Genomic DNA, 288,358 nt, shown 5'->3' on the forward strand with positions numbered 1-288,358 from the left:
ATCCTATATCTGGATGTCCCTCAGAGCAGCAGCCAGGTCCGAGGCTGAGCAGGAGACATCGGCACACACAGCAGCACTGCACATCTGTTTCATGAAATATTCGTTTGCCTGTTTTGACAGAAACACACAGAGAGGACATGGTAAATAAAGCTATCTGCACAGCTCCTGGAAAAGAAAGGCTGCGAAGCAATGTCAAGAGAAAAAGCTCTGCCCTGTTTGCCCCCTGCCATGCCCCTGCCCAGGGAAGCACCTCCCAGCTGGGCCTCCAGGGAGATGGAGCCGCAGCGGTACCCACATCCTCCAACAAACATGGGAAAACACACGTGGCCATCAATCCCCCCTGCGCCATGTATGAGGGCCCCATGGCTCCACACCAGCGTGCATCCCCAGCACACCCGCATCGGGAGAAGCCTTTGTCCCTATGCTCAAGGGGTGCTGCAGGGCTGGGAAGGACCCCCTAAGTACAGTGAGCCCCCAGGTGCCATGCTGCAGGGAGGATCTCCACCATGGCAGGACATCCCTTTGTAGGGCCCCAGGAGGGTGGCTGAGCAGGGCAATATGTGTCCCAGGGGGTCTCCGTCTGTCTCTGGGTCTGTGGGGCAGTGAGGGTTTGTTCTTCCATAGCTCTGGTACTGGTGTGGTCTGCGGCTGTGCTGTGAAATGGGGTCATGCAGTATGAGGCCTGTCCTGCCAGGAAAAGGACAGTCTGGGAGCAGGGCTGGCAAGACCCTGCAGTGCCAAGTGCTCCCATTCCAGCAGAGTTAGACAGCCCCTGCAGTGCCAGGTGCAGGGCAAGCAGAGCTGCCCCCTGTGCCCAGAGTGCAGCAGAACAACGGCATTTATCATGGCTATCCTAAGTCTCCTGCCCAATCCCTACTAATTATTCCCTGCCACACTGCAGCATGCAGAAGACCAAATCGCCAACATGAGGTAAAAAAATTCAGGTACCAAAGCAGAGCAAGAAAAAGGCAAGGGGACAGGTAGGGAAGAATGGTGAAACAGAGATGCCTGCTTAATGCGATAAACAGCAGCATGAGGTCTGCTGCTTTTTGGTTGCTCTAGTATGTTCAGTGAGGCAATGAGAGGCTTCTGTTGTACAGCAGCTTCTCTCTCTGCTGGCTCCTGGGTGCTGTGCTAAGCTGGGTGTGATGCAGTTGTGGGTGGCTGTGATCCAAAGGCATATGCTGGCAATCTGGTTCCTCTCTTTGTAGCTGTGACATCGAAATAGTGGAATAAGGACTTTCTCCTTTGAGTTTTCACATGCTCAGCAAGTTCTGCAAGGTCTGGATGGCTTTTTGGAGAAAGGTATCAGGTCAGAGGGCCTCCACAGAAATCCCACAGAATTCAACCTGTGGTCTCCATCATGTCTCCTTGCACTGAAAAGGGAGAAGTAAAGGAAACCACAGCCAGGGTATGCAAATTCTTTCTTCCCTGTCTTGCCCCTCACCCTCACATTCCTACTAATACACACACAGTCTCAAACCTAGACCCTCTCTGACATGTCAGGAAAGGTTTCTCACTCCACCAGCAAAGCCATTTAGAAACACCACTGTCTCCATCTTACCCCGTGCATCTTTCCTCTCCATTTCATAGTTCCTCATGCATGTCCAGCACGGATCACTGCAGAGTCCTGTGGGACTGGATCTGCAATGCCTTTCAAGGGTACTTGGTCAGTCTAAGGACAACCATTGGGTGCTTCTCACTGCTCCCGCCACCCAGAAATTCTTGGTTTACTGCTTTCAGTCCCCAGCCCCTGCCAGTTTCAAGGCAAAGTCCAAACAAAGCACCACTTGTATGCTGCAGGAACAGGGAGGGACATTCACAGATCATCTCTGTCATGACAAAATCAAGATAGCATTCAGGTTCGTCTACACAAACACGTATATGTATATTCATATGTATACACACCTGTGTACCTCTAGGCTCATCTTCGCCTAACACAAAATCAAATATATTCATATATGAATATCCCAAAGGATACCCAGAACTACATTAATTATATTCTCAATTATTTGCTCATTGAATATGTAGAAAGTTCCTATGTTAAGTTCTGCTGAATGGAGACGTTTCTTTGTTTATTGGTGACAGTGGTGCTGGCTGCCTTGCAGGATATTTACTTCTGGCTCCGCAGCCAGCCTCTTAGTTTAAGCTGATGAAGCTGAGGGAGATGTTTGAAGTGGTGGATAGAGATGGAGTTTGCCCACTGTGAGGAGAACCCCTAGGGAACAAGCAGGCTGTTCTTTGCACGGTACGCTGCATGCAGGCAAACAAGGCATACTTAAGTTTCAGAACAAATAGGTTTTGTCAGACCATGCAGAAAATAGTCCTCATGTACTTGCAGGTCTTGCCAACCATTAGTACCAAGCACAACCTTCCCAGTAGGATAAACCAGGAGTTACTTCACCTTGCTGAGGATCTGTCCTGTGGGAGTGCTTCTTGCTGCCACCATGATTGCTGACAGAAACTCTGCTGACTTTTGTGGGTGCAGGGATGGGTTTGAACCCCATCCTGGGTTCATGGTGGAATGGGGAGGCTGTGAGGGCTGCAGCTTTCCCATAGTTGCTGCCAGCTGCTGTCTGTCTGTCTTGTGTGCATGCAGCCTTCCCCTTCCTGCCCACATTCAGCATTGACAACTGGGCTTGCAGGAGGGATGAGTACGCACACTCATCTGGGTATAAGACCACACATGTATGTCTCTACATTGGGTAGGGAAGGAAATAACCCCCCGATCTAGGTATTGCCACAGTAGGGTCCCGATTAGAGGTAACCGGTTCAGATTTTGCAGTAGAAAGTATGGAAATGGGCAATGAACCCCGAACCGACTTACTGAATCCACTAATTTTATATACAGTGCACGTGGAGGACAGGGGAGAGAAAGAGGTGAATGTAACTTCTGGCACCAGTGAACATGGGTAGAGCATGCCTCCAAGACCCCAAGAGCTTCCCCTGTTTTAACATTCTTGATTAATTAGCAAATTAGGAAACCGTTCTGAAAAGCTGAGGAAACAAAGTGCAAAATGTAATGGTTTAGATAGCAGCTTTAATGCAAACACGTTTGGGTGACATATTAAATCTCACGAAACAAAGAGGACCCTTCTACTGCATCCGTGCTAGCACACCACACACCAGCTCCACGTGCCCGGGCTCTGAGGGCACCCACAGCCCTGGCTGTCCCTGCCCTCTCCCTGGGGCTCCCCCCATGCTGCCCACAGCCCAGGACCTCATCTCGGCCCCCTGGGGCCATCAGGCACTGCTACATACTGCCAAATGGCATTAACGAGCCCCCTCCCCAAACGTGGAGTGGGGTTTTAGCCAGTGAGTGATAGGAGTGTGGATACTTGGCCTCTAACTGCATCAGTCCCAGCAGCCTTGCTCAGGGTCCCTTGTTGGTGGCCATGCACTCCCAGCCCTGCCAAATGCCAGGCAGGCTTACCTTGCTTGGGAGGTGATGGCTAGTATTCAGCTAGACTCATTCAGACTTTTAAAATACATCCTTTTTTACTGATCTCGCTGCAAAACTCAGGAGTACTTCCCCTAGCAACAGTGTTGCTTGAAGAAACCAAGGCACCATCCCTCCCTCCCTCCCTCCATGCTCACCCTGACGGGACTGCTGCATCCCTGTGGCTATGCAGGTATGGGCACCACAGCTCCTGCCCTGATCCACCCTTCCCAGCAGTACATGGGTTAATACATCTCAGATCCCACTCGGAATCACAGAATCATCTAGGTTGGAAAGGACCTTGAAGATCATCTAGTCCAACCGTTAACCCAGCACTGACAGATCCCAACTACACCATATCCCTAAGTGCTATGTCAATGCACCTCTTGAACACCTCCAGGGATGGGGACTCTACCACCTCCCTGGGCAGCCCATTCCAACACCTAACAACCAGTTCTGTAAAGAAATACTTCCTAATATCTAGTCTAAACCTTCCCTGGCGCAACTTGAGGCCATTCCCTCTTGTCCTATCACTTATTACTTGGTTAAAGAGACTCATCCCCAGCTCTCTGCAACCTCCTTTCAGGTAGTTGTAGAAGGCGATGAGGTCTCCCCTCAGCCTCCTCTTCTCCAGACTAAACAACCCCAGTTCCCTCAGCCGCTCCTCATACGACATGTGCTCCAGACCCTTCACCAGCTTTGTTGCCCTTCTCTGGACACGCTTGAGTAATTCAATGTCCTTTTTGTAGTGAGGGGCCCAAAACTGAACACAGTAATTGAGGTGCAAAGTTGAGAGCTGTGAGTGTTTTGTGTGCCACCATGGGAAAGAGCATGAAAAGAAAGTTTCATAAGACTTAGGCCTAGGTTCTTCCAGTTAAACTTAAAAAAATATTGCCTCCAGAGTCTCTGTCCAATGAGAAAAATTCCAGCATGGAGCACGCTGAGCCCTGAAACCTTGAGAGTTTAGGTGAGGTGGAGACAGTGCAAGATAAGTGGTCTTACAATTGGGACCTTATTGGGAGCAGACTACTACTAAATTTGGACAGCAGTGGTTTTACACTGAAAGAGGGCAGGTTTAGATTGGACTTAAGGAAGAAATTTTTTACAGTGAGGGTGGTGAGGCACTGGGACAGGTTGCCCAGAGAAGCTGTAGATGCCACATCATTGGAAGTGTTCACAATCAGGTTGGACGGGGCTTTGAGCGACCTGGTCCAGTGGAAGGTGCCCCTGCCCACGGCAGGGGGGTTGAATGGATGGTCTCTGAAGGTCCAAGCCCAAACCTCTCCGTGTCTCTAAGAAGAGAGCACCACGCAGGGAAGCCTGGAAAAGCCGGCGGGATCTCACAGGGCTCCTGCCATCCGCGGCAGTCAGCGCTTGCTGTGCGTACGCGGGGCCGCGGCCCCTCAGCCCCACCGTGGCGGGCTGCGCTCCGGGAGCCCGGCAGGCCGCGGCAGCAGTGCCAGGCCACCGGGCGGCTGATGGTTGCCGCCAGCCGGGCCTGCCGGAGCCCTGCGGGGCCTGCCGGGCCCGCCGCGGGCAGCCGGGCCCGCCGGGGCCTGCCGAGGCCCTGTGGGCCCTGCGGGGGGCAGCCGGGGGCGGGCGGAACCCGGGCGCAGGGGAACGGTTCCCAGTGCCGCGTGTTGCCGGCCGGCGGCGGCGGCGGCGGGCGCGGGGCGGTGGCGGCGGCCGCCTCCTTCCTGCTGCCGGCGCGGGGGCGGCGGCGCTGGCGCGGCGGGGCCGGGACATCGCGGGCCCGGGCGCCTCCTCCCCTCTCCTCTCCTCCCCATGGCCGGGAACTTCTGGCAGAGCTCGCACTAGTGGGTGCCGCGGCCGCGGGGCGGGGGGCGAAGGGGCTGCGGGCCGCTGCCGCGCTTTGTCCATTCATTGCCGGGGCCGGGGCGGCGGGGCCGGGCCGGGCCGGGCCGGGGGCGCGGGGCATGGCGCTGTCGGGAGGCCCGGCGAGGGCGAGAGGAGCGCCAGGGGCGCTGGGCCGCGTCTCCCGGCGGCGGCGGGCGGCGGGGCCTGCTGGCCGCGGAGCCCTGGCGGGAGCCGGGCTGGAGTGCGAGAGCAGCCGGAGCCGCCCCGGCTCCCGCCGCGCCAGCCGGCCTCACCTCGCCGCGACTTTCAAAGTGTTTGGGCTCTCCGGACGGGGAGCCGCGTCCCAGTGACCGAGCCCGCGCTGCCGTGGTCTCAAGGGGCCGAGTGCGGGCAGTTGCGATCCGTGAGGTGCGGTATGTTTATCCCCAGCCGTAGGGCAGCCAGTGCTGAGCTGCGTTCAAATACCTCGTGCGTCGAGGTTTAAATGGGTGCCCGTGATGTGCTAAATATAACGCAAACCTTGCCTTGTACGAGCTACACCGCCAGTTCAGTTTGCTATAGGTAAAGGCCGATCTTAGTCCCTGCTAGTTAGTCTTTTTTTCAGAGGTCTAACTTTGAAGACTCTAGTGAACATTTGCTTGGCAAGATTGTGTGTGGTTTGATTAAAGGTCACTAGTCCTCTAGCCCTGACCTGCAACCTGTAGTCTGTACAGGAGTCACTCGACATGATGTTGACAAAGAGTTGCTGAAGTGATTTTCCATTCCTTTAGTTTACAATGGATTTTGGATAAACAAGATCTGTTGAAGGAACGCCAGAAAGACTTGAAATTTCTGACTGAAGAAGAATATTGGAAGCTACAGATATTTTTTACTAATGGTAAAACTGTTTTATTTTTATTTCTGCCATAAAATATGTACAGTATCCGCTACGTATAAATGCAAGTTTGAATTGCTTAGAGAATGTAATGTTTTCATTGTGATATTACATACACTTCCACAGCCTATTTTAACAAAGAACTGGAATATCAATCACATTGTCATTTGTTAGTTATATTAACATAATTCTAGGAGAACTTACAGGCAAATTAGCTGCATTTATAATGTTTTTACCTGTGATGGGACAAAACATAGTACGTTTTCTTATTTTCAAGAGGTTCTTAGCAAAAACAAAAGGAGGAGAAGCAAGCAGAAACTGTTGAGCTAGCATATTAAAGGCTCAGTGTCAAGCATTAATACTCAGACTGGGCATCTGGTGGGCTGTTAGGCTGTGGTAAGTATTTTAGCTGATCTGTGCAGTCCTGTTAAACTGCAAAGCTTGGAAATTTGTTATTTGTGTTCAGTTACGTTCTTTGAAACCTGCATCACAGCCTGTGTCTTGTCTTGTGACTGATTCCCCAGCACCCGGTGGCTCTCAAATTGTCCATAAGTTTCTGAGAGCTGTTGACAGACAGCCTGTTCTCCCAAAGAGTATGGGGCTTGTCTGTGAAGTTATCTAAGACTTACTTGATCCTGCAAAGCATTTAACCATATGAATGGCTGCACTGGAGCACATCAGATCATGCAGGCACTTAAACTCTTTTCTGTGCAATTGTTCAGCTTTTTAAAAAAATCTCCCTAAGCAAAGGATGTTGCTAAGTAGTAATTTGTTTGCAGACAGCTCTTCAAATATTTTTCACAGCAGTCCTTTAAAGCACAGAATGTTTATTTTTTCAGCTATCTGGCCAGACTTGAGACAGAGATGTTAAGTGACTTTTGCAAAGCCACTGGAAGATCTTATGTCAGTGCTGGAGTGATACCTGTGAAAGCTACTTATCCCAGCTTCTCTCTTAGCCTAGCTATTTTTATAATAATTGCGTATGCTGCAGATCTGATTGCTGTGGATACATCTGTGTTACCGCTTACAGGCACCAGGAAATCAAGCTAGCAATGATTTACCTATTTGATCAGTTTGTGAAATTCCTTGAGATTAAAACAAAGTGTCGTAGCTTCATAATGTAAACAGAGAAAAATGGAGTACTGATACTTCTAAAACTGGATTTCTATGCTCATTTTCACTCGTATTAATTTGAATTATGAAATATGCTTTTTTAAGTGTTTCATTTCAGTGTTTTTCTTGAGTAAATGAAAGATTTACCAAGTAAGCAAGGTGGTTTCAGTTTGTGGTTTTCAGGGTCCTTTTCATTGGCACTCCCTGCCTCCCCTGAAGGTACAGTGTGTGACCTGCGGCAGCTGGAGAACAGCTCTGCCAGCATCTCCCTCATGTGCTACGAACACAGCCTACCCTGGAGGAGGGAGTGGCGCTGGGCTTTTACCCCTTCTGTGGTAAAGAGAGGCACCTTCACGGGGAGGACAGTCAGGCACTGCTCAGGCAGAGCTTCAAGCCCATGATACGTGTTGTATCATCACCTGCCTCTGAATAGGGACCCTGCTTTGGGTTTATAGAGCATCCTCCTTTTCTCTCCCATCTCCTGCATTACCGGAGTGGGGATATGAGTCTTGGCTATGGCTTGTCACATTCAGCATGTGTCTGTTGGAAAACAACTGCAATAGATCAACTGATTGTATGGCTATGCGCAACTACGCAGACTGTTAATACTGTAGAGAAGGAAAAGTGGCATCTTCTACAACAGTTTGAAAACGGAAATGGATGTTGATTTTTCTCTTTGGATCACCAAGTCTTAATAGAGTTTTTGGTTGAAGAGTGCATTAATTGATTTCCCTCTCTGGTTTAGGGCAGAAGCTGTAACGTTTACGTTACAGGCTACTCAAGATATTCAGGTTTAAAACAACTTTTATTTAAAAAAAACTACTGGAACCACTTATTTTGTAAACATAAGGGAATAAATAATCCAATATCTTATTTTAAAATATTTTAAAAATTAATTAGAAGTATTGGACGTTTTCCCAGCATATACAAGCTTCCATTTCATTAAGTCTCTCTAGGCTCTTGTCCATTTTTTTCTCTAAACCACACTTGAATTTTCTCTGACAGCAGATGGCCTAACTGTTCCTGAAAATCCCATGGGAGTGAGAAACATATTTGGAGAATTCTGTTTACTTAATATTTGAATTTTTCTGATGCCCTAGTAGTAGGACAGCTTTGTAGCCCCATGATCAAATCAGAGGGAAAAATCTTGTCAAACCTCCCAAGATATGCTGATAAATATTTTAATATTTGTACAGTCTGGGCTTAACCTTCTTTGTGGCATTATTGCTTGTCCTACTGTCACTGGCAAGCTAGTCTCCGTTTGGCATTCTTCTCTTTAGGAAAAGAGTGATATGACATGGACAGGGACTTCATGTTGCTTTGGGTAATCATAATGGGTAACAAATTAGTTACCTTTTCCTGTGGGGGAAAAAAAATGTTGCCAAGCATCAGTGCTGTCCAGTATAGTTTTCTCCTTTTCTCCTACGTTCAGCCCTTTTCTTGCCAACAGTGTCCTTGACATTTGTGTTTTAAAATCCCGTGATGCTCATTAAAAGTGAGAGTAGGGTGTACCCTGGCTACTCCCAAGGGATACGGAATAAGACCATGGGGGGAAAAAAAGATCTGCACTTCTGTGCTTAAGTAGAGCCTAAGAATTTAGCGATGAGTGATAATAGAATTGTTTGCTTTTTCCATCAGTGGTCGCTGTCTTGACCTTACTGTACATATTTTAAATATATACTTAAGTGTGTTTTAAATTGCAGTTTTGGACATTTCTGGTGAGGGAGCAAAAAAAGAAGAGGGAGTCTTAACACAGCCGAGCCTTGCTCAGAATAATGGCCGTGAAGAAGTATGGGAAAAATAACAAGTAACAACCTTATGTTTCACTGTGCCATTCTGTATATCCAATCCCTGCTCTTAATCCCAGCTCGATGCATCTAATTTGCTTGGCACCTTTCCTTTGCCTGGGAGGCCAAACAAGAGCTACCTGCACAGATGACACCAGGGTTGTTTCTTGGCCAACTGGCAGAGGACCACCATGATGGAGCAGCTGACTGCATCCTCTGGTCTCCCACCCCTTCTCCCTAGACTAAATATGTCATTTTTTTTAACACCTGCTGCCTCTGCCAAATTTAATGACCATGTTTGTGTTGGCAGCTTTAGCTGTTTGAAAAAAAACCCCATTTTTCATGGCACTGAGAAGCCATAGACTTATATTTTAAGTGTTTGAATTTGTTTTGCTCTGAAATGGAATACCCAAGGTTTACCCTTCTGAGATTTGTGTTGTCATCTTCTTAAAGGTCATACTCACTTTGTACACAGTGAAGTCAAGTTTCCTTTCCCTTTTCGAAGGTGTCCACAAGCTTCAGGATGCAGTGCTTCTTCACGTGCAGGTCTGTAGGTTTACAGCAACATGTTGTCTCACCAGAACAACGTATCTGAACTGAGAGAGAAGACAGTGCTGCTGCTCCTTAGAATCCCCAGCACTAGTCATGTTTTGAGATCCTTTGCTATTTGGTGTCAAATTGTTGTAAAAACTCAACTCAAGCTTTTGTTCATTTTTTTTAAGTTATCCAGGCTTTAGGTGAACATCTTAAATTAAGACAACAAGTTATTGCCACTGCTACAGTCTACTTCAAGAGATTCTATGCCAGGTAGGACTGTTTACTATGATGGTACAAGAATAAAACATTTGCTAGGCACATTTTGGTAGCCCTTTTAAAATGCAGTTCTGTATTAAAAACAGTGCCACTTTTGTTTTCTGGATGGTGTAAAGCTTTTATGCTAATAAAGTTAACTTAAGCTTTGCTTTTTCAAAAGGAAGTGTGGTGCTCTTAATAGATTAATCGTTCTACGTGTATGAAACAACATATTATAATTTTGTTATAACATTTCAGATATTCCCTAAAAAGTATAGATCCAGTATTAATGGCTCCTACGTGTGTGTTTTTGGCATCCAAAGTAGAGGTATGAAGTATTACAATTTTTTAATGTAAAATTATGTGATGTATGAGAGAGAGAAAACGTTTAGGGCTTTTAAATTTTTTGTCATTCTTCATGCTTTGGGGGTTGAAACCTTCTCTTTTTTTGTATAGATTTCTATAGCACTTAAGAAAAGGAGATGGAGAACGCCTTCAAACATGTTATTTAGTATTTGATCTTTCTCAATGTTACTAACCCTGAAGGGCCTCTGAAAATTGGAAAGAGTATTTTAAATGGCTGTATCACTGTGATACAGTGTTTACATATTTACATACACTATATCTTAAATTGTGCAGCGTCTCCTTTCTGGTGTGTTTTTCCTTATTCATGTTTACTCAAACTTTAACGCATAATTTGAAATTTTTTTCCTAATTATCCTTTTCCCTTTCATATAGTGAGGGATCCTCAGAGTTTACCACACTTTCATTATTTGAATTAAAAGTATGTTGTAGCTCATACTCTGTCTTTGAGAAATTATCATAAGGAGTTGACTCATTAGGGATAGTGGTGAGAAGGCTCTATGCCTCCATTAGTAGTCTGCTTTGAATGTGGCCAAGAGTTAGCATCAGCTGGGCACTGCTCTTAGTCCTCTGTAATGCAAGAAGTTTTTCAGCTGTTTGAGAAGTGTCTGTGTAATGAAAAAAAAAACCCCCAAATTGGCCAATTTGTGATATGTCAGCACTAATGAATTTTACAGGAGGAACTCAAATACCTAGTGGATGGTAGAAACAGTCCTATTAATCCAGTGTCTACATGTGATACTGTTGTCTGTACAAATAGTGTGATACCTTTCAGTGTTTGGAAGAGATGAAAGAAAGGAGAAAGATGCAGAGTATTGGAAAGAGTATTTTTTTATCAGCCTGTTAATTGAGCCTATAAGAAAGTACAGACATAGAGTGTATATATACAGCTGTTCCTTGTATTTTAGAACAAATACTAGAAGTCTGTGCAGCCTTCCTTAACACTAAAGCTTCTGCAACTTTAGAGGGCAGCTATAGCAGTAATGAATCAACTGTGCACTTCTCTGAAAGAACACTGTATACAGAAAATGTTCAGCTTGCTGACTGTCTCAGCAGAGGAGCTAAGGCTTCATAACATAATAAACATAATAAAAAAAGGAAACATAATAAAAAAAGGTAGTGAATGACAGGTTTCTAAAGGCAGTTTTCTCTCCAAGTGGGTTAAGGAAAACCAACATACCTTCTTGAAGCCCTCTTGTTTATTTTATATGTAGAGTGTTAGCCAACTGAGCTTTCGTGGCTTTAGTACCTTTCATAAGTGTTTACTGTTCCTCACAACTCAAACAACAAAGTAACTAATTAATGAAAAAACTCTTTACCTAAGAGTTTACCCTGTTACCTTAAAGAAAAAAAGAAAAAAGGGGTGGGGGATAAGAAAGAAATACTGCATAAAGAAGCCCAGTTTAGTAAGAAGCTGTTATTTTAATTTGATAACAGTGTGAGTATATGGTATTTCAGGTAGTTCACCTCATTTACCATTCTTTTTCTTCAGGAATTTGGTGTTGTTTCAAATACAAGGTTGATTTCTGCTGCTACTTCTGTATGTAAGTATCGGTGATTTTCATTATACTGTAGTTACCTATCTCTATGGGGAGATAAAACATTTTCTTTGTGGGTTTTGTCGTTTGCTTGTTTTTAAAAGGTAGCTTTTTATCAAGTCATGGAGGGGTTTGCATGTTGACTGCCAGGAGCCAGTTAAAGCCATTTAGAATAAATAATTTCTAAATACAGAAACAGAAGGGTCCTTTCTGTAGTAGTTTTCGTTGATTCTGGTTGGAATTTATGCCAAGCATAAATAAAAGCAAATTAATAAAATTAAACTATCAAGGTTTATAAACAGTATAGAGTAGTAAATTGACTTCTGAACTGCTCAAAGATGGAATTGGAAACGTAGGGCTTTATGTGTCTGTTTTATAAACGGTATGGCTCCCCAGAAGTGCCTGTTTTCAGTATTTTTGGTAGGCTGTATACCTTCTATTTTTTTTCCCCCATCATAAAATTAGTCTTTGCACGATATTTATTTCTGAAAATACATTTTATAACCTAGTCACAAATAAATGCAATAAAATCACACTGTAGTTACTTAATTCCCTGTCTGTCCCACTTGCCTTATATTTCCCAGTTCCTGTAACTTGCATCTCATCCTCCAAGGTCTTAGTGATGGCTTCCTTAACTGAATGCTGGACCCAGAAGGTCCAGCTGCTCTCAATAGGCAATTGCTGGCTGTGCTCTTCAAAATGTAGGTCATTGCTTTCAAAATCCCTCTTGGCTGTTGAGGGAACAGGTGACTGGCTGCATTTGTAGCCTCCACATGCAGTCAGTATATCAGTCCACGGGGCTGGCCGTGTGTGACAGTTCCACCACCAAGAACTGAAATACATCTTGAGCACCAGCACGACCAAGACCAGTACTGGATTTAGCAATAAGAGTTGCTCTTTTTACAGAAGTAGCATCGCAAAGCACAGGTCTGTGTGGCAGTTTTGGTGCATCAGTAAGTTAGCTGGATTTTGGTAAATATGCAGTAGCTGATTTTACTTAGACTTCTAGTCCTGAGCTGTGCTGTTTCTGAAAATCCCAAGTCTCAGAATCCCGCAGAAGATTTCCCCCACCGTTCTCCCTTCAGATCTAGAACCCCTGCCTGCCCTGATAAGTGCTCTGTATTCCATGGAAGTGGGGACAAAAAGCAACAGGCTTTCTCCTAGTATTAATGTCTTTTATTCTACCTGGTCTTCTTTTACCAGAGTTGATTCAGTAGCACACAGCAGGTTTTTTGGAGGTCTTCATATCAAAGGAGAAAAAAGATGAATTGAGACAAGTAAAAGAAAGCTAACAAAAGGGATGACTACTGTAATGTTGGTTGAAAAGGTTTGTTTGCTTTTAGTTAGGTAGAAACATGAAGTTATTAACACATGCTTCCTTTGTAAGGAAGATAATCTCAGCCTGGTTTCTGGCAACTTCTTCAAAAGCTTTTTTCTCTGTTTCCACAGCTCACTGAAAGGATGGTTCCATATGGTTGTGTCTGCAGCTTGCTTTGTGGGAAAAAAGTTTTATTCCCCTATCTTCCCCCTCAAAATGATTTATTTTTTTACTATGGATCTCTTCAGTTTGCATGCTTCTTGAGAAACCTGCTTTATTCATTCTTTTCTTCCTTGAAATAATTAAAATTTCCAACCAGTAGCCTAGTCTTATTGTCCTACAGCAAATTTTCTAGCAAAGTCCACCGTAGGTCCAAGTGTTGAATTCTTTAGTCCAAAAGACTGACCCTATCTTTTCATCAAAGTGAATGGCATACTGAGTTTCTGGAAGCAGTATCAATTCATACTATACCATCTGTGATTAATATAAGGAATATTGTTCAGTTCTAGGATGTTAAATGTTACCTGTTTTCCTTGGAGGCCAGGGACTTAAAATAGATTTTTAAATGTTTCACTTGTACAAATCTGAAATCCACATCCTTAAGTTTTTCTTTGCTCAGCATTCTAATACAAGATCATTCTGGTTTTGGAACTTAACATAATTTTTAACAGTGCGCTATTTGTCCCTGTTCTCCTTGCATTAGGATAATTAAGTATCTAAATCAGGGATCATCATAAGCTAGAAAACAGGATATATTTGAACATTCTCATGGAGACAAGTGTCTTGAATCATATCATATGCCTAAGCAGATGTTTAGGTGTCTCTCTCTTGGAGAGAAACAGCCTTGAAATGTCTGATAATGCAGTGCCTAGGACATTGATCTGCAGTGTGGTGAATTAACTTCTTGCTTTGAATTTGAGCCCGTTTTTTGCATATCCAAAATCTTTACATCATGGAAATACAGGATCTCTTGGCTGAGCTCCCTCACCCTGCCTTTGGTCTTCTTTTTCTAAGACTTGATTATGTGCTTTAAAATCTTGCATGTTGAAGGATCGAGAAAAATCCCATGTAAAAAATCCATTTGGATTTAGTGTTGGAACTGAGATCCTGAAGAGATCACCAGATTTCGAGTGACATCAGTAGGTAGATAGCTCTGTGACTGATAACTTGTGGAAAGTTAGGTGCCATAAACTGGTTGGTGGTTAACCAGAAGATTTAATAGTGTCCAAACCAGCAGACAAGTATCTGGCTGAGTATCTCTGTAAATCTGGATTTCAGCTGTATTTCTCTTTCCCTTTCAGGATCTTAAATCTCATAACTTTTCTCTTTCAAATACAAACCTTTTGGACTACAAGCAATTGTGCTGCCAAATGGATTTGAAGGGCTATATACAGATTAATTAGTAGAAAGGTGGGAAAGAAGTAAAAGTATTAATTACATAATTTTTAACATACTGATTTCTCTTTACTGTAGTGAAAACTAGGTTTTCGTATGCCTTTCCGAAGGAGTTTCCTTATAGGATGAATCATGTAAGTATGCTGTTCGAAATACATCTTGAGCAAATAATTGTTTGCAAGAAATCCTGTCTTTTAAATTCTGAGAAATATTTTTATACTCATATGTCACGTTGCTCATAACTAGTTTTGGATAGATTATTGGGAAAGTTACTTTTAAAAGTAATAAATCTTATATAACCTCATTTCTTAAATTGTTGACAGAAATGCTATAAAGAGAAGTGACGTGAGTGGGGACTGAAATAGTAATTTTTATGTAGTATGGTAAAAGAGATTAGCTTTTTTTGAATGTTCTTGTTTACAAATATGTTGCTCCAGGGAAGGTGAATAGCCCTTGCACCTGGGATGCTTCAAAGCTTGCACACAGGAGCAGTTGGCTTACAGAAAGCAGTTTTATTTTTGCCTGTAAAATATAATGGCTTTTGAAAAATAATTTTAATTTATTATTTAAAATTTGGATTTACCAGTGGTTTTCAAGGCATTCTCAGTCACAATGCTGAGATATTTTGTAGTTTTTATTGAAACCAGTTTTGACCTGTGCTGTAGTATTTTGAAAGTTAAACATTATTTTTAGATTGACTGTGACAAATACTACTTTTTTGTTGGTTTGCTTTTCACCCAATCTAGAAAGCCAAATGATATATCAGAATATAAAGTATCTAAGACCTTGCATAGAACTGCACTGCTATTTTACAGATAAAAGCAAATGGAAACATATTTTGGGGTACTGCTTTCCTATAGCCAAAGCAGTCTGGTCTTTTCCTTGGTATCACTAATATGTCACTGTCTCTATGGAACATGAGAACTGACTTAATTGCTACAATTAGACAGAATATTTCACATGAAATTAAATCTGAAAATGCTTTAAAAGGCCATTTGGCATGTTAGTGGCCTGATGAAGAGGCCCTAATTCTACAAAAAGACTTCTTTATTCCAGTGTATTTATACACTGGAAACAATTTGCTGCTGCCAGGTGTTGAAACAAATCAGACAAGTACTGCCAATGAAGTAGTCTTTCATAGTAAACTTGATCCAAAATGTTTAAATGCATTGTTATTATGGCTGGAGTTAAGTTAAAATGGTGTTAAGGCAATGGCTAATAATTGTTTGATTTTTGTTTCGTTTTGTAGTTTCAGATTAAATGCATTTAAGACTGTTGCAAGTATGTGTTGAAAATTCCTGTGCATTCATGGATGCCAGTTAATTCTGCTGTCTGAAACATGCTGCTGTTTAACTGTGATTTTACTTCTTTGCAGATACTAGAATGTGAATTCTATCTCTTAGAATTAATGGTAGGTGGGGTTTTTTGGTGGTTTGCTTCTTATTTTTTTTTCCCTCCACTCCAATTTTTGAATGATGTCCATGCAGGTCTAACACTTACATTTTCAGCAGAATGTCATAATTACTGTGCTGTCATCTAGGCTGAGTGAGGGCATTCTCACCTCCTTGTGTGGAAGCTGGACTTCTCAACAGAAAGGGCAGATTGTGGGAGTGGTGGGGACAGGAGGAGTGTGTATGGCTCTGCATCCTAGTGGTTATAGCGCTTTTGGGATGGGTAAAGCATAAGTTCTGTTTCCAGAACTGCTTCTGTTTTTAAAAGAAAGGTAACTGTATAAAAGTCCTGATGCAGAGACTAGGATGTCAGTGTCCCGATTTCCCCAGCTGAATGGCCAGTCAAGAGCATAAAGAGTTGCATTCTTTCTATGCCCTCTTCTTCTTGCCTGGAAGAATCTGGAGCTATATATATGTTCCAGCTTCAGCAGAAGGTGTGGGTAGTATCCCACTCATGCTAGTCTGTAACCTGATAATGAGACTAATCTTCTAGGAAGTGAGATGTGAATTTGAATCCTGTGACAAAGAAACTGAATTCAGGGCCTCCCATTTTCTAAGATGGTGCTGTAACTATTAGGCTGGTGGATGAAGGGAGCACAATGTGACGTTTTCTTCCAGGCACTTTCAAAGAAAGAAGCTGTACCTGCTTTTTGTAAAAGTTGCTATCCCATTGCTGTGTTCTCTAGGGCAGCTGAAAGGATGCAGCCCAGGCTTCTTAGGGGGCTTCGGTAAAGTGGTGCCTAATTTCTGCATATTGTTTGGACTTGGATGGGTTAGGCACTGGGCTCGCTGTACTAGGGTAGTTCTGCTCAAGTGCGGAGAAGAGAGGGAAACCAGGGAGGAGCCTAGTGAGTTAGGCAGCAACTGAGAAAGGATATGTTTTGGGAACAGGACACAGAGGAGATCAGATCAAAGTTTTTGTTTGTGCCTACAGTTGTTATAACCCATTTTTAGATAACCTGTTTAGATTTAGTCCTTGATACCTCTGATTCCTGGGTTTTGTATACAGGAGTTTTATCACAAATAACTGCATTTACAAGAAGTTACATTTTGGGGATTAACTTACTTTTCCAGTACGCTATGCAGTATATAGTACGTATAATAACTGTGGCTCACTTCAGTGTTCAGAACATGTAACTTAATGCAGCTTTTCTCTGTAGTATCCATACAGTTGGCTGCTTTCAGCGAGAAGGTTATTCCTTCTTGTTTACACCAACCTGGGTCTGAAAAAAGGGGATTTGAGAGCAGTGGATTTTTTTCTTTTTCTTTCTTTCTTTCCAAACCAGTGTCAATTATTTTGGCATGCTTTCCATGTATGGTATTTAGTGACAGACTGTTTTCTGGCAGTGTTTTGTATTTCCAAGTGGGAATTACGGGTTTGTAAGCAAATGAGGTTTCAGTGTGCTGCAGATGTGGCTTTCTCTGTCTCTTAAGGGAAGGACATTGACAGACTGGCAACCATGCTATGTAATGGTATTCTAGAGAGAGCACTGCCCTCATTAGAGCAGGGTTAGGTGTCAGAATGCTACTTCAAAAAAATAGTCAGTCATTGACTTGTAAACCAAATGTTTTTAATATGAACTGACAACACATTCTGCATTGTAATCTAACTTTTATCCCGTTGACACTTTTCCTAGGACTGCTGTTTGATAGTATATCATCCTTATAGACCTTTGCTCCAATATGTGCAAGATATGGGCCAAGAAGACATGCTGCTACCTCTTGCATGGTAATGAAGACAATTATTAGCAATAGTGCCTCCTTTCAACAAGAAAGCGTTTAACAGTTATGCTTCAAAGGTGGTTAATCAAAGCAGGCTTAGCCATATTTGAATACAAAGGGTGCCCTAGTTAACCTGTGCAGGTATATGTCCTGACTTAGATAATTCTGTCTTTAACCCTCTAATGATTTTACTTCGCAATGATCTAATTTTTATTTTTAGACTAGCTCTAATAGCACAGTTTTTACCCTACTGAATGGTGACTATGAGTAGAGGTAATGTTTTTCTGTCAACGTTGGCTTTCTGCTGTATCTTGTCATAGGAGGTAGAAGTAGTATATAGAGGTTTTTAGCTGTGTTAGCAGAACTTTTGTTCTTGAACTGTTTCTCAAACACAGAAAGACAGTAAAAATGCTACTTGTATGCTTGCCCTTACTTCTTTGTGAAACAGGGATAATTATTTTATGGTGTACGTCAACACCCTCTGCAGAAAGACATTTATGGTACTGTAATAGTGCTTCCAAATAAACTTCTGCTGTGACTACAAAGGAAAAAATGAAAGGCATTAAGAGATTTTTACAAGGAAAGAGATCTCCTCCCTTGCTGTTTCGCCCTGCAGTCTCACTGCTTCTACCATCTGCAAAAACTGACAAAATATTTATAAACTGATGGCAGTTTTTGAAGTCATATAGTCTAAAGGTGAACAAAATAATGCTTACAAATTCTTTTTTGCACAGGAGGATAGTGAATGACACATATAGAACTGATCTTTGTCTGCTGTACCCTCCTTTCATGATAGCTCTAGGTAAGTAACACAAGCAATGTCTCTTGTAATGTTTAAGTGGATGTATTCTGTGCACTGTCCCATCAACAAGCATTCCTTAGAGTGCCCTCATAAGGTGCTTCAGTTTGTGTTTCATACAGTACTGACAGTGTAGCCCTGCAACTTAAAAAGTCTTGAAGAAAAATCAGATAATTAATCCCAACCTTTCTCTGTTCAACTGTATAGTGTTTATAAAAAATAGAATGTTTCTGACTGTATCAAGAGTGGATCTTTGTTCAGTACCCGTGTCACCTGATCTTTGCAGCTTGCCTACACGTGGCCTGTGTTGTCCAGCAGAAGGATGCAAGGCAATGGTTTGCTGAGCTATCTGTTGATATGGAAAAGGTACTCTGTTTTTAATTCCCGACACCTGTTACGGACTGACCGGAAATGGTAGTTATGGTTATAAAACTACTGTCTTACATGTCTGTGGTACTGATTTGAACTTCATTCAGTGATCATGTTAGGTGTTGAAATTAGGTAGATCTCTCGGGCAGGGAGACAATGTCAGGTCATTCTGGTTATCACCCTGCTCTGAAAGTCAAGACAGAACCATTGCATAATGGCAAAGTGTTACTGGTGGTGCCATTTTTCAGATGGGAGTATAAAACAAATATCCTTTGAATTTTTTTGCCAGGAAAAGACTTACCCATGTTTTTCGTCATTTAAGATTGCCAGCACGTGTTTGATTTAAATTCCAGTGCGTGTGATTTTCTGATTTGCCTTTCAGCATCATGCCTACACACTGTTCTCATTTTCTCCCTATGAATGTATGTAGTAAGCAGAGTGTAAAACATTCTTGACACTTTCAGGGTAATCAGTCAGTGTTAAACAGGGGGACTCCAAGATCGTTCACTTGAGTTCCCTGCTATTGCAAATTCTATGTCAAATAATCCCCTTCACAAATTTATCAGGTTCCAAGGCGCAGTTCTCATATTAGTAATGTTTTTCATCTTCACTAGTTCCTTTTACTGTTTAGGTTGACTTCTTTAACCTTTGTTAAGGTTGTTAAGGTTGACTCCTTTAACCTCCAGCAAGCGAGCCAAACTAGTCATCATATTCCTTATCAGACTGTTTCACTCTGCACATATTTTTCAGTCTGTCTTTCTCAAAACTGAGTGTCTGGAATTAAATAGCATATTATGGATGAGACGTACCATTGCCCTCTGTGCTGTCGGTATTGTCTTTTATGCCACTGATGATATCCTGGCCCTGTATTTGTATTCCAGGATTCGTCTTTTTTAAGCACAGTGTGGATGCTATGCTGCATCCAGAGCTCTGTGAATTATGCTGTCATGCATGTAAAATCATGGTGATAATAAATTGTCAGCAGAGGAGAACCAACCTATATTTGACAGATAAGGTTACCATAAGCTTGATACTGAACGTGTTTGAATGTTTACATGTCTTGGTTCTCATGCCAGTGATACAATCTAAGCTTGATTTTTTTACATCAGCACCATGGACCTCTTAGCCAACTGTGACATTTGTTTCAAGGATATATATTGTTTTAGCACTTAATCAAAGTCCATGTGTTAAAAAGAAAAAAGAGGTCTACTTTATTAATTTAGAGAATGATGAAACAAATAATGAACTAAACATTATGCACCTTTTATATAGAATATTGAACTAGAAATTTAATAGGAAGTTAGGGTAGTTGAGGTGCAATAGATAGAACATGTCCAAACTGATAGGGAATGCTTATGCTTCCAGAAGTGGAATATGAAATTTTAACAATTCTTATTACATGTGTATAAGAATATAATAAGAATAAGAAGTATTCAGACATTCCTTGGCTCTTTATTTCTTGACAGGAAAGAATTCAGACCAGTATTTGTGGTTTGGAGCTTTTTTTTCCTACGCTGTGCCTCTGATGTGTATAGGACATTGATAATCATCAGTTACTGTATTGGTAATCCATGGTCATCTAGCTGCAGTCATGTTGTCAGGTGTCCATATTTTCCCAATAGCATAGTTACAAGCTGTGGCAGTAGTTGCAAATAAATAAAAAGCTATTTAGCTTGCTGGGGAGGAGAGATGGTATATACAGTTGAATGGGAGAGAAAGTATTCTGTTCAGGCTTCCATTCACAATTAAATAAAAAAGCTAATTATAGAAATGGTTGATTGCCAGACCAGATTAAATGTGAGACAGCTCAGTTTATAATATGAAAATTGTGCTGCTTAAATTCCTTTCAGGGCATGTTTAATGAATTACACACTTAAACCAACTATGACAAAGATAAAATCGCTATTGTGTCTGACCTTAGGATCTCTTTTCTTTCTAATCAGATTTTAGAAATAATCAGGGTTATTCTGAAGCTGTATGAGCAGTGGAAGAACTTTGATGAGAGGAAAGAGATGGCTACTATTCTTAGTAAAATGCCTAAACCAAAACCACCTCCAAACAGGTACTGTACTTCCTTAATATGCCTTTCATATGGAAAAACTGAACTACTATCTTAAGAATGAGTAAATGTTTAATTTGAGGTATAGCCTATGTTTTTACAGTGCAGACCTCTCTGTTACAAACAGCTAGTCTGATTGTTCAAGAGCTAGTGAGAAGCAAAACATTCATTGTTTTATGGAGAGCGTTAATGTGATTAGAATGTGATCAATACAGTTTAGCAAATGTAAGGAACCACGCTGTGAGGCTCCGTGGCTGGGCCAGAGTCATTAGAACTGGGCCTGCTTGATGTCGTACTTAATTACTGTGATTGAATATCACTGTTGGGAATCTGCACGTGCAAATACCTGAGCACACACTTATGTAATGTGAACTTTGGAATGTTGACTTCAGAAGTAGATTCAGCAGGCAGCTGCATGGGGATATATTGAAATCATTATTCAAATAAACACACTGAAGTTATTTATGCATGCTAAGAATAACCTTTGCATTTTTTATGAAACTATTTGTGTATGTGTTGAAGTATTTTCTTTCAAAAGGTTTTTACTACTTTCAGAATACCATATTTTTTAATTAAAAAAAAGAAATGTAACATGATCCTTCTTTTTTGAAGACACGTTTTTGCCTTTTTTTTTCTTCCAAACAGTGAAGGAGAACAGGGTCCAAATGGTAGCCAGAACTCTAGTTATAGCCAATCTTAAGACATTCCAAAGAATTTCTCTATGGACCACTTTGACTCAAGACATCCTGGGATCTTTCCTGTGTTCATGAAATGGACAGAAGGTTTTCGTAACATCTTTGACAAAGAACTTGAAGAATAAGTAGCTTGTTTGTGTCAAGCATTTTGAAAGCTTTTCCTCTAAAACCGCATCATTTTCTCTGACGCTGGAGCAAATGTACTAAGATTTTTCAGTGTAAGGAATCAAACATTAAACCAAGCTGCAAAAGATTAACAGTATCCACTCAAAAAGTTCATTATTGGTTTTGTTTGCTTTGAGAAAATTGTAACTTGCCATTGAACTATTTTTAAAGCGACAGTAACCTGAAGCCTGAGTATGACTGTATTAATGACTTGTGTTGTCTTCATTTTGTTTGTGACTGAAGGAAGATAGTGTATGATTGTTGATTTTTTTAACATAAATATGGATTCTGTAACAAGTAACAGCAATCCTTCAGAAATAAAGCCTAGAAGAGCCTGCAAAGAATATTGTTACAGTTTTAATGAAAGCTGCAGGAAAGAAATTCAGTTCCTTTTTTGGGTTAGAAAAATGCTGTTTTACTCAGTAGATGTACTTGGATGTTTTTGCCATGAAGCATAGTAGCCCAGCTTGCCAGAGAAGTGCAATATGTATAGTGATTCTGCAGTTTTCTTAAACATTTCAAGTGTTAGGAATTTTAAAAACCCAACATACTATGATTTTTTTTTTTTTTTTTGCAAGTAAATGTACTGTGTAGTACAATTGGAATATTTCACAGTCAAGTACAAATTGGGTATGATTGCTATTTTTTATGGTGGTTGTTTTTTTTTTGTACAAAAGATATACACTGTTAGTCTGCCTTCACTGTTAGTGTGAATTTGTGTGGTTCATTAGAGAGTTTATTTAAGAGGATCAAGCTTTTGGTGAGCTTCATACTGGCTAATTTTAATTGTGATGTTAGGAGCAACTCTTTAGAATAACTGAAATGGGATTCCTTGGTTAACTATGTGCTGGAGAAAATGAGATTCCTTCAAACAGAAGGCCATATCCTGTGTTCCTTACTCAGGCAGATATCCCACTGAAGTCAGGAAGTGGCCTAAATCGAATTTTTTGATTTTTAGATAACTTTGTTTCTAAGTGAGTTCTGGACAACTTCATTTTGAATGATAATGCCAACTTGCCCAAGTAGAAAAATTGAATGATAAAATGAAGTGCAGTAACATTGTTCTTCATTTTTTTTTTCCTGAAGCAACACATTTCACTGGTCTGAAATATTGGAGGGAAATTCTTGAAAACCCTTGCTCTACGATGCATCTTGGTTCAAAAAACTAGCCCCTTACAAAACCCCTGTTTTTGCAAATACCTGTCTTTGTAATTGGCTGGTTATTTGGTGAAATATAACTGAAGTGTGTTTCTATGTAGCCCATTAGGCTACTAGCATTTATTTCCGTTCAGGTTATTTTTGTAAAACATTACATCAACAAGCCCAAACCACTTTGGTGAGATAGACAGATAGATAGATAGAAAATATATACATTTTGGTCTTTGCTACTTTTGTTGCCATTTGATCCCTACCTTTTATAGACACTTGATTGATGGAGTGGAATTTGGCCATTTGCCTTTGTTTTTTGAAGTCTAAAATGTGCTATTTGTAATGTGGACTTGGGGAGTAGAAATAAATCAATGCAACTTGACCACTGTGTGGAGTTCTTAAACAGGAACTGTTCTTTAGGTGAACATCAGTCTTCTCACATATACCATATAATGTGCTAAAAAAGCTAATGTTTTGAAATTAGGGATTTCACACGATTAATGAAGAGTTCTGGCTGGAGTGATTAAAAGTTTTCTTGCTGCTCAGGAGCCTTTGCAGACTTTACTTCACACCTAAATTACCTATGTGACCTAAACCTCACAGCTAAAATATCAGGCACTTCTTGGTGGTAAATAGAAGTATCTTAAGTAATTTCTCTACTGCGGAGATGAGGGTAGTTTTACCAGCTCTGATTCTGGTGTAAATGGTAAAAGGCAATAAAGTGCAGTTGAAGGAAATGGATTCAGTGATGACAGTTATAAAGAGAAAGATGTAAATTGGAACAGGAAATGGAACATAATGTGAATCAAACAGGTTTGCTATCAACCAGACAGAAAAAGTCACCTTTACTGTGCTTCATTTCAAAGGAGAGAAATGCATAAAAATAAGGTATTTCATTAAAAGAGAATTAGCTGAAAGTCTTCACAGATTATATGGTTACAGGTGACAGCGGAGTGTCAAAGCAAGCACAGTCCATCTATGCCAAAAAGACTTAAGGAAAAATCTAAAAGGAAGCAGACAAGTTACTTAACTCAAAAAGCATGATTTGAAAAGCAAGTTATATCCACATAATGAAGATAGAGAGGAAGACACAGAAAGGATCATCAACTTTGACAAACTACAAATAGTTTGAGAAACACCTTGCAAAAAACTACCAAGACTAATAAAAACTAATGAAAATAAAAAAGAGGTATACAGTGGCTTTCCTATTAAAAAAATCCAGAACTCTTCAGCTCAGAAAAGATAGCAGATTCTAGAAAAATCATGAGTGGTGTGAAGACTGATGAGGTGACAACTCTTCATCACTTCTGACAGAAGAAGCAGGAGCATCAATGAAAACAATACATGTCAAGTTGAGAAGCAACAAAGGGAGAGAGAACCCAGTGCAGCCTGCTGTGACTGCTGGGAGTTTGTGTTGAAAATTTACAAATACACCAAGATATGCAAAGCACTCTGAGTTGTAAATGAGAATAATCTGGGGATTGTATCACTACATACTTACCCTGTTCTGTGCTCTTCCCCAGATGTTTATTTCTGGTTGCTGCCAAACAAAATTATGGGCTAGACAGATCTTGTTGTGACCCAATATAACTGTTGGTCATTTTTTGTGGCTGTGTAGTTTTAGATGTTCCCAACAAACTCTGAATCGTGATTAAGTTTAGTTGATTGGATCTCCTTGCTTTGTTCATCTGTATACTGAAGTTTGGTGGCTTGGTCAGTACAGCTAGGCATGATTAATTACACATTTAACTAAATATTTTCAGCATGTCTCAAATTTTCTATACAATCTGACCTTAATGGTCTAGATCAAAAAGCATCATTAGTCCTGGGGAGGCCTGGCACAACACAGCCAACAGTGGGCTTCGGTTGCCCCTTTTGAGTGTGTGCCCACAGCGTTGTGAAACTGCCAGTCTAGGTCATGTTAAACAGACAAAACTAATAGATCATAGGGTTTGGCTAAAGCCAACAAAACCAGTGGCATCTGTTACTCCTCCTGATCTGGTTGGAAAAAGACCTTTCAAAAGTAAGATAGTGAGAATTGCAGAGTAATTGATCACAGGGTAACACCCATACTCATCCTGGCATTTTAATTTCATCTTCCTCCCATTAGTTCATCAGTTAAACTAAACCAGAATTTGGGAAATTAATTTAAGTTCTGGCTCTTAAGTTGTTTGGGATTTTTTTATGGTTTGGAAATAAAGTGTAGCAGTAAGACCACTAAAAAAATCAATGATCTTTGGAGGAAAATGCACTCATTACTCACTATTATGACTGCTACACTAAAGGGTCTCTGATTATTAGCAAAGACGAGAGACCAGAAACCCCTGTAAGATACGCTGTCAGGGCAGCACAGCTAACACAGCCAGCTGTACCAACTACAGGAGTTCTTTAGAAGCAAATGACTGCAGAGGGACTTACTAGAAATAAAATTCTAGTAAGATTAGTTACTTTTTCTTCTCTGTTCTCTAAACTCAAGGGGGTATATTTTTTAGGTCCTCTTCTCACCATGCAGACTGTACTGTCAGAATGAAAGAGCTGTAGGGTAAGTGCACATCACCTGCAATACTGATTAAAGCAGAAGCAGAAATTTTAACTCCTTTTTCCAGATGGCCTGCAGAGTTCTGAACTTCTGTGCTAGGACTTACCAGATTTTCTGGAGGTGAAAGCAGTTCACCTTTGCTAGTTCTGAACTGCTAACAGCATTAAAAGAACAAACAAAAAACCCCCCAAAAATTATGACTATGCAAATTTATAGGTGGGGATGGGATGGGTCAGTTTAAAGTTTAAGACACACAACTTAACCTACATAAATGAAGAGAGTTTAGAGGCTTCCTTGGCCACCACAAATTTTCCAGCATAAAATGATTACATCTCTGTATAATAGTAACATCAAATATAGGCAAGTTCTCACTTGATATTGAGGTGCTAAGGGAGCAGAAGTTGACTGAATGCTAAAGTGTTTTGTGCTCAGAAGTGGGTCTGCATATAAAAATGGATATACTTGTAAAATACGGAATCACACAACAATTTGAACACCGAGTATTCTAGCATCAGGTCAGTTTTCCTTCAATTTTCTGACCAGTGGTGAACTTTTGGCCTTACAATCAGATAGTACAAACCTAAACTTTGTACTTGTACTCTTTGGTAACACAGCAACTATTTTAAAACTTCAGCTACACGTGAAGTATAATAAATCCATGCGTAAGCCAGTTACCCCAATTCCATGAGGATATCTGCAGTTTAACCATTTTAAGCAAACTACCCAACACGGTTATTTGGGAAAGGATAATTTTATTTGTCCTATCATCATTAGTTTCAACAGTCATAAACTACCTCATACAAAAGTCTTTGCAAACATAATAAGCACTTAGGTTCTCTTCACATATTTTCACCAAAAAACATAGCCCAAAGTAAAGGTTGAACAATTTTAACGTCCTCTGTTCATGTCATAATCTTTAGATACAATATGAACCAAGCAGTCGATATGCGTGGCTATTTGAAGGTGAGTGTCGGTTTACACAAGAAAACAGGAGTGGGCTGTATTCTGGAAGTGGAATGCGCGTAGTCTGAATGCTAAAACCTACAAACCATCCCGAACCCTTGATGGGGCAAGGGCTGGGGTAGTCATCTTCATTTTTCCTCTGGAGGTTCATGTTTTACCCAATCCTCAAAGCCACCAGCATATTGCTGAACTCTGAAAATATGCAGAAGATGCAATGTTAAGAAGGGCTCTTGAAAAAGGTATCTTAAGAGCACATGGCAAAAAAACTCCAAACCAAAACAAAAAAATCTGAGAAAAAAACCCATACAGAAATTCTCTGCAATCAAATACATTTGTACTTAGCTTCAATGAACCAGATCGACATTCCTTGTACTCTAATACTGCCTGCTTCCATGCAGTGTGTTCTGTAACTCTTTTCTCCCAAATGACACAATGCTGGAGATCAAACATCAAGCAAGTAGTATCAGCTGGATCAATGAAACAGTTTGCTACTTCTTTTTTTAAAAAGAAAAAACAGACTTACTGCAGTGGGAGATTTACATGTTACTGTGTCTAATACTTCAGATGTCATCAAATAAATGCAGCACACAAATCTTTACTTCCTTGCAAACCTACATGATCTGACATAAGCCTGCACAAAACTAAACTCTGGAAAACAAAAACCCACCATGCAAAACAATACTGACTCCTTCAATTAGGCAGCATGAAAAACAGGTAATGGAGGATATTTCACACTTATTAAAACAATGTGTTTATAAAACAAGAACGTGGTTCCATATTTTTGACTAGAATTAGCAGGGATATTCCAGTTCATGAATTTCAGTTCAGTGAAAACATGAGCAACCAACCAATTTTTAAAATACTATCTGCCGTCTTCAAGCCAGCAAGGCATCTTCTGGCATGGGTGTAACAATTCTGCCAACCAAATGCTGTTTTTGCTTTCACTCTATCAATCTCATTGTCTTTTTAGCTATTGCCTTCACTGCTTTACTCCTGGCAAACGACCCAATGCTTTACTGAAGGCGTACTTTGTCAACAGTGAACTGTACAGTTAGAACTGCAATTTAACAAAGTGTGTGGTTTCATAAACTACTTAAGATCCTACTTCTACCAAAGCAAGCAGTTCTCCACCTTTCCAATCACCCTGTGCCTCAGGAGTAGTACTTATGAAGCTGTAGAAGGAAGCAACATCTTGGCGAGGGAGCCCTAGGAGGCAGAAAGACCCTTCAGTGGCAGCATGGTCTTGCAGCAGCTTGTGTCACCTGCGGCACATGTGCAGAGCTGCTGAGAGGTTGTTTCGCAGGGTGATACACCTCACTTTGCTGGAACACCCAATGGTGTATTTCAAGGTTCAGGGGAGACAAGAGGAGGTGACTAACTCAAATACCAGTCATTTTGTTCACACTCCACATTTAAATTTTTACCCATGCCCACAAGAAGCTGAGTACAAGTTCCGCTTCATGGTGGGAGGCTGCCTGAATCCCACCCTTACACACACAAGTCATACCTGCTGAAACCCAAGGACATGGCAAAAGCGAGTGCTTGTTTACTTCTTGTTCCAGCCAAACAGGAGAAAACCACAGGGTCTGACTTAGATGGCATCTTTTGATTGTACTGCTCCTTGAACTCTGCTGGGTCCATTTGTAGAGCTTCCACTAATTCACCCACTGGGAAATACGTAAGAGAAAGGTCTCATTTATTCCCCATCCACAAACAGGTTTACACTAGCACAGCTCTAGTATTTTTGCTCAGTCACCACTCGTCCACAGACTTGACCATCAAGCAAAGGGGAACACCCAACGTCTCCACGTTAACAACTTACGCGGTATGTTGACAGATGCTGGGATTTTTCCAAATTTGTCGATCTCCCACCTCTCCCGCACGTCTATGTGGAAGACGTTGGTCTTCTTCAAGTCTTTGAGCTCTCGGTAGGAAAGGCTCGACGCCCCGCCGGCGCAGAGGCCGCGGCTGCTGGCACCCGCCGCCCCGGGACCTGACAGTGAGGCGCAGCCCGTGAGCCCGGAGCCGGCCGCCGCTCTCCCGGCCTCTCGGGGAGGGCCATCGTCCCCAGTAACGTTTAATATACTCACACGGGGCTCTCCCCGGGCGCCAGCAAACCTCACCCCGCCACCCGCCTTCGGGGAGGCCCAGCCGCCCCTCCACCCCCCGCGTCCCCGCCTCACCGGGCGCTGCCGCCCGCCACCAGCCGCCGCTCGCCGCCCGCAGGGTCCGCGCCGCCCGCCACCAGCCCCAGCCCCCGGCCCCCATCAGCCCGCCTCCCAAGATGGCGGCCGCCCGGGCCCTGCCTGCCGCCAGCCGCCCGTCCCCGCCGGCGGGGGAGGAGACGGCTCCCCGGGCGGCTCCGCCTGCTCCTCGGGGGCTCGGGGAGCACGGCCGGCGTAGCCAGGCTGGGTTAAAAACACTTTTGGGGTTTTTTTTCTCATGTGAATCCCTCTGATTTCTAGCCATTTATGAGTTGACGTCGATAAAATATTCATTCGCATGCTCGCATCCGATGAATTTACAGCACTGCGTGGCGCCAGCGAGGGCATCCCCCTGGTTCAGGGAAGGCCTGGATTTCACCAGAGCTATAAAACGCCGAGCGGCCCAGCCGTAGGCGAGCTGCCCACTGCCACGCACGGCACCTGCTGCTTTGCCTGGGCAGGGTAATTTCCACAACCAAGCCAAGCTGTTGAGAAGCCTTAAGGTACCCAAGGCTGGGAGACTGAACAGGGATGAGGAATTTTGATGCCAAATCCGCTCAAAAGCAATTCCAAAAAAACCCCTCAGTGTTACACCTGAGGAGAAAAGGTGATTTTAGCACTGGCCTTGCCAGTTTCACCCTTGCCACCGTCCCTTCACAGCCACAGGAGCTGTGGTCCAAGGGTAATAACCGCATCCCTAATTTCGATACACTTTGGTTTTGAAAGCTGTCAGTCTTCCAGCCCCAAGGACTGATAGCCAAGACATGTTTTAAGTGGAGAAATGAGGGTTCCTCTCTTGAATGCATTTTAAATCAGTACACCATATTTACTGCATACCTTTGTAGATACATTACATACCAGCAGTTCCAGTCTTTACAGGCAGGCGTGCTGGATCTTTTCTCTTCATAAAAGATGCATTTTGAGGAGTTGATTTTGTTGAATCTTTGCTATGAGAGTTTTCCTTCTCAAAATGAGAACAAAATATTTCTCAGTACCATAAAGTGTGACAAATTGAACTTGGCACACATAACTGGTTCACTAGCTGCCCTTCTGCCAGCCTCTCCATATGGCCTCCTTGACAGACATTTGTAAATTGTCTCTTTGAAGCAGTATATCTATATATGAGTCAAAGTTTTATGCATTTTCCATTTTCAAAAAGGTATGGGTAGAATACACTACTTCTAGAAATTTTCTTTTGAAGTATGATTTACTGTATATTTTATCTGTAGTTAAATAATGACCACAGTTACTCTCCATTTATTGCATATATCACTATAAGGACAATAAAGCGTGCAATGTGGAGTGTCAGGATACTTGTCATATGAAATGCATATTCACATGCCATTGCATTTTTATAAATAATTTATGGTTTTAATTTGACCCTGGGTCATACATATATACACACAAAGAGAGAACACACTAGCTTGCCTGCAGAAATAGGAATGATCCACTAGCCGTCTTGTGAAAGACTGAGAGTTTGAAGTCAGAGTAGATGAAGCTAGGTAAACTCCCCCAGCTGGTAAAAGGGTGGGAAGCAGCACATTCAGTTCTCTCGCCTTCACGGCACTGTCATCCAGCACTCACTCAACCCCTCCTCAGCAGCTTTCTTCATTTCACCTCTTGGGATTCTCTCCACTTCATCTCTTCTTCCTTTCACTCTCTCCATTTCTGCACAGCCTCCAACACTCATTCCCAGTGGCACAATTTCCCAGCTGACTACCCAGCTGCATTCACCCTTGCACACTCTTTATCCTCATCTTGTTTGACTGAAGCCTTCACTGATCAAAAAAATGGTTCACAAACCTAGGCTTTCATCAAGTCTTACCGCCTTTCTGATTATTTTTGTTGCTGCATCTTCTTTTTCTATTGTTTTTCTTTTCCCAGAAACTTTTCAGCCTTTCCATAGTATTCTTTACCATGATTTACTATTTGCTTTTGGCCTTCCCTCTCTGGTTTCACTTTTCTTTCTTTCATGCCTCTGATTGCTGATGGTCTTCGTGTGTGTTTCTTCTTTGCCCTTGACCCATCATTTTCTCTCATTACTAAACCCCAGACATGATTCAATCTTGACACTGGCTTTCTTTGGCTCTGCTTTTGCCTTGTTGAGTGCTTCTGGAGGAAAGATGGGGACCTCTCTGATTTCTGTGACAAATCTGTTTTCCTAACATGCAATTCTAATTTATACCCCATTTTCCCCTACACAACAGGAACCTATGCATAAAGCCTGCTGTCCTCATTCTCTGCACAGAATTCAAACCGTTTCTTTTGGGAAACATTTTCTCACCTCATCTTTTCCACCTCCTTTGCTTGCCTTCCCCTTCTGCCTGATGTTCTCCCTGATGTTCTACCTCTTTCAGATATTTCTGTTCTCCTCTTCTGTGCTAAATGAAAGTATTCCCCTTCACATCACACTATCCCCCTTTCACACATTGTTTTCCTTCCTTTTTTTAAACTTTTTAATCTAGCTATCGCTCTTGCAGTTCAATAGGTCTCTAATCTCTCCTGTGCAGAGGAGGAAGGACCCACTTCTCGATCCAATTTGTTCCAGATTGTTGTCCCATATTCCTTCTCTCTCTTTCACGTATAGACCCCATGATCACGGTGTTCACGATCCATGTCTGGGCTCCTCTGTTACACGGTCTGCAGTCTGCCTGCAGATCTTTGTGCTCAGTTGTCATCGTTGTCACTGAAGTGCCTAAAGAATTCCTCCTACCTAAATCAAATCCCGCTTAATCTGACAACCTCTTTCAACAATACTCTTCCTGACATCTTGTCTTTGCTTGATCCAATGATTTCTACATGCTTCTCTAACCATTTTTTCAGCCTGTTTGTCAGCAGATCCACTACAGGTCCTCCACCCTTGGTTTCTGAGGGGTGCCACAGCAACTTCACCCTTTCCCCCTTTTTTCCTCTGTGCCTTATCACTGGATAACCTTATTCCAATAAAACTACTATCTCTCAGTCCTTAATTTAGATTTGCCCTCTGTCCAACTAAAGCCCCCCTTGCTGTCTAGCCACATGCCGAGTTAAATCTCAATCCGTTTCTACTAGCTCCTCCCTCGTCTGCTCGACAGCTTTCCCTCGCCTGTCCCTGGACACCTCTGATTCCGATCTCCCACCAGTCCCTCCCACGGTGGCTACTTTGAAACCCGACGCAGGGCCCAGGCCCTTCTGCATAACCTCTGGGTACGACTACCCGCACCCTTGCACACAGGCAAACCTGTTAGCCTGCTCCCCACACGCACAAATCCAGTGCAGCATCTTCAGGTCTTTCAGCAAGACCCCCTCAAATTCAGACGCGAAGGTAACCCCATCATGTCTCTCCTCCTTTGCACCCCCTTCCTTTCTTTGCCTTGAGTTTCTAAGGTGCCCCGCAGCCAGACCTGCCGCTACCCGTTGCCCCTCAGCGGGCCGAGGTGCGCTCCCGCCCAGCCGGCAGCCCCGGGCAGCGCCGCTTCCCACCGCCCTTCCTAAACCGGGAAACTCATTTTCCCCTCGAACCGGCACCACCCGCCCTCCACGCTACCCGCCCCCGGCCGCACCCCCGCTGCCGCCGCCCCGGGGCCCGCGGGGAGCCGTCCGGGCTGGGGCGGGGAGCGCTGGGCGGCGAGGCCGGGGGCGGGCCGCGCCGGGCGGAGCAGAGCGGCGCGGCCCTGGCTGCGGCCCAGCTTCCTCCGCTGCTTCCTGCCGCCGCGCTGTGCCTGCCTGCCGCCCGCCGCCGCTCCGTGAGTGCGGGGCGCCCGGGGCGGGGGGAGGCGGCCGGCCCAGTTCGGGGGGCGCCGTGGCCGCGGCGGGTTTCTCCTGAGGAGCCGGGGGGCGCGGAGCCTCGGCGACGACAAGCGGCGGCCGCAGCTGGAGGGCCGGGCCGGGCCGGGCCGGGCCGATCTGCCTCGCCATGGCGGCGGCCGGGCCCGCGGCCTGCGGAGCCGCGTCCCGGGGGGCGCCGCGGAGGTGCGGCCGGGCGGGGCGCGGGGAGGGGGCGCGACAGTTGTGCCGGGCTGCGGGCGGGCGGAGGGGGGGCACTGCCCCGCCGAGGGCCCGGGCCGGGCGGGCCGCCCTGACCGCTGCCGGGGGCGGGCGGGGGGGGCGGCACTGCCCCGCCGTGGGCCCGGGCCGGGCGCCTGCTGCTGGGGGCGGCCGGGGCAGCCCTACCCGGGCCTCCTCCCGCCGTGTCGCGAACTGGTGGTGGTGGTCGAGTGCGGCTCGGGTGGGCTCGCTTTGAGTAGCCGGCGACGAGCTGCAGGTGCCGACCGTCCGCTGTCGGCCCAAAATAGGTTAACAATACTGTGACATGAAAACAGCAGCACCGGGCTGTCTCTGTGACCTGCAGTAAGTTTCTTGGTCCGTTAAATTAGAGTCGGTAGCATCGCCTTTGGTCGGGTTGAAACATAAGCTCTGTTCACTTTGCATTAGGCAAGCTCGCAAGTGAATGCGGTTATAAAATGGTCTTACAGTTCTGTGTCATGAGGCTGGCGCGATTATTTCTGCCCTGCTGTGACAGCGTGGCATACGCCGGCCTGGTGATGCCACCGCCGGCCTGCTGCCACTGCGGCGTGGCCATGTGAAGGCGGGCTGCGGGCTCCCCACGACAAGTGTTTTGGCAGGCAGGACTGGCGCTCTGCTACCTGAAGTTTCCTTTTCAGTGAATGCAGACCGGTACTTGCCTGGGAATTAGATGACAGCCTGGTGACCGCCCTTTCGATTAACCGGAGATGTGGTATTTTAGACCCCCTAACTGCAACTCTGCATGTTGTACTTGAGTTAGTGTTTTGGTTCTCTGATTCCTGGATTGTTTTTAAGGACTTCATTTGGTCTTTTGCTGTTGATGTTCTTTACTTTAGGACTTCATCCTGCCCTTGCTACAGATATGTTACTACCTGCACGTTTAAACAGAATATGCATGACAGCATATGAAACACAGATGCAGAAGAATAAAGTAAGATGTCAAGAACATAGAAACAGATGGCAATAATTCCAGGTGTAGCGCTGTATTCTTGTTGCATGTCATCTTCAGTTACAAGTACTTCCCAATGCCATTAAATAATCCTCTCATACAAACATATAAAGCAGAGTTGCGTTCAAAGGATTCTTTCTGCTTTCATTCTCTAGCTTTTTAAAAGGAAGCATAGTAGTGGTATGAACATGTGCCAGATTGATAGCAGAACATGCCTTTGTGAAATTGCTGTGCAGTTTACTAGGGTTGTAAATATTTTGTCAGATTTCTTCATGAAATATTGAAAAACTGGTGCTCTGTAGTTTTGTTTCTGCAAGATTTACAGAAACGCAGCTAGTGTCTCATGGGTTCTGCTGTGAGCATCAACCATAGATCAAGGACAAGTTGTTCCACTTTAGACGTGTCATCAAAACAAACTAGGGCAGTTGTGTGGAGGAAGAAAATGGAATGAAATTTTTTGCTCTCAGTGGCAAGGCTTTGACTTTCAAAGTGCTCAAACTAGTTTTCCGTAGTCCTTTATAGTTATATCTGTTTTACCCCCATTAATTAGCTAACTCCCACAACACCCTTCCAGAGTAGATGGGAAGTTACATGCAGCCGTTGTTTTCCTTCATCTGCTCTGACTCAGCCCTTTAAGCAGGGGTACAGCATGAGTCTCAGCTTAACGTAATATCTTGTGTGGGCTTCAGCCTGCTATCTCACACACTGTGCTGCAACCACAGTTCCTTTTTTTTTTTTTTTTAGACTTCACAGAATTAGCATTTCTCTGAAGTTCATCCTTTGCTCATACTATCCTTCATGTTCTCTTATGACATCTTGGACCACTTGGTTCCCAGTTTTTGTCCACACAGTTATCCTGCCAAGATACTGTGAGTTCACTGGTTATTCTCCAGCTGTTTCAGTTGTTACGCCCTCAGATTTTCTGTGGTGATGGCACTGTTACATTGGTGTTCATATCACGTGAGTGCATAGTCTGTCAGCTCTGTCATCTGACTGCCTTTTCACATACAAAGTTTTCACTTGAGGGCCAACATCATTAGTTATAAGTCATGGCTCTCTTTGTGGTACTTAGGTGTTTCGCTTTTTGAAGTGTGAATTTTAGGAGAATCCATATTAGACCATGAGTGTGCCTACCCAGATGTTTTTCCCTCTTGGTGTGTTCATATTTTTTAAAAATACATTTAAGGTGGGATAGAGAACATAAGCAAAAGTTGCAGTTTGCTTTATGAGGTTGGATATTTACAGGTATCCCTGAAATTTTCCATAAAACCTTTGCTCTAAGATACTAGCAAAAATATGTCATAAAAATACTACTTCTTTTACCCACTCAATCCTTCAATTTACTTTAGTCAAAAACCCAGTTACAGAGTCTTTTCATTCTTGTTTCTGGACACATCTGGTTTCTGTGCATCCTTAGAAGTAATTTTTCTGTGGTAAGTGGGTTTCAGTAGGAAATGTGAGGGGGATTGTGCAGGGTGCAAACAGGAACATTGACAGACCGTGGTTAGCATGGGTGGCTGGATAAAAAAGATTAATAAAAGTGAGAAATGCTATGGGATTTTACCTGTCACTTGGAAAGCTGTATCTGGTGGTCCAAGGGTAGTGTCTCGCTCCTTGTGCAAGAAGTACATCAGTGTCTCACCCTTTTAGGACTGTAATATAATGTCAGGATTGGCGTTTGAGCTCCAGTGATGGTGTAGGATGTGTGATGTGCCTTTGGGCTAGGAAGTCTCAGAGATGACACTTTCAGAATTTCAGATGACATTTTCCAGGGGAAGAAGTGTTGCTGCCACTACCAGTCAGCAGTTCTGGTCCTTTTACTGCTCTAGCAGGCAGCGGGGGCTTGTTTGCCGCAAAGGTTTCGGTGGCTGTCAGAGCGCTGAGCCTCCTGGCCTGCTGATGGGTGACGCTGCCCAGTTGCTAACCGTGATGGATGCGGTTCTTGCTCTGATTGGGTGACATTTGATCTAGCGACGAGCAAGCCAAAATGCCACAGGTAACGCTTGGAACAGACGTCCAAAATATATCAATTTGCAGCTTACATCAAAACATGTAGCAATTCTGCAGAGGATCTGGCATTACTGATCCCTACAAAGGCTTTTCTTTCTGTACTCTGACAGTTACGTGGAAGCTCATAAAGACCTTTCACAGATGTGCTACGGACCATCTTGGCCATTGGACTTCATCTGCACATCTGCGCTGTTCCTCAGCTCCTTGCTTTGGTGCTAGGCTGCTGTTGACAGCTGGACAGTTCTGTTAAGTTACATGAAAGTGCTAATTTTTCACTATTCAGTGTGTGTTATGCCTTTCCAGTGTGATGCAGGGTTTTTTTGCATTTGCAACATAAAATGACATAATTCTAACTTGAAAGTTTGGCTGCAAGTGGTGAGAGCTGGAATTTAGAATACCTCAGATGACTTGAGGGATTGAGGTAAATGTATTTACCCCAGCTTCTTTGAATTCAGGTGCTCGCTGATGAAATAGTTAACAGTACTGGTTTCCCAGTTAATGGGCAGTCCTACTGGGAGAGCCTTACCCATATCCAGAATAGTACCTGGAGACTATCTGTATATTCACTTGGCTGTATTTCACAGGGTAAGTCTGCTTAGATGAGTGGTGATTACTACCTCATTTTTATCTTCTTGTTTGCATTCTAGTAATGCAACTGTAATCCTTATAGTTAATCAAGAATCAGGAAAAATGTTATGATAGGTATTACAGAGATAAAACCAAAAATGTGGCACTTGCCTGAAAGAGCTGGCACCGTAATTATAAGAGGAGGGAAAATGTGGACGATGGCAGATGGAAGTGGTGTCATGGTAGTAGTCAGCACAGCAGGTTATTTCTCTAACATACTGATGATCTGGTTTGGGTTTCTTATTAGCATCATAGTGAAGGTACAGCATGGGAAGACTCACTAAGGTGGCACATTTCAAAATTTAGCAAGTGAGCTGTAGACTTTGTAGGAGGATAGACTCAACCTCCAAGTAAGGAGTCCAAGATGATAAGACAGGAATAGGTCTTGGGGAGTTTAGACAGTGAAGACATAGTTTGCTGCTTCACCTCTTTGCATAAAGATGCTTTGAAGAGGAACGACCTGTTTGGTTTTGGTTTTTATTGGGTTTTTTTCCCCCAAAAGAAAAGTGAATTCTAGTTCACACTAGCCTTGTATCTTTTATTGGTCCTAGCTCTACTGACTTCTGGTAAAATATAAAATTTTTAAAAATAACAATTATTTATTTTAGGAACTACATCCAGCTCTTTTTAGTTTCTAAATACATACTTTATAAAGAGGGTGCATTTCTAAATACAGAAATATTAATGCTGTTAAATACAGACTATTTCAGGCCTAGACATTTAAAATAGTCTAGGCATACCTTAGATTTAACTTAAATTCAGCATGTTGATTTTTGGCACTTTGGCAAATTTGAAGCTTTTAAAATTAGGTAGGCAGATCATTTTGCTGCTTTTGAAGTGGTTTGTTCTTTCCAGAAAGGTGGAAAGGAACAGTTGTAGCAAGGAGCTTTTGATCTTAATCGGCTTTTTGTAGGCAGACTGGCATTAGGAGTCTTTTAAGAAGTAAAAAGTAAACTGAAAATATCAAGTGATGATGATTATACTTCACTCTTGTATGCTGAGCTCAAAGAATCTGAACACGTTTGGTAAGGACTGGTTCTTAGGTTTGTATGAAATGATTGTTTAAAAGGAGGAGATTTAGCTCCTTCTATTTTTAGCTTTTTCCCCATGACACTGCATAATTTCCACTTAAGATTTTTACTGTGTGTCAAATAGAGATCAGGGTGGAGCTAACATACCCTCTGAACTCGGCTTTTTCTATCACAAAAACTGGGGTGTTTTTATTTGTCAGATTCATTAGTCAAGTATCATTTGCACTGTGACTTGATTTTGTGTATACTAAATGAAAAACTTACCGTATTTGTTTTTCCATCACAAAAAGAAACTTTGAAGCAAGGACTCATGCAATCTTCTTTCTGCATAGGGAAAGAGGGAGAGGCTGTCTCCTTTAGGACACTCCACAGTTGATGGCTGTAGTCAAATTACTCATTGAACATATTCAAAAAATAAGAGAATGGGTTGGAAAGAGGCAAATCATGGGAATATTGCCATGATTTTTAATCTTCAGTGTATCAAGTTCATTTTGTGTAAATTGTTTGTTTCTCCTCTGCCCACTTGTCCTGAATGTCTTGTGTCCATGGCCAACAGAAACCTCTGGAATTTCTCTCTTGCTTTTTTCTTAGCTGTGTTTTATGTTTTCTCGAGTCTATGTTTGTTCAGGGTCTCCGTTCCAATAAAATCTCAATCTTTTATTTCCCATAAACTGAAGTATTTCTGAGAAGTAGTTTCTGAAGCACCTTAGGTTTCTTCCTTGTTTGTCTCAAATATAATAATAAAATTTCTGGTGTATTTTGAAATGTTGATCGTGTTTTTAGTTGTTAAATGAGATCTTTTACTTGTAGTGTTTTCTGTCCCCAAATATACTGGAAAAGGGCAGATAGTACTGCACGCGTACTGTGCTACATGCATCGTAGATGCAAGCTGAGTAGCTCCTTGCTCTTACCTTTTCATCCCACTTACATGCTTTTCAAAATCAGGCACAAACCCTGGCTGGCTAGGTCCTTGATATGCTGTGCTTTTCAAGAGCTCCCAGGTCAGTAAACATTGTCTGGTGGGTGCCTGTCTATATTGCCAGCTTCTCATGTCAGTGTTCATTTCTAATGCCATGTTGTCTATGTTGGGCTAGAAATGCCACATTTTCAGTGGTTGCAGGTACCAGCTGACATTGTCTTTTCCATGTGTCCTGAAGGACCCTAGAGAGTGGGTTCAGCGGTGGGCTGTGCATGCCCTGATCCAGATTGTATCACCTGGTCCATGGGCCACAGGATTTCACAGGTGGTAAAGACTTGCTTGTATTTCAGCTGGTTGGGCCCATAATTGTTCTTTCATTAAGTTATCCAAGCTCTCAAAATGTACTGGTATGAACATGACTTTCATTTGGGCGAAATCTGTGGTTTGGACAGTCTTACATAATCTGCCCAAAGAGATAAAAATTGTGATGCTGAAATGAACTCATAGATCGTTTATGTCAATGTTGAATAACCCAAACACAACTACATTCCTTTAGGGAGGACTTTTTTGCTGTCTTTGCTATTGACTCTTTACATAATTTAGTGTAAAATCATGGGTTTTCTAACAGTAGCTGTATTGGCCTTATTGTTTGATGAATGTCTCGATGAATCTTGTGCTCGGTTAAGCAGCAGTGCGACAAGTGGTGATGGGTAGTTTCACATGAAGCTTGGATATATGATGAGGTGCCAAGGCAGAAGTACAGTTGAAGTTTTTTGGGTCTGAAGCACTTTTTCCTGTTCTAGGGATGCCGTGATCCATGGTTGTTGATGTACATTAGGCATGCTAACATATGTTGAGTATAAATAGTCAAGAGCTGGAATATTCAGATCTTTCTTAGTGTATGAACATGTATTGCAAACCTACGAAATCAGCAAAGCTCAATTTAGTGGCATTGTTCACTTGTGTGTCTAAGCATTTCAAGCTTTATACCCTTAAGTACAGGAAATTTTAAAATCTGTAATTTAAGAACATCATGCATGGTATTTAATACAGTATAAACTGATTGCTATGTAGATGTAGCATTTTGCAAAAAATGAAGTGCATTTTGAAAGGTTGAGGAGACATGAAGCTGTCGATGCAAGGAAGCAGAGAGTAAAGGTTTCTTTCATACTCTACAGAAATTTGACTTGTCCACAGTAAATCTCTAATTGATACATTCATGCAGAAAACTTCCAGCACTAACAGCATGTGTGGCAGATGAAGAGATATCTGTCCAGGTCTGTAGGAACCTGGAACAGGAGCTCTGAGGTCCAGACTACCTGCTTCACTTCACTGAAGGCTGTTCAGATACCAGTGATGGTGGTGCTCTAGTATCAATATTGTTTGACTGTTCTGCTGATTGGCTTAATGGATAAGAAAGGAGAGGGAATACGGAGTTCAATATACAGGTCAATTCCCATGTCCCTCAGAGCTTCAGTAATACAAAGGTCTAAATGCATATACAGAGAAGATTAAAAAACTTAGGTAGACAAACTTTTTAAACTTTGACAATCTTATCTACTGATCTGTAGCAAGAATATATCCTTTGTTATTCTCAAATGTAGGGCATTTTAGAGGTTTCCCCTACATAAATGAGGTAGCACAGTTGAAAATGTTTGGTACTGGTGGCTCAGGTGACATTATTAACTCCTATGTGGTATGCCACAAGGTGTAATTTTTTTTCTAAACAGAATGGCTCACAGGTTTACAATGTATGAATATTAGACTATCTTACATTCATATGATTTATATATGAAAACATAAATTTGTTTTTATGAAGCACATTGTTAAAAGACAACCTGTATACTAAGCTTCAGAAACTGTTTGTGTGATGCACAGCTACACTCCTTCAGTGATTTCACATTTGGAGTTTGGTTAAATGACCGGTGTGCTGAAATCTCTGGGATTTTTTTTAAAGTTTAGTGGCAAATATTTATCCTTTAATTCTGTTCTTCATAGGTCTTCTTGATTAATGACCCAAATTTCCTATGAGAGACTTCATCTGTATGGATTCTCTGATGTTTAATAGAGGGGTCAGCTTACACTCCAGTCTGTCCTCACTCATAGGAGAGGACACTTTCATGAAGTTTGGAATACTTTTGTATTTTATTGAAGTGTTAGAAATTGCTCAGAAGCTTTTAGGGAATATACAACGGTAAATGGTGACTAAAACCTTTCCTAAGGGAGATATGTTAAGTAAGAGAAGCTTCTGTTTTGATGAAGTTTTACTGGTAAGGTATGGCTAGAGCTCTGTAGTAGTTTACTTTACAATAACAAAAATAAAGAAAATCTTGGTATCTCAAATATTTAACACTGATGCCTGGAAGTGTGTGTCCCCCATAGCTACAGCTACAATTTATAATGTCATGTAATGTAACAAACTGATCTTGTGGCATTCCTAAGAGTTCATTCCTGAAACATTCATACTCCTTGTTGCACAACAGCTGACATTAGTCAAAGCCTAAAACTGTGTTTGTGAGGTTTGAATGTGTGATTTGATCTCATGCTTTTAGAGTTCAAACTCACTACGTTTGATGAAGTGTTTGGACAATACAGCAACCCCTGTTTCTTCTTCCTAGTAAGTAACAGATGCGGGTGAAAGATCCATCAAGAGCCAACCCCGAGAAACCAAAGAGAAGCAAAAGGCCTAACAGGCCACAGGATGAGGACTCTTCAGATGATATTTCAGGTAAATACATTAGGTGATGTTTGGCTGTAAGGTTCAGGTCTAATAACTTTGGTGCTGACTGATGATAACCGCAAATCAGTGGTACCATTACCATGAAATGCTTTTCTTGTTGGAATTTGTAACAGAAATATCCCCAGTTAGGTGTTTATGACCTGATTGGTCGTTACACTACATGACTGCCCTGAAGTAGGAGAATGGCCTTTCAGGTGCCTGTGGAAGGTCTAGCACATGTGGCAGGAGGCTGCTTAACTGAACGGGGGGGCAGGGAGGGGGAGCTTCCAGCTGAGCTTGGAGGCAAAAGGAAGGGCAGAGAGGGTGGGGGCAGGTTTGGGCTGCCCTTGGAGGTGCCCTGACTGTGCAGGAATGGCATTAGGTAAGCCAGCCTCAGTTAGAGTTAAATCTGATGAGGGATGTAAAGGGTGAGATAGATTTGTATGGATACTGTGCCAGTAAAATGGCATGTGCAAACCTGCTGCTTGAGGGGGCAGGGGACCTAGGGACATGGGAAAAGGGTGAGGAACTCAATCTTTCCTTTGCCTCTGTCTTCACATGTAAGCTCTGCACTTGGTCCTCCCTGGTCCCTGAGCCTAGTGGCAGACTCTGGGATTTAAACATTGTCCGGAGTTTAACAAGATTGAGACCTGTTAAGCAAACTGGACATGCACAAGTCCATGGGATCAGATGGGATGCATCTGAAGGTGCTGAGAGAGCTGGGTGGTATCATTGTGAGGCTACACTCTGTCATCTTCCTGACGACAAATTGGGGAGAGCAGTCGGTAATGCTGAAGGGTGGATCTGCTGTTCAGAGTCACCTAGACTGGCTGGAGAAATGGGCTGGCAGAAACTTCATGGTGTTCAACTAAGGCAAGTGGAGAGTTTGGCAGCTGGGCCTAAATAACCACATGCAATTACAGGGTGGGAATCAATGACTTGAAAGCAGCTTTGCAGAAAAGGTCCTGGGGGTCCTACTGCACATGCTGAATAAAAGCAAGTGGTGTGGCTTGTGCCTACTGTGTATGCTGGACTGTATTATCTAGAGTGTAGGGCGAGGTACGTGATTATTTCCATCTTTTTAGTGCTTACGAGACTTCATCTGGAGTACTGTGTTCAGTTGTGGCTCCCTGGTACAAGGACATTGACTTGTCTGAGCAAGTTGAGCTCCATGTTATTAAGGAGACTGAGAACATGATACGTGAAGATGGGCTGAAGGCAATGGCTTTGTTTAGTCAAAGGAGTGAAAGTACAGTTTCTTTCTTTCACTGCCTGACAGGTGGTTATAGAGAAGGCAGAGCAAGGCTCTTCTGGGAGGTCCACAATGAGAGGGCTAAAGGCAACAGACAAAAGTTAGGGCAAGGAAAATTTGACTAGTATGAGGAAATTTATTTTCATCTTGAGGATGGTCAGACAGAAAACTGATTTTTTAGTGAGTTGTTGAAACCTCTGTCCTTGAAGATATTCAACACTCAGCTGAACAGAGCCATCAGTAACCAGATCTAAATTTGTATTTGGCCCTGCTTTGAATGAGGATTTGGATAAGGTGGCCTTCAGAGGTTCCTTCAAAGCCAGGTTATTCTGTGATACTGCAGTGGAATTTGTGCAAAAAATATGACAGAGAATAGTGATTGATACTCGTGTTCAGAATGGGCAGTTGTAGTAGGGATGCATGGGTATTTGAAAATCTTTCTTTATGGATTGCAAAGGAGATCAACTGCCTGTGTTGTCATGTGCAAAAATAGATTTTTGTAGTATTGTCGTGGTTTAAACTCGGCTGGCAGCCAAATACCATGCAGCCGCTCACTCACCCTCACCCACTCCTGTGGAATGGGGGAGAGAGTTGGAGGGGTAAGGGTAAGGAGACTCATATGTTGTGATAAAAACAATTTAATAATTGAAATAAAACTAAAATGTTAATAATAATAGTAATAATAGAAAATACAAATGGATAATGCACAGTGTGATTGCTCACCACCCACTGACTGATGGCCAGCCTGTTCCTGGCTAGTGATCCCAGAGAGGAGACAATCCTGAAACCATCTTCCCCAAAACCCAAGTGGAGCTTCCCAATCAACCTTTATCTATATACTGAGCGTGATGTTAGATGACATGGAATATTCCGTTGGCCAGTTGAGTCCATTGCTTTGGCTATGCTCCCCCATAGTTTCTGGTGTACCTGTGCACTAGCAGGACATGAGAAGTTGAAAAGTCCTTCATTTCTTTGCAACAACTAAAAACATCAGTACATTATCAACATTCTTCTTATATTAAATCCCATACTGAATCCAAACCACAGCACTATTCTAGCTACTATTCTTCCTAAGAAGGAAAGAAAAAACCATCAGTTAGCTCTATCCCAGCTGAAACCAGAAGTATTTTACTGTTGACAAAAAAAACCAAACCAAAAAACATGGAAATGCATTTTGTGCAAAAGTAGTTCTTGTACTTTTGTACGAAGTAGTTTATCTGTTTTTAAGTGGTGGCATTTACTGACTTGAGAAGGATTTTTGTTACAGAAGGACTGAAATAGATCCTTCATAAAATTCAGTATATGGGGAGCAGCTGGCTGATTTTTCCTATTTTAGTTCTTTGCTACTTTTTATTCTTAATGCTGAATTCGTTGAAGACTCTGCTCTTTTAGTGTACACACGCTCCCTTTCATAGCTATTATTTTTAATGGATGAAAGTGAGTATGTGTTGTTTTCTTTAGGTTTAACCTGCCAGCACGTGAGCCAAGCAGTGGATGTGCATCATGTGAAGAGAGCGGTAGCTCAGAGTGTCTGGTCGATATGTGCAGAATGTCTGAAGGAGAGGCGGATGAGTGATGGTGAGCCTGTGGCACCTTCGGACATATGGCTGTGTCTCAAATGTGGCTCTCAGGTAAGCATATGCTGGAAACTTAGGGAGGTGAATGGGTCCTGATTTTCTAAAAGATATGACTGGTGTGGATCCCTGTCTGACATCTTGTTACCTTCAGTGAAACGGTGTGACGTAATTGCTTAGTTGTGAGAGTCCATTCTTCAGCTTCTGCAGTGGTGTGGGATGTGGCCTTACATTCTTGTCTTGGTTTTGGCAGTGTTTTGGGTTAACTTTATGTGTTATGGTGCGGTTTGGCATCACAAGTAGTAAGTCAGGGTCCTACCTTTTCCTCTGTTCTTCATCTGCATGCTCTTGCCGCTTACAGAGAATTGGCTTCAGGAACTGTGTGGTTGCAAAATGCATTTGTTCAGCTGGCTCATCTGGCAGAAGATCCTACAAATACAAATACAAATGAATGAAAAAACAATGTAAATTGAAAAAATTGGTGTATATTGGTGAACCAGCTTACACTGTGGGCACTCAGTTGCTAGATTTGATTGAAACCAGGGAAAAAGAACTGTGCCAGAGTGAGAATGTTGCTTTTTGTGGCATCTAGCCATTAGATTGGATCAGTTATAATGTCAAATCATGGCCTCAGAGTTTAAAATGGCAGGTCCTGACCCCAAGGGCTTGCCCAGGTTTCTGCCCTGTGAGTGAAATAAAACTTGATACAGAAAAATTCAGTTTACAGGCAATGTCACCCTTCGTTCAGCTAATAGTTGCCTGAACAATTTTCTTAGACTTTCTGTAGGTCTTCCTATAAGGACAGAAGCCAGCTTCTACCAGCATTATCTGAACAGATTTAATTTTGCAAAGAAATGTGCTATTCGCAGGCTTTAGAAGATAATTATATAGATCTGAGGAGGACTCGGTATGTCTTGTGTCTGAAAATTTGTAATTAAGGAAGGCTTTTAAAAGGAGTTAACTCTGTGTGCTTTTTCATGTTTATGCTGTTAATAGCCTTCAAAACTCATGCCTCATTCAGAGACCAGTCCTGCATCTTCTAAGTCACACTCTGTAGATACTTGAAAAATTGCAAATGCTTTATCTCGGTGTTGCTGTACATAAATGGTGTGTTCTGAGTAGCTTTTTAGTACAAAAGAATTTATATACCTTTTGCATTTGCTGTCTGGAATGCATTTCGCATTCTTGAGCCCGGAGGGTTACCTGTGCTTTTCCTCTCCTTGATATTCTGTGGAGCAAATATGCTACACAGTCATTTCATTCACATTTTTTTTTAGAGAATTCTTACTTTTGTGAATGGCATCATTTTCTGTCTATTGATACTTACTCAATACTTACTCAAAAGCTAGAAATTATTTCTATTAAGTTAAAACAAACAATAATTTTCTATGCTTTTAACTGATTTTTCTGAGTAGAAAAGATGAGATTTTGGTTTTGTATTGTCATTGATTTTCCTTTATTAGTAAAAAGAAAATGTGTTCATTTAAAAAAACTTAAGTGATATCTTTATAATACTGGGTTATAAAGTGTTAAACCCTTTCAATCCTTGAGAATGCTAAACGAGTATTTAGGGCACTATAGCTTTCTGTCTAATTTTGAAAAGTGAAGTTTTTGTAGTTTATTTACTAATAACGTAGTCTTTTCCCACTTCCTGTTTTTCTCTTACTGTGTTGATGTTTGTTTCCTTTTTAAGGGATGTAGTAAGAACTCGGAAGGCCAGCATTCTTTGAAACACTTCCAAACAGCACGCACAGAACCTCATTGCATTGTTATCAATCTCAGCACATGGATCATATGGTAAGAATAAGTATACAGGTGCTCCTGTGTGCTTCTACATAAGGATTACTCATAACTTAAAGCACCGTCTTCTAAACAATGATTCTGACAGATAAAATTAATACTTTATATAGAGGAAAGGCAGGCTTTCTGGAGAGAAATTTAGTTTGTCCTTAGGACTCTCAGAGGGGTCACAAATAAGTAAGATAGACATTTGAGTCCACTGTATTCTGTAGAGAGCTGGCTGGTTATAGGAGTTTGTCCTTCCTGCTTGTTTCTATATGATTATGTTCAGAACTATAAATTGAGATTATTTAAATCTGTAAGTATCACAGTGAATTGGGGATGATGTATAGAAGAGCATATATGGGATGACAGAGTTAAATTTTATTCCTCTTTTTAGTATGAAAAATTGAAACCCAGAGCTTAAGTAATTTGTGTAAGTTTGTTTGAGAGGTTTGTTAGAGCTGGGAGGTGCATCCAGATATCCTGAATTCCAGTTTGTTTCTTCTTTTTTTTAGGTGTTATGAATGTGATGAAGAGCTGTCAACACATTGCAACAAAAAGGTTTTGGCTCAGATAGTTGACTTTCTTCAAAAACATGGTTCCAGGGCTGAACCAAGTAAGTTTATATAAATAGTTTTATCTGGAGATATCTGTAACGTACTGTCCATAAAAATGAGTATTTCAAATTTTGAGGCATGTTAACATAAATGAAAAATTATGTATGATGCAAGTATAATACAATTGGTAATTGCACAATTTTTTGTGCAAGTAATGCCTGTTGTAATGGTTTTCATAAAAGTAATTTAAATTTTTTCCTACAGTATGGTTGTGTTTTAAGAATATTTTGGGCACCATAGGATGGTTTTCCCAGATTTTGTCTTTAATGAAGAAATACTAGTTTATTGTAGAGAAGACGTTACCTTAAATAAGATGCCATATAAATCAATGCACAAAAACTATATAGAATCATTAATTAATTGAATTTTCCTAGTCTGGATTTGTCACATCTTAAAATTTTTCTGGTTTAAATTTTTTTTCCATAGTTAATTAAATTTGTTTAAGCAGATCTTCTAGTACTCTGTTGTTGGATGTAATGCTTTCTGTTTGTTGATGTCATGGGGTTTTCATGGATAGAATGCTCATTTCTATTAATAGAAAATAGTATTAATTTATTTTCTTAAGTTAGGAGCCTACTATTATTCTGAATGTATGTAAATACAGATAGAACTTTGTACTTGTGACTCTCAACTGTCTACTTTTGATAACGTTGATGTTATTAATCCCTACGGTAACAAAGTCGGCAGCATTTCTGGCTTGTGACTGAGGGAGTCCATTGAATTCCAGATTTTCTTCACAAAAAAACAGCTTAAGTAAACTTCTAAAACAAATGGCTGTAGGTTTTGCCAGAAACAGATAGTCACCTGGTTAGAAGTAATGATGGAGAATTGCCGTTCTGAATTGGACTGTGTATTCCTCTAGCTGCATGTGCATAAATCCTACTGGTTTTGAGAGGTGATACATATTTTTTTTGAGGGGAAAAAAAATGAAGGGCCACTCAGAAATACATATTTTATATTTTGATCTATTCACAAGTTGTTTGTTAAATTGATAAACTGCTACTTTTTGCATCTTTTTGCTTGGAGCGATGAAAATACAGTATGTGATTTCAGTTTCATTCACAGGTTCAGTTTCAAGTTTGTGTGGTAATTGGTATTGCAGCTTGCTTGCAGATTAAAATGCTGTAGTGTTTGTTTCAGTTAATTTAATGGAAACAATTTCATTCTGGTTTTGCACTGCTGGATAAGAATTTCTGAGTAATATGACTGTGTGCTTCATGGCTTAGATTCTGTGAGTGTGGTGCTTAGAAGTTTTCTGTGAAATGTCTTAAATAAAGTAACCAAAATGCAAAACTAACTTAAGCTTAAATTAGGCCCAGGATTTCTTAAAAATCAGGTGTTTATAGCAGAGCAGGGCAGAATATATTTCTACCATGTTTGTATTTGTGTTTCATTTTGATACTCTGTTTTGAAAATGCATATACTGCATTTAAATATTTGGCAGCTATAACTGGAGACTCATACAGGAAACAAAACTGTGGAACAAAACTTAACTGGAAACAAAAATGTATTGTTTCTGTTTAGGGAATAAACCCTTCCCCCCCCCCCCCCCCCCCTTTTTTTCCCCCCTGTTTTATTTAAACAAGTTTTCCCTTCAGTTTCTGAAACCAGGCATAGAAATGAAAAACTAGCTATCATCCAGCTTCAGCGTGTTGTGCATTTTGTGGTAGCAGTGCATTGAGTTGGCCCTGCTTGCTTTGGTGCCGTGGAAAAGGAGGCTCAGCGGCAGTGATGTAAAAGGTAGTCGGGTGTGAGCAGTGCTGTGGGCAGCGTGAGGGTCCTCCTGCAAGGCGGTGGCAGGTGCAGGACAGTTTTAAATAGTGGCGAATTGCAGAGTCTGCTTTCCCAGTGTCTTGTGCCGCGTGTTACCAGCCTGCAAGGTTATGCTTCATCCTTCAGATTCACTCACATGCGTGGTTTGGAGTGTGCGAACAGTCACACTGGTGTCCTTCAAAGCTAAGGAGGTCACGTACATGCCTTGCCAGGTGGCCGCCTCGGCAGCAAGAAGTCTTAGCTAGTGGAGGTTGCTCCTGCAGGGTAGTCGTGTCTCCTGCTCCACGGCGGGAGAGGGCTGAGGCTCAAGTGCAAGCTTGTATTCACGCAAAAAGCATGTGTGTGTGCTTCCAGTAACGTTTTAAAGGTGGAAGTCTGCGATGCTCTCCAGGTGGCGGAGTATGGCTGCGCTGAGCAGTTTGGATCCCGTTCTGGGCCTAAAGATGATTTGTTGTGTTTTCTTAAGTGGCAGGGAAAAGAGGAAAAAGCTGTTTGCCTGGCATGGTCTGTTGCCTTGGGCCAGGCTCCTCACCGGAAGAGGCTGGGAGACAGCTGTGTGTTGATAAGTAAGTGGTATGTGTGAGAGGGAAGTCCCAGGCGGAGTTGGCATTCTTGTTTCACTTGGATAAAGGTAACAGCAATGCCTTTTCTGTTTTATGCCAGATACTTGGGCTGACACACTTGGTACTTCCCCTAAAGAAATGTAACTTAAGTAAGATTTTTTTTATTTTCTTTAAATTAGACTGCCTTTAAGGACTTTTTTGAAAACAAAACCTGAAATCGAAATGTAATTCATGCTGTTGTTCAGGTCACAAAGGACATAAAGTATAACAGTGAAAATTAACTCTACTATTGATAACTTATCTTTTGGTTTTTTTAAGTGTAGCATTTTATTTCATGTTACAGTGATATTTTCAGTGTAACTGTCACCCTTTAAAATATTAGTTGGCTTAATTTTTTAAATTCATTTTGTGTATTCAGCCATTAAAAACATAAACTAATTTTAAATAAATGAAAAATGACTTGTGAGGAACAAGTAGTATAAAACTGACAATACTTAATCATATTTCTCACTTAAAAATCAATCTTGCGTTTTTTTCCTATTGCTTTTCTGTTTCTTCCTAAAAAAGCAGCTAAAGTGAAGACACTTAATTTTCATATCAGAATGTGGCACTGTAACAACAATTCATCTTAGGTCTGGATTTCTTTCTGTTATAACAACTGGTTGGCATGGTGCATCATTAAAATTCAAATAGCATTGTGTGGAAATTTCTTCAGAAATGCAGTATAAACATGGATATATGTAATCCATGGGCTGCTTATATCCTTAGATGAGGGCTGCTAGGTTTTTTCTTGAAAGTGCAGGAGTCATTTGAAGGTAAAATAATCAGCTTAAACATGTAAGGGAGGGTTATATAGGTTTCCTAATTAATGCATCTTGGAAAATAAACAAAAGCAAAATGCTTGTCATTTGGTACTAATGTGGTGGAATAGTGTGGCAGCAGGATCCCTGCTTTTCACTCGGCCTCTCATAAAGATTCAACTTCACTTCAGCTGTAAAAATGTGCAAATTACATTACTACTACATGACTGACTTTTGTAATTACATTAAGCGATTGAGATAAATCCCAGTGCTGGGTTCCCAAAAGAATGCTTGCAGCTGTGTGATTTTCGCATCTGATCCTATGGTTTGTTGTACCCAGCAATGCCTGCTTCCCCCCCCGCCCCCCCCTTTTTTTTTTTTTAGAGGAGTCTGTTTGGTTAAGAGGTCATGTTGAGCACAAGATGGAAGAATAAAGCAAGATTGCTTTCTAGGGTGTACCACCCAGAAATTTGTTTTGTGGAAAAGGTTAGCAGGCCATGATGATTTTCACAGAAAGGCAGGTGCAGTATTGTCCGTGTGGCACACTTGTGAGCTTCACATGGACATAATGCACATGTAGTACACAGAAACCATGCTGAGACATTGCGCTCTGTGTGTCTGCTCATTTGCTGGAGAAAATAAATGGTTTTGCAGTCTTAAAAATGAATATTATGTGTATTTTCCTTTACAAAAGCCAAATTAGACGTCGGTGGAGACATAAGATTGCATACTCAGTTTTTTTATAGAGCAGTTAAATAAATTGGTTTATGTGGCAATAGAGTGGGAAGGAAGAATATTTATTCTCAACTTTTGTAGTTAAATTTATTGTTGGGAAGGTCAGTCAGAGGAATGAGATTTTGCTAGTAAGTTCAGCTGTCCAGATTTGCCAATAGGTGAAAGTTAGAAACTTGATTTCTATTTTAATGGATATAACTGATGTAAAACAAAGATTAAAAATCTAGAGTTTTACAATACAAGTAATAGGTGTTAACTTGTATGGAAAAACAAATAGTATGATGAATACCTTTTCGGATTTGCATTTGTCTGTGGATATTATCATCCTTGATAAAGGATCATACTGAAAAAAATAACTGTATTCTTTCATAATTGATTTTTACTCCATGCAGTTTTGAAGTGATATAATCCATTCCATCTACTTAAAAAGAAAATTGACTAGCCAAATAAAACAGAGTATGTTGATTCACCAAATCTAAGGTACACTTCAGCAAAAAGACATTTATGTTGTTGGTCATAAATTTTCTTTCAAGTTTACTTACTTGATAGGGGCTGCTGTTAATTATAAACATTGCACAGAAATGAAAACTGAATCATTGGCAAAAAATTTTTTAGACATTCTGTTATTTTTATCAATGGTTTCTTCCCTTTCCTGTCCACATATTTGCTTGCGAGGTGTAGCACAAGTCATCTGAGTGTAGAGAATCAAAAATGGTGCTTGAATAGCTTGCTTTCACACTGTGCAGACAGGTTTTTTAGTTTATAACATTCTGGCAGAATCAGAGAAATAAAATTGCAGTTTGTAGTCTTTAATTTGGTAGGATTATAAGACTGCAAGGGAAACTGGGCTTTTAAAATGTAAAGCTAGTGACCATTTCAGAAGAGAACCATGCTGTTTTTCTAAGGGTTAGATTCTCATTGTTGTACAGTGTTGAAAAAAAATTTAAATTTTTTAAATAAAAAAGGAGTGCCAGACAATTTAGTAGCATTTCATAATACAGCATGATGAGAACTTGGTAAAAGAAAGGCAATCTATTAACCTTGCTTTTACTGTGAAGACCTTCAGCTGAAGTACCAGAGTTGTATTCAATAGAAAAGGCCTGACCTTGGAATAAAAGAGCATATTCTTGGAACCCTCATTTTTAATTAAAAAAAAAGTTGCATTGAAAAGATGAGCAAAAATGCTTACTCCCCTGGCTGAAAGAAAAATTGGATGTCATTTAGCTTTTTGCTTGCATACCATCTGCACCCCCAGGCACAGCTCAGTTTCAGCAAGGGCAGTACAGAAGTCCATGTGCACTGCAAATGTTTGAAATACTGGCCAAATTGATAGAGAACCTGCAATAAGTTTTCTGAATGTCTTTTGCAAGTGGATATGTCAGCACCGTGTGTGTTCGTACACCTGGTCCATCGACTTGCTCTGATTCATGGACTGAATCATTGTCTATGTTAACGTTGAGCTTAGGAATCGCAGTCACATACCCATGAGGCCAGTAGTGTGCAGCTGTGGGATAAAACAATGTTCCCTGCCTCCAGAGAGCTTACGAGACAAGACTGCAGGTGAGCAAAAGTAGGTTAAAAAAAAAAGCTGAAGAACAGAGTGGCAAGAAAAGGGTGCATTGCTGCAAGAGGTATAGCAGAGGAGCAATTTCAGACTGCTGTCCTCTTTCCTGTGGGTCTGGTGGGAAGGGGGTTTGCTAGTGTGGGGGAGAGCAGGGTGATGTTGGGAAGCTTTGCCGGGCACGAAGGCTGTGCCTTTGCACAAATGCAGCTGTCTGAGAGCTGAAGGAGTGAGCACTGGAGGTGGACGTCATGGTGGGACCAGAGGCAGAAGCTGACCTGGTGCCTAGGAAGAGGTGGTCAGTAGGGTGTGACGAGTTGGATGGAGAGCTGGGCAGTGGGTCTTGGCAGAGTGCTCTGGTAGGGTGTCTCTGCAACTGTCAAAGGAAAAGGAGGTTGTTGTGATCAAGGCACAACCTGGGTGAGAATTTTCCCTGTGTGACTGGGTTAGAAAGGCCAGCTCTACAACAAAACGGCAGGAGTCTGACAAAGGCATAGTCTGAATGTGTGAGCCCCAAAACAGTCAGTCAGATACGCTGTCCCTGATGTGGAGGGACAGGCCTGGCTGTCCTGTCCACAGTGCCTGAGAGGGGCAAAGAGGTTGAGGGTCACCATGTCAACTCTCTTAAAAGATGTAGTAGTGAATTACAGACAGAAATCAATCTATGAATTTACTTACTTTTGTGCTTTTCACCTTGCTCTCATTAACATTAACAATGTCCTTTGTAACAGGTATTACTTACTGCATGTGCAAGGATGGCTTGGACTACTTCTTTTATCCTGTTTGGCCAGGAGCCAAAGACCCTTGTGGGCAGTAGCAGATGACAGCCATTTCGATGGAGCCCTTCTGCTGGGGTCCTTGTTGTGTCTATACTGACTTAAAAGTCACTTTTCATATCCAAAAGCATGCCTGTTAAAACATTACAGTGTTGCAAGATTGAGTCGGCAAGAGTCCATGAAACAGTTCAGTGCAAATTCACTTTAAAAAATTACATATTAGCTTTTTGATTAATAACATGCTTGTAGCCTTGGGATAATCTTGCAGAAGGACCCTCCAGCTCCAATCTGTAGAAGTATTAGCTATCACAGTCATTACCAGCATCTTCTGTTAAGACTGACCAACTCTTCACATGTCAACTAAACATTCAGCTTCAGGCCTGTCTGTCATTTATCACTGAGCTGGGGACACTGAGCAGAGTTAAATTAAACACTGCCGTCCCTCCTCTGGGTCTGTGTATGTCCTTAAAAATATCTGCATGGAATAAGCAAGGCAGCAGATAATGCTTGCAATGGCAAAGCAAAGCTTTTCTTCAAGACTTCTTCACAGCTACAAAAAACCTAGTAAAATGTCACACGGATTGTCTTTGTAAAATTATTAAAAAATCAAGAGGCAGTAATTAAAGCCTTCTGAATGAAAGGCGCTTCCTAGACTTCAGTAACAACATACAGGCCTTTTCTTAATTTACACTACTTCTCCTTATCCCTATACTAATTATCCAGCTTTGTGGCAATCGGATGTCTGGTTCTCATTTATTGTGTTTTATAATTGTATATTCATCCAGCTCTTATCACAAAGCTGGATGCTTTGCCTTTTGTTTTCCCTCCCTTAAATAATTTATATGTAAGGTTCAGTAAATGGAACCTTGTTACTTGTGTGAAGCTGCCATTTAACCATGAAGTGAAATGCTTTTATCGAGTTTGCCCTGCAGATATGGTCCGCTGTGGCAGTGCTGTCCATATTTGGTGGCTGTGCAAGGAGAGCCAGGTGGTGCTGCAAAGCATAGCACAGTGAAGCGTGGACAGATCTAGGTTTGACATTTGTCATCCTGTACTGCTAAAGGGAAGAGAAAAATCTGCTTTTCCATATGCTTATGCTTTAATTTTTGCCTGCAGTTTTGTCCAGATGGCCTTGTGAACATTGTTTACTTTAAGATGCTGTCCCAGATGTTTTTGAATGCCAATGGATAAATGCAACAACTGTGGTATACTAATACACAAATTATTTACACAATTTTGGCTTTTTTTTTTTCCGTTTTTTTTTTCTTTTTAACCCTCTCTTCTCCCCAGCACTACTCTGTATGGCACACTTTTCTGAGGGGAAGAAGTCTCCACTTATATTACTAATTTTCTGAGAGTGAGCAGTGCCTTTGAGTTGCAGAAACTTGGAGCTCCCATCCTCCTCCTGTGATGCTTTTGGAGCTCTGCGTGGGTGAATGAGTCTCAGACACTGTAGCGTGCTCCTTGTAAGCATGTCAGTTAAGAGTTGTTGCTGTGTGTAGCCCATAAAACAGTGACTGTTTCAGGGTGTGAGCAGCTCCCAAGCTGCATTCATTGCATTCAAAAATACTTTTTCAAGGAGAACTTGTTCTCTTACTTTGCCCTTGTACTGTCTTGATTTTCCACACGAGTGGAGAGTATTTTAAAGCTGTGTAAGCAGTATTACCAAGAACATTTAAAAATGTTTTTGAACAGCAAAACACCTCTAACTGCATTTTGACAAATTCAGATACAATTTTGAAAAATAATTATGCCTTGATGGCACTATAGAGTGCAGACAGACTGCATCAGAAGCTTGTTGCCAGATACAATAGATATTTTAATGACCTCTTTTTTATTTAATTATATTTTTTCATCTTCTAAACAAGAAGCTACCTAGGAGTGTACATAAAAGAACCTTTTGGCATGAGCATTTCATTAATGTAAATAGGTCTGTTAGTTATTTCTCAAGAACACTTTAATGAGACTTCAATGTGAAACTCATTAGAACAAATATATGAATTCATATGTCAAGACAGAGATTGCAGCATCACAGTTCTTGGCATCTATTAAGTCCATAACTCGCTTACATTGACATGCATTGTTAATCAATATTTAAGACACTGCAGATGTCAGTAATGCTCATATTTAGTCCTGCAACCATGACAGTATGAAAGTTGCTAGTAGAATTGGAGGCTAAATATTGTTATCTCAAGTCTTTCCATTACCTCTAGGCTACAAGTTAATGACTGTCTAACTTTGCTGTCCCTCATCTATTTAAATAATAAGGAAAACAGGGAAATATGTGGACGTTATACTGGTAGCATATTCCATTGCAGTTTTATCTAATTTTTGTTTTTTGAAATTATAACACTAGCACTGTATGTATTTGGGTTGTGTTAGCAATTCCTCAGGCTGTGACAAAGGGAGGTGAGTTGAGGAGCAAATGTAGCATTTGGGGGAACTGATAACAACTCCTATTCAGCCACTGACTGAGTTATATGAGGTAATTCAAACAGAGCGCAATAACCGATAAAGACTTTCAGCATTCAGGTGGTAACTTTTGGTTACCTCTCTTCAAATGCACCAAAAAACAGTCTTTGTGTGGTGTCTCTAGTGTGCCTAATGAACATACATCTTAACTGCCTCTTGTTAATAAACTAACAGAGCCCATTTTACTTTATTTATTGCTTGGGTAATTGGAGAAGTTACGGTCTTACAGAATGGTTATTGTTGAATATATGTAGTTGTTGGGGGGATTTTGTTTCCCCAGGGGTTTAACTGCTGATGTATCTTTTTTTTTTTTAAAAAAGATTACGTAAAGCAGTTTAGAGTACCATCAAGGTATCTTTCCACATATGCTAAAAATTACAAATGTAACCCATGGAAGGACTGAAATGATTAAACTATGCAATTATATAGTAATGTTAATCTATAGTTTAATTATAGGTTCATCAAAAATCATACGACTCCGTGAAGAAAACAGTGAAACAAGTGAAATACTGAAAGGAAAAAGTTCTGGTAATGGTGCATCAGTTCCAGTTAAAGGAATAAATAATTTAGGAAATACGTGCTTTTTTAATGCTGTCATGCAGGTAAGATGGAAAGATCATACAGACTTCTCTAATAGATTTCAGAAATACTTAATCTGTATAAACTGTGGGCTGCAGAAAAGGTTCTGACCGTTACCAGTCTTTATTCTGCTTTCTGAAGATCCTTTTCAAATTCTTTTTATTCCTTGCTATCCAAGCAGTATTTCCTCTAATAACAGAAAAGAATTCCTGGATCAGTAGCATTTTTCACAGTAATGAGACAAATGAAAATGTCAAGTGTTTTACACACTGCATATGTGTGTGGGTTGTACTCTAGCATATGGTTTTATTTGTAGTTCAGCATTAAGCAGTCATGAGTAATGCACAGTATTTACCATACTGGTGGGTGTGAAAAGTGGTACTTTATGTATAATGTAAATGTCTGCCCAGTGCATTGTGATGATTTATAACTGCATCTATCGTAGAGGTTTAAAAAGTACTTTTATTGGTTATGGGTTTTTTTTCTGATCAGAATAGGAGGAATGAGCTATACTAATACACTTTTATTGATGTTGAGTGTACAACTAACCCAACATCCTCAAAAAAAGCAGCAGCTTTAGCAGGTTTTATATTGGACCATCCTCTTGCTTGTCAGTTGATCAGACATCTGTATGTCTGCAGACAGGAGTGAACAAATGAGAGAAAACTGCGACAAAGGTGTTCTGAACTGGCATTCTTTACCTTGTGTTTATGGTGGTGATTACAAAATGCAGCAAACAAATAGTAAATTTGTAAGGAGTAGAATTACTGCAAATTGTTCTCTGTCCATACTTAGGGCATTGTAGAAACCTAAGTGATCTTCAGTCAAAGTTAACCAAAAATAAAGCAACAAAGCTGAGATATCTTAAGTTGGTTTCTCTCTTAAATTCAGAGAGGTTAATGCTTTTCAGTGTGCCAAAGCCTTTGTGCTTCTTGGGACACAATGAGAGGGACTGCAGAGTTTAAAAGAAACAAATGATTTCTGATACTAATGTCTCACCATGAAAAAAAAAACCCAACAAACTAACAAATCTTGTTGTTCAACAAAAATAACAAAGTTATTACTAGAAAACTATTTTGGAATTACAGGAACAGAATTAGATAGCATTTTAGAGACAGTCTAAGATCAATGATCTTGGCACTTACAAGAGTGATACCCGTTTCTTCTAGTGGTCCAATTTAAACCTCAGTTGTACATTATGAAATATATCTGGTTTTGTCTATCCTTGAAGCTAGAATTTATGACTAAAGAAAAATGTATAGTTGAAAGATCAGTGTGTGTGTCTTGGATTTATTTTTTTTTTCTTTAAGAACTTGGCACAGACTCATGTACTAAATGAACTGATGTATGAGATGAAGGAGAAAGGAACAAAGTTAAAAATCTGTCATACTTCAGACTCCCAACTGGTAAGTATGCAGTGAGAAATACAAATTTGGGGAAATGTGGGAAGAAGCTGGAGGATGGGACATCGCATCTCTGTTAAAGACATGCTCTTACTCTCCTTTTCTTTTGCCTTTTAATTGTTTAGCCAGTTTATGATATCTGTGAACTCACTCCTTTCACAAAACTAATTATTCAGCCCTAGAGGAGGAGGAATAATCTCATTATTTCATATTTTGTGACACTGAAGAAGCAAACAATGCCTGACCTTAAGAAAGAGTGACTGACTTATTTTTGTTTCCCTTTTCATTTCTTCAGTATGAATGTATGATACAGGAAATAGTGTATTTGGCTTAGAAAGTGTTCACGAAATATTTTATTCCAGTCTGTCCCAGCCCTTCATTAATAAGGCTTGTAGAATTTATCACATGCTTCACAGGCCAGAGGATTAAACTGAGAGAAGCAAAATTTCAGGGAGCACCAATTTTCTTGTCCTCAAGCTCATTGCAGGCATATGGGAGAGAGACTCCTGTGCTTATTACCAAAAGAATATGCTGCTGTTCCTGGTCATGTCTTAGAGACTTAGGTTTTCATAATATATTGTTGGCAGTAAAGATAATACCCCTTTCTCTCTGCTAGCTAAAGAAAGCAGTTTACAGAGGATTTGGTTGGGTTTTTTTTTCTTTTTTTCTTTTTCTGCTGTTCGCTGGGAGCTTTCTGGTGGCAGTGAGGGTTGAGGGGTGGGATTCTGTTTCAGATACCTCTGAAATTACAAAGTTTTTTGTATGTTGCTGTCAGTGATGTTCATAGCTTCTCCAGGCAAGAACAGTGTGAAATTCACTGCATTGCTGTCTATATTTCCTCCAGTGGCAGTTCTGAGCAGCGATGTGTTTCACTAAGTTATCATGAGCCACAGTGGAGGTCTGGAGCTTGTTTGTGCCCAGAGGCTTAGAAAGCCAGTGGTGTGTTGGCTTATGCTTGATGCGAAACTTGCACAGCCATAAGGTTGAAAGATTTATTTTTTGTTTAATGACAGTGCTTACAATGTAAATTAGATCTTTGGAGCAAAGGCTCTGTTTTCTGGTCTTTGTATGTCAGCACAGAATTAGAGGGCTGCACTAGTCTAACTAATAGTAATGTAGAAGCTCCCAGCTTCAGGCTTGGTAAAGGGCATTTTCCCACCTTTTGATAGTGTATATAATGCAAATACTTTGTACTTGTGTGTATCATAGTGCTTACGTTTTGTGTGGATCTGCTTTCTGGACGAGGCAGTCTCTGTGTTTGTCTGGAAGTTGTAATCTGGTTTTGTGAGAGTCAGGCCAGCTAGTAGGAAGCACTGTGGTGATGTGTGAACCTGGGAGTATGTTAGGGAGAGCTGGCGGTCTGTGACATGTAAGCAGTGCAGGAGTCTCCTGCTCTTAAGGCTGGCTTGGGTGGCTGCTGGCTGGCTCCTTCCAGGCACAGGACCTGCTGGCAGGGATGGATCTCACACCAGGAGGGGCTGTCCCTGCTGCCACTGTGGACCTGTGGCATCTGCTGTTGGCTTCTGCTGTGAACCACTGCTGGTGCCTTCCCAGTGCCTGGTTCCTGGAGAAACAGGGTGTGTTTCTGTGGCTGTTGGATATGTGGAAATTTCAGTGTGCGGCTCACAGGTCAGTGAAGCTGGCCTCCCCTTTCCTGAGGTTGAGCAGACAGAGTGCCACTGAGCTCTGTCTTATGCTGGCCCATGGAGGAGGTCACCCCCGTTGTCTCGCCAACTGAATTTCAGTGCACCTGGGAGTAAGAGTAAAGCAGGTGTAATGCAAGAGGTAGTCTGTTTTTGTGAGAATCAGGCTGGGTCATTGACATGCCTGTTTCCAAAACAATTGCCTACCAACCAGTTTGCTCAACAAGAATTGTTTGGGTTTGCAACTATTACTGCTTGAATAATAAGCTTTCTCTTAAACTATTTCAGTCATGTAGGTGACATCAACATTTAAAAAAACCCCAAACCAAACCACTCTAAGACTGAAAGTGACATTGTTGTTCGTCATAAATGTTACTAACTTGAAATAAGTCTTAGGTGTCATTAACTTTGAAATCTGATGTGCAATTTACCTTTGCTTTGAAGGATCCTTTGGTGGTAAACCTCTCCAGCCCAGGACCTTTGACTTCAGCGATGTTCTTGTTCCTTCACAGCATGAGGGAGGCTGGAAAAGGTCCACTTTCCCCCAAAGTGCTGTTCAGCCAGCTTTGTCAAAAGTATGTACTGTCAGTATCTTTAATTTATTTATTTTTATTTTTCACTGATATGTTTCTAAATGTGCCACCTCTGTTGTCCTTTCTAAGGTGCTATTAGATTTTTACCAGGCAGTCCAGAAAATGTCTTTTTCATGTTTTCAAGTTGCAGGGCTCCTTGTTGCACTGTGGGGCTGTACCTGCTCTTCATGAAATGTATGGCCCAGTCCATAACCACTTTCAGTGGGCTTTGAAGGGGCAGAAGAGGGCATGATAAAACTGAAGAAAATGGAATTACCTTTCAGGTTTTGTTGTATATTAGCATAAAGCTGTGCTAATACTGCAGAGTGTATGTAGGTATTTTGAAAAAAAGGGTAAGCTTTTAAATGGGAAACCTCTGCCATGATGTCTGACCTTGGCATCAATTCAAAAGTAAAAAGGGTCTAACAAGTAAGGACTTGAAGCAGTACTGAAATGGCATATGGCTCCAGATTGCAAAGAGCTTACAAGCCCTAAAGAAACTCCCGTTTCTTGGCATGGAAAATGTTTACAGTGGTGCTTTGTAGGTGCCTTCAATTATGATGCAAACAATCATGCTTTTTAAAACACCTGTGGAAGACCTATTTAAATGCTGATACAGATATTTAAATACTGACTTTGCAAGTAAAAGAATCTGTAGAGGCAGGGTAACTGGAGGATGATATAGCTGAATCTCACATTAAATCTCACATGCATCAGTAATGCATGTTAATTCATTTGCTACAGTATTATTTTAAGGCATTTTAAGCATTCTGCAGCAAGAGAGTTAGGAGGAAAGTTGCAGCCTCCTACCATGGCATTCCAGGGCAACCTCACTGTGCAAGCATGGGTTTAAGATATGAAAACAAAAGCTTTTAGACTGGAGCGGAGACAATTTAATTCTGATAAAGAAATTCATTATTACTTTTTCTTTATCCTCAAAATTAAACTTCAGAAACTTAATGTTATTTTTTTTTCTATTGTACTTGACTTCCTTTTGATTCTTTTTGAGCTGTAAAAGGAGATGTGTATAAAGTGTCCTTACAGTGATTTTGAGTCAAAGAGCAGTGTTCTCTGTTTAGCATTATTGACCTGGAAGAAAAATATATAGGGAAGAAAAATATGTTGTTTCGTCACTCCTCCTCCTGTTTCAGGGCTGACTCAAAAATGTGATTATACGAACAAAATTTGGCCAAGAAATGGAAAGGAAATGATTAAATAAGAATAGTAGTTTTTTCTCGGTAAGTATTAAGGATAGAAGGGAAAAGATGACGTAAAACATGTTTTGAAGCCCACCTTAGCAAACTCATTGTAAAATAATCCTGATGCAGTGCACTTCAGATGGCATTGTATTTTTGTGGTGATAGCTATTTTGTATCTCCTCTGTTTGTGTGTGTTTGTGTAGTCATAAAGTGATGGCTACACAATACACCAGTATTAAATCTCAGATATTTTTGTTGTTGTTGCTTTTTGATCTTTTGAGGTGGGCACAGACTTTAACTACCAGCTAAAATTGAAACTTATTTTAATGTGGGCAGCAGACTTTTGCTGTTTAGCCATGTATCTGTCAGCTTCTGCCATCTCTTGCCTTCATCCCTACTTCTTTTTCTAACTCCTTACTTACTTAACTTGTAGAACACAACTTAGGTATAAATTCTTTACTAGCTCTCATATCAAAACCACAAGTGTCAGCCACATCCTGTTAGCAAGAAATTAGGTGTTAAAGGGCAGTAAGGGGCTGCACAGGTATGACAAAAGGTTTTGGTCTTTTCATTACTTTGTTATTGATGGTGACATAATCAAGACAGAAGAAAGGGAGAATTTCAGCAAATTAAGCAGTCTGCAGTGGTGGAAGTAGGAGAACGGAAAATCTTTATCTTTGGAAACGGAATGCATTTACTATATATTAACTTAAACAGTATGAATGCAGTGTTCTGGCACGCTGTTTCTACAAAGCCTTTTTTCATCTTTTCAAGTTGGCTTTCTACTCTTTAGCAAAGCTGAAATGAAAGAGACAACATGGCAAGATTGCAGGAGTCCCAGCTAGGAAGAAGTCTGTGTTGCTGCAGCATGCTCCATAAACTGCTTTTTGAATCCTGCCAAGAAGTCATAACAAAGTAATCTTAGAGGCATGTGCTACTTGTGGCCTTCACATGCGTTAGCACAAACTGGTTTTACTTAACGGGTAAAGCGCAAACAGCATCTTTCCTAAAGACATGATAGGATGAATGTGTAAAAGGAAGAAAACACTGAAAAAAAAATGTTCCTATTTCAGAGACGTATGTCAGAGAAAGAAGTGTCAGTTAACTACTGGGGAGAAGGACATGAGGAAGGACTTCTAATAATAAGTTTTGGTTTTATATATTTTACATAACAGTCTGCTGACTCCAGTTGCAGCCTTGTTTCCTCGTTTTGTTTTGGGTTTGTTTTTTTTTCATTTGTTCTTTCCCTATCACAGACATTGCTGTCTCAGTCCTGGTCTACAGCGTATGACCATACCTTTCTTCAGTAAAGAATTTATGAAGCAGATTGTACAGATAGCATAGGATGTACTTGTCTGTGATACCAAGAGTTGGACTCAGTGACCCAGGAATTGTCTTCCCATCCTTTACCATAACATTGTTTTGAGTAGTTGCTTGTAGCTTGCAAAACAGGGACATGCACACTGAGTGGTCGTGCAGAATATAGACTTTTTACTTAATAGTATAGTCACTTCCAGATCTTACTAGGCTTCTTAGAAACATGAATGGTTGAAATGCTGAAGCTGTCAGCAGGTGACGGTATGCTGCTGTTCTTTATATACTTAGATCTATCTACTTGTCAGGACTGTCTAGCCCAAAAATAACACAACAGTTTCCTAATAACATTTTTCTCATGTGTAGCAGAAGGCTAATCCTTTAAAAAATGGTTACTTTTCCCTGATGATGCAATTGCAATTGGATTGTATATCTAAAAATACATAAAAAATTTAATTAATTTGGTATTGATGAGTTTGGGTGTCTTGTTTTTTAATCTCCTAGCTGAATGGTGACATGTTTTAATGTTGGATCAGTTGATGCAAGATATAGTAAAGGTAGCTGTATAATTTAACACCTGACACTTGCCTTCATTTCCAGTTCAATGCTGGAATAAATAACACTTCTGATTTGATGTCCAGAGTTGCTTTTTTTGGTGTCATTGTAGGACTTCAGGACTCCACCTGCTTCAGGTGTTGCAGTATGCAAGAGTTTGAATGCTCATATTTGAACTGGGCATCCTTACTCAAAAATTGAAAAGTGCTCAGTGAAATGAGACGTAAGGAGGCAGGAAGGAAGGAAGAGCTGAAAAGGAGCGGGCAAAGGCACATAGGAATGTGGTCAGGTGAGGGCAGAGCCTGTAAAGAAAGGGAGCAGGCGCTGCCTTGTTCAGCTGCAGCTCTGTCATGGCACCGGGTGGGATCCCAAAACCTGCAAGTGAGAAACTCTGCAAGTGGATGCACGTTTGCTGCTCAACTCAGTAAGAGAACTGGGACACAGTCCTTCAACTGCAAATTGCTTCTTTGAGAGTCTAGGGAGATCACGGTGTGAAGTTCATCGTCTCGGGTGTTTGTGGTGCTTTTTTTTATTAAATAACAAAATAAAAAAATGGTAGAGTGTAAATTTTATCAAGTGGTGGGGTAGCCAGGTTGAAGAAGGGGAGAAGAAGAAAAGAAATGGATGAATCTTTCTATAGCAACTGTTTAGCGTCTGGTACTAATTCATCCACTGTTAATTTTGTTAGTGTTGCAGCTGTCAGATGTTTTGCAAGGACAGATTGTGAGCATAGCTACAGGGCCCTTCTGTTGGTTTTCCACTATGCTGAATATCAGGACTGCAGACTTCTGACTTATCTGGAGACTTAGTGACTAATGCAAGAGTGATGTATTAAGAGGACATAAATTTTATTTCCTTTATTTGTTATGATTGACTAATTTTATTGGTGGAAGAAAGCTTAGATTTGTGTAACAACTAAATGTTGCAGCACACAAGTGATGAGTCCAGAAAGTAGTTACATTATTTAGCTGCTTCAAACCTCCACCAAAAAATTATTTATAGGGGTATTACATTGCTATGTTAACACGCAGGAAAAAAGACTTGCCTAACAAAGATATTAGTGGTGGTCACAAAACATACATAAGTCTTCCCTCCCCAAGGAGTATTCATCCTTTCTTCTGAGGTGCAGAAAGCAGAACGCAAGACAGGGGTGGGACTGAGAGAATGGAGGTCATGTGCAGTTAGGACTATTGATTAGTTTTGGAGGGAAACCTAAGCAATGCTTGGAGCATTCTGCATTTATCACTTCTGAGAAGAAATGCTAAGCAAAACTGAGGTAATGTTGTACTAGATTTAAGGGGTGAAAGAAACAGCGTTTTTCTCATTAATTAGGAGTCTTTTTGAGCCTTTTCTTTTAAAATAATATTGCTGTAGAGAAAAATCTCTTAGAAAAGATTTCCAACTTGCTTATTTTTCCCATTTGACTCTTACCATTTAAAGATAATAGCAGCAGAACACACAGTTGATGTTTCCTTGACCAATTGGGAAGAATTATTTTGGGTCCCTGTCGTGCTTCCACAGGCCTTGCTGATGGTGCTGCATCATGTTCAGGAGCTCTCTGACAGAGGAGACTGAATCTTCTCTGTGCAGTAGCAGGAGGTTGCATGTCTTTATTTCAGAGTTTCCTTAATTTTTGGAACAAGTTAATGAAGCTGGATGGATGAGGTTTATGAGTGCTAAGTAGATTTAATTGCATATATAAGCAGTGTGGATTGGCAGGAATCATCTGCACTTGTTCCTGAGTTTTGTGTTCACTTCTTTCACTCGGGAGGACGACCTGTGCAGCATTTTGGACAACACAAGTATTTGCAATGTGTGTGGTATTGGTGAGCTACATAAGCATTGCTTGTAGATACAATGAAGGAGAAAATTGATCATTTCATTGGGTGTATTGGAGGTGTATCCTCAGTAGCAGTGTTCATGTTAACCAGAATAGAGCGTTACAAGATAAAGCTGGTTTGGAGCGTTAGAGAGGGGTAACAAAAATACAAAGCCTTCACATCAAGACGGACTTAAATATTGGGAGTTTAGGGAGGAGAGGACATGAAAAGGAGGCATGGCAGCAAGAGAATACAATAACTGATAGAAGATAAATTGGCTGTGCTTATTTAATTGCCCTCATAAGAGTTCAAGGAGCTGTCTGTGAAACTGAAAGGCAACAGATTTAAAGCTAGGGGGAAAAAAAAGGGTTTTTTTCAACATTTTATAGAGCTAACCTGTGGAACTTCCTGTCACAGAGTGCCATTGAAAATCTTAGCAGGACTTGAAGGAAGAAAGAAGAATTAGATGTCCATATAAAGAGAAGACTTCTTTTGTAGGGATGCAAGATCTCATGCATAAAGGCCTTCACTTGGCTACCAGCTAGTAGGAAGAAATTTCCCCAGACAGATATTTCCATTACTTGGTAAAAAGAGCCATATTTTCCCTCTGATGGTCCAGTGGGTAATGGCTCTGTTGTAGCATGTCAGCTATTATGTCCATTCAGAGCTGCTTCTAAAAAGTGCTTTTCGCTCAAGGTACCAGAGATCTGGTGCATCACAAGAAGGTGATGGTGCCTCATTTTCTCTACTGGGGGAAGGTGAGACAGAAAAAGATGAAAGAAATTGGCCAGCACATCCAAAGGAGAACTAAGTGCTGTCAATCCATGTCAACAAGATACGACAGGCACGTCTGGTGGTGTTAGTTACATGTTGGGGCAAGCCCATGTTTGGTTGGTTTTTTTTCTGTCAAGCACATTGTGGTAGCAGAACTCTTATGTCTGTGGGGCAGGTTTAAGATAAGATTAATCATGGGGATTAATCATGCTGTAGGATTTTGCTCTCTTTTCTGTCATATTGCTGCATATAGCTTGGGATCACTAATGAGAATGATTGCTTTAGGAAGAACAAAACTTTTCATTCTAGCTATTCTGTAATGACAGCGAATAGGTATTTGATAGTGTCACTGGGAAAGGTAAGTCCTGTGAATTGTGGTAACTTTTATAAACTGTCCCTTTGCATGCTTTTTTTGTAACTTTCATTGGTAACTGATCAGTCTTGAGAGATTACCATCTTCATCTGCAGATAAGCAAAATTTCTTCTCTCAGGCTAACATTAAGTAAACATTTTGCTTTGGTTCACTGTAGTGTACTGCAGGGTTGAAGGGGTTCCTCTGCATTTTGCTCTACTGGAAAAAATCAAATAGTATGTTCTGTTTTCTGTTTCCAAGCACTTATTACTGTTTCTAAAGTGTTCCAAGGTATTAGCCTATCTTCTGCTCAAAGGTAGTAATTATTGAAAGGACGATTTTGAAACAATTTTTATTAGAGACAGTAAAGGTATGGCAGTTCGGTGCGGTATGCTTGACTGACTGTAATTGTATCCCAGTTTTGCTTAATTTCCCTCCAATATAAGATAGGAATTAAAAGTATTAATGCTTTTTTTCCTTTTAAAAATTATGTTATTGTGTAGTTTTTGTTAAAAAAACATTCTAGGAAGTAGATTATCATGAGAAGTATTTCTTTAACTGACAGTCAAGCAATTATAACTGGTCTCCAGATGAGTAACGAGAGGCTAGACAAGTACTGTGCGTGTAGATGTCACAGTTGTCCTTCACCACTTATGGCCATTAGCAGGAATTCAACCTGTTCTGTCATTATCCTGCTGACACTGTACAACAGGTTGTATCGCATTGGCACTGGCTTCCATATGTCAGCACATCTGTGAGCGGTCAACTCAACCAACCATCTTCAAGTCCCCCACTTTTGCCAAGGATCTTGCTTGAAGCATATTTTCAAGGAGACAAGAGCACACATCTTTTAGTTGTCAGATTTCTGTGTATCAGCATGGATTAATTCCTTTTTTTTCCCCTAATTCTGGTTTATAAGTGTAGGAAGTTTCCAGTAAAGGCATTGTGTGGTGTGAAATTCCCTTCCTCCCTCCTTTTTCTTTATTGTTGTTTTTTGGTTTTCTTTTGTGGCTTCCCCCTGAAAACAAATGCAGTAATCTCAAATGTGTTTCCATAGAACAACAGATATTTAGAATTAGATACAATGTTACATAGCATGCTGTGTACATGAATGACAGATTATAAATTAAGCAGTGTTAACAATGACATCATCAATCCAAGTAAATGACTCAGACCTTATGTAGCATCTTTACAAGTCACTTTCCCTGCCACTTCACTTTTAATGTGGTAGCTGTTACATTCCCATCGTCCTTGTTGCCGTTAAAATTTAAGCATGTAGATTTATGTGAGGTTAGAAGAGGATTTAGTACAAGCACAGAGAAGCTTAAATAATGTCCTTGTGGATGCACTATGTGCTAGTAGACTGAAAGACTAAGAAATGAAAAACTGCCATGGCTGAGTTCATCTTTTCCTCCTTTAATTTAAGCTAATGTGGAACATACGGGTAAATTATTTTTCCTTGAAATATCATTTAGTACATTATTTTAATCTGAAGTGATTACTGTATGTTCATCAGTGGGAGATTACACTGCAAACCATAAACAGTAACAAAGGTATGTGTGGGGCTTTTTTCTGATTTGCGGTGAAAATCTAGCTCTGTGAGGTATGGCTACAATGAAAAGAACCTCCTGTAACAGTGATGGAGTTTTTGCTTGCTTCTTTGTCAAGTAACTATTAATTTTTCTTCCTTTTTACTATAATGTCTCTTGCAGTGGCCCTGCTTCTGTGGCAAAAAAAAAAATCATTATTAGTACCAGAATCCAGGTTGTGTAAATGAAAGATTTTGTTTTCTCGCTATACGCTGGAGCTATTAATGTGCATACATTGGAGGAGATAGTCTGAATATACTCGTTGATTCTCACCATCCCGGGAAAACAAGAAATTTATCATAAATAAAACTAATGAAAGTACTGTGGCTGACTAACTAGGTTTCTCAGAATTGAACTGATTTTGGTATCTGGGTTAAAAAAATAAAAAAGATTCTTTCAGATTCCTGACCAATCAATGAAAGAAATGAGAAAACTGTTTTAGCAAACTGAAAAGTGAAACTGTGCATGTATATAAACATGTGCATGCAGGTACACGTTGTTTATTTTTTTAATATATATTATATATTATTAATATAAATGGCTTTTATAATTAATTGGAAATAAACCATCTGATTTTAATAGAAGCAAAAAATTGCATTTTAATAATATTAAACCAAAATGTTTAATTTTGAAGAGGAGTATTTCAGGTTTGAATTAATTGATTATTTTTTAAAATTTGAAAGTCATTTTTTAAGTTGAACTGCACATGCAAAAAAAATTTTGTCTTTAAAAGGAATGCTTAAAAAAATCACCCATTCTGCTGATTCCAGATTTTATAGTAAGTGTCCTAGTACAGCAGCATCATTAAATCATTTTTAACTGGGGATATTTTCAACTTTGTGTCGAAAAGTAGCTATGAAGTACAAATGTGAAAGTGTCATATTTGTAAATGTCAACATGTTGTTTTGCATATGCAGGTCCAGATATATTCCACTTAATTTTAGGCACTGACCTTAGATGCCTCGTCACCTTAGATCCTTCTCCAGTTACAGCCCAAAGTGCCTCCAGCGAGCGGTTCAAAACTGAGACCCTTGTGTCACTGTCCTGCCTGTAGCCCAGGGCTGCTGTGCCCTAACTTGGCATCTTGACATCTTGCGCAACTTTGTTTTACTGTTGAGGCACATTGCTTGCCTGATGCATTTTTCTGATTGCCTTTAATTTCTCCTGTCCACAAGCACAAAATTCCAAGGCAAACCTGAGCAGCTTTAGTGTATGAGTGGAAAAGAAACCTTACTTTCAGGAACCCTAGAACAGTTGAAGAGTGTGGCTAGGCAAGTAAGATTGTTGTGCCTGGAGAAAATACTGATGTATTTACAGCTCGATGTACTGGTTAGTCAGAGCATGAAATCTGAGGCTGAAAATGAAAACTGGCTTAACATGCATTTAATAAAACTGAGTAACCAAGTAAGTGGTTGGTTTTTCTGGCTGCTCTGCCAGTTTGATAAAATTCTTGTTTGAGCTCTGCTCAGCCAGTTGTCTCCTGGGGTAGATTTCGGAAGGGGTGCACGCCTGCACATGCTCTCCTCAGTATGCAGTGAGAGTCACAGCTGACATTCAGTGGCATTACTGGAAATGCAAAAAAACACCCTTTCAAATCCCATTTTAGATTAATTGATCCAAGACTGTCATTAAAGATCTAAAGGGTATCTTGTCTGGAAAGACAGGTATGGTTTGGCCAGTAAGTTATAGTTAATGTGAACAGGAATATATTAATAGTGAATTCACAGTCTCATTTGGGGTTGCAAGAAGCTGGAGATCCAAATTGTTTATAAGAAGCCTTCTAGCTCTGGTTATCTTAGTAAGAATAATACCTTATGGCTCTATCCACATATTCATAAGTGTATTTTGTAATTTCTGTGTAATCTATGCCTGTAAAATATGGTATTTAGAGTATATTTAGATGCTGTGAGTAGTAAAAAAAGGAATCTACAGTTTTTGAATAGCTGTGAGTGAGACTACTGAATGGCATCTGAACAGATGCGATGTTACCCCTGTGCAGTTGGCTAAAACATCACTGGTGTAAATGGTAGTGTAGTTTGAAACATGTTTTTCCTCTTTTGGCTTATGAGAGTCATGCAGATGCTGCTGGTGGTCTAGAAAGGCTAAAAAAGAATCACCTTTCCTGTGGAGCCTTCGTTTTTTGTTTGTCCGGCGTAGCAAAGCACACTGGTACAAACTCAGCCAGTGCCAGTGTCCCTTCTGTGCTCTTGGGCTGACCCACAGGCTGGCTTGTCTCTGCTGGTGCTGTGGCTGAATGCCACAGAGGAGAACAGCTCGAAGGACGGTGTAGCCTGAGAGGACAAGGGTGACAACAGATATATATATCCTAAGGCATGTAGACCATTTCCTTCGAGACTTTTAATTTCGAGAGATTAAAAGTTTGGAAGTACACTGAATTTTTTTTTAAAGAAGCTGTTGCAGTCTGGTGATTTAGATCTCTGTTTAACTTGAGTAGTCAGTATATATTATTCTAGAAAGTGGACTTATAGTCTGGGAATTTCAGTCATTCGATATCAGACATCCAAAAGGTAATGACATTATTTATGCAGAAGCAGTATCTTTTTCAGTTGCAGCTCTAATGCTTTTTAGCTCATGTGCATCTCAAAAACAAAACAAAAAACCCTCCTTCATTCCACTTTAGTGTAAAAAGGAGGGCTGTGGCACACAGTTGTACAAGAAGGGCTTATCACTCACTTCACAAACAAAATCACAGCTGGAGAGCCGCAGCCTCGTGGCTTTCTCCTGCAGGCCACTTCATGTGCTCAGCCCGAGATGCTGCTCGCTGCCATTGGGGATGGCCAGGGAAATCCCTGCGGGGGGCTGCCATACAGGAACGATTCTGGTGGGCTTGGGGCTGGCGTATCTGCCACCTGTGTTTGCGGATGCAGCATGGAAATGAGATTTTAAAAGATTTCACCAAGGGTTATAAAGTTCTGATGAGATGGACCACACGATCCCTCATTTTCTAAACTCGGATAGCATGAGAAAAGATAAGTGTATCAGGATTTTCTTTTTAATGCTGGCTATCCAGATTAGTAAAGTAAACTAATGGTGACAAAAAATGTAGCGACATTAAATCACAGCAGCTGTGTGGATACTTTATGTTCTTCCATGTGTTGTCCAGATAACACGTTTGGGTGCACTCAGAAATTGAAAAAAAAAGCTGGAATTTGTAAAGTTTTTGTATTCAGCACGCAGTGGGAGCAAAATACTCGATATACTTGGCTGATATGATGGGTGGATCAGGAAGGTTCCTTTGAACTAGTGCAGAAGACTTGTGAAATTTCAGTCTCTGTCATCTAAGATTTTTTTGCCCGCAAAACCAGTTGGGTACACAATTCCTGTAAGCAGCTTTGGGGGGAAAAAAAAACCAGACAGCATGTAGCTAATTGATTACCTGCCTTTTCAAACCTGGTAGTTTTGGGAATCTGGAATCAAATATATTGTCTCAGTCAAAATAACAGCGAAGAGATTGTCTCATTGGTTTCAGGCTCTTTCCATTGTACGTATGAAGCTGTGTTTTGTTTGCTGTTTTAATATGAATTTCAGACATGAAATATTACAGTTTGTTAGACTGTAGGACAGAAGTTTGCATGTGGATATGGTGTGAGTTGATAATTCATGATGCTAAAAGGTCCTTTTAATGCTTTTGTGAAGCAAGTATAGGAGTAACTCTTATCTGATAATGGAAGAGTGATTAACTCTTCTGCCAAGAAAACCTGCCCCAAACTCTGTCTTTTCTCATTAGTGATACTCTTAGAATGGAAATCCTATGTCTAGAGCATTTATTTCCAATATCTGTAATAGTAATTGAAGAAATTTCACATAAATAGAATCTGATTGAATACAGTGTAAATTACGTATATCAGAATATCATATTATTACAGTTTTCTCTTATATTTCTTGAATAGCATTTGAAATTCATATGCTATGTAATATTACTTATTTTTAGCATGTTTACTATCTTACTCGATTGCTCACTCAGTAAGCTGCAGATTACTGGACTGATTGACTGTGGAGCCATTTGGAAGAGATGCTTATGTATACTTCTGTTTAAGAAGTTAAGAAATTCTCATTTGGATTCTAACCTGCAGTTCTTGTTTGTTTGTACCACTTTGGGACTTCCCTCCCCTTTCAAGATCATCTTTTTTTCAGTTCAGATTATAGTGCTGTTTCTGGTTTCTTATATATAAACCTATATACTGTTTCCTATATACATATGTGGTTTATGCACATTTAATATTTCTTTTTGGTAGAGAGAAGAGTGAGGTAGCAGAGGGGAGGTGAAGCACTTTGAAAATCTTCTTTCCCTCTCCTCCATGACACTGGGACTATTTGGTGATACAGAAATACTGGTGTAGTCTGTCATCAAAGTGCTGCTGGTATGGATGACACTCTACTGGCAAAGGTGTATTTTAGTCAAGCCATACCCAATAAGGTCAAAATGCTACCCAGGTTAAAGTGCAGCCTTGTTGGTATAATTGCTGCCACACCAGGAGCTTCCTAGAGCCCCGTGAGGTCCAGCAGGGATTGTACTGATTTGTACCCCTGGCATCCAGAAAGAGTCTGATGTGGACATTGTCTCAATAAGAACCTCCCAAAGTAGATTTAAATTCTTTACTGCTTCTTTTGTAGGGCTCCTCGATTTAAGGGTTTCCAGCAGCAGGACAGCCAGGAGCTTCTGCACTATCTGTTGGATGCGATGAGAATTGAAGAAACAAAGGTAACGTCTTTGTGCATGTTTTTAAAGAACATGTTTTTAAAGGACTGTATGGTGAACTACAAGTCATTGCTTCAATGTTCTTCGTGTTCCCAATGTTTTAAAGATGTACTTAATGACGAATGAAGAGTGAGAGTAAGAGTGAAGTAAGTGTGAAGAACTATTTGTTTTATAAATAAGGTGCTGCTTTTCATTATTTAAAATCTAGATCTAAGTATGCTAAGTATATAAGCAGTTTATTATATTAACCCTGTGTGGTTTTGTTTGGTTTCTTTTCCTTTGTTATTTCTGCCTCCTGCATTGTGGAATGCAAGAAAGCATGTGTTTGCTTGCTTCAACTGTTTTGACCATACCAGATTTCATCTGCCTGACTTAGTCTTCGACCCTTCTTTTCAGATGATATTTTGGTAAATAGCCTTTTCTAAGTCTTCTCAAAAGGAGGGCCTTAAATCTCCTACTGACCACTATACTTCCTCTTCCCTCTCATTTAGTAATGTGACAAATGTCATGATCTGAGCTGAATTATCTTGCAGATAAGATATGAAGCTGTGTCTGAGCCCAGTTCCTGGCACTACAGTGAGCTGAACAAATCCTTATCCTACCACAATATTAATATGTATTGGTCTTGTCAGCAGTATACTTCATCGTAAACAGAACTGAACTACAGGGAGAAACAGCTAAGCCTTGACATTGTCACGCTTACAAAATTACGTGTCAAACAGGACACACGACAGAAGCAGCTGGCTTCAGTTAGAAAACAGTTGTCATGTTTTTGCAGTAGAGGGAAACTTTTTTGTTTGTTGATTTTCATGTAATAAAAGATGGAAACTGTATTTGCTTCACAAATGAGGATTCACCGGAAGCAGGATTATTACAGTGACTAAGCTTCTCCAGTAGGTGATTGTGCTTTCCCCTCAAGTCAGTCTCCTATTTCGCCAGTGAATGTGCCGTCATTATGATAACCTGCATTTGTATTTGCCTTTTGAATCGTTTATTATTATTAGAGAGCAGTGACAGCTACAGTAGCTACTACAAAAGAGTAATGGAAGATGGTAAGAATTTTAAACTACGTTTTGGACAGTAGAGTATTTCTGCTGCCCCATCACCAGGCAGGGAGAGGTTGCTCCCACCCTGCCCTGCAATTACACCCCTCTGCTGCCCTAATGGTGCCTTACTGCAAGCATGTCTTTATCCCCTCGGGCAGCTCTCTTTCTTTTTTTCTTTTCTTTTTTTTTTTTTTTTAATGATCCCGTGTTTCGTGTCTGTAGATGGCGTGATAAACAGCAAACGTCAGGCCGGTGGCGAGCGCTGGCCGGCCACCGGCCAGAGCAGCTCTGTCTGCCGCGGGAGCCCAGCAGCTGCCCCCACAGCCTCCCCACCACGCTCCCAGGCTCCGGCTGGGGACAGCCTGCAGCAGCGTGTTTGCCACCAGAACCCTGTAGCAGGGGTTACAGCCACTAACCTCTCTCTTTCACACTGCTTTTAAACTTTACTCTTGGAAGAAGGAACAGCCCTGCCGAAAGGGCTAGCTGCTGCTTTGCCAGCCACCTGCGAGAGAGCTGGTCGTGGCTGTCCCTGCTTCCCTATCCCTGCTGGGATTAATTGTTTTTAAACCCTAAGAGTTTTGATGAGAAATATATATGATACATAACATGGCACTAGTTATAGGAACTAACAAAAAATCACATTACAGTTCTGCCTCTTCTCTGTGGTTTTGTATTTTGTATCTGACACCAGTGTTAAACTTTTTCCTGTCCCTTTTAAAAAAATTTCAGAAAGTGCTGTACACAAGTGGATTTTTAAGATAAAAGCTTGTTGATACTACAATAAAGATGATATAGCGTCTGCTGTTTCCAGCAATGTGGACTGGAGATGGTTTCACACCAGGCCTGAAGTGGCTGAACCCTGCTGCTAATTGATTAATGTCTGCTGCCATTGTCCACAGCACCCTGCCCATTCAAAGACTATGTCTTTCTTTGACCTAAATAAATGGTTCAACGAGCTAATCTCAACAAAAGGGTTGCTTATGGCCCTAAACCCATTTATGGTTCTCAACTTCATGAATTACCTATTGATTAGCCCTCTTAGTATATTGTTGGCTTTAAGAAGAACAAAGCGGAGCTTGGGGCAGCGGGAGTTAATTCACAAGCCAGGTCACATACTCATAAGGTAGGAGTATGACTTGGTCTGATGGGTGCCTGAACTAGAAGCCGAGCCTCTGATGCTGTCTGTCATCCTATGCTTTTGTAATATATGGCTTGAAAGTGTACTTTGCTGCCTGCAAAAAAGAGCTATTTATTATTCTTTTCCTGTTAGGACATAGGGTTTGAGTTACTTGCAGAAGGTTTAGTATCACCATTTGTCTCTAGAGTGGTACCTTGCTCTAAGTGTGACTTCAGTGACACATTTAATTATAAATGTCATTTGCGCACTGACACGGGAGACTTGTACATGTCATTAGAGTTTGTGGATTAGAGAGCAAGTCCATTTTCCAGGAAAAAGGGAAGCACGGGTCATGCACGCGGCAGTGTTCTCTGTCAGGGGACCCGAGTCATCCTCCTGCTTCCCTCTCCGCAGCGTGTTGGAGGTTGGGCTGACTTTTGTACTAGCCTGTGCAGTTCTGCAGCTGGGGTGCACCTCTCAGGAATACAGCATCTCCTTATCCCAGGGCAGCTGAGAAATAGCAGAGGGAGCACCCTCTGTCTTGAGGTGCAGCTACAGCTCACCTGTATGAATTTGCTTTTTTCTGATTCTTCTTTCAAAAATGAAGTTTTTAGGATTTTTGAGCAAATGTTGATGACATTTATGTGTTCATAGAAAGTTTTGTATCTCTCCTGAGGTTTTCTATGATAACTTTGAAATGTTCAGTGTTAGAAAATGAACAGAAGTAATAAAAATACTGCCCAAACACACTCATTGAAGTCTGGCTATTAAAAGATACTTATCTGCCTTCAAGTATTTTGTATCCTAGTCAATCAGTAATAGTCCATTCTTCAGTATATTTTTTTCCCCCAACAGTGGAAGAAATGGATAGTATTTGTTCACTGAAAATCTCATAGTTTTTTTGATAACCTATTGAGTGCTCTACAATGGCTCCCTTTTTAAGGGGAGGAAATTTTTGGATGGTTACCTACTTAAGTTAAGCTCATGTAGTTTTGACACTGTTAGTGAATAACAACAGTAGTTTTAAAATATTAAATTATGCTTATTTTATGGAAATAAGAGTAATAAAATCTAATAATACATTAATAGTTTTTATAATGTTTACACTTAAATACTTGCCTTTTTTTTTTTTCCCAAATTATAGCGTATACAAACTGGTATCTTAAAAGCATTTAATAATCCAACTACTAAGACAGCAGATGAAGAAACCAGAAGAAGAGTCAAAGGTATGCAACTTTTTATTGAAAACTTTTAAAAATGCACGAGTTTTTAAATACGATTTTCTTCAAAACTATTGCAAACAGCAGACCCGAAGTACTGTAGTTACAGGACTTCTATTATGTATTATTCTAGTGCCACCTAGTGTGTATCTAAAGTATAGAGAACTTAGTGTCTGCTGACATGCATCTTTGTATCCAAGGAAAAAGGCTCCCACTGTCTTAATAATGCCTCTTTTAATGATAGATATAACTTAGTTTTCTGAAATAGCCTGATGCATCTTCAGGTTTGTTATATAGCCACAGTTACTGTATCATTCAGAGAGGCCACTTTTCATAAATAAAACTGATTTCTGTCAGTTGACTGATACTGCCAGCACTTTAAATATGATTACAAACCTGAGATAGGAAGCTGTTTCAAAAGAAGGCATGTTTTTTCAGGATGAGAGTTTCTTAATTAATTTTTTTATGTGCATGTTTATGCAAAAGTTCTAATTTTGGGGATTTTGTTTTAATTAAAGTCTTAATAATGATTAAGATGTTTTGAAAGTCACCCTTCCCAAATCTGCAACAGTTAAGGCATAGAGATGTATTAGAACAGGCTTTTGTCTCATTTTTTAGAGTTTTATAGTTTCAAAAACCATTTAGAAAGGGTGACAACCTGTCTGCTACCCTAGTGTCTATATCAAGGCAACACAATATTATGTATTCAGAAGAAAACTGAGATTTTATTTAAAAGGCTGTTTCTTGAGAGACAGTATTATTATTCTGTTACAGTAGGTGGGGAAGGGAAGGATGAAAGGGAACAGTCTCACTAAAATATTTTTAAATGTTGAGATAATACAGTATATGATGTATTAGTTATTGTATTGTGTTCAAAACATTTTGAATATGTTTTAAAACTGTGCTTTCATAATATATCTTAGAAAGAATTTTGTTGTACTTATAGTGTGGCATTGGATCTGTTACTTTTCACATTTAAAAAAGGCAATGTTTTTTCAGCATATGGAAGAGAGGGTGTGAAGATGAACTTCATAGATAGGATCTTTGTTGGTGAATTGACTAGCACTGTCATGTGTGAGGAATGTGAAAATGTAGGTATTCTGGAATTTGGTTTGATGTGGAATAGATCACATACTGGTTTGATTACATTGTCTTGAAAGTATAAAATTGTATTGCCAATTTTATACTTGCTTGTTTGTTTGTAAAAACAAGACTTTATTGAAAGTTTCTCATTTCAAATGATTTATTCCTTTAAAGCATTATCCTCTCAAACCTAAGAAAATTTAAAAAGGATTCAAGTACTGGGCCTGATTTTACATCTAACTGAAGGCTGGAGGTTCCAAATTCTGTAATCATCTGTGTTACATCCCAATTTTATTTGATATTTTTAAATAAAACACCTACTATCTTAAAATGTAAATCCTCCTGCCTGCTATTCTGGGATATACCTGAAAACTGGGAATTATTTACTTTGAATTAGTATGAGTGGGGAAATGCTAAAATTACTTTTTTTCCTTATTTTTGATAATTAATGTAATAACTCTAATGAACAGCATATTCCTTTCATAATTAATATTACTGACATTTCATCATAAATGCTTTCCATGATCCTTGTAATTTTCTTTAACTTTGGAAGAGAAAAATCTTATTTGCATGACTTCTCTAACTGAATGTTACATTTGTGTTTTAGACTAAACATTATATTTCATATTATAGAGATTAAGTAAGTCAATCAGTCTGAATAATTAAGCACAGTCCTCCAGTGCCAGGTAAACTTCCCTGTGTGTGATGTGCAGATTACACTTCCATGTGCTACTAGTATCAATGAAGAACTTTGACTATATAAAAAATAGAGGTTGTATGTATTTTGCATGTCTCATTTATTTTTGCTGGATTCTTATATTCTGCTCTCACAAGACTCAGCAATTTGCTAGCTGTAGCCCTTTGAGGAAGAGTTTAGTATTCACTTTCCTTTGCCTGCATTGGCAAAGATATCTTGACTAATGTTTGTTCATGCAAACTCACTCTTTAAGAGGAACCCCTGTTTGAACATCGCTCATTGGGCAGTCAGTCATCATAGTTACAATAGCTTTGATGTCATTTCTTGCTTTACTGGAACCTAAACCATGCTGAGTCCCTTGTACAACAGGTAAAAATAAGCCTACAGTCCATATCAAATGTTGCAGGTGGAAGGTAGGGTCACAAATATAAGAGAAGGGCAACAGTGACAGTAATGGAGGGCATGACTGTGTTCAGTAACTCACATGTACAACATGATTTAATTTTTTAACATATTTATTTTTTGTTTTTCGCAGTCTATCCAGAGGTAAGATAAGTCAGTTTTGGAAGGACTTTGAGAATGGCAAGGGAGAGAGCTTCAGGAAGAGGCTTGAATGAGATGTTGTAGTCATAAAGGCAGATGGAGAGTGCTGAGAGAGAATGTCTTTAGGTGTACTTTGCCAGATATTTCCAGTTTCAGCTTAGATTTTACATGGCTTATAGATGGCAAAATAAAACCGGTACAGAAAAGAAGGGTTTTTTTTTTCAATCCCCTTTTCCCCAGTAATTGGATTTATTTTAACAATTACTAGTGTATGTTATGGTGTGAAAAATTCTAATAAAGCTTTTGGCTGCAACCAGTAAACCTGACTTAATCCTTTCTGAGAGCATCAGGTTAGAATCTGTCATCTAACTGTCATTAACTAGTCCTTGCTGCTTAACAGTGTATGAGGTCAAATGCCTTTCCAGGATCAGGAAACTCTGAAAGTTAGCTTTCTGCAGAATTGTACTGTCTAGAAGGTCCACATGACTCTGGAGCTCAGAGAAACTCAGCACCACACTGCTTCTAGGTCCAATTTGTGCCCAGATGAATGGCCTTGCCCTTTATGTCTGTATGCTGAAATTTTGTGCAGTGTTATAAAGAAAATCAGAGCTAACTTAAAATAAATTTAAAAAAAAAAGTTTGTGGGAAGTTCTTCATTGTAGTTTGATACATATTGCAACTAATTAGCTTTTTATCTAGTTTCTGATAATTGATTTAAAAAAGGAAGCTATATGCTAAACGCATATAATGTTCTTTGCATTTAATATGCATTTTCTCTTTTTCTTCAAGATTTCAACAGTAAAAGAACCTTTCATTGATCTTTCACTTCCTATAATAGAGGAGAGGGTAAGAAACAGAATACGTGGTAAATAACTATTGCTTCTGGTGGATTGTTTTTACATACCTTTATGAAGATGTTCATCTATATATACACAGTTTTGATTTCAAGCCTAAAAATGTATGCTTGTCCATAAATACATGTACTGTCATACGTCTGTTCATTATATGATTTTATTTATATATATATAGACATACAATGCCATAAGTGCTTATATTTTTAAATTAGTCCAAACTTGGAACCATAGTAATCTAGAGTATATGTAGGTCTGAGATTGGCTCAATTTAGTAGTAGATTTAGTATAGACTTATATGAAAATAATGATTTATAAACTTTCTTTTTGAATGTCCAGACAGATTGTAGCCTGTTGGTTTGGATCTAGAGAACCTGAGTCCCTTGGGCTGAAGTGTACTATGGGATGAGATGATGTGAAAATGGACAGACTTTGAATATATTTGTTCTGGTGTTTTTGGCATTTCACAGAATGCCACTGTTAGCTGCAGAGGAACTGTGTCCCTTTGAAGGCATATGCTCTGGTTTTGTGGGACTTGGGGTTTTCATTTGAGAGTGGGGTTGCGAGTGGTTCTTCCCCCATCCTGCATATATTCATGTATATTTAAGGGAGAGTATTTAATGTAATATTTAGTCCTGTATAAAATGTACTTGTCCCCAAACATCAGTTTTGCTCATAGTAAATTCTTCATCTTTCTTGGTGCATTGAGTGCAGATGTCTGTGGGAGTTAAAGCTTTAAGAGCATTTTGAGTATCTGGGCCCCTGTGCTTCCTGGCTCACGTGTAATATGGGAACTTCACGGGCTCTGTTTGAGAGAGTGCTGCTGGCTTTTAGCAGTCGCTGCACTTACTTGAGGATGTGTATTACTTTATGGTTGTCACTTTGCTTTATAGTCTAGATATGCTGCTGCCATTAATGTGATGGTGGATGTGCAGCAGCTCCTTCATCACATCATAAGGTGCACCAGAGACTGACTTACAGGGACCTATGTCCCCTTTGATAAATTCACATCTCGCACAGCTACGTGTGTGCTTATGCAATACTAGAATAGATTATTTGGTATGTATTCTGTGGAGGAATTTTGTATCATTCTTCTTTCTTGTGGCTCTCAGTTGATCCTTCAAACATGTTGACAGGGTGTTATGACAAAACTTCAAAGTAGCTTTAAACCATGATTCAGGGGTTAATTGCATTTATGTAGGTTACTATTTTCTAAAGTAAAGGAAAAAACCCACCTATGTTCATCTTTTCTGTAGGTTGCAAAGGAATACAAAATTGGCATATTTCCTTTCCTAATTTCCTGTCTAATTTCTTAGGTTGCAAAACCTGTGCCTTTGGGAAGAACAGGTAAAGGTAAAAGTGTACAAGAGGCAGATCTTGGTCAATATAACTGTTCTTCTATCACTACACTGAATAACCAACCCAAAATTGTCAAGAAACATCCTTTAACAAAAGATAAGGTAAGAACTTAAATACCTGCGCTAACCAATTATCTTGAGCTTATTTTGAAGTTTCTAGGGCTACAGGGGTGGGAATTTTGACACCTATCAACAGGGGTTTTTTGTATACATATAGCTGACATAGACTTGTTTTAAAATATTTAGGTCATTATTAGAAGTGTGAGAAATGATAGTCATTTGGAACCATTTAGTTTCAGTTACAGAGTTTCATTTGTAAGGAAAAAAAGAAATCTGCAAGTTAGTTTCAATTCAATTGCTTTTGGTTCTGTTGGCTGCTTTTCTTTTGTTGTCCTCCTAGTTTTGTTTCTGGTTGCAATCACAAGAACTGTAATGCTGGCCAAGAGAGCAGGCAAGTCTGCATTAGTGCTGTCCGAGGGATTAGTTGGCATTGGGTACAACAAAAACAGTACAGCCAGCAGAGACTCTTGGAGACTGAGACCATGGTTTCTGTGACCCAGTTGGCCTTCAGCAGCCCGAGGGGCTGGGGAGCTCGGTTCAGGTTCAGCCCGTCTCCCGTGCGACCTCCTAATACAGTTCTTTCTGGTGGTAGCAAAAGGGTTCTGCAAATACACCAGCCTAACAGAACTGTTTATGTATTAGTGTTTACAGATTAAAAGAAACATGTAGTAACTGTTGTGCACATATATTGCTGTCAATGAAACATGACAAAGGCTCTTACTGTCATTAACTCTTTTTAAAAAAAAAAAGCTTTATTGTCCATATAGGGTTATGCGGCCAGTTAGAATCTATACTAGAAGAGACATGGAAAAGTCCGAAATAGTGTGAATAATAGTGTTGATACATGCAAACATAATTACTGAAATGTTTTCAGAATTTAAGAAAATAAAATATAGTATGGATTCAATAAACTAGACTAGCCAGACTAATACAAAGGAACCAACAACTCTGCTTTCAATAAGGATAGATAAAGTGACCTGTCAAGTATGTCTGTCTTATTGGTGAGGCTTTGATTCTCCACTCCCCCTCCATCTTTTCAGTCATGTATTTATCATTATTTTAGTCTTTTTAAAAAAAACTGTTTTCAGTGTAATACATCTGTTCTGCAGTAAAACTTCTAATCCAAGACAAGTAATTGTTGAATTCAGTCAGTGTTTGTCGATGTTATGTGACTTCAGTTCATCAGTTTGTAAGTTTGCTTGTGTAAATGGGGGAGTGTCCTGTAGGTAGTTCTGTAGGTAACAGAGTACCTGAACACTCCTTATTAGGCTTTTCTCCTGAAATGGGGAGCTTCACAATTTTAAGAATTTTTTGACTGCTGTTTACATAATACCCCCGAACACTAGCAGTGATTTCAGGCAAGTTCTTCTCCCTCTTCTTTATTTATAAGGCAAACAAGCTTAACTGAGACAAGAAATGGTCCTAATGGAAAATAGCATTTGGGATTTTCTAATTTTTATTGGGATTTTATTCTTTCTTTGCTAAATTGTTCACTTGCTTAAAAGTTTAAGAACTTGAATTATGAAGTCGTACATTTAGTGTAAGTTTAAACCCTGTTTAAGAAAATATTCAGGAGTACTTTTTGTCTTTCACATAGACTTCGTTTGCACTTAAGTTCTTGCTTAAAGTTTAAAACTGAGTATGTGCTTGAGGATTCCTCATGAATTGAGTCTATGGTATATATTTAAGGGATAAACTGAACAAAGTTCAGTACCTGGAAGTTAGGCAGTTACCTGTAGTGCCTAGCATTTTGGTACCCATAACCTGGAGTGGGTTCCAAAAGAAAACTAGTCCAGAAACCCTCTCTACCAAATGAGAAGCTACCTAAAGATAGTCAGGAGGAAATACTAAACCAAAGCCCTGTCTAAAGTTACACCCTTGCTGCAGCTTAGGCACATGATCAGGTGTGCAGAACGGTATTTCCCTCCACTTAGATTCCCTGTTATGGAAGCAACCTGTGAAAGATAGTTTCTGTAGTTTGTTCTGTAAAAACACTGATGTGAGCTTAACTCGTGCTGTGTGTCACTTTGTTTAAAGGTAGTTTATTAATGCCAGGAAGTGGAAGATGCAAGTGCAGGGCTCCTGATGCTCACAGGGAATTATGAGCCTTAGTTTAGGAACACGCCTAGACTACAGGTTATGAGGTCATGTCAATTTTAGATTCTTGTACCTGGTATCTGAGTCCTACTGAAAGGGTCTGTGCCCAGTTGGGGACCATAAAAACTCTCCTGAATTAGGTCCTAACACACTAAATATGTGTGAAGAAAAAATGTAGCAGAATAACTATATAAAAGACTGATAGAGGAAGAGAATGAGACAGAAGTAGGAAAAGGACATGTAGTAGAAACAAAGGAAAGGATGGAAAGAAGGTGCAGACACTGATTTTTACAGGAGACTAAGACTCAAATGGTTGAGGTGAATGGAAGGATTCCTACTGGCATCACTGGAATTTTGATCCAACTCAGATAAAGGAAAAAGCAAAGGGGAAGGAAGGTTGCTTATTTCTTTTGGAAAGAGATACTTCTCTGGAAAGAGATACAAACAAGAGAAAGAAACAAAATAATCACAAATGTTTATAAATCACCTAAAATTACAGAGCTTTGTGGGTTTTTTTAATCTACAGCACTAGTTTTCTGTGGCAGCAAAGTTTTTTTTTTCTTCTTGGAGTCTTGATTTTAAAAAAAATCAACTTCAGATAATATACAAATTAGTAAAGATACTATTAGGGATGCTTTATTTAATTCTAAGACAAGTGCCTACAAGGTGAGTTGAATTTTCTTCTGGAGCTTCACGTCAGCTAAGGCCTCTGATGGGAGGCTAGGGGACTAGCTTAAACATGAGAGCCTTTTAGAAGCTTAAGTTAGATTAAGTGAATACCACTTCAAATGTGCCATCCACAGCTGTCACAAAGTGAATGTAATTAGTTGGGGGAAGTATTGCTCTCACAGTAAGTATAATGCTCTTAGCTGACTGGGGTATAGGTTTCTAATCCAAATTGGTTTAAAAAGATCTTAAGGAAATCAACTAGATTAAACATGTGAGAGATGGGAGAATATAAAATAATAGGTTTAATTTGCTTTGAATTTGTCATGTTTCAAAAGCTACATTAGATCACAGATCTGTTTTCTGTTTCTCCCGTATATCACTGAAATAATAATGCCATAATTTACAGAATCAACTGAACCAGGAGAGACGGCTTGCCAGAAAAGCTTCCTTGAATGAAGAAGAAAGAAGTCCTGTTATCATGCAGAAAAAAACCAAAAAGCCTGAGCTGGAAGGTAGCTCTGGTGTCCTGTACCCCAAAGATGCAACTGCTGACTCGGCTGTAAATGGAAGTCAGACGGACGGCAGTGAGAAGGAAGCCAGCCGCTCTGAAAGCAGCTTTGATGCAGACAGTGAAGCCTCAGAAAGTGAAAGTGCTTCCAAGCAAACAGCTTTCAGCCCGTCCAGCAACATGTCTGGTTTGCACGTCAACCACATAAATGTTAAAATGCCACACAACAAACCAAGTGACAGTAATGAAGAGATGATTTCCAGTGCCATATCCAAACTCAGCTTCTGTGATACTCTAAATGAAGATAAAAAATCGAGCCGTGGAGATCCAGTGTTAGGTTTATCGAATAATTCCATGTTCTCAGTAGACAAATCCTTGCTGTCCCAAACCCCTCAAAATGCTTTCCAGACACTTTCCCAAAGCTACACAACAAGCTCAAAGGAATGTTCTGTTCAGTCCTGCCTTTACCAGTTCACCTCTGTAGAGCTCCTAATGGGGAACAACAAGCTTTTATGTGAGAGCTGCACAGAAAGGAAACAAAAGTATCAGAAGAAAACCAACTCCACAGGTAAAGCCCTTCTATCTGTCTGGACGCTTTACAAAATTGCCTCTTCAAACCTGAGCGCTCGCTGCTGTTTCCTTGCGCCAGCATGGGCCTCCCCCTTGTGGCTAAACGGAAAATGTCTCTCCAAGCAGAACTTGCTTGTAACAACTTAAAACTTCATCCTGTGAGGGCAACAAGACTAAATTTTATATTAGGACATAATCGTAGATGTAACTGAGAATTTATTTTGCATATTTTCTTTTATTTTATCCAAGATAAGTAATTTAAAGATGATCATAAACTGAATAGGCACATCATTCGATACTAATCTTTGCGGCTGTTTCTGTTCTTTACAATCCTAGAAACTTTGAAATAAATGCTGTAATATTCATCTCGAACAACTTACATCCTCAGGGAAGTACTGTAATTAAGTATGTAAGAGGGGCAAAAAAACCTTACAAATATTTGTAAGAATGGAGATGAGAGAACTACCTTCTTGTGACAGTGTTTTCCTTGATGTTTGTAATAGCCCAAGCAGACCATTAGTGTTCACTGAGTAAGAAAACCAATTTAAATATAATGAAAAATAAACCCTTAAAAAGGACTGGAGAATTTTTTTGATGTGTAGTAATTCAGAAGGGTAAAAAATTAAGCTCTTATGATTATTTGTAAATAAAACACAAAGGGAGGTCTTAGTAACAAAAAGTTGCCCATTTGCTGTCCACTTCTAGATATCTGGAGACATAGCAATTTAAGCATGAGTAAATTGAGAGAAATTGAAATAGAATTTTATCATCATTAATTTATCATTATTGAACTGAGAGTAAGTGCTATATAAATAATATTTTGGTTCCATGGGGACAGTGAAAAATGGAAAAGGAAAATCAGTTCACAACTAATCATTAGTAATTTTTTTTCTTCTAAAACAAAAGGTTTAAGAAGTCACCTACTTTTACATTAAATGTTCCATTCTCCCTCAAAAGAAATATGTTCCTTTGGACATGCATAAACCAGTATATTAATTAATTTTTTCAGTGAAAAAAATGCTGGTGGCATGTTTCCTTTTACTGTATAGCTAACCACTAAGCTACTTTTGGTAAGACCCCTGGGTTCAATTCCCTCTGCACTGTAAGGGGGACTGTAGTCCACATATCCCAGTCCTGTGTGCTCAAGCCAGCAGGTTATGAGGCATCCTGAAGTAGACACCCCCCCTCAGATCTCTATTTTAAATAAGCACCAAGTATGTAGTCATTCAGAAAGAACTGAAGAATGGAAAATGAATCTCTATCTTAGTGGTTAGGACATCAGCATAAAGAGACCTGTGCCTTCCATTTCTTGTTCCAGTGATCATCCATTTATTTCAGGTGAAATGGTTTTAACAGGAAAGTTGGGTGCTATAGTAACAGACAATGTAGGTATCTCAGTGTGCAAGCTGACCTAGATAGTGTTCATGTTTCCAACTTTTGATCTGATTTACACAGGATGAGCTAAAATAATGCTCAGATTTGGCAGATTATGTTTATTTAAAAACTAGAAAAATGAGAAAATATTCTTGTTACTCCACAAAATTTCCCTTGCATTTTATATAACATGTAAAAAATAATTGCAACATAGATCTATTCTGTCAGATGTTTAAAAATACTTAAATTCTGTATGACTGCCTTCACTTTACAAATTATTTTGATACTCATACAGAAAAGAAAATGGAAGGTGTCTACACAAATGCTCGGAAACAGCTGCTGATTTCTTCAGTTCCTGCTATTCTTATTCTCCACTTGAAAAGATTTCACCAGGTAAAAGGCCAAAACTCTCTTGTATATTCCTCTGCCTCACTGGTGTATGAGCAGTTCTTTAAGTGTCGTTGTGCATACCGAAATTTCCCCTTTTTTATGGAGAACCGGTAGAATCACTATTTGAAACATGCTTATGTTTTTTTGACTGTCTAATACCTTCAGAATGCATTTAGCCATTCAGATGTATCCAGGGAAACCTCTTACGTGTCCATCATGCTTATGTGCAGCAGGCACTGTATTGAAAACACAACAAAGAATGTTTAAATCGGTTACAATCTTATTCTTGGTTTATTTTATTAGTATAGTAATACACCTTAGCTTCCTAGTAAAAATATTTATTTTACAGTCTTTTCTTTTCTTTTGAAGGCTGGTTTGAGTCTACGGAAAGTAAATAGGCACGTGGATTTCCCACTGATTTTAGACTTAGCACCATTTTGTGCTGCATCTTGCAAGGTACACATTTCAAATCTTTATTTTTATTGTACTTCAGAAATTGTTGTCCTGAGCACAAGTTAAACTGGATTGATGATGATGATGAAGATGATGATGATTCCTTCCTTTACTAGAGAAATTATAGAATGAATGTTTTCAAGGAGTATTCCAAGATAAGAATTGTAACTAATTGAAATGCCATTCATATCAAGAATATCATGGATGTTAACTAGTATTAGTTAGGCTATGGTGCCCTCATGGTGTTAAGTGTGTCTAACAGCATTAAGGACAAATATTGCTGCTTCCATGGTAACTAAATTCAATTAACAGACTATTGAGTATTTTTAATAGATGTATTTCACCACTGGAAATGCTGTAGATGTCTGTCTGCTTCTTTTAAAGTGATACTGTTGATAGCTAGTTATCTGTAAAATTAATCATGAAATAATTTATCTTTGTTTTCTGTGTTTCTGGGAATGCAGAATGTTATGGATGGTACAAGAGTGCTATATAGTCTTTACGGAATAGTGGAGCACAGTGGGTCAATGAGAGGTGGTCATTATGCGGCATATGTGAAAGTCAGGACACCCTCCAAGAAACTAGTAGAGCATATTTCTACTGCTAAAAATGTTCTGGGTATGTACAAACAGAGCCTCCTTTCTCTGTGAGTAAAACCAAAAGCAACCACTGGCTACAGCTCCTTATCTGGAAGGGGATTTATGGCAAATAATTGTTTTAGCTCAGAATATTCTGTTATTTTTAGGGCCACATAAATAAATTCTCTTTTCTTCCTGTTACACCCGGTACATGACCTACTTCTGTATTAACCCCACACAGAGCTGAGTGATAATGGAATTTTGGTTCAGTTGTTAAACAGAGAATTGATGGAAGCGTCTCTTCCCTTTCCTAGTCAAAATAATATGTCCAGATGAATAATTGTGCCTGGTAAATGTAATTATTTGGCATAGTTGGTATTTGAAAATGTTCTAGTACAACAGGCTGAATCCATGACAATTTAAATTGAATTTTCTGTGTATTTGAACATTTTATGTATCTTAGGACAGGAAATTTTTTTAATGCTTAAAAATCTGGAATACTCTGGTTTAATGGGAACAGCAAGGAATTTTTTCATGGAGGGTACAAGGCTTGCTGTAGGGTTTCTGTTGGTATTTTGAGAACAGCACACTCGTTCTTATTAATATGTTTTGGATATGCAGAATGAAATAAGATTCTAGGATAGAATCTGTTAGTGAATGATATGTGGAGGCAAGAATGTTGAGCTGTTAGACCAAGGTAAATATATTTACCATTTCCCTTCATCGGGGGAGTGAGAATCAAGCAGTATCCTGTCCATCCTGTGTAGTACCACTGTGCATTCGAAGCTCGTTTCCCAGAAGGACAGTTTTTTGTATTATTTTTGAAACGGAACCGTCAGTTTTACACTTCCCTTGCAATGATTATTAGAACAGATTAGATCTTTTTGTGTTCTTAATTTCACACTGGTCAGCTTTTGAAATATTTTTTTTCTATGTCAGAACTGGTTGTGTGCTAGTATAACTTACTATTAGAACTCCACAAGCTGTACTTGACATGTCTTTTTGAAAAAATATGAAAAAAGTGATGGCAGTGTGCATCTGTAAGCACTGTCTTCCACCAGTTTCTCTTATGGTACTCTTTGACATGTAAATTTCAAACTACAAAGATGCAGTCCAGTATAAGTCATGAGTTATCCTTGTGGGTTAGAAGCTTCTCTTGCTTTTTGAAATATCGCTATATTTGTTTGATGGTGATGTGAAAGAGAAGAAACAACTTCTTTTGCTTTTGCATTTCAGGTTTAAAAGAAGCCATGGGAGCATCAGGAGGACAATGGGTGTATGTTAGTGATGCCCATGTTCAGATGGTTCCAGAATCAAGAGTACTAAATGCACAAGCGTATCTACTTTTTTATGAAAGATTATTACTTTAATTCTCAACAGTTTAATTTAAAATATGGTAGTGGTTACTTAGTTTATCCTATTTAAAGCTGCAGTGGTAAGAGTACCTGTAAATATTGTGCCTTTATCTTGTAGAGAATTTATCATATGTTGACTCTGAAGTTCAGTCAAGCTATTATAAATATCTGAATGGTTCTCTTAAAGTACGCACTTTGCCAAACATTTAAAATTCCTGGATTCATTAAAATACAGTACCGTTAGAATGTAAGATGATGTCCTATTCTACTGAGGTCTATGGAAAGTTTGTTTTTGATTTTAATAAAGATAAGCTTTCATCCATAGTTCTAGAACAGTTGAGAATAAAAATACTGATAGCGTTAAGTGCCTGGATTTGCTAGTGTACAGTAAAAATATAAAGTATTTTGACTTTTTGTGATCTAGTCCAGATCCTTCCCATCACTGGATTGGATGTCACCTGTTAAGATTTCTGCAAACAAGAACCTGTCAAATCGTGTTGCTTCCACATGTAGTAATTGGAAAGCATGGTGCTTCCAGAATGGAGTAACAACAGCTGTCTCTGGGTAGTGCTGCAGTGCACTTTCCTGATAGTGCTGGGAACAGATTGGGAAAACATGGCTTCTACAAAGTGACAGTGGGTCCTCAGATACCCAGTACCCTTTCAGCTGTCTCCAGCTGGCACTGGTATAGCAATGTACTGCTGTTTCAATATAAATATATACTTGGTGTGCATATGTATATCCTCTTGATATATATATAGGGACGTGTGTGTGTATGTATATATATATGCACACCATAAATCCATCAATATATATTGTCATTTTACCTACTAGCAAAGAGAATTGCAAATACTTCTGTATTTAGTAAATTTTCAACTTCATAATTATGACAATGTACAGCATATAAGCTTGTGTATGAATATGTATGGGGTTTAAGTGTAACTGGGTAATTCTGTTACTTTCAGTTCTAAACATGAATTTGTTTATCTGTTCCCAAATACTTTTCTCACAGGAGTAATAAACTATAAATTATTTTTGCACTGTGTGTGTGAGTTGGACAGTAAATGATGATTTTTGCCCTCTGATACATGTCTGGACTTCCCTTTGTCACCAGCGGAGGACAGCAGTTACCGTAGTGGCAGAACTTGTTTCTGTTTCCTGTTTGACTGCCCTGTTTTGAGTTGTTACTTCTTTTGGTAATTTCTCATTTCCATTCCAGAGAGTAATAGATATATTTTAAGGTCAAAATCTGATGACTACTTTGAAGGTATGTGGCAATTAGTTTATTTAATAAGCAGTTACTTCAATACAAACTACTTATGTAACAGTTCCATCCTGTCCAACTTGCTCTTTGGTAGAGAAAACATTATGTTTATTTCTGCTTGCTGTTTTCATTTATGGATTTTTTTTTTTCTCGTGAAAAAACATGCTGTCCCTATTACTATCTCTATCATGTCTTGTCATACCTACTTGCATGACTTTTCTGTTCTCTAGTTCTGCTTCAGAGCTTCATCCCACCTGCATTTACTCTTTTTCGTAAGAAAATAGCAAAAACTGCCACAGCGGCATTTGCTCAAACTGCTGAGGTATATTTTATAGCCACATTACTTGTACACACTTGTGCAGGCACTAAAGATTGTTAGGCCATACTGATTGTCATAACAAAATGAGCCCCTGGTTGCACAGGGTTTTATTTTCCAAAGGAAAACTCCTCTGTTTAGGTCAAAGTTAAGCTATGCATTTTGGGCAACACAATCATTTTCCCTGCACAGATTAAAATTGTCTCAAGTCTACCCAAAAGTAGTAAAACTCAGAGAAAGCAAGCAGTCAGCTTTAGCCATCTGTATTCCAACTAAACACATCTTAACCTAAGTCTACACTAAAAAAGAAAGAAAAAAAAATCATATTTGGACTAGTTAAAATGTTAATTTTCTTTTACCTCCTTATTTTTCCCATACCCTTCATCTACTTACACACATCTTCCCATGTGTGTATATAGCTGATCAAAACTCGAGGTTAGTTCTGGGCAAGAGTCACAGCAAATACCAACTAAGTTTCACTTCTGTGACACAATCTTGCTAGGAGACCACAGATGGCGTGTATTTCATCCACCTTAAAGCAGACAGACTTTAAAGCGTGAAGTTCCTAGTTTCGCTGACTTCTGTAAAACTACTGTACCTAAGTACCTATATTAATCTCCTACTTTTTAGCCTAGAACTACCTCCCTAGAGTACAAAACTAGGAGAGAAACAGGACAAGGTTCTTAACCTGTTATTTCTTAATTTTAATGCTGTTTTCAGGAAACTCCTGAGGTGGTCTTCACTTCTCTTTAACTGGAGTTCACGCACTGTTTGGACCGCTGAAATCTTCCCAAGTGGACATACTGACTAGGATGCCATGAAAGATGCTGGCAGGATTATTTCCCCATTAACAGCCAGGAAACATTTCCTTGCTATTAAGTTGTTTTATAGAACATGGAGAGAAAATGGCATGAAAAAAAGTCAATGCCTCTATCTGAGATGATAGCCATCACTGTTGCTCCTGGATGAGGCTTCCTGAGTTGAAATGAAAAACAGTGTTAGCAGCAACTCCACTAAGTTCAGAGTCAGGAACAGGTATGAAAATATTATAGAAGGAAACATTCTCTAAAAATGAGGGCAGGTTATGGTGAGGTGAGGTTATGGCTTTAGAATGAAGAAATGATGACTAACATGAGATGTCATACACAATTTTAGATGCAAGTCACACTTGGTGTGTCCTTTAAGATGGGGGGGGGGGGGCTTGTGGCAAAATTTGGCTCCACCCAAGTGATTGTACATAAATATGCATATTGAAGACTTGTTATAGTTCCTTATCAGGATTGCAAGAGGTCAGAACGTTCCAGGAAAACAGGTTTACATCCTGTATTTGCTAAAATGTTAAACATGATTGTAGAGGCTATTTGCAAAGTCTCAGTTTCCTGCAATTGCCAGCTATGTGCACACTATTTAAAAAGCGGTGTTTTCAGAATTTAACTCAAGGGCTCTGAAGTTTAAGACTCTCCTTAAAATATCTTCTGTTACCAGACCAAAAATATTTTCAGGCCTACAGCATCTACTCTTTGTAGAGCCACACCGTACCTTTGTGGTGTCCCCCCCACACTGAGGAAGTGCAGTAGCCTACTTCATGTGGAATAGCTTAGAAATGGCTTTCTCTTTGTCCCACCCTTCTGTTCTCTCAAGGACACCACTGTTTTCTTCATCAGCCTCATCTATCCTTTATGTTTTTGGGGTCTCCATAAGCCTCTGTGTCAATGTCTTCTCTTTCATCGATCCTGAACCATACCATAATGTTTCCTAGTCCCATCACTTGCATTCCATGAACTAGCAAAACTCTTACTGGAAGAGCTACTGTAACTACGGTCTTGCCTCTCCCTACCACACTGGCTCTACCTGCAGGTATCTGAGAAAAGCTGTGACTCCTGAGCAGCCCTCTGCTGACCAGTCACAAGACAATGCCTTTAAAACAATGAGATGGAAAGCAAAGTAAATAGTTCCTCACTCTTCAGTAAGTAAACATAATTTATGAGAAGTACTTGATTTGCATGTGGGCAGCTGGAACCCCCTACAAAAATCTCCCCAGAGTGGAGGTATCAAAGATGGCTGTATCAGCTAAGGAGTTAGTCCAAATTATAGAGTCTTTCTCCTCAGAAAGCGCTTTGCTATCTTTGGATTTATATACCATTTTTGCTAAATAAGGCAAAGAGTGATGGGGACGTGATTTAGTGTACTAACCTATCTACACCAATACATCTACAGACGTCATGTTTGTGTAAGTCTGTTCTCCTAAGAGAGGACTACAAATAGTTAGTGGTGACGGAAAAACAAACAAACCAACCCTAAACTTCTCTGCCCACAATATACGCACTGTAATCATCTTTGTTTAGAAAACGAAATCCATGCAGTCTGCCAAACCTTCCCCCCCCATTCCTTTTTGCCCCTCTGTGTGTATCAGTGAAGCACCCTTGCTTATGGATTTCAAGTGGTAGCAGGTGAGAGTGGTATATAAATTCGTTAAAAGGCTGAAATGTCTTCACCATTTGCTTCTCTTTGGACTTTTTTATACTAACACAAACTGAATCATAAAGGGACATTAAATTAATGCATCTACATTCTCAACCCATTATAAAAAAATCTTATTTGAACATATTAGTAACAAAGATTTGGAAAGGAATAATTTCTTGAGGAGAAACTTTAAGATGTATTAAAATGGGAACAAAAAGCATTTGAATACAGCTCTAATATTAGCAAAAATTAGCAAATCCAGTTTTAATTAAAAAGTGATAGCATACTTCACAAAACAGCTTCACAGCAGCCCTGATTAAACAAAACATTTATGCTCCTCAGTTTTCATCATCTGGAAACTTTTTTGCATATGTACAAAGATTTATAGATCTACGTGGAAGAGATGCCACTAATTTTCAGTAGAATCATTTCAGTCTAATTATTTTAGAATGGATTATTTTTGCTTCTATATCTATTTACTGTGTCTTAGGATGTCATTTTGCGAGCTGTTTTAGCTGTTTGTACCTTGCCCGTTGGTTTATAAATAAACTGCAGAAACAGGAGGAAAGTGATTAGTCAAAATGATTCAAAGTCTATTTTTTTTGTAAACAGATTATAAAATATATTTTCAGACAGAAGTTTGTTAGTGCAAGTCAAAACACTTCCTTTGCACAACACTACATAAAAAGTCTAAGTGAATTTATTTGTTGTAATAAAACAATTGCAATGCATTGTAACTACTTTAAGACTACTTTATATAAATAGAATGTATACCAAGTTATAAATACTTCTGTCTTCACTGATATTAGCAGAAAAACTATTTTTAAATGTCAAGAATGTTTCTTGCATCTATTGAAGCTTCCAATATTTTTCTAGTACAAAATATAAAGCTGCAGTTCTGCTTATAAAAGAAAACAGACAGGCATTTATGCTGAGTAGGTTTATGACTTCATAACACTTATTGCTTTCCTAGGTTAGTTTTTTGGTTTTGAGCTGTGTAACCTGGTGATCGTTACAGCGAACTCTGTAATGAAACCACGATGTCAATGGCAGCCATTCCCTATTTAGCCATTTCACTAAGTTGAGTTCTGATTCTGCTGTCATTTATGCATGGGTAAAATCCCCGATATGTTCACATGTGCTTGCACTTATACAAAAGTCAATCCAAGTAATCAAAAAAACCCTGTTCCTGAATCCTCAATACTTGTGAGCAATAAATCAAGCATGTTAAAAATTTCACCTTGTTTTCATTCATTTACTTTTTTCAATCTGTTTGAACTAATAGTCTACTCTGCAGATATTTACATAATATTTTTAGAATTTTACTGCAGTACTGATACATTGTACACTTGCTTTGTAGATGTCTAATTCCAAATATTATTAAGTAAACAGGGCCTTATACATGGACCATTTAAAAAACAAGTCCAGTCAGTTTTCCAATCTATCCTAGGTGCTTTAACAAGTTTCTCAGAATAAAACCGCTATTTGTCTTCTATTCATTTTGTCTTTTCATCCATGCTATATATTATTTAACAAATGTATAAATAAAACATCCGAGCATTTGGAGAACTATACTGCCTAAATATAAGCTGTATGCTGTACAATTGAGTTCACAATGCTTCCACTTTTTTCCCAGCTAAAGAGAGAATATTTTTCCTTTCATCTTGTGTCACAACTTCACTGCACTTGGAAAAGCTACCCAGAGATGAGTCCATATCTTTGAACACTTGAGCTACACCACTTATTTCTCCCGCATTAACATGTGACATAGGTCATAGATTAAGAGACAGTTTGTTCCCTTTACAAGAACGGAGTTCTGTAATTCTGTGATAAAACCAGGAACAAGAGTGGGTTCCCCTCAAATCCCCAGTTTCAGTGTCAGCTTAAAGCTTGCCCATCCAGAAGTACCACTTCAGGCTTCCAGGTGTGTGTCAGTTGACGCTGGACAGACTTAAAACTTCCAGAACACCTCTATCCACGGAAAGCATTCTCGGCCCAGCCATTCCTTGTGACACAAAGGGAAAATCTAGAACACTTCAGTCAACAGTAATAGTAGTGTAAGTGCCACCAACAAATCTTACAATGAAATCATTGCACGAAGTGAAGCACAAGTTTCTTGAAGCTTTCAATTTTCTATAGATTTAATAAAGTTAATTTATTTTGGTATTCCATGTGGGTATTAATGTTGCTTTATCCAATAATTAGAGATTAGGGATGTTTTAGGCATTTAGGCAGATGATGCTAAAGGAAGGAAAGGCAGTGATCACAGCGATAAGTAATGTGCTAGCTAATGCAAATCTCTGTTCCACAAAAAAGCAATGCAACCACTAAGTCCTTGCCTACAGAATCAACCCCAATGTTGATACAACAAGCACTATTTACCAAGGATGATTTTGGTTTATCTTCATACATTAAAATACAATTATAATTTCAAGGTAAATCTCATGATAACTTAAAAGTTAATTTGGATATTCTGAATAAACCACTTAAAGAATTGTCCTGCTCCAGATAGGCATACACTGACCTTACTTAGAATGCTGACACCCTGCAGCTGTGCAACATGTAAGTTACTTATATATTTCCATGCCCAGAGTTACATCGACTTAATGAAGAAGCTTTATAAACTTCTCCACGTAGACTCCACGCCCCGCACTGGAACCATCGATCATGCTCTCTGACTAGCAGTTACCTGCGGAGGCCACAGAGCGGACGAGCTTCCCATGGGTCTCCTCACACTAATGCACGTAGGCGGGAAGGGGAATCCCGGTTGCTTCCCACCGCTCCCAACTACGCTCCAGCCCGGCGGCGCCCCGCAGCCCGGCCGCGGGAGGCCTCGGGGGGGTCCTGCGCTGACAAGGTGATGTGGGCCGAGTGAGGGCCCTCCCGGTGCGGCCTCGCCGGCGGCCCACGGCCGCCGGGCCGTGCGGGGCCCCGGCGCCCCTCAGCGGCGGCCGTTGTCGGGGCGGGGTCCGTCTCCCCGCGCAGGGGGAGGCTGGCAGGAGAGCGGCCCCGCCTTCCTCCCCCGTCGCGGCTGCCATGGAGAGCGGCGAGCGACAGGAACTTGTGTGGCTGCCCACAGTTAAGATGGCGGCGGCGTGGCGTTGCCCGCGGCCGGCCGCTTCCCGCCGCGGGACGGGGGGAGGCGCCGCCCGCCCGCCCACAAGCCCTTAGCAAAGATGGCGGTGAGAGGCGTTCGTGTGTTCCAGGCAAGGGTCAAGACCATGACGCGTTTTACTTCCGGGTGAGCGCCAGTAGGCGCCATATTGTCTTGTTCGTGAAGACGAGGAGCGAAAGAGGGGAGAAAGCGGCCGCGGAGCGGTAGTAGCGGCAACGCCTGCAGCGGGAGGCGGGGGAGAGTGTAAGTAGCGGGGCAGGTTGCGCTCGCCAGCGCTCCCGGGGGGCCGGCGGGTGTCGAGCTGACCCGATCTTCCCCTTCGCTCCTCCTCCTCCTCCTCCCCCAGCCCCGCCGGGAGGTGTCGGCGGGTGCCGCGCGCCGTGGCGGCAGCTCCTCGCCGGGCGCGAGGAGCCGGCGGCGCTGCGCTGCCGCCAGCGGAAACCGCCGGCCCGGACGAGAAGGGAAGACTCGAGCTCCTCGCCCTCCCCCGCCGCCCGGCTGGCCCGCTGCGCATGCGCGGCGGGGGCGCGGGGGGACGAGGGGCGGCCGGGGCCGGGGATCCCTCGGGACCCCGTGTCCGTGTCCCCCGCCCCCCGCCCCCTCCAGCGCGCATGCGCCGCCGCCCCGCCGGGGGGTCCCCGCTGGCCGCCGGGGACGGGTCCCGTTACCTGGCAGTGCGCATGCCCCAGGGCCGCGCGGGGGGCCCGGGGCCGCCCGGCGCCGCCTCTGCCGGGGGTGAAGCCGCCGGGGGTGAAGCCGCCGCGGGCGCCGTTGGTCCGGCGGGGTGACCGGGAGAGGCCCGTGAGGAGCGGAGCGCACGTAAGCAGGCCGGCGGGGGGAGCGCGCAGCCGGCCCTGGACGTGCCGGAGGAATGCTGCCCGTGGCTGGTGAAGCAACGCCCCTCGGCGCGCAGGGGAGAATATCTACTGATTTAGCCAGTAACCTAGTTAGGCGGCAACACGTGCACTTGGTAGTTGACTGGGTCAACAGCCTGGCTCCTGCAGATAAAATGTCTTTGTGGAGTATTTGTGCTGTTTCATGGCTTTCGTGGCTATTCTCACGAGTTTGTTCCACTGGAGGGCTCCAGAGAACTAAAATTAACAATATAATCGCACACAGCAACATTTGTAGGATACCTGAGCCTGGTTTAGTACCTTGGCAAATGCAGGATGTTTCTAAATGGATCCTTAAACAGACCACAGGTTTCCAAGCCTTTTTGCATTAAGCACTTATCCACACAGATTCCCAGTACTTTTTTAGACAATCCCACAAAGTTCAGTGTTGAACTAAACTTGGATGGGATGTGCTAGGCTTTATAGCTAAGGATGGGGCCACAGAAGTGGTCAGAGGGTTGGAACACCTCTCCTGCAAAGAAAGGCTGAGAGAGTTGGGGTTATTCAGCATGGAGAAGAGAAGGCTGCAGGGAAACCTTACTGCAGCCTTTTGTTATAGAAAGAGTGCTTATAAGAAAGATGGAGAAAGACTTGCTACCAGGGCCTGTAGTAACAGGATAAGGGCAACACTTCTAAACTGAAAGAGGATAGATCTCGATTAGACATAAAGAAGAAATTCTTTACTGTGAGGGTGGTGAGACACAGGAACAGGTTGCCCAGAGAAGCTGTGGCTGCCCCCTCCCTGGAAGTGTTCAAGGCCAGGTTGGATGGGGCTTTGAGTGACCTGGTCTAGTGGAAGGTGTCCCTGCCCATGGTCGGGGGTTGGAACTAGGTGAACTTTAAGGTCCCTTCCAACCCAGACCATTGGATGATTCTATGATGTGCTACCCCAGCTGAAATTTACCGAGTTTCTGAAACAAATTACAGAGCATTCAGCCACCTTGGTGGTGGTTGTTTTCTTCTCTTACATCATACCTGTAAATGTTTGTATGTGAATAATCTTCATTGAAAGGTGTGGGATGCAGGGGGCAAGGGATGCTCTAAAGGATTTGTTTTAAGGCAAAGGATCAGTTACCTTTTAAAGATGAGAAATGGCAATCTTCAAAGCATAAGGCATGTCTGCCAGCAGACAATATTCACGCATCATTTTACAAAGAGAGGATTACAAATAACAGTCCAGTCCAGCTGAATAGTTGTATCGTGTGTAGGAGTAAGAAACCCCTTTTGAATTCTAAAATCAGGCTGCCCTGAGAGATGGTACGCCTTGTGGAGGTGACAGATGCAGTGGCTGATTGTAGAACACAGGGGTAACTAGGAGCCTCAGCTTTGTCCAGGGACAAGTCGCTAGCATCAATGGCAATTCAGTGACAAATCAGAAGACAGCATACTGATTTCCAATTTGTCTGGGGCAGCAGCAAACCTTGTGTCATCTCCGCTATTATGCCATTATGAGACTTCCTGTATTGTCTTTGTCACACGTGACATGCAAACTCCTGCTCTGAAAGAGTAGTTTCTCCACTTTTGGGCTCAGAGGTATTGCAGGGCTGAAAAGTCCACAAATTTAGCACAGTTCCACGATTTTTTAGTGGACAACTTGCCATATAACCTGTAAGGGTAGAGAAGAGTCTTAACCATGTTTGATTTTCAGTTAGGCACAGGATTATGCAAAGATACTATGGAGACTAGAGTGTCCAGTCTCCCTTCTTTTCATGACTGAGGTACATGGCAACAAATAGTACTGTGGGTAGGTGTTATTAAATGGTCTTACTTTCATCACTGGCTGATTTGTCTTCCTTAAGTAATAACTGTATTTTTCATTGAGGGCAATATCTGCTCATGACCAGTGAGGAATAGTTGTTTGTTTATTTAGTTATTGGTACTACCATTTTTTGTGCAGAGCATGTTCATGAAGGAGGAAGTTGCAGATGGACAGTTGACTTCAAGAAAAATGCTGTGTTACATGGCTAATTGAAAATCTAGTATCAGGTCTTCTAGTGGAATGATATGTGCAAAAAATAATCAGATTGACTTTTTTTTTTTTCCTCCAAACGCAGTAGAGTTTTGACTCAACCTACTTAAGTTACTATGATGTTTCCGTCATAGTAAATGTTTTAGTAGTGATTTTGGTGTTTTATGATAATCAAAGCATACGTTTGTTCTTATATCGTCAAAATACAAAAAGTAAGTAAGTGATACCTGAGTTACCAATATCTGATCTTTTTGTTCTTTTAAAAGGGTTGGCTTCAGCTCAGTGGGTATGTCGATTTAAGTTTAAAATAACAGACCTTGGAAGCTACACTGCTTGAATGACTCACTGAAGAAGTTTTCATAGTACTCTTTTTTTTTTTTTAATTTGGCCTTTGTTCAAGCCTACTTCATCTTAGTAGTACTGTAAATATTAGTCAGACATGCTGACGTGTGAACCAGGTTCTGCAAAACTTTGTAGATACCGAACAAGCTGTTTTCTTCAGTTCTTTTTCTGGTTCTGTATTTTGGATCTTGGTTATGCATTTGGAAAGCCTCTATTCTTCAATCTGAGAAAGAATTGTTCTGATGTTAAAAAATGCATTAGAGTAACTGAAGTTGTCTTCCAGCATTTTAGTGATACACAATTGTAAATGGGCTGGAAGGATTTTACACTTTTTTTGACTGGACATCTTTCTAATAGATTCCAGCAGGCACATTGGTATAGCTTCTGGTTCTCAGGAGGAGAAAAGATGCGTAGTGTCTGGGCATTAAATGCCTACAACTACTTAGGGTGATGCTGTAGGTGATGTATAGAAGTCTTTGGCTAACTGAAAGTGGGATGGGTGAAACAGAGTAGCAGTCAAGATAGTTATTGTAACTTTTTTTTTCTGATCTATTGCAAACTTAACTCATGCCATAAATGTTTAATTTTCTAATCAGCAGCTGAGTATAATATAGTAGTAAATATTCATTTTCCCAAATAAAATGGAAGCTGGTATGTTTTTGTCTGAGTGATGGTATGCATTTGTTCTGACTCTGAGTGAATGTGTGTCTGCAGCCCTTCTGTAGTGACTCCTAGAGTTTATTCCTACGTGGGTGCATAGGGTGCAGTGCTTTTTCATGTTCCCAGATCTTTCCACCTGTACAGTAGTTCTGACTTACCTGGGTCTCCCACATTAAGGCCATCAGCTGATGATTCTGGTACCCCTTCTGCATTAAATTCCTCTTCTTGGTAGAGGGGCTCCTCCTTCAGGTGTGCAAGGCCATTTTTCCTTTGCATATCTCTTTTCAGTTACACCTGTTGTGTACAGATTCTTACAGTAAGGTATTCTTTAATCCAGTGACACAGTCATGAAAGAAGTGCTCAGTCTACATTTCCTTCCAGTTTGGAGTACATTGAGATAGATTTTCTTGGAGTTTATGCAGTCTGTGTCCTTTATTGACTTTGGATGCCAGCTTGGTTGGATGGCAGTAATACCGTGGATGAGCTGCCATGTAATTCCTTGGGAGAAACATGGGAACTGTTGGGGTTGTATCCCTAGAGTATTTATCCACTAGTCCTTCCAGGCTCATCAGTGATGTCTATGATCTCATGAAGCTGATGAAGTAATAGCATAGTGGGAGAAAGGGGGTGGGGGAGGGGGGAAAACAGCTCTCAAGCAACACTTCAGCTTGAACTCTTGGTGTCATTGGTCTGATTCCTGTCTTTCTACCAACTGCTTTGCTCCAGGTATTGTGAATGCATGGTTAGATTTTTCCTGTTTGCAACTGAATGGTTCCACAAAATTCAACATGAAAATTCACCATAAACCTTCAGTCACTGTGCCAAAACTTCAGAGTCAGTATCAACTACCTTGAATGAAAGGAAAAGACCTTACGTTGGAACAAGGCACTCACACAAAAGATCAAGAGATCAGACTGTTGATTTCAAGGACCTCTGCTTCTGAGACGTCTCCATTTTCCTTTAGGTCCATCTCCAGAGCCTAAGCCTATATGAGACAGAGAAGCTCTGCCCACAGAGGATGCTTTTGGGATGCTTCTCAAGGTGTGACGTGGATGACCCCCTGCAGCCCAGGAATTCCACAAAGAGCATCAAGTAGAGACTGATGTGCTTTTGCTGGTTGTGTTGCCTTGAGCTCATGCAGAAAGATTACCTAGCTAACGACACTGATTATTTAGTAGTAATTTGTTTCAAAAACAGTACTTGCGGTTTATTACAAACCAGGATTCCTACCTTTTGGGGTCCTTTCCTTCAGCTACTCTGTAGACCTAAAGATAGTAAAAAAGTAATGGCTGCAATGACAGGCTATCTTAGAGGAGATGGAATATCTGGTTTTCTACCTAGATACCTGACCTATGAATGGAATATCAAAAAGAGTAAACTTTAAGCTGTAGAATCCAAAGACTAGCTGTGTAGGGATTTCCAAAGTATGCATGATGGACTGCAGTTTCAGCTTCTTTGTTTATTTAGATAATGGGTACTTCTTTGCTAAAAGGCAATGTCTGTTTGGAAGGCCTGCAAGACAAGATCTTTAGTCACCAGAAGAACTTCTGCAGCCATGTATTAGAGTTCAGATCACAAGTAAAACTTGTCAGGCCATCTCACGTCACGCATGGACCTGCTGTTCAGGGATGATGAGTAACATTATCAGAAAGGTGATGCAACAGCCTCTCTTCTGCGTCAGAAAGCGCTTGATTATTGGCTCTGCTTCTGTAGGCTCCAGAATCATGTCATTAGTCTACCTGTCTACAGGGTTGAATAAACCAGACTGCCAGACTGTGTCCTGGAGATCTGGTCAAATGATGTTGATGTCTGATGTAGGAGTTCCTAACCTTGATCTCTTCAGCTCATGATACAGCAGAAGGTACCTGCTACTTTCCTCCTAGGGACAGCCTGGGTCCTAGGCTGTCTCCTGATTTCTTGGAGTTGAGGTAATCTTGCTTCTAACAAATATCCTATTTAATTTAATCTTCCAAAGAATACTTGTTTTTCATTGCCAAGGTATTTCACTTCCGTGGATTTCCTGGGACAAGCCATTCAGAATCTCCAGATCTTTTCTCCAAAAGCTGTTGATATGTAAGGTGTTTTGCGTAGTTCGGAGGGTGTGTGACGTTCATACTGGGGGAGAAATATATAGTCACAATGACGGGAGGTTCTTAGAAGGAGCAAGAAAGAGTCTGCTAAATGTACTCATCTGGCCAACTAGGTATGGTTAGTTATCTTCCTGATGCTTTTCTGGAGCTGAGCTAACTTTGTAAGTCTCTGTGCTTCTTGTCTAGGACTATCTGCATGAATTGGAGCAATTCAGATTATCCATTAGATCTACTAAATTTTATTTAGGGGCAGGTCTTACTTATCTTTCCAGGGGAAATTTCTTGATATTTTTCAGTTCTGCTGCAGCCAATGTCATAAGGCATGTAAGAAGATAGCATTTCCAGGATGACAAGTGGGCTTTGTCTTTTGACATTGGCAGGACTGAGCCTCACTCCCTAAAACTGCTCCTCTGTTGTAGAGAGGTCTGAGCATAGTTACCTCCGCACAAGTGCTGTTGAACTGGATAATAGATTTTATGAGCTTACACTATGAACCTGTTGATGTAGAGTTGTCTGAGGAATCTGACTGAGTCCATTAGAGCTCAAGTTCTGTTGGGGGCCTTTCCTAAAAATGGGGGCCCATCTTTGACGTTAGTGGGCAACTTAACTACGGGGGCCTTCAGCAAGCACTGTGCCGTTGTGAAATGGTCAGGAAACCATGCTCTACTTGACCGGGTGACATTCCCATCGGTGTGAAAGTCTGTAATTTGGTTCAAGGTAACTGTTTTGTGGAGAGTGCTGGGGGGAGTCTCTCAGAGTGAAAGGTGAACATACAAATTATCATTCAAAACTCTGGTTACTGGTAAGTAGCTTCTACTTGTATACTTTTCAGTGTGTGTGGTGTGTCTGGACACATCATACAACCATATTGGGAAATATTTTACTTTGTGGACACATAGGCAGATTGAAGGAGATGCCTCTTGCCTAAAAGGACAGGTTAACACTGAGGTGTGATCTGTAGCCGAGATGCACATCACAATCAAGGAAAGGAGTGGAAAGGTGCCTTTTAAAATATCTGTTCTTTCTCTGTCTTAACCTAGCTTTTTGTTGGGTGAAATACTAAAGTATAGTAGAGAGTTTGACACCAACTTTAAATTCTTCTGGGTGCCTTTGGCTCTCAGAGGTTGCTGTCTGCTGGGGATCAAGGTAAGTCCTATCTATGCCACTATGTCAGCTTTTATCACCAGCAGGGGAGCTTTCACCAGCAATCCTTTCAAAGGTGGCATGTTTTAGTGCCAGTAATTTGCTATAATAAAGCTTCAGCAGATCCTGCCATTAAATAAAGTTCCAGTAGATCCAGCCTTTGAATAGGAATCTTTTTTAAACATACAGCAGAACATATTTCAGAACATGTCTGCTCTTAAAAATTCAAGCAGAATTTTGAGATACCGCATTAACTTTTCATAATCTGTTAAGTACATGTAACTGAAATGAAATGTGAATTGACAGGGTGTTTTTCCCATGTGACTGTGTTTCTGTATAAAACAAAAAGAATCCTGAATTGGCTTCTGTTTCTTCATTGGTAAACAGATTTTTAATAGATTCAGGTTCCCGTTGTGTGATCTGACATCAGGGATCGGCTCTTGAAGCACCAGTAAATGTTCTTTTGTTTATTCGTGTTGGTTGGGGGAGAGAGAAAGCAGAGAAGCTATATCCAATTGAATTGGAGGGTAGAACAGCTAAGTAAAAGAACCTTAACCCATCGTCATAAGGGAGGGTGGTATCTGCATTTTCCTTTGCAAGTAGGTACCTGTAAAATGGATCCGTTCTTTGAACCTGTTTGCTTTTCAAAACCTGTTGTACACACTGGTGACATCGGAACCAGTGTTTTAATGTCTTCTCAGTTGATGTACCCTTCTGTTAGTAAGTGTCTTGCTAATGTTTGAGTTTAGTAGATTTTAGCCACTATTCATCCCCCCCTCCCTGCGCTCCCTTTCAGTGGAAAACAAAGCTTGTTTCACTGTGATTTGGATGCTCTGCTGTGTATTTGGCCTTGTGTCACTAGTGGGAGGTAGGCATAGAGCTGTCCATTGTGTTAGGTGAAGACTCTTTCCTTCAGGTGATGCTGATTTGGGAACTTGGTAAGAAATTAAAACTCTATAATTCATGTGGCAGCATCCTAAGTTAGTGTTGGCAGTGCAGATTTTAATTAGATGGGAGAGGACTTTGATTCTTTTTTCTCCATTATTACTACTTGATGAGTCCCAGGAAAATGTTTGCTTCTTGTCACATACATTAGTACAAGAGGTTTCAGCTGTTCCAAGCCTTTAAGTTACTGATTTGGTGGGAAAGGGGTGTTGTTTGCCGGTTTTGGGTTTGGCTCCTCTCCCTCCATCCCCCCCACCTGTATTGGGGGTGAATCCCTTGCAGTAAATTTAAAATTACTGAGAACAGGCTATGTTTTCTTTGCTGTGTTTTGTGAGTTCTGTTAGAAGTAGATTGTGCCCTTTCCATTTCATAGCACTGAGGTTCAAAAGCGTTGTTTTGCTATCTCTCACTTCTGGTTTGTTCATTATTGTAAGACTTGCCTCCGTCTGTTTTTATTCTTGACGTATTTAAAATAGCATCACTAGCAAAGGAAAATGTCAGTGATGTCTGATGGGACAATATTTGGAATTCTGTTGAAAAGTTCTTATATACTCTTCTCAGTAAAGTTTCACAGCAATATACAAAGTTACGTTACTTTTATATAGAAAAGAATAACATCAAATGGTCTGTGTGCATGTAATTTAATAGATGTGTCTGTATAGAACATTTATTTAGTTATCTTTTAGAATATGATGACTCAAAATGAAGAGCTAAAGCCACTTTGCCTCAGAAACTTAAAAGCAGATGAAACCATTAAACACTGCAGTGCTTAGCAAAACAATTTGTGAAGACAATAAACCACCTTTAAAAGCCTGTAGCCTCCCTGTAATAAGTGAGAAAATTTTACAGCAAGTACCTTTTTCATGTTTACCTTATACCAGTTTGTGAAGACTTGGAAAAAGTGCAGGAAACCAACTGGGGAGCAAAAAAGCAGGGAAGTCTGTTTCTCAGAAAGTGATGGTGTCCTGCTGTTTCAGGTCACCATATAGATGGAGGCCTTAGAACAGACCTCTTCTGTTCACTGGCTCTAAAACACATCATTTATTTTTCAATTCTAAAAGAATTTGAATACATGTTGTCTTCTCTTCTAGCCAGTATACCTTAAGGTTAGTTTTACAAACATTTTAAGATGCTATTTTTGTTTCTTCCATATCCTATTCCTGTTTCTGTCCAAAATATAGCACAACGACAAAGACAAATTGAAATAAATAGAAAATTAGAAAGAGGTTTGGCCAATATTCACATGATATTTGAAAAAGGGCTTTTGCATATACAGTTACATGAAGTGATGTAATTGCTTAAGTACTTGTGTAGTACACATTTCTGATTAGTTTTTACACTGAATTTGGTAATAAATCTGTGTACTTGAAAGCTAGCATATTTTATAGTTGCCAACCTATGAAAATCAACGTTTCTTCAGGAAAACATTGAAAGTACTAATGCAATACAGAATTAAAAGCTTTCAAATACAGTTCACAAACTAAAATTAGCAGTTTCAAATGGCAGTGATTTTTAATCAGTCTGTTCTGGATGGCATAAATTGAATTAATAAAATGTTGAAGTTCTTCAAGGTTTTACACAGTTGTTGCTGTCTTGTCATACTGTTGTGCATCAAAATAGAAATCAACTCCCTGTCTTGACCTCTTGCTTTGCACTTCCCCACCTGATTTCTCTCCCCAAAATAGCAATAATAAGGTAAAATAATCTCTCTGGGGAAAGTTGAAGACTCTAGGCCATATTATATTGCAGAGTGATGGAGAAGCAGCTATGTATGCTAACAACTAAAACCTGACCGTGTGTTTTACTCAGGCTCTGAAGCCAGCTGGCACTGAATGAAAGTCTCTGACCTTCTAAACCAGAATGGACATGTCCTAACTGCCCACTGGGTCCCGGGTCCGTGCTGACACCTGAAACGTGCTTGGGAGCAGCCCAGAGGAGTGCTAGGTGCCCTGGGTCAGTGCTGCTCTCTAATGGGGAGATGGTGAAGTCCTTCGGCACCACTTCCCGTAGGAGTGCGGACTTGGCCTCGGTGTCCTAGGGCATGATAACTTGCTGAGAGGGAAGCCAGGCGGGGAACAAATGCTGTTGCTGCTGCCTGCAGTCACTGCCTGTCTTCTGTGTCTCTTGGTCACCTTTTCAGATGCCAGTGGATACAGCTGCAGAATAATTTATCTCCCCCACAAAAAAATGTGGAATTAATTTCTTTGAACACCTTATATAATAGTAAGGTAGTTCCTGTCTCAGGGGCAGGTTATTCAGAGGAGATCTGGAGGCATTTGTTACCTTAGACCTTCATAACGCTCCAAACTAGTGCTTCAGTTAGTGAGGATCAAGGCCTGAGAATAAAGAAAAAAAGGCTAGAATACAAAACATCCTCTTCAGTGCAGAATCCGTGAGAAACAGATAACTGATAAGCATTTTAACAGGTACAAAAGTTTATTACAAGCCAATTGTGTTAGCTGGAACACGTAAAAAAAAATCTGGCGTGTCCAAGATTTTAGGACAGAGATATAGCCAGTCCAGAAAAAAAAAAATCTCATCTGATCCAATCAAGTAAAAGCTGTGTGTAGGAGGTTCCAATTCAATTGAATTTTTAGAGGTGCTCTTAATATTGTTACACTTTCATAAGAGAAATTGATATTTCTTTAACTGTTTGAAAATTTGATTTTTTTTGGCATTCAGTTATGTGCAAACCTGCATGTTATATTATTGGTGAAGCAATTTAATCTTCTAAATCTTCTGCTGCGTTTATTTTAGTGAAATGTCACAAACTTTTTCCAAGGCATTATGTATTTAGGTAAAAATGCTACCCGAATTACTGAAATATATTATTATTGCTAGTGTGATTTAACTGCTGAAAACAAAGGGAGCAGCACCATGAGGCTGTGAAGTGCTTTGAAGGCTAGTGGTTATCTTGAACCACAATTGTTACAACTTTTAAGATGTAAACAAGTTTATTTTGACAATTGTAAGAATTTGGGTTCTGGATGGAAAGATGAACTGAGTGGAGGAAGAAACAGTTACCTCCTTCTTACTTTAGGGAGAAAATAGTATGTGAGGTTACTTCTTCATACTTAGTGTATGAAATACGTATGTATGAATACTCAGCTGGGTATGGCAGGGCCAGCTTAAATGTTGCATTAAGTGCATTATTAGCCATTCTTACACTTAACTGCTGGTGTAGGAAAGTTAATTTCCTAGATACAGATCAAAATGTTAAAAGGCAAAAAAATGACACTGTCTTCAGCTATTGTAAAGATATCATCGAAATGGAAGAAAACCCCTACTTAATTTGGCAAGAAAAGACAGGGAAAATAGTAACATAGGTCTTGCCCAGTACTCCTCCCTGTTCCCAAAATTGATCTGGTCTTGTTTAAAGCCCCCCCAAAAAGGTATTTGCAACTGAATTTTTCCAAACCTTACACATGTAATTTTTGTATTGGCTTGAATGTAAGTGGCCTCAAAACAGAGGTGATTATGGTTTTTTTGATTGAAAATAAAATTTGACAGAAGTATGCAAAATACAAGCTTGCATTCATCTCTGCATGACTCGACACCCCACGATGTTATGTACAGCTTTTTTCTCTTGTGCATTTTTGTAGTGTGATGCTCTCTTCCTATGCAGTCATGCAATTATTTGTATGAACATGTAAGCACTAAGCACGAGATCCCTTTGCAAGCAGGATCCACTCTAATTGCTCTTCTTCTGTCTGCTGAAAGCCGGCTCTGTCTGTGGGGCTGCGTGTGTCCTGCTCAGTAAAGCACGGTTGCGGTTACGTTTCTGGGTGGCCACCCGGGTGGCACCGCCTGCTTTGAGCTAGTTTCCTCTGAAGCAGACAGGCTGTGTTCATCTATTCTGTATCGCGCTTGGCTGTGACAAGGTCTTGTGTGCTGCTCCTGTGACCTCAGGGAATGAATTTTTCTCTGTTTCTTTTAAGTTTGGAGTGTTTGAAACAGCCTACGTGGGTGATGTTTTTATGGTATGAAATCAAGGATTGTGTGTTGAGTGGTGTGAGGATATATTAATTGAGGGTGGAAAGCTTGTTGAGAAGTTGTTTACAGGCTGGGTAGGACAGAGGGAGTCACACTCAGTGCAGTCTTACCCATACTGATGTTTGGGAACAGTTCCTGGAGTGGTGTTCCCAAAACTGTGCCCAGGCTTTGTCTTTGAAAAAAGCTGTTTGGAGCAGTGTAGGTGGCTGCTCTCTGGTCCTCCGTGTGTAGCAGGCTAGGTGTATGCGGGAGGTACAAATGCCCGGAAGGAACTGGTATGCCATTACAAGCATAGCTACCTGGCAGGCTGCTGTGCCTCATCAAATTCTTGCAAAGCTGGTCCTGGAGCTTCACTTGAAGCAGGTGTGGAGCTCCCGTGCCATCAGGTCCTAGGGCTGCTGCTGCCTGCTCAGTGAGGATATACACCACAGCACCAAAAAAGTTTTCTCGTGATTTTAAGGGACCATGTGGTAAATGTGCAGTTACGCAGTGATTTGTTTTTTTCTCTTTCTCAGGTTTGAAGGCATATATTATTTAGAAATTTTAATGAGCCTGTACAATGCATAAAATGCATGTGGACACCATCTTGTACCTGTGCAGTTCTCCAGTGCAATCATTAACGATGTGTTTTACCATTTAGTGACTTTCCTTTGTCTCGCTTAACAGCCTTGCATGACACTTGTGTAGAAAAATACACATCTTTTCCCTAAGAAACAGGCAAGGATATAATTTAAGTAATGTCTTTTATATTTTGACTTACTTTAAATTGCATTTATTGTCAGATGAGTTCTTGTCTTACAAACTTGTCTCTCTCTCCTTGAACGTCATTTTGTAGTTAATTTTTTTGCGAAAATACAGAGAAAGCTTACTAGGCTTCTGAAGTCTTACAGTAATATTTTCAGATATTACTCTAAAGGATGAACCATTTCCTCCAGCTTAAAATATTAAGCCAGCATTGCTTCAGCTTGCTTTGCAAGGCTTAACTATATCTGCAGTTATGTAAGTTTCAGTTATGTGATATTTCATGGGCATCTATTTAAACATACAACTATTATTTTTAGTTGAAATATAGACTATATAAAGACTTAAAAGATGTGGGATCAAGGTGGACAACCTTGGCAGCAATGGCCTTTGAACCAACAGCAGTGGATGCAGTCATTTCAGCACCAGCAAGATCCAAGTAAGTATATAGAAAGCTTTGTGGATTTTTTTTTTTTTCAAATCTGTTGTCATTTGAATTTTTGAACCTTTGTTACAGAGCATGACTGATAGTTGCTTTTTTATAGCTGCTCTCAAGATAATACTGAACAACTAGAAAAAATAGAAAACATACATAGATTCCAAATGTTTTGACATAGTTAATATTTAATATGCAAAACACAGGCGAGCAACCTGAGTTATCCTGGACAAATTATCAACATTTTACCAATCATAGAGATCAGCATTTAGATCTCGTGTACTTTTGCAGAATCTGTATTCCTGCCAGTTCTTAGCCAAGCTGAATCATTTATTTAAGAAAAATCTGCTGTTTATTGAGTGCCTGTGTGGCAGAAGTACTAATGCAGATGTACACACAGAAAAACTGTCACTGTAAGATTAGTATGATATTCAGTTTAGGTTACAGCAGTGATGCTCATGATCTCTCGTTTGGATTTTGTTTCCCCACCAAAAAAAACCCCACTTTAAACAGTAGAACATAATTTACCTTAAATTGAGAGTGAGGTGACAGCAATTCGAAGTATCAAGACAAATAAAGAAGTGGATGAAAAGAGTGGAGGTCTGTATTTAATACTTAGGCAGAGTGATCAGGCACACTGGTTTTACATTACTTTCTATCACTTCAGTTTCTATAACTTCACTAGAGAGATTTCCTGACTTGATAACGAGCAGAAGACATACTCATCTGAGAGTGCAATTTATTTACTTACTGGTGGGAATGGTAGTAAAGGAAAAAAAGGGGGGAGAGAACTGTAACATAAAATAGCATACCAGAAATCAGGGGTTATACGAAAAGTATACATTGCGAAATGTAGTTTTCTAATTATGTATCTTTCTTACACTTGAATCTTCATGAATTTAGAATTTAAGGCTGTATATATATCTCTTTGATACCAAAATTAGTTCACTTATGAAAAAAGTGTATTACTACCACCCATTCAGTGCTAATGTGAACCTAATATAATCTGCTTTATGGCGTTTTGAACATATGCAGAGAAACTCTACTTCAGCAAGTATGTATACTGACATTTGCTTTCAGTTTTACTGTATACTGTGACTAAGTTTTAATGGTGCTCATGGTACTTGCTGAAGGTAAATGCCTGTTTCTCTTGAGCAATGAGACTTGTACGTGAGAAACAGTGTTAGACTTCAGACATGTGAATACTAACCTTTTAAATTTCCTCTGTTTATTTTAGGCCAGATTGACTGGGCTGCATTAGCTCAGGCATGGATTGCTCAGCGAGAAGCCTCAGGGCAACAGAGTGTAGTGGAACAACAAGGAATGATGCCAAACGGACAGGATATTTCAGGAATAGAGTCTGGTCCAAACAACCATAATAATTTTCAGGGGGATCCCAACTTCAACAGAATGTGGCAGCCAGGTTTGTTTTCCTTCCCATTCATTCTTTTTTCTAATGTAATGAAATTTTGTTTTTGTCAGACAGTTTTGGGGTGAATATGCCCCATCCCTTAGGTTTCAAGATGCAAAACTACCAGTAGCATTAACTAATTAACTGAGTATCACAGTTGCTACTTTCCAGTCAAGTGTTCCACGAAGTGGGTAACAGTACAGATACAAAGGTCTGGTAACACAGCTCAGTAATATCTATATAAAATAAATAAATTGGTTTTATAATATACATATGCAGAAGATTTGTTCTGTTGCTGAATGTTGTAGAAAGATAAAATGTGAATCGCAGTAATATCTTTATTTCACTGGATCTTATTCTTACATCTTATGTGTTTTGTTGCTTATCCCACTGCAATAGGAATAGCAGCACTGAAGGCAGCAGGATGCCTCAGAATTAAAGAGCATCTGTTGCCCTCTCCTGTAGCGTAATACCTGCTTCTGGCATGATCTTGCCACATAGAATGAGTTCAAAATATAACTGGCAGATGCTGGCTTTAGGTGTCTTAAAGTCTTGAAAAAGGAGATGGGCAAAATTCTGTGTGTGAAATACGTTTTAATTGCATGTTTCATATACTTTGCCCTATTTTACTTTCATATCTGATTGTCATCTGCTTAATTTTTCAGTTATTGTAAGTTGGTTGAACGCTTCTGTTAGTATTGATTGTTTTCAGTGCTTTATAACTTTCTCAAAACTTCAGTTTTGGCCAAAAATTAATTTTCTTTTTAAAACTTCATAAAATAACGCTGCCAATAAGCATGGGGTAGATATGAAGTTGTTTTCTGAAGGGTTTGTTATGTCACAGCACTATAATGCAATTTGACATGCGTGAGCAAGGTAGTTAGTAAGCCTGCATGCATGCCTTCTGTTGTCTTGGTGAAAACTGCACTTCGTGCTTGATTCTGTTAATGACTGAAAGAATAACACCTCCAGTTTTCACTGTGACTATTCAAATTTATTTAAGTGCAATGTTTAATACAAGTAGGCTTAAAATGTCATTGGCGGTTCTTACATGTGTGTAACAAAAGGGAGGTAGCCATCAGTTTCACTTAAGTTTCACTTAACTGCCGTGGGCTATAAGTTATTGTAGCCACGTGTAAGAATTTTAACTTTACTATGTGGCGGTACATGGATTGTATTCTAGCTGTATTTCTGTATATCAAGTAGAGGTTTTCACAGAAATACTGTGTCATTACTGGACAGCTTCTTTTTTCATACGATCCTGTGGCGGTGAGTTCTTCCTCCTATGCTTTTTTTGACTGTGAGGTGAAAGAGAATAATATCTTAAGTGGTAGTTTTTGCAAATAGTCACAGAATGGTAAAAGTGAGCAAGACATTTTGCTGATAATTACAAATATCTGGCACCCAAGGTAACCCAGAAAATGCAGAACAGGAAAACATCTTGGCTCTAGGAGAGAAAATAATGTAATGGCTTTTGTTAACAGGAAACAATGTGCCAGTGCATTTTTTTATCATTGGGTATATCATTCGGAGAATACATTGTTTTCCCAGTTTTTGGGACACTGATAAAGGTCATGCTGATGCAGATATGACCCAGCTTCCCTTAATTTAGGCAATGTCATTCTTAATGTGTAAGAGTAGTCACAGCAGACAAACTAAATCATAGCATGTATGGCTAGCCAAAGTTCTCTTCACGTATTTACTCTGTTTCTACAAAGTTTCATCTTTCTCCATATCCTTCCAAGTTTTGTTTTGGATCCAAAAGTCCTTTATGAGCTACTAGCAAAAAAGCAAAATGGCAATCTGAAAACCAACTGCATAACTAGCAGTGAAGGGATTCATGTTCCACAAGTGAAAACAGCATCTGTTGTATGCGATTTGCAAACTTCCAAGTCAGTTGACTTCAAGTAAACTGGACATTTAAATAATAGTGTCAAATGTTAACACATACCCTTATGAACAATAACTTTTGTAAATTTTACTTAAAGGATAAAGGATTCTGTCCCTTAGACTACTTTAGGAGTATTGACTCCGGAAAAAGATTTGATTAATCAGCTAAACATGACCTACCAGGATGACAGGGAGAGTGAAAGGAGTGATATAAGCTTTGAACATGCAAAAAAAGAACAACCAAGTAGAAGAGCAATGTTAACCCCTTTTAGTTGCTACAGTAATGGATCCAATTATGATGCAGATGGGAAGGACAGTAAAAATTAGAAAAATTGAAAGAATTATTAAAGGACTGGATGGAAGGTAGGAGTTATCCTCAGAGACTAGATATTAATTCTGTCACAGTCTACAAATATCTGTATAGTGGACATAGTTCTTAGACTGATTTCCTAAGAAGATAAATCTTATGGCCACATTAGCTATTAATTCATTCCTTAAACCCTTTTCACTCTGTTAGCCAATTGTAAGTTACATTTGAGGGCTTGACTGTAGCTTATGCTGGGACCTCTGTTAGATATTGGCAAATCTAGGGAATTGTCCATTGTCAAGCCACAAGACTTTGGAAAGCAGGTTTCAGTGGTTCTGCTGCTCACAAAACCATTTGCTTTCCTTAATAGGTCTTTTAAGTCTATTATGCAAAGACATAAAATAGCTCATTACTTTGAAAGTTGAAACAACATAAACATAGAGAAATATTGAGCAGTGCTTTAACAGTTTACACAATTAGTAAGTGCTGTGGTGGACTCAATATCATGTAGTGTCTCTGTGTCTGTCCAGTTCTGCCCCCCACCATGTTTTAGTTCAGCTACAGCTATTTGTATTTCCTTCATTTAGTTGAAGAAATTATTGAGACAGTATAATACAGTCTGTAGATTTATGATTCTTCATAAGTTTATCATCTCTGTTGCTTTGAGGAAACTTGTGATAAATACAAGAATACTTGAGTGATTGGTGACTCATATAAATCATACTAACTTGGTATTGAATTGTATTCTAAATCCTAAACAGAATGGGGAATGCCTCACCAACCCCCTCACCCACCTCCAGATCAGCAGTGGATGGCTCCAACCCCAGGTCAAATGGAAATTGTTCCTCCATCTGAAGACAGCAACAGTCAGGACAGTGGGGAATTTGCTCCTGACAACAGGCATATATTTAACCAGAACAATCACAACTTTGGGGGACCTCCCGATAACTTTGCAATGGGGCCAGTGAACCAGTTTGACTATCAGGTGAAACATATTTGTTGCTTTAATATTGTAGACGCGCAGAGTCCCTTCCGTGGATGTGTTCCTCTAATATCATCTAGCGGCGACTTTCATTCTTCAGTTCTACAAACATCTACAGAATCTGTTATCTGCTAAGATACATTTTTACCAAATACTTTACAGAAGAGACTTTAGAGTTTGCAGTTCTGTTCTGAGGCCAAAGGGTTTTTTCTATACTAGTCATGAGAAATGGCTGTTGTCTGCAATATTAAAATGAATCACTGTGTTCCAGTATATAAATTAACATTATGTAGTTTTGTGTTTAAAAAAAAAAATAAAAGAGGAGAAGGAGGAGGGGAAAAAAAAGTTCAGAAATACAGCAGATAATGTACCATAGGGAACAGTCCTGTATTTGCAGGGAGATAGACTGGATGATCCATTGATCTTTTCCATATCTATCTACTGTGATTCTTTGAATAAACAATGGTATTTCTAAAAAATCCACATCCCATTTTTTCTTCATTCTGGCATACAAGTTGCATAGCATAATAAATCTGTAGGTGGTTTTAGCACTAATAATAGCAGGGGACATTGCACAAATCTTTAAACACAAAGAAGTTTTGGATCTTTCCCCTATTTTCAGTATTTTTCTTTCAAAACTCTTGATATAAATGACGAACTACACCTGTTAAAACACCTACCTCCTGTTCATAAACAAACCCAAGGGAAGACAGGCAGAAATGTGCTTCTATCTTCTGGCCTACTTTTCTCTATTATTAAATTCTCTTGTTCAGCAATATTATTAGGAAATGAACCAATATTTTCAAGTACACTAGTTTATTATAATTTCCTTTGTTTACTATTGTGGGACCAACTCTTAAAATTAATTTCTCTAAGTACAACAGAAAACTTGTTTTACAGTGAATAACAGAGGGATGCTTGGCCTGAAATTATAGTGGAAGAGTGCTTCTACCATTAGTGACTTAAATAGACAGTCAGTAGAATCTAATAAAAAAATTGATGCTATAACTTTCTTCCTAAACACTCTCCCCTTAAATAGTTTCATTACGCTTTTCTGGGCAGCAAAAACTAAAACAAAAACCCCCTCATGTATGCCTCAAGACTTGTGACTTTTGGATTGGATAGAGCTTGCTCAGAACCCAGGGTCTGTACTAAACTTGCATATTTATGCATTTAATATTTTAATCAGCCATACTAATAACATCTGTGAATGATTACTGGAAAGTGCACAGTGCAAAGTTCTGTTGTAATAAAAGCTTGAACTTTTCATTTTTTGTCCTCACGTCGTAGTTACAAGGAAAGACTGCTAACATAGCTAGACTTCTAAACCTTAATTTTGTGTACTCTTCATTTAACTGCATGCTCTGATGATAAGCTGGCAAAGAACTGATGGAGATAGATGGTGATTATAGGGCTTAATGTTTAGCACAATATGAAAAGAGATTGGTTGAAGCCCTTTCAGCTTCATTAGTATCCCTTCTTAAATCTAAGTTTACTCATTAAGTATTTAAGGAAAACTTGTTTCCTGGGGACCACAGAAAAAAAGATTGAGAGATCTCAGTAGCCTAGAAATCATGGATTCCTACTTGCATGGATTTCTGTAGACCGACTTGCGCACATGCTGTATTTAGTGTTACATGTGAAGAAAAATAAACTGCATTACTCTTTCAGCATGGGGCTGCTTTTGGTCCACCTCAAGGTGGATTTCATCCACCTTATTGGCAGCCAGGACCACCAGGGCCGCCAGGTCCACCAGCACCTCCTGCACCTCCTCAAAATCGAAGGGAAAGACCCTCATTCAGAGACCGACAGCGTTCACCTATTGCGATGCCTGTGAAGCAGGAGCCTCCACAGATTGGTACATGTTAACCACTCCTTAATGAAAAAACATAAAAGATATGTTTTGAAAAGAATTGCAAAATTTGAAGACTTTTTTTTTAAATAAAGTAAAAAAGAAGGGAAAGAAAAAGCTATTATAAATGTTTTTTCCCCACAATCAGTTGTGTGGCTTGTTTGTATTGGGATGGAGGGTTTGCTCCTTCATTCTTGGTGGTTGGTTGTTTTTTGTGGTTTTTTTTTTTTTCTTTTTGGGGGGGAAGGTTTTTTTCATCTTACAAAACTGTAAACCTTGCTTATGTAGATGCTGTGAAGCGTAGAACTCTGCCTGCCTGGATTCGTGAGGGTCTGGAAAAGATGGAACGGGAGAAACAGAAAAAATTGGAAAAAGAGAGGATGGAGCAGCAACGTTCACAGATGTCTAAAAAAGAAAAAAAGGAAAGTGAGGAGGCTGAAGAAGGGGATGGTCCACGGTTACCTCAGAAAAGTAAATTTGTAAGTAGAAGAGTTTGCTTTTTGCTCAGGTTTGTATTTTCTGAAAGGTATCAACTTTTTGGTCTCTTCAAAAAAGAGACTCTGTATTCCTGGTTATCTCTTTGTTTCTGTTGCTGAAAGTACAGTTAAGCTGCTGCTTAGTTGATATTTACGTGGTGTTTTGAAGTTGTTAAGGTCTGAGAGGTAGAAGTATATTATTTGATCTGTAGTAGCAAAGAAAGATGAAATTGGGTTTTTTTCTGTATTTTGGGAACATAGATGGTCTTTGAAGGTTTGAATTCTAAATCAATAGCTGAACAAATTCAGGTACCTGTATTTGCTAAACTGAGCCCATTTAGGAAGCCTTGTGTTGCCTTCACTTTAGCAGTTATCTCACTTGTTTGCAGTTCTGAGTACCTGTCTGGCAGTGAACTGACAACTATTTACTTGTCTCATGTGGATAGAGAGGTACCTGCATGTTTATGAGGAGGGGAGAAAAGAAATAGAGTTTTATGATATCTGTAATACAGATTTCAGTATAAAGTAAATCAAGTTGACTATCATAAGTAGAAACTAATGAGTTTTACATCTAAGTTTTTCCTTAAATGTGTGATGCTGTTCTTGTAGGACAGTGATGAGGAAGATGAAGATGCTGAAAACACAGAAGCTGTAAGTGTTGGGAAAATCAGCAGGAGTCCATCCCCAGCTCCTCAAGAGGAGCAAAGTGAGCCAGAAATGACAGAAGAAGAAAAGGAGTATCAAATGGTATTAATAATACAGTTTTCACAAAGTATTTCTGTCAATTTGCTCATATTTTTCGGGCATAGCAAAGTAAAACACTTTCGCTGCCCGATACTGTCAGTAGAGGTATAGTACATATCATACAGTAAAGCAGGGTTATATTTGCATGTGTCTTTATAATGCTGTCTGTCTTATGTAGACAAGGATTTAGGTTATATAACTCATATTTAGCACAGTAGTGAAAGAATGTAATTACTGTAATCTTTACACTGATTGTTACTAATTCTGTGGTTTGGTTTAAGTTGTCAGATTCTTGAAAACTTAATGATTAAATGCACCCATCTGAAATCTATGCTTCAACCTCAGTTCCTGCGAAAGGGCATTTAAGAGATGTATTCTTTCAAGGAAGTGCTAGAAGCCTAAGTACTAGACCAGCAACAATGTCACTGTCTACAGAAACTTCATACTTTGAACTCATAGTTGTATGCTAATTGTACAACTGAAACCTTGTTAATGAAGGCTCTGAATTCTGAAAAGTTTCATGACTCTATTTTTGTAAAGCACATGGCCAGACTGAGCAGCTTGGAGAGCTACCTACCAACATCTCAATATTTGTAGTAAATATGTAATAATAAAATCCTATCTAAGTAACCTCTGATGGTTTTTGAAGGATTGGGGTCAGTGAGGCAGCATGCCAGACAGAAATGTGCTCTTTATTTTTTGAAAGACTAAATGGGATTAGTCTAAGTACATTTCTGATTTACATACTCTTTTGTTGTATCATCTTTGACATGAGGAATCAGTGCCCTGGATGGCTGTGCGTAATACACGTGGAGACACTTCACAGTCAAAAATACAAACTGTTCTGAAAGTTTTGAAATCAGGTCAAATTTAAACAGTTTCAGATTTACATTTTTAAGTCATGTCTGTTGAAAGAACTCATTAAATAAAATGTGCAGGAGAATACTTTCATAGCCATGAAAAGAAGTGAAGCTCTATGGATCTAAGTTGGATGCAGCATTTATTCAAGAGGGTTTGGCCTTTAATTGTGTATATACAATTTTCTTCAGATGATGCTGACAAAAATGCTGCTGACAGAGATTCTCTTAGATGTCACAAATGAAGAAATTTATTACGTGGCCAAAGATGTTCACCGTAAAGCAACTAAAGGTATGCCGGGGTTTTGGGGTTTTTTTTTTTAGTTTCTTCTGTAAATATTCTATATTTGCATGTCTCTAGAACATTTAACCTCCATAGTTACCCCCCAAGAACAATTCCAGTATAATGCATCCAACTTGGTAGAGTTCAAATCCAGTAATCATGTACTGTTGTCCTGTGCAGTGTATTGTGAGTTACTTCAGTTATTCCATTTCTTTCATATAATTCATTTTAGTTAAAATGGTACTTGTGTGTCAATGGCTCTTGAGTTGTAGCTGTTTCTTATTGCTATCATCTTTATCTCAAGTTCTTAGCTGTTCAGAAGTGAAAAGAGACGAACTTTGAGTCCTCAATTAGTAATCTGTTTGTTTTCACTATTAACATGTATTGTACTTACATAACAGATTTTTTTAACATAACTGAGTTAATCTAAATATGTAACTACTGAAACCTGAAAATTATGTGCAGATGCTGTAACTTGGAAAGTGATTTATGAGTATATATTTGGTTTTTTCTGTTCACTATTAATTTGCAGTTAAATTTTAAATCTTCATGGTCAGAAAAATCTAGAAGTGGTTTTAAATGGATGATGCGTTTTTAATGTTTCTTCTCTCCCTCCAAAGAACAGCAATAGTAGTAGATTTAACAATACCATAGACTCATGACTATGAAATCGTGGCTATTTGTGTTAACATGTTGTTCCTGTTGTTGATGTGATACAAAGCTCCTGCAAAACAGCTGGCACAGTCCAGTGCACTGGCTTCCCTCACTGGACTCGGTAAGTATGTTCCTTATTTTTGAGAGGGCTTAAAGGGGGAGTTTCACTCTTGCCTTGCGTTTCTAGAAATTGCATTTTGAAACTAGGTTTTAATTGCCCAGGAGTATGGGTCACTTTCTGATAATGTTGTTACTATCAGCACCTTTGTTTGTTCCACAGGTGATCCTACTGATATAAGTGGGATGGTTTTTGGAGTAAAGGACTAGTCAGTGTGAGTTAGTGTATGAGTATCTTGCCCTGATTTTGAAAATACATAAAAACTTTAGATAAATTTACTTTTCAAAGTATGACTGTTTCAGAAGCACACTACAGTCTTCAGAGAGAGGAATACTGGTTTATATTGTTCGCCTATTTTGATCCATCCAAACAAAAAGGGAAAGTTGGTAGAAGAGTAATGTGAAAATCTATAAATAAAAATATTATAAACTTTGGAATTACTATTTTATGGAAAAGCTACATAAGCACAGAGGCTCCCATATCATATATTACTAGAAACAACACGGGAAAAAGATTGAAATTCCAACTTGAGACACAACAGTGAAAGATCTTTCCCAAGATGTTTTTTATCATCTAAAACGTACTACACCAGTGTCAGCGATCAGTTACGTGTTCGTTACGTGGAATTCTGATGAATTAGATTGAATGTTATCATCACAAATATCTGCATGTTTTAAAACTAACTCAATAAAGATCGTAAGAATCTCAGACTGAAGAAAAGTTAAAATATCTCCATGTCAGATGTTTAAATTGACTTTACCTTTCTTATCAGTCCAGTAGTTACTAATATCTCTAGGGGAGAAGAAAGTTCATTTCTATTCCATCTCCGTACCTGTCAAAATGCAGTGTTTTCTAGATCAATATAGAAAAATTGATATGGCATTCAGAATTTCTGTAGTCTTGGACTACGGAGGCGGCTGAAGTCATTTCAGAGGTGTCTTCTGGGAAAGGTCCCAGGCATTTTCTGTCCGGTTGCTGATACAGAGGCAGGCACTGTTATAATCTCTGCAGGGAGCTTTTTTGCCCTTCCATACAATGAAAAAAGTACCATGATCACAGTGATTACTTGCCGAAAATAGACGAGCTGTTCCAGAAGGAGTAGAACCAGACAGTGAGCATCAATGCAGATATGGGGGCCTTGGTCACATCAAACAACACTGGCACTTACCAGAATAAAGTGACTTCTTCAGAGAAGAGGAAGTGAAGGAAGGGCAATGTTACTCTCCTCTTTGCCCCACAGAAATATTAAGAACAAAGCTTAATCTTTCCTCGTGATAGACTGGACTTTATGCACGCAGGTGGACTGGGTGGTTATGGATCAGGAGACAGTGAAGATGAGAGGAGTGACAGAGGCTCTGAATCATCTGATACTGATGATGAGGAATTACGACACAGAATCAGGCAAAAACAGGAAGCATTTTGGAGAAAAGAGAGAGAACAGCAACTACTACTAGAAAAACAGCTAGAAGGTAAATCATATAATGTCTTCCTACTGTGTTGCTGTATATGGAGTGTACTAAGTATATGTAAATTGGTGAGGAGGGGAAACACATTTTAAGCCAAAAAATATGAAGCCAAATTTAGAAATACCATTCTTTAATTAAAAAGTTTTAACAAAAAAGATGCTTGAGCTACTTGATCAGAATGGGGTTTGCTTCTTTTCTTTCTAATAGAAAAAAACATACGTAGTGGTTCCCATAAGCTATTCTACTTCAGTGTTAAAAGAGCAGACGCGGTGTCTACATGATACAGATACTGTACTGTATAAATAATAGTATCACTATAAAAATGCGTGTGTGTATAATGTATTTTTTAAAGAATTATTAATATCTCACTCTTGACTTGGGGATAAATTTCACCTTTCTGCACTGGACTGCAGTTTAAATAAACTTGATTTCTTAAAGTTGTATGCTCTAAGTATCCAAAGCACATTTCACATCATCTGAAAAACTTGCTTTTCTGTTACATACTCTTGAGCAGTGTGCCTTTCACAATGTACAGTGGGAAGCTGCAGTTTCTTTGAACTCACCGTTCTCAGTTGTAGTTGAGGTTTGTTTCCATACGCTGCATCTTCATACAACTGGGTTTCTGTACCTAATACCAGGGAAAGATTATTGAACCCAGACAGTTCACACTTAGCCTCTGAGAAGGTGGCAGGCTTGATTTTAAAGAAAATAAAAATAAATCTGTGATTTACCTCTGCTTCTCCACACAAGGTAAGGTTAGTCCTTTTGTACCAATAGTATAGGTCAAAAGGGTATCACAGTCACCTCGCACTGCTGAAGAGCAGTCTAGATCAACAGATGAATGCAATGGTAAGCAGTTGTGATCTAAGTTCATAAGCTGGGGCAAAAAGTGTTATTACGCTAGCATACTTTTTTCTTAGTTTAAGATGGATGATTTCCTCCTTTTAATTTTAAAGGCCTAGAAATATAAGACATATGTATCCCTTAATAAAAGGCTGAACTAGCTAAATTTTTGGTTTCCTTAACATTCCTGTCTCACTCTGAGTGTTTTAAGATCTATGCGTAAAAGGATAGCTGTATGGAGAGTGACTGAGTGGTGGCCTGTGACCTCTGTTTTCCTAGTGCAGGAAGCCAGATGTCAGTTTGGGGACACCTCCATGGGGCTATTTACAGAAATATAAATCTAGAATAAAGAGTCTGATTCTATACATCCAAAATACCGAAGAATACTAAACAGAGGGTCTCATTTGTAGTGGTGTTTAGGAAAGGCAGAAGATTTCTAATATACAGTACAGTATCTTGCCTCTGCCTGTGTTACCTAATAACTCGGGGACTCTAGGTTAGAGTTGGCCATCAGTTGCCATTTGGATTGCACTGGGTTTCTGCATGGAGTTTCATTCCCTAAGTTAATTCAGGAACTGATGGCCCACATCAAAAGGCCATTTTTGGGTTAAAAATGTTGAATGTCCATTTATTTTTTTGTGGGTTCAATTTAAAATGGGAAGAGGAGATAAACTTGGCCAGCAATGCAAAGGTTCCTAGGTTGAATAGAAATAAGTAAAACTTTTTTAAAGTCGGAAACCTCTGGAAAATGCTCTGAGGATCTGAATTTCTTTATTTTGCTGTATGAAAATCTTGGCCTGCTACTCATTATATTACTTTCAACAAATGTATTTTTAATTCTTCTGTGGTCTTCTTACCATGTTTATAGTATTTGCTGACTACCAAGCTTATATATAATCTCAACTGACATTAACTTTTTATTTTGTAAGAGCTTCACCATCTATCTGTGTTAAATGCTGTGGCCTTAACTTTTGAGCTGAGTCTTAAGCAAAACATTATCTAGAAGTCTCTTTTCTATGCTATTCCTCTCTTCCTTGCAACTCATTGGCTATAAAGCCTGTTAAAAACAAGGAAAAATGTAAACTGCTTGTACTAGTTAGCATTTAGGACTAATATAAGTTATCCTTGGAAAAAGCCATAAACCCAATATTTTATTTCAAAAAACAAGCATGTGTCACTACAGCAGAAGGTACTCCTCCATGACTTTTTTGAGTAATGAGGCCTACAAAACATACAGGTACAGCTGACATTGCTCTGAGTTTGAGAGGCCACCCATGCACTGGGTGGGAGATACAACTTCATTAGACCAGCCAGTGATTACTCAAACCCAGATGCACAGGGCTGGAGGGCAAGCAGGAAGTGTCGGTACCACTAGAGGAGTGTTGTAGGAAGGAAGAGGGGAGGATCCGGTGTGTAGAAAGGTTGCAGGAGGAAAATGTGCGTGTAGATGAATTTCTGGAGTTCTGGTGCTAAGGATATTTGTTTGAGAACTTCATCTTAAACCACTGAAACATGAAATAACAGCAAGGACTTCTAAAAGTGTCTGGGCTTGTGCACTTTTTCTAAACCAGGAGGACATTTTTCTAGAATTCTAAAAATAGGAAATAACAAGTTGTTTGGTAGGTAGTTGGTATGATGGCAGTGTATTAATTATAGGTATTATGAAAAGTGCTTGGAAATTTGGTTTTGCCAAAAGTAACAGTATGGAAATTATTGGCATATTAGTCCAAATTTATTGCATTTTTCTTTCGTATACTTTTTTTCCAGAAGAGAAGCTACAAAATGAAAAAGTTTCAAAAGAGATGAATGAATTTATCAACAAAGAACAAAACAGTAACTCAGCATCCCAGGAGTCAAAAGAAACTGAAGCAGATATGGTTCATGAAAAGAAAAGATCTCCAAATGCAATCCCACCTGATACAGAACTCAAAAAAGAGGGTAAAGAGAGGACAGGAAGGAGTGGGTCAAGAAGCTCTAGCAGCGGTAGCACTAGCAGCAATAGCAGAAGCAGCAGCAGTAGCAGCACTGTATCTAGTTCATCCTATAGCACTAGCTCAGGTAGTAGTCGCAGCTCTTCGCGTTCTTCCTCTCCTAAAAGGAAGAAGAGACACAGTCGCAGTAGGACGCCTTCACATAAAGTTAGGCGCAGTAGAAGCAGGAGTTACTCCCACAGAAATAGGAGAGAGAGGAGTAGGAGCAGGGAGAAAACAAGGGAAAGGAGAAGATCTAGTAGAAATCGCAGTGCTGAAAGAGGGGAGAGGCGAAGAAATCGGAGTCCTTCGAGAGAGAGAAGCTGGGATAGACGTAGAAGTAGTAGCCGTTCAAGAGACAGGCGAGCTAACCGTGCGAGCCGCAGCAGGAGCAGGGATAGACGTAAAACTGAAGACCAGCGTAGAAGCCCTACTGGAAATAGGCACAAACATAAAAGTGAGGGTAAAGATCAAGAAAGGAAGAAGGAGCAGGGTGGAGGTGTAGATAAAGACAGAAAAAAGAACAGAGAAAGGGAGAGAGATCAGGAAAAAAGAAAAGATAAGCCCAAAAAAGAGGAAAAAGAAAGTAAGGCTGGCAATCATGATGACAGTAGATTAAAGAGAAAAAGAGACAGTGAAAGAACTTTCTCTCGCAGTGATTCAATATGTGTGAAAATAATAAGACAGGATTCCAGACAAGAAAGCAAAAAAATTTCTACCAAAGATAGCAAAAAACAGTCAGGCTCCGAATCTAGTGCGAGGAGTAGTTCTGAATCACCAGGAAGCAGTAAAGAAAAGAAGGCTAAGAAATTGAAGCATATTCGGTCATGCTCCATGGAGAAATCTCAAAGGTCTGGTAAGAAGGCAAGCCGCAAACACAAGTCTAAGTCACGATCAAGGTAGTATACTTTTTAAGTATTTTGTCTGACTTTTAAAAATTTTTTGATATTCATCTTCATGTGTACGGCATATGAACTTTTTTTAATAAAGTATGGTATTTATTAAATTTTTTGTCTTAGGCAAAAGTAACTTTGGAAAATCTTTTAAAGCTATTAATTACTAAGCCTAAAGTGTGTGTGGGTTTGGGGGTCTTTTATTTTTTCCAATTAACTTTTTGCCCTTTTTCCTTTATTTTTCAGATCAACAACTCCTCTTCGTCGTAAACGCTGAGGAATTTATGGCACCAGTGCTATGACGTTTAAAAATTCCATGAGTTATAAAAGGCTTGTCTCATTATAGAGGCACATTGTGGCTATGTAGGTGAAACCAGAATCCTTTTTTTATCTGTAAATAGGTGTATTTTTTCCAAATGCTGCTCAGAATTAAATACCTAATAGGATTTCTTTGTATTACATTTTTTCAAGAACGGTAGTGCTTATTATGAATATAAAACAGGCCATTCTCTTTCAGCTGTAATGTTCTTAAAATTACTATTGAATGTACTGTGATGTCAATAAAGCTCTTTAGTTCATTTTTTGTTTAAAATTCTTGCACCTGAATTTTGTGTTAAATTGTAGAAAGTACTTCTAAAAAAAAAAAAAGAAAAAGGCAGCTTTTTTTGGTATAACAAATTTTTAAAGTACTTGAAAAAGATTTTAACATAAAACACTTGTCAAAATATGTAATCCATGGACACTATGAGATTAATCTATTGGGGAGTGTGGAAGAACAAAGAAAAGACATCTTATTTTTTCTTTAGATATGTGTAATAGATTTTTAATAATCTTTTTATTTGGACTAGCAAGTAATATATGCTGTGTGTGTAAAATATGGGTCACTGTAATACAAGCTATACTTAAACAGACTGAACCCCATTAGGAATATGTGCAACTAACTGATCTTGTGTGAGTGTTAAGCTCTGGAACTATATTCCTCACCCAGTTTTCAGAGAGAACTTTCTGGATGTTCAGGGATATTACAGGAACAAGAATCAGTATTTTAGATGTTTTTATGGAATATATTTATAAATGGCACTCAGTACACATTAGAAAACTAATAATAGGTTAACTTTACATTTTGGGACATGCATTAAATGTGTAGTAAACATTAAAGCTGGTTATTTTTGTTAGTGTTATGAGAATTGTGATTCCTGTAAAGCTAATGCATTGATTAGACCGCAGTGTGACTAAATTTTTATTTTTAATATCACCATAAAGTGAAAGAGGTCACTGATTACCTCCTTCTTCAGGAAATGAATTTTTGCTGTCATTAAGAGTGTGAAATAATACTAGTTAAAAAAAAGCAACACTACACAGCCCTAGGCCCGTGACTGTTACAGAAGAACATTAATTCAGGAAAAGATCGAGATCTGTGCCTAGAAGGTCTGGTATGATACCAATTGTGAAAAAAGGCTTAACATCAAAGTAAGATCTTCTTGATGGCTCTATCTTCTAAGAAAAGTATACTAGTACTGGCAACTTGCAAAGCATGTCTTCATGAACAGATTAATCCATTTAACTAAAATCAGAATTCAGCTATGCAGCATTTTTGCCAATGTAATTTTTTTCATATAGATGCAGAAGTAAACTGCTTCAGTGCAAAGAATCACATTTTAACTATACGTTTATTAAGCAAGCTAATGGCTGGTGAGGACATGCATGTTTATCAAAACACTGTTACAGATAAATAATTAGTTAATCAGTTATTTATAACACACCCCCCCAATTAAGTCCTTTTACATAGAGTAAGCAGTTATACCTTACTTATACCTTATATTAAATAAGGCATAATTTGGAACACATTACTTTTACTTGCATTGGTATGGATATAAATAACAATGTATTGATCCAATCTCAGTACACTATTGGCTCTAGGTAAAAGTGAGGATTTTTTTGAAAAGTAGGTATCATAACAATTCAGATGTCTTAGAAGGATGTTTTCTGAGAGAGAGAGAAGCTAGAATTAAGTTTAAGAAAAGCTATTGAGGAATACAGTTTCCATGATGCATTGAATTTGGTTTTCAGTTCAGATTTTATATTTTCTGTCTAATAATAAAAAAGACTGTGTATGAAAAGCTTTATATACTCTGCCAACAACTGGAATTCTGTCACTTCCTGTAAATATGAAAATTATTTTTTTGACACAAATGCACTTCTATGGGTAGTGACTGTATGCCAATAAAAAGAGCATACGATCTCTGTATTTAACTGTTTCAGAAATCTTACTAAACAACAAACTCAGCACACCAGTAATTAAAAATACATTGGTACTATATCAGCTTCACATACATTAGACTTCTTGGGTTTTAGTAACTCCCTTGTGAATGTTTTTCCAGTGGTAAAGGCTAAAGTAACATCCAGTCTTTAATTCCATACAACTGAAGTGATCTAAAAGGAAAACATATGCAAATATATACAAAAATGGGAATGCATAATTTTGGAAAAGGCTAAATTGGGTTGTTGCTCTACTCTTTTACATTTTAAAATAAACACTGCAAAAATAGTGCAGTGCAGGAGAGCAAGACATACAGTTTTGAATGTCATGCAGCGACATGACATTTGGAGGCAGTTCCCTTGAAAAATGTTTTTAATAAATAAGGAATGGTGTGGAATCAAGTGAAAAATGGTTTCCATGCAAATTGTTTTGAAGAGGAATACAACAAAACCAATGTGAATATGTACCCCAAGGCCCTGTTAGATCATTTAAGAACAAGAACTGGCTGGGGCCATGGATAGGCCAAAAAAGTGTAGTCGGGTAAAATACTCTAACTTTAAAGAACGAGCAACTACACACTTCTTGAAATATGGCATAATAACTGGTTTGGAAAAAAAATGTCTTGTTATTTGTGTTTTTGAGGCCCTGTCTTGTGGGAGAGGTTAGAGTCTAGGCTGCTGCTTTTAACAGCCATTATCTTAAAGTCTCTGTTTAATAATAGAAAAATTGAATAGCTACCTCTAGTTTAAAACCAGCTTACCCTGTTCAGTAAAATACTTGCCATTGTGCATGTATTTAATGGCTTTTTAGTAAATTTTTTAAAATCACAAATATAAAAGCAATGGCAACATAAGGAATGGCTTGCTCTCTCCAGAATTTGCATTTGCTTTGCTAAATACATGAAAAATAATGAATTAATTTGCATAAGTAATAAAATAATTTGCATACGTAATATGCAGAAGCACACTTTGAAGGAAGGCTTAGTTTTGTGTCTTAAGGAGACCATGTGTCTTAGCATAAAGGATTTCTTTGAGCTCTGTTTTTTCAGAAGCTCTGAGGTGTTATTTACGACTTGTAAGTCCACTGCACCGGGACCTTTGCTGGATGGAAAGTAGGTGAGAGGGAAGCAGTGCACATAGATACCAAGCAGGTTTGCCATATATTTAATTGCTGCTGATACAAGCTTGAGACCTTTCAGTAGTCCTTATTTAGCCTTAAAAAAAAAAAAAAAAAAAAAAGCAAACTTTTAACTATTAGATGAATTACATTGTATTTACAGACCTGTAAATGGGCAGGTTTCAAGCACTGAGGGTTGTAGCACAGAGAGAGGTCGGTTAATAAAAACAGACTGGCATTAGATAGAGGGAAGAACGAGTCAAACCATGACTGGCTATACTACTCCAAACCTCCTCCTGCCTGGAGGGTGCTCCTGCCCCTGGCTTTGTGCAGGCTGTGCCTCCTGCCTGTGGGTGCCAGCATGCCTACGGCCAGGCAGGGGGACCTGGCCACTGGGATCCTCTGCTCGGAAAGCCCGGGAATGCTGCCGGTACCCCTGCCTTGCTCCACACCCTTCCCTTCCTGCCAGCTTTGGTGTTCATGGGACTTTCTCATGAGACCTGCAGCTCAATAAAGCATCAGAAAATTATTCTTTTAAGAAATTGGCTTAGTTCTTTACTATTTAAGCATGTTAAACTAGCTCACCACAGGGATCTGAAAATGCCAAAGCCTGCCAAGGGGGAGGAGGAGGGGAAGAAGAGCTCCTGTGTCTGTCAGCTCTGAACTGCCAGAGCTGTTCACAGCGGCGTGTAGGTTCAAACCCTCAGCTGAGCCTCAGTCCAGGGCCCTGGGCAGCAGTGCCAGGGCGAGGGAGCGGGGAAGGCGGCCTTGCCCCTCCTGGGCCGCAGCCCAGACTTGGCCTGTGAACCATGACACGGCAGCCTCTGCAACAGGCAGCAGCAAACCAGCCTGGATGGTTCCCAAGAGGAAGCGCTCAGGAGTTTGTCTCAGGCCTGGTCGTGTCAGGGGCCCAAGAGCTCTCATGCCACAGATGTGCAATGCAGGCTGTTGGGTATCACTTCTCTCCCATGCCTCCCCTCTCTCAGAAGTGAGGAGTCTTGTGATTTGGGCCTGCTCCAGCAAGTCCAGTGTGTTACTTGGTAATAAAAGAGACTGAAAGCTGATAGCTAATCACAGTGTCATCCGAACAAGCCTCTGCTAAAGGTGTGTTTTCTTGTTCCAAGACACACAAGGATCAGGTCCACGTGCAGGAGTAAAAGGGCATAAATTTAAATAAAATCACTGTGTTAATTTCCAGCAGAGCTTCCGGGTGAAGCCATGGCGACGTGTGCCATGAAGCACCCCTGGGACAATAGGGATTGGCATTTGTACAGGCCGGGTCTTGCAGGCAGAAGGGGCACCAACCCTGCTGTATCGGTAGTGTTACAATGCAAAGTGCATCAGGACATCACAGTGCTTTACTGTTGTGAAGGGAAAGGTAAAGTGTTTTTTCGTGCTTGTTGAACCACCTCTTAAGCTGGAATATTTTTTTTTTTTTTTAAATAAGCTTGAATACAACACACTGGACACACTGGAGGGAAGGGGTGCCATCCAGAGGGACCTTGACAGGCTTGAGAGATGGGCCTGTGCAAACATTATGAAATTCAACAAGGCCAAGTGCTAGGTCCTGCATATGGGTGGAGGCAATCTCATGCACAAATACAGGCTGGGCAATGAGTGGACTGAGAGCAGCCCTGCGGAGAAGGACTTGGGGGTACTAGTGAATGGAAAACTATGAGCCAGCAATGTCCACTTGCAGCCCAGAAAGCCAACTGTCTGTATCCTGCGCTGCATCAAGGGAAGTGTGACCACTAGGTTGAGGGAGGCAATTCTCTCCCTCTAATTCCCTCTTGTGAGACCCCACCTGGAGTCCTGTGTCCAGCTCTGGGGCCCCCAACATAAGAAGGACATGGACCTGCTTGAGCAGGTCCAGAGGAGGCCACAAAGATGATGAGGTCAGGCTGAGACAGTTGGGGTTGTCCAGCCTGGACAAGAGAAGGCTCCGGGGAGACCTTATAGCGGCCTTCCAGTGCATAAAGGGGGCCTACAGGAAAGATGGGAAGGGACTCTTTATCAGGGAGTGTAGGGATAGAATGAGGGTAATGGTTTTAATCTGAAAGAGGGTAGCCCTAGATTAGGTATAAGTAAGAAATCCTTTGCAGGGAGGATAGTGAGACACTGGAACAGGTTGCCCAGAGAAGCTGTGGCTGCCCCCTCCCTGGAAGCGTTCAAGGCCAGGTTGGATGGGACTTTGAGCAACCTGGCCTAGTGGAAGGTGTCCCTGCCCACGGCAGGGGGGCTGGAACTAGGTGGTCTTTAAGGACCCTTCCAACCCAAACCTTTCTGTGATTCTATGAATAAGTGCTTGCAATGGGCTGCCCAGCGTTTTGTTCTGTTTCCCTTACATTTTATAAAAGTCATTAACATTTAATAATAAATGTTATAAATATCTATAAATACATCGTATAGAATACTCTAAACGGCGGCGTTGCCGGGGAGGAGAGGCCCTGCGGGTGGCAGCGCCTCGTCCCAGCAGCGGAAGCCTCACAACGTCTAACGCAGCGGCAGCCGTTGCCTGGGCGAGGCCCGGAGCTGTACGGTGGTGGGAGGGGAGCAGTGGGGGCGGCGAAGCCGCTGGCGAGGGCTGAGAGCCGGGCCGGGCCCCAGTGCCGGGCGGAACCAACCTTCCCGGCGCCCGCCCCGAGCGGCAGCCGGCACCGTCCCGCCGCCGCACGCCCGGCGCTGGGAGCGGGGCGGGGCGAGCGCGGCGGCCGCGGCGATGTGGGGCGGCGGCGGCGGGGCGGCGGCCCGAGCCCTCACCCGCGCCCTCGGGCGCCGGCGGGCGGCGGGCGCGCTGCCGGGGGCTGCGGGCGGTGAGCAGGCGGAGGGCGCGGGCGGGAGGGCCCCGGCGCGGTGCCCGCGGGCGGCGGGGCCTGGCCGGCCCGCGTCGCCCCCCGCGGCGGCGGTGGCCTAACGGGGTGTCGCCTTACCGGCTCCCTCCCAGCACGGCCCCAGCAAACCCCCCACTGGCTGCGACCTGGCGGTTGCTTCTGGCGGCGGCGTCCCCTCGCTCACCCGGCCGGCCTGGGCTCGGCGTCCCGGCCGCGGCCTGCCCCCCACCGCCCCCGGCCCGGCGGGTGCCCGGCAGCCTCGGCGGGAGCGGCCTGGCCACCGGGGCCTGCTGGGCAGCGGCGCGGCCCTGAGCGTGTGCGGCGGCGCGCACTGGCCGTCCTCACCCGGTGCGTGGTCGCAGTCGTGCGGGTGAGGCCATGCCGGCCTCACGCCAGCCCGTCGGGCCTTGGCGGCAGGTCCCGGTGGGCGCTGCAGGCAGCTAACGGAGCTCTCCCAGGGGAGCCGTTGTCCCCCTGCCACCTCCTGCGCAGCCCTTCAGCCCAGGGGTACGCGTAGAGCTCTCCGTGGCTCGCTGCGGCCTAAAACCACTTTCCGGGGCCGTCCCCGTGGGCGCAGTGGGTGCTGCGGGGTGTGGGCGCTGCGGGTGGCCGGGCGCTGCTGGAGCGGAGTGGGTGCGCATCACGCTGGGAGAGCCCAGCCGGGCGGTGGCAAAGCAGCCCTGGAGAGTGGTTTTCGAGACGAGTGGCTTGGCCCGACTCTGCACTGTCCGTGAGGTTTTCTTACGTTTCCTTACCAATTCATACAATACAAATGGAGTGTGCAGCTGTATATTTCTTATTCCAATATGTAATGAAACAGGAATCGGAGCCCAGTGCTGATAACTGTAAGTGTGCATGTGTATGCACAACTTGTGGTCAGAGTAAACATTTTGGTGAAATTCTCGCTAACTGAAATGTTTCAGCGACGTGAAAAGTTCCTTTTCGTTCAGGCTCTGAAAAGTGTCATCATACATAATTCATAATTTGAAAAGTACTGGGGTGGTGAACTACATATGCTCTTTTATTTAATCCCCATGCATTCCCTAAGTACTTTAGTGAGCAAATGTGTAAAGATTTGCATGGTTAGTATTGTTGTTCTAGAGCAGCATTGTTAAACTAGGTTTTTGCCTGTGAGCTCTCATAAAGCTGATGTTTTCCATTTGGTTGCATTTCTTTTATTTATGCAGATGACCATGCTGATCTGTCTTTTCAGACAGGCCTGAGAGGTACGCTTCAGAACCACAACTGGCAAATACAGCTGAAATCCGGTAGTACTCTGCCTGTCTCTAAGACTGAAATAAAAAGCAGCGTGTAAGTATTGTGTCTAAAGTAATCCTGCATGTCAGGGACTATAATTTCCTGTAACAATTTAATTTTACTTTATGACAGTGTCACATGAAGTCATTTTTAAATCTCACAAATGTTTAAATGTTTGATGTGGCCTATTTTTATTTTATTAATTACTACCTTAAAAATTACAGGTATGCAGCCATCTGTTTTGGAAGATATATTACACATACAGTGTATAAAAACTGTTATTAATTAAGTATAACTAGAGTCTTTAAAGGATCATTGGTTTTATCTTTTTTTTTCATTTTCTGATGCAGAATTTGTTTTTCCCATATTTCAGCTGACATGAAATATCAGTATTAGCTTCATTACATTCAGCTTTCATTATTCAGGTTCACAGTGAAGAGGCTTTTCAGCACTTCACACTCATCAGTGGATTCAAAGGAAATGAAGAAATTCCAGCTCCTCGCACATAAGTGGTGGGATGAAGAAGGAGAATATTCAGCCCTTCATTCTATGAATGATATTAGAGTGCCATTTATTAGGTATGGTTTTAAAGACAGATTTTTTTTTTTAATATGTACTATTTCAGAAAGCATTATAAAAGAAAAAAATTACCAGTACTTAAGGTAACTGTATTGCATGTACTAAACCACCTTGTGTGTTTGCCCTTAATCACATCCCTTTTCTTTCAGAGATACTCTGTTGAACATGAGTAGTAATTATCATCTGGGAAATCCACTTTCTGGAGTAAAGATTCTCGACGTTGGCTGTGGTGGTGGACTGCTAAGTGAGGTAAGAAACGGTGTGCTCTGGTTTCTCTTGTTAAAAAGCGTACAAAGTATTTGAATTGTTTTACTATTACAGTGCTTAATTTCTAAGCCTCCAAGGAGGAGCTTTTCTCTTCTACGATATATTAGTTACTGAACGTTTTGGAGTGCAGTGCATTCTACAAACCCTATAGAATGTTTGGTTAGCATAGTGGTGGTGGTTTGCAGAAAAGGAGGGAGTTGGTAATGAGAAATTCTAAAATTCTGAGGTTCATCAGAAAAATAAGATTTCAAACACTGTAAAGAAAAAGAGAGCGGAAGAATGATGTAAAAGTCTTTGAGTATTCCTCTGGGCAGTCACAGTATGACAACTTTTTTTTTTTTTCTGGGTTTTTTTCCTATTTTTAATTTACAAGCCTAGGCAAGAAAACTTTGGTCATGACAATCCTCATTACCAGAGGTATTTTCTATTATAAACTTGTTCTTACACATTAATTTCTTTGAATTGCTTATCTTCAGTTTTTTATATTGGGGGTGGGGATTCTTGCTTTACTTTGATCTCATGGGAAAAGCATGGAATAATGTCAAACACCTGAGACACACCTACCCCCTATCAGGAGAGATTCTCCTGGTTTGGGGCTGATGCTTCCTGAGAGTCTGCACAAATTTGGGATTGAGAAGGAACTATTTGTGGTGGAACCCTTTGGCCCCACAGGCTCTGAACAGTGCTATATCCTATCAGTAGACTAGGGATGGTTTGCAAATTTAGGATTACAGATCTGGCTGGCTGGGAGCTTCATCAGCATCTGAAAGGTGTTACAAAGGGACCTGAATCTCTCCCCGTTTTGTTTTTTTTTATTCTTTTATTCTGTTCGAAATCTTGTAGTCTTGTGAGAACCTGCTCCCTGACAAGGCTGGCAAAACTGGTGTGCTGCATCACCTTCTCAGGCTGAACAACCGGTGAATTTCAGGTTGGAATAACATACACGTGGTCATATTCTGCAACCTGTTTCAGTTTCAGAAGGGGTGATGGCTGAGGTGTTAACCTATGAGTAAGGAGACACTGGAGAAACTTGAGTGACAGCCAAGCCTGATGCTATCCTAGTAAACATTAGTGTTTAGTTCTCAGCAGTGAGAATGTCCTAGAGATAATCATATATTAAGTAACCATTAAAAAGATATGAGGATTTACCATTACAGGTGGATGTTGAAGAAAGTAATGACAGTAATTAAATACGGCATTGTGTTCCCCCCTTTAAGTACTGTGTTGATTTTTTCCCCCTTTGTTTTTTCTTTATCAGAGGGTAATAGTGGAGGAAATCTTTATTTGGTATAACGGAATGGATTCAGAACAATTTGTTCTAAAAGACAATTTAAATGTGTATATTCCAGAATATAATTTTATAAGAAAATTAACACCACCTTCCCCAAATCTAAGGGTTTTCTTGCTTTAATAAACATTTAAAATAAAACTTCTGGATCAGAGCTTATAATTTACTGTTGCTTGTCTTGTTCTCTGATAGATGTTTTCTGTATCGTGTATGTACATTGCAAAGTTGCAGACACCTTTAAGTAAATTGTTTTCATGCAGAGAATAAATTATACTCTGTATTATTAGCCTTTAGGTAGACTGGGAGCTTCAGTTACTGGAATTGATCCTCTGGAGGACAACATTAGAACAGCAGATCAGCACAAGTCATTTGATCCGGTCCTGGCCAAGAGAATACAGTACAAGTCCAGTTCACTGGAGGAGATTGTGGAAGAGTCTATGGAAACCTTTGATGTAATTGTAGCTTCTGAAGTAGTGGAGCATGTGGCTGACCTTGAAATGTTTATCAAGTGTTGCTCTCGGGTGTTAAAGGTAAGTGAGTTTTTGCTTTCATTATTGGAAATTATTTATTCTCTTTTACTATTAAGGCTTTCATTAGAAGGAATGTGAAAACACCTACATCTGCATTCATTTCTCCCCCTCAAAGCCTGAACCGTGCTCGCGAGGCGCCTTCCATTCTACTCCATGATGCAAGTACAGCTTCCCAACTTCAGTAACTAAAGTTAGAGGAAATTTGTTTCCCCAGCCCTGCCTTAGAAAAGTGTTAATGGCATTACCTAGCATTGCAGTGTTGCTTTGCATCAAGACCTTAAGAAATCTAGTTGTATGTGATTTCACCCAGGTGAGAGAAAACATGGCAGTGCTGCTCTTGATGGACAGCTGTGGCTCAGACTGCATCGAAACTGACTGTAATAATGTTTCTGACTCACAAGATTCTATTCCAGCTCTAGCATCACATTAGATGTGCTCCTGGATTGCTTTTAAAGGGTCATAGTTCTGCTTGGAGATAATCGGGTGTTGTTTTATTCCTCTTGATGCTGTTCAATTTGTAAAGAAGGATGGTAGGCCCAGTACACAAGCAGCAGCTTTCCTTTAATCCCTTGATTTATCTTTCTGGTCATTAGAAGGAATATAGATTACTTGAATGGAATGCTTAACTAATTTTCAGTCTGCTGGGGACATAGAAATTATCCTTTATTTCTACGAAACAGCCTCGTAAGTACTTAGAATTCATTTCTGGCTTTGTTTTTTGACCTCATAATCATTAAAACAAGCATGACATTCAGCAGTCTCAAAAATTAGGCAGTATTGCACATTTTACTTGGGTTTTAATTTGAAAAAGCGTTTCTTTTTACAATAGATACTGTATATGCCTTAACACCTTTTATTTATCCATTTCCTGTGCAATGTTACGTTATAAGTGACTTTGTTAGATGTTTTTGGGACAAGAAAATGGCTTTCAGACCACCCAAGACTTTGATTATGTTGACTCTTTGAGGACTACTGAGTCATACTGTTAGAACATTATATTCTTTATTGTATTTAAATGGTATACTTGTAAATACCTATCCTGGGATGAAATTAGTTCTTACTCTTGCAGCATGTAGACTTGCAGATAGACAAATTATGTGGTTTAACGCAATTAAATTTACAATTAAAAAAAATTTAAATATTCTTCTAATTGAACATTTTAATCTTTTAATTAGCCTGAAGGTTCCTTATTCATTACTACAATCAATAAAACACAGTTGTCCTATATCCTGGGAATTGTGGTTGCAGAAAAAATAATGGGCATTGTACCAGAAGGAACACATGATTGGGAGAAGTTTGTTCCCCCTGAAGAGCTGGAGCGCCTCCTGGAATCAAGTAAGTTCCAGGCCATATGATGGGAATGCAGAGGGATATCCAAATGGTCCCTGTGGAAATGGCAAAGGGATAAACTAGGTGGGGTGAGTGCTAGCAACAATACACAGCTTTTCCTGTGTGAGTTATGAGTCATACATTATGCGTATCATTTCTAGCTTAAAGATATGACTGCTTACTGGATTTTGCATAAAATAAATAAACTAAGTGGAGTCCTAAGAATGCAGGGATTACTCAGACAAAATCACTGTTACAGCTGCCCTCTGTTTGATAGTCTAAATAAAAATTCCAAGGTTTTCCTTCCTGTTCTGGTGACAGACTGTACGCTCTGAAGTGGTTCATACGCTCTAGGTCAGGTTTGAGAAAATAACTGTATTGGCACTCCAGAGCTGCACTGCTGCCACTGCATTCTTTGTCATCGTCCCCTTGGGAGAAGGTGTTTTTATTTTTGGTTGCTGATCTGTGTTCTTTATTCATATTGTGTTACTAAAAAATTTCTTCAAAAATGTGGAGATGAAACCTACTGCAAATCCATTAGTCAGTTGTTAAGAAACTGTATGTTACTGATTTGAAGAAATAATTAAATTGCCCTGGTTTGATTGCTTTTAAAATAGACAGCACTGAGCTGGGAAGATTTCTGCGTATTGCCCTCCTTCCCTGCAAATGTTTTAAAACCCTCTCACCGAATATTTCACTTTGCTTTAGTGCATTGTAAAGAAGCTGGATTATGGGTTGAGCTATTCTCTTGGCAAGGTCTTTTCCTGGCACACTGCAGTGATGCTGTAAGGAACATGACTAATAACTAGTTCACATGCTGGTGGTTCTTTCCGTTCTCCCTTCAAAAGGAGAAGCAGGTGCAGTGGAGTGATTTGTTTTGATAGGGTGTTTGTTTTCTGCCTTCCTTCATGTATCCTGCTGGGACACGGCAGAGCCATGCAGGGACCTGAGAGATGCTCAGCAGGGAGTACTAAATCACTCTTTACTTGCACTGAGTCCTTGATAGCATTCTTCTGCCTCTTATATTTTCCATTCCTAAGGGGAATCTGCAGATTCCTTCCAAAGATAACTTAGAATTTCATTTCGAAGTGTGTGATGTCAATCTGAAGAATGTCTCCACCTAGAGAAAACATTACCAGTCACCCAGATGCAGTGTTGTGAAGTTGGGGTTTCTAGCATACCGCTTCGCAGTGGCTCACCATATAGTGTGCTCATGCTACGTGGCCTGGCACAGAGCTATTGCTACTGCTGCCAGCAGCAGGACCCACTGTCACCAGTGGTGCCTGTTGCCACTGCTTGTGGTGGCGTCTGACAAAGGCCAGCTTGTGAAGCACTGCTCCCCAGCTCGGAGGAGGCAGCGTGTTTCAGACTTGCTGTTCTAAAGGGTTTGATGTGGCAGTGACTTAACGATATTTAAGAACATCCGTTGCTTTATGGCTTCTTTCTTTTCTAGATGGCTTTTCGGTCAAGACTGTGAATGGGATGTTGTATAATCCCCTCTCAGGGTCGTGGAGCTGGTTGGAAAGCACGAGCGTTAACTATGCTATGCACGCGGTGAAATCTGGGGCTCGGGGACAGTCAAGCCCAACAGACGCCCTGTCAGAGTCGGAGAGTGAACAGCCCTCAGCCACAGCTGGCACTGCTGTGTGACTGAGATGTGTGGTGATGGACTGCCACCAGGAACAGAAAAGAAGGTTTTACCCAGATGGACATAATAAAACCTTTTGTAACAACAAGCTTGCTGTTTGCATTAATAATGCTTATGCTGGTTTTGGCCAAATATTTTAGTGCAGTCTCAGAAAAAAACAAGTGACCATTATCTCAGGAATCTTAAAATTGAAATGAGTAAAGCTTTTAAAGAGAAAGTATTTTTATAAGAAAGTAGTTTCAAATTGCTGGACAGGGAAATGCAAATTCTTCTGTCAGTAGCTTGGAGGAAGCTGTTATATGCAGTGGCATTCTCAGTCCTACCAGGAGAACTCAGATCTCCATGGAATAATAGCTTAAATGTAGAATGAGTTAAAAAATGTAACAATATATGAGAAATAAAATGCCTTAGGTATTTAAGTTACTCAAATATACAAAACACTTAAGAACCACAAACACTTGTTTCTATATTATGCCTCCTCCCTGAGAGGAGAATAAAAAAAAGAAAAAGAGCAGCAAACCTTTTCTGTCAGGTGCTATTTCTACAGCTGACATGAGCTAACTGTGCAGTGGAAGAAGAGTCTCCTAGACCAGCGTGCCCCAGCTGTCAGAAGCCTCTTCGCCATAAAGGTACTTGTGTCTGTGCCTATGATTTCAACTTTCACCCTCTGCCCAAATAAAGGGATGTAAAGTTGCAGGTAAAATTTTACTAAGTAACCAGAGCTTTATGCTAGAAAAATGATATATTAGCAGTCTGTCTGAGAACTTAAGTGCCATACCTACGCAGTCTTAAAGTCCTAGTGCCAGGGTAAGGAAAAGTGTTGATTTACAAGGAAATAGAACTTTCTAAAATGTCTTGTGTGTGTGTCCATGTACCTCTTCTCTCTCCTCCTTTTTCTTTCAGCTTGTATACAGGTAGAGGGGTGGCCTGCCTGTGTGTGCAGCGATGAAAATGAAACTTTTATTTTTTCGTTGTTGCTTGTGCATTTCTCCTGCTGGAGAGGTTTGGTGGGCTAAATTACTGGTTTACACATTTGCATTCTTGCTGCTTTACTGTATCTTCATGTTGCCTTGGGATCCAAGTTTCATGATGGATGGATGATGCCTGGAAGAATATAGTTAATTTATAATGGAAATAATAGTAATTCATAGGTATTAAGACTAAAAAGGGATTATCTAGTGTGATCATTTCCATGACGGTAAGTTCTGCTTTATAGTATTTTTTTGGGTTATAGCTTGGCTTTGAGAAGATGATTCATCTTCATGTAAAAAGTTTAGTGATGGAGAAGCCACTACATCAGTAAGTAAATTGTTCCAAAAGTTCATCAGTTGAAGTGGTCTAACCTCAGATCCCAGCCAGTGATGTCTTGACATCTTCACTTTTTAGGTTAAGGACCTCTCGGCTGTAGTTTTGAGTCAAGTCAGCCCTTAATATTCTCCTAGATAAATGGACTGAGATTATCTCTACAGCTGTTACCCCTACATCATAAGGTTCTGAGTTGGTATAAAATTTTGTGGTAAATATCCTTTCTGAAGTATGACAGTGGAAATTGGATGCAGCGTGTCAGTAATGGTCTCACTAATGCTGTCTGATGTTCTTCTTGTGCAGGGGAGTCTGCTCCATTGGTCATGCATGCAGCATGGCGCATGGTGTTCAGGAGACGAGTGACACTGAGAGAAACATGGAGCCAGAGCAGATAACCAGCAGTCTCTGTTCCTAACAGTGTATTTAGTCATGTTAAACCATGCGGCTTGAGTGAGTTTCCCTAACCAAGTTATCAACTTCCATCTAAATTATTACAACTGTATGACTGCTTCAAATTTTGCCAACAGTGAATTGAAAGAAACAGTATCTGAAAAGCACTGAGACCTGGACAGATTGCTGGGGTAGCCTACTAGAAACAAGGTGGGGACAATCCCCCCTTCACTTACTTGTTTTGAGACCTGTCAAGTGAAATAAAACTAATGTAGATAAAACTGAAATAGAGCAGCTGAATTTTGTTTGCTTTAAAAGCCCTAAATGCAGATGTTTGTGTGACCAGCTTTTATCCTGGCTTTCTCATCCTTTCTGTTCTTCCCACTTGCTTGTAGTTTTTCATTAAACTGTGAGCTGCCTGGGGAATGAACTGTTTTTTTCATTGCTATTTCTATTGCACTTAGCACAAAATGCCTTTGATGCTGCTTGGGTTCTCTGCCCAGGCTCACAAGAGGGATCACATACCTAATTAACAATGGCTGGCATTTAAGCAGCAAGCATGTGGACCTGGTTGCCCATGGATACCCCTGTTTTTGACAAAAACCTTATCAAAAGCACCTGACCATCTGCTCCTACACGTGTATAGGAGCCCTGTCAATATGGGAGAGTTCAGTGAGTGGTGTGGGCAAAGGAGAGGGGGGACGGCTTGAACAGGTCCTTGTACCCATGGCATGTCTGCAGATGTCCTGATGTGCTCCATCTTTGGTCACTAGCCCTCAGTTTTCCTCTCCTGGTGGAGTATCCTAACTATTCTAGCTGTATTTCATCCCTCTGGTTGAAACAAACTCTTCTGAAGCCAGAAAGTAAATGAATGCACTAGAAAAAAATTTAGTGAGATAAAAAACTGCAAGAATATCCTAAATGTTACTTTTTTAGCTGTGGTTTTTTTAACTTTGCATTATTCATAAATGTGTGTCTCTGGCACAGCGTAATCAAATTCAGTACTGTGCACTGAATATGTACTATGTATTCATGCTGCAGAAACTTTTTTCTTAAAATCTGTGCATAGGAAACCAATCAAGATTTCCTGCTTTTCTTAGCTCAGTTGCCGTGGAAATTTAATAGGTGCTATTGAAATGAACAGAATTTAAGTCAAATTTGCAAATCTTTTGGCTTTCCTGTTGCAAGTTGTTCATGAGTATGGAGCCATAGCTTTGACGCTTACAGGAATAGTGGTGGTAGGAGGTAAAAAAATTAATGTCATAGCACCACGCGTGCACCTGGGACAAGAGGTGATTCTTGCTTTGAGATTGGGAAAAAGTCATATTTGGGGCTTGCTCTTTTTCAGCATCTGTGTTTATTTCTGGTTGTAGACCCTTGACTCTCCTGTTCCCAGCTATTTGTTTCTGCAACACAACAAATGGGAGCAAGGAGCTAATCTGGCTAAAAAAAATCCCACAGAACAAATGATGCTGTTCTGGGTGGTCTCAGGTATTCAGCTCTGCTGTGGCTTGTCATGTTGTCTCATTGCTTCACACGGTCCCAGTCCCAGCTCTTTGCTGAGACTGATGCTTGTCTGAGTTGTAAATCTTACTTTTTTTTTTTTTTCCTCCTTGGGGTGCTGGTGATAGTTGTGCTGTTCAGGGGGCTGAATTTTGCCATTGTCGAGGACTAGTGCCAGCCAGGAGGGAAGCAGTGGGAGCACATGGCCAGGGAGAAGGCGGGGCAGAACAGTCCCTTGAGGGGCAGTAGGCTTTTAGGTTGACTCAACCTGTCCTGTGGAACAGCACTTTCAGATAATAATTGAAATATTAGTTGCACTCAAGCCCAATTTGAGTAGTATGAGAGCCTCAAGAGGAGATTTGCATTTAATTTTCTTTTTAAATAAAAACAGAACTTGAAGTTTCCATGATGTCCTGTTCTGGTATCTCATTGCCCATTGTTCCTTGGTGATCCGGTGACATTTCATGGCCATTTTTGCAGGACTTTACCATTTCTTTACATACATTTCCACAAACACCCTGTGTCAGGTTCCTAGGGAATGGATAAAAGGAGGGAGAAAGTAGTGGGAAAGGAAATGTGTAGTGGCTGTGAGTAGACATAAGAATAAAGACTGTCTTGTAGAAAGTTTTTCTGAAAAGGGCTTCTCAAGTTCCTTAATTATATTGAAATCTCAGCTTTAATTAAAAAAAAAAAGGAAGCTTATTTTCCGCATGCTTCTAAGAAATTCTTGAAAGGAATAATCGCATGCAGTCTAGAAGTTCAGAAGTCAAAAGGCTCAGTTTCTGTAATTAGCCAGCCTGATGAAGCAGACGGGAGGAGAAAGTGAGACAGAACATGAGTCATCACATGAGTGTTGATACTGTAGTTGCAGGGATTTGAGATGCACCCAGGAGTACTCAGAATGGGGACTGCACTGGAAAAGCCAGAAATTGTAGAAGGAAGAAGAGCGATGCCTGGAAGATAAATAGGATTCTGATGGAGATGAGAAATGTGAAGCCAAAGTATAGAGAGCAGTCAGGTTCGAGTGTGCCTTCAAAGAGGAACTGGTGGTTGGGAGAGTGGTTCTGTGTCAGGCTGAAGCATAACAGTTCACGTATTCACAGCCTCCCACTTGTTTTTCCATGTTAAGCTCCAGTGCCTTATTCCAAATGCCTACGCCCTCGCTGAGCTCCTGGGAAGGAAAGGTGGGCTCCTCCAGCTTCAAACTGAATACTAGTCACTTAGTAATCATGAGTAGCTGCCAGCTCCCTCCTTCATAGTGTTCCCCATGTTTGTGTGGAGGACCTCCTACCCTGCTGCATGCAGCTGTATTCCCACTGTACTTTGCATTTAATTCCCTTTTATCGGGAGCATAAGCTAGAGCAAAACATCTTCACCATCTATACCAAGATGCCCACAGATATGAACAACTTGTATCCTAAAACTGCAACGCTGTTGACTTGAGTCAGCATTTATTTAATAAAATAACTAATATTATCTTGTTAAAGAGAAAAATGCAGAAGCCCAAATGCATAATTTCTCTTCCCCATCACCTCCCCTTTGAAATTGCACTGCTTCTCCCTTACTGCTTCTGCTGGGCCTGTAAGGGAATAGTATCACTTAGTGTACAATCATCCTTCAGTACCTCTAAAGTGGAGTTTGTGGTTTATTTGGTTCTGTGCTCCCTCAGAATAACCTTCTATTTTTCCAGCTCGGGGTGAATTTTGTTGCATTGTCTCCTGCTTCATGATGAGTGACCAAAAAAGAGTTCTTTCTGTGTAATGCACTGTCTTGCCATCATAACCACGTATTTTCCTCAGCCCCTTCTCCAATGAAAAGAATCCTGCTTTTATAACCCTTTCAAAATAATTCGATTTTGCTTAGACTGAACAGTATTATAAATCTGAATAAAAATAACATTATTTTCGGATGACATGTTCGTGATAAAAATCAGCCTGTGTTTCCCCTGGTTCCTCCAGGTTATAGGACAACATTCTAATAATTTAAAGTTTGGGCTAACGGTAGACTTTATTTATATTGACACACGTCCCATTTTCTTGAAGCAGGATAAAATGATGTCATGTTTTATTCTAGCCAGAAGGGCTGGGATTTCACCTAGGCTGTAAAATCACCTGACCTGTCTTGACTTACACATGCATTAATTGCACAGCCACCTCTCAGTGCATTAGGGATTCAGGATATATACTTTGATCTGCATTTTATTGTGCTCTTATTCCTGCATGGAGTCACTCCAGCAATATAATCAATATTCACTTTTTCTAAAATATATTTTTTTTTCTGCTTAAAAGGACTGTGAAGACCATTAGTGTTCCATTAATAAATCTGAAACCTCTGTTGCATCCTCATGTGATGTGTTAACTTAAAAAAAAAACCCAACCCTGAAACAACCTGGAGATTGAACTGCTAATATTGCTTTGTACAGTAGTTGTATTATAAAAACTTGTAATAACAGAAGATACAGAAGGAGATGTAGTGTTTATTTTCCTGAATTAGAATAAGCACATGCAACCTGAAGACATACAAAAATGAAAGTAAAGAAAACATACAATAAAAAGGAGACCTCAGAAGAATGTATCCAACTCACCTAAATAACTGTCAAAGTTAGCAGATTTGCCCTGAACGCCCTCCGATGAAGCACAGCCCCAGCATTAAAACTTGGGGTTTAATTCCCAGCTTTGCCTTCCAGCTGTTGGAGAAGGAGCAGCTCAGTGCCTTGCCACCCTTGATCCGCATTGAAGTTACTCTTTACAAAACCAACGGGCCCTGGCTACCCCAGAGCCCTGAGGGATCTGCCCGTAAGGGTGCTCTCTGCCCCACTCCCCAGCTGTAACTGAGGAGGTCCTGACCTGGGCGGGCACGTCCACAGCTGTTGAGTGCCCGCCACTGCCACAGGAGCACTGAGCGTTGTGTCTCTGCCACGCCCAGGGACGTCAAAAACCAGTAAACCCCAATGTTCTTTCTAAACACAGGAGTACCAGATTTCCTTTCCATGTCAAAGAGAGGTGCCCTCATGTCCATTACCCGCCTCCTTGCCTCTCCCAATCCTAATATATCGTGAGACCATCTAACTTCTTGAGAGCGCAAAGCTTTTGAACACCGGGGCGGTTCCCTGATCACAGGCTTGCCTGGAGGCCTCTGCTCTGCAGTCAGGAAAATAAACCCTCTGAATTTTGAATCACCAGAACAGCATTTCTCAGTACACCACAGCAAGAAAAGTCCTGCCAAAGCTGCCAACAAAATGTGCCTGCTAAGGAGAAATGTGTGTGGGGAGGATGAGATCTGGTGTACCCTGCTATAGTTGCTGGCAAAAAGTACTCTGGAGACACCTTGTTTTTCTCTTCCCCAGAGGAAGGGTGAGACCCCAGATGAACCTAGATGACAAGGTTTCTGAAGCTGTAGCCAGATGAGATGATGTCCCATGAAAGGATGAGAAAGGGAGGAAGCTACATGGGCTGAAGGACTTCATGGCGGATAATGGAAGAAACTTCAAATGGCCTGTCTATGCAGGACAACATTCCCGTGCAGGTTGTGCAGCACCTCTCCCTGACTGAAGCCTCTTGTAGGTAAGAAAAAAGCTTCTGTCTACAGGACTACTTGACAAGCACCTTTTTCCAGAACCACATACACAATAAACCAAAATCATGCTATCTGTTATGGTGCTCACCAGTTCGCCTTCTCACAGGACAAAGACAGCAGGCCTTCAGCTCTGCTGCTGTCTCTCCCATCCCTCTTTATTTCCAGAGCTCTTGGGAGATGAAAGCACAGCCTCAGGGACGCAGCCTCTGGAACGGGCTCTCCTCTCCCCTGTTTCCATCCCTTCTTGTTCTCCTTCCACTGCCTTCAGCGGGGAGTTGATTTGCAGACAAATGTGTCACGCTGGAATGATCTCATCCCATTTTGTGGTCCTGTTGCCCTGGATTGACAGGGTTTGTGCTCGCTAATGGTACATTGCTCTGTTTCTGCAGGGTCTGCAGCAGCTAGCACTTTTATCTCTGTCATTATCACCTTAGGCTAGTTGCTAGCTAATCTAAGGCAGATGCACTAAACAACTCATTTTCCCACAAAAACCAACACTTCTTACTTAACGGGGTAAAATCTGAAGACCGTATAGATCTTTTGAAAAGAGTAAATATGGTAAGGAAAGGAAATCTGTGTAAGGAAATCTGCAAAAACTTCATACATCTCTATTATTAATCAAATATGAACTGAGATGCCAAGCAGGTCATGGCAGTATGTACTGCAAATCTTACGTCTTCTGATCAGAGGATGCTGTAAATGGGAGAGCACTTACAAGTGGGCAAAGACTGGGAGTGACTGCACCGGGCTATGGCAAGCAATCTGTATCTGGTTCCCAACGCTATTCTGCTACTGAGAAAGTTTTACATGAAAGATCTGACTCTAGAAGGGTGTAACCACCCTCATGACATTATGAGGGTTGTCAGTTGTCCATAAAGCTTGTAAAACAGTGTAATAAAATTAAAAACAACTAAAAAATTGTGAAACTGTAGGTCTGTCAACTGAGTAGCAGACAGCTAGACTCAGCTGTCAGCCTGAGTATTTTTACCTGCAGAAAGTAGGAGGTTTCAAGCAAAGCCCCTTTTTTTTGGCAAAAGCAAGGAACCCTGAGTTATTTACATCCTTTGTGACAGTCTCAGGTCTGCATCACCTCAGCAAGTGGCTTTGTTTACCAGAAAGTGCAAAGTAAACTCTGGGGAACTTCTGGAATTGCACTTAGTGTGGACTTAGATATAGGTACTTCTGTACAGCACAGAAGAAGTAGTTTAGATTCTGGATGCTTTTAATTTCCTATGTATTTGTACCTTTGTGTGTCATTAAAGTTATTATTAACTCCTTCTCTAAATCCAAATGAAACACAGCATGACTGTTTTGCAGCTATACCTTGGCTATTTTTAGCTGAATGATTAAAAAGACATGTATATGAAACTCAAGATGCCCAGAGAGATCATTAATATTACAACAAAACCAATCCTGGCAGCAGTCAGCAATTATTTCAGGAGGATCTTGGAAAGCCTGCCGGCGCTGAAAAAGCCTTTTTTCACCCTCTCATAAACTCAGCCCTCACCACAAAACCCTATTAAATTATGTCTTCTGCAGACAAGGCCTCAGTAAGTTTGGGCTATTTCAAAGAGAAGGAAAGCATTTCTGTACCACTGAAGGATGCCCTGCCAGCACATAAAGTGAGAGCCCAACCAGAGCAGGGGTGTCACCTGTCTGGGGACAGCCAGTCACCGTGCATGGGCACGGTGAGGCGCTTTCACTTCAGGCAGAGCAACCTGTAAAAACAACATGGACTGATTAATAGAGCTGTTAAAAGCTCCATGCTGCCCAAACCCTGACCACTTGGAAGAGAGAGAGACTGTCAGTAGGAGCCACGGGTGATACCAGTGCAGGAGATCAGCGGAAAATGGGTGGCGCTATTTCTTGAAGCCTCAGGGGAGATTTGGCAAGTGACGCTCTGCTATTCAAACCCAGTTGGCAGCAGTACAAGAAACTAAAACTTGGGGTGAGGCATGCAGCGTGGGCCCTGATTGTTAAAAAGCTTTGTTAGTGCTCAGCCAAAATACAGATGGGACAGCTTCTGCAGTGGGACTCTGCAAAGACCCACTGCAACCACTGGGCTCAGACTGCAGTTTTGACACCCTCCACCAGCTCTGTGGGCAGCCCGCCATGCTAACCGCAGGTGCAGTGAACCCAAAGTTATTACAGAAAAAAAAAAAAACCCAACGGAATGAAGATCAGGAATCTTTACACCAACATACAGAATGAGTTTATTAGTGCCTCCCTGCCCCCAAATCAAACTGCAGGCTCCAGAAGAAAAACTCGGCTTGCTATATAACAAAGTAGGCTTTAAATTTATACTAACTAGAAAAATCTACTTATTCTGTTATTCTCTCTTCCTTTAGGCAGCCTCTCTAGAACAGATTACAGATAAAAGTGTACTTTAATGTACTGCATCTTGTTTTCTCTGCAAGATGTATTTGAGAGATGACTGTTCCAGACTGTGCTACATTTGGGTGTGTGTTTGCAGCCAGACAGGCATGTGGGTGTATCACTGTTAGCTCTTATTTTCCCCACTCAAAAAAATGAAAAGTGGTAATTTAGCAAAGATGCAAAGCTGGATTCCCACCCTCCCTGAACAAGAGAGGCGGCTGTCAGTCTGGTGGGCAGCACCTGTGAGCTTCTTTGAGGTGAAGGTGGGAAAACCAGACTGTATCTCAGGAACCAGTCTGAGACTGCAGCACCCACGATGCACAGGACGAGAAAGCCAGACAAAGTGCTGTAGCTTGTGTTCCTGGGCGCTACTGCCCGCTAACAAGCCCAATACAAAGTCATTGGCCACAGGTAACAGTGCCGCCCTGTGAGGCTGTGCACCTTCCCTGGAGGAATGGACACTGCCTTCTTCTGCAGCCAAGGAAAAGGCGGGCTGAGGACATGCTCTTTGCTGCTTTGCCCGCAGATAAGCTTGGCTACCAGACTGCCAGGCCAAATGGATTCAATACCTGCTGGCAGAAGACTTTGAAACCCCAAGGAAGAGAGGCTGGCAGCACACTACTAGTGAGTCAAGTGTGTGGGACAGGTACAAGGGTACAGAACTTGTGTTTTATCCATGTTCTTTATCTGCTGTTGTTAAACTCTGGCTACCAAGATGTGACACTGGGACCTGCACCTTTTAAATGGTCAAGTCCAGTCAGTGCTGTGCAGGTCACAACCAACCCCTTAAAATCTGGTTTATGAGCAGGACAGCAAGGCTGTCGGGGTGTCTGTGGGGATCTGTATCTGACATACCATGAGGTGCACAGGCTCTGCTGGAGAGGCTTCCCACACTGCATCCTGGGAGGCATCGCTGTGCACTGCACCCTTGCAGCCTCTGGGCAACACTGCATCCACAACAGGAGTAACACAGTGTAAGGTTCTTCTCCAAAAGAAGGGTGGTAGTCTCCTTGCTGAACAAATGTTAAACATCTGACTAGAGCACTGCTCTAACAACCTTGGGGCAACTGGTTTGCCTTACAGTCTCCCTTGCATCTGTATAGCATCTTAATGCCAGCAAAGGCACAAGCCAGACTACCAAACCAGCATTGACTTTCGGAGCATAAATTGCAGTAATGTTTCCTTCAAGACACCAGGTTTGCCTACCTTGTCCAGGGCAGCACTGGGAGGTGAATGATTTACTCCCTCTTTCCCTCCCTCCTCCCACTCACAAATCCTCCCCAGTTGTGCTGGCCACCGATTCAAAATGCGGGTTTTAGGATAGCTCATTTGCCTCTGAAAGTCAAGCAGTGGCAGCAGCTGGGATGTGGATGCCCTGGACCTTTCTCTGCCCTCACAGAAGCTTAGATCCCATCTGTAACTGGATCCCTCTTATCGGTAACACAGCAAGCAATTCCCTTGCAGTAGCAAAAGCTGAGACCAGCTACCAGGCTGTGACAGTCCAGATTTATTAGGCTGTCTGCCATCTGAAACAAATCTTCAGCCTGAGATTTGAAGGTGCTGTAGCTGAGAAAAAGCACCTTTCATCTTTGTCTCTTCATTGCCCTGTTGTAAGAATTTAACAAAACCTCATGCTGCAAATGATCAGCTGTGGCATGAAGTGGCTGCTGCTCTCACTTTCCACTCTTATTTCATTACCTGTGCATCATCCATAGTGTGGAGTGGCCCAAAAGCTGTGAAGAAGTTGCTCAGCCAGCACCTCGCTAAGGATGAGAGCAGAGGAGCACAGCAGGTTTTAAAGGGAGCAACCTGTTTGTGGAACGAGATCTACCAGGTCCCTGGGACCTCTCTGATCCCATTAATTCCTGAGAGCAGGGCGTCAGCACAGTATCAAACACATGCTATGTATCAAACATGGGGCTCTTGCGCTGTAGCCTGTCGTTATCGAATACCCATAAACAACAAGTTAAAAGTGAGGAATGAAACAAAATGCTGCAAGGAGCTACTCAGGAGAGTGTCAGAGCACAGTAGCTTTCCTGGTGAGTGGTAGCAGAGACGACTGCTCTCACTGATGTTGCACAGCAAAACTAAATGCAAAACTGGCCACTGCTGGCACTTGGAGAAGTCAGCACATAGATCTGAACGCCACAGCTTTGCTCAGGGCTCTCCTCTTCCTCATCTTCCTCCTTTGTCTGATTTGTCCCATACCTTGAGGTAAAGCGTCTGCAAAGCCCTGGTCCTAGTTGGTGTCTATGCCCTACTGGACACTAAAAGTTGATCCATTTGTGTGAAGAATCAGGTCACTTCTATTACCCCTGATGGCATAATAGAATACCTAACTTGTGTGAGCTTTTTGGAGCAGCTGTGTACACACTACAGCATTTGATGAAGGACTAAGTATTTGGGCAGTGGTGTTAACCAGAAAACAACAGGCATTGTTAGTGTTTTAGGGTCAGTGTGACGTGCAGAGCCACGGATATTTGGCAGAATATGATGTGAAGTCCTGCTCATACCATCACGGGGCACCCAAGGCTCTTGCTGCTGCAGGGAGGATGCAGGCAAGGGAGCGCTGGGACCCTCAGTGCCAGCAAAATCTTGCTACCTTGTGGGCTGAGGGTTTTGAAGTCACTTTGCTTCCCTTTCTGCGTGTAAAGGTGCTCTCCCCAGTCACCTCATCGAGCATCAGAGTAACAGAGAGAAAACTGCCGCGGGATGTCAGGTGTTTGGAGACGCGTGTGGCCACGTTCTGCTGCAGTCAGGCTCTGGGGTGTGATGCCGTGTCGCCTATTGTCCCAAATACAGGGTAAGATACGAGGCCTCTGCTCCTCCGTAAAGGAACAGCGCGGCGCTGCTCGGCGCAGCAGTCCGCGGGTATTTTAACGGGGCCGGCTGACGCGCAGACCCCCGGGCGTGCAGCGCCGCTTTTCGCCCCGAATTCTGGACAGTGGCTGCCGCAGCCGCGGCGCGGCCCCCGGCCCTGCAGCCCTCCCGCCCCGGGCCCGGCGGGAGGACGCGGGGGCCTCCGCCCGGGCAGGCCCGGCCCACCCCATCCCCTCTCCTCTCCTCCCCTCCCCGCCGCCTTGCGCAGCCGCGCAGCAACGGCTGAGGGAGCCGGCGGAGCCGCCCAGCGCGGCGCGGCCCTCCCCGCCGCGGCGGCCGGGCTGGGCTGTGCTGGGCGGGCCGGGGCAGGGCAGGGCCGGGCAGGGCAGGTGGGGGGCTCGGCGGTGCGGCGGGGGATGCGGGGCCCGGGCGCAGCATGCTGTGGGGGGTGGGCCTGGCGGCGCCCCGCTCCTGCGTGGCGGACCTGAGCCGCAACCGCAGCCTGTCGCTGGGGTGGTGCGCGGGGCCCGAGGAGCCGCCGCCCGCCCTCTATGGGGGCGAGATCGTCGCCTTCCCGCTGGCGGGCGGGGGCGCGGGCGGCACCATGGCGGCGCTGGGCACCGACTCCTGGTGGAAGAAGACGCTGTACCTGACGGGCGGCGCCCTGCTGGCCGCCGCCGCCTACCTGCTCCACGAGCTGCTGGCCATCCGGTGAGGCTGCGGCGGCGCCGGGACGGGGGCGGCGGGCGGGCGGGCTGCGGCGGCGGGGCCTGCGCCGGGCCGGCCGCTGCCCCTGACAAGAAGCGCTGGAGGCGAAAGGCGCGCTCACCGCCGCGCTGAGGCGGCGCTTACCTGAGGGGAGGGGGCGGTGAGGCCTGCTGGGTTGGCTTCTCCGCTTCGCCGCGGTTCTGCCGTTTATAGCCCCCCCGCTCCCCCTTTATTTACCCTTTGCGGCAGTGCAGGAGGTGGCTCCGAAGGGGTGGCCCACGCTCGCCTCCACAGGTGGCCCCGGGCGGCTGCGGGGCCGGTAGCCCCCGTGCTGGCGCTGCGCAGGGCGCTGCCTGCCCCCGGCGGTCTCCGGTGCGGGCTGAGCCCAGCCTGCTGTCCGCCGCGGCCGCGCCGGTGCCTCTCACGGGCTCTGGGTCCCATGAACCGAAAACCTGCAGCCGTCCATTAAGGGAGGATGCACGGGTTGCCTCGGACAGGATTTCTCCTTTGTGTGTTTAATGTACCGATGTATCCTGCACCTCTTCGGGTTTTTTTTGTTGTTTTTCTTTTTTTTTTCTTTAATTCTGTTCTGTTTTTGGCAGGAAAGAGCAAGAGCTTGATTCGAAAGATGCTATCATACTGCATCAGTTTTCAAGGCCTAGCAATGGTGTTCCAAGTTTATCTCCATTCTGTCTGAAAATGGAAACTTACTTGAGGATGGCGGATTTACCCTACCAGGTACATTGGGCAGTTTTCCTTTACATTGCAGCTCGCTGTAATTGCATGAAATGGCAAATAGGCATCCTGGCTCTCCTCCGCCCCCCAATCTGTCTCACCCAGGGAGATGTAAACATACACCTACAGCTGGGTGGGTACACCGACACTTTTATGTCTCCAGTTAAATTTGGTGTGTAACCTTTAAAGATACGACTTGAATAACGTTGGTCTGGAACAGCTCCTGATTTAACTGGCAATGCTAAATGAGTGTTAGAAGCTAACTTGGCTCGAAGTGCTGAAGTGGGAGAGTAGTCCAGAGTTTATGTAATGCTAAATAACACCCCAACACTAAATTGTAACATTATTTCATCTTTGAATTTCACCATGCTTAAGAGATCAAGATAAGACAGCTGCAGCTTCTTATTTTCCTGGAGGGTTTCCCTCTGGAGCTCTGCTGGGAAGACGTGCTTGCTTTCTGCTTTACTTCCCATCGCTGGTGCTTCCCCTCCAGTGAGACAGGATTGCCTTTAGAGGTTGTGAATACTGCTCCTTAATTGTGGCTGGGTGCATCCCATGCCTTCTTCCCACGGGGGATGAAGCCCGAGCTACTCCAGTGAATGAAAGCCGGGAGAGCAGAAATTTGAATCTAGCAGCCTCGCCTGTTAGCGTCAGAGTTTAGTTGTGACGCCGTGCGCTTTGTTGTGGTGTCGGCAAGCTGTACAGCATGCAGGCTCTTTGAAACACGGGAGGGGTTTCTTTTCTGTCTGTGTAAAGCATTGAACATTTAAGATGGTACAACAATGCTGATAAATATAACAAGCATCTTGGGTAGAAGAAATGTCTGTCTTTTTTTCCTAAATGATGTAAATTTGGCATCTTACTTTGTCTCAAAAGAGACTGAGCTGTGCATAAGGTGCATGATCATCCCTCACGGGCTCAAGTCACTTTTTACTGCTGCGTACCAAGGTGTTAGGAAGGATGTTTTGTTTATGTCCAGTGTTCTGCAGATGAAAAACAACCATATTACAACTTTTTTTTTTTTTTACACATTTGTGGTTGATATTCATTCAGCTTTGTATGCGGGTAAACTCCTTTATATTGGAAGTGAAAGAAAACCGAATTAGTACATTTTGCTTAAGTCTTCAGAAGCCTGAGTTTAATGTTCATTATCTTACGATTTAATGGTACTTGAATCAGATAATTCAAAACATTGAAGAGGGAGATTTCCATCCCGTGGGATGTATTTTCCTCATTTGGGTTTACAGAACCTGGAAGATACTGAAGTTTGAACATGTCATTGGAGCAGGAGGGCTTGGTGTGCATTGCTTCTCCACCCAGGTTAATCTGGGTAGAAATTGGACATTTGAAGGGAAAACTATTTTCTGTTTCCTTTCTCATGGCAGTTGATGCGGTTCAGAGGTTTTCAGTGATCCAAGTTGCTCTGGTGGAGAGTAAAGAAGGCTGAAGTATAAAATGGTTGTGACAGGATACGGTCACTTCTAAAAGATAACACGGCGCATCTGTGTGATTTAGGATGGAGTCCTTTAGACAGCTAATGCTGGGTAGAAGTGAGTCACCTAGCTTTTTAGAGAGAGAGGGATTTCCAGAGGGTTATCCTCCCCTCTTCATGTTCTGTACTGAAGGTCAGCATTGCTTTTTGGTATTGCATCTCTCTACCCCTACTAGCCAGCTGTGAGCACACTAAGCTGGTGTAGGTCAGCAGGTCTGCCAAAAGCAACAGTCCTACCTTCAGCAGCTGGTGGCTCCCTCTTGTCTCTTCCTTCACATGCTTTTCTGTGCCAGAGCTAGCCTAGCTGGAGCCATGAAGGTTTAGTTTATTTGGCTTTAACCCAGCACGGTTCCCCGTGCCACACTGCAGGAGCAGGAATAAGTCCTGCGGGTGCTGGGAATGCCAGATTGCTGCTATTAGCCATGCTGGCTTATATGGGTTTAAGGTGTTTTGGGGGTTACCGACCCTACGTAGGATTTTAGAGGTAAGTTTCGTGGAGTTAAGCTTAAGAGCTGAAGACGTAGCTTTTTTCTGAAAGAGGCAGATTCTGTTCCTGTCTTTGTGTTAGGAGTACAGTGCTGCGTTTGGCTCCAGAGGGTGGAGGAGGGTCTGGGTGGTTCTGTGGGGTTAAGTGGTAGGGGAGCAGGAGGTAGTGGGGGGAGCCAGCCAGCAGCGCCTTTCTCAGCTGGAGTTAGAAAGTTTCCTATACTCGGACTACCGGCAGACTTTTGTTCCCTTGTGGCTGTGTTACCTGTAGGACACTGTAGGTGACAGAGACATTCAATGGGCAGCAGGATGCGTGTGTAGTGGGGGTACATCCAGATGCAGGAGGGAACACCTCGTTTCCCTGCGCGTTGGCGGGGGCTGTGATGGAGAAGTGATGGCACTCCGGGTGGCAGCTGGTGCCGGGGCTCGCCTCCAGAGACCTGCTGCAGTCATCACCTTCCCAGGGAGGGGATGCTTCAAAGGAAGGGTTGTGAAGCAGAGTGAAGAAAAGGCAGCAGGGTGGTCAGGCTGCTTTTACTCTTTTGGTTCGTTGTGTTTATACTTTATTATAGTGTCTCAGGCTATTGAATAACGAGCTGTGTGTTACACGACAGACTTTAATGGCATGTGAAAAGTGGAATTGGGCAACACATTCCTACCTTACTCTCTCATCTGAATTTCTCCCAACAGATGCTCTCTTAATGTACTTAGTTTTCTTGAAGCTGCCTTTCTAGATGTGAGTTCTCCATAAAAAATAATTTGGGCAGCCCCACCCTGCCTGGTCTGTCATAGTACCTAGCTGTTTTTTCAAAATGGTTGATGCTTTTCTTGATAAAGCTTCTTTGAAAGAGCCCATTCTGGGTGGTTGTGGAGACCATTTGGGTGTTCCTGGATTCCTTCAACAATATGAAGACCTGAGCATTTATGTAATCTGATAAGTAATTAGCACAGCAGAAAGTGCTGTTTTCATGTTGGGTCTGTGAAAATGGTAACCTCCTTGGGAAGAGACATGAGTAAAGTAAAAGCATAAGCAGCAGTAATTGAAAATGTGGAACCTGTTCTCTTCTGGATAGTACTATAAAATTACCCCAAAAGTGCCCTATGTCATTCTGTTTATAAATACCTCTATAGATGAGGTTCTGGGGAGCTCTTGTTTTACTGTTGCTTTGTAGCTTGCAGTTGAGTTAAAGGTACTATGAGGCATAAGGGGATATTCTGTTCGGCTGTTTTTATAATGATAATACCATAGTTTTTCCCTGCTTTGCAGCTGGAACAATTTTTAAGTGGAAAATTGATAAATATTTGATGGCAATTAGCTGCCATAAGGATACTGAGTTTTCAAGCCTAAAAATACCCATCTGAGAACAGAGGATAGATACAAGAACAGTATAACAGATTGTCAGGAGACTAAGGTTTTCTCAGGTCATTGGAAGATGTTTCCTGTTTTGTTTGATAAACTGTATGTAATGAAACATGAAGATCCTGAGAAGGCTTTTTTAAGTTCAGGTAGACCAGCTTTAGCTCTCATTTGTGTTTTTAAGAGCGTAATATTAATGCAGTACTAACAAGATTTTATGTAATGTATTTTTAATATTACATATATGTGCTTGAAGAAATGTGCAGTTGAATAATAAGAACTTGCTTTTTTTTTGTGTTGCAAATTATATGGACTACAGTAATTGCAGTATGCATAAACACATCTTCAAGTCTGGTAGCTTCTGCAAAACATCAGTGTTTGTGCGCTAAAAGGGAAGTCTCATACTGAAGGGGCCAGACAAAAATTAAGCCAGCAATGCTCAGTGCCACGTAGACGCACTATGTAGTTCCGTAAAAAGCTTATGATTCTGTGGTAAATTCACAACGAAAAGTTATGGAAACCTATCAGTCAGTCTGAGTGCTGGAAGAACCTTTTTGATGAAGGAAGGGTCTGGAAGGTGGAAGGATGGAGCAGTGCTCTCCTTTGTTTTAGGTGTTCAGCAGTTTTAGACTTTCTCCCGTGGACCAGAGTAACAACCCCATGTTGCCCACATGTCCAAGCAGGGTGGATTCAGTTGCTTTATTCACCCACGCAGGGATGCAGTAGACGAGACAGTGTGTAATCTGGTGTTCCTACCATGCAGTTTGTTTGGGCAGAAATCCCAGAAAAGGCTACAGCTGGAAGGCATTGTTTTACCAGCAGCATTACCCGTTTTGTCTGTTTTCATCTGCAAGGGAAGAGCCTTCAGGAATGGCAGCGCATTCATAGTGCATTGCACATCCATGTTTTGAGTGGTAGCCAGGATGCTGTGCTCTCAGCCTGAGCTGGAGGCGCTTTCTGGTGTATGCTGCTTGCTGCGAGAGGACCTTAATCCATCTTTAATGGATTCAAGAAGGGTAAATGCTGGAGACCCAAACAGGTCAGTCCAGAAGTACTAACCCTAAACCTCCAGCAATTAGGAGCTAGCTCCCAAAATGCTTAGGGCGACTGTCTGGAGACTGAGTACAGAGCCTTTATTGTGAGCCTTCATGGTTTGGCTTTCTGAGCTAGGCTTTTTCATTCATTAAGTAACAGGATGCGAGGATGGCAATCACAAGAAAAGAAGAAAGTTCTGCTTTGTGTCTCTGCCTTCAGGAGTAAGAGAAAATTGAAGTCAAGTGTCCGATTGTGTTTTGGAAGCCAGCAATTCCTCTTGTGTTTGTCAGATGAGACATATGTTCTCTATCTCTTGTGTTTCACCTTCTCCAACTGTTAAATGGGGAAAGTACATTGCTACTTCTGCGTGAGTGCTACACTGAGCAGATACACCAGTATTCAGCGATGCACTAGTACTGTGCTGATGTTGGGCTCTTGGAGGCACAATTGTAACAAGTGTGTCTGTAAATGTATGAGATTTCTAAATGATGAAATTGCAGAAGCGTATGTAAAGGCAGATTTCCCTCCTGCTCAGTGAGAGAATGATATGCCTTTCATTACATGCTTGTGATTGTGTGTGTGTTATCCTTGGAGGTAATGCAGCTATCTGAGATAGGTAGTGAGTTAATCTTTATAAAGTACTTTTAACAGGAAGAGTGCTGCTCTGTGCAAAAACCAAATTCAGTTGAGTCCTGTGATTAAAAACTTGCTTAGAATAACGGACCTAATCTTCCAGAAGACTTGAGCATCTCCAACCTTTAAATAACCCAGGTACTTAAATAATATTACATCACGTGGCATCTAACATAAAAGTGCGTAACACCTCGCAGGACCCAGAAATAATTTTATCTGAATTGTTATGTAGGGTAAAGCTGTTGCTCTGACTGAACAGTTACCACTAGTCTAGAGTATTAATTAAACAAAAAAAAGTTTTTTTGATAATGTTGCCTTTAAAACCACAGAAAAATATTTAAAAAACTTTATTCTCATTGAAATAAAACCTGAAGCACCTGTTTTGTTTGTATGTTTGTTTGTTTACTTCCTTTTTTTTTTTCTTAGAACTATTTTGATGGAAAACTTTCCCCTCAAGGGAAAATGCCTTGGATTGAATACAATCACAAGAAGGTATCTGGCACTGAGTTCATTATTGACTTTTTGGAAGAGAAACTTGGAGTGAATTTAAATAAACACCTTGGTCCACATGAAAGAGCTGTTTCCAGAGCTGTGACGAAAATGGTGGAGGAGCACTTCTACTGGTAAGCTTGCATGGGGAAGCTGGCTGAGTTCTCGTGCTGTCAGATCTGGCCCTGTGCTTGTGCCTGGACGTGAATGGTTTTTTTCTCTTGCAGAAAGCTTGGGTACCTAACTATTAATTTCACAACTCTCTTCACCCTAGAAAACTGCTGTTGCTTTCTGCGTATAGCTAGTATGAACTGGGGGTAACTCCCCTGAGAGTTGCAGTGTTGTGCAGGCAAGGCCAGGAGTCAGGCCTTTTGCCTGCAGGTTTGCAGAAGGGAGCTGCAGTGGACTGTTCCTCCATCCTGTTCAGTATGACCTCTGCGTAGAAACAGCCTTACTAATAAAGAGCAAAAATTCAAGATGGCTGAATGAATACATATGTACTTGGGAGGGGAAGGGGAACAAATCCAGCATTCAGCGTGAATCCAGAACATTGTGTTCTTACAGTTACTGATTTTAATTATCTGTGCGTGTGATTGCAATATGAATTACTGCCTTTCCTGTAACACAGGATACTCCTGTATTGTTGGCAACTGCCAGTTGATAGGATACAGTATTAGTCACAGTATCCTGAGAAGCTGAAGTATGTATATGAATGGCAAGCATAAATATAACCTTGTTGGTACTTTATGCATTTTACTGACACCTTTGAAAAGAATACCTGTGATTTCTACCTCCACCCCACCCCCTCTGCCCCTTTACGTTTCAGTCCTTTTTAAGTGCCCTTTCCAGTCTGGATTCATAGAAGTAGCAGGTGGACATGGCATGTTGGATGCTGCATTGGCTGCCTCAGCAGGCACAAGGCTTCTTCTCAACAGTTTCCTTTCTAGCATTCATTTAAGTCCTTGCTGTACTAAGTCTTGAATTAATATTGCACTTTTTTTCTTCAAAACAACGTGTGATTTAAATTGAATGCATTTATGTGGTTTTTCTTTCACCTTGTGATAGAAGATGAGCAGCAACATGTACGTATAGTTCTTCAAATAATTCTTAGTGTTTTCTGTGAACAATTTTAGCATTCACTACGCAGATTTAAATGATACAGTTTAGAAATATAATCCCTGCTTTCCAAGAAGTGTGATCTTCACCAATTATACCCATCTGCAGTACCATAGCCTCAGAAAACCCTGACTCAAGTAGCCTGCAAATTTAACAACTTTTTTTTTTGTTTGTTTGCCCCCCTCTCAATTATTATAGCTGCCAAAGGGAAAATGAGGCCTTTTAATCCCCTAATGCTCCATCTCCTTGCCTTAGTGTTGCTTGTTTTATGGTCCATAGGCTTAACTGCTTTAAATGTGACATCACTGATGACAAACTTATACTGCTGTTGTGTCTCAATTAAAAATTGCCCTTTCCTCTGTGAAGCTGTTGTTTGTCCATCCAGGCTTCCTCTGAGCTGACTTGGCACTGCTGGGCATGATACAGGGGAGCATGGGGGACAAGTATTGCAAATTCAGGCACTGAGCCAGGGAGATGACATTGAAATGGGCTTAGACCAAGTGAGAACAGATGTGCGTGCCTGGCTGTATATCCCTGTTGCCTTTCCCATTTACTCACACAGTTGAGTTTCCCTAAGGCACGGATTTTTGCTGCAGTGTAGTAGAACATCCAACTGTATGTTCCTGCTGTGTGGCTGTACCAGAGGCTGTTGGTGAGGTTACACCATGCTGGCTGGCTATAATAGGCAAAGCCTGAGCTATGAGGCATTACAGTTGTAATGCTGTAATTCCTGGATAACAACTTTGACCATCCTTTAGTTAGACGAAAATAAAATCAGGCTTTAGCTGTATAGGACTATGTTTCTCATGACAGCATTGCATCTGTAGTTGTGGATCCCTTCATATCAGCCCTTGAATCAGCCCACTTCCCACCAGAAGCTTAGGTTTTGTTCTTGGTGTCCTCAAGTCCCATGGTGAGGAATTTGTAACAGCGATCTCCTTTCTGCAGAATAAGGTTTAGAAAATCAAGTCTCCAAAGCGGTGATATAAAATGTGATTCATACTGCTTCCTTGCCAGCAGCATGCAAAGTAGTTTCATCATAAATAAGTAATACTGTAGTACATTTATCAGACAAAGAAGCAAAGTGCATCCTGTGGTGTGCTGTCTCTGGATGGAGCTAATCCTGGTGGGTGCTCAGCATCTCCTTCTGAAACGTTTTGCTTTTGCTGAGGTAATTGCTCGTCTTTGCCAATTAATGCCTCTTACAGGTGGAAATTACTGCTCTGGCTGGAGTTGAGAGCCATGCAGGGCTATTGTGAACCTCAGCCTCTAGATACTCTGTCTCTGCCCCAGGCTGTGATGCTTGGCAGGGGTCAGGCAGAAAGACAGCGAGGGAGCAAGTGAGTGCACCTATTTTAGCACCAGGATTAGAGCGTATCTCTGAGATGCGCAAGACTAATTTGGAGCTGATACTGGAGCTTCTGTCTATGGAGAATGCCATAACTGTTAGGCTTTTGCTGTGTTTAAATTGGCAAAAGAAAAAAAGCCTGCTAACCTGATGGGTGTTGGGCCGAGTCAGCAGGGGAAGATGTATGGGAGCCGAAGGATTTTGTGTCTCTTGCCTCAGGGCTTGGATCCCGTGCAGACCTCTGTCATCTGCTGAAAGCTTGCTCTGGGTCACCTCGTGACCGTGGGCCCTTAGAAACCGGCGAGACACCCACAACCACTCAGTATACGTTGAGTTTTTGGTGTATCTGTAGCACATTTGTGGGATCGGATCTCTGTGTAAAATGGGCTGGTGGATGTCCATGGCACTGCCAGCATTCAAACCAGGCAGCTGCTGGTGCCTGGAGGGTTAGGAGTCACTGTGAGGTGCCTGGAGGGCTCTTTAATCTCAGGAGAGGGATCTCAGGTCTGTGACACTAATGTGCTTAGTGAGAGCCTAAAGCCCTGAATATGCAGCTTAACCAAACTAACCCATTAGATTGGTTTAGCTGTATTATCAAACACAAGCTTATTGATTTATGTGTGTGTGTGTGTGTGTATATACATATATATATATACACACACGCATACATGTTTAACTCATTTCTTGCTTTGTCTTTCAAGAAGACTGTGTAAACATTACATATGTGATGAGTGCCTGAAATACCGGCAAAGCATGGTATCAGAATACAAGTGAATCTGACTCTGGTTGGTATTCAGACTTGCCATGTATTAAACATAAAATACATTTATAATATAAATATGTTTAAATACATCAAGACAATTATAAGAGCGACGTCTCTCCTGCTATTAACAGTGATGAGGCTTGGGTGGCACTGGCAGCCTGAAAGCCAGTTGCTCTGGGATGGCACCCAGCAGGTGGGGTTTCTGTAGCTGATTGTGAAATGAATTCGTTATAATCCTCTTGTATATCAAGAAATTCAACTCTGCACAGATTCAGATAGGAAAAATAACCCCCAGTTCACATCCTTGTGAACACCTTCCCCTTGCCTTGATGTTCAGACAGTTTGGGGATAATCAGGCAAGACGCTGTTGATGAGTCATTTTCTCCATCTCCTTTTCTGATTTATGTATTGAGGCCAAAGCTGGTGTTACATTTAGACTTCAGATTTGCTTCAGCTCCACAGCATTGCTCTTTAATGCATTATTGTTTTATTTATACTCTAAGATTTGTACAGATGTGCTGGCACAAATGGTGATGTTTCCCAAAATGCTCAGTTTGGGCCAATATTTAAAATAGTTATGTCATCCTATAAATACTAACTGCAGTTTAATATGCATAGTTATGCTGAAATAGGTTATGTAGACTACCTGATTTCTGGCATTTTCTAACCTTTTGTAATGTTGATAATACTCTAGTAATATAGTCTGAGCAGAGGGATGATGTGTGTGATTAAACGCAGAGGAGCATTTCTGGATAGGAAGCACAGATTAATGAACCTTTGAATAGACTTATTTTTAACAAAGTGCTTTTAACTGTTTCTCTGATCTGAGCCTGCTTTTTCCTTTCCTTTTGTGCATTCTCAGAACCATAAAATTTTAGGAGTAAATTCTGTGGTTGCCTATTTAGCTGCCTTCATTGCCCATGTAAATTCGAGATCTGGGACATGTGACAATGTTACTCATTCAAAGTGACAAGCAGATGTCTTAAGATTGTGCTTGACAGTTTAGCCTAAGCAGGATTACCTAAATCCTGTGCAGTTCTGCTCTTCCTGCATTGTTGTCCTGATCATTAAACGCTTCGTCTGATCTCTGCCTCTTCCAGACCCAAAGACCTTCTCCTGCAGAGCAAGCGAGTGCTAGGAAAATGTATTTTTACTTTAAAGTATAGGCTAAATAGCTTTGTGGGAAACCGTGTTCATCCTGTCTCTTGAAATTAAAGCCATCCTGGACGGGCTTGATCATTCTTGGTGTGGTGCTAGCTCGTGGGTGCAGTTGGAGTGAACCCAACACAAATAGCGATGACAAGTCCATAGGCCTGAGTTAGTCTTGTGCGACTGGGATGACTTTTAAAAAATGCTGCAGTGAAGTCTCCTCTCTTCTTCTGTTTCGTTTTGGCTTCTTTTGACTTGTTGTCCCTCTTGTGGCTAGGCCTGTTGTCCTAAAGCAACTAAGTTGTGTTGCAGAGTTGCCAGGTGAAGCTGGTCAGGTCCATGCTGGGAAGAAGGATTGGGAAGAAGGGTCTTTGCAGTGAGACATGCAGCAGAGCTCTCGGAGAGCAGGTTTTTCTTAGCTTATTCAAGTAATAAATAATAACTTATAGATAGTATTAGTATTTGCAATTATTTCCTAGTGTTTGCATCAAGACCAGGGTGTTCCTGTTCAGAGCTGTACCTGCCCAAGGACCTTGTCCTTTCCCAGGCCTGTGAAACATGACTGCTGAGATATTCTGCTTTATGGAGCACCCTTATGCTTTCACCTTAGTCTTCTTTCCATCTTTCTTAAATCCTGTTTTGCCTTTGTTTCTGGGGCAAGGCAGTCTCACACCACATCTTCCAGCGAAAGTTAATGCTTCTGGAGTTTCAGTAGCTGTTTACTCTGCTGCTTGCAGGCTTCACGTTCCCCCTTTTGTGCTGGTGCCTCTCACTAAATCTGGCTTTGTTACAAACTCCCCTGTGTTGAAACCAGCCCAGTGACTTGAGTTGATCCATCCATTTTGAAAAACAGGGATTGTGCAGAACACCCCTGTTCGAAGAGTGGTACTGAAGCGTGTGAAATATCAGCGGGATGCTTTTGTCATATTAATACAGTGCAAGAGGTTGTGGAGAAACCTGTGGAGGATAAAAGCCTTCAGAAGCATAGCAGGTGCGGTTTTGTGCTTCACTGTTGATGCATTTGCAGTGAAAACCTGCATGTGCCTCACTGTTACTGACTTTAATGAAATCAGTTTGAGCGGAAGGCATTGTCCTGGAGTGGACAATTTTTAATAGAATTAAAATGCCTTTCACCCACTCTGTTGGGAGTATTTGAAATTTGAGCTGTAAGTGGATTTTTTTTTTTTTCAGCTGTTATGCCAAATACTCTCCTTTAACCTTGTTATTAGTAATTCAAGTAAAGAATCTGTGGAAATTTAAAGATTAGAACATTTTCATGGTGTAAATGTAATTGTTCCCTCATGGTACTGCTGAATTCAATTTTTGTTCATGACATAGAGGAGGTGCTAAAACATACATTTAAAAAAAAAAAAAATAATCACAGAAGTTCTCCAGGAGATACTGCTTTGTTGTTTTTCTTTCCTGAATTAGGCAATCCATATCAGCACTAAGGAAATTATGTCAAATTAGAAATATGTACAATGGTAAGACTGAAATCATATTCCAAACTAAAAAACTTGAGCTCTGATCATATTGGAAATGGAAACTTTTGATTATTAAGTTGGTATTTAATATAACTGTGTACCTGAGCTTGCAACTTTTGATATTTCAACCTTTTGATCTAGCTTCACTAGTTTATCATGTCTCCATGAGCCTGTTTTCATATGATCTCAAATATGTAAATCCACTTTTAGATTTTTCAGTTTGGAAATTGCTACAAACGTAATGGAATGTGGATGCCAACTCCCAGTGTTTCTGAGACCCTGTTGGTTTCGTGTGTTTGTCATGTCTAATTTGAGATGTCTTTAGCCCTTTTTTCAACATCCCTTGAACTTGGTGACAAAAGTCATATGGTCTTTTTGGTTTCTTTGTAATGTCAGAAGATGCTAGATATTAAAAAAGTTAATGTTTCTTTTTTTGTAAGTTTCTTGAGTAGCAACAACAACAAATTGATTTTGTTTGCCTACAATATTAGTAGAGAACAATATTAGTAAAGAACAAAAATTCATGTAGGAAACAAAAATTTCAGCTGGTAAAACACATTTTTGTAAAAAGACCTTTCAGAATAATATATTTGTCATTCAATAAAATTGGAATACAGCCTGAAATAAAACAGAGTCCTTTAGAAATGTGTCTCTCATAAAATCAACATTTTGAATAGAGGAAAAAATACAGGAGAAAAGTAATCCAATAACCACCACTCCATTTTTTTAAAATTTAATTTAAAAAGATTGTGTCATTGTTAGTTTCTGAGGAGAGCAGAGATCTTCTGAAGAATGACTGCTACAATATTTATGTTGGAGCAAAGTTACTGTTTGGCTAAGTTTCAGCAGTATAGAAAGCAAGGAGAACAGGTTGGTGGGAAAGATTGGTTTCTTTGTGGGCTGTTTTGTTTTCTCTAGGTCTGTGCAGTCAGTTGTCTTTAGCTAATAAATCCTTTTGGCACTTCTGGCACTGCATTTTGTACGCAAGTTTGGGAGATTTCTGCAGCTTTTATTTTATATTTCAATGTGAATCCCACTTTCTCTTCAAGCGAGTCATGATTTAGTGAGAGAATAAGCACTGGGCAGATTGCGTTAGGTACTGCAAGTCAGTTTTCTCTGCTGTCACTCTTGAGTTGCATCAGGGTCTACTCTTTACTGGAAACTACCTCTCCATCAGGGCAGTGAGCACTCAGTGTTGAGAAAGTTTGCTGCCTAACCCTTGTGCGAACTTTTGCGGGGTGGTGAACGGCTGTTTGGGTATTGTACTGCTGTAACTTATTTTTGCATCCTTCTAGGACTTTAGCTTATTGCCAGTGGGTGGAAAATCTTCATGAGACGCAAAAGATGGTTTCACTTTTTGGCCCCTTCAGCGACTTGCTGAAGTGGATCCTCTGTCACCTGACCAAAGGGATTGTGAAGCGGGAAATGTACGGGCATGGCATTGGCCGCTTCTCGGAGGAGGAGATGTACACACTGATGGAGAAGGACATGCGGACTCTAGCAGGCCTCCTGGGTAATGTACAGCAAGCTACGCGCGTTCTGTTTGTTCACAGCCCACTGTCCACAGGATGAAATCGATTGCGAGTACTTGGCAGCTTGATCATGCACACAAATAATCTCATTTTGTCAGCAGGTAGAGTCTGCAGTGCTGCTGTCATTCAGTGCCACCCTTGCTCTAGCAGGGACACTGTTTCTTTCCTTGCTGCTTGCTACCAAATTGTGTCTCTAGAGGTGTGCTCTTCTCTGGGCACCCATTACCTGTATCTAGAGGAGCAGAATGTGACCTGCAATTTTGGAAGAGTGTTTTGCTGTATGAATTTAGTAAAATACAGTGTTTGGTTCTGCAAATTAAACTTCTATTTATATTTGGGGGGGGGGGGTGTGTCTTACTTCTAATTCATGGGACTCATGGCTGTTTGATAGATTGTTATGAGGCTGCCATTTGAAAACCCTTTACAGATGTTATTTTGATGAGCTAGACTTTGCTGTGTTTGGTTGATGTTGGCAGCTTTAGTCAAAGCTGCTAGTAGGAGATCTGTCTGTGTTGTCAAAATAGGTAGTTTTAGACTTCTTGATTGTCATGGGTAGGTCCCATAGGGTTAGTCTTAAGGTTGACCTCACTTAGCTAGAACCACATGAGCCTCACTTCTGTTGTGTAGCTCAGGCTGAAATCTGCGCCGGAGCTGTCTACACTTTGCTTCTCGCCTTGCAGTGTGCTGAGAGCTAACCATATTGTGCTTCTGTGTAAAATTTGCATTTTGAGGAATTGGTTTGTGGCAGATTGTCATTTCCCTTGAGCTTGTGTCTCTCTTGTGCAAGGAACTGAGAGAGATGGTACCTATGTGGCTGCTTTGTTCCCTGTTAAGATCGCTTTAAAGAGGTGGCTGAGTGGAGGGCAGGAGGGATGATTCCCTGCCCTGCGCTCCAGAGGGAGGACATGTTGCACATGCTCTAAATAGGTAAGTGTGGAGTGGATGGAGGGAGCAAGGTGAGGAGAGCCCCGCAGAAGGCAGAAACCGAGTGCTTGCTGAGAAAGGGAAGGAAGAGAGATGCTTCTGGACTTCCAAGGTGTTTCTGCACCTTTGTATTTGCAGAGGTCCTAGATGGGTCTGTGTAGCTTTTTCTGTAACTTTGTCTTCTGAAACAAACCTACTGTGTTGCTGGATTGATAGCAAGATGGAAAAAAGACGTGATGCATGGACACAGTGAGCAAGGGGGAGCTCCCTTTCTCATGCTGCATTTTGTTTGTTAACAAAAAAGTTACCTATTCTAGTGCGTCTTCAAAGAAAACCTGGTTTTGGCGCTTAAGAGTTCCCTTTTTTTTTTCTGGGGGAGGAAGGGAGGAAGCAGCTCATTTTAGAAGAGGAGGTCTGGGCACATATGCTGCAGAGCTGTGGCCAGTTCACTCAACTGTGGGACTGCTGTTGCCATAGCTTCAAAGTTGCCACAACGTGGCTCCATGTACGTTGTAGAGAGGAATGGGGTTGGGATGGGAGCTGGAGGAAGTTCAGCCTATGACTTGGGAGCTCTGCAGAGCCCGGTGGTTCTGGCTAGGCAATGCTGACAGGCTGAATGGAGCAGCAGTGGATGTGTCTATGCTAAAGGCACCCCTGTCTGCCAAGAGTAGACATAGCCTTTAAGAGAAAACTGAAACATGTTCCTGAGTACCTGTAAGGGTCTCTTGGTTTGCTTATTTGAAGTCTGCATCTTCCTGTGTCTGGAATCTATGCTGACACGCAGATTTGTAAAGTTTTGAGTTCAAAGGGATCAATAAATCACCTAGACAGATCTCTGAATTGGACTGCTTGGTTGCTGTCGTGAGGCCTGTGTCTTTCTTATGGCTGAAGCATGTCTTTCTAAAAGGCATCCAGTTTTAATTACAAGATTTCAGGAGGTGGAGGTGCCACTACTTTCATTAGTTATTGGTGACAGATGTTAATCACCATCAACATCTGTTCAAAATCTGACCTGTTTTAAGTCAGAGTTTATCCGATTCCAGCCTGCAGGCAGATGTTCCTCCTGATTCTTCTTCCCTCCCTGGGTGGCCTGGGTCATCTCCTTGTGAAGGTAAATGCTGTAATCAAACAGTCTCGTACTTTTGGTTTTGGTGGGAAAAACCACTGGAAATCCTCAAGGATAAGGTGTTTTCTTCACTATATCAGTCTTTTTAATTGTATGATACCTATGTTATCAGCAGGTGTTCTATTTTTGCTTCCAGATTATTGATGAGAATGTTGTGCCTTGTGTGCTTCAAAAAGCCTTGATGGGTATCTGCTGTATTCCTGTTTTACTACATTACCATCTGAATATTGTACATTTTTTTTCATCTTCCCCTCTGAAATGGATGTCATATTAGTCAGTGTGCAATGTGAATCATTATGTTTGCCCTTTTGATTACTGGTGCATTTATCTGCTTCTCTATAATTGCCTTGATTTTTTATTAACACCAGCATGCTCAGGTTTTCTCCAGCCAGCTGTTTACAGTCGGGTCTAGTAACTGCAGCATCCAGGTAGTATCCTGGGATGGGGGCAGGGAGTGGGATGAGGACTTCCAGCCTGACTGGAGACTCTCCTGTTTCACAGGGGGAAGGAGAAGGCAGTCAGTCAGCCTGTTGTCTGCACAAAAATCTTCGTGAAATTCCCCTCCACATATATGTACCCATGTGTTTTACCAGAAGAGAAAGCAGTTAGGATTTTGGCTGTTAATTAGAGGCCAATTTTAAGAGCTTAAAAAAGATGCCTATAATGCAGAGTAGCTGCACATAGCAAACTGTAGCTGTCAGTCATCAGGCATATAAGATTAATTTAATGCTCCTCATTTTTTAAGAGAGACCATTCACATGGGAACAAGAATAACTTTTAAATTCCAAGTGCTGCTTCCAGAGAATGACAACTTGGCAGCTGCCTGGTCTTGTGACACTCATTTTGACATTCCCAGTCACATCTTCAGTGCTTTTTTTTCTTTTTTCATTTCTGAGAATCATTTTTCCTTCTCTGAGGTACCTATTTCCCTAACAGACTCCTCCAGATCTCTTATAAATGTGGAAATTGGAAGTAATCCTCCTGTGATGGATCAGCCTGCCCCGTTGGTATCATCTTGCTCTCTGTCCTGCAGTCTTTAGACCACAAATGAAATCTCCTTGTGTTGTAGTAGTTTCCTACTGCCTGGTAGTAGCGTCAGGAAGTGGGGGGAACTGGGCATATGAAATAGCAATATATAAAAATATGCATTTTGGTAATTATTTAAAAGATGGAAGTGAGTGAGCAGTGCCGATAAATCTGTTGGTGCCCTCTCAGCTGCCTGCCTGCCTCAGGCTTTTGGGTAAATGGGGATTTTGAGCAGGGAGTTGCAGGGCAGCAGCTGCCTGAACCAGCTTTTGAAAAGCATTTGACGATTTGTGGAGGGAGGGCAGGGGTGCTCAGAGCCAAAACACAGAGGTGGGACTAACCTGAATGCAAGCCTCTAATGCTAGTTGAAATGCCCCCCAGCAGCCTCCATAGACTGTATGTGCTGCTGTGGAAGGGTGCAGGTCTCCTGCTGGCCCTGTGTCTCGTAGATCTGTCTTTTGCTGGGGTTTCTTGACCCAGTGCTGAAGTAGCTGCTTTTGAATCCTTTTGGTGCATGGTGGAGTTGGTCACAGAGCCTGGCTGCATGGGCTGTGTGCTCTCAAATCTCCAGACAGTACAAATGTGATCCAAGTCCAGTGTGACCAGGTGTTGGCATTTCTGTTGGGTTAGCTAGGGGATGCAGCCAGGTGTTTGAGATGATTAGCACTATGGCAGCCTTGATTGCAACAGGTGCTGTGTAATCTGGCATAAAACTAGACACTGAGAGATGGTATCTGATCTGTCAGAAAGTCTTCTGGAAAAAAGTTGCACTGGAAGTTTTGGGAGCGGGTTGGAACCAGTAGAAGGAAATGTGCATGGAGGCCATGTTATGTGGTGCAGGGTGACTGCAGTTTTAGGGAGCCACAGCTCTATTTCCTCCTCTTCCCATTTGTTTCTGCACACCCGAAGGTGTGGGGTGTTGTGCCTGGGGAACCCCTCTGTTTGCAAGAGTGGGATGTTTCAGGCCTCACTCACTGCCTGTCTTAGTTGTAGCAAGATGGAAATGGCAGTATTACTTCCCAGCACAACATTACTACGGATCAAGTCTGAGACCCGGTTGTATGGTGCTAAATTCCTAGTGTTGGCATGTAACTGTGGTTTGGGGACCGATTTTTGAGCTGTGCTTGAGATCAATGAATGCTAGGTGTCACATAAATACTGAAAAGACACAGCATTTACCCTGTATGTAGTGTTCAAACAGTAGATTGATGCAGCCGTGAAAGAGCTGTGGGGAGTTAACTTGATGTTAAAATTACAGCTGACAGGCTAGAGGAGGTTTTTGTTACTGGTTATTCCTGAGCACTGTTCTGCTACACTATAGTACAGGGGAATGACAGCATTTGTTGTACTGTACTCTGAAATTTGGTGCATTTTAATGCTGGATAGTGTTTCTAAACTCACTGAATAACCCTGACAGTTAATAACCTGCTCAATTACAGGCAATTTATATTGGGCAAGGGAAGAATGTCCTGGGCAGATGGGATAACTGGATTTGGAGAATTCAATTATGTATGACACTTCAGTTTTTAAAGCACTTTGGGCCAAGGCAGGGACACTGCAACCATTTCACCTGACCTCTGTAACACCACGCTTCACCTGTGTGCCCTGTGTGTGGTCTTTGCTCCAGGTCTTGTTTCTGTGATGAGGAAACAAGTTTATACTGGATATTTCTTTGCAAATGGTATCTTTGAAATGTGATTTTTCTTCCCTATCTTAGGTAGTTATCCACCTGTTTGTGCTGTGGTGGCTATTTAGGACCATCATGGCATTGGGGTGCCCAGGGAGGTATTGCAGTGTGGAGCAGACATGTCCCCTCCTCTGGACCAAGCCAGTCCCAAGCAGCTGCTGTTTCACTTGCCTGCCTGCATGCCTTATGTGCCTCTGTTTGGTCCCTGCCAGGTAGAAACCAGAGTTTGGGGATGAGGGCACGGCACTGGTGGTATGTGAGGAGAGCTGTTTGCTCCTGCCTACAGTGTCCTCCTGGAGATGCAGGTCATTTCTGGGCAGTTGCTGCCAGTCTGACTGGTACATTGGTTTCAGCCTGAACAAATGGTGGGAGAAGAAGGCTTTGGGTATGACTTTCTTTTTTCATGTGACCAGATGAGTAACCTGAAACTGGATCTACATGCATGAGAGGTACAGGGTGACCAGTGTCTTTCAGCAAGTGCATTCATGGTTTCAAACCATGGTTGAACAATTTTGGGTTTGCACCAAAGGAGAAAATTGTGTGTTCAGGCACCTGGTGGCTGCAGAGAAGATTTTAGATGCAGCAGAACTAGTGCAGTATGTATGTGCTGCCAGGTGTGATGAGTGGAGGAGGTCACTTGGCCAGTGGTGGCTCTGTAATCAGCCTAGTTAGAGAACTGGTGAGCACAAGGGAAGCTGTGGTAATGGATTTCACCTGCTGAACCGTAGCAACAGCTTTTGAACCATATTCAATATTGAATCCCTGTCTTTGAACCAGTGAACCTTTTCAGCTAAATGATTTCAGTAAAAAATATAGCTGAATATGTAACTAGGGAATTTTTCTTTTTTGTTAACTGGGGAGAAGTGGCATCCAGTCAAGAAATGTTTGCTGTTGTATTTACAGGTGACAAGAAGTACATTATGGGACCAAATGTTTCCACTGTTGATGCCACTGTCTTTGGGCATCTGGCACAGGCAATGTGGACACTACCAGGGACTCGACCAGAGAGGCTAATCAAAGGTAAGAAAGCTTAAGTGATCTCCCATGAAAAACTCTTGGTGGCATTTGCCATGTTTAAACTTGGAGCACCTTGTAAGGATATTTGAGGACTGCAGCAGCACTTCAGCTGCATCACAGGCTGTTCTTGCCTTTGATGTAGCATTTGTATCATGTAATGTTGTTTTAAAATTCGTGTTTGTTTTCTCTTTAATGTTCTACATGGTAATTGTTTCTATTCCTGTACTTGATCTCTTCCCTGTTTAACATAGCAAAGACTGAATGCCTTTAGGGAATGAATGCTGGGTAAAGTGTGAGAGGACAGCATGACCATGAGCCAAATTCTACTGAACTGAGTAGTCTAATTGATGGAAGAACTGCAAGTGCTATTGTCCCACTGAAATTACAGCCTTTGCTGTTATTGAAGATGCTGGGCAAGAAAGAAGTCTGGCCTGACTTTGGAGTCACTGTGTTTTTGTGTGAATTGGAAACCAATGTACCCTTCCTCTCCACGCATTTTTTTCTTGTGGGGTAGTATAGGGATATGAAATTATCTTTGTGTCCCTTTTTAGAATAAAACCCAACAGTATGAAGAATGGGAGGAGCTGAGGAGGAAAAAGATGTGAAATAGGTATAAAAGGAATGAATCTGACCTGTAGATCTACTCTGCACAAGAGAGAGCTACTAAAGCAGCAGTTAGGAGGCATAGACTTGTTCATTATTAAAACTTTGAGGAAAAAAATACCTGAGATGAGAATATAAGTATTGTCTATACAGTTCTTCCCCTTGATATCTGGGGAATCACAGATAAAATTCTGAAGGGTCTGTGGCTTTCAAGAAGGAATACGGTGTTTGTTAAGCTAGTTTGTCTCTAATGAAAATAAATAGAAGGTGCAAATACCCAAGCAGTATGGATGTGGATGATTCTCTGTACCCATCCACCTATTGATGCTATTGTGAATGCAGGTTTCACATACGCATTCCCTCTAATATACTATTATTTCTTTGTTCTTTGAAGGTTTTTGTAATTTCTTCTCTAAGCAGACTCTAAGCATACACGTATGTATAAACATAAGGCGTAAGGTACTAAGGCTAGGAACATTATGGGTGAGCCAGTGACCATATGAAAACTTAAAAATGTGAGTTTATCTTGCAGACAACGCTGCCATCTGGTGGTGGGAAAACTAAATTAACTGTATTTTAATAAGCGTATAGGTTCAAATTCTGTCTTTAGAAACCAGGTTTCTGCAAAATAAGCAAGAATTTTACTATGAAAACCTTAAAGTATTAGTATCTTGTCTTGATTTATTTCTTTAGATGTTCAATTTGGGTTAGTTATTTTGTTAAATGTGTTTATGTTCATTTCAGTGTAACCCTTCTTGTATGTAGGTTAATAATAGGTGTTTTAAGTTACATGAAAGCTACAAACAGAGCCGCTAAGAGGATTGATGGGATCTTGGCATTTTGAAACCTCTTTGGAAAGAACTTGCACAATTTATTTCCAAACAGTGCTAACATGTTTCTGCATCAGCAGGTAAGTTAGAGTATTATGGACTGGGTGTATTTACTGGAGTCTGTTGTACTGTGTTGCAGGTGAACTGATTAACCTTGCTATGTATTGTGAGAGAATAAGGAGGAAATTTTGGCCAGAATGGCACCATGATGATGATAACACTCTGTATGAATCTGAGGAAAGCAGCGAAGCAAGCAAGACTTACTCCCCTTTGCAGGACTTCAGTTTTTATTCAAGGACAGAAACATTTGATGAGGAAGGGAACAGTATTTCTCAAACGCCTGATACAGATTACACTGGACACTCCCTCTTTGATTCAGATGTGGACATGGATGAGTACAGAGATCATGAACAATGCAAGTGATGTGTATGAACATCTCCCATTTTGCAAACAAGCTCTTTCTTGGGATCAGTCTGATCAGATCTTGGGTCAGGAAGAGGTTTATACCACTTTGGAAGAGACCATTGTGCTTGATTCAACTGTCACATGCTACCTGGACTATTTCAACCTTATTTCATTTTGTGTAACTGTTCAGGTGGAACCAAGGTAAACAGTTATTTAAAACACACATGGGCAAACTGGAGGTCCAGGGGGAAACAGGACCTTTCAGTCTATGTTTTTGTTTGTGTTCAAAACCAGATCCTGCAATCAGGTGGGACAGACCCCTGGCAAGTGGAACATTTGTCAGAGCTGGTTTGTGTTGATATCTTACCTTTATAGGAACGGGTTGAGGACAAAAATGGAAGAGGTACAACTGGCACACCTTTCTCCCGTGGAAGAAAATGTTTGATGCTGTGTTGATTTGTGGAGTTTCGGGGGGATTTTATTGGATAACTACTTGTACTCTGGATGCATATGTTATTAGTGTCTGCAGGAAAGAACTTCTTCCAGTTCTTTTGGAGACAGTCAAGGAAGGCAGGAGGAAAACCTGTTCCTACAAAAAGGAGCTTTTTAGTGTTTCTTGTTCTTTGCAGAAGATTGAAATTGCTACTCTAGAATATTTTTATTCAGAAAGGAAATATCAGTTTTAATGTATAATCCCCCAAACACTCATCTGGAATGTGTGTTGGCCAAATTTCTTCTGTGTTTTTGAATTATTACTATTATGTTTTTAGTTCCTGCTACTGGGTGTTGTCTGCTATTGCCAGGCAAGGCTAAAGAATTGGGATTTGTTACTGAAACTCTGGTGTGTCTCAGCAGTGGGTGCTTTGTGTTCTTTACCAACAGACACATCAAACCCATGAATATTGCAAAGCGATTTGGGGTATTTCTAGGTGTGGGATACTGTGTAAATGGAAGATGTTGGTTCAGGCAGTCAAACGCTGTAGAGCTGCCTAGGAAGGTGCTTCGGTGGGTTCTGGGCCCTGTGCTGGTTTACAGTGCACAATCCCTGAAGCTGATGCATGGGAGGCAGTTGAGATAGGACAGCTGTGTCAACACTGCTGTCTGTGGGGATTTCCAGGTGCTGAAGGTGTGACCAGAGTTGGTTTTAAGGTGCCTTTGCTAGCACATCCATGAATCTGGAACCCCAAATCCAGAATGATTGCAAAGGTGCTGACATGCTTTGTGTTTGTGTCTCCCTAAATGCAGGTTAGAGATGAGAATGAATCTATTGGATTTACTCACCACTTTGAAAGTAAGCATGTACATCAGTGTTGCTTGGCTGTGGCTAGTTGGTTTTAAGTAGAGATAAAGCATATGGAACATATAGACAGCTGTGGTAGTTGTAAACATACATACAAAATCGGGTATTTGCCTGAAGGCTTTGGCAGTGGCCCATTTAAAAATATTTTAATTATGACTTTCTTATGAGTTAGATGAATCAGAATCCCTCAGTAAAATTATTATAATGTGTTAGTTGTGCCACACATTCTGTGAGCAGACAGGGCAGACAACTGCTTTAGGATGTTAATTGTTGGTAGTCCTAATAGTCTGGAGCTTGAAATAACTCCAGCTTTCAAAGAATACCTCTCTTTCTTGGATTGTGGAATGTCTCCTGCAGAGGAAAGCACTTGCTCTGGGGAAACACTGAGGTAGCCGTAGCTCTGAAAGCAGGGGGACACATGTCTGCAGTGAATTCCCAGGTCTGTTCATGCATGGGAGCTATTGCAGTGAGAGCTGACAAGTTTGGTGTGGTCTGAGATGGGTGTGAATTTGTACATGTTTCCTCAATTCCCCAGGCATGTCCTTGGAGCCATGTTCCAGTCAGTGGTCTCCATTGTTGTGAGGATGTATCATTTGCAAAGTGAACCAAAACTGAGGAGGAAGGTATCTATCATCCAGTTACTTGGGACCCTTCTCAGGAAACTAAGCCCAGGAATACGACACAAGACGACAAGTCTTGGGTTGGAAGCACAGAGGTGATGGCCTGAAATGCCATGAAACTTCATAGCCAAGTCAGGGCAGATTCCATTTGCAAAAATTTAGGTATTAATACTCTGGATAAAAGGCATCCACGTCAAAAAGCTCCTCTTTAAAAATGTTTGTGTGTTGGAAATTCTGACGGAGATGTTCTTATTTACCCATGTGTGTTTGAAGGCTGTGTTTCTGTGCTTTCTCCATCTTTTCAGCATTGGGAGGGTGTGCTTGCAGCAGATGAGTCCTGTGAGTCCCAGTTATTAAAAGACCATCTGGACTTGGGTTGACAGTATCACCTTTATAATTTTGGTGGGCTGACAGATCTGCCTGTGTCAGCGGCCCTTGCAACATCCTGAAACGTGGGTTAACCAGAAGTCAGCGACGTCATTTTACCCTCCCATGTGCGTGCAGCTGGATCTGGATTTTGCGTGGCCGCCCGCAGCAACGGGCACAGACCCAGGAGACGCTAGCACAGTGCACAGCCGGTGCCACACCACGGCCTCGCTTGTCTGACAGCGCTCGGAGCTGCAGGCACGGTGGGTAGGGCTGGTGCCGCCGCACCCCGGCACGGGGACCTGCGCCCGGGATGTAGGTGCTTCGCAGGCCCGTGGTTACGTTCGCACCTGGCATTTTTTGCCTTTGTTTCAAATAACTGGCATGCCTCAGCAGAGGCTGGACTGCACCCTGACCGGAAAGAAAGGATCGGAAGCAGTTGCAGAAGGGGAAGAGGCTTTTTGCTGTCGTCTGAGTTTTTCACTGTGTTAATCAGTGAGGTGAATGTATTTTGCAGCTTGTCACATGCCTTTCCTTTCTGAGGGACTACTCAGGTTACTTTAGAGGAGAAGTCGGTTGGGAGAAATTAGTTGGCTTTCTCCTTAGGACAGCTACTCTCGATAAAGTCTGTGTTTTTCAATTTGGCTGTGTTTCAAACTAGAAGTGAAATTAGGAAATAGCACCTCTTTAGGAATTTATGGCTGTAGTATTTTGTCCAGGTTTGGTAGGAAATTCTTGGATTTATTTATCCCTTCCGGAAACCAATACTGACTATTAGACCTCTTTAAAAGGATTTAATCCAAGATTTTTTTCTTGGAAGCTGGTCTTGGTAAAGTCTTCCAGGGGGGGAAAAAAAAAGTTTTTTAAAAAAAAGCTTTTTTAACATTTATGAAAAAGTGTTAGTTCTTTTGGTTTGCATGGGGAAGGAGAGGTGAGTTTTCTTCCAAAAAAAAACCAGAACAGATTTTTTCTGACTTTCCAAAATTCTGCTAAAAGACCAATGTTTTCATAGTCCTGCAGTGTTTTTTTTCCCTTTGTTTTTTCCCCTTCAATCCTCTCTCTTTTTTTATCTTGGTGCTGAAGGGCTATACAGAACTAAAAATAGTTGGGAGAGCATCTTTATTTCCTCTTGGGTTCTTTTTTTGTTGTTTGTTTGTGTGTGGGGTTTTTTTTCCTCTCTCTCACTGATGAAAATTGTGAGCCAAGTCCATCGTAGGGATGCTGAAGGTTCTGGCCATGCTGCTGATGGGAGTCAGGGACATGAGGGGTGTCTGCAGCTGTGAAACCTGAGACAGCCGTGGGGTGCTGACCGCCCAGCAGGTGAGCTGAGGTGGCCACTTCACACTGGAGCTGGAGGGCGATGGATGCCATGCTGTCATGTCTGAGGTGACATGGACCACATAACGCTTTTTTCCTGGCTGGGGGTCCTCGTGGCCAGACACTCAATGTGGGGTAATGTTAGGAAGAGTTCAGGGACCCTTGTTATAAGAGTCAGATGTCCATGAGGTCTCTGAGAGCATCGCAGCTGCCAGCACCAAACCTGGTTGTGGTCCCAGCCACAGCCCCAGGCTGGTTTTGGGTAGCCAGTGGTACATGGTCCTGGCGGGAGGAAAGCTAGCTTGGGGATCCTCCACGCTGTCTGGCCCCTCCCAAAATAGGTCAGGGGGCCCTTTGATGGTCAGGGGAGGAGGCAGTGGGTGGGAGAGGAGAGGGTGGGATGTGGGGAGGGTGCTGAGTGGTGGGTCGCCACAGGAGGACTCGGGCTGAACCTGCGGCCTGGCTAATGCTACTGTTTGGGGGCTGGGCGGGACCTCTGCCCTGCACCCCAGCTGGAGCACAACCCCTCATCCTGGTGAGGAGACTGCGCTGTTCCTCCTAGTTACTTCACCATAAATACCGCTGAAGGCTGAGTACTGCCTTTGTTTCTGTAGTGCTGCTTTAAGAGAATGAGTAATTGGTCTGCTCCTCATTTGGCAAATGGGAGTTTAAAGCAAGCCCTGCATTTTCAGTAGAGTTAGATTTGAAGCAGTCTGTTTTTTCATGTGAATTGCAGTGTTTGACTGTGTAACGTTCTGTCATGTCAGAAGGGATTCGTTTACCCCTGTCAGACTCATTGGCTCTGTCAGCAGAGCTCAGTGTTACCGGGTGGGGGAAACAGGCGCTAGGATGTATAGGTCCTACAGAAATCCTACAAATGTGGTGCTTGATTTAAAAACCAAACTGAACCCGATGTTTCAGATCTGGAGGACTCTTTCCATCCAATTATAACACTGCAAGTCACATGTTTTGATCTTTAAACCTTGGCAATGTCCCTCCAGATCTATATTCTCTTTGAAAAAATATTGCCTGAAATATTTCTGCAGCAACAGTTCAGGCACAAATTTCCTTTTGTCAGTGATGTCTGCTCAAGTAATCGTGACAGTTTCATACTGTTTTCATTGAAAGGGCTGTATCTGTCAGATACTAAGCCGTACAAAATATTGCCTGCTGGAAAAGTGTGTTATGTGCAGATTTATGCAGGGCAGCTCACCAAGTGAAATTTCTGTAGCAGGGGATGAATTCAAGTGCGTCTTGTCCTTAGATGTTTGAATAAGAATTTGAATCTGTTTTCTGACAAGTAGCTATTTAGCCTAACCCCCCAATCCCCAAATACTGCAAAATTATGAATTAGGCATGTGATCAAAATAAAGCAAATTATGCTCTCTAAGTGCAGAATTATGTTGGATGGCCCAGTAGCTGGCATATGGAAATGGATATACATAGCGTGGGTGCGAGTCATGCCCGTACGTGTCAGTAGCGGTGATCTGGAGGAGCAGTAGTGTTTAGTCCTCTCAGCCCATGGGATTAGAGGTACCTTTGAATGACTGCAGTGGTTTTCAGCAGGTGATTAGCACTACAGGTGTTGGTGTATGCTGTGCTACTCTCCGGGTATTCGTTAGTGCTAGGTAGGCAGCACAGGGACTCCTTTCCGTAGTGGCGGCTCCAGTGAGGCTGTCAGGCGCTGTCATCCCACGCCTGCGCTGCAGTCGTCAGCATCCTGGTGACGAAGGGCAAGGGCAAGGATCTGTTTGGGTTTGACCCCTCTACAGAGCATTGCAGTGAGCACAACTTTGAGCTCAGCGGTGAATGTGGGCTCTTGTGTCCAGCAGGTGCCCTGTTGAGGCAAGGTGTTCCCCTGTACCGCATGGGTTGCTGTTGGGAGGGGGGATTTAATTTTCAGGCCAGTGACCCTGAGACTTTACAGCTTTTCCTTAGTGGAGAAAAGTGTTCCAACATGAATCAGCTCTTGTCTTGGTGGTTTTGGGCAGTCTTCTCTTTGGCCATCGGGGAGGGCTTCTCTTGCCTTCCTTCCCTGTGGAAGTACCCTCAGTACTTCTCAGCAAAGGTTTATGCAGCTCCCTGAGGAGTTGGAAAAGAAATGGGATGTCTGTGTACAGCACAGGAATCTGAGTTGATGAAAACATGCAGCATGTCACTAGAGTGCTAAACTCTTGGTACCATGTCCTGGTTGCCCCCACTGCCAGATTTTTAAGGCCAGAGGAGATTGTTATAGGCCTTTAGTCTGACTCATGCAAAAAAAGGGCTGTAGGATTTCATCTAATGATTTCCACATTCAGCTCAACAAACTAAAGCTGAAATGGAGGATATGCTTCCAAAAGGCATTCAACTTTTGCAGAACAAATAAAATGCCATCCCCTTTGAAGTCACTGACAAAAGTGCCATTGGCTTCAGCGGGGCCAGAGTTTCCGACCAGGCTTCCAAGTGACCCAGAATTTACTGCTTCTCTTATTCTTCTGTCTAATTATTCTCACCTAAAAATTTGCTTTATTTGAGGCCATAAGGCAAACAAGATGTGACCACTGTTTTTTTAAACCAAAAAAAGTGCTTTTTTAAAGCTTCAGTGGTTGTGTTGATATTCTCACTGGGCACTATGTTTGCGTGTGTTCTTCTCTCACTTCTTAGTTTGTTCTTATGACTAATCTTTCCTTGAATGTACAGGTTTTTATTTTTCAGGATACTTGAAGAATGCAAGTCCCAAAGTTTTAATCATTGGGGTGTGCTATCCAGCGAGAATGAAGTATGTGTAGATGGGTACAGGGAAGGGATATATCCAGCTAGCTGCAGTGTATGAAGTTTAACTAACAAAATGAAGCAACACATTGCTAAATGAGGACTCTAATGTTGTAACTGCTTTACGTTGTTTGTCTATGAACTCACATGAGACATACATTATTTTAGCACTGTTATTACTACTAGTTTATAAAGCCATATTTAAAATTGTACACTTAATTGTAACATAACTTTAAACTGTGCACTGTGTTGATCCATGTATATATATATGAAAATCTGTATATTTTGTCTTTATGCCGTATGTCATTGGTGTGTAAATTACAATGGATCTAAAATACCTTTCTGCTTCATGTCCTTATTCTGAACGTGTCTGTGCTTTCTGTAGAGCTGTGAACTAACGGTGTTATCTGCAGTGTGGGAGTGCATGAAACTTTAATGGCCAGTGAGTTAAACCCTCATCTCCCCAGGCAAATATTTTAGCCACCAGCATTATGTGGATGGGGCCACTCTGTCACTGCTCACCTCTCCCCTTGACACTGCAGGAAGAATTTCAGGGCCAGCACAAGAGGAAGGACTGCACTTAGACTTGGGCATGAGGAGGGATCCCTGCTCCCCTCTCTCTCTGTTTTGTGACGGCTGCTACCAGTGTGAGAATAAATAAACCTGAGAAGGGAACTAGTCAGGAGTGCATAAGCTTTAAGGTCTTCACCCAAAGCACTGTTCTGGCTAGTTTCATTGTATGATAATACTTTGGACATTTTTCAGCAAGTGTGCATCCTTACCCAGAGAGTGTGCTGCCTTGAATGCAGCATAGGAACTGTGTCGCAGGAGATGTGACCTTGCTGGAAGAAATACAGGGGAACAGTGTGCAGGTGATAAAGGTGCAAGACTATACACAGGTGCCTTCAGACCTTGCAGAGGCTTGACATCAAGTCCCACTTGGTAAGTGATGACATCAGCATTGCAGGTGCACTTCACCTATGTTGTGGTTTAACCCCAGCTGGCAACTAAGCCCCACACAGCTGCTTGCTCACTCCCCCCCCGGTGGGATGTGGGAGAGAATCATAAAAGTGAGAAAACTGGTGGGTTGAGATAAAGACAGTTTAATAGGTAAAGCAAAAGCCACAGACACACAAGCAAAGCAAAACAAGGAATTAATTCCCTGCTTCCCATCAGCAGGCAGGTGTTCAGCCATCTCCAGGAAAGCAGGGCTCCATCACGTGTAATGGTTACTTGGGAAGACAAATGCCATAGCCCAAACGTACCTCCCTTTCTTCTTCCCCCAGCTTTGTATGCTGATCATGACGCCATGTGGTATGGGATACCCTTTTGGTCAGTGTCCTGGCTGTGTCCCCTCCCAACTTCTTGTGCACCCCCAGCATCCTTGCTCGCAGGGCCACATAAGAAGCTGAAAAGTCCTTGACTTAGTGTAAGCACTGCTCAGCAGCAACTAAACATCAGTGTGTTACCAACATTATTCTCATCCTAAATCCAAAACACTGTGCTATACCAGCTACTAGGAAGAAAAAAAACTAGTCCAGCCAAAGCCAGCACAGCCTACCTGAACATTTTAAAAAAACCCAGTTGAGTCAGGCCCAACCCTGAAGTACCATTCTGAATAGACTTTTATCTCCTTTCATTGCCTTAGAGTTTTATGGCCAGTGAGGTTGATGTTTATAGTCTTTTTCTCCATGAAGGCTAGAAATGTCAATGTATTTAATAAACACGAAGGTCAGTAGCTTGTACCTAGGTTGAAATACAGAACTTGAATCATTAAATACTGCAAGCTCAGAAGAGCTGGCAGCTGAAACTGAGAGCCCTATCAAGCTCAGGTCTCTCTCCATTCCAGTGAGCTTCTGTCTTGGTGAAACACTCACAAACTGTTTATCCCCCAGTCCCAAAAACTTTAAATTATGGCATGTGAGAAATATTTTGGACATTACAAGGTTGTTCTGGGCCACGCAGGCACATGCAGCTACTTACTGCAGCCTTGATGGCAGGAATTTGGTGAATCATCATAACTCGTGGTAAGCCTGATCCTTACTTCCGAGAGCACTGCTGGAAAGATAAGCGCACCCATGCTTTCCGTGTGAGGAGACGGAGGCAAGCGGTCTGTGAGTGCCTCAGGGCAGCACCCTTAAGGGGAACTGCACAGCTAAGTTCCCTGAACAGCTTATTTAGCCATTGGCCAGATCGTGGTTGGGAATACTCATTTTCCAGTGAAATTGTTAGCAACAGCTGATTAGAAGTCTCTATGCCAGCCCTGTCCCCACTCTGATGTCTGTTGCAAGGCTGGGGTTCAGTTGGCCAAGGTCGGTGCCCAGTACCTCCTGAGATGCCCTGGGACACCTGGGGGATCTGTGCAGGGCTGGCTGGCAGGACCCAGGGGAGGCCTGAAACCAGGAGCGGCAGCCAGATGCCAGGCAGGCAGTCTTATGGCATTTGAAATGATGGCTAACCACTTGTGTTCAGGCAACTGAATCCCACCCTGGATAACCACTTTAAAGGCAAAATGAAAGGAAGTGTGGTGGTGGTGTTGCAACTAATAATGTTTATATCATGGTAAGGCCCAGCTAATCAGCACGAGTCCTTTCTTCAGAGGCTCAGATTGCCTACCATGAGGTTTACAATCCCAGAAAAAAAGTGATGCAACAAGAGAAAGACAGTATCTTGTTTCAATATTTGGCTCTGGATTTGGCCAAGTACATTTAATTTTATATTAAGGCCTCGCTAGGCATCTCTAGGTATCTACATTGTCGTAACCTGTGGAGATCTGCTTTGAGTGGTCTGTGCAGCCTAGGGGCTCCTCATTGGAGCAGAAATATCTGCTTTCAGGTGAGCTGAACTGCTCCCACTGTGCTGACTGCATGGCCCAGATCTCTGTGGGTGACAGTGGAAGATGAACATTTAGCTCACGAGTGTACCCTACAGTCAGACATCAAAATTAAAACCTCTTAATCCTAGGCTGAATCCCACTCTAAAACAGCTGTGTCTTTACCTGGAAGCCCAGCCATCACCTCTATTTTGATACCTTTTCTAGGAAATGATGTACTACTGCAGACATCAGAAGTTGTTCAAGAAAACTTCAGGCTGTAACGCTGAGCAGTCCACAGTTAGAAAATACCGGAGTTCAACTGCCCGTGTAGTTTTAATGCCACCTCTTTTTGCATAAGTACTGAGTTGCAGATTTCAATTCTTTCACTCTCTTACTATTTTTTTTTCCTTAAGACCTCTGCCTCATCTGGTGCAGGGGGTGAATTAATGATGAGCTAGTGGTGATTTCATTTGAAGTGTGACCCCCAAGCCTTATTTACTGTGTAAGATTCAAGCCCTACAATGGAAACCAAATGATTAATTTCCCCATGAGCTTGTCTGTGGCGGTCATTACCATGGTTTCTGGGTGCTTCAAAAACACTAACAAGTCTATTTTCACAACATCCCTGTTGGGGATGTAGAAAGACAGAGTTGTCAAGAGCCTTGAAAGTAAGTGCAAGAAACTGGAATTTGATATAGGAAGAGCCAGTTGGTGGACTCAAAGAAAGGAAAGACATAAACAAGCAATAGGCATCAAAGATATTCTTGGAAGATGCACTTTATGTGGGTTAGAGGGTCTTAGAGAAGTGCTGATTACTCTAGGATGGAAGTTGAGGGTCTAAAATAGAGCCTTTTTTGTCAAAACAGGAAGGAAATGATTTAAAGGAGAAATGACACAGAAATAACATTTGGAGAGAGAAGGCATGGGCTGTCACCGGGCAGAGGCCCTTTTTCTGTCCTTCATAGCAAAATCTTCAGCGGCTGGGGGTGTGCTGCCCTTACAGACAGTAGCGAAAGGCGCTGAATTTTCTCTGCCCAGGTGTGAAGGCTTTGAGGTTGGGCCACGTTTTGCCATCATTTCAAAGGCAACATTTGTTTGGGAGCCACCTGAAGCACAGTTATTATCTAATAAGCAGCTTTGATTTATCAACTACATCTACGCATAGAGAAATTGCCGTAATTTCACATACAGTGATTCACTGTGACAAAGAAAACCATAATTATTCAGCGTGCAAACTTCACTGCATGCTAATGCGGCTCTTGTTGGTGTGGCTTCTCGGCACCCGTTTAGCCTGTGAATACAGCATCACAGAAATAGCCAATGGAGCAGGGAAAGGTGATTGCTCCCAGGGGTATCTGAAGTGCTCGGAGGTGGAGCAACGTGCTTGCTGTCGCCTGGGAGACCCGAGGATGAGCATAGGAAAGGTTGCCCCTACCCCAGCCTTTCTCTGTGCCCAGCCCTATTTTTGGTCCTGCTGCTGAGGATCATCAGTGATTCATTGTCACATAATGATTCAGGAGGGGAAAATGCGAAGGTTTGCTTATGAAGAAAGCATCACCGTGAAAGCAGTTGGCTCCCAAAAGTGTGCATCTTTTACTCCTGAAAAAGCAGGGGGTGAAGTTTGTGCCTCCTTTCTCCTGATTTGTGCAAGTTGTGAACAGCCCATGCTTTTCCTCTTGCAGATCCAGAAAACTTTCCTGTTATATTTCAGCTCTAAAGTACAGTTACATAAAGGTGGGACTGTAGCTATTCTGCCTTCTCAGTCTTAGTGCCATCTGAGTAGTAAATATTCTCCCAACTATCTTCTGAAAGCCAATGCCAGCCCTGCTATTCCCATTAAAATAATTCAAAAGATTACATTTACTTTAATGTACATGTCCTAATAAATGAGAGTTTGGAAGTGCCTGGATTTCATTGTAGCTCATAATCAGCTACCAAAACCCTGCACAATACCAAGGGGTTGTAAAAGTTTGAGGATGATATGCAGAATTTCTAGCTGCTATAACTATTGTTAGTTAATTTATTTGCTTTCTGCTGTGAGGCCAAAAGCAAACCTTAGCCAAAGAGTGGAAAAAAGTAACTAAATCTGATACACCATTTATATAGCTATGGATAAATCTGGAACCCACTTGGGGAATCAGAGTGAATAGCAATCTTTTTAGAGTCTGCTTAATGAAGTGGTTCAAAATATCAAATCCCTTAGATAAGTTGTTAAAGAAGTCTTTAGTCTTTTATCGAAAGCCATGAAAATATTAGTACTTTTTCAATGAGCTTAAAAATATGACAAAAATGAATGGTATGATTGCTAACTAATCTCTGTGGTTTTGGAGATGGCTAACAAGATGGATAAAAGTCAAGTACTTAGTAATGATTTGCCTTGTTTATTATTATATATTCTTTTAATCCATAGATTTCAGAGAGCACGCATTGCCTGAGCCAGACAGTGGCAGGCAAAAGTCAGAAAGGACCATGGATGTGATACATGCTGGAAAATAGCCACAGCTGGTGGGGGAAAAAAGACCAGGTATTTAAACAAATGGGGTACACCAGAAGCTTTTGGTAGGAGGAGGAGACAGAAGACAAGCAATCATTTTACACATGTAAACCTAATGGTTGTTATGTGAATTTTAAAACTTTATGGTGAGGGAGAGGGATGAGATCCACGGGAGGGTGTCTCTGTCATAGTTAACACTACAATACCTGACAATAGAGATCAGGTGGCTGCAGCGGGCGGGTTCCTGTTCACAAAGTCTGTATGAAACAGCTTGCTTTATTGCAATGATGGTTCAGTCCATCTCAAAGTAGCTAATGCTGGCAAAGAGGCCAGGTAGATTTTGTGATAAACTTTTACCAGTCTAAAAGCAGACTTCTAGGTTGGTGGCATCTTGAAGGCTTCAGAATAGCTTCTATCAGATTATTTTAGAATTAAGCATGCTAATAAGGTGGGAAACTTTGGGGTTTCCTGCTGCCGTTTGAGGTTTCTTTTTAGCATGAGGAGTAAACATTAGTAGATTCTGTGACAATTTTTACTTGCACAAATATAAGTGCATACTTATTGCATTCTAAGTCAGGAAGAGGTTGGTTCATTACCTAAAATCAACAGTTTCTCAGCTCTACAGACAATCTTGTATTCTACTGTCTTTTGGTGGCCAAGGATTTGCGAAGAGGAAGAAACTGGGGTGAGGAAGGAAATGACAAATAAAATACTTAATATTCAGGTAAACATGTTTATAGAATCATAATTTGTACAGCCCTGATTACAAACATCAATGGTAAAATTTCACGGATACCAAAGCATGGCTGGAATGACTTGGAGGAGACACAAGTCATTTATTTTGGCTTGAGTCCTTCCCTGCAGTCTGCTAAATGCTGCCCTCTGGGACAGCCTTTCTGTACACACCACACCACTCAACAAGGCAAAAAATGTTGAAGCAGAACAAGTCGTCCTGAAACGTTTCTGCTACAAATGTTACTAAACTTTCCTATTTCCATCCAGATTCAGGACAGAAGGATGCTTCAAAGTAAAAAGAGTTTTAGGGAAACAGGTTTGAGACAGGCCTGGCCCAAGCAGCAGCTTCACACCATGCCCCTTATCTGATTCCCTGCTGCTGGGAGCCACCAGGGCCAGTTATTAATTGCACATCCCCAAACTTCTGTGCTGGGGTTAAAGTGACAACTTAGGCGTCAATCACCCTGATTTTGATCTGGTATAACAATGCCCCGAATAAGGAAAGGCCCAACAAAGTCCCTGTTTAGCTGGTTTTTCATTCTTGCACTGTGTGTAATCTCTGTCAAACAGAAGTGCCATTTTTAACTGTAATCTAAGCCTATTTGCCTCCGTACTGGAGTTGAGGGTAACTCATGTCATCAGGCCACTGCAAACATAAGCAAATGAAGCTTTGTTAGGTAAGTAAATATTTTTTCTCTTTGACATGTGAATGAAATGAAATAGATATGAGTGATTGACTGACACCAGAGATGTCAGACCCCTCAGATGCCCCCCTCCTGGCCTAGTTTAGTCAGCATTTTGTTCCATACGTATTCAAAATATAATTATTTTTTGTTTATCCAGAACTCTAAATGAGAGAACGATGTTTGTAATTTGAAGTGCTGATCCTTCCCCTCCTTTAACCTCCCCATCCTAAGCAGGGTATAGTCAGCTAGTTTAACATTCAAGCCAAGTGAATCATGCCACGAGCTTTCAGCAAGCCAATTACATCATCCAACGCAGATATACCATGTTTCTAAAACATCTAGTCTTCCCTACTTGGTACTTCATCTTTTAGCAGCCACATATGAGGAAGCAGAAACAAATCATCCACTTTGCATTCAGCAAAACATCTTTGTGGAGGACTGAAGTTGGGCTTCTACCTTATTTGCCTTCAGTTTGTTTCGGCAGTTCAATCTCCTCCTGGTTGTTCTGACGAGTCTCCAGCAAAGCCGGCTGCTCCCGCACGCGATGATGTGCACCCTCCTGTTCGTGCAGTCTGCCATCTCAGTAGGAGAGGATCCAGCAGTGAATGTTTCGACCATAAATATTCCTGTTTTCTTTCCTGGGGAAAATTGAAAGACACTCTCTGAAGAGATCTTCTGGAAGAAGCTGCAGAAAAGACTGACATCTTTCTGCAAGAGGTTGCCCATGTAGTACTGTTATGTATTAGTTATGTATTGTTACGAGAAGAGAGACACATGATGTCCTATCCAATCTTGCTGTATTTACACATCAGGGAAACATACATAATTCTGTTGCTTGTGCCCCTTTCTTCTCCTTTTGCAGAATCCTCATTGATGATCAGTTGCTGTCAGCTGCAGTGAAGGTCTCTGGTTGCATCCTGAATCATTCCTCTGCAGACACCTCTTCCGTGCTTGCCTCGATGGATACGTGGTGGTAGTGTGTATTGCCGGGATGCTCAGATGACTCCTGGATCCCCCTGTGGTGACAAATCTGCCTCCTTAGTTTCTCTTGTTTCCAGTTCCTGGCTACCTACTCTTCCTTTTGTGGTGTCTGGACGTAGCTGTACTTGTTTTCTGAAGATTCTATGTTGTGCTGAAACAAATGACTCCAGGCTTCAGACATCTCCTCTGTGTTCTGCTGGAGAGGAAACCAGGGCCCTTCCTTCTTCCTTCTGTTGGCTGCTTACTGTGGAGCCATATTTAAATAGAAAGACTTGTACATTCTTCAAAATTCCCTTCCCGTCCCCTTGCTTAGGGGTTTTCTCACAGCAACAGGGTGGCCATGGTGGGTTTGGGCAGCACGGGACATCCCTCCACTGTATTCCCTTGCTGCTGCATGGGGCAGCTGCCTGCCACTCTGCCCTGGCTGGGACATCTGCAGCAGACAAGCTGGCCCTTCATTGTCTCATCTGCACTGACACTGCCTCTGTCAGCAACTTGTCCTTCATCTGACCTTCTGCACTTGCCTGTGTGGTGACAGCACATCTTCCCATTATTTTCATAGAAACATGACACACCTGCGTGGTGTTGGCAGTGTGGAAGTAATTTAGCAATTTGTAAATTACTGATTGGCAAAAGTGGGAAACAGCTCATACAAACAGCAGAAATTTTGAAAAATGTAGTCAATTTTTGATTTAGTATTGTTGAACATCTCTTAAACATCAATTGTATACGTGTGACAACAAATACACCACACCCCAAAAATGTTGCTGGATCAAAAGGCACAAAATAATGATTCCAACGCACTCAACAATCCCAATACTGCCCCTTTGGCAATGACATGGGAAAATGAGTAAGACTTTGTAATCCTATCTGCACTTGATCCAGGAATTTTTCAGGGACTCGTACATTGTATTAAGGAAAAATACAGGGTTAACCTCAGAGAATGCTATTATAGCAAGAGTTTTTATTGAATTTGTCACAAGAACTCATATTTTTTCTAAAAATTGTAGAGAACTTTTAATACATTATACTTTCCCATGGTTTTTAAATTGTACACATAACATACCTTCTGTTTTTTTATTAATATTTCACCACTATTTAAGTTTAAAAAAATCCTTCGCCCAACAGCCGAGCATCAAGTGCTGGGGAAAGACAACATAAAGACCATCTACTAATTCGGCAAATGTATTTGAATGGACTTGAAGATGAGGCCCTCCTCTGCTGCGAAGTGCTTTGGAGGTGCTTTACATGCAGCCACGGGAGGGCAGTGGATGACTTGGATATGAGGTTTCTTTCTAGTTTTTATCTGTTTTTTTAATCGTTTCGTTTCCCTTCCACTGAGCTCCTATCTTGTCAAGAAATAAAAATTTGACGCTGATGCGAGAAAGGGGATTTGATTTTCATTTCCCTCTGCGCGTTTGGCACATTTTCTTCATATTCTTGTTAGTTCAGCTTATCATCAGTGTGTGGAGAGTGTGTGATACCATCCCTGGTACTGCAAGAGGGCAAGAGGGGAGCGGGGGAAACGTGTTTGTACAACTCCTGTGTTTACGCACCTTTCAAGGTCAGGACTTCCTTCAAAGAAAAAAAAAAAAAAGAGCCCACAAACAGTTTAATGGCTAGCTGTGGTGCTCACAAGTTGTCCTAGATGCACTCCAAATTCTTCCCTCTTTATTGAAAGACCTGACCCATGTTCAGTACAGGTTTTAGCCAACAAGCAGTTTAATAACAAATTATAGCTCCAGACCTGCTGTGGTTTGCTAATAGGCTGGTATATCTTTTTGCCTTAGCTTTTTGCTAAGCTAGCAAAGGGTAAAAGTTGTCATTAAAATTTGTAATTATAATCAGAATTAAACATTTTTGGTAAAAAGCAAATGAAAACAGGTCTCCTCATGATCAGTGTTACTGGCCAGAAGGTCTCTGTGATGGACAAAAGACAACTAAAAATGTCAGGACAAGCTCTCCAGCCTGACCCTGTACCCCGATCAAAGGTATAGGAGTTGGCAAATACTCAGGATCAGAGGAAGTCCAGCCTCACAGCAAGCAGAAACAGCCACATATCAGCTGGACAAGTACTCCACAGAGACCGAATACGAGTTTTACAGTTCACAGCAGAAGTGATGTTTGAAACATTTGGAAGCAAGTTAGGGAGAACAAAGGCTGTTTTTGTGGCACACTGAGTGTGGGGAGGAGAGGAGAGCATCCGCAGCCTGCCAAGGCGGTATGAAATATATGCCTGTGTCTCAATATGCCAGAAGCTTCTGGGCTTTATTCCCAGAACTCCTACTGGTGTGTATGACCTTGTGCTAGTCACCCACGCTTGCCATGCCTCAGTTTCCCTATTGCAAAGTGGGGGCAAAAGTACCTCTGAATGGCTGTCAAGGAGCTGATTTTGTAACTTTTTCATGTTAGGAAGAGGGTGTCTATTTGTATTTGAGTAGTACCAGCTCTCAAGTATTTTGGTGCTTTTTCATCTTCACAGTAGAGTAGCCAGTCTTTGAGGCATTGCAGAAAAAGAAGGTCGCATCAGAGGCAAAACTCACATTTCCGCAAGTACAAGCTCCATCAGCTAATTATAGAAAAACATTCCCTACAAGGTAGGAGCTTTGCAACTTGTGCTGAAGTAGTTTTGGCTCCATGTAATAGACAGTGTGTAGATATACTGGCCAGATGCATACCAGCAGGTTATTGACCCATCATTTCATCTGCCAGGTTGGCTGGTCACCAGTTCCCGATGCAAGGTTCAGCGTGCCCACTCTGACAGGAGAGGACGCTCAGATGGCACTGGAAAAGTGAAAGGAGCCTGACCCTTAACCGTGAAGGGCAGATGAGAAACCACAGGGTGACTGATGAAAATCTCCATTTGGCCAGCCTGATGCTTGCTGGGTCAGACTCCACATGCCCACTGTGAATGGATTTGACTCGCTGTGTAGGTACGTATGTGATTTATCTCTCAGTGGTTTTACACGGATTTACAAATCTGGCTTATTTTGCATGGGACTAAGACCTCCCAAATCTGCCTTGAGTTGCAACACATTTCTTTCAGCTGAAGGCTTGGATTACAGTACATCCAAAATTTCATGTAAACTTCAAGAAGCAGGTTTTCTCCATATTTGCATTGCTTTCACAATTCACCTATATCGAACTGAACCTCCAGGCTCGTACCCAGCAACAGTGTGTGTGCGCACGTGCAAACCCACACACAGCCCACCAATAACTGATTTTTGGGGTAGGCAGGGAGAGCATTTCTGTTACTAGATTTTTGTACCCTTTCCTGATTGGATTCCTCAATAGTCAGAGCAGTAAGTTTGTTGACAGAAACATCTCCCGATAAAGTAGGTTTTAAATGACTTTTGTAACACAATAGGAAGGAATTCAGAAACTGTATCTGCAGAGATGCTTCTTTGTGTTACCTCCTCTGAACAGCGAATGCAGCATGGGGGTGGTGACCATTTCAACTCTTTCAAATACTGAATATTGCATACTGTCAGCTGGTTCCTTGTGACCTACCTACCAATAAGTATACATCTCTTTTTTTTTTTTTAAATTTATTTTTTTATACTTTTAATATCTGGAACTTTCCCCAGCATCTCAACAACCAGTTCTAAAAACTCAGCTCCTTGCTGTGAGGTCTTGGCAGCCCAGTTGGCCTCCAAGTTCTCTATTTACAAAATAGGAACAATACTCTTTCATTTTTTCCTCTTCTGAGGGAAAGTACACTGGAAACTGTGAGTTTCCCATGTCCTGAGATAAAGAGAGACATACAAATGCCTGCAGTAGATATTTTTTATTTCTTTGTATTGAGTGCTGTTATCTTGGGAGCAAAGTGTAAGGACACAGAGAAATGGGACTGTGTAGAAGGCTGGAAACCTGACGCAGTGCATAAAGGTCCCACCTGGAACATACCTACAGAGTTTCCACCGAAGGAGTACTGATGTTTCTCCTGTAAGAAACAGTTTTTGTCACATGGAAAGGGAATTATTGCCTATGGCTGGTAAGCCTGTGTCAAATGAAGGGTGGAGGGAAGTAGTACATAGAAACAACAAGTTGTTTCCAGAGCAGGATGTTAATTTTGACTTGCAGTCCCAGTCCATAATGACTTTTAACATTTTTCTATTTGAGTATTACCTGTAAATCATTCAGTTACCAGATCTTCTCAACTGAGTTAGGACAGTTACTTGGATTGTGGGAGATGATACTTCAGATTCCTCCTCTAATTCAAACCTGATCCAAACTCAAGTGTTTTCCACTGGACTGCTGTGTGGTCTGTAGTGATGTGTTCCCAGTTTCTTCTGCTGAAGCTGTTCTGCTTTGTGGGGCTATAAACACGTTCGAGGCAGGGATGTGCTCTCCACAGTCCCCAACGTAACAGCTGTAGGTTCAGGAAGAGGACAAAGAAAATGGGTTGCAGGTTTGTGTTCAGCCTCATCTGCCCTCCCAAAACAAACAGCACCCCCCACTGCCATTCTCTGAGAGACAATGAGGGCCAAGAGGGACCACTGGGGATTTAGGGCACTGCTCTGAAGAGTGGAGAGTTTCCGTTCAGCTCTTTTCTCTCACAGAAGCACAGACATCCTCATATCAATGCACCCCAACCTTCATGAGTGCCTTCAGCACCAGGGAACAAAGCCCTCTCCATCACAACCTGCCCCTTTACAGGAGATATTTTTTTGACAGTGACTTCCCCCCAGTGATCTAGTCTTTACCAAAAATTACCCCGACTGCAGCCTAAATTCACTGGAAATGCTGAAAAAATGTTGATCTGGGTCAGCCCTAAGGAACATTTTGGTTCTGAGAGCTGTTTCTGTTGCCTGTAGAGCTGAAAGCCAAATGCTTCTCCCAGGCTATGCAGTGGAAGTGGGTGGTGGAAGAGGAGAGAGGGACATGAAGTTACTAAGATCAGCTAGTCTGCACTAAAAAAGTTTTGAGACAAGTCTGGTTTTGTCGCTGTTGTTATTTTTAAACCACTAAATAAACAAGAAATATTAATGACATCAGTAATCCCTCCTGGACATATGCCTGGTCATTAACTTCTCTTATTTTCCTAAGTAAAGGCAACAGCATCACACTGTGTTGATGTTTTTTCAAGAAAATATCACTAGCAAATAATCCTCTTAAGGAAGTGCAAGTGGCTGGAGGCAATGCTTGGGGCTAAAAAACACAAAGTGGACTCAAACCAAAACAACTGCTACCCTCCATGCTACTCTGCTACTGGGCCACCATCAGAATACTAATACAAAGAGGTCTGGTTATCCAGGCGGTGGCTCACAAAACAAAAGGTTTTGACCCCCTTTTGATTGAAAAAAGCTATGTTTGATCAGTGAACACTGTCATATCTTATAAAGGGTAGAGGGTAAGTCAGGTAACAAATAATTATAGTGTCAAAACAGTAGATCAAGTCTACCCCTGATGCATGCTGGTGGAATTCTGATACGTTTGACCAAATTTGTTCCTTATTTTTACCTGCTATGTCAGCTCCGTTTCAACTTCCAACAAAGGTGGTGTTACCTGGTCTCCAGTGGACCTTCAAAAGTTTTTTTCAAGGTGTTCCCAAACTTGATTGCTCTACATAAGCCCAATATTAATGGAGCAAATTTATAAGGCCAATGAAAGCTGTGTGCTTTGCAGTCTCTTTGTCTTTGGATCTGAAGAGGGTTCTGAGGACTATCCTTGTGCAGAAATAGGCCCTGCTGACTATTATGACTTCCTGAACAGTTGTTGATGCATCTCAAGAGCCTGATGACAAGCTTTACAGGTGAAAGCTGCAGAGGAAGAGTAGAAGCGGTAAGGTTTTTTATCATCTTGAATTGATATTCATCACCAAGCCCATTTCAAGTGAAGACTGCATTTAACCTTCTTGTTTTCAGTTTTGTTACATGTTCCCTGGTACTTAAGTGCCACTGTTTGCTTGAGAGAGGTCAGAGCTCTTTTCTGGTGCTGGGGGCTCTCTTAAATTTTCGTTTAGATATTTGGACAGTCTCAGGTTCCTCTGGGCTGATTGCTCAGATGTGGTATCTAAAAGCTACCCTCATTACCTGTTTTTTTCCTTTGTTTTCTAATATTCCCTTTGATTTTAAACCATCATAAATATTCTCATCCTCTAGACCTTCTGGATCCTGCTCTGTCAGATTCATTTCTTACTGTGTAGTCAGTCCTGGGGCTTCTTCACTGCATCCTTTAATTTTGGTTCAAAAGAACCAAACCTAGATGAGCTCCATATTTGTATTGCTCAGGCTGAAAAAGCTGCCTCAACTTTATCTTTTTTTCTTTTGCTTATTGTGGTGGGTTGACCCTGGCTGGATTCCAGGTGCCCACCAAAGTCGCTCTATTGCTCCCCTCCTCAGCTGGACAGGTGAGAGAAAATATAATGAAAGGCTTGTGGGTCGAGATAAGGACAGGGAGATCACTCAGCAATTACCATCATGGGCAAAACAGACTTGACTTGAGGAAATTAGTTTTATTTATTATCAATCAGATCAGAGTAGGATAATGAGAAATAAAACCAAATCTTAAAACACCTTCCCCCTACCCCTCCCTTCTTCCCAGGCTCAACTTCACTCCCACTTTCTCTACCTCCTCCCTGCCAGCAGTGCAGGGGGATGGGGAATGGGGTTTGTGGTCAGTTCATCACATGTTGTTTCTGCTGCTCCTTCCTCCTCAGGGGGAGGACTCATCACACTTTTCCCTTTCTCCAGCATGGGGTCCCTCCCACGGGAGACAGTCCTCCACAAACTTCTCCAACACGGGTCCTTCCCACGGGCTGCAGTTCTTCATGAACTGCTCCAGCGTGGGTCCCTTCCACAAGATGCAGTCCTTCAGGAACAGGCTGCTCCAGCATGGGTCCCCCACGGGGTCACAAGTCCTGTCAGCAAACTTGCTCCAGAATGGGCTCCTCTCTCCACGGGTCCACAGGTCTTGCCAGGAACCTGCTCCAGTGTGGGCTTCCCACGGGGTCACAGCCTCCTTCAGGCATCCACCTGCTCCAGTGTGGGGTCCTCCCCAGGCTGCAGGTGGATGTCTGCTCCACCGTTAACCTCCATGGGCTGCAGGGGCACAGCCTGCCTCACCATGGGCTTCACCACTGGCTGCAGGGGAACCTCTGCTCTGGTGCCTGGAGCACCTCCTCCCCCCCCTTCTTCACTGACCTTGGTGTGTGCAGAGTTGTTTCTCTGACATATTCTCACTCCTCTCTCTGGCTGCAGTTGAACATTTTTTTCTCTCCCTTCTTAAATATGTTATCCCAGAGGTGCTACCACTGTGGCTGATGGGCTCAGCCTTGGCCAGCGGCAGGTTGGTCTTGGAGCCGGCTGGCATTGGCTCCATCAGACACAGGGGAAGTTTCTAGCAGCTTCTCATAAAAGCCACCCCTGTATTCCCCCCTCCACTACCAAAACTTTCCCATGCAAACCCAATACACTTGTCAAACTGCATCCTTCATAAAATGCTCTCCAGTCCTCAGGAAGATGGGCATGTGATGCATGTAATTCTAGGAGAGGGGACAAAGACTTCTGTAAGTGTAGTTTAAGAGCACTTAAATTTTTTGTCTAGTGATCTTTATGAGCCTGTTTGCCATTGTTTTCACTCTAATGGAATACAATGAACCTTTTTTTGACTTTTTCTAGTGCAGGGGAACTAAATTCTCTAGGAAGTCTGTAATCTTATTTGTTTAATTAGCCCTTACTCAAACCATGGTGTTACTGGGGCTGGGTGAGCTGTTGAGAGCCTGGAGCACAGCTGGGAGGGTGTGCAGGAGACGTGTCAGGAGTGGGTGATGGAAGAGACTATTGCTTGAACGGCCTCTATGTTGTGTCTTTTGCAGAAGCTGGGAAGTGAGTAGTGAACAAAACAGAAAACTGTGATAAGAAAAAGGACAACATCACGGTTTACCTGGTTAATACTATCCTGGAGAATTGGATTTCGCCCCAGATAGACTTTTTCGATGTTACTGAAGAAGTAATATAAATGACTGCGTATTCAAAAGTAGCCACACCTGTGTGGTCCCTTCTTAAGGCTGTCCAGCCCAAGTCACTCAGCCCCTGGTTCTCAGAGCAGCAAAACACACAGCAATAAATGGAGTACATGGAGATTGACACCAAACACAGTGGTTACTACAAAAATGCTGGCTACTTGACAAAACAGGCATCATGGGTGCTTATTCATGTTGCCTAACTGTAAACAGCTAATACTTGAGTCAGGAATGAGGTTGGTACTATACAGTCAGAGGGGAAGAAGGTCCCTCCAGAGGGCAACACCCCACTGAAGACATGACACTGCACATGCAGACACTTCCAGAAGTATCAGTTTTATGGAGTGTGCTCAGAAAAAGTGTTTGTGGACTATTTGTTTGTGTGCAAGTGCACTAAATCCAGCTGTCAAAAAAGCTAATGGGATAGCTTGCATACCTGTAGTTAACCTCATGCTCTGGGAAGCATCAGATCTAGTATATGAGTGTGGGACTGTCATTGGGGAGTGTAGTTATAATGATGTAGGAGGTTGACAGAAAATGTTGGGTGCTATGACAGTAAACTATAAGCAAAAAAAAAGCAATTACTGTACCAAATATCTTGGGTACTGAAAGAAAGACAAAAACCAGTTGTAATGTAATTAAGGACTGTATTGTAAAACATGCGCACAAGATAGCTTTAGGGTCACATTAATTTTGTCATTTCCTAACTCCTGAACACTTATATTACTTTCTTATTTATTAATATAATAATTATATAAATGTCATGATCTTAGCTGCTTAGATGCTGGTGGATGTCTTCTGCTGGTGGATGTTCTCTGCTCTCTTTCTATACTGCTGAGGCAATAGCTTTTGTTATTTGCTAAGGAGTCATCATAACATTTTCGAAAGTGTTTTCTGGGCTCAGCAGTGTGGTGACACTGGAGAAGATGTTCTGTAGGACCTTCTGGACTAAATACTTCTTGCCCAGCCAGTTGTGACTGTGGACCTGCTGGTTCTATGCAGGAGGAAGGTGCAACCTTGGTCTGACTGATAAGTCTGACTGCAGGAGAAGCCCAGTGGCAGGAAACTAATAGGGTTGTGTTGTACATTTAAGGTAGGAGTGGATTTCTTTCTTTATTTCGTTTTCTGTTTTTTCTCATTTCCTGTCTTTATCCTTAGAATTCACATTGTACCCAACTCTTTTGCCTGTGCTAGGTCTATATGGAGTTTCCACCAGAGCAGAATCTGAGCTGGACTTTTCAGCCCATGCATGGTCAATAATAAAGCTGGTGGCACTGGCTATGAGAATTATGAGCTTAATTCCCTGATCTGATCACATAGAGATAAACCAATCCTTATATATTATGAGGCAATTATACGAGCTAATGATCAAGTTTTCCTGCTCAAATTGTAATAGCTATGCTTTTTATTTCCAACTAGAGCAAATCTGACACAGACTCTGCCCAGGCCAATAATGATTGCCAGTTCCCGTTATACCTTTAAAAGTTAAATAATATATGTAGCACTTGCAGTGTTTTAGTGGCACTTAACATAGTCAAAGAGCTGAACAAGCACTATTGCATTTCACACTCATTTCTGTCAAGGTGTTCACAACTGCCACCCCTACCTGCGTTCCTGCCACAAAACTAAAGTCTGAGGAGAGATAAGGGTGAGTTTTTAGCTCAAGCGCATCCATGCAGTAATACAGCTCTCTGTTTTTCATACTGGAGTGAGATTACATCTGTCTGCACCTAGTCAGGTAAGTGTGCCTCTCATGGCTGCTCATGTTTCCCTTTCTCCTCTTCAGTGTGGGTTTAATGGGGCAATGGGGAAAATCATGTGGGTTTGGTTTTTATTTTTTCTGTCTGCATGCAATTTTGATTCTTTGCAGTGAATGCAGGTACATGAGCTGTTAGTCTGAGTCTTCCTGTGGTTTACAGCAGAAGTCAGAACTATGTATATGCTGGAGTCTTTCTAGGTAAAAAGGTGGGTGGCCAAGCTCATCTCTGGAGAAGCTACTGCTGGGGTTTGGACCACTGCAATGCCAGCTGCTGCGGGCTCCGGCTGTGCTCAGCATCTCTTTGGATCCATTGCACACTGACCACCTGGGGTAACTATGTGCTGGGGTCACAATCTTTTCCTTCTCTGGCTTCTGGAAAGGGAAGATGGCATTAAACAAAAGTAAGACTGGGTGAAGTACATCCAACCTAATTCATCTGTCTTAAAGTTAGATGTCTAAGTCAAAGCTAGTTCCCTTATGGCTCTTGGATGTCAACACTGGAATAGATCATTAAGGCTCTCTTTGGAGTACAATGTATAGAACAGGTGTCTCCAGAAAGCATTTCATAACGTCCTCAGACAGACACCTACAACAGGTGGCAAGGAATCACCTCTGGAGACTTCTGTTTCCTGCCGTTGATAATTAAAAAAACCACAAATCAACAAGGTCAGGCTTTGCCATCTTTTCAGCACTGAAAGTTAGGGCAGATGTATCCTTTTGTCAGTGTGTTAGGTTCCCACGTTTCATTCTCTCTTTCAAAGTCTTGGTCTTTCCTTGTTACGTAATTATATGCTGACTTCTGACACTGTCCAGGCTGCACATTTTCTGTCATGGAGGTGGGTCAGTGATATTATTTTATTTTTAAGATCTTTGGGGCCAAACATAATTGCATGTTTTTCTCCTGTATGTCTGTAGTTATAAACAATTTACACTCTGGAAGAGCCAGGCTTAAGACATGCCATTATGAATAGTTTAATGCATTGACTGTGGTGTCTATGGTTATAAAAACAAAAGAAATTCTTCCACCTACTGCAGAGGATTTGCCATATTCAGTCCTACTTATATCAACAGGTCATGCTTCTCTCTCTCTCTCCCTTTCTCCTTTGGTGGTAAAGTTAGAATTTATCCTATATCACTTTATTTTAGCCTTAAAGCAAAAGAAACCAGACTTAAAATGTATTTTTGGACCTTGTGTTTACAGAAAACAAAATGAATGATATAATGAACTGCTAATTTTAATTATGCCATACTGGGAGAAGGACGGCAAAAATAGCTCCTCAGCAGCCCAAGGCCCAAGTACCAGGAAGTATATGCACAATCACATGTTACAGACCCAGGGTGTAAACTTTTCCTTGGTTGGATGTAAATGTTTCATGATATACAGGGAGAGAAATCAACTACTCCATTTTATGCCAAGAAACAATGGAGGAGGCTGGATGTGTCAACTAGGGCATGGAACAAAGCTCAGATAGGAAGTATAGGGGGTCCGCTGAAAACTGAGACCATTGAGAAAAAATTCAATGACCTGAGACAAGGGATTATGCCAAAAACTACGGTGTTGACAGTCAGGTTTTGAAAAGAAGATTTATGAAAGAGATAAACTATTTAAAAGATTGTGATGTGCAAAGTGTGATGTGTCACTGTTCTTAGTGAATACAAGGTAGCTTAAATTATTCTGTCCAATATAGTTCATTGGAAGGAGTAATTTAAGCTACTCATAAATATTGTCGGGATCTCAGTTCAGCGTAACTAAGAAAATAATTGAGATAGCCTGAGAGTTCGGTGGAAGTGGCTGATCAATATGCAGCTATAGGTGAAGGGACTGAAAGGCTGTCTGTGCAAAGAATGGGGCTGAATACCGAACACATTGCAGTCATATCTGACATGTCACGAAGACACAAATCATAAAATATGACATCATTCGGAATTCTGGTCTAAGTTCTGCTTCCTTTATCTCAAAAAGAAGTGTGAAGAAGAAGCTGCCATCTCGGTAGCAGAGGTGGTTGTAAAAATAGAAGGTGCTTCCATCTGAGTTACGGTTGAAATGACTAAGACTGCTTAGTTCGGAAAGAAGATAAGGAAGTAGGAACATACTGGCAGAATATATAATACCGAAAATGCAGAAAGTAAATAGAGTGAATATTCTTTCTGGTAATGCCAGATGAAACGAATATCTAAACTAAAAAGCACTATTACTACTTAATATCCAAAGAAATGCTTTTTTAACACAATGCAAAATAAACTTGTGAAGCTCATGGTGGCCAGATATCATAGAGCTCCAAGTGGTTAGCAGGATTAAAAGCAGATTAGACGTTTACTATTAGGGCAATTACAGATAACTAACAAGTCTACAGTCATATTAAATAGGATGAAAAATGCAAAAGGGATATGAACCTTTTTACTTCTGTGAATAGAGAAGCCATTCAGGAGACAGGGGTTAAGCAGACACTTCCTCTGAGAGCAGGTTTCTCCTTAATTATCTGTATGAAGACTTCTTGCACCTTTCTTCAAGCCATCTGTCACTGGACATTACCAGGCTTTGGTTATTTGGCTATTCTATTTTTATGGTGGAGATCAGTGGAAACCTGATCAAAACTGGTGAATGTGGCAACTGCACGATATTCAGGACCAAAATAGATACAAGAGTTGCATAAAATGTAGATGGCTTGTAAATCTGGCCAGAAACTAACTTATTTAGGGGAGAGAGAGGAAGAATTTGACAAACCACACAGCCAAGAAAATGTAAGAGATGGAAAGAAAAGAACAGGAAACATGATGTTGAAAAAAAAAAAAAGAGAAGAGAACTCATTTTCTGGGCACAGTGTAGGCTGCAAGAGGTATAGAGCTGGGACTGAGGAAACTTTCCTCTTGATTCCTGCCCTGCTCAGGAAAAAGGGCGTTGTATACGTGCCTGTAAATAAAAAGGATTCAGAGAGATAGCTGACTGCATCATCAATTTTAACTACTCCTAGTTGCCAGAATATAGGCTAATTGATCTGCACAAATTAACTTCGGATCTGTTCTGCTCTATCCTATTCTTTCTATTCTATCACAATAACACTAACTTCAGTGTGTCTATGCTAAGCTTCTCCTAAACTACATTAAACAATGCCTATTTTAATTTTTATTTTTTAAAAGAATTTGTATTATTCCCAGGGTAGAGGACTGTGGCGGCATCTGTTGTAGGGCCTTTCAGATTTTTTAAAAGGTACCTTGCTGATAGTGTTAAAGATGACGAGGATGGTGAAACGTGCTCTGCATATGGATCAGGGGAGAATTAGCAATGGTTCATCACTCCTGTGAGAGTTCATCCAGCTGCCACAGACTAGCCCATGAGAATATTTCTGGAGAGATGAACTTTATCTAATAATAAAAAGTCCGCTGACCTGCTCTCATGTCGCAATTCCTATAGTATGAATAATTGCACCCTCTTGTATAATTGGCAACATTAAGAGTGCTAAGTGAAATAATTAGGAAAGAATCAGATTTCACGAGCACACCATGCTCTTACTTTGAGGATTTTATTCGTACCTCTTCCCCTCTCCTGGATAGTCACCACTCGGCTGCGCTTCTGCTGGGAGATGTGGGCAAGCATCTGCCTCGTCATCTCCTGCCAGCCTGACTCTGGCAGGGTGTCAGCAGAGCCCCCAGGATAACGCATGGCATCTTCAGCATATCTGGCCTTCGGCGGTCCAGCAAATATGCGGCGAGATGCAAGTTCGTGGCACGGAGTTTTGCACCAGGTGCCTCTGGTGCCTGGAACTGGGGTTTTCCAGGACTGGAGGTAGCAGTGCGCTTCCAGGCACCGAGGAAACGAATCATTTGGTAACAGCAAGGTCCCTGTTCCACAAATTAATGAAGATTGATCCTCCCCTCCCAGATCTCTTAAAAAAGTGACAGTATCACATTTACAGGAGAGCAGACATTCAAAGCTGCCTGAGCGTAAGGACATAGTTTTGCGGTGGGTCACGTAGAGTTGGTGGGAGTGTGCCATCTTTGCTGGGTCAGTCTGAAACTGAAAGAGAAAAATCCCTGACCATCTGGCAGGATGCAGCTGGCACCTGGGGTAGTTTAAGATCTTTTTGCTGGTTGCAGGGCAAGGGAGAGCTCGCCACAGAGCAGTGCACATAGTTCCCAGACAACCCCAGGGAAAAACTCCAGCAATGTGTTCCAGCTTTGACTGGGACTGATCTGTGCAGATAACATGTTTGACAACCATCCGCTGCCTTAAAAAAAAGAAAGAAAAAAAGAAAAAGAGGAGAAGAAAACCCACAGAAACACACAAAATATGAACTGCTGAGATGTAACTTGGAATTAGGTGAGTGTGAGATATAGTATGACACTGCTTAGGTCACATGTTGGGGTGGAAATCTGGCATATTGAATCATATGATGGATGCAGTCACATGCACTGGATCAGGGAAGAGCTGTGTCCCGAGCCAGGTTGCAGGCCAGGGGAGCAAGACCCCTCAGGAGACACACTCCTCACTCCCCGCACTGGTGCCACATCTCCCCAGCACTTGCGTGTGACTGGCAGAGAGGGGGTGTCACGCAGACTGGGGACCTGGAGAGGTGCCACTGCAGCACCTGTGCTGCTGCCTGGAAGGGGTTGCAGCAAAGCGGGAGTGATGGGACACGAGCTGAATAGTCTCATGGGAAATATCTGGCATTCACTCTGCTAGGAAAAATAATGTGAGAAAATCTTGAAATTAGTACAATCCAGTCATAATCGTGGGAGACACATGGAGGGCAAAGGGAAGAGCTGGGGAATTTCTGAAGAAATATCAGAACTGGTAGTTAAACCAACCCCTAATGAACACAGAAGGTAAGGAGATGGGACAGTGGCTGAAGAACAGGTGACGTTCTCAAGATTCTGCTCCACCACGGGTTTGTGATCAAACAGTTGACCTCTGACCATCTGATGCCATTTGGCAGAGGCCAGGGGAGTGAATGACAGCAGGCAGTTGTCCTTGGGTCCGGTTCTGGTATATCTTCTCTAGTATATTGCCACTGTGACTTTTCTTTTGTGTGGATCTCCAAAACACATGTACATCTCTCACACATACTATCCATTTCTCCTACACCCCTTCCCCAACTCACTAGATAACCCCCACAGCCCCATTTCTCAGCACAGCCCCCATGTTATACTGGAGTTTACCTTCCCAACTAATTCAACCTTAAATGTTGATGTGCACCAGTTGTTCTGCTAGTGCCTCACTGTGTGCCATCATTAGCCTGGGATTTGCTTTCACAGGCTTTGGGGAAGAGGTGTGAAGACAGGGTGGACAGTGAGAACAGACAAACAAATATGGCAGAACAGGTCTGAAATGAGGACTAACATTGCTGGTCTTTGCAGACTGTTAAGCTGCAGCTATCACTAGTCCACACCCCTCTTCAGAGCGTCTACAGTGAAAATACTGCAAATCAGGTCCCGGTCACTCTTTGTTATGTCAACTACTACTGTAACCCAGTCTAAATACAGATGTCTTTTCCCCTTATGATCATTAGTTTCCATGCATCAATAGAAACAATAACAAAGATTAAGGGGGGAAAAATTTTTCTAGTCAGCTAAAATATAAGGTGAAGGGGAATTAATATAAAGAGGGGGTTCCAAGCCATGAAAGCATCAGGCTGCCTACTGGTAATGGAGGAAATAAACACTGCTACAGATGAAGATTTATAGGAAGATTTCTAAATGTGCTCAGCTGAAGCTGCTTCAGAAAGAGAACGGATCCAGTCTCTTAAGCTAGGCTTTAAGCTGGATTCTCCCTGTCTTAACACTCTTTTATTTTGGCAATTATAACATTTGTGTTTATCCGCACTTCTCAAACTTCATGTAATCTGAAGAGTTTGCAGTATCACGTAGTATGGCTGACTCAGACGCTAGAAACAGCTTATGTAGTGAGATTATGTAGAGAGATATTTAGCATTTTTGTCACATTCTTTTCAAAATGTCACATAAACAAATAATTTCTGTATTATTATTGCTTCTACCAGCAGTAGTTGATGCAATATCATTATGCTCTACATCTTGTTCCATTTTGCCATTCTTACATGGGATAGAGAGACTAGAACTGCAGGAGCCACATAATACTAAATGATGACTTACCACCTATTTAAACAAGTCCTCTGCTTTTCACACAGTAATAATATAGACTAATTGCTATTTCTAGTAGTAGCTGACAATTCTGATTAATACACAGTGAGCTCATAATCAATTAATTTTGATTTTGTTTTACTGATGATAAACTAATGTGTAACATATCATTAAAAATTAGAGGCATGTTGGACATTCAAAACATTGTAACTTTGCCAATATTTGGAGCGTATGGCTGGGGCTACCTTACCTTACAATCTAACGAAGGTGCATACCATTTCTGCATAGCCTGCTCTGGCTGTACAGAGAAACTCATTGTACCTGGTGCTGTTAGGTAGACTGGGAGACCTGAGCTCAATGGTGCACAAAGGACTCCTGAAGTAGGATTGCAGAATGAAGAAACTGATGCTTGGTGGTTGGGTCTGGCCAAAAACTTTCCTTCCAGCCTGTTTTCTTCAAATGGGAAATTGGAAATTTGATAGGAAAATGTAATATTCCTTGAAATTGTTGCTTGTAAAATAAAAAAACTATAAACTGCTTTTCTTTGGCAGATGATTGAAAAAAGTGGTTTCTAGATTCTCAGCAAAATTTCAAAATTCTGGAACAAAAGCTCCCACTGTCTAATCAGCCTCCCATGAGCCTGTCCCTCCTGACTCCTGAAATAACTCCACAGTAGATCAAGCAGGACAACTTAGGAAAGGTCATGTTTTGCAGATGCCCACTTTCATCTGGATGTGGGATGCAAAGTCTGACAAATTGTGCTTCCATATCACTTGTTTGCCATGTCACACTTACACCTTGGTCAAATGCTGTCTGCTTAAGTTATTAGCAATGTAAACTCTTATTATGTTCCTCAGGCACTTCATATGTCATTGACCTCCAGCTGTTGGTGCTAGTGTAGGAGAAGATGACTTGACCCTAGGTGGAGAGGAGGAGTGTTATGGGAGACCCTTGGAGTGAGACAGTCTGGGAAGTTGTCCAAGGACATGCATGTGTAAAGAGCAGCTGTGAGAGGTAGGAGCTGCACACAGAGTCATGTCCTATCACTCAGATTCACAATTTCCTTATAATTTCACACATTTTCCAATATCAGCCGAGACCACAGTTGATGTGGTAGTATAAGCTAACCATTAATGCATTAGTTGCTGTGTGATACTGGCACTTTCTGAGCAAAATCAGACAGCGTGGTGGGTGAAGAGTTAACAACCAACCCAACCAGTGTGCCTCATGAGGATCATTCAAGGGAGGGACACATTTCACTTTAGAAAAATAGTACTGAGGATAGGCCATTTCTCCAGAGGAAAAGGAGTTTGGCCACCTCAGTGGTAGCAGAATGGCCAAGACTTTTTAATGTGGAAGGCATGTTCCTTTGACTCAGCTGGATCTCATTACAGACTATGGAAATGGAAATTTTGGTGGAGGGAATCTACATGGAAAGACCAGGGAAACACAGCTCCAAAAGGGTACCTTGACAGACAGAAAACAAATGTATCTCAGGAGGCAGGACATATTGAGAGAAGGAAGTTGGGAGCAGCAGAAGAGCCAGGAGATGCTAAACAGATGCGGTCAAGGCATGGTGATAAATCTGTGTTTGTAACAGAGGAAAAAAAGAGCACGGGAGGGAAAGCAGGTAGGACAATAGTAGCCCCTGAGCACTGAGCTGGTGAAGTTCTTTTCTGTTGCCATTAGCAGTTTTCAGGAGCAAAATGATTGCTGGAGATCTCCCCAGAGCGGGCCTTTTTGCAGTAGAGGATGGCCCTTTGTACGGAGTTCAGCTGCTTGGTGAGGTCCTTGGGGGGATTCTCAGGAGCACAGCTCACCGTCTATAGGGAATGGAAGTCGGAAGCATTTCTGCCACTAGTAAAATACTGTGACTTTGCAGCTATGGGACCTATGGCAGTTGGGGAAGAAGACCGGTCTCATGTTCTTCCTAACACTAAATCAGACCCATAGGTGACACACTAAGGATGCTTTAGCACTAGCTTCTTTTCCATCTTTTTCAGTTTGGCCAACTGTATGTTTCAGAGTATTTTTATAGCTGTGGTAGTAACAGCATAGTCATGATGTAGTAATCAAGAGGCAGAAAGTGGCTACTATGGGGAAACATTAAGATCATTCCTTTCCAAAGAAAACATTTTTGAAGTGGGAGAACAGAAAGCCAGTGAATGCATGCTGTGTGTCACACAAATTTGAGTAAAAGGCTTGCACCTGAAAGACTCAGCATTTCTTACATTGCACATATACACATACACATGCCTAATTATTCATATGTATATGCATTTATGACTCACACATGTACATGCTTGAGCACATGGAATTTCTTTTTAGGATTATTATTTCTAGGAAAAAACCTAACCATGCTGACAGCATCCTATAAAGGAAATCTGGTAAAACCAGAGATGGATGAAGACCTGAAATACCCAAATGCCAGAATGACTTGGGAACACAGTTGCCATCTGCAATTAGCACTGGACTTTGCTTTCTGAGGAAAAGGCTGTTCCCAGTCTTCAGAAGAGGCAGAAGGAGGACTGCACTGCTCCCAGGCCCTGGGGAGCAGCGGGGACAGGGCAGTATCTGGGTTTGGGCCCCCCTTTCATTGCTAATTGTATGAACTGCAGAGTTATGAACCCAACTGAGCGTCACTGTGTTTCAGGTTACACAATACAGCAGAATGGGATGCGATTTGAAAAGGCTACAGATAAAATCAAATGTGAGGGAAGGATGAGAACACGTCCTTTCTTCTAGCCATGACTATTTTGTTGTGTCTGTTATCTAACCCTGTAATTAGGACGGCATTCAGAAAATGCGAACAAAGTTGGTATTCTTTTCATAACCCCCAAATCTTTGCATTGCTGCATGAAACTTTTGGCTTCAGCTTTTCCCTGTTCATTAACCATGCCAAAATTTTTAATCTAACACCACTGTTAAAGAGTGGCAGGCTTCCAGGGAAATATATCAGCCAGGCTTATTAATTTCATGCCAAGTGCTGGAGGCGTGAATGTAGAGAACGCTGTTTGAGTTTGGATAATAGGAATCAGGCAGCTTAAAGGCAGGGGATAAAGATCAGGAGCCCTGTGTCTCAAGAGGAGGAGCAGGTGCAGGCTGCAAGCAAGGCCTTCAGGCCCAAAGGGGCAGCCAATGCTTAAAACAATCTGCGGCGCTTTTTTTTTTTTTTTTTTTTTTTTTTTTTAATTTGGCATGTGCCTCTCACAGCTTAACAGACCGCAGCTCCACAAAGAGTGGTAAACAGAGAAAGGGAAATTAAAAAGGGAAGTCCCATGATAGACAAAAACAAATTAGGGCAAACAAATTACACAGAGTCAACAAATAAACAAGGGAACATCTGTGAATATATTTCTTGGATTTTCTGATTCTGAAAGCAACCTGAGAAACAGTGGAGGGATGTATAAAATTTAATCGGGGAGCCAAGCCTCTCCTCCTCTCCCCCGGCCCCTCCTTCCCTGGGAATGTTGGGTTGCAGCAGGGGATACCTGGTGGCATCGCTGGGGACCCCGCTGGCAGGGCACATGTCATAGCCCTCTGGTCCCAGTCCTGGTCTGCTGTTCTCACCAGTGCCAGCCCCAAAGGCTCCCTGGCAGCAATGGCAGTGGCCAAGGCACCTTCAGCTGTCCTGGGACGGGACAAGGCTGCAGCCACATCAGTGCATGTGGAGTTTTCCTTTCCCCACTGCCTCCTCCAGGAACTAAGGCTGGGTCTCTGTTGTACAGGGGAGTCAATATTTTGTCCTCCAGCTCGTTGCTCTATCACTTGTTATATCCATATATATACATATGTATATCTATCTATGCATGTAGGTGTATATATGTATGTATACATCTAAATAGAAATATAAATGTAAGTATATATACAGTACATACATATGTGTTTTTATAGAGAGATATATAGAGAGATTAATGGATACAGTGATATAGACACAGATCCTAAACATTCTGGGTTTTCTCTTCTGGGAGGTTTTGCTGGGATGCCTCAGGATCTGAGATCATAAAATTATAAACCTGAACTTGGGTAGAAATTCTGAGATGAGCTCTTCAGAAATGAATCTGGCAAATCAAAAAAAGTCCCCAAATAGCTGTATTTACCTTTTATGGATACACTATCAGAAAAAGACATTTACTTACTGTTGGTTGTGAGGATGTATAAAAAAGGAAATAGAGCAAACCAATTGTTTGTTTTGGCTTCTAGGAATTGACGGATTTTTTTCTTTAGGAAAGTTCACAGAAAGGATCTGAAATCAGATAAATCCATGCAAGGGGCACTCATCTGAGAGTCCACCCAAGAGCACAAAACAAGTATTTTGTTGTTCTCCGGACCTTCATGTGGCTCTGAATAATTTTGTTTCCCCATCTTATATCTATTACACTAAAAGATATTTTCAAAAGAAATTATTATGTGGACAAGCACTCAGAAGAGATATATCAATAGTGTTCAAGTTTTCTATGTAGCCCTTAATTTACCCCCTGCATAACAAGCTTTAGTCATAACATTGCATAATATTTTTCCCACAGGGCTGTAGTCTTATTCTGTACATGGAAGGGGCAACACTTACTTAACAGGCAACTATTCAGCACTTTGTTTTTGACTTATTCTGTGTGTGGTCTCTGCATACTATTCAAACTTGGCTCTGCAGGCAGAAGTTGTTAATTTTCTTGGGGTTTTGCTGTATTGTCCACCACTGTGTTTCCGCAGTGCTTCAGAAATCTTGTTTTGTTTTCATGCGTCTCCAGTGAGGGTGGTGATGGTGATAGTGTGGTTGCTGTCTTATAGATGAGGAGTGGAGACAAGGAGGAGCTGCAGATAGACTTCTTTCAGGTAGTCAGTTTGAAATGCATGGGAACTGGGCTTTATTTTCCCAAGCTGCTTGTGTTTATATTTAAACATATACCTATAATGTAATGACCAGTTACTGTTGACATTTCTTTTCTTGTGAATCTCTCCCCACCACTCTGCTAGTGTCTGATCTCCAGCTCCTTGCTCTGTTTGTCCCAGATTTTATTTCAGCTCGTTTTCCTGTCTTGGTGTTAGCACACTGCAGCGTGACTATTGCTCTAGACTTATTTTCCTCCCTAACTCTTGGTCCTTCTTTGATTCTCTGACATGATTCAGTCTCTCCATGGTTTTTCTCCTTTACCCTTGAAGTATTACACAGGACCATCACAGAAAGCACAGGAAAAACAAGTCTCATCTTGCTATAGACCCCAGTTACAACATTGAAGGAAGCCCCCCATGTAGTCCCATGCAGCATCATGTCCTACATATGGGAAATTCATCCAAAGGCAGCAGTCATTTCAGGTGAGTAAGCCATAGCAGCACCTTTGGGCAGTGACAGCTGGGTGGGCATCTCCCAATCACCAGTTTCACTTTTGATGTAACTAACATCAGTTAAAGAGCTCCAGCTAAGTAACAAGTAACTTCAGTGAAAATGAAGAACTTTCCTATTTCTGGTAATTTTAAGGATGGATCTACAATTATACTAATTGATCAGCAGTCCTCTGGGCATTTGAAGGCATCCAAAACTGTTCTGACTAAAACAATAAAAAAAAAATATCCAAGTCTATCCAAAAGCTGAAGCAGAAAGCACAGGGCATGGATAGAGGATAGTTCCTGCCTTACAAACTGACAGTGGAACTTTCCCCATAGATTTGGACGCTTAGCTGCTCAACTTTCAAGAGCAATTTTTAAATGCAAAATCTGGGAGAGAAGTTAGAATTCAGCTTGCTCTGAGTGAAACGCATTTATCTGAAAGGAAAATCACATTTTTGAAATGCACTTTCTGCCTCACAGCTTTCATGTGGCTTGGTATGCAGATCAAACTGAGTAGGTGCTGGATAAACATGATCAGTAAAGGTTCATATCAGACCGATGCACACCAGACTGGTGGCTTCCAGTGTTATCCAGGCTGTTTATACCATGCAGAGAGAGGAAAGGAGATGAGGCAGTGAACACTCTCACTTTCATTCTCTGTGATCAGGCTGGCTTGGCCAGGTGCTGTAACAGAAGAAGTTGAAGAAACTTTTCTTGTCCAAGACTTGCTACGGAAGGGAGCTGTAGGAAGAGGAGAAGTTAGAAGAGAGTCTGTGCATACCAACATGCTCCAGGCACTTACATTCCTGCACAGTTCTGAACACCAGAATGAGAAATTTCATTAGAAAAAATAAAAGAGTAATCCAGAAACTTAGTGTAAACTTTTAGTTGAAAGTTTTAAATGACAGGGTGTTGTACTAATAGTGTTAGTTATTAAAAAGCTTGGCTAGGTTCCCTTTATTTTTCTTGTCATCCTTCCATAGTCTAGAAGCTTAATGAGTTTCACTGCTTGGCCTACCGAAGTCTAAGTGAAGGACAGGAATCCAGGGTGAATTTATCTTTGAGGGGTTTTGCACCTTGCCCAAATGGTGACTATCTCCTTGGGATCATCATAAAATCCTGCTCCATCTCAGGGGGGAATGGTGAGATGTTTAATGCCATCATGCAGTTGCAAGGCCCTTCCTGTGCCACCCAGACAAGGCATGTTCCCAGTGCTTAGTGCATACTGGGACATTGACTAATGCAAGCTAACTGAGGGTTCATCCTCATGGATGGGCTTTGGGAAACATGTGGGCTGGACAATCCTTTGGTATGGAGACCACATATCTGGTCTCTGCCAAGAAGACACTTCATCAAACAGTGAAGACACATTCCATTTGCTCCCAGTAACTGGTGGCAACTATAATGCCCATCTGTATCTCCTTATGTAGTTATGAGAATTTCCCCTTCAAAACAGGTCTTGTCTCATTCATCCATGTATTTCTGGTCTACTTGTTATGGTTTTCTTTACCTAGATTTCATTAATGCAGAACATAAATTCTCTCTCCCATTTGCTATAGGAAACATATTTCCTTTGCAAGGGCTGCTACAACTCTAATTTAGATGAACCACCACTGTATCACTTGATAAGAGAGAATTCTGTGTTTAGTACATGTTTTCTGTTAACTTCATTCGCAGCACCATGTTGTGCATGTACCTTTAAAATACAGATCTGGGTCCTGCTTGTTTTCTTCTGAGGACCACAGGGTTCACCTGAGGCATCTTTACAAACTGATTTAAGATATGAATGATTAAGCAGGAAGTACTATGTCTCTCTTACAACTACAGGAGCCTACTAGAGTCTGTAAGTACTGGGCACACACATTCACCTGATTTAAGTAGGTGTCTAAAAAATATATGTTTATGACTTCCAAAGAAAAGGCTTAATTGCACTAAGTCCACATTTAAAGCATGTTATCTAGCTTCTAAGACTGAATAATTTGACCATAACCAGCTAACCTGAAGCTTCAAATGTTGAAATTTAAATGTTTTAGCATTACCTGCATGACACTGATTTCAGTATCTTTCCCTTCCCTCCACCCCCAAAAGTATTTGAACATATTTTGTTCAAATTTCTTCTCTTTCCCTTAACTTCTGGGCAATTTCAGGAACTTCAAAAGCTAAATAACACCTGTTACAAGCAAGTCCCATATTCCCTAGGGATGATATTAACTTGAGTCATCCATGGTTTTACAAGTCTATCAAGTGCTGTGGTGCCAATTGCAGTGGAGAGAGGTGGAGGTATTACCTGCTCAAGGGGAGCATAAAGCCTCCAGTGGTATTAAGGGAGATGGCAAGAAGCCACAGGTCTTTCTCTCTGGATGCCTATGAAAACTCTTCTGCTGGCACATAGCAACGTGCTGGGAGACAGAAAACTAACTTCACACATCAGACAGCTCCAAAATCTGCCTTTCCAATCCACAGCTGTGAAATGAATGCCACCTGCACCAGCCCGTGTCTCCTCATGGTCATACTTCAGCTGTCAACATCTCCAGCTTCTCTCGTCTTCTCCAGGCATCAGTGGCAGTAGGCTGTGGGAAGGAATGGAGGGATAGCAACAGACATCCTGGTGTGAGGCCTTTGGGAAGGAGGTAAATCCTGTTTCAGGAGAGGGACTCAGCCCTGAGATGGAGCTGGATGCCTGTCAGGATCCAATGGACAGTTTTGTGTTGTAGCTAGTGGCTTGTGGAGGACGTGAGGTTGGCTCACTGGATGTAGAGACAGCTGTAGCTCTGCGTAAAGTAGTAACGATGCATTTTATGAGAACTTCAGTCTGAGGAAGAGAGACATTTTGTAGCAAATCATGACTTGTTCTGTCTCTTTGTTTTCTTAATCTCACTGCTGGTGCAGGATATTTTTTGACAGCCATTTACAGAAATTCTTGGTTGATAAATCATGCCAAAAATCAGCAGAATTTGGTAAGTGTGTGTACCGGGTCTGGCTGAGCCAGAATTGGTTTTCCCCTATAGCAGCCCTCATGGTGCTGTGTTTTATGTTGGGAGCTGGCAGGGTGTTGATAGCACACTGGTGTTGTGGCTACTGCTGAGTAGTGCTTACACAGCACCAAGGCTCTTTCTGACATTTCCTCCCCCACAGTGGGACGGGGTGGGCAAGATCTTGGGAGGGGACACAACCAGGACAGCTGACCCGAACTGACCAAAGGGATATTCCATACCATATGACGTCTGCTCAGTATAAAGCTGGGAGAAAGGAGGAAGGGGGTGGGGTCACCCTTGGTCCTCCGAGGCAACCACTACACGTATTGGAGCCCTGCTTCCTGAGAAGGCCCGACATCGCCTGTTCATGGGAAGTAGAGAATAAATCTGTTTTCTTTTTTTTGCTTCCTCGCGCGGACCTTTGCTTCGCTTTGCTTATATTAAAACTGCTTTTGTTTTACCCACAAGGGTTGTTTTTTTTTCCTATCTTATTTTCTTTCCCCTCTTTGCTCTGTTGAGACAAAAAGGGGAAAGGGGGGGAAGTGATAGAGCGACTTGGTGGGTACCTGGCATTTAGTCAAGGTCAAACCACCACAGTGTGCCACATATATGTATATATATACTATATATGTAGGTAGATAGGCTCATGTATGTACACAATGATTGCAATGGACTTGCCACCTTGCTTAGTTATTTGAACCGTGGAGGCTCACAAGCTCCTTAGGTTGCTATACAGCCAAAGGTTTCCCACACTTCCTTCCCTCTCCATCAGCAAGGCTACTCAGGGAGTAAGGAGTTACTCTCAGTAAGGAAAGAGATTGGATCCAGCTCTTAAGCCACTCATGTTGACAGCAAACACCACTTCAAAGATTGATTCTCAGAGTGGGTCACAAAGGGAGGCAGGGATTTGGTGTTCTCTGTACAACTTGGTGTAATTGTACTCCCCCATTCCTCTGCCTTCACCTTTATTTTCAGCAACACATGCTCACAAGGAGTAGTACCTATGAGTTCAGCGGACTCTCTGTAAACAAGTGGTACTGTGATGCATGCGCATGTGCTTTAAATAACTTTTGTGAAAAGAGATCTTTGTTTAACAAGGGTAGTGCTTGTTTACAGGACTGCAGTGCTGACCTGAAATGCAGGAAGGGTGGTGATGGCATCTATCTCTCTGCATTGCTACAGATAACTTAGCTTCTTGCCTGTTCACAGTATAATGCAATTGAAACAGAACACTTGGTATTTCAGATACCTTGAATGCATCGGAGAGCAGATGAGTGTTTGCTGGCATTCAAAAATCCCAATACTGGCAAACGTTGGTCAACCCAACTCAGTGTTTGGAAACCTTAAAGGCAGAAGGCCAATGAGAGGCAACTGCTACTTCCCAGCTCAATAGTCAACCCACAGGTTGGAATTTCTCCATCTAACACATCTGCTGTTCAATTAAACAGGAGGCCGAACCCTCCGCAAGATCCACAAGGAGCAGAAACTTACGCCTTTAAAAAGAGGCCACTTTTATGAGCTGCTTTCAGAAAGACTAGAAAGCATTTTGAAAATTCATTAAAGAAGAAATAATTGTATCAGAAAGTGGCCTTGATGGCAGTCCACCTGATTCTTAAGTGTTAAAAAAATAAGTGACATAAGATTATTCTTAAATTAAATGGGTGGGGAAAATGATTATATAAGGTGAAATGACATGTAACTGGGGCTAATAAGGCCTGAATTATTCTGGTTCGATTCATTAAGCTCCTGAACTGAATGTCAGTATGCTTTTTCCTATACTCAGCATTAAATTCCAATGTAAAGTATGGTCTTTTCAAGAAAGGTGTTTTACCTGGAAATTAATGTACAAATCTAGACTGGGGGGCAGATGTTTTTATGAATCAGACCTTAAGCTAAATATCAGACTTCAGTAAAACTAAAGCCATATGGACACAGACATTTTCTTTGATTCTTAGTTTGATTAGTTTAAGAAGGAAGATTAAAGCAGGGATGAATGGCTGTGTTAGTGAAAGCTGATAGGTCTTGGAATGGGCTCAGTTACAATGTTGATCTCAGTGTCTAAAAAATGTAATGTCATTATCCAGGATTAGAGATTATAAATGAGGAAAAGTTTCTTCATGTATATAAATTTGTTCCCGAACTCTCTTGATCATTAGATTACACTAAAGACTTCAACACCACTATGTATAAAGTAGTATGAGTTAGGCAGATGAAGAAAACAAACAAGCAAAACTTTTTTGAATTAATTACAATCTTTTTTTCCTCCTTCAGTTTATTATCACACCATAAAGTGTGGGCTAATTTCACAGATTTTATCAGAAGTGATTCTGGGCTGCAAGTAAGGGTTATAGGCTCCAGGTAATTTCTCTCTGCCTGTAAGCTTCATATCTTGAAACTATTTTCTTGTTGTCTTTGACTGTTTCCAGGGGACCACAGGGCCAGAGGAATCTCAGTGACCATCTCATGTGACTTCCCTCAGGACACAGCCAGGCTCCTCCCCCACGTTGCTGTGCCCAGGCAGCTTCTACATCTTTAGAAACCTATCCAGTCCTGAAATGTAAGCTTTGAGAGATCCACAAAACTTCACCCCATGATTCTTTTAGGTGTTAATAATGCTACTTTAAAAAAATCTGTTTCTACTTTTTTCTCTAGCTTTGGCTTCTATCTCCTGGATGTCTGTTTCTGCTAAATCAAAAAGCCATGCAGCATGAGAGATCACTTTTTCATGAAGGTGCCTGCTTACAATAGTCCATCACTTCTTAAGTCTTTTTCTGGTTAAAATCATGTAACTAAGATTCTGGAGTCTTCTACTATGAGACAAATTTTCTGAGTGTTTACTAAGACTTGAACTTTTTTCCAGTGTTTCCAACTTCCACTTGCTCAGAGCCTCAGCATTCACACCCCTCATCTTCCTGGTTTTGCAGCTTCACGAGGCAGCACTTCCAGGGGCTTTGTAGCTCAAGGCAGGTGAACGGCTGAAAAACCACTGATCTAACTATAATTGATTTTCTTCTGAGAGCAGCTAGGCAACACACTAATGAAAGAGAGACAAAAATCAGGATGCACTATGTACCTCATTCACTGCATATGTGTTCCAGCTGTTCAAGTGGAAATGGACAGTCTGCCAAACTGGCCACACCTGGTTCGCAACAGGCATCGTTTTGAAAGCTCAAGCTGGGTTAAATAAAAAGTGAGGAGGAATATCTAGAGGTATTTCAGGTTTCTCATTAAGTTAGTCCTATGACAGTTTCTTTAGATGCATCACTACTCAAGAGTTTAATACCCGAAGTGGAATCCTGCCACATTTGAGGAAGTTTTATTTTGTATTATATTACCTGTTCCTGCAAGGGTTATGCAACGTGAGTGCCATTAAAACATCAAAGACAGAGTCGTCTTCCTTTTGAGAATTTTCCCCTTCTGTTTTTTCTGTTCTCCTTGTTGCTTCAAGGATTGCTACAGTTAAAAAATTAAAGTCTGGATCTCTTTTCATTACAGGAGAGTTTGTAAATTCCAGCTAGGCATTTCTCAATTTGCATTTGTCATCCTTTAAGCTAATTTTCAGTGCTGCAAAGCAACTTTAAATATTGTTTGAAGCCCTCCATTGAACTCTTCTTAACATGATTAACATAACCTCCCTCTGCTCTTTTACTTCTGTCTGACCACAGAAGGCCAAAAAAGGGGGAAAACTGTAACTTTGTTTCTATGCACAAAAAACCAATGAAACTCCTTAAATTATATGACTTGGAAATGTTTTCAAGCCTTCAAAAATTTAGATTATTTTTAAAAAAAAGTGAACTAAGCAAACAAAAGTTGGAAGGATTGAGATGAAAGAGGGTAAATCCACAAATTTCCCCGTCTTCCATACCTCTTCAGCCATTAAACAGAAAACCCTTTAGCAACCAAGTTACATTTTCACTTTAAAAAATCTTCAGCAAAATATAACCTTGCAGCTGTAAACATATGTCTGAATAATTATTCTGGCTTTATATCAAAAAACCCACCTCTGCCAGAGCAGACAGATTTTAATTTAGCATTCCCCCCAGAGCTCTGGAGGGCAAGGTGGATGATTGAGAGGGCAAGGTGACTTGGCTTCAAGGGCTATCTTTATTTGCATGAATGAGTAACCGTAAAGCACAGAAAATATCTTTAAGTAAATTCCGCCTGTCACTGACAGTGATCTAAATGGAATTATAGTTGCATGAAACTCTCTTTTGCTAATATATATATTTTTTTTCCTGAGAAATATCTCCTCCTGCCCATTTTAAATTAATGCAAAAAAAAAAAAGCGAGAACAAAACAAGCATTATCAAAGAGCACTCAAGAAACATGATTAAACACAGTGACATGTCTTTCAAACAAAAGGAATTTTACCACTTCTGAACCAGGCTGGATGGAAGATGTTGCACCTACAAGGCTCCCATTTAAACCCCAAACAGCTACTGCAGAGCCCATGGCAGTCCAGTCTTTTCTATAGTGGTCTGGTGATGTAGCTCAAAGGCATCCTGGAGAGACCCCATTCCAGGTGAGCACCTAGTTAGGCCTATTTTTAAGACTGGGATTTAAAGCTGATGAGCTTTCTATACACAGGAATTACAGCTGGGATTGTTCAACCTGGATAAGAGGGAGGGTGTAAAGAAGAGAGGGGGTAAAGAAGCCAGGCTCTTTTCAGTGGTACCCAGTGGAAGGACCAGAGGCAGTGGGCACAAAGTGAAACAGGAGGTTCTCCCTGAACATCAGGAAACACTTTCTTACCATGAGGTTGACTGGCACAGGCTGCCCTGAGACATTGTGGAATCTCCATCCTTGCAGGTATTCAAAACCCAACTGGATGTGGCCTTTCTTATTACGGTTTGCTTATCACCTACGCTGATAGGCTTCTAGTTTTTGGGGGAGAAATTCTCACACTGGAAAATTTTGCCAGGGAACAGATTTCCAAGATGTAATGTCCTTTGATGTACAATTAATTTATGATTTAGATCTTTCTCTCTCTGTATCATTTGGGAGGTGATAGTCCCCCTGTACTCTGCATTGGTAAGGCCACACCTGCAGTATTGTGTCCAGTTTTGGGCACCTAAATACGAGAGAGATACCGAGATGCTGGAGCGAGTGCAGAGGAGGGCAACGAAGCTGGTGAAGGGCCTGGGGAATAAATCCTATGAGGAGCGATTGAAGGAGCTGGGACTGTTTAGTTTGAGGAAGAGAAGGCTGAGGGGAGACCTCATCACTCTCTACACCTACCTGAAAGGACATTGTAGAGAGGTTGGTGCTGGTCTCTTCTCACAGGTAATTAGCGATAGAACAAGAGGGAATGGCTTTAAACTGCAACAGGGGAGGTTCAGACTGGACATTAGGAAAAAAATTTTCACAGAAAGAGTGGTCAGACAGTGGAATAGGCTGCCCAGGGAGGTGGTGGAGTCACCATCCCTGGATGTGTTTAAGGGTCGTTTGGATGAGATGTTGGGGGATATGGTGTAGGGGAGAACTTTGTAGAGTAGGGCTGATGGTTGGACTCGATGATCCCAAGGGTCTTTTCCAACCTGAATGATTCTGTGATTTGCTGAGAACTTACTGAACAAAGTGTGACAGTTTGGCCATTTTGTGTCTGAAAGTTGCAAGGAAAGGAAGAGGGAGGTTTTGTTGTAATTCTTAAAATTTGCTGCAGAGACCAACATGTGGGAGCTAACGCCATCTACCTCCATAGAGCTGAGGTGAAACTACTACAGGACACCCAACGCAAAGACACCCTCACCTTGACTTGCTGCCTCCTCAGTGAAGTTTACTGGCTTTCTGCAATTCCTGTTGGAGGAGGAGGAAAATCCTGATAAGTGAAGATGTTTTCAGAGCCTTCCCAGCTTCCCTGGTGAAGCTGCCAAGCACGGTTTGACATCCAAAGTGCCACTGCTTGTCACAGGAAACACAGAAGCTTAGAAGGGCCACAGGCTGGCAAGAGTGGAGAAACTACCCAGTATTTTGAGCCAGATATGATTATGATAATTATTAAAGGGAAATTCCCAGAAAAAATATGCATGGTTAGCATTTATCACCACATAGAATAGTAAGACTAGGGTCTACATGTACAAATAGCTGTAACCTTGTAGGTATTTTGCAGTGAAATTTGTTAGCCTAGTGGTCTCACTTTGACTGGAATAATATTTTTTTTGTGACAGTTCCTGGCTTCTTTTTGTTTGGTCTGCTGTATTTAATAGCTCCCTAATTCCACTAGATTAATAAAAGAAAGATGTATTTAAAATCTAAAATAATTCATATTCAAAGCCTCTGCATTTTCACAATTTTGCCACGCTTCATCAAGGTTTAGGGTCATTTCAATGTTATTCTTCTCAGCTGTATGAAATGTCAGTCACAATGGGAGAACACTGGGGAATACTGCTAAGGACTTGTCTACACGGGGAAATTTACTGGCAGAATGATGCTGGTATAATATGAAAGTGGTATTTCATTGGCATTCACCATGTCACTACTGATCCGGGATATTTAAATGACATGGTAACTTTGAAAAACCTCTATTTGATTATGTTACAGAAAGCAATTGCATTTTTCTTTTGTGTGCACCTTGTAAAATAAAAATGATTTTTACAAGGTGTTTACTGAGTTAAGTGGAAGTGCAGCAAGCAAAGTTAATTATAAAAGATACAAGATTCTGAAAATATTCTACTGGTAAGAAGAAGATCAGAAAAAGTATCAGTCCAGTCTTCAATGGTGAGGAAAAGCTAACAAGGAGGAAGCTAAGGAGGGCAAAGTTTTTGGTATTTCCTTGTATTTCATGAAGGATTAAATGAGATGGCTAAACAATTAATGCTACTAACTAATGCCTAAGGACTCTGGTCAGAATAAGAAAGAAATTTATATGAAAATTGAGACATTTTGAATCTGCTGGACATGTCAGGGCTGAATTTGGATAGCTTGGGAGTTGCCTGAAGGAGTGGGAGAATTAACAGATCTTTGAGAAGGGAATGTGCATCTTCAGAAGAGTGGGTGACGGCAGTTTGGGGATCTATCTTAAAAAGAGAAGAAGGGGGGATCCCAGGAATTAGACTAATTTTAACTTAATTCTTGGATGTACATGCCAATGGATCAGCAATTTGTAACCAACTAGATAAAACCAAAGAAATGCCCAACAACCAGTAATGGCTTCATCAAGAATAAAATATGTCAAGCCAAGGTAACTGACTTACGGGCAACAGACCTTATGGATGAAGGAAGAATGATATGCAGGATAGATCCTGATTCTTAGATGTGATGTCTCACATGACAGCCTCATGAGCAAATTTGGAAAACATGACTTACGGTCAGATGAGTGGATGGCTAGCTGGAAAACTGGCCAAAGAATAGCAGGCAAACCATCACTGCCAGACTGCAAGACTGCACTGAGTGCCCCTCCTCTGTGGTTTGGACACTCTCAGACAGATTTAGAGAAATACCAAACTGGGAAACACTTCAAGTACTTTGGTGGGCAGGGCTAGAATTCAGAATTATATTGAAAATTTGGGGAATTTATCTGCAAAAATAAGGTAGAGTTTGATAAATGCAAGCTCCTACACTTTGGTAGCATAATTGACTGCAGAAACGCAAGAGAGGGAATAACTGTCTAGGGAGCAGTTTGGCAGCAGAAGAGTTGAAGGCTGTAATGATGAATGTACATCCACAGCATTACATAGCATAATTAAAGCTATGTATTAGATGTTAGTATGCAGATATTCAAATAGTGTGGTGCTTGGCACTGGAGACCAGTGTTAGGTACCATATATTCAAGAGGGAGGAGGGGTCAGAGAAGGGCAGCAGGAATGGTCACCAGCAAACATGACCTTTGGAGGAAAAATGTCAGGGTTAGCTTTGTTCCACCTGAAGAAGAAAAAAAGTAAAGACATAGGCCAGTTTTAACACACAGTCAGCATAAATGGAAGGTATTCAAGTGATCTGTGTGTCCTTTTGAGATCAGATGAGATGTCATGGAGATGTAGGCTAGATACTGGAAAGAAGAGTTTTCTGCCCACAAGAGCAGCTGTGTGCTGGGACAGGTCCATGACAAGGAATCAGAGGGTGGGTTCTGAGACCTCCAGAGAGATTTTCTTCCATTCACAATATGATACATCGATATGCTGAGGGTAATAAACCATGACTGCTTTGCCTTCATGTCAAACATCTTCAATTTCTCCATGAAACAGGAATTACCTCAAGTGTCTTGCAAATTTTGTGCCCTTCCACTCTAAAAATTAAATTGCTGAATTTTATTAGTATTGTTTTAAATTTTTATACTCTTTACTTAAATGAGTAGCATACCAAAACATGAATTGAGTGAAGTTGTAAAATTTTTATAGAAATCATTAGTTTTTCTACTTAGCTTAGATTGAAACTTCTTTTGCTAGATCAAACTCTCTTCTGTGTGTGTATTTTAATAAACTGGTTTGAAACTGTTTTATTAATCCCCCAAATAGCTTAATTAAGTATTTCTAGGCTAACAGAAGAAAATTGAAAATACCTGTTCTCAGTCACACATCATGCTTATTGTATTAAGGTAGCCTCTTTAATTTCTGTTTTTATGTGACATTTTAAAATGCCAATTTGCCATTAAGATAATATAATAATTAAAATACACATTCATGCTCTGACCATGTAAATATGTAATACAGTAAGTAAATATTTACATTTAAATGAAATTTAAATAAACACAAAGCAAAATTTTTCTATTCCAGATTACATTCTTTCATCAAAATGCTGATTTTTTTTAAAAGGAAATTTCAGTGAACTGGCTATGATTTCACCTGCAGTTATTTGCAGTCAAAACAACCTTTTCCTAAGTCATAAATTTTCTGACCATTTCTGCTTCTAGTGGAGATGAGTCATACGTATCGAGAATTAGCCTTTTGTACTTTTTAATAACAAAACCAGCATTTCAATCATATCCTTTGTATTCTTGCATTGATTAACTGGATATATACTGTACTTAGTAAGCATTAAATGACTGTTTCCTTTTATTTTGTAGCTTCCTGGAATTGTTGAAGAACCCATTTGTACACACTGACTTCTTTACTTTTTTTATTTTAATGTTCATACTGATTAATAAGCTTATTTTTAAAATACAGGCTGGGCACAGTTTCATAAAGGAAGAGCACATATGCTGTATTAAATTAGACTGTGTATTTTTTTCATCTCTGTGTATATGTATATATTTGCATTTGCAAATACTCAGGAAAAGATAGCTTTTTTTAGCAGTTCTATTTGAAATAGCAAAAACTGAAGAAAATATGTTCTGTTGGGAGCAGAAGATGGACCCTGAATCCTGCAGTTAAATCTTACTCACCGAATACTATCCCAGTACCTTGTCTGTGGTGGAAAGGGTGTCCCGAAAAAAATACAGATGTTCAGCATTCAGTAAGAATATATTTTCTCACAGTACCAGCTCTTGCTGCTTGGATTTGTCAAGTAAATTAAGAGCTGAGATGATGATAGGATCTGATAGAGGGAGAGAAGACAGCCTCCCTGGGTGCCTGGGAAAGCATTAGGAAAACACCTTTCTTTTCTGCTAGCATGATCTGTGTGTCCCCATATCACCAGTCCTGAATGAGAAAGAGTAAATTGGAGCCAGGAGCATCATTTCATTGCAGCCGGTTTCTGGACTGATTTACAAGGAAACGTGTCAATTGCTTGCAAGAAATGTTAATGCATTTAATACTGATTAATTCCACTGAGGACCTTTCCCAGGAGTCCTTGCACAAGCCACCTCCCTACTGACTCGATCTGCAGGATCAAGTCCAGGGAATGGTCTGAGTAACACTGGTTTTTCTCTGGTCTCTCAGTGAAATGTCAGTAAATTTTAATAGAATTATTGCAAGTAAGAAGTTAAATCTGCAGTTATGGTACCCAGAATAAATTGTTTCAAAATCAGAGCAGTTTGAGTAACTTCAAGAGGATTGGGCTTCTTAAACAGAAAAAAAATATCAAATGTTCTGCTTCTTTTGCAGTTTAGGGCTCTGCTCAAAGGCACGGCAAACAATCCTTACCTCTCAGGACCTCTGACTTTCTATTCCACTTAGTCCTTCAGTGGAAACCCTCAGGTCACACATTTTGCGCTCTCTCAATCACCGGCTCCCAGGAACAACATTATGTAGACGATGCCCTGAACTATGTTAGCAGCAGTGTGCAAAAATGATGTGATTCAGCTTGTTTGGGCATGGAAAGATACCGCAAAGTTACTGAGCAGTGGTGTTATAGGGTGATAACTCAGTGAAATTGAAGCATTTAATCCATGAAGGATAATTAATAGCACCACTGGATACTGATTCTTGTTTTTCTCATAGTTCCAGATGGATTATACTTTGAAGGGCAGCAGGCATTTAAACAATGTGGATTAGCATTACACATCACTAAAATCTAAGCCTTAGATATGACAAACTGGGAAAAAATCTCCTAAGCAAACTTAATCATTGTTGTTGCTGTTATTAATGCTGGGAGCTAGATCTGTATTTAACTATCCCAAACTTTAATATGAATTTTGACTTAAGCAACCACTTATATTCTTACTTTATAATCTCTCTTATATTTGGCCAATTCAAGGAAGTGATATAATGCATATCATATATGTGTCTTATGGTTTAACTTCTTTTATAAAGAACACTGTACATAACTATTTGTAAAGCTTTTTCTGAAGGTTTAAATAATGAATGAAGAATAACAAATATTTCCCAGGGGTACTGTTTTTCTTCTAAAAGTGTTTATAAAATAATCCTGACTGGTCAAAATCACATGTTTTCTTTACATGCTATTCTAGGTATCACAGAGGCAGTTACAGTGGTAAGAGTTGTCCAGCTGGGAACTTCAAGATCTTACAAGGGTGACGGACAGCAAAGCCCTGCAAGGTCTGGAGGTGAGATCTGTGACTTGATCTTCACTTTTTATAAGGTATGATGGAATCATGAAATAATTCAGGTTGAAAGGGACCTCAGGAGGTCATTTAGTCCAGCCTTCTGATTGAAGCACTGAAGGATATGAGACAGCTACCTACCTTCAAGCAAATGTAGGAGTGAGGCCCTCTGCCCCATACTCCGTTGCCTACAACATCAGGTTATTATTAGCAACCTGACCGAGTGTTTTGGCTAGTGAGTGATTCGCCACCGAGATCTCCAGGCTCATTGTAAATACTAACAGGGTGCTGAGCAGCCACTGTAACTTTTTAATTGCTAGTGCCATGAGTCAGATTGAGGGTTGCTTTTCAAGTGGTAAAAGACTCATTTAAACTGCACAGATCCCCTGTGCACAGGGCACCCTTACGCTTCCTTATCTTCGAAAGGGTCCTGATATCTAACATGCAGACAAGGGGTCCCAGTGCTTTGCCTTTCTTCTTGCTCAGCATCTGTGTTGTGCCCGTGTTGGAGAAGCTGCAAAGCCTTTCCCAGCCCTGTTTCATATTTCATTTGTATGTATATGAACCCCTTCACGGTCTTCTCCAGAGATGGACATTAGTATCTAGGACTGTGGAGACAAGATAGTTTGTGATTTCTACCATATATCCTCCCTTATGCATCCAAAGACCACACTGCTCTCCTCTGCAATACCACTGCTGAGAACTTCTGTAGAGGCACTTGTCTTCAGTGGCTCTAAATACTTTTCTGAGGCCCCGTGGTCCCAGGCAGAGCCTGCTCTCCAGACCCCAATGTATTATCTGAATTACACAGTATTCAGCTATCTTAGAATGTATGTTGCTAGCTTGTGACCATCCATCCAGACAATTTCTGTCAGCCTGTAACAATAAGCTTCTCTCCTTGTTTACCACTCCACCAATCTTCATGTCACCAGTGAGTTTTACAAGATTTCATTTTATCATCTGGGTTGCTGATAAAAATTGAAATGGGCTCTTGCCTGTGAACCCACTCTTGTAGCAGTGACCCTCCTTCATATTTCCCTCCAAACACCAGCATTTAAGCTCTGTTATTAAGACATGATGCCTGCTCTGCTCGTGGGTTCTTTCTAAAGGAGTTCAAGGTGCAGCTTTAAAGCAAAGGCAAAGCAAAGCTCTTTAGATTCTGAACCACAAATAACAAGTAGCCCAAAGTTACAGAAACAAATATTTTTTAAACTGCAGAAGTGGAAATGTCTCTCTGTTGTATTCACCTGTGCACAGTGTTCTGCTTGGCTCCTTTTATGCCTGGTAGTATCCCTAAAGCTGTACAGTAAATTCCTTTTAATGATGGCTTGAAGTGTTTGATATCATCTAATGTTTTATAAGAAACACCCAGACCAGAATACAAGTCTTGGCAGGTTAAAAAAAAAAAAAAAAAAAAGAAAAGGAAAAGACAGAGCTTTTAAGTTCAGTTTTTCAGATTGCTTTGGAAACATTTCTCTTAGAGGTGTGCATTATGGCCTTAAGGTTTTGAAACCATGGCATCTAGCTTCAAGGGATTCTTGATGTTTGCCAGAGCATTCTCATCACTGTCTAAGCTATTTCTTCTGGTCTCCCTGTAATGCTGAGGAGACAGGAATACAGAGTATTTTTGTCTCCATGGGTAGATATATGCTTACTTGGTTTGGTGTCTGTGGCACAAGAGTGCCCTGTGGGAACTGACCAGATTTTGTCCACCAGTGTGTATTCCCAGGAGGCAGAGTACACTTCCTAGGCTCTCCTCACTGGTGGGATGGGAGTAATCTGAATTTCAACTGGGCATTAACTGCGGGATAAGTGAGACATTTCTCTGCAGAGAGACAGTCCGAGAATTGATGAAAATAAAACAGAAGGCATCCCCCTGGATGATATGCAGGCTCCTCCCATCTACAGCTTGCATCGTCTCCACAGCCCCCTCCCTAGCCCCATGGGTGCAGCATCTCTGGGTAGGAGTTAAGCTCACGGAAAGCACCCACCCTTATGGCCTCTGGGCACCTCCGTCTCCATGTATTCCTCTTTGCAGCCAGCTCAGGGGAGGAGGCAGGTCCCTCCTGTTATCCCAGCTGTGGATGGGGCAGTATGGTGCCGAGTGGCTCTCCCAGGGGTCCAGCATGCACCCACTTGCTGCAGGGCCCCATCCCAGCTCATGTCACACTGGATGGGCCAGGAGGCCCCATAGACCGAAGGGGTCCTGGCTTGTAGGCACAGTGCTTTTTCCTGTCTTGGGGTAGTACTGCAGTATTAAATTCATTGTTGCCCAGAAATGTAGCTTTCTTTCACGATTATTTCATTGGAGGAAATGTTTCCTTTTGTCCTTTACCATGTTATTTTGCTGCATTTTTCTGAGCATCCCTACCCCTTTCGGAGCACACCAGCTCCTGAGGGTAGACTGAGCCTCCTTTTAAGCAATATTTTTTGCCTGACACTTCTAGCAGACCCCTGTACTCCCCGCGCTTGCTACCTGCACCCAAGAGCAAAGTTCAGCTGAAGCCACGTGCACCTGTACCCCATCACCCCCATTACCCGAAAAAATCATGGAACCGTGGCTTTGGCTGAGCAGGATCTGTCGTACTGAGAGAAAAAACAAAACCCAGTAAAATTCAACTGCTTTGCCTGGATCCCTGCTTGTCAGAAGAGGGATGGAGATGTGCGTGATGCTGCTGTGATGAAGGGGAGATGCGTGCGCTGAAAGGAGCTGAACTCTGTGCCTCTGTCCCATGCAGAGGGATGTGTGTGCAGTTGTCCTGTAAACCAAACAATACGTGCTCTGATAATGCAGAGCTAACATGATTTATGGGGTTTCAGTGATGAACTACGTTTGGTCTAAAATGTAACTTCAGAAAACGGGGAGGGGGGAAACGTATACACACATATATATACATATATATGTATTTTTTTTGGCTTGCACTCTTACGTATCTCAAGCCAGTTAAAAATAAAAAATCCCCAAGTTTCTATTGGACTTTGGATGAAGCAGAGACAACATATTTTCCCTGTCTCTCCCGAAGCATCACACCCCACTTTGGGAACTTCATTTATATGCACATCATATGCAATCTGACTGACTCCTACTGTACCTTTGAACAGATCCAATCAGATACCCATATGCATGTAAATGAGGCTCCCAGAGCTGTGCTCTCCACGCCGAGGAAGAGGAGTTAAAGAGCAGCCTCTTCTTGAAACTTGTTACGGTGACAATCTCATCCTGCAAAACACAATAAAGCCTTCCCCATCCCCCACCCCTACTCCCCAGCCCTTCGCTTTTCTCTTCGCCACGCACGTCAGGAGAATGCCCTGTAACTCACTTTTCCAGGCTGAGGTAATTTATTTAAACATGGATTATTTGAAAAAAATGGGAAGGGATACAGGGTTTGATTTTAATCCCTGCTAACACAGAGGAAAGAATGCTCGTGTCACAACTCAGTGAGTGTAAAAATTAAAAAAGGCTGAGACTATTGTTTGAAAACAGGCAAAATAATTAAAATTATTATGGAATAATCACATATCACACAACAACCTCCCACTCTTCTGAGCAACAATCCAAAACAGCTCCTCCAAAGCAGGCCCAGGGGCAGAGGTTCTGTATATCATTCAAAGACCATCTGTCATTCAATTCCTGTAGCCCCTTTCCACTATTCTAAGGGCAGGCTGAAATTTAGTCCTGGCATTTCTTTTTCCATTTGCTAACAAACAGCAGTGATGGCAGATAAATATGGCAAACAATAGGCGTTTGTAATGAACTGGAAAGGGATATGGATTTTTGGAACCAGCACCAAGAAGTTCCTGGTCCCGCGTGATGCTCTGGGGACCCCCAAAGCCTGGTTCTGCCATGTGGCTGCACAGACAGACATCTGCAGGCTGCGTTAGGCTTTCAAGAATTCAGCCAACCTGCTAAGGGGCTGATTTAAATAAGATCAAATTTTTTTCTTTATTTTTTTTTTTTTTAAAAAAAAGGAAAGACTGAAAGATAATTCTGTTCCAGGGTAGGATAAAAAAGGACACAAAAGGATCATGGATATACAACACAAGTGTGGCGCAGAGCTCCCTGTTCTAACAGTAATCTTTATTTTTTTATTCTCTGCTTTTCTTAACTCATTCAGCATTTCCTATTGATTCTCATAAGGAAAAGCAACAACAGATCCTGTTTTCATGCTGCTCTTTGGGAACTCATGCCTGTTAAATGCTGTTTAAGCCAATGCTCATTTTATCTTTATTAACTGTTTGGAGACTAAAAATGTGGTGTGATTGCATGAAGCTGAAGCCGAATGACAGAATTACTGCTGCACCCCCTTGAATTGATACCATTTCTTTTCACATATTAAGTCTCTGGGAAGTACCCAGTTGCTGGGATTGGAGCGATGCTAAAACACTGCTGGAGAGGAAGGGGGACATGGGGACGTGGTGCTCAGGTCATGCCTGCTGGCACTAGCCTCCCCTTACCTCTGTCCTGCCTCTGAGGAGACACCTGGGCAACAAGAATGCCTGGGGTAACCCAATCCCTCCTCACGTCCAACAAAAGGAGATGGAGGGAGAAATAAGGAAAGGGGAGAAACAGGGTTGTTTGAGGTTCATGAGATGTGAGGACACACTTCAGTACCCAGCCTAGCATCAAGGAGTCTTGTTTTTCCTAGGTTTGTTGGTTGGTTGGTTTGTGAGGAAGCCATGTAAAGGGCTGTGTGGCCCTTGTTTGAGGACACAGACACTAAAATTAAGGTGGGTCATAGCCCAAATGGGTTTTGAACTCATCTGGACATTGCTGGCTACCCAACGCACTGTGTATGGAAAGAGTCCACTTATCCCCGAAGAAAGTTGCCAGGAAATCTGGGACATGGTGGCCTGTATCCCCATCATCTCAATGCTTGGCTGTGGCATCATGCCCTATCTAGGAATGAAATGGCATTCCTGTAGAAACATGACTGTCATAAAGTGCTGTAGCCCACAGTAGGGCTTCCTGGGACACAGGCAAAGCTGAGCTGCACTGGGTGGGTGGGTGGAGGGGGAGAGGGCAGTGCTATGGCCAGTCCGGCTGGTCTCCTGCACCATTGCCCACCCCAAGCATGGGAGTCAGGGAAAGGGGAGCCCAACCTGACTCCCCATGCCCCCCAGCACTGCAGAAAGGAAAGGTCAAGTGAGGATTTGGCCACTAGCAGCCTCCACCAGTTGCCCTTTCTACCTGTGCCTAGGGCTGGTCCAGTCATACCCATCACCCAGGAAACCCTTCAGCAGGGGCTCAGCTGCCTGCACTGGCTCTGCCTTAACCTCAGATAGAAGTCAAGGGCCAGCCATAGTGGTCTGCTGAACAGAAAAGGCTTGCAAATGGAGGAGTTTTTGCAATTGTCTTCCACATGTATAGCCCTGTAAATGAGCCAAACTTTCTCCTGCATACTTGGAAAGGAGAGCACAACTCCTTTGATGCTGCCTCTAGTTTTAGAAGTTGGGAAGTCTCAGATACATTTGAAAATGGTAGAGGGAAGGCATATATTTACACAGATATAATCTGTGTCCAGTATAAAACTGGACTAGAGTGTCCAGTTTTAATATATACCCTAAGCAAGCCTCTTAATAGCTCTCTTTTGGTGTGCCTAACTATAAAGTATGGATAATTCTTAACAACAGGTGTGCTATCAGGATTAATTAATTAATGTAATGTAATTAATGAGAACTTGAAAGCAAGGTGACATGAAATGCAAACTAGCACTATAGCAATCAGTCACTTTTCCAAGTTGATTGTCTTTGCTAGAAATAAAATGCCCCTCCAAAAGAGTTTGTAGCTGCTTGTTCCAAAGTGGAAAATTATAAGCAGCATGTGTGAAACAATATGTTCTTAATATTGCACTTTGTTAAGAGCTGATGACTTTGTTAGATGGTTTGCAGATGATTGAGAGAGGACCCTGACCTCCAGAGCTTTCTATTTTGCTTTTTTAAAGCTTTTGTCCAGGCCAAGTAAAAGCAAAGACACAAGCTGACACATGAGGGGGATACAGCTGACTGGAAAAGAGTTTTTCAAAGCTGAATTTTACCGAATACTTCAATTTCTATAGATGCCTTAGCCAGGAACTCTCTTCTATACAAGTTAGGCAGCCAGATTCTGAGATAAGTCCTTTCTCTGAAGGGTAAGGCTTTGTATTTCTGTCAAAAAGAGCTGTATGCTGGGGAAAAAAGCTGTTGGCACCACAAGAAAAGGTCATAGATTAGACTTGCACCTCAAGAAAATGTTTGGGTTAGAAATCATGACTGGGGCCATGGAGGCTGTTGAAGACAAGACAATTTAGATGGTGGGACTCCAGATGATCTTAGGCTCAATGTGGAGCAATGTGGAGCAATGTGCCAGTGGCACTCTCAGATGCACTTTCAAACATGTTCCATACAGCAGGGTTTCCTAATCATCAGTTCACAAAAACATCTATCTGTGACTGTGGCTTCTCAGCAAAAGAAGGAGAGGCCATCCACAAAGAAAGGAGAGGACCGGTCTGTCTCTCTGGCTACCCGCCAGTCAGTCCTGAGACCTGCTGGTCTTCATGTGGAAAACCTTGTAGATACCTGGTTGTAGACAGCAACGTATTTGGGTACTAGACATGCTATAAGAAGACCAATGAACCAACTTGTTTTTCCTAAGCTTTTACATTACTTTAAGAGAATAACAATGAGTTATTGCTACTTACCTATGCTAAATGAGCCAGAGATGAAACTTCAGGCTTCCTCTCCAGTCCCCTGGGCCATCTAGATACCTCATGATCATTTTCAAAGGGTATAATTTACATGAGATTTTTTTCCCTGCCTTGTGAGCCATAAATTTATAGGGAGCCCCTCTGAAAGACTTACTGCTTTTGTGAGGCCTCAGATGAAGTCAATCAAGCCAACTAGTAAAAAAGCCAAACTCCCAATTAATTCCATCCCTGAGGACCATGTTTTTTGCTGCTAGATTGCAAGGTCTATGGGGCACAAGCTATCTCTTTCACAGGTGGAGAGGTCCTGTGTTGGGTGGGGGGCATTTTTCAGTCTATGTCTTGAGTAGTGTGTGTGCCCTCTAAGGAGGTGAACATCACGTTCGTTAGTGTGAGCATGCCATGCAAGCCCTTAGCGAACGATAAATAAACAGCTGAGGGGTTAGTTTCCTTTTCTCCTCACTTGCTACCCTCTCTATTGCTACATTCAATTATTTTTGGAAGCTGCATAATAAACGAAAGTTGTACATTTCAGTGTTCCCAGACCAGATTAGAGAGGATTAAGCATCAAGGGGTGGCAGCTGGTCAGTTTACTTCACATTTTTAATGTGGAAATATTTCTAAATGAAAAAAAATGAAAGGTGGGAGATGGTAGCAAACTCAGACTCTTGCATCTGCTTCCCAGAAAGCTGGCACCTCCGTGGGGAGGGGGTGAAGGGCAGGGAAGAGGGGATGGGGCAAATTCCCAGAGCCAGTGTAGGAAAGAGGTCAGGCTGTGACATTCACAGCGGAACTAAAACTGTGGGATAGTTTAAGTCCGTGCCTGCAGGAGTCCCTGGTGAACACAGGACTGTCAAAATATTGGCACCGAGTCTTGTGCTTGCACACGGCAATGCTGTGGTGGCAGCAGTGGCAGGGCATCCTTCCCCAGACCCTTGCTGCCAGGACGGGTTGCTCAGTCTCCGAGCTCACCCAGTCCCTGACCTCTCGTTGGAGACCGGCCACAAGAGTGTCAATTAGTGCTAATTGTGAGGGGTTTCATTTGTCATGTGGCCACCTGTCCACCAGGAGCCGGGCCGAGACCCCCGGCAGACCCTAATGAGCAGCTGTCAGCCCCCAGCCATGCTCACACTCTCATGCCCAGGGCTGTGTCTGAACATGCCTCAAGGTGAAGGCATACAGACCTGGTTCCTGGGAAAAATCTGTGTCATCCCCATCATGTCTTAAATGTAACCTATATTTTAAGGGAATATAAATGTGTCTTTTTTTTTTTCTTTTGGCTAATTAAATTACACCCACCTCTGTAATTCCAAGATGTGTATTAAAGAGTGTAATTAAATGAAAGCTCAAGTCACTAATTAGAACAATTCTTGAAGGGATACATTCTCCCAGTGACACCTGTGTAACCTCTATATGTGAATGATATGCATCTTGGCATTGCAAAATATGCAGTAACCCTTATGCAAGATTTTTGTATAACAAAAAAGAAAAATAAAGAAGAAAATTTCTGAGGTCAATCTGATTTCACTGCTGTGCTCTTTGCTGAAAGGCTTAGTTTGGCAGTGTATCTTCTGAACCATCCCATCAGGGAGACAGCCATTGATGTGTGGATTGAGGGTTAACGTCAGTATGGGAAACCTTGACATAAAATCCTGCAACGTGCAGAGGAGGACCGAGGGGACGGATTTAGTGCTGCAGCCCCAGGTATGGTAATTCCCAGCCCTCCTTCTTCCCCTCTCTTTCCTGTGAGTCTCTACTACCTTTATATCTCCTCCTGGTTCTGCAAATATCCTTTGAATTCTTTTTAAAACCAGTTCTATAACCAAAATGCCTCTGTGTGTGTATGTGTGTGTTTATATAGGCAAGGTTCCCTGATCTCCAGTGTAAAGCTCCTGTTTTGGAGAAGACTCTCAGCAAAAGTCTATGACTATGGCCCAGCCCAGGGGCTGGCACCAACATACTGAGGCTTTCTATAATTAATAATGTTAAGGGCATCCAAAACTCCTACCTAGTGTCTCCCAACTCCTGCTTCATAGCCATATGTGTGAAGGGGAGCACTGGTGGACACGACTCCTTTTGCCCTGTTTTTGTGTTGCTTCTGGTGCACGGAGGAGCTGAACATGCACAAAAGGGGATGCAGGAGCTGGTCTGCAGTTACCTCATGAAATTTTAGGGCATGTCTTGTAACACTGTTCCAGAAATGAGAAGGAAACTTTTGACAGTAAAATGAGGTAGAAATATCTGTGCATGACCATGGACCAGACACTTGACCTGACAGTCCCAGACACCAGGAATCGATCACCTTGGCAGAGGCGGTGATGACACACTGTGAAACTCGGCTTACAGACAGGAGATACTGGCTGCATTCATTATGCAGGGCAGCCATCTCATTGGGACCACGTTCAGAGGGATAAAAAAAAGCATCTATCTGCCTTTGCTTTCTTCCAACAGCATGCCAAGAATAGCTCTGCAGGGACTGAGCAGGGGAAAGCTGATTACACCTTTTGATTGATGGTGCCTTACACATTTAGAGAGATTTTATACAGGAGCCTGATTTACTTGCGCATCAGTTCTAGAGACAGGCCCAGAGTAAAGCCCTGGACTCGAACACCTTAAGCTTTTAGGAAATTCGGAAGGGGATCTGAATTTTCACCTATAAATTGCCTTGTACCAATTCTTCTTTTGACCATGAATCTACTCCCTGCTTCTATTTCTTGTTCCCTAAGGCCTCTCCTCAACAACCTGCCTCCAGAGTAATTCAGGATGCTGAAGCCATTGATCACTGTGTAAATCTCACAAGGCTGATCACGCTCCCGCCCCGCATGACGTGCACTGCTTGGGCTGTGGCTGTGCCCTCTGGTTGGCACAGAATTGCCCCAGGCAGAGAAGCAAGCTTTGCCCATGGGTGGTCTCTCTTACCTGCAAGAGCACAGAGCAAACATTAATGAGGGGGCTAGGGCTGCAACTGTTTTCTGGATTTGTTATTTATAAAATGTTTATGTCCTTGCCTTTTCTTTACTGTAAAATGCCAGGTGATTGCAAATGCCACAAAGTAGAGACACTTTGTAACAGGAGAGAGCCCAGGACAGTCCTTAAAATAGAGGGACAACCACACAAAATAATAATTACTGTAATGGGCTGACCGAAACACTTTTTTTGTCCAGCATGGGCATGGAACCAATTATTGAAATGAATATGGAAAATAATGTCTGAAAAATAATAGTAAAAAGTGATTAAAAAAAGAGTTAAAGTGGTCAGTGTTTGCAGTCTTAACTATCACAGTTGCTACCTTTGTCCAGCACAATAAATGAAAGCCTTAACAGTATTAATAGTAACTCTTGTGCAGTAATAGCTGCAGTAATAGTAATAGCTGGATGCCAGTGCTTTCACAAAATACTCCCCGCGTGAACACAATGAGCCTAGACTGCAAACCCTTTATCTGAGAATGCTGTAAGGCTGGTGAGGTATCTTATCTACTCACTGTATATTTCTGTCCTTTTACTGTGGTGTTTTTTTCACTTTCCTTGCCAAACTTGTAAAAGCATCAATCCCCCACTGTTCCTTGTCCCAGCTGTCTGCACTTTTTGGTGTTTGTTGGCACTTGTAACCCTAAAATATGGGGGAAAAGACCATCCTTTTAAGTACACCTAGCCTTTTAGAATCAAAAACTACCGTGAATTTTTAAAGAGAACAGTTTTATATCAGTTTTTCAAATGAAATTTACTGAATTTAGTGACCTACTTTTCTCCAAAGTTGCTGAGCATCCACATTTGAAGCTGATGGAAACCATGGTTGCTCAGAGACCTCAGATAAGCAGCCAAAATGTAACGTGGGCTGAAATTCTTTTAGTCTTATTATGGGGTTGCTACCTTATTCCCAAATTCAAATCTCTGTGAGCTAAGGCAAAGTCTAAGAAAGAAACTGTTTGATTCAGTTCAGGTAAGAACTTGGAAGGCTGGTAGAAAAAGCTACCTCCAGTAAGATCAGAGATAATCAGAGCCTGGGTAAAGATTTCACTCTCCAGATGTTACTGACAGCCCACTGCTGAAAGAAAACCTATAGAAAGGAACATATGTCTAGAAATCCAAATCCTTCATCTGCAGTACTGTATCAGTAATATGGCCCTGACCCGAGTGGCTGGGAGGTCCAGGCATGGTCTGGGACATGGCTGCTCCAGGGGCTACAAAAGCAGTGAAGAAGAAGAGAGTTCCTGCCTGGACTGCGACATATAGAAAAAGGGTCAGGAGACACGTTAAGTACAGACAGACATAGGACTGCAGGACCAGCAATATTGGTCATCAAGAAAAACAGTGGTTCCAGGAAAGGTGAAGAAAATCAGGTTTTTTTGTGCTATGTTTGAAGTGGAGATGAAAGAATAAAAACAAAACCCTTGGTGCCAGACCAGACAGAGCTTGCCTTTCACCTCCTGCACCAGCATCCTCAAAAACCAAGTAGATCTGGGCAGGACTGAGAGAGGATTACAGGTCATTTGTCTATCTATATTACTTGTGAGGACACCTAAGGGTAATCCTGCCAAGGAACAAGGATACAGCTATAGGCAAAGGCTTTGGAAGATATGGCCAGTGACAGGAGCAGTAGGAGGATGGAGGAGGAAGAAGAGCCACCAAACTCAGGGGATACTGATTGTAGTCCTGAGAGTAGGGCACAGACTCTCTAAAAGTCTTGGGAAGAAAGACACAGGGATTGATCACTTGCATCAAAGGAACTGAGTAAATCAAAGAGAATGAGAATAAAGAGGGGATCTATGTTTACAAATATAGCTGTTGCAAAAATACTTCAGGTAAGGGGGGGAGCAAGGCTTTATTGCACTCCTCTACACTGTAAAGTGCTCCTTTTCCAATTCCATGTGCTTTCACATGACTTATACATCCTTTAGGTTCTCTTTTATGAGCAAAATCTTGCACACCTAGATAGTTTCTTAAGCAAGATGGGCCCAGTTTCTCCCATGCCCACACTATGCAAACATTGCTGAAATCAGTGAGAAGTGAAGGCATTTGTCAGAAGGCAGACTGGGGCTTCCAGCTCCGGAGTATGGAGGTCCTGGTTGGGCTTCTTTGTTTGAAAGCTGAGCTCAAGCAGCTCCATTTTGTCCTCTCTTTTTCCATTTTTCCTTCCTTGGGTTCATGTACTGCTTTTAAAACTGAACTGTGGAAAATTTTTTAAACATTTGATATGGCATCAAGGGAAGAATAACTCTGTTGATGGAAAAGAAACAGTGAGAAAAAAGATTATTTTTTTTTCTGGACTGAAAATATAATAAAAGTCTAGACCTGGTGCTATGCACTGTTATTCAGTATGTTTTCGGCTTGAGATGACAAGTGTGGGGTCTGGGGTGAGGATGGAGTTTCATCTAATTCCATGAAACTATGCTGATTATCTGAGGTGTCAGATGTATATGTGTCAAGGAGCATTTGAGGCTTCGCTTCTTGTCAGATCATTTTTTAAATCAGGGTGCCTGGGGCCCTTCTCATCAGCAAAAACAGGATATAAGCCTTCCCCCCTTGAAGATGATTATCAGTTTTAGAAGTACATTTGTATACTTTCAGAATTCTGCTTGAAACGTAACCAGTCAACTCATTTGGGGAAGGAGACAAATGTCAGACCAAACTCAAGGCTGAACTGCAATTCAGGTTTTGTAAATTCTGCCTTTGAAAGTAAAGACAGTGGGTCAGCTTTTGGGGCCGGGGAAGCTGGTACAAACTAGATTCACTGCTTACATTTACAGTACACAAAAGGTAGAGGATATAACTCTGCTGCCTGGGAAAGGCAAAAGTTAAAAGTCTACTTGAGTCAGTATTTCCTTGCAGGATTCTGTGAGCTGAATTTTTGGTAGATTATACTTTCCTGTCTCTGGGATGCATGACTTAGAGACTCTTGTAGTTTCAGATAGCCAAATTGTGGAGGGCATAAACTCCATGTGAGTTTAAAGGTCCAATTCTTATCTGTGCCAAAGCCCTGGTATATACTTTTGATGCCTGCATTAGTCATGGTTGTTATGCCCACTTTAAGACTCCTATTGCAGATGGACTTCTCCATAACTGCCAGCTCGTCAGGTCAGACACCCTTCTCCAAACACTCTGCCCTGTGCAGAGGGTGGAAGTGCATACGCTGCCCTTTGGAAATGCTCTGTACTCATTTCCCGCAGGTAAATGACAATACACAGGTCCAAGCCTTCATGGAAGAAGATGTTGCAGGCTACCTCTTGTGAGCAGGGACCAGTGGCTTATGCTATCTGTAAAGAGCATTTTTTCCTTGCTTTGATTCACCTGTGAATGTGCCCAAAGGTGATTCTTGAAAGTTCTTCTTTTCCTTCTTAAAAAGCTTCTGCATGATGAAGTAATATTTTATACTCTTCTCCAGCTGCTTGGAGCCAATTTCTTCAAGTTAATAAAATCTACGCAGAAATAGGTATCTTTGAAACACCAAGGCTACAGCATCTCGTTCTACTAATGCACTTATAGCGGGTGACATAAGCAAGCCCATCCGTCCCCTGTGCATGTGCCCCTTCCCAACTCAGCCCACGTAGGTGTGGGAGAGAGTGGGGCATTGCTCTGCTACTGATAAACTAAGGCGCTGCCTTCAAACATTGTCCTAATGAGCATACAGGGCACTGCTACTGCTCTTAAAAATGGAGAGTTGTCATTTTAGTTGTGTCCCTGCCTACCACCCTCCATCTGGGGGTCTTTGGATGGAGAGGGATTTCTGTCACGGCCACACTGGTCCCCGTATCTTCAAGGAGGTCTGACCTTGGAGGAGGCTGTGTTGGAATGAGGCAAACCCATGTGGCAAGCCCCAAAGGCAGAATTGTTCCCCTGCCCTTTTAGGGGCTGCACTGCCCATGCGCTGCCCATGCACTCCCCATGTGCTGTTAGAAAGGAGTGTGAGGGTAAAGGGTCCTCTCCTACAGTCTGAGTCCTCCCATGCTGTAGAGGTTTGTCGTGGCTTGTTTTATACAGCAGCTACCTTTCCTCTGACTTGTCTTGCATCATCTGTATGTCTTTGTATGGAAAACTGTCAGCTTTTCTTTTAAATGCTTTTGACTATCTGAAGATCATTACCTATTTTAAGTTTTTTTTCTTGTTAGAGTAACTGCACTTTCTTACTTACCTTTTCTGCTCCCTCAAGGTCTCCTGTTTACAGACAATCTGTCTCTGGAATGATTCAGGATGCTGAAGCAGTTGATCATTGTATAAATCTTCACAGGCTTCACAGTATATGCAGTAAACATGTATGACTCTAAAACTGCATTGCCCTGGCACCACAGATTATTCCTTATTAAAAAATCAGTGTTTAGAAAACATTAGACCTTTTCATTCGGGAACTGGATGAAAACACCAAAACTGATTGTTCAAAATACAATGTTTTCTGAATTTATTGTTCATGCTGCTTGCCACACTGATAGACTTGGATATCTCTTGCATCTTGCCAGAACAGGCACTAAACCAACAATGAAATTTTGAATTTGACACAGCAATACAGCCTCAGACTCCTCCACGAGGGTGGAACCAGACCAGGATGAAAGGCCACACTGTGAGGGCTGACAGAGATTGCAGCCTGTCCCGAGGTGGTGGAGCCAGTAAGAACAACAAGAGTAGGCTGCGCCCAGCAGCTGTGGTACACATCTCCTTCCGTGGTCACTGAAATATGCAGCTTGCTTTTCTTGGTCACAAGGATCAGTTGCTACCTGCTTGGTCTTCTCCCATGTGAGAGGACAGGCTTGTTCACTCCTTCATCCCTCTCCTTATCCGGCAAGAATTTCAACCATTATGTTAAATATTTTGTGACAATGAAGAGAGTACTAAAATTGCTGACTGATTTTACAATGATTATTGAAAGGACATAAGCTACCTTTGAATCTGTGATCCAGAGATAACTATCTCTTGCCACTTCAAGTGGCCACACAAAAGTAATCTCATTAAATAATCAGTCAAATAGGGAAAACTCAGATCCTGCAGTATGGAAGAAACTGGAAATGTTTCACATGGCCACATACCCTTTAGCACTGATTTCTTGTGTTTAACTCTGCCAGAATCGTTCATAAAAGTGCCCCAGTGTGACACCTCCATTGGGTAATAAGCCCTGAGATGACTCCACGATCTTTCTCTTAGGGGAGTGGGAGAGAAGTCTCTGTCCACTATAGGGAAAATACAGTGATCAGCAATGGGCGAAAGAAACATGGATGACTTGTGCTTTGTGTGTGTGCCCTGAGTACCATTTAAATGGTGTTCATTTGGCAGCAGGAAAGGGGAGGAAAACACAGTCTTAACCATTTACATGAACTAGCTGAAAATAGTTTATGCTCATACTGAGAAATAATATGACTGCTTTAAAGGCAGCATTTACCTGTTTAGTAAATGGAAGATAGATGTCAGTTTGGACACAGTCACTTCTCGGGTGAATTTATTGAACTGCAAACTATGTCCTTATTATTACTTACAATTTTAAATTGGTGCTGATCACTTAATATTGTCCATCAAGTGCTAAAAAAATGTAGAATCCTTCTTCAGACACAAATGTTTGTGCTATACTAATGCAGACATCTTAGCTTTTATGAATTAAAAAAGAGAGATAAAAGAAAAAAGGCCAACAGAAAAGGTTTTCAGATAAAATATTTTTCAGGAAAAATGGAAACTAGCAATCTTAAAGACTCAAGAGAGGTTAAACAAAGGGGAGCCAAAAATCCTTGTCTACAAAAATATTCTCGATTTTTAGATATCCATCATATTGGCACAACTGACATTTTTAAATAACCATAATATTGGTAAAATTGGCATTCTTTAACATCCATTAATTGGCAAAACAGTTTTAGTCAGTGACAGCTCTGGCTCCAGTTGGAAGGAGGAAACCCCACAGAATACCTTGGTACGTGGAGGACGGAGCTGTTGAAGTGGGTGCCATTATTTGAGTCCCCTGCACTGTGCCTTGATGTACCTGCTGGGCTGTCCCATGGCAAACCCAGGCACCTTGGGGTGCAGTGTGTCTTTCTGCCAGCCAATGCACTGGGATTCCTGCTGGCGGGGACCAGAAGGCTGGGAAGGGTGATGGAGAACAAGTGCACATCCCAGCTCCTCGGGTGGCAGGTCTGGAAAGCAAAGAGTTCCCATGCCCGATGACGTTGATGTTGTCACACTGACATAATCTTTCAGTACCAATACTGTACGGTCATTTATTCAAATACAGCAGCATTTTTATTTTGGATAAAGCCTTAGCTATGTTGGTTACTATTACAAGAAAATGAGGAAAATGCTTTTCTAAGTGGAGGATGAAGCAGATATGCAGAACATGAGTGAACTAGGTAGGAACATTGCAACAGCTGCCAAGTGAAATCCCACGTCTTCTGAAGCCAGTGCAAAACTCTCAGTGAGGGGACTGGGACTTGGATTTCCCTCAGTGCTTTCTCTTCACCTGCTGGAAAAGCCAGCATGGCAGTAGCATTGCAGGGTGATGTGTTGCTGCAGTGAATCATAGCATGAGTTGATTTCAATACCCCTTCCGATACTGTAAAATATTTATAATTTAAATTATAAACTCTGGGGAATAAGTACTGTGTCTTTTCATACAGCATTCAGTATGCTAATGTGTTCAATGAAGAACAGGTACATTCACAGAAATAAATGCCTCCTTGTTTCTGATACGCTTTGTCCTCAGGTTAGAGATACATTATCGATACGATTTTTATTTTTTCACAATGAGTTGTTTATTATAGAGCAATAAAAATACTACTGTAGACCCACTTCACCCCAGCACCTGGGACCTACCTGTGTGGTGTTGGACACTGGTTCTTCTGATTCACCTTCTTGGGTCCCTGCCCATCACCTATTTTCTCTCTATCTGGTCAGCATCAGTAAATGTGTCCCTCCTTAGTTATGTCCCAGGCATGATGAATACACTGGGATGTAGAAGTGAGAAAAATCTCAATGGCAGTAAAGCAATGATGGAGAGACATAAATTTTAAACTTCAGTCAGCCAAATCTACTCAGCCACAGAAAATGTCTCAGGAAATTTTTGGTGATGCAATATACAGACAAACTTAGAAAGCCTTCCAGAGAACCCAGCCTTTTCTTCTGGGAAATTACAACTTACTTATCTGCCCGGGGAATCAAGGGAGGTATGGAATGGAAAAATGTTTGTACGGCAATGTGATGGTTTGAGGCAAGCGATGCTGTTAACCATAATGAAACGTCAGAGTTACATTTATACCTATAGAAATTTGTGTGTGTGCGTCTGTGGGAGGTGAAGGGGAAAGAGAGAGTGAAATGTAAAAATACAATTAATTTCAGTTATCTCCAGAGGTATGCCCCCAGATGACATATATATTCCCAGACAACAAGGAATATGCCACAGATTAGAACAATATATAATTTCCTTTGCTTTTTCTCTGCCTTTGCATGTGTCCCCAGCCCCCTGCACCAGCATGTAGCTCCTCACCTTCCACAGAGCTCAGAGTCAGGCTCTGCCAGTCTCTCCTCAGTACATGCAGGCTCACAGCAAAGATGCTCATTTTCCACATCACTCCATCTGTGGTTCTCGCTTTCCGTTTCCCCTGCATGACCACCCACTAGGCTTCCTTTTCTTACCAGCTTCCTTCTCTTCTGTCCCTCTCGCAGCTGGTGCTCCATCTCTAAGAGCTCTTGCACCTCTCTGTGGCTCTGCTTACATTAGCCAAAACTGCCATCCCTCCTGAGTGGTGTAGAAGAAGTGATACCCCTGTCTGTCACGTAACCCTGAGCAGCTTTTCCTCCCGTTTCTCCAAAGCATCCTTCATTGTGGCATCTCACTGCTGCTACCTTCATCTCCTTTTGTGCTAGCCTACATGGACATTGGATGAACTAGCCGCCCAATGTGTGAAGTGACCTCCTTGTTCAGCAGGGAAGTCCTTTTTCTCCCTCACCTTCCCACACCAGTGTCCCTGGGTGTGCTATTGTCCAGTTTAAATTGTAAGCACATCAGGGCAGGCAGTCTTGCCCCTGGGGTGTCTCAGGAATACTATGGTAGACCTCTCAGACTACTTAGAAATTATCAGTGACAATATTTTTCTCTATGCTTCTAGGCATTGTCCTAGCCCTGTGAAAATAGATGCTTACCAAAGATGAAATTAAAGCAGCCTCACAGGAAAGAAAGCCCAGGGCACCCCAGGCGGGGAGACCCCCTGTTGATGCCCAATTTGTGCATTAGAAGGCGATAAACGGGGAGATGTGGCGCAGAGCCACGCCGGCCTCCTGGTGGTTTTGTTGTTGTTGTCGCAACATGGTGGAGAATATCCAGACTTGCCAGTAAGTCAAGGAACAATCTCTTCCTATTATGCCAGCTCGAATACTAAACCAGCTTACAGTCACACATCTGCATGATCCTAACCTTCCCTCATTACAAACACAGTAGGGATTTACTTGCACCACACTAGCTGCATGGAGCCAATATTTTTATCCAGCAAAATCACATATTGTTACCTCCATATGTACAGTGGAAACAGCATGAGTAATGGAACCTTTAATCCTCATTTTTCAAAATTAGATTATAGTTTTACCTTCACTTTCTCTTAGTTTTTAAATCCCTCCCAGTGCTGAGCATCGAAGATGCTGCTCTCCCTCTAATCACATTCTCTGGCGGCTCCAGTCGTGGCTGGCTAGAAGGGGCTGCCTGTGCAGATCCAGGCCCCAGGAGACTGCCTGGATCACCTTCAGTCACCTTCCTTGTGTCCCTTGAAGAATTAGTTTAATCGGAACAGATAAAGTAAATGCCATATAACGTAAAATTAAATTAAAACCTATATGCAACAACAAAGATAGTATTAAGACGTATCCATCATGACTCTCTATCTCTGCACTTGCAGATAAACAGAGAGATTTATAAGGCAGGAACTATTTCAGTGCTAAACCAGAGGCTGGCAATATTGAATTAAGCTGCACATATTTGTCAAAGGCTTTTCTGAAAGTTGTAAGGTCTGCACAGTGCGGTCTCTTCTACCTCCTGCCACGCTCTGGAGTGAAACACGTTACGCCGCATAACACTGTGGATCCTGACTTAAGGTACAAGGCAACATTATCCTGTGATCTTCTCAGCTGTCTCACATGCCAATTACATAGTTTTAGTCGGCGTATACGCTCAGCAGTACTGTCATGTAGTATTCTCAAGGATCGCTTAGTAAATTCCATTTAATTGTTGTAATTATTCTGTAAACTGCAGTCTGCTGGGAAGAACTAAATATCCTTGTATAATCATGGCAGCATAGTTAAAGTTGCAATTAGATACCATTATTAGGTCCCCTGTAATGATGGCTAGGAAACTTCCTTTGGCCTGAAAATTGCCATAGGAACAGAAAATATTGCTGAAAACTTTGAATACTCTGTGCCAAACTGGTCTTGAATTAAATGTAAACACAAATCACCTGATTGAAGCACATTCACTAATAGGAATGTTACGTTTTCATGCATTATTATTATTTAAACTGCAATATCTAAGCTGCAGTATGGATTTGCAGCAAAGACCTGCAGACCCCTTTATGCTAATCACTTTACAAACACCGAATAAAATGATTGTCCTTGCCCTGAGTATCTTATTTCACAAATAAATGTAAGTATTTATAAGCCACAATGATTTTTTAGAGGAGGGTAAATACAGTATATGTCAATCTCTCTCACATATATATATATAATGTACATATGTATACAGTAGCAGAGTGTACTTTCTCTAAACTATTTTACCTTTGTCCTGCTCATCTCCTGGCATCCACAGCAGAATGTTCTGGTGCTGCTGAAAGGAAGTGGGGACCATGTGTGTCAGCAGGCCCTGGGGTAGAAGTCAGGTCACTGAGGTGTGTGCCTTGTGCTTGCCCTAGGTGGGAATTCCTGGCCTCTCTGACCCATTACCAACATAAACCAAGGTGTCCAGAGACCAACCTTTGCTCATCAGTGTTGCACTAGGAAATCAAGGCTACCTCCAGGTTGGAATTGCTTCTCCATCTGTAAAGGTCAACTTGTGCCTGTTGGATGCTCTTAGTGCCGTACACCTCCCCACCCATTACTCCCAAGGACAGTTGTGTCCCTCACTGCCACTTCAGCGTGTCAGACCTTCCCCAGCAAAATGTGCTGATGTCTGATGTGTTTGAATTTTGCAAACTGCACCTTGTGTTCAGTCTGTACTAGCATGCCTGCAATTTCTCATGCCTTTGCTCCTCCCGGGCATTTTTGGGTGTTTGAGTACTTCTTGGTGGCTGCCAGAGCCTCAGCAGTGGTGGCTGGCCAGGATCCGAGCCTGCCAGAGACTTCACTCCTTTTTTTCCCCCTTTTCACTCTTATCCCCTTGTGCAATTTTCACCCCCCTTCCCATATTCCTGCCCTGCTTCAACCACCTCCACAGCGCTCACGTCCCCTCCTGAAACAGGTAGAGCAGCAAGCACATTTTCCCTTGCCTGTGAGTGCAACTGAATGGTTGGGTCAGAGCAAAGCCCCAGAGCCTGCCTGCAGTCGTGATCTGCTCTGCACCTCTGCCTCCCGAGCAGAGATGGCTATAAAAAGCCTTTTTCTCCATGAGTTGATAGGTTTTCACCCAGGATCACCCATGGATCACCTCTGTGGGATTTGTAAGCTGAGCTCTAATTAACTTAAAAAGTGAATGCAGAAAAAAGGAAAGTTGCAGGGTTTGAACGAGGGCCTCATGAAAGCAGATCGCATATTTAATTTGCTTATCAGACAATAAGAAGATCAAATGGTTGATGTGTTGTGAAAATGCATCCTGTCACAGCTGGGATGTGGATGGAGTCACTCATTTCCCCTTAGTGTTGTTTCCCCTCTCTGTTTGCTGTGACACCACAGAGTTTGGAGTTTAATGTGCTGGTAATTGGAAGATGCTTCTCTCAATATTTCCAGACAGATTTTTCAGATAAAGAGTCCCATTGTATTTTCAATAATAAATATATGAGGTAATGCCATGAATTCCTTGTACCCTAGTTTTGTCTTTTTCATCGTCCCCTTGGTATATAATCAGTAAATTTGTTTACAGCTCCAATTTTTTACTCATATCCTACTTTTCTCCCCTTCTCTTTCTCTTTCCTCCCATTCTTTCCGCTTCTCACCATCTTTTCTTTCCCCTTCAAATCCAGCATCCTGGGAAGTTCATGCCCTACTCGGTATTATTCATGCAAGTGTCTTACAGGACTCTTTTAAACATGCTGTGAGGAATCGAGTTCACTCTTGGGCAAAGGTTTCTGAGGAAGGTGACTTTATTACTCAGCTGCACTCTGCAGAATACAGATAAACTTCAGTGCTCCCCTCTAACCCTCTATTCCTCTGCTAGCACTCCCAGCACAGAGAGTTATCTTCATTAACAAGTTCAAATCACTACATACTTTCAGCATCAGTGGTCAATGAGTGCACATTTTACACAGTCCGTGAGATGAGCTAAATGGATAAGCTACTTTCCCTGGTCAAAAACATCCTCTTTCCTTAATGGAACAGCTTAATTATTCCTTCTTTCTCCCGGTCCTGGGGGACAGATTATTGAAGACAGATGGGCCCAGAAGTGTGCATACATTAGTGGGTGAGGCTGGATGCAGCCGTTCCGTGGATGGGAGGGCCGACAGCTGCCTGGTCGCATCCAGACACCCGGGAAGTTACTTGAGCCTGACAAACGTGTGCAGAGTGCTGGTGACCCCGTGTCATTCTGATGCCTTCAGCTGGGGGCCTACGATGTCACATGTGCATGCACACGAAATTCTGCACAGCCTTGTAGACTTGGCTACGTGCATCAGACCTGTGTGAATGTGCAAGCACACAGGCACGATTTTTTAAAAAGTCATCTGTTTGCATCAACGTCATGTTCTCCCTTCCCTATTGCTTTGCAATGGCCTTTTAAAATTACTGTTATTGTTGTCTCTTTTGCTGCCACTAATTTCTCTCCTTCCTGTCGACTCTCTGAAGCTGCTTGTCTGGAAGGAGGCATTGCCTGCTCATGACAGGGAAGTTATCAGGGCTGCCTTCGGCGTCAGCAGAGCCCACCCTAGGAGGAGAAACGATGTTATGTTCAGCTTTTGCAGGTTGGTTTTGGGCTGTGCTGAGTGAAGAAACATGATATTAAGGTTTCATGTTTAATGGGAAATCCAGAGAGATGATAGTTATAGACTGATCCCTGCCGTGACAGGCAGGACCTCTGCCATTCTGGTCCCAGCACTAATATGACACCTTTCCTTCAAGTTCAGCAGGTCATTAAGGTGCAGATTTTAAAGCACCCAGATGATTTAGGAACAGAAATGACATTAGCTGTATGGTTTATGTTTCTCAATCTATTTGCCACTATTTAAAGTTTGTGACATCTTACAAATTACCTCCTTGGATGTCTCACTTGAACAATGGTGATAACCATCACTTGTGTACAATTGGTACAAGGCTTGAGTGACATAAATCACACAAATCCTCCCCACATTTTGTTTGTGACTAGAGACACCCACTGCAAAGTCTCATAACTAACTTCAAATATTCATCTGTCTTGAGGGGGACTCAACTGTCCAGGTCTAACAGCTTGGTTACTTATGCTGTGAGGTTGCTTCTGTTCACCTTTATAAAAGTGCAACCGTGCTTTGAAAGTGCAACCGTTGTACATGTGACTGGGATGTTAAGCGCATCAATTGCATTGATGAGGGGAGCCCAAAATGTTTTTCCAGGTTGTGTCTCAGGAGCCCTCTGGCTCACTGCTGAGCGATTTCACATAAGAAATGTGTTTCATGTCATCCTGTGTGGCATGACACAATGAATTCTTTAGCAGGAAACTCCTTGGGATGGAGGGGCCATGTTTCTTTTGTATCCCAGGGCAGCATCTAGAACCAGTTTCCTAGGCTGAGACTAGGACTGTGACAAAAAGCCACCAAAACTGCAAATATTCAGAGTTTCCTCAGCTCAGACAGTAGCTGTGCTCTTCAGCTAGTGAGCAAAGCTAAATACAGATTGTCAGCCCTCCTTTTTTTTTTTTTTTTTTTAGAGAGGACCCCGTGATGAGTGGTTTCATTAATCCTCCCACAGAGCTAGTTAGAAAACTTTGAAATAAAGTCAGCTGCTGGAAACCCTGTCTGGAGTCTGTATACCCTCATTTGCATTTTGATTTCTGTGATTTAACTGAAGGCACAGGTTGTCCCTGCCAAATATCCCTTGCCTACCGAGGGATATACAAGGTAGAACTGCCCAAAGCAGCCTGACTTATGAGGACTGCCACGGCAACACAACCAATGCATCCCTAAACATTTAGTAATAAAAAATCTGTTGTTCTTTAGTCGCCAGGATTTAACAAGCCTAATCCCTAGGAGAGGTGATAAAAATTCATTAATCTAATTAAATACTTCTTATTGCCAAAGTGACTTTGTAGAGTAGCTTTGCTGAAGGATAAGTGCAAAGTAAAATGGAGTCCCAGCAGAGAAACAAACGTTAGACTTCAGCAAGCTGGTACATGCTTCATTAAACTCATAATTATCCTTTGGTTCTAAGTAGCTGATAATATTTAATGAGTATCCAAGATAATTTAAAGAAAATGTTTACTAATGAGGAACAAACAGTGCTATGGAAAACTGATATCTGGGGTACCATAGCCATGTATCTTACCTGTATCTTGTGTACTCTCTTTTGTACAAGTGATTTAAATGGTTTTTTTTACTGTTTTACTACAGGCTGGTGTTGCTGGTTTCACCGAGATCCCCTGTGAAGTACAAGGCATCCTAGGGAGAAAATGACGTGCTGCAGAGCAGGTAGCACTGCAGGGTACCACAGGCAACATAAATCCAAGGGGCCTGAGCACAGAGAAGGAAGCAAAGCACCCCAGGATCAGGGTCTCTCAGAGACGCACTGGGGGCTCATTTCAGCTAGGACTTTCCTAAGCGTTAACTTCTAAATTGTGAGGGAACCTAATTTTTGGGTCCTGTGGGCAGGTTTGTCTGGTCATGGTGAACATGCTGCAGTCTGTGCAGCTTTTATCATTAACTTAATAGGAAAATAATTTGACTCCTGACAGCCTACATATCATCTGTTGGCAGGTGTAGCAGGATAGCTGACTGAGCACTGGCCAATTGCTTTCCTCTAAAATTCCTTTACAGGGATTGGTTTCTTCTTCTCTAGGGATATGTGGCTTTCAGCTCAGAATACTCTGTATTGGAGATACAGCGTGTGTTTTCTTTGCCTTTGCATCACACAAAGTTACAGCTCTAAATCTTTCTAGTGCAGATAAATAAAGAGTTGCGATCTGTATTTAAAAGATGGTGGTGAAGAAAATTAATTGTCTTGTGCCAAAGCTAAGCTGTTGAGATGTAGGAAATGAATGGGTGACGGGAAGGTGATTAGTATTGGAGAGCAAGCTGTGCCCTGACCCTCCATCCATGTCTCGTGAGCCCTTTGCTCCTGCTCTCTGCAGCAGCCTGCATCATTCCTCATGGAGCTGAAAACCCTGGCAAGGCTCCCTCTTGCCGGCTGGCTCCCACTCCTGTTTGGAAATGTGCTGCTTCGTGAGGTCTATTGTGTTTGCTCCCACAGCAGGGTGCCCAGAATGAGCTATAGTGACTCAAATCAGCATCGTCACACCACAGCATTATTTATTTTATATGTAGCAGTCAGTATAAAAAGGAACAACCTGTATTGACCATGCCTTGCTCGCAGTCCGCCATTTTCCTTGTGATGTGAACTAGCCTGATTTATCACTGGTAAATCCATTTCTGGGAGCTGGGATTATTTTTCGTAACACCATGTCTCCCCCTGCCTCATCATTTTTCTGAGGTTGGGCACTGAAGGGACACAACCCTGCCTTAAGATAGGGGTGGTTGTGCCCAGTTAGATCAGGACCAAACTTCCAAGCCTTGATACTGGGAATTTTCAGGTGAATATTGGCCACTGAGCTCTCTAAAGTCATTGCATGCTTTCCTGCAGCGTGTGGTGAACTCTGAATAGCAGTCAACACTTTGAAACCAGAGAGCAAACAGCAGAGCAGGAGCACACATAAATATAAAATTAATGTAGATATTTCTCACTTTCATCATAGCAGGAAGACAGCCTCTGCTCCAAAATGCCTGCATATAGTCTTGTGTCCTGATGGTGCACGTATATTATTGCAAGTATTCTGGTGCTGGAATGAAAGGAAATGGGGACTGTGTGGATTAGCAGACCACATGCATGTGCCTATTTTATGGCTGTGATTATCTTTGTAAGGTGCTTAAATGCTGCAAGTGTAGTATCCTATAAATGGGTAGACAGATTAGATTAGATCTGCAGTTCTCAGCAAGGGAGTTTATACCTGCTTGGCTCACTTGGAGGCTGAGTTTCTCTTTAAATGCAGTATCGCTAGCTGTTTCTTATGCCCTTTATCAACTGGGTTTCCAGCCGGCAGCCTTGTAGTGCTTGATGCTCTATCTTTGATCTCAGATAGATTTTTGTATATAAAATCATATTTCACACCAGCTTTGCAAGCTGTTATGTTAATTCATTGGCCGTCTACTATCCTGGCTACTATAAATGCTATAAATACAGTATAAGGAATGAGTAACACCCATGCATGCACTCAGTCCTGCTCCTGAAATCTAGGGCAAACCTCTTATGCAGGGGAAGGGCAGGATTTTGTTCCAGATCTGTACGTATCAGATTTTCAATTTTTGTCTAATAGAAACCTGATTTCAGTGGGGTTGAAAAATAGCTGGTGCTCAGACCATAATGGCTGTGCTACTGTGCTATCACAGTGCTTTCCTGAAGCTGGGACTCTCGTTCAGATGCACTGTCAGAGTGCCTGGAGATGCGTTTTTGTTGAGTTTGTTCAGTTTGGAAGCAGGAACTCAGTAAGACTACTCTTTTGCAATATTTGTAAGCCTTGCAACCAGTTGTTGGCTTTAAAGCAGGTAAAGTGTCATCCTAACAGCTGCCTTTTCTGTATTTGACAGTGGCATTGCAGATGCGGTTCCTATTCTGCTGTACAAAAGTTGCCAACCTGGTGAGCAGTCACTGGTCTATCAAAAAGAAGCTGTCTGTTCATATTTGGAGAATACAGGCATAGGAATGAGAATGGTTTATGTACCTCCTCTTGGAGACAGCGAAAGAGTCCTAAAACTGTCCTAGTCATTTAAAAGTTGGTTCCTTTCAAGATCCAAAGCACTTTTCCTATTTAGCATCTTACAGTTGAACAGATATGTTGATGTGTTTACAACTACTATGAAGGGTAGAGTTAAGTATAACAGTGATGTGAGCTTCAGAGCTCAGTGTAATATAACGTACCCTTGTGAAATGCAATTATTCCAGCTCTTGTTTTTAAATAGTTGTTCCGTCTGAAAGCTAAATCACATAACATAACAATGTTACTCATAAAAATGCAAGTTTTCTGTTCCCAGTAAATTTCTTATGATTTTAAAGGGGAGATGATATGTAACCAAACCTTTTCTTAAAATTTACAAGGACTACTCTGAGCAAGAGCCAAAACTCCCCTCCAACAAGCCAGCTCAGGGGAGCAAGACTTTTCCTCTTGTTTCATGTAGACACGTGAGGTGAGGGGGAACACAGCTTTGGAGCTTTCTGGTATGTCTATTTTTCTTTTTGCACCAAAGGTGTTGTTGGTTTTAGTGAGGGAATACTGTGTATATAACATTAAAATTAGGCTGTGATTATAGGCTTAGTGCCTCATCCTGACTGTTATTCTTAACTCAAGGTGTTTCAGTAAGATTACTCTTGACGATCGTGACTTTTGGCTTTAAGAGTCTAAAAAATGGGACTGTTGCCCTGTCCTGTTGGAAGCTGCAGCCTGGTGAAGGGCTGCTCACAGGCGGTTACTCCTGGAAGGGTGTAGTGTGTGCTCTGCACCTTGCCTGTCCTGTTGGCACTGGTTGGGCTAGAGGGAGGGGAGGACTTTGTGCCAACTCTGATGTCCACCTCCGCTCGCATAGGAAAATAGCAGTAAAGATAGCTGAGGCAGGTAGTTTGTGGAAATACAGATAAACAGAGAAACATAAGGATTTCTGGATTTTTTTCTATGTTGACATAAAAAAATACAGCAGGGTTTCAACTCTTCCAGCCCAAAATATTGCACCCAAAATACCAGCAAAGTGGAATTTGATTACAGTGATGGAAACATAAGGAAAAAATAGCAGAATATTAAGAAAAAGTAGAAACTTCAGCTGAGGAATAGATCCCTCTTATTACCTTGTAAATGAATTCTCATGCATTCTTCATAGTTCTGTATATAATATTTGACTCCCACAATTGAGATTTAATTATAAAATACAGAAGTTTCAAAGGTAACATCTAAAAGCAGCCATTATTTCAGTAGGACAGGCTGAAGGGAAAGACTTTCTCTTCAATAATTTATGAACGGCCCATATTAAGTATCCAGTGTACGCCAGGTAATTGCACTGAGATACTAGGTTTTCACACTAGGTAAACAAATAACTATAATGGAAACCCAACTAATTAATGGTTAGCTAAGAGCACTTGTAAGAAGTGGGCTTCATTTCCAAAACCCAAGGTTTTTTTGGGCAGAAAATAGCTGCTGTGTCTTATGAATAGCTAGAAGGTTGCAAGGGTTGCTGAGATGTGAACTAGAAGCCTATAAAAAGGGACATGATGGAAGGGCAGAGGAAAAGACAGAGGATGCTGATGTATGAGACGTTCTCACACTATTAAAAGATTTAAAAATAGGGTGGGTGATGGTTTATGTATTAAACAGGTTGGGCAACTTGATTTCAGAGCCCCATCTCTGAAGAGTTGGAGCATGAACGAAAATGCACTGGTTATGCCCATATCATGCCCAAGGGTAACAGTGCGCAACATGCTGTGTTCATCCACTTGGTATAGTCTTCCTGTGTAAAGTCTTTGTGCAGCATAAGAACTAGGTATAAAATTGGAGTGTCTGCTTTTCCCTCCTCTGTTTCCCTCTAACCCTTTAAATGTCTCTCTTTCCATTAAAACTTTTATTCTATCGGCTGGGGGGATGACATGAGGCCACTACACCAAATAGGGGACTGCGTTCAGGAGCCCAAAAGCTCTTCTCAGCCCCACCACCAGCTTCCTGAGCAAGCCTGGGCCATCAGGCGGGAAAACAGCCTCCCTGTCTGCAGTCTGGGGACAGCATTTCTGCATGGCATCCTGGGATCTGCTGGTGAGCGGCACCGCATCAGCCCTGGATTTATTCCATCTGTTATTAATGATGACCCCGAAGGACTGAAAGGAAGCTGCCTCTGCTTCTCTTGTGGGTCACTGACACACTGGTGAACTCAGTTTGTTTTCCAGCATCAGATGTCTGAGGCCAAGGCCCCGCTCAGTGTCCTCTCCCCAGCTGCGTTGCAGGGCACAGAGGGGATGGAGGGACTGGGGTGGAAGCAAGGAGCCTCCGTGTGTTGGGCACGGGCGCCTCCCTCAACGGATGTCTGGTGCACGTAGGCCAACGTACTTGTCTGTAGGCACAAGGGTTACTGTAAGAGCAGACCTGAAGGCTCTGTAATGCCAGTCATGCATTTCATACGGAAAGTGTGCTTGTATTGTTTAAAGAATTGAGTCAAACTAACCTACAGTAGGAATGTATTCATTTTTGCATGTAGACTTCATACCCATTATATCATGGGTACAGCATAGCATTCTCTCAAATTGTTTGTAATTCAGCATTTAAAATGATACCGTGCTGTAAGTTAAGCAATTATCAAGACCTCAATTCCAAGACACAGAGGTTCCAGGTTATAGGTCTCATGAGTTTTATTTACTTTAATTCATGTCAGCTCATTATCAACCTCATCAGGGAGTGCAGACTTAAAAGTAAGCCTGGATCAGTCATTATTCTAGGTACACACATGTGGATTAAGGGTCTTTTCATATATACAGTTTGGGAAAGGGAGATGGAAATCTATATTGTTTCACTTTCCATTATTCAAATTTGCAAAATAATTTTTAAATGAGTCGGGGAGGCCATGGAGATCACTAATAACATCTCTTGTATCAGAAGTAATTTGGTTTGTAACTCTCTATGATCAAATCAAATAATCCTTTTATACCTGACCAAAATTACTTTGTAGAGTTCATGTGCTATTGCTAATAATTATCATCACAGCGTGTCTTTGAACCATTAGGCATTATGTTATACACATTTTTATGATGAGGGTGTTAGAACTAGAGATCTGATGTCTCTTTCTGATGGATTCCCTGAAATGCAAGTACTTTTCAGCTGGCTTGTAAGATGGACACAAGCAGCCATCCACTATTGAAATGTCTTGCTACAAGTCAGCCTTCATGTCCAGAAAGACACCATGGTACCCTTACAATCCCATCTTCCTCCTTTTGCTGCAGACATCCACTTGGTCTGACTTAATCTTACTGACTTCTCTCGACAAGGTTAACAACTGACTTTAAAAATCAGATTAGCTGGTATTTAATTGACCATTATAATTTTCATTTTGATACATGTTGTCTCAAAAAATGGAGAATTTCTAAACTACTGTGGGAAAGTGTGAACTTAAGCTTTAGTTGTTTTTTTGGTAAAACTGTGGGCAAACTTCTTAATCTTTACAAAGTTATTTCTCTGTCCCTAGGGACTTCTTGCTGCACTAAATCTCACAGCTATGTTTCTTATTTGGGGCATCATTCTGCACAGGTGGAGAAATACGATTCTAGTTTCTTCTAGAAAGCTTTACTTTATTCAGATTTCAACATGAAACATAGTAACTGTTGGTGTGCTAGTCAAAATTTTGTAATTTATTGGTCCTGTGTTAATGAATATCGAGGTGAAGATTCTTCACTTCCCCTTCCATTCACAGGTTGATCCAAATCCTATAAAATACAAACTATTTTGTAATTTTAACCACTGTATTCATTTCAATGCAAGACTGACATCCCTACATGAATTTATGAGATGAATTTGTCACTGTGATATTGTTACCTCACACATTTTTGATAAAGCTGCTATTCTGGGGTCCCCACCAGGACTTTTCAGCCCTCTGACAGTGGCTGAGCAAACCCTGTGGGCTAAAGCCCGTAGTTGGTCAGATGCCTGCCTGTTGTTCAATTCTAGGTGCCAGGCACCAACCACCAGGATAGGATATTTAAGCCTTATGCATGTTATAACAGTGAAGGGAGGGAAAGAGAAGCCGTTATGTTGTACTTAAAAAAAAGGATTCAGACTTCTTTCCAGGGGCAGCAAATTGCAGAGTTTGAGGGGCTGCCTGAGTCTGGCTCCTGCCAGCTTTACCTTTGAGTTAAAAAGGCAAAGTGTCCTATTTAAAAGCTGATGTAAAAATGAGGCAGGTAGGGAGAGATCATTTCTCAGATAATCTGGAGTCGGGCCATTCAGGCCTTAGCAGATTGTAACTGATATCTTGATTTTCACCGGGAAGTAAATGGGTGGCCAGCACAAAGTAATGAAAAGCTTTATTACCATACGGTATCTTAGAAAGCTTCTCCGCTGTACAGTGACAAAGAACTAAAAATTGCTTAATCGGATCAGCCTAAAAAAGGAGAAAGAATAAAAAATACATCAAACTTTGTCAAGAGCCTTAAGACACCGGGAAGAAAAGGCACAGGCTGGGGCATCGGGGGGGTCTCCTCCCTCCCAGGTCCTTTCCTGGGCAGAGGTTGTGACTCTGAGGACCCACCGATCTCCATCTCTGTACTCATCCTGAAGTACAGTTCTTGCCTGTGCTCAGTTATATTACTGCTGAGTTTTATCCCATTTGCGGCCGAGCAATAACAGGGAAGGCAAGCAGGGAATAACAGCTCCTGTAAAGGCTGCAGAGTCCTGTTATGTGACAGAGCCTCAGCATCACCACCTGGTACTTGTTTTCCCTCACTTTTGGTGGAAAAGTATGTCAATGGATGTCAAGGTAGATTCTTCTCTTCCTCACTTTCCTCCCCTCCCCCCCACCTCCCCTCCTTCAAGTCTGTCTTTGTGTCATCTCTTCAAAGTACACTACCTGTAAAATATTGATTCACAGCAGGCTGAGCTGCCAGGTTTAGATTTCTTTTTCACTGGCAGCAATAATAAACTACTACAGACAGTGCAGGCTCAGTACCAGCCTCATCATTGCACCACAAGCACATCGGTCTGTCTTATGCGTGACTCAACATAATGAAACAAGGACCCAGAGGTATCTCAAAAGGAAGAGGGAACTGAGAAACAACCACAAGGGACATCAAAGGAGCCTAAGGAGGCTGTAAGATGAGGATGTAGCAAGTGCCACCCTAAACAGCAGTAACAGCAGCTCTGTTTATTCAAAATAACTTGTCAGAAAAAAACAATACAATAAAACAACTGGTGCCACCTGAGACTAGAAATCTAGAATAAACAAACTCTCTCCTTCTTCTGTTCAGCTTAAAAACAGGAATACCACCCACTCTTAGCTATCTTCATAGTTTTTATCTTGTTGAAAAAAGTGTCAGGAATGATTACAGGAAGGTAAAAAGACCCTCAATAGCTTATGGCAGTGCTATGAAAATTGCGCCTGGTGGGAACAGTGGATCAATGTATGCAGTATATGAAATGTATTCCAGTTTGATCAGAGGCAAGGCATTCTTGCCTTATGAGCTATAAAAAGAGTAAGGCAGAGGTCCTGGAGTAAGCCAGGGTCCCACGGTGGCATTTCTCCCTTTGGTGTGTGCTCACTGGAGTGCTCAAAGACTCAAGTAATAAAGCCAGACAAAGGACACATGTAAAATGTGCTTTGTAAACAGCAAGGGTTTAGGGATATGCTCTGGAAAAAAGGTGGAGCAGGATATTATTTACCTTAGCCTAGTACGTCAGCTCTATTATTATTTTGCCAAAATATCTGTCTGTACATTTATTTATATTTGTATTTTCAAATGTCAACTGTGACTACTTTTATTCTAAACAGTTCTCAGGTAGAAACAAATGAAAATGTCATATGATCTCTTCTATTTTTTCCTGCCACTTGCTTCACATTTAAGAGTCTGGGGGAAGAGGCACTTCCAGGGTGTGTTGTTTAGCTGCTGTCCAAGGGAGGCACTTGAAAGGTGTGCACTGACATTCCTGTAAAAGCCTGGCTTGGTGTAAAGTATTTAGAAATTACAATTTTTGTGCCCAAAATAATGAAGCTGGCTTAAGAATATTGTGATTTTAGAAAGAGAGCATTTAAGGGGCTTATCTACTTTCAAATATTTTGCAATTTTGAGGTGCTCTGAGATCATGTTTCCCGCTTCTTTCCATGACCATAAGTCCTGGAAAGGCACTTATCACTAGCAAAGATGGGTTTGCTACAGACATCATCTCGGATCCCTCTGCCAACAATGCTGCAGTCGCAACTCCCTTGCATCTCTCTTGTGGCATCACCTAATCATGTTACCACTGCTCCTCCTTGTGTCCCACAATCCCTGGCTCTGCCCTGGGTCCTTTGATGCCAGGTCAGCCATCAGCTGCTGGGATTTGTGGCCAGATGGGGTGTCCCCAGCTAGCAGTGGGTATGTGTGTACCCATCGGGTAACTGAGGCCATACAATGTCTGACTGCAGAGCCCACACTGTGTGTGGCAGCAATTTGTGTCTCTCTTTACCCAGCCACTAATTTTCACAAAGCTTGTAGGAATACAGTATCTTTGCGAAATCTCTCTTCTCTGGCCAATGGGATCAGAAGTTACTAAGAAACAATGGGTGTGTGTAAACATCATCTTATGAACTGAGGCTCGCACCAAAGACAAACCCACTCAGGTCCTGGGGTAGACACTTCTTCCAAGATCCAGGTCTCAATGACAAAAATCAAGTCAACAGGTGGAGATGCTGCAGTTACAATTTCTGCCTGGTTTTGATTGTTACCACTATGGATTTGGTGTTCAATGCAAATAATACCATATTCTGTCACTGTCATTGCTGCTGAGAATTGCCCTGTCTGGGTCTGCAGGTTTTTCTTGCTGCATCCACAGACCATTACTCATGGATGCAGCTTGCCTTGGGGAGGAAAAAGTGCTGCCGGTGGAAACCATCCTTGGAAGGAGCCGAGGTGTCTCCGTCAGCAGAGCAGGAATTGCTTGGTGTGAGTGGGTGCCAGTGCTGGTCCTCCTGCAACCCTGCCCATCCGCATGGTGGTATAGCAGGGTATGTTCCACTGATGGACCCCTCCACCCAGGTCCGCTTGGGCTGTTGTTGCTGCCCCGTTGGGAACAGGGGGAAGAATCAGATCCTGCTGGGTCAGGACTCCCTTCACACAGGCATGCAGAAGCAAGAAAAGAGCACGGCTCTGTAACATGAATGTACTTATGAAGTCACAGTGGAGAAGGTGAGACTAGAGACCCTGTGTTTGTTGCTGTCTTATTTTGACAGCATTTTGGCTGAAACCTACCCCTGGGCTGGGTGGTAGCCCAACACCTGGGTGTCTGTTCCCTTTTCTAACCAGGGTCCCAGGTGAATAGTTGTGTGCAGGTCTTGCGTCTACCCTGGGCACAGCAATTTCACCCAATGTGCTCTCAAAGGCACAGGCTAGGTGGGGTGAACACAATACATTCCTCCACACCCCCCCTCCCAATCTCTTCATTAAGTGTTGTGCAGAAGGCTAAAGTGACTGCAGGCAGATTTATGTGCCAGGATTGCTTGAACAAAATATGGGAAGGGAGTAGCTGTCTTCTAAGGGATGCTCTCCCTGTTTTCAGTATGTCATCCTTTGTATTGTGGGCTAGAAACTTGGGTTTTCATTTTATGTCTCATTTGGTGATGAGCATGTTGCTGTCAGTCAGGAAAGGACAGTGGTGCAGAGCAGCACAAGATACAAGATGGTGCTGATGACAGTCCTCTGTAAACTGAAGTGGAGAGCTCGATGCAAACATTTCCCTCCCCTTCACTCTCAGACACAATGCAATGCCTTGCCACCAGTGGGGTTTTGCAGAGACCTTTCTGGGGGTGACGTAAATCACGTCAGCTCTCCTGGTTGTCTTCCTGAGGGGTAGGTGGGAAAGGGCAATGCAAGTGCTGCTCCTTCCCTTGGGCAGACAAGGCGAGGGTCAGGGAAGCATCGGTTATCTCCTTCCTTGTGTGGCGAGGGAGGGGGTGGAGGAGGCAGGAGAGGTGTCCCTGGGTGGGCTCGTAATGTACTGCTCATGCCTCACCTCTCAAGGCTGCCCCTAAAACAAGGATTTTTGTTCTGCCTGAGTCTCAGACACCAGGAAGGTCCTTGAGATTCAAGAGAAGTTGGTAAACAACTGAAGATCTGATAGCTTACTTTTAACCCTTTGCCTGTACAGTTCACTCATCATCAGTGCACTCAGGCCCTGCCGAGTGGGAGTGGGGTCTGGTAGCTGGATGAGAGAGTGGGAGGGCAGCGATGTGTCACATCCCCACCTGGAGAGGGATAATTGCGCCTCTCGAGCATGGGCGGCATTGAAGATTCGTTATGTTTTCCTTTTGCTTTTATTAGAAGATTTCAAGTCACTCTAAAATAAAACAAATACTTGAGAAGCCTCACAAGATAAAAAAATTGAGCTGGAGTGATGCATTTAAAATGGAGGTGTTCCCTGTCTAATTGCAGGCAATGTCAAAGGCACGGTGGTCTCTGTCTGTGAAGGATGGCTGCTGCTTCCCTCCCTCCTCTGTAGGGAGCAACCCTCACTTCTTCCCTCCATCCCTGCTTTCCCATCTCTGGTTCCACAAAGACAAAGCTTATCGGGCTATGGTTCTCCCTCATTAAAAAAACTCAAAACACCACAAAAGAAAAAGAAGAAAGCAGGTTCCAGACTTTTTCTTTGAGCATGTGTCTTTACATAAGGCAGCATAGCACCTTTGAGGGATGCTCCTCCACCTGCACTTCACTGCCTAATATTCAGGGATCTCCTCTAATTACTTTTCTGGCTGGGGTCCCTGGGGGAGAAAGCATCTGCATGGGGTTCTGGTGAGGATGCTGAGCCTGGATATAGAGATCCCATTGCTTTGATGCAGTGAGTGTGACTACAAGAAGGAAGGGTAAAAGCATACACATAAAGGAAGGGTGTTTGCCCAATATAAAAGCTGATAGGAAAAAAGGATCAAGAAAACCACTACATATATAGGTTGTCTCTCGAAACTGCAACTCTACTGCAGCATAAGATGTTGGAAGATGCTGCAGGGAAACAAACAAAAAGTATTTTCCAACAGGTTTGAAATGTTATTGTGCTGTTGCCATGGGAGTCTGGGAGTAGAATTTGGCCCAAAGTGCTTTTCTGGCAGGAGTTTACCCTGTGTGGAAGGTCGGACCTACAGAAGGAGGTCATGAGGGCACCAAGGACAGACTTGGTGCCTCTTCTCCTCTGAGTACCTGTGACTTGGGGACTGCATTTACTGTTTCCTGAAGGGACCCCACCAGGAGGCAGGTGCTGCCCTTCCTTATGGCAGTAAATCTGATTCCGCCTGCACAGTCAACACATACTATTTATTTCACATGGAGCATGGTTTTGTGGGTTTTTTTCAGGCTGAAAATCACTTACATTCATTTTAATTTGTGCTTTCAATCCCTAGTAACTTAAAATATTAGTAGACAAGCACCACTTACTTTTTCTGTCTGAGCCTCAAAAATGTTGTGATAAGGAAATGTAATTCAATAAAATGCCCAAGAACCCAAACCTGTCAGTTGTGGCACTAACACAAGATGTGAGGGAGACTTAAATCATATTTTAATTTTGAGGGGAAAAATGGGAAAAGGCTCTTCTATAAAAGAAAGACTGAATAATTCATAACACTCTTTTCTGCTTCTCTTCATGGGATGTCTGCAAACAGATCAGGGCTGTAATAAAGCCATGAAGCACAGGAGACAGCTCTTAATGCCTTGACAACATGACATGGAGCACGTTTACAAAATGTTCATACTCCCAATGTGTCAGAGGGGCCAGTTGGCTCTGTAGCCTGTTGCTGTGATTTCTTCCAGTTCCATTGATCGGGACTAGATGATGTGTTTTGCCAAATTTTCATTTGCACTCTATTTCTTTTCATTTATTCTATGGCTTGATTGGTGTTCACTTGCTTGCAGTTGGCCACAATACTCATGCAGTGATGCTTCTGTCTGCCAACAGGACTTTTCATGCAATAAGGCTATCGCTGCAAACACTTGCTGAAACCAAATATTAGAAGCAAAGTGTTTCTGCCTAAAATTACGGTGTTTTGGTGTGTGAGACTGGAATTTATTTTCTGTGAGAATTTAGCTCAGCACAGGTCAATGAATCAAGTGAAGTGGCAGACCTGTCACCTGCAAATTCACTTTGTAATCTGAGGTTTGATCTGGATTTTTGTGCAAAAAGTTCCTGACTGTACTTGCAATGAAAAATAAAGAAAAATGTTGGCTCCAGCTGTGCAAACCCAGCTCCCAGGCATGCCCAGCCCTCCCTTGCTGAGAGGACTTGCACGTCTCCCAGGTGCTGGTGAGCACCAAAGGCTGTGGAGATCCCCGAGCTCTGTGCTAACAACTGGGTCATTTGATGGAGAGGTTCATGCAAGGGAACAAGAGACCAGCTCCTGCAGCCGCTGAATCCTTTCTGAAGAAGTGAAATTGCTCCAAAGAAATACAAATAGAGACCTTTGCTTTTCCAGCTTCAGCTAAAAGTACTTGATCTAACAACATAAAAACTAGAATCCAGGTCAAGAATAGTGAGAGGGACTTTTTGTTTCAGGACTGTGGGGAAAGTCCCAACCTGGCCTTGGCAGTAGGAATGCAGTGCAAGTCTGCTTGACCTGTAGTTACTTTTTGCAAGTCAAAAAAAAAATTTTTTTTCCACACTATTTTATGTACCTCACTTCCTTTCCTTAAGAATTTTTTGATTCTTCGACCTTAAGAAGGTTTTGTCCTAGAAAGAATAGTGTGCATAATCTTTCCCCCTTCATTACCAGTTTATAGCAGATACTGAGCCTGTCTGATAAATTTAGACTTGATTCAACTCGATTCAACTTCATATTTTAAAATCTTTTGTGTTTTTCTGTGCAGGCTTCATGACTGCTGTCTTTTAAATCCATTCTTGGTTTCATGCTATAGACATCAAAATTTTGTTCGTGATTTAATTCAGATCTCTGTTCCTTGTTCTCAGTTATTAAAAGATCAGCCATTCACCAGAGATTTGTCTTTTATGGAGCTTTTTGGTCGCAGCTTCCTTTCTCTCTGAGGTAAGGGTCTCAATGAAGAGCTGTGATTTAAGAATTAATGTGATGGGTCTTTGCAGAAAGCATTCCAGAAAGCTTTTTTTGATTTCCTGTTTCCATATGAGGGTTTTTAAGGGATGTTTTTGGGGAAATCCTGTCTTTTTGTTGAAATAGTATTGACAACACACTTGGCAGTGCTGTCCTGGTTATAGGGATAAGTTAATCCTGACCATTAGATGCAGGACTTTTTGTCACATGTATTTTTACTGTCTTCTGTTTCTCGGGTGGTAATTGTTCCTCATACTCTTTTCTTGCATGGTAACAAGGAAGAAACGTATCTTCTTAAATCCTTTATATCACTTGCTCTTTTTCCCCATTTATTAACTCATCCACATTTTTTCCATAACTGTTACACAAACACAAAGTAGTTTGCAGAGGTGCAATGTATTTTTCCATAACTATTACCCTTCCCCAGCCTTTTCCAAAGTACTTTTCATACTGTTGATGTTACAGACGGATGAAAGCATTGCGCATTGCTCTGAGAGCTTTATCATCCACTGTGCAGAACTGCTGCCGATAGCACTAATGCAAAGCTAACAGGCAAAGAGAAGTAACTGAAAATATGAACAAGTGCTAGGGAGGAGCACATGAGAGTAAGAAAATTAGAAACTTGGAAGTATGAAATGCCACTTTAGGACAATAACTCTGTGAAATAAGAAGTAGAAAAATTACCCTTACAGTTGCATGATATTAACTACCAAGAGCTGGCAACTCATTATATTTGCCTTAATTTTGACAATGAAAATAGATTTATTTTTTGGTTAGAGGTAGTTTCCGTTTTGATTTTCTTGGTGGTCTTACCTGCATGGGAGTTTTTGCCAGCACTGCCAGTATAATTGACTGCTACAGTTGCACTTTTCTATCAGAATTAGTCTTCCCACAATAAAGACTTTTTAGTGTTTACATTCAGCAGACACAAACTAAACTGGACAAAAAAGGCACTCATAGTGGGCAGGGAAGTGGTACTCATAGCAATGCAGGTCACACTTTGATCTGACTTCCCTGTGTGCTCCTGCCTTTGGATTCAGACACTAAGGTATGGAGCTAAAGTGTCTATTTTGTAGATGTTGGAAGGGAAAGGGGTTCAGCTCCAGTAGTCACTGCAGTGAGATGCTTCAAGCATGGGATTGGGTACTTAAGGATTATCTACTGAAGATCAGAACTATCCCTGGGGCTTCCTGTAACCAATGCTTAGGTCTGACTTTTGAACTTCCCAATAGTGGATGTCCCAGTGGCTTGTATACTTTAAAGGGACACTCTTAGAGAAAAGCTGAGCAAGTAATTTCCATCATTTCATGGAAACTGTACTAAGTATTGCAGCTTTAATGATCAGTTATAGAGAAGCCTAGGTCTTCCAAAAATAATCCAAGGTAAATAAAATCTTATTGGCAGATATTAAAAATGTTTGGCTGATGGGCAATGAAACCTCAGTTTGATGAAAATTTAAAAAAAAAGGCTGCTCACAAATGGCAGTTGGGACACAATCAAAACTTGGTATTACTAAACTCTGTGGTTCCTCGGGTAATTTTACAAGTTGATGTATCAGGGAAAACTGTAGTCCACCGCACTGCTTGCATTAACCTGACATCCTCATAGCTGATGAACACATGCAATGAATGTCAATAACCAGAATTAAGGTTACCTTGGCTGCTGAATGGAAATTGTCTTTAAACATATGGAAAATGGCATAGGACCATAAAAAACAGCTCTGCTGGTTTGTAAGAGAGGGAAAAACATATGCATGGGACACCTTGGGTCTGACCGGCTAGCACATGCCATCAATGAAGGTTTTTCAAGAAAGTGCTGAGAGAAACTAACCCCAGGGAGTGGGGCTGCCTGGCTTGCATCAGCATGGCATGTGGGGGAATACAATTCAACTTATAACTGGAACTGATCTCTGTACAGTTGCAACCTGGTGTTAGTTTCAAGGGCTTCCAACCTTAGTTGGGTTTCTACTTTCGTTAGTATGGTGCAGGGCAGAGGCTGCTGACACTGAGCTCATTTTACGACAACATTTCAGTGGTGACACAGAGGGAAGGGTGCCTGCCATGGGGGCAAGATGCCATCAGGCAGCTGGGGCAGCGGCTGCTGCTCCGTTCCCCTGCCATCCTGTGAAGGTAGGGGCTCTCCTGCCTTGCATGGGGCAAACCCTGCTTTTGCTCTGAAGGAGATCATTGAGGTTGAATTCTTACTGACTTCAGCCTCCCCTCTCGTGCTGCCCTCAGTACAGCCTGGGAACTACTGTGGAGCTGGATTTCCTCTTTCTTCTCCACAAGATATGGATGTTCTCACAGGCACAACCTGCCAGCACCACACAGCACTCTCGCTGCCTGGAGATCCTGCTGCATTCAAATGAGGATCTCTATCTCTGGTCTCCGCTCTCCCTGGAAATAAGCAGCACATCCAGCTGTTTGTGGTGTAGAGGATGGGATGACTGGTGGCTCTGGTCGGGGATAGCAGGAACTGGGGACAGTTCAGCTCATGGGTCGGAGGAATTGCCAAGCCCCAGGAGCAGAGTCAAAGCTGGCATGGGTACTGTCCCCAGGCTGGCACAGAGCTCGGAGGGCAGTCTCTGCACTCGTGCTTTTGCTCCTGCCTTCCAAAGGGAAGGACACAAATGCACAAGCTGTTCTGAGTGTTTCCCGCATTTAAGAACTGATTGACTATCCTTTGCTGGGAACTGGTGAATGAACAAGGGCAGACAGTCAATGGGTTATGCTAAAATATACTTGGACTCCCCCTTGCATCCCGTGGGTGCTCACAAACCATGGCCAACCTGCTATTGCCTCAGATTTTTTCTCCTGTTAAATGAAATTTGAGTGGAAATTGGTAGCAGTCACAATTTTCTCATTATTAGTGTTACTGCATGTGTGAGACACACTTGCAAGGAGATGCAGGACCTGAATAGTTTTCAAATAGAAGCAGCAAGACCTTTTGGGTTTAGTATTTCCCTTGTAATTTAATTAATTTAATTAGCCATATTCCCAAGAAGGCAGCAAGACCATGGCTAAGTGTTGACATGTGTTCCTTCAACCTGTTAACCCTAGTGTTGACCTGTTAAGATTACTCCACAAAACCCACCATATAAAATAGCACAGCAAAACTATTACTTGCTGAAAATACTGTAGACAGGGATCTGCTACCAGGTAGTGGGAATACTCTAGGTTTACACCAGTTCGCCAAATTTGGTCACAACATTCATGGGGAAAATCACATAATTTTAAACCGTACCAAATGTTGAACAAAGCAGAAACATGGGTACTGTGAATCTGTAATGCTAAATATTCAACTGTTATGATTTTTTGCTCATTACACAGTTGTAAGACAACAGGAAGTAAGCAACTGAAGTCATTCCAAGCTGAGAGAGGGTACATGTCCTGGGACGTCTCCCCCACAAGATATCATCATGGTAAGCAAAAGCCATGGGTAATAGTTAGAAGAATCAAAATCAATCTTTTCAACATTTGGTGATTATTCAAAATGTTCTAAGGTATGTGCTGGAAGGAAGGAAGGAAGGAAGGAAGGAAGGAAGGAAGGAAGGAAGGAAGGAAGGAAGGAAGGAAGGAAGGAAGGAAGGAAAAACCAGATTTTTACTAGGCCAATGTTTTTTTTAACATGTTTCTGAATTTAGTGTAATACAGTGATGATCACTTGTCAGAGACAATGCTGGTCACCAGCATGACCAAGGCAGTTCCTATTACATTGCTATGTAATAGGAATTATGCTTAGCTATTGTTCTCCTGAAACAGTTGTCAGTATAATCCCTCTGCTACACATGGACATTTCAACAGCTGGAATAATTGACATTGTCAGAAAGTGTGGTGCTGTGGCTCTCTCCTGAATGGAGACAATTCTAGGACATGTGGAAAATGGGGTGGGACAAATGGGAAATCACTTGGGCAGGAAATTGTACTGGTTCTTTTCTTAATATTCTTGCTAGGCATCAATCCTGGTCACTGCCAAGTGACAGTACAGAGAGCCCAGGGGTCCTTTGGTCTGCAGCAGAAGAGCAGCTCCCATGCTCCGTGTATGAAATGTATCTGCCTCAGCTACTGTGATATTTAGAGGCTATAATTTGCACAGTTGATGAATACACAGGCTTCCATGCTCAGCTGGTGCATGCCAGCCAGGTGAAGTTCTAGGTGCCTTTCCTTGGCAGGTGGAGTCCCCACTCTTTGCCCCAGAGCAACCTGCCCTCCCTCCTGAAGGCAGCATGCACCTTGCCACACATGGTGCTTTTCTAGGATTATTCACTCTCCAGTCTCTCTTCTTATATTCTTGCAGTGTAAAGCCAATGGTTTCCACTAAAACAGAAATCCAGAAAATTAAAACCAGGCAAATGAAATACTTTGAAAACAAGGATATGTCTTATTCCTTTGAGTAAAGGCAGATGGCACAGAAAACCTTTCAGTATTGTCAGTACAGTTTCTGCTAGTGCTGAATATTGATTACAAAAATGCATCCATCCACATAACTGCTTCAATAAAGCATCTCACCTTCAGAGTGAAAATGTCCATTAGATTTGTTGGCTACACTTCAACTGGCTCCCAAAGTAAAGGACGCTTGCATTACTTTCTCTAACCCTATTTGCTTGTTTTTATGTACCTGTTAAGTCAGTGCCAAGCAGGGAGTGGTGGTTCGCATGCGGTCAGGTTTGCTGGTGGTGGTGGGGCACCAGAGGTGGCTTGGCCCGGTTTGGCCAAAGTTTGACTGTAAAAACTGCATCTGATTTGGGGGCCGGATGAAAAATGGCTGAGAATAGGGTCTGTTCCTTGCCTGCTCCTGCGGCTCTGGGTCCCACCTCTCAGCTTCCAGTATGGTTCTATTAAATTTACGGGGTTTCCCAGGAGAGCTACAGAGCTGCAGCTGCAAATGTTTCTTACTTATTGTAGGGGCCAAAAGGATTGCCACTGAAGATGTCATTCATTGCCATCACAGTTTAGACCTTTTATGCTTTTGAGGAGGATTATCGGAAATGTTATAGTATCCTTGCTGAGCACTTAACTTTGTTAATTCCTCAAAAGTATCCTGTTTTTCCTGTTCAAAGATGTTTTCTCTGTATTCTTTCTTCCCATCCTAATTGTTGTATATATAACTATGAGATTTAAAAGATAATAGCAGGTCTTTAGTGGGTGCCTCTGTCTTTCTTTTCCTAAACTTTGCAGCATTTACTTTGTTTTTAAGAATAGGGTTTTTCTATGCAAGCCTATAAGCTATGAGCTGGATCCAAAGCTGCCATCAATGGCCTTGATCAGCTCCCAGCTGCGAGATCCCAGCCCCGTGCATTTACTAGGTGCCTGCAATGAAGAGTTGGGTGCGTGCATGTGTGCAGATGTTCCCTGAAGATGGGTCCTATTTTCCATGAGCTACACAGTCCAAGATGGCTATTTTCTGTAGAGTGGTCACTGATACCCAACTGAGTATTTTGACAATTGTATTAAAACTGTATCCACAGTAAAGTGGTAGATGGGGCTTGGTCCTTCCTACGAATCTCCACTGTCAAAGCACAGTGATTTTTATAAGGCAATTTAGCAACAAAGTATCACATTTCTAAAATCTCTGAGCAATTACCTAAAAGGCTTTACCACAAGCTGTCAAACATATAATCCTGTTGTATGGATTATAATTAGCTATTGTTTTTCTGGCGCTATGGAAAAGTAACATGCAAAATGTGGTTATAAAGCATTCATTTTCTAATGGGACCTGGGGAGCCCTGCTCTGGAGGTGGCAGAGACACTGCCTGCAAGGCTTCCTGCCTACTCCCGTCCAGCACTGCCACTGCCAGCTACTTCATGGCACTGGTGGTGGGAGAGGACCAAAGCCATCTACACCTCCACCTGATCCAGAAGAGCTCTTTAGAGTTCCCACTTCCTTCCCATTGTTTATGTGTGATGCTCTCCCTTCTGCCTCAGCCACATAGTGTCTCTCTGGTATATTGATATAAAAGCCTTAAACTTTAGTGCTATTGACTGCAGATTTTAGAGAACTCTCAGAAAATGTCATTAATTATTTAAAAGGATATCTCTAATAATAATAACATGCTATCTGTGGCTGAAGTGAGCAGTGGCAGCATGACAGGTATTTATTTTTTAAATGCATGGAAGCAGAATATTGACTTGGTGAATCTATGAAGACCATGAAAATATATAGTGGAACAGCTCTGGGTTGTCCAGACACTTTTTATGAAACAGCTGTAGAGGAAGCATTTTGCACTTTTCTAAGGTTTAAAGAGAATATAATGCTTGTGGAGCTGATGGCTGATGGCAACAGTCACAGACTTCATCCCACTTCACCTTCCTTGGCTGTGTCTGTACCAGCAGACAGCACAGCTTGGTAGGATCAAGTATGTGAAGTGACTCAGTTGGTGCTAAACCCTTCCACTCACCCTGTGCATATTTGGAGGGTTTTATTGGGTCTGGTGTCATGGGGTGAATGCCCACAGGGCTGCAGAACATGAAGCATGTTCAAGTGCACCTCTTGCAGAGCAAACCCACTCTCCCCACGTGCTGTGGTGAAAGCCAGAGCTCTGCGAGTGAGCACAGTGGAGCAGCTTATGGTGAAACCACCCTCCAGATCTGAATGGAGAGGCTGATACAGGCTCATCCTTCTTGTGCCAAATTGGTGGTACAGGCGCCCTGACATCTGTGATGTTTGTACATCCCCTTGTCTCAGTTCCCTCCAGGGTCAGGAGGAGTCTTTGCCCTAGGATGCCAATTCAATGGCACAAAGGCTATCTAGGGTTTGCTGCATCTCTGACATGTCTTCTGGAAACATAAATGTCTAAACCCTTACTAATAAAGAAATGTGGAATTTAACATCACAGCACCAGGGCCTATCAGTAAGGGATTGTTACCAGAAATATTGCAGAAAATGTGATTGGCAAAGGAGAGAGGAGGTTATTAATTCGAAAGTGTTGTGATTGCTTGTCAGTCTTAAAAGAGTCTTTCATAAGACTGGCATACAGTAGATTGAATTAATACTCCTTTTATTAATGTCTTGATCTTTTGTAACTTCACATTTCCCCAAATTCACTGTTGCTTGTAAAACTGTAAGCATTACATCAGGATTTATCGGTGTGATTGTATTATTTGATTAAAAGTCTGGCAAGCACTTGTTTTAAACTGTTTAGGATAGCATAATAATAATAATAATAACAACAACAACCACCTGTGATTATCTACTGCTGTAAATGGAGGGGAAGTGAAAGCCTTTTTGCTCAGAGGCTCACAGTACAATATGGGAACAATTACCTTTAGACTTTGCATTTCTCAGCAGAGTACAAGTAAAAATTTGAAGCCAGTGGCCCTAGAGAACCTTTATGTGTTGCTGGTGAACATTAAGCCCCTTTTATAACGCGCTGCTGGTGAGAGCAGCGTGGCTGGGTCCCACCCCAATCTCTTGGGAACTGATGGCAGTTGTCTCCTAATGAGAAAGGCACTGAAACTCAGCACCAATGTCACGGTGGAGTCCCTGCTGAGAAAATGACACCAACAGAGAAAAAAGTTCCTTTTTTGGTAAGGTGCATGAATATAAAGAGACTTATAATTGGATTTCCTTAAAGACTTGGAGAACTAACACTCTTACAACTCTTCACATTGAAAGGAGGTTCTTTTAAATTCTGTTAGTTCTCCAGCCTACATTTTTTAGAAAAGTAAGATGTACAGCTTCTGAAGAAAACCAGGAACAATGAGGTGAGCGGTATTTGCATTCACAAGTTATTCTGTGGTGGCACGTTGTCATCTTTTGTTGAAACATCACAACTTTCAAAAAGACTCCTTTGAAGCTAAAGAATTATATTTCATCTTGTTTTCTAAAAAGTTACACTGAATACACACTTTGAAATGACAATGTGAGATCTGACTGCCCTTTAGCATTGGTCTGTCACCTAAGGTGCCTGTGTTCAAATCAAGGTCATTGTGTTTTCTCTTATCTGTGGATCGTAGTATACATCAGTCCATATCCACTGGCATCCCAACATTTGGTATGAAAGACTAGGACATACTCTGTTTGGAAGATGAACAAGAGTGAACTAATAAGGGCATTAGATTTAAATACCAGTCTCTGCATTGAATGGTTCTTCAAGATCAAAGATAAAATCGATGCAGGGCTATGTGCCATACAGAATTAATACTCTACAAGACTGAAAAGAAGATGTTTTAAATGTCTGAGGAATGCAGTGCTGAAAGACTTCTGGGCTCACTAATCAGTAGGAGGGCATGGTCCCAAACTTTTAAGACAAAGCAACCATGGTAGAATTGTGAACCAAGACACTCCTCCAGTCTAGAAACAGTTTCTTCCTTTAGGCAAATTGAGAACAAATAGCAACAACAGTGTAAAATGGGCATTAAAGGTGTATCTACATTAGGAGAGCACCCCAGCCACAAATGGGCTGAATTAAAGAAATGTGCATGGGATTAACATCAGGTTCTGCAAACCACCTGTTCCTCTCTACTGTCTGTAGGTTTTCACCCTGGTCTGCACTGGTGACTAATGTAGGCACAACCAAGAAATATTTGAACCTTCCACTGAAGAAGTCCAGCAAGCTGCTTTGCGTATCCTAGATTTTAATGCACTCACTGACTGTTTTACTGCAGTCTTATCTTATTAATACTGTGCTTTTATTCAGGTAGTTACCATTATGCAGAGGTCTGGAGTCCAGTCCAAAACCTACTGCTGACTTCTCCTTCATGATCCAGGCAGAAAGCTCACCTCCTATGCTGCTGTTTCCCTGTTAGCTAAAAGAATGGTAAATTTTGACAAACTTGTGAGGCCTGTTTTATTAATCTGGGAAAAATGCTCTGTATCATTTGAAAGTGAGGTATACAGGGAATTTGGTTTTCTTCTTTATTACTTCTGGGCCAAATCCTGGACGTCTTACACAGGCAAAGCCCCAGTCCAGAGTACTTCTGAGAAGAAACAGTGATGAGCCAGCATTTGTTGCAATGACTTTGATGGCTCTCTGGTTATGATGACCAGTGAGTGCACTACTTTCCAAGAACATGCCCAAGATTTGGCAGAAATGTGTTGTTTCAGGACTGACTTGCTCTTAAAGAGACATCAATTTTGCTCTAAGTGCTATTCCATTAAGAAGAGCTGCAAATGATGCTAATGCTAATCTGGAGTCTGAAAACTGAAAACATAGACTGCTCAGCAATTAGGAAGCTGCACATTGATTAGGACATCTGAATTTGGTGCCTTGCCAGCTTTCCAGATTTCATATATGACCCTAAATAATCACAGGGCCAAATCTGCAAATGGGTACATTAACCCCAGTTGGAGTTCCTCTCACTTTGCTGTGGCCCATCCAAGCAATAGCTTCTGGTCTACTTAAAGCATCTCTGTCTCACAGAAAGGAAGATCCATCCCACCTGTTTTTCCAGGCAATAGAAAATAGTCCACCTTTTTCAAGTGCTGATCATTTTTGCTCAGCTACTGAGGGACTCTGGCCCATTGGGCCAAGAACACCTTCCACAGCTGTGGTGGTTTAGTCCCTGCTGGGGTCTGAGACCACGCGGCCGCTGCCCCTCCCCCACAAAGGGAGTGAAATACAAACCCCGGGGCTGAGATAAGGAGAGGTTTAATACAACAGTGCAACAGCAACACAACAAACAACAACAATAGCAATAAGGATAACAGTAATAACAATGAACAGAGCAAGGTATGTACCAATACAGCAGTGAGAGGACCAGCTGTACAAACCCACGTGCTCACCGAATCTTCCCATGCTAATGGTGCCAGGAGGTGACATCAGCATGGTATATGAATAACCCAGCTAGAGCTTCCCCCCCACTGCTGGGGAAACTTAACCCTATCCTGGCTAAACCAGGACAACAGCCCACAGGTACCTTGAGCGAGGTCCCTGATTTTATGCTACTAGGTTTCTCTAGTCTTCCTTTGCACGTGGGCAGAGCATCCACATTGCAGACTTTTGTTGTTGGAAGGACCACTGGGGTGCCAAGAATTTCACTGCCCAAATCCCAAGGGGATCTGGCCCTTCCCTCCCAGCTGGGAACCCTTCATCTCTCTGTGTGTCAGTTCCTTAATTGTACAGTGGAGATAATGGCATTACCCAATCCCATAGGGATTTTGCAAACAGAAATCTATGAATATAGTCCTTGGGATCAGCAGAAAGGCTGTGATGATTGGGACCATATAAATACCCAGATAGATCTCTTAGGGAAACAGCTGGTAAAGATATTGGGAGGGATTTAATTCCCTTCTGAGCAATTAAAATAAGAAAAGCCATAGTTCTAACTTGTAAAGTAAGTAAGAGAGAGTAAAACTGGACTGTATTGGATTTTACTCTGCTTAAATGAGAAAATCTGGAGATTTTGTAATTAGGTAGTAGAATTCTCTGATACATTCAGTTGCTTTTACTACCCAATGGTTTACAAAATAGGAGTCATCGCTGAGACCTATCGTAATGGGTTTAAATAAACCCAGTGCCAATTAATCTGAATGGAAAAGGTTGTACCCAAACAATCACATGCCTGGAACAGTGAGACTGTTAGCGCTGTCATTTATGGAGAAATCGGTACTGAAATGTCTGCAGCAGAACTTGCTTGATATTTAAGGAGGAATTACATAGTCCACTAGTGTTTCTGTCTCTAAAGGTCAGCTGTGGAAACAGATGGTCAGGAGAAACTGGCTAGAAATCTTATTACAGTGTATATTAGAAAATAAGATAGTCTTTAAACCAGCAGAACTGAAGGTACAAATATTATGATTTGTGATCACAGCCTGCGTTACTCCATTTCCACTCTCCTAAACTCTTCTATATGGTATCATGAGTTTGAGTCAAATGACCAGACATGCTTGCTGTGTGAGACACTCTGAAATCTTGTGGCACCTCTTCTCCCGTCATGGGATAAGGAACAGGACAGTTCGAGCACCTGGGACCTCAGCACAGTCCTTTCACACATTTTCTCTTGGTAGCAACATCTCAGGTGATCAGAGCAGTCTTGGCGACCATTACTTGTGATTTGTTCCAGGTCCCAGCGCATGCTGCCTTTGTGGCAGTTAATGCTGTGAAGCACGGACGGCACCAGCTGCTGGGGGTCCCTGTGCATTCTGTTTATTTGGATTTCAAAAAGTGTATTTCTTAATGCACCCCTGGTTTTTAGTCTTATGCTTCCATACACTTTCATTCTGAAGCCTATTAACTTGCATTTATTAGAACTGAGTTTTTGTTTTGCATAATCAGTCTTTGCTATAATACTGCTATTGTGCTGGTATCGAATGAATCTTAATTCCATCGCTGCTTATTTTCTTGACCTATGGAGAACTAGGGTGTGTGGCTAACACTCATTAAACCCTATCTGCAAGCAGTTTAACTTGCTGCTTGTGTCAGTCCTAAGCTTAGTGAGAGTGTAGGAGGACAGAGTCTGAAGAGCGCAAAGGAATAAAGAGAGCCATTTTCAGGCATTGTGAAAACCAAGAAAGTGCCATATCTCACTATGGGGACTGAATCCAGACAGTCCATAGGGTTGAGTAATTACATATCTGCATGATGTTAGACACTGTACTGTACTTTTCTCTAAGCTCTCACAGCCAATGGCCCTTATATCATGCAAGTCTTTCAGGATATTTCAGTTACAGGTACTTCCAACTCCTCTGCACAACTACAACTCTTTTCACCTCAACTGTGCACCTCTTGTCAAATGCTATTTAGCATGAATTTTCCTGCTAGAAATTATCTCACTGGCCTGTCATTGACCACATTACTCCTCTTTGCATACCTCCAACTGGTTTCATCTTCTCTATCACATCAAACATAGTCTACTCTGGTATTTAAGGTTTTTCTTACCTATTCCTTCCTATGCATTAGGTGCATGTACCATTTCCTCCTGTAAGCTCAGTTCCCAGGTCTGCTGACTAGCAGCCTGCATTGCTTAGTTGCTGCATTTCTAAGAAGGGTCTTCACGATTTTCCTGAGCTGCCTCCATTCTTGGCAGAATCACTGTAAACACTGCGAAATTAAGCATTACCTTCTCTCCAAGCCAACAGGATCCCTACGCAGATCTGGACAGTGGTGAAAGTGCTGCTGAGGCTGAGACCGCTGCCAGCCATGCTGGCCAGCGCTGCATTGATGTCTCCTTGCCTGTATGCATGAAACCACTGCCCCTTCTTTCTTACTTAAACAACTTGATGCCTCTTGCTGTCTTGCTTAGACAACTTGCTGTCTGGTCCACACTGATAGCAAGCCCGCTACACTGGGACCAGGGTGATAGCTGGTACTATGAGGCAGCATGATGCAATGTATGTGTTTGTTATTTAGTGTATGCATATAGTTTGATGTATTTTATTCTAAGTGGTGGGTAGTTTTACAGAAGAAATAAATGATTTCAGGGGAATAAGAGGCTGACAGAGGGCTCTGTCTTTACCTACCCTGCCTCCAGAACATTATTGATCTCAGGTATATTGACAGGTAGGATTTATCTCACCTAATACAGGCTTCTGAAGCTTACTTTATCCTAAGATAAATGCACAGGTAAGTGCCTGCTCTCTGGAGTTTCTTACTTTCCACAGACTATATGGGGAGCCCAAAGGGACCCAGAAAACAAGATGTAGTGCCTGAGGGTAAGCTAGAAGCATCCTAACTGCACCTCCCATCTTCCCTACAGTGTCAGCCCAGAGATGACCAGGCAAGTTTTGGACTCTTCCATGTTTCTCCTGCACTAAAACTGCCTCTGGCGTAGTGGGGCTGTGTGGGAAGGTCTGAGAGGGTTTTGAGTATAGAAAGAAAATGAGGTGGTTTTTGGAAGTGAAACAAGTGACAGGATTTTTCTTCCCTCTTTCACGGCCCATTCGTTTGTTCTTTTTCTCAGAGTTAATATATTCCTGTCAAAAGAGTTTTGTCCAAATTCCTATTAAAAAGTGTCCTTGAGTCCTGCTTAAATATCAACTGTTCAATTCATTCATGTTTTTAAAATTAAACACAGTATTTACAATAATATCTGTGCCTTATATGTCAGACTTATAGACTGAATTTAGTGTCAAGGATCGTTTAACAAACCCAACCAGTTAGATCCAACAATATTCTGGAGACATTATCTGTATATTTTATTTTGCACCTCTGATCATTCATTCAGTCAGAAATACCAGAATAATAATAAAAAAAACCCCCTCAACCTTAATTGATAGTTTCTTCTCATCATTGTTTTCCTCATTTGCAACTTGTTAAAAAAAAAATTAAGGTCACATTAGAAGTTCATCTAAAAGATGAGTCCCATCTAGTTTCTATATGAGTTCCCCCCAGAAAGCCTCTTAATAAAGTGAAGAGAATATGAGGTGGAAAGAGGGAAGTGCCACTATATGTGGTAGACATCTGCAGAGAGCCTGGGGAGAACTGTAAGCTGAGGGTCAACGCACAGGTATGAGAGTCCTCAATTTCCACCCACCAGTGGTTTTCTTCATATCACAAAAAATATTTATCAATAAGGATCAAGTGAGCCCTAAGTTCAAGAATCAAGACTACCAGCTCACAGACTGGCACATATATTACTCCTTCAAATTGAGATTACAATTATACTTTTTAATAACCACACTGTTCTTTGAAATACCTTGTTGTTAACCTTAATATCCAATGGCAGTTTAGGCAGTCTTAATCCTATTTGTGTAATCAAAGAGTGAAGTCCCACCTCATTGACTTTGGAGCGCTGAATTTTACCCTGGATATCAGTATTCAAAGCGCCCTCTGAGCATCTACTCCACCTATGCCTACTGCACTGTGAAGTCCTGTGTATCTCAAACCTCCTGTGAGACACAGTTCCCAACAATACCTTCACAGACAGTCTTTGAGAAGCCAGCTTGTCCTTTAAATTAAAAAAAATGGGAAAATGTATTGGTTTATGTTTTGTGGAAAAGAAAAATATTGGGATGAGTATGGCTGGGAAAATCATGTCAGAATCATCAATCTTTACTTATAATTACAGCCCTGGCACAGCTAGTTGCATGTTGCATAAGGATTTGGAATGATATTATGATGTTAGATGTGGGAAGCAGGTTTAGTAACTTCAGCTCTTTCACTGGTGAAAATGTTGTCTGAGTGTATTTTATCTGTTTACATTTAAAATCTCTTTTCTCTCAGTCAGGGTGCACAATTCCTTCCATTAACAGATGGGAACTTTCCATTAATCCATTGTATTTAAAAGCAGAACAGGTGTGAGGACCTAGTCACCCATTTCAATGGTGTCTTCCACTGCACAAGCTGGCACATATAGTTGTACAAATACCAGCTGACATTTCACATAAACAGGGTGATCAAAGGCAAGACAAATTTTCTTGGACTCTGAAATTAGGCAAATCACGTTTCCAGAAGACACCAGCAACAGTGTTTTGCCAGCAACTGTTTCCCGAGAGATTTTGCCACGTATAAAGTATGATTCTTTAGGAAAATGATGTGAAAGCAGAGTTCCCAAGAGTAGGACATACAATTAAGATCAACCCTGACACCCTGTTATTTCTGTGCATGTGATGACTTTCTGTGGGAGCAGGTATTCAAGGAGATCAGTCCTCAAGGGGCAGCAGCTGGGGTCAGTCAGGAGTGTGGACGAGCCCTGTGTTTTTGGGGGAGAGCTTTAACGTGCACTGGAGAGGTTGAAAAACATCCTGTGCCTGGAGGAAGGCTGGATACAGCCCTGACAAGGGGAGGACAGATGCTCTCGACAGTCAGTGACTCAAGTGCTTGAAACCGTGGTGGTTCATTGATGGGCAATTGCTCTGGCAGGGCTCCTGCTATAGCAATCCCATCACCATGCAATTCTGTAAGGGTGAGCATGCCTCATGCCTGAGCGACTAGCAAAGAATAGTTGCAGCATGCCACACTTTCCAAAGCCTTCTAAGGAACCCTTCACATGTGTCCCATTTCCTCCAGTCCCCTGATGAAGTGGCAGAAACCAAAATCTGATTTAAAGCTTCCACCCACTTGCCTTAATAGACCGGAGTTTGATCCAAGCTCGCACGCCATGCTGCTCGTTGCATTTGACAGTCCAAGCTTGCACCTTCAGGACAAGAAGGGCCGCATCCTGCAGCTGCTCCCATGATTTCACTCCAGTTAATAATGTCTGTCTCTGTCTGGGAGACTTTTTTGTGTGGAAAAGTTAGGAAACACTTTGAGCAACATGATTTTCCCAGATGAAATATTCATTATTTTCTCATCAATGTAACAGGCAGATTCTCCTGTGATACGATAGAAGCATTAACAGACATTACAACTGAACAATCCCCTTTTATGAAAATAGACCCTTTATCACTGTCTTCTACCCCCTTCTATGATATTCTGTGGTTTTGACAGAAACTCTGTTTCTGAAATCTTAAGGAACTGTATTCAATACCACTGTTATGATTTCTTTTCACTGTGCATTCAGCTTCCTCTTTCTTATTCTGAAAAGAGAAGCCTTGATTCTGATATAGGATCTGCATAACATGAACAGCAAAGGGAGCAGCAAAGCATCTGGGAAAGCCTTTTACATGTTTTTCCTTGTATTCTTTCTTCTCTTCTCTTCATGCTTGAGATTCTCCAGGTCCTATTCCACTTGCCATCGAAAAAACAACCCTCATGAAACTTAAAATTTGATCTAAACCCAAGGGCCTTTGGGCTAAATTAAAGTGTTAAATATGCTACCACAGCCCTACTTAACTTCACTCATAGTTGATTGTATAGATCTAAAGATAAAATTTCTTATTCAACCTATATATATTTGAGACAGCACCAAAATGTATTCTAAAAGGGGAAAAAAAGGCGGAGGTTTTCATGTTACAAGCAATTTTTGGGAGCATTACCTGAGAAATTTGCCCTTGTGATCCACATATAGATGCTATTGTATTAAAAAAGATGTTGCCACACATGTAGGTGCATGGAAGCATGATACAAAAGTCAGGCAGGTGGCACCCATAGTTGTTTCAGTCATTTTAAATCTTTGGAAATGCCCAGGTATTTGTATTTTTCAGCTCTGCTATTTTGTCTTGTAGATAGGCCTGTTTAAAACACAGTAAAAGACAGGACTGAAAGTGTCTGAATGAAGGAAGAAATTTCTGCTCAACTTCCCTCACTCCCATTTCTCCCAATTTCCACTTACATTTCAAAATCAAAACCTTCCTCTACCTCAGATCCCAAAGTTGGACGTGCTGAATTTTCCACACTTTGATTAATTTTCTTCTGTTTTAAGTAGAAGAAGAAGAAGAAGAAAAATATTCCATGCTCTTGGTGGAGAGGTACAGAGTGGATATTATCTAAACTTCCAGTGAATCACAGCTGACAGTGTTGCTATTTCTAGGCCAGAGAATCACTCTTTGAACAAAATGCAATCGCTGTGTCTTTTCAACCTGCGCTTCAGCAGAGTGAAACAGCAGGATTCCCGTACTGTATAATAACTGTCAGAAACAATTTCTGCTCTGTAAGTGAGGTGAAGCAAAATGTCAAAATATTTGAATACATTTCATTGAGGATATCTTCTTTTAAATTAGTGAAGGCTAGAGGAAGAGAATCCTATTCTCTCACATAATAAATATGCATGGAACAGTGGGGCCAAGTGAATTCTAATAAAGCTGGGTCCTCACTCGTTAATGTGTTAGAGAACCACAACAATAAAACACAATAATTATTAGTTAAAGAAATGCCAGCATTGGCCTTTTACCAACACTCCCGAACATATAAATCGCAATAAATTTAGACTGTCTGAAGGCGCTGCTTTAATTACCATATTTTATAAAATGCCTTGGGTAGAAGGGAGCAACCACAGTGACCGAGAAGGATCCCAGGCCGAGTGTATATATTTTGTTATTAGTACAACTGCATTCCTTGGAAAGCATTAGCCGACCTGCGTTATCTTTGATCATACCCAGAGAAGAATGGTAAGGAAAGTTTACTAACAACACCTTGTAGTTTTCTATCCATGTGGATCCTAAAGCACTCTACAAAGAAAATGCTTCAGATTTTGCAAATGCTTAAACTTGAGATACTTTCAATAATATTGCCTTGAATTTACAAACAATTCTTTTGTGCTCCCACTTAGTGCTTGCAAACACAGGCTGGAGAGGGCTGCATGGGTTAACAAGATCTGTGCCCAGTGATAAGCAGCCATGTGACAGATTTTCATCCAAGAGGATGGGTGAACAGATCACCTAATTCACGTGCCCCAAGAGCCGCCAGTCACAAAACTCTTTCAGACAATTTAATACCAGATTCAAGAAAGCTGCAAAGTGCCACAAGAAGAGAGCAGCAGCGGTAAAAGACACAGCCTGTATCTGAAGTCCCGCAACAGTGAGGGAATTACGTGGAAGCATCTCAGCAACTCTAAGTCGTGGATCACTCTTACATGCCATAGACAAGTTGGCTCCCTGTTTTTCTAGAGTCCCTGCTAATCTGATGTGGTGCCCCAAAGCACTAGGATCATGGATGCATCCAGTGCAACGTTTCATCCATAGCTATAGCCAGTCCAAAATGATTCAGAGTAAAGTAGAAAAAAACCTGCTAGAAGCCAAACTGTACATTGAAGAAAGGAAAAAATATCCTCAGCCCTTGCAGATCACCTGTGGAAACCAAAACATCACACTAATGTTATGTAAGGGATAGGCCAGTGAAATATATATTTGTACAGGTATAATCCTAGCAAGAGGAATACAAATGCCCATAAAAAACCTCCCTCCGGTTTCCTGAATGAGTGTTCTTGCTGTCTGTATTGAAATGCTGAAGTGGTTCCATCATTAAGGTGGTGAGCAGAAATAATGAGCGCAATTTATAATGAGATGGGCACATGTACACACATACGCATACACAGGTAGGAATTCTCTGTGTCAGTGAAAATAAGACTGGCCCCGAATTGATTTAAGATTCATTAGTTCACAGAGCTCATTATGTCATATTATGAGATAAGAGTTCAGCCCTGTTTATTGTTTTACTGTCATAACCCACTAAAGTGTTGTTTTTGCAGTTGATGCCAAAATGTTCTCATCTGATAAAGCCCTCTATAATAATTTTTTTAACTTATTGTTTTCAAAAAAGTATTAATTTGAGTATCTAACACCAATGGACTGCTATCTAAGACACTGATCTTTCCATAAATCCCTACTCTGCTTGGCATTTTATCCCTTGCCGATTTAGGACCCCTGGAAAAATCTCTCAGGAGGTGATCAGACCCTGCTAATGAACAGGTAAATTTAAATTACCATACTGTTTTGCAATGGAAACCAGAAATCTTTTTGCTAAAACTATACATTTATGGAAAAATGAAAAATAACTAGGTTGTGTGGTTCTCTGCTGAAACTACTATCAGTCAATAGCCTTGTTTTGAAATGTTGATCAAATTGTTTGCATTGCCAACATCTGCTAGTGCAGGAGATTAAATCTAGTAAATATCTATCTAGATGCCCAGCTATCGGAAGGCATTTTGACAGCAGTCTGGTGCATAATGACAGTTTACAGCATATTGCCTGTGCTGAACACACACCCAGTTACACCAGTTCTACCAAAAAACATTACTGTTAATATATTTTTTTTTCATCTATCCAATCATTTCCTTTGTAGACAAATAGAGAATTGTGATTATACTCTTTGTTTACACTCTTAAGATGCTGGGTAATTTTATTGTGAAGGCAAGTGATAGCAAATAAATATTGTTGTTTTCTTCCAAAGAAAAACTTCCTAATTTGTGAGGATTCTGCTTGCTGATGTGATTGCTGAGCTGTATTATTTAAAATAATGTAGCTGGAGATTACAGGTTTCTTTGGTAATACTGGGATAAAATTACAAACCATTTCAGCATTGTTCAGAGGAAGATAATGGCAACCCTTGGTAATGTATAGCGGTCCACCAAAATTGCTGAAAAGAAAGAGGAAATTTCATCTAATCCACATAAATTGAGTGTGGGGACTATCAGGCTCTCTGGAAAATGCTTGTTTTAGTTCTGTGTGTGGCAGATAGCTATCCAAGATGAAATATATATCTCAGCTCATCTAACCATAACAAATGCAGGATTGGTCTCAACTGCATGTTTGCAAGTTATTTTGAGTAAATTCAATAATCATGATCATCTTGTTTTCCTCTTCGTTTCTTTCTGTTCACTGCTTAGTCTAATCTCTCTCCTTGTGTTTTCTCACCCTGGGGATCAAGGGTTTGTCACTAATATAGTTTAATACCTCCTTCATTACCCATTTTTTACTCTCTTCTTCATCCCATTAAAACTCTGGCTAATTAAAACCTCTTCTGTATATAATGTCCCCTGCTATGGACTTCTTGTTAATTGTTCCTTTACCTCCTTACACTGTACCCACCCCATAGCTGCATATGCATCCTGCTCACACACAAGGTGAAAACATTCATAAAAACTTTAATTTGTAAAAATTTGAAATTAAATAATGTCTTCTTTTATTCAAAGATTACACTGGGGTTAGTGGTTCTCCTGTTACTTTCCTTTCTGGCCAATAGCAATAAATAACTTCAAATAAGAAGTTTGGCTTTCAGTTAACTTTTTAACTAGTTTCAGACGTACTTACACAAGGATAACACCTTGCTTTTGGAAGAACCCATACGGCATATAGTCAAATGGCTTAAATTCAATGAATAATGTATTTTTAAGTGTATGAACATGCTCCTTGGTAAGCATTAGGGAGCACACCATTTGCAGTTCAGATGTCACTATTTTTTGTTACCATGGTACCAATGAATAGGCAGTGTTACCATAAGCTTTCCAAAAGCTTATGATGTTTTGATTTTTACTTATTTAAAAATGTTGAAGGGATTCTATTTGTCTTTTCCAGAAAATGCTCTACCAAGGAGGAAATCAACCGTATACATGTTTGGAAAGGTAAATATTTTGACAGAGTAATAACCTCTCCTTATACTCTTACAAGAAAAAAGTATTACAGACTTGAATGTGGGATTATAATACACAGTGGAATAAAGATTATTTTGAACAAATATATAAAGGAGGAAGTACTGTAAGACTGCTGTTGCCTTTCATGTAGGCTCCCAGTATCTCATAAACCCCAAGTCCCTCTCAGAAGCCAAAACAAGAACTGATGAATATAATTGACCCTATCACAATTTAAATTTCTTGGCTGATGTAATGAAGAAGGTTTGGATCGAATCTATTGAAGTAGGATAGCAGGTTTGGATCAATGCTCTTTCATATTACTGTAACAGTTGAGCATCAAAATTCCTGTAAATATTTCTCGTGCAGTTGCCAGTAATTATCTGTGTAAACCACAAACAAATAGCTTTAAAATAATTTAAATCACAAAATCAGGTGCCTCCTCTATGTTTCTCACTTGTTTTAATCTTTTATCCTTTCCTACCACTGTCTGCGTTTCCTTCATCACTTTTCCTTCAATCTTTATTTAAGCATGTTTGGTTTTGAATGCCAGTTGTTCCTCAGGGCTGTGGTCTCCATAGGGCCTTTCATTTAAGCGACAAATGGAGTGCAATGCATGGAAATGGGACTGTAGCTACTGGATCCATAAATTAATTGGAAAACATGTCATGTTGTTTCTTGGAAGAAGACTGATGAATAGCAACGAGTGGCAAAGTGAGGTCTTCGTTTTGAGGAAGATATTATTTTGCCTGTCTGGGACAGCAAAATCTTAAGGTCATTGTGTGAAAAAGGGCAGCTGAGCTTTCCTTCAAAACCATCGCAGGTTGCTTGCTCAGCACCCACACCTGTGAGCTGTGCATGACCACCCATGCGCATGAAAGGCTGTCACTGAACTAGCCCAAGAACAAACATGGTGGGAACCTTCAGAGGACAGTCAATGCACGCCAAAAATTGTGTCAGTTCCCCAGTAGACCCTTTTGGTTTTAAACTTCTTCGTGGAAGTATCCCATACCTTTGTGCATTTGCTTTGTAGGTCAGCAGAACCAACAACAATGCACTGCTTTCTCATTTCCACAAAGAAACATGGGACCTTTCTATTATACTTAAGTCTTTCAAATAATCAGAATACTCTAGTGATTTGCAGTATCCCCAGAAAAACTGCTTTAGAGATAAAGTACTTAAGCGTTTTGGTTAGTAATGGGATTGTACAACCACTTGTTTCCTATATTCCAGTATATGCAGTCACCTAAAGACTACCAGAATAGGCAGAAAGCAAAAATCAAGCTTTCTGAAAAGTCCTAAGTTCAAAATCTGTTTTGCCACAGGAATGTCATATTTCTGGTGAGTCATATTTGTCTTATATGTCATGTATCCAGTGAGTCAAATGTCATATTTCCAGGGAATGTGCTCTGTTACAGGAGACCTGGGGCTTCTCCTGACTCCCCAGAAGCATGAGCAAACCCTTTCCAAAACTTCAGCCATAAGAGGGGCCCAAAGTTGAGCCAGGTGAAAAAGTGATTCTTGTCATTTAACTCATCGAGATGCAAAAGACAGCAGAGAAGGCAAATTCCTCCTTCTAGATGGAGGGTTTTCTCTGTTTAACACAGATACACAAAGAATCCAACTAAAAAAATCTGTAAACTGCACAAAGATATATTTCCCTAATTGTGATGCATATTTAACTGGGAAAAAAGTCGCTAATGAAAAATTATCCATAATACAGATATACTGAAAAGCAGAAAAAGTAGGAAGAAGTGGAAACTAAACAGAACTGTCAGGAATGGCAAAAGGCAAATTAGCTATGAAATTGAGAATAAAAATGTCTCTAGAATCTGAAACTGAATATACAGTAGAGCAGCACCTGAAGTAAAAAGAAAGTCTCAGACCCTTTCAAAAGGATTTTGTTACAGACATAATTCAGGAAAGAATGAATTCATTTAAGGTACTTCCTTAATCATGAGATTGTGTCTTACAGGAGAAACGAGACCTACAAAAATAATTAGGGGCATGGAGTGAATTCATTTACAAGGGGAAAGATAACTAGTTATCTTTGGTAGGTGATGATTAAGAGTGGGAGAGGGATGCATAATAAGAATTTACAAATATTAGAGGCATAAATATACAAAAAGAAGATTATGAATATGCAGTGAAGTATTTTTAAATCCAAGGACCAATGTTTGGGCTGTAGGTGACTTACTTACTAAGGGGAAAAGCACATGATATAAAGCCTTCTTCTAGGTAGGTTACTGGTTCAAATCTGTCCCTGGTATGACATGACTTTATAATCTAAAGACTATTCAGGATTCTGAAATAAATTTACTCCTGTTTCAGGAGAAGTGTCTTCATTACAAAGACTGAAGCCTGGACCAGCACTGCTGCTCATTGACTCAACAGAGCAGTGAATGGCACACGCAGACGCTTCCCAGCCCTATGAAAGTGGGGTTTATTGATGTGGGAAGTGGAGGGAGCCTTGCACCGTCCCTGTGCACTTGCACCTTTACTGGCCACGAAGAACTTTGTCACATGGGAGTGTCAGAATCTTATTTCTGATACATTGGGCAAGTAATTAGTGAAACAGAACGTGATTTTATGGACCCAGATTTCTGCAAAAATTGCACACATATTAAAGCCAGTGTGAAAGGTTTTGCAGGAACAGATTTTCATTTATTGCACTGACATATAGACTTATGGATATGAAATTTCAGACGAAAAAATTTATTATGGTCCTCTCCAATATAATTCTAAAGTCTAAGCCTAATGGGAGTTCTGTGTTCCCCACTGACACCCAGACCAGCACTAGGATTTATCAGAAGTGTCTCTGCTTAAGGACTGATCCATCTGCTGCAGTGGCCAATGCCAGTACCCTTCTCACTTGCCTCACTAGCCACGAAAAAAGAAGTCTCCAAATCTAGAAAGCTCTAACCTGTTTTGTTGTGTAATCACAACTGAATTGCATATATACCTATATACATACTTACTGTATAACCTATATGGACATCCAGAGAAAGGCTAAGAAAATAATAAAACAGTAATCAATAGCAGTAGCAGGTAGTCTGGATGCTTCTAGCAACATGTATAAGTGAATTAACATACTCTTTCAAAGCAGACTGGTAGCAGAAATAAAAGCTGCTTTTTAAGCTACTTCATATTTGACAATCTGCTGTGTACACCTATACTAATCCAGGTGACACAAAATATCTTTCTCAGAAATGCTGAGCATCAAGTTGGTTTGGAAGGGGGAGAACAGATAAGTCATTTGCTGAATCTGAGAGAGGTTTGTAGCATTTCCTTCTGTTGCACCAGAACACACATTGCATTAAGACTCTTTCAAGTAGGTATTGCTTTGCTGTGAAAGGTTACTGAAATTTAGAGTTTCAGAAAAAATGGATTTGATAATAATTAAATACATTCCAAGTAGAACAAGCTTATGTCCTCTAAGAAATATAGTGTATTTAATTTCCCAGTTCTCAGGTTCTTTTCCAGACCATAACATGCATGCTCCTTTTAAGCTGAAGTCTCCACTGGTTTGGGTTTTATTGTCTTTAATCAAGCAAATCCACCCCCTGCATCAATTAAGATCTGAAGAATTAGCACTTAGTGTCATAAAAGTATGTATTTTAATTTAATCTACAATGCATAAATTGATGACATAAGGCAATCTGCTCTCCTCATCTTCTGCCCCTCTCCCGCTCCCTCCATCCACCTGCCTGAGTAATATGGTTCAGAGCAGAAAAGGTTAGGATTTAAATACCTGTGTGAATGAAGTCTTTTTTTAGTGCAATACAAGGTCTTCTTTTTTCATGATTTGAAAAATCAGAATAGATTTTTTCATGTCTCCTCCTTCACCATAGTTAACTCTTCTCAGTGTAAAATGTGATCTAGCCGTGTTTGAATTATCTTTATTATTGATAAGAAAAGGTTTTTAAAGGGAAGTCGGAAGAATACAGGGATCCTTGACTGCTACTGGTGCTCTAAGCACAGATTTTCTGGAACTTCCTCTAAAATGTCAGAGGGGTTTTTCTTTGGGTTTGTTTTTGGTTTTTTGTTTTGTTTTGTTTTGGGGGTTTTTAATATCTTTTCACAAATTACAGAGTTCAGGGAATGGGGAGATATTATCCACTGTCCTACCTGTAAGGGAATGACTGTTTCTGCTGGCCATGTGGGTTGAAATGAACTGCTTCATACTTCTTTTTCAGATCAGTCATTATGGTTTGGAGACTCTCTTTTGTTGTCTGATGCAGTCCTATTTTCTATCTTACTAGCTGGTTTTCCTCTGCAAAGGTGGCAGTGAACATGCATAGATGATATAAAATGGCATACCTACCCTGACTTGAAAAGAAGTTGCTTTACACCAGCTGCAGATTTACTGAAGACAGCTTTTCTGCTGTTTTGGGGGAGGCCGGATGGCTTGATAACAACCAGAAAAAGAAATGTCATTACTTGTTTTGCTCTCCATTTTATCAGCATAATAATGCTTGTACTGTTCAAGGCTTCTCTTTCAGTCCTTTGCTGTCAATACATTTCAAACCCAGCATCTAGCGGTACAAGCCAATTAAATCCCAAATTCACTTGTCAGAGCATTCCCTCTATGTGTCTGCCATGTTCTGGAGCCAAGTTCTTCAGTTTCTTGGGTTTAGTCCAAGAGGAAACATTAACAATAAATAACTACTAAGATCTGTATGCTGGGAATTAAAACAATATCTATTACAGGCACTCCACGAAAATGATCTTGAAATGCATGATGTGAAAATTAAATAAAAACAGTAAGAATATTAAAGCTCTGAAGAAATAAATGGAATGACTGCTGAGGAAAACTGAAAATGAGGTGCCCAGTGTTTTTAAACTGTTCAGATTTTTTGGCAACTTGCGCAGTAAGTAAATGCTTTAAATCAGAAAATTTCCAAACAACTTTCAATTGCCTTTAAGCATATTTTGGACTCGGTTCTCAGTGTGGACAAATGTCATGGAGGAGAAGAAATCTGGCTCAAAACTATGAAGTATGAGTATTGAAAAAAACTTAAGTATGCACAATATATGACTTTCTATTATATTTTTAACAACATTTCAAGGTTGAATACATAATTCATGGTATTTTAGATATCTTGAGAGAAAGTACAGTGTGGTAAAATTTCTGGATCAGCATCTCTTGGCTTGGGAATGGACTCATACCTCTGAAACTTTTTCCATTCCCTTAAAACTGTTCTGAGTGTAAAACTCCAATGCTACGATCCAAAGCTCACTGGAATAAAAAAAAATTCTCCTTCTCCCAGAATGTGCTCTGAATCTGCCTGCATTATGTAAGGGAAGGGATCCATTCTTTCATGTGGAAGTGGCTACTTAGAAATATAAGACAACAAAGCAGCATCCATTTCAGTAATTTCCTCATTCAGAAAGAAGCAATTATCTCCTTGCAGAAGGGACCACACTCTTTCAGGGTCTTTTTTTCTGTTGTTGTCATGTTTTTCATGACAGCAGCAGTTGCAACAGGAGATGGGGTGGCAGGCATCACGACTGGTGGGACTGGTGGGCACTTTTGGTTTGGCATTGTGCCAAGCCCCATTTTTAAGGTGAGGTGTGGACAATCACTGCCTTGCTCGCATCCTGAAGGCACGGGTGGCTCCCACACTGACCTTTCACGTGGTCCGTGTGGTGTTTGCAGTGCTCATACCTATGTTTGAGACTCCTTCTCGAAGCATCTAGAAAGAAAGAAACCTCAGTGCTAGTAAACTCCTGTGGGTTTTTTTTTCCCCTTGGGTGGTTTGAATCTGTTCACTTTTTCCTGCTGCAAATGAAAACCGAGCTATATAATTGTATACAGCTCCCAGTCGCCATGGCACTGAGGTCAACCCAAGCTAAAACATGAGTTGCCTCTCCAGGCTCACCCAGCCAACAATCATCCTGAAGCCAACCGAAAATGGAGCCCTGTGCAAACACTTGAGCTGTAATCCCTTTCATCCACACTGAAAGGCTTTCGGCGCGGTGTCAGCCAGTGTCTCCCGGTCCCGCCAGCACCAGGCGGGTCTGCTCTCATGCTGGGGCTGGCCGGCTCACTGGGGTGCTTCACCCCTCTCCCGCCTCAGCCTCCGAAAGCGCGGTGTCCCTGTGGCTGGGGCACCCGCCGCCTGCCTCCCTGCAGGGGCTACTGGGGTTTCTCTTCATCACAGTCTGCTCGACAGTTGTCTCTCGACTGGAGATACTCAGGGAGGCCCTTGAGCGCGAGACCTGGCCACAGGATAAAAGCTGCACAGTAAATAATAGCTGTTATTCTCAATCCTCTGCACACAGAGTTTAAGGCAGAAAAAAAAAAGAAGAAAGGGAAAGTGAGTGCTGTGAAAATAAGTAGTGTACTGCATACTTAAGACTTTAAATAAAAAATGCTGCTAGAAATGAAAATAAGGAGTAGGTGATGTCCTCACCCTCAGGAATGAAATATTCCTTTAATATCTCTTTTTCTCAGCTACTCTTACAGCTGTTTCAGAGCCTTGTGGTCTTGCTGCTTTTCATATATTGCTGGTGGACTAAGATGAGTTGAGTCCACCCAAAGGCTATTCCTTCCTTCACGTAACCCCAGAACCAAGTCAGGATCTCAGAGGACTTCTGGGCCACCATGTCCCTCCCTTGGTGCTCCCTGTTCTCCCCAACAGACTGATTTACAGCTAGGCAATGTTACAAACATCTGCCCTAGAGATTCTTTAATCCAGACCTTGAGGGCAACTGAACCTCCTGGATCTACAGTTCCTTGCAGCGTATCTTATTTCTTTCTTGTATTGTGATGATAAGTAGCTGCAACATTCTCCAGGGCTCAGTCCTGCACGTTTTCCCCTTGCAAAGGAGTTCACCAAGAGAACAAGCCTGTCTGAGGCGAGAAGGAGATCATCCATACCAAGATGGCTTGCCTGACTCTCTTCTAAATAACCTCCCATAAGTACTGTTAGCGCTAGGGAGTGCCAATTAAGAGCAATGTGAAATCTTTGTAAATGGTGACTAAATGATGGAGACAATAACAATGTAAATAACTTGGTAATTTAAATAGCTGGTTTATAAATAAACCAGAGTCAATATATATTCCTGCTGGTCTCTAAAGAAATTAGACCAGTAAATTCCTGTGAATCACAATAAGGAACATATTTTGTGTATTTAAAATAAATCTCAAAGCTGCATGATGAAGTACTTTTAATTATTGTAGAGTGGTACAGGCAGCAGCTTTATATATTATATCTCTCCAATCAATAAGAAAAGAAGTGCTTTGCAGGAACTGATGCTGTACCTTTGCGAGAAAATAAGTTGTACTTCAGAATAAAAAGTAGAATGCTAACCTTAATTTGTCCTTGATGGTCATTTTATTTGACAAGTATCTTAAAATTCAGTTGGTTACCTCATGAAGGATCACAGTGCTTAGAAGAATGTATTGTACCTTAAACTGGGTAAAAGTTTGGTGGGTTTTGCATTTTAGTTGTAGCCGATAAGGGAAAAAAATGTAGAAATATTTTTATTTGACATTATAAGAAACATGTATGAAAGCAGAGATAATTTCTCTAAACATTCTTTTTATTTAAAAAAATATGAAAGGAACTCTGTAAGGTGGGCACTTGAGAATGGTATTTTATTTTAAAAGAAACGAAAAAATGCTCACAGTAGGCAAAATCCCCAAATGGAGCTTGTAGCCCGTTGCATTCAGCGGGTAGCCTGGATTGTTAGCATAATAGTAAAACTCCAACAGTGACACTTGAAGCAAAACTTTATGCATTTTTAAAGACAGCTAAAAAAAACCCCTGACTTCGATTCTTGCATTCTTGTTTTCAGACATGCCTTTGGAAAAATAACCCAATATATAGTCTCAGTAACTAATGTTAGCAGTCTGGAATTATTTCTGAACAACTCTGCAGTATGAACACTTGAGAGATATTCCCATCCAAGGTCACTGTGATTCTCTTTTTCAGAAAGCCCACCTTGCTTATAGGTGGCTTCGCATTTAGATAACCACATCTGTCCTTCTGCAGCCCTTTAAGGATCATTCTTTTGCTTTGCAGTCATTCCTAAACCAAGTTTTATACTCCTCCCTACTTGAGCAAGTAGTGATTATGCTATTAGAAAGGAATAGCATCCTCTGAAAACCGTTTAGTGGCCAAGATACTCACAGAAGCCCCTAATGTTCACACTGACCATGCTCAAGGGTGGCTGTACACTTGGGGGTACTGGCAGAACTTGATCCCGACATGTGAGAGGGTGGCTCATCTCCAGACCTGGAGCTACAGTGCTAAACTGCATTAGCTTTCCTTCTTTCAGTGATACAGGGCTTTCTCTCAGGACAGCCTACAGCTGCTTGGGGCCAGTAGCAGAGCCCACAGCTGGAGTGCTTGCTTATCTCCTGATATTGGTGTGTATTTTGTCCCGGAAATGGCCACTATTAACTAGTCATTGCGCCATTTCACACCTTGGGTCTCTCTCAAGCTCCAGCTGTGGTTGTGGATTACTTCAAACTCATCAGAAACAGGCATCAGCTCAGGGCAGCTTCAAAGACATTTTCTCCATTTAACCACCATAGAATATTTTGCCACTTACTTTCTAATTTTTGTCATGTTTAGCACATCTGGCAGAGTCATTGCCCTCATAACAGCTGACATTTCAATGGCACCTCTGTGCCAGGGTATCCAAGGCATCCAGCAATCTTTGCAGAGAGCATCCTGCTGCCCCTAGGGCAGCAGTTATCAGCGATTCCTCAATGACACCAGTCCAACCTGTGCTGCAGGAAGGCTGGGGATGGGGAGAATGAAATATGCAATTTTAAATTGACCCCAGGGCTAACATTATCCTGGGAGGAAGTCCTTGATAATTTTAATGACCGTAGCAATTCAGGAAGAAGCCTCTCTATTAGATCTCATTCCAGTGTAGCATCTTCTCAATGCTGCACTGCATAGCAAATGGCTGTGAGGAGGTGTCCTCTGCCCAGCCTCTCCATCCCAGCTCTGCCCCTGCTGCCCCTCTCCTCCCACAGGGAAAGGGGTCACCCACGGGAAAATGGTAATAGGTGGCCCAAATATTCAGATACTTGCTCTGAATTTCTCTCTGTCGCCTGCATCTATATTAAAATGCCCTGCCCAGGTAGCACTGCCAGTCAGAGGGGTGTGATTTCTCATCGGAGGGACAGCAGCAAGGCAGCACTTTCCCCAAGAACAGCTTGGGTTTTGGCTGTGGGAGGGAAGGGCATTGATTTCAGAAGACATATAGGGACGTCCACAGGAGCACCTTCCCAGCCTGGTGCATCAATCCTTACTGTCTGATAAGAGACGGATGCACTGCTTTGAAGCAAAATAGAATTATCTCCAGAACTGCGGCGCTTGCTGCAGCTCTCTTCCTTTGCCTACACAGCCTGCCAGACAAACTCCTCGCAGAATCACTCTGTTTGGTTGACAAGAGTCGCTGTGATCACAGTCCAAGGCGACATGTTTGCCGTTTGCAGGAAGCTGTGGGTTAAAGTACAATTGACCTTCAAAACCCACCAGCACAGGCAGTGCTTCGCTGGAGTGAAATGCAAGGCTAATTTATGAATGGGGCAACTCATCATCAGCATTTTAATGAATAAACGATGTGCCCATTCATTATTTTTCCATTTCCAAGTGTTAATAAACAGCCCAGTGATAATTAACTGAAATTCTACCTTTATAGAAAAGTGGCACTTCATAAATATCAAATTGTGCTATTATCGTACATATCTGCTGGGTTTTCATGAATATATAAATTCGGCAATTACCTCTAGAACTGTTTGCTAAAATGTAAAAGCAGGTTAGTGAAGAAGAGGAAAGTCATACAGCAATTAAAATTTGAGAAACAAACAAAACGTCCTCCTGATTCAAAAATTCAATGACAGTAAACAGGGCAATGCAATCAGGAAGGAAAGCCCTGCCCTAATCAGCAAAGGTGATTTTTCACATAACTTGAGATGTGGTGGAGTGAGCAGTGGTGAAATCTGCCTGCAATCAGCTGGGTGAGGCTTTAAGGCACTGAGGATTCAAAATTCCTGACCAAGGAAGCGGAGCCTGGAGTCGCACAACTACATCAGGTCACCTCTCTTTTAGAGAACAAACAGAAGCCCCCAAATTTTTGAGCCTTCCTAGAAAATTACCCTGCAAAAAAAAAAAAAGTAACTGACCTTTACCAGGGCTGGGCTTTGCACATCGATGGGAGAGGTGTGAGCCGCTTCACTCATCTCAATGAGATGCTAATTCCCATACTCTCTTTCTGCAGGGAAACACCAGGTCCTGCTGGAGTGAAAGGCTGTGGGAGAGGGGTGGAAGTGGGGAGCGGGACCCTCCTTCGGCACTTGGGGCATCCCTGAATGACCGGGAAAAAGGAGGAGGTGAATGTTCCTCTGAATTTTGATGAGTTGCAGGGCAGAAGGGAAAGAGCTCAGGTCTCATCAGATTCTGACTGCCATCCTGGCCTGTAGTCTCCTGAAAACTAAGCAAGAGTAGATGCTTGGAACAAGATTTCAGAAGAAAATGGAGAATACAGGAAGCAGTGCTGGCTACCACAGAGTCAAGTACATCTGCCTGTACTGTTCAGCCAGCGTTGAACCGGAGCTGTGTTTGGGCTGGAGTGCATTGGCAGCTCTGGAGCTGGAGCTCCCCTGCGGTGCCCTCAGCTGCATCAGTGGAGGCCACGGCAGCACTGACTTGGTTCGGCTGAGTCCGCCGCAGTGCGGTGCCTGGCTAACTTGTTGGGTGTGACACTGAGACGCTGTGCCCAGGTCCTTGGTTTGGTTGGTTCAGTTCACCCTTCATCGAAGGGGGTGGTGGGGGACACCTACAAAATGGGCTAGTGACACCAGGGCAGAGATTGGCCCAGACATGTTGGACCAGAGGGTTAGGGCTAGAATTTAACATGTATTGAACCTTCACATTGCAAAGAGGTACATGCCCTCCCTGGGGACAGTTCTTCTTTACCGAGGAGAAAAGCTGGACTCTCTCACTCCCAGATGAGCAGAAACGCCTGAGGGACAAGGAATAGCACTGAGACAGGAAAGGGGGGAAGAGGTATTTCTGGATTTTCAGACACGCTGCATGGCTTACATTGCTATTTCAGCCGCAAACTCAAATTCTGACTCTGGGTGGTGAGCACAGGGACTCCCTCCTGCTTCATACTTACATGCACAAACTGAGCAGCACCGTGCTATGGTCAGACGACTGCTACAGAGCACTTGTCCGTGTGCAGCAGTTTTCCACCAGCCTGGGCAACGAGGAGATTATCTTGCCCACAGCAGGTGACAGTGTTGATTCATGGCTCAGACAGAAGCGGTTGCTTAGCTATGCAGCTGCCATCCTCCGGCTTCCCACATCTCCATACAGTTCCTGAAGCCAAGACTACTCCAGCAAGGGAATGCACTGGGCCTAGAAAGGCAACTTCCTTTGATGAGGACCTTTCAAACCTCTTTGACCTGACCTCACTGACAAAAGAGCCCTTCAAAGAAGATGAACTGTTTCATGTGGCAGCAATTTCTCATGTCAATCAAAAAGATTTTTTTTCTTACAGCAACAACTCTCTATCCTTTCCCCACAAAATTATTCATTTTAATACAGCAATCCTCCTCTCTACAGTGAACACCCTTGGGTAGCATCTTCCAGTGTCTCACAGACACATTCTTCAATTCATATTTCCATATTATATTTTCTTTAAAAAGGGGGAGAAAGGGAATGAATTGAGCTTTCTTTGATTAAGAGTCTTCTTTTGCATTTTTAAAACACACATCTTCTAAAGAGCAAGTTCCTGCATGAGATCTGGTGGTCTTCTGAATGTCTTTTAAGAAATAGATGCTCAACTTCCTTCCTTTCTTTTTTTTTTTTTTAAATGATAGAATGTTTGACCTGTTGGCCTCAAATTTTTAACTTGGTTTTCTGCCTTAAAATATTGCTGCACAGTATTTGAACTTCTATGACACTGGGAGATACAAGTCAAACAAATATTTCTGATGTTGAAGTAACTATTAAACTTCAATGTGGATCCATAACTTTGAACCATATTTTAGCCAGGAAGCAAATAATATGAATGCAAAACTCAGCCATAAAAGCTGCTTTAAAATGGCCTACAATAGATTTTCAGCACATAAAATTGTCCTGCATGAAAGTCCATTCTCCCACATTTCTCCCAGGCTCAGAGGAAGCCTTAGCCTCCTCTGTGACTCTCATAACCTCTACATCTTTGGGAAGGAGAGGTTTCCTTCCCAATGATATTAAGCATCTATCCTGATCCTTGTACAGGAAATACAAAAGAAATTCTCTAGTAGGTTAGTTTAGAAGAAAAGCCTTAATCTGTTTAGAGGTTGGGAACATCTCAAGATCTTCAGTAGACATGGATGGATGGTCAGGGAGTCAATGAGGTGGTCAAATACACACGCATGATTTAGTCATATTGTCATTGCTCCAGGACTTTCCTCACAGTTCCATGTTCTGCCAGGGGCCGTCATTACCCCAAATGTGTGATATGCCTACGTGTTGAACATGTTCATAAACAAAGCTGTATGTAATGCCTACAGTTACGACTATATAACCATTTCCACCTTTTCATCTGCTTCTAATTTTATTACTCTTTACCCCCTCTTTTGTAACTGTCAGTGTTTTCTCAATTCTGTAATTATTTATTTATCCATTTATTTGGAAAATGAAATGGCTTAGGCATTTTTTAAACTTTAAAAAAACCCAATACTTTTTAAAATGAGACCAAAATTGTCAAAACAAACAGAAACTGGACATTTTTGAGAAAGGGGATATGTAGGAGAGCAAAATGTGCTTCCCATCAGCTCATGGAAATTAGCTGTGATTTGAAAAAATGGTAAGGGGTTTTTTAAAATGTTCTTTTTTTGATGCTCTCTGCATTTAATAATGTGCTGTGATCACAGCCTAGCAGTTCTATGGGAATGCCTAGTGTAGGAGTATGCAAATCACACTCTGCTTTTCTCAATGGTTATTGGAGTTGTAGGGAAAGCTTTCCGCTAAGCTACCAGAAGGATGCTTGTCACTGCCAGTGTCCAAGTTTTATCCATATAACTCAGGAAATATTTCCATATAACTCAGGAAGTTTTACATTAAATGAGGCAGAAACTTCGATCTTGGGTTGTACCTTCTCAACAGTCCCAGGAGCCTTAGTGCTAACAGATCTAGGTATGTGGCAGGTCTATTCCTGCCATTTTAAAGAAATAAAAAAAAAATCCATAAGAATTCTCTCAGAATATTATTAACGTAGCAAAATCAAAGGTTCAAAGGCAGGGAAAAAGGGTAAAAGTGGCAGCTGAACTTTAACTCCGGTCTCTGAATTAGGCTTTTAATTACGTGATGAAGCAGTCCTGCACAGAATTCTAGGTCGCTGTG

The 288,358-nt window shown here is 41.6% G+C and overlaps 6 protein-coding genes and 1 long non-coding RNA gene across 23 annotated transcripts; 5 read left to right on the plus strand and 2 right to left on the minus strand.

Moving 5' to 3' along the window:
* The first annotated feature begins 5,138 nt into the window (after positions 1-5,138).
* Positions 5,139-23,228, plus strand: CCNC (cyclin C). 3 transcript variants are annotated; one of them, XM_074819474.1, is made up of 12 exons: positions 5,139-5,256; positions 6,028-6,134; positions 9,754-9,838; positions 10,082-10,151; positions 11,679-11,730; positions 14,516-14,571; positions 15,813-15,848; positions 17,526-17,617; positions 18,345-18,412; positions 18,696-18,775; positions 20,722-20,840; positions 21,483-23,228. In XM_074819474.1, exons 1-12 carry the CDS (start codon positions 5,225-5,227, stop codon positions 21,535-21,537), a joined length of 852 nt encoding a protein of 283 aa, XP_074675575.1. In that variant the 5' UTR covers positions 5,139-5,224; the 3' UTR covers positions 21,538-23,228. The 3 variants fall into 3 exon arrangements, with proteins under 3 accessions (XP_074675575.1, XP_074675576.1, XP_074675577.1); XM_074819475.1 differs by lacking the exon at positions 21,483-23,228 and having other exon boundaries at positions 18,696-18,823; XM_074819476.1 differs by lacking the exon at positions 9,754-9,838 and having other exon boundaries at positions 5,238-5,256.
* Positions 23,229-26,117: 2,889 nt separating this feature from the next.
* On the minus strand, positions 26,118-28,832 carry TSTD1 (thiosulfate sulfurtransferase like domain containing 1). Its single transcript, XM_074819477.1, has 4 exons — positions 28,532-28,832; positions 28,171-28,341; positions 27,856-28,015; positions 26,118-26,540 (listed from the first exon to the last, which is right to left on the minus strand). The coding sequence occupies exons 1-4, from the start codon at positions 28,815-28,817 to the stop codon at positions 26,477-26,479; spliced, it is 681 nt and encodes a 226-aa protein (XP_074675578.1). The 5' UTR covers positions 28,818-28,832; the 3' UTR covers positions 26,118-26,476.
* A 3,325-nt stretch (positions 28,833-32,157) lies between these two features.
* On the plus strand, positions 32,158-88,291 carry USP45 (ubiquitin specific peptidase 45). Of its 6 annotated transcripts, none has more exons than XM_074819487.1 (18): positions 32,158-32,277; positions 40,712-40,821; positions 43,526-43,695; positions 45,332-45,435; positions 45,936-46,036; positions 55,174-55,319; positions 56,607-56,702; positions 58,787-58,917; positions 71,153-71,240; positions 74,545-74,626; positions 75,620-75,711; positions 77,733-77,789; positions 79,111-79,254; positions 82,385-83,054; positions 84,726-84,823; positions 85,190-85,276; positions 85,738-85,891; positions 87,088-88,291. In XM_074819487.1, the coding sequence occupies exons 2-18, from the start codon at positions 40,722-40,724 to the stop codon at positions 87,219-87,221; spliced, it is 2,454 nt and encodes an 817-aa protein (XP_074675588.1). In that variant the 5' UTR covers positions 32,158-32,277; positions 40,712-40,721; the 3' UTR covers positions 87,222-88,291. The 6 variants fall into 6 exon arrangements, with proteins under 6 accessions (XP_074675588.1, XP_074675591.1, XP_074675593.1 ...); XM_074819488.1 differs by lacking the exon at positions 32,158-32,277 and adding an exon at positions 32,420-32,503; XM_074819489.1 differs by lacking the exon at positions 32,158-32,277 and adding an exon at positions 33,470-33,488.
* Positions 83,048-90,272, minus strand: LOC141921219 (uncharacterized). Its single transcript, XR_012622586.1, has 3 exons — positions 89,475-90,272; positions 84,980-85,056; positions 83,048-83,212 (listed from the first exon to the last, which is right to left on the minus strand). It is a non-coding gene; the product is annotated as an uncharacterized LOC141921219 (long non-coding RNA).
* A 4,225-nt stretch (positions 90,273-94,497) lies between these two features.
* PNISR (PNN interacting serine and arginine rich protein) lies at positions 94,498-124,570 on the plus strand. 8 transcript variants are annotated; one of them, XM_074819486.1, is made up of 13 exons: positions 94,514-94,607; positions 99,193-99,269; positions 107,461-107,579; positions 108,814-108,999; positions 111,946-112,169; positions 113,838-114,024; positions 114,307-114,497; positions 115,104-115,241; positions 116,288-116,387; positions 117,100-117,153; positions 118,449-118,619; positions 121,227-122,328; positions 122,569-124,570. In XM_074819486.1, the coding sequence occupies exons 3-13, from the start codon at positions 107,492-107,494 to the stop codon at positions 122,597-122,599; spliced, it is 2,472 nt and encodes an 823-aa protein (XP_074675587.1). In that variant the 5' UTR covers positions 94,514-94,607; positions 99,193-99,269; positions 107,461-107,491; the 3' UTR covers positions 122,600-124,570. The 8 variants fall into 8 exon arrangements, with proteins under 8 accessions (XP_074675585.1, XP_074675587.1, XP_074675580.1 ...); XM_074819481.1 differs by having other exon boundaries at positions 94,516-94,607; positions 98,955-100,156; XM_074819482.1 differs by having other exon boundaries at positions 94,516-94,607; positions 98,955-99,320.
* A 3,839-nt stretch (positions 124,571-128,409) lies between these two features.
* COQ3 (coenzyme Q3, methyltransferase) lies at positions 128,410-137,409 on the plus strand. Of its 3 annotated transcripts, none has more exons than XM_074819494.1 (7): positions 128,410-128,511; positions 129,717-129,840; positions 130,212-130,364; positions 130,515-130,614; positions 132,208-132,450; positions 133,626-133,785; positions 135,233-137,409. In XM_074819494.1, exons 1-7 carry the CDS (start codon positions 128,418-128,420, stop codon positions 135,427-135,429), a joined length of 1,071 nt encoding a protein of 356 aa, XP_074675595.1. In that variant the 5' UTR covers positions 128,410-128,417; the 3' UTR covers positions 135,430-137,409. The 3 variants fall into 3 exon arrangements, with proteins under 3 accessions (XP_074675595.1, XP_074675596.1, XP_074675597.1); XM_074819495.1 differs by lacking the exon at positions 128,410-128,511 and adding an exon at positions 128,532-129,374; XM_074819496.1 differs by lacking the exon at positions 128,410-128,511 and adding an exon at positions 128,532-129,374 and having other exon boundaries at positions 129,747-129,840.
* Positions 137,410-147,819: 10,410 nt separating this feature from the next.
* FAXC (failed axon connections homolog, metaxin like GST domain containing) lies at positions 147,820-176,037 on the plus strand. The gene is made up of 6 exons (XM_074819497.1): positions 147,820-148,108; positions 148,708-148,843; positions 154,270-154,466; positions 161,488-161,705; positions 167,391-167,507; positions 169,077-176,037. The coding sequence occupies exons 1-6, from the start codon at positions 147,834-147,836 to the stop codon at positions 169,358-169,360; spliced, it is 1,227 nt and encodes a 408-aa protein (XP_074675598.1). The 5' UTR covers positions 147,820-147,833; the 3' UTR covers positions 169,361-176,037.
* Positions 176,038-288,358: the final 112,321 nt, after the last annotated feature.

This window comes from Strix aluco, chromosome 3 (assembly GCF_031877795.1).
Source record: "Strix aluco isolate bStrAlu1 chromosome 3, bStrAlu1.hap1, whole genome shotgun sequence".
NCBI lineage: Eukaryota > Metazoa > Chordata > Aves > Strigiformes > Strigidae > Strix > Strix aluco.

Coding starts and splice junctions, on each gene's coding strand:
- CCNC (XM_074819474.1), top strand. CDS start 5,225: ATGGCCGGGAACTTCTGGCAGAGCTCGCACTA. Junction 14,572..15,812: donor TTCCTTATAGGATGAATCAT/GTAAGTATGCTG, acceptor ACTTCTTTGCAG/ATACTAGAATGTGAATTCTA. Junction 15,849..17,525: donor TCTATCTCTTAGAATTAATG/GTAGGTGGGGTT, acceptor CACTTTTCCTAG/GACTGCTGTTTGATAGTATA.
- TSTD1 (XM_074819477.1), bottom strand. CDS start 28,817: ATGGCTAGAAATCAGAGGGATTCACATGAGAAAAAAAACCCCAAAAGT. Junction 28,342..28,531: donor GTGGCGGGCGGCAGCGCCCG/GTGAGGCGGGGA, acceptor CCTCACTGTCAG/GTCCCGGGGCGGCGGGTGCC. Junction 28,016..28,170: donor AGCATCTGTCAACATACCGC/GTAAGTTGTTAA, acceptor CGTATTTCCCAG/TGGGTGAATTAGTGGAAGCT.
- FAXC (XM_074819497.1), top strand. CDS start 147,834: ATGCTGTGGGGGGTGGGCCTGGCGGCGCCCCGCTCCTGCGTGGCGGAC. Junction 148,109..148,707: donor CACGAGCTGCTGGCCATCCG/GTGAGGCTGCGG, acceptor TGTTTTTGGCAG/GAAAGAGCAAGAGCTTGATT. Junction 148,844..154,269: donor TGGCGGATTTACCCTACCAG/GTACATTGGGCA, acceptor TTTTTTTCTTAG/AACTATTTTGATGGAAAACT.
- USP45 (XM_074819487.1), top strand. CDS start 40,722: ATGCGGGTGAAAGATCCATCAAGAGCCAACCCCGAGAAACCAAAGAGA. Junction 74,627..75,619: donor AACCAGAAGAAGAGTCAAAG/GTATGCAACTTT, acceptor ATGTTTTTTCAG/CATATGGAAGAGAGGGTGTG. Junction 84,824..85,189: donor ACTTGAAAAGATTTCACCAG/GTAAAAGGCCAA, acceptor TTTCTTTTGAAG/GCTGGTTTGAGTCTACGGAA.
- PNISR (XM_074819484.1), top strand. CDS start 107,492: ATGTGGGATCAAGGTGGACAACCTTGGCAGCAATGGCCTTTGAACCAA. Junction 116,388..117,099: donor TCACCGTAAAGCAACTAAAG/GTATGCCGGGGT, acceptor TGTGATACAAAG/CTCCTGCAAAACAGCTGGCA. Junction 118,620..121,226: donor ACTAGAAAAACAGCTAGAAG/GTAAATCATATA, acceptor CTTTTTTTCCAG/AAGAGAAGCTACAAAATGAA.
- COQ3 (XM_074819494.1), top strand. CDS start 128,418: ATGTGGGGCGGCGGCGGCGGGGCGGCGGCCCGAGCCCTCACCCGCGCC. Junction 130,365..130,514: donor ATTAGAGTGCCATTTATTAG/GTATGGTTTTAA, acceptor CTTTTCTTTCAG/AGATACTCTGTTGAACATGA. Junction 132,451..133,625: donor GTTGCTCTCGGGTGTTAAAG/GTAAGTGAGTTT, acceptor TCTTTTAATTAG/CCTGAAGGTTCCTTATTCAT.